Source organism: Macrosteles quadrilineatus, unplaced genomic scaffold, assembly GCF_028750875.1.
Source record: "Macrosteles quadrilineatus isolate MER2022 unplaced genomic scaffold, UCM_ALF_1.0 Scaffold_4__1_contigs__length_99947679, whole genome shotgun sequence".
NCBI classification, from domain to species: Eukaryota; Metazoa; Arthropoda; class Insecta; order Hemiptera; family Cicadellidae; genus Macrosteles; species Macrosteles quadrilineatus.
The window spans coordinates 66530570-66818927 of NW_026542597.1; the positions used below are offsets into that span (position 1 = coordinate 66530570).

General features: G+C 36.9%; 7 protein-coding genes across 13 annotated transcripts; 4 read left to right on the top strand and 3 right to left on the bottom strand.

The window, feature by feature from the left end:
• Window positions 1-1546: 1546 nt before the first annotated feature.
• Window positions 1547-110468, top strand: LOC128991302 (LIM domain only protein 7). Of its 7 annotated transcripts, none has more exons than XM_054414087.1 (23): window positions 1547-1573; window positions 17426-17454; window positions 45431-45456; window positions 61555-61581; window positions 86061-86122; window positions 89163-89283; window positions 90845-91042; window positions 93526-93668; window positions 93782-93908; window positions 94162-95979; window positions 98516-98638; window positions 98748-98879; window positions 99469-99580; window positions 100144-100334; window positions 101070-101199; window positions 101723-101883; window positions 102297-102332; window positions 103935-104263; window positions 104956-105094; window positions 105686-105915; window positions 106816-107015; window positions 107394-107558; window positions 109221-110468. In XM_054414087.1, exons 6-23 carry the CDS (start codon window positions 89182-89184, stop codon window positions 109241-109243), a joined length of 4359 nt encoding a protein of 1452 aa, XP_054270062.1. In that variant the 5' UTR covers window positions 1547-1573; window positions 17426-17454; window positions 45431-45456; window positions 61555-61581; window positions 86061-86122; window positions 89163-89181; the 3' UTR covers window positions 109244-110468. The 7 variants fall into 7 exon arrangements, with proteins under 7 accessions (XP_054270062.1, XP_054270068.1, XP_054270067.1 ...); XM_054414093.1 differs by having other exon boundaries at window positions 94162-95439; XM_054414092.1 differs by lacking the exon at window positions 102297-102332.
• A 1251-nt stretch (window positions 110469-111719) lies between these two features.
• LOC128991331 (mitogen-activated protein kinase 7-like) lies at window positions 111720-115405 on the top strand. Its single transcript, XM_054414135.1, has 3 exons — window positions 111720-111787; window positions 114336-114513; window positions 115053-115405. Exons 1-3 carry the CDS (start codon window positions 111768-111770, stop codon window positions 115098-115100), a joined length of 246 nt encoding a protein of 81 aa, XP_054270110.1. The 5' UTR covers window positions 111720-111767; the 3' UTR covers window positions 115101-115405.
• Window positions 115406-135052: 19647 nt separating this feature from the next.
• LOC128993010 (uncharacterized) lies at window positions 135053-140671 on the bottom strand. Its single transcript, XM_054416761.1, has 7 exons — window positions 140597-140671; window positions 140318-140464; window positions 140009-140147; window positions 138195-138350; window positions 137200-137318; window positions 136366-136502; window positions 135053-135545 (listed from the first exon to the last, which is right to left on the bottom strand). Exons 1-7 carry the CDS (start codon window positions 140669-140671, stop codon window positions 135389-135391), a joined length of 930 nt encoding a protein of 309 aa, XP_054272736.1. The 3' UTR covers window positions 135053-135388.
• On the bottom strand, window positions 140650-145694 carry LOC128992610 (uncharacterized). The gene is made up of 3 exons (XM_054416276.1): window positions 144151-145694; window positions 141128-141308; window positions 140650-140780 (listed from the first exon to the last, which is right to left on the bottom strand). The coding sequence occupies exons 1-3, from the start codon at window positions 145560-145562 to the stop codon at window positions 140706-140708; spliced, it is 1668 nt and encodes a 555-aa protein (XP_054272251.1). The 5' UTR covers window positions 145563-145694; the 3' UTR covers window positions 140650-140705.
• A 107-nt stretch (window positions 145695-145801) lies between these two features.
• Window positions 145802-158647, bottom strand: LOC128993011 (uncharacterized). Its single transcript, XM_054416762.1, has 8 exons — window positions 158462-158647; window positions 156148-156325; window positions 155444-155616; window positions 154913-155217; window positions 153561-153740; window positions 151776-151921; window positions 146025-147748; window positions 145802-145819 (listed from the first exon to the last, which is right to left on the bottom strand). Exons 2-8 carry the CDS (start codon window positions 156218-156220, stop codon window positions 145802-145804), a joined length of 2619 nt encoding a protein of 872 aa, XP_054272737.1. The 5' UTR covers window positions 156221-156325; window positions 158462-158647.
• LOC128992016 (putative gamma-glutamylcyclotransferase CG2811) lies at window positions 158469-162358 on the top strand. The gene is made up of 4 exons (XM_054415353.1): window positions 158469-158562; window positions 159354-159560; window positions 160419-160648; window positions 162157-162358. The coding sequence occupies exons 1-4, from the start codon at window positions 158560-158562 to the stop codon at window positions 162188-162190; spliced, it is 474 nt and encodes a 157-aa protein (XP_054271328.1). The 5' UTR covers window positions 158469-158559; the 3' UTR covers window positions 162191-162358.
• Window positions 162359-212306: 49948 nt separating this feature from the next.
• On the top strand, window positions 212307-267703 carry LOC128992312 (homeobox protein SIX6-like). Its single transcript, XM_054415816.1, has 2 exons — window positions 212307-213199; window positions 267405-267703. Exons 1-2 carry the CDS (start codon window positions 212529-212531, stop codon window positions 267604-267606), a joined length of 873 nt encoding a protein of 290 aa, XP_054271791.1. The 5' UTR covers window positions 212307-212528; the 3' UTR covers window positions 267607-267703.
• The last annotated feature ends 20655 nt before the right edge of the window (window positions 267704-288358 follow it).

Consider the following 288358-nt stretch of genomic DNA (forward strand, 5'->3'; position numbering starts at 1 on the left):
GCAAAATAAACCATGAATCTCAAATGAGATCAAAAATCAATAAACAAAAATATAGAATCAAATTTAGCAAAAAACTTTGTTGTAATGCAAATGATGCACCTTATCAAACATTTGTGAATTTTTCAAAAGTTCACTTGACAAATAATTTACAATCTAAACCACAACAATCACAGGCGTTTTCCCAATTACTCTCGCAATTCCAAATCACCTTTCCCAAAATCACACCGCGGGCCAGGTTCCTAATCACCAGGTGATATTTACGATTGTATTCACATTTCCATTGTTGCGCCAGAACGCGCAGCCCGGAGTGTAGTGGCGCGGGTGTGCCGTGGCTGGGCGGGTCCCCGACGTACCGTACAGTATCACCATTGTCTACAGCTGATTAGCATAATCGCGCGGTCATCGCGACCTTCAACTCTGACCTTGACCTGGGTCAACGTTCCCCGTGTTGTGGCACATCAGCTGATAGGAGTGCAGGATGAAGCCATTGATGGATGTGTGAGGTGTCAATGACCTGAAGTCTGTTGTTGGAAGTGTGGCGTGTAAATATTGAGTTTGAGATAAATTGTAATTTTGCAGAACATAGATGAAGTAGTGGTTATAGTGCTCGGTTCCAAGCGAGATCTTGTGGGTTCAGAAGCCACTTTTATTGGGCTATCAATCAATACTGTTAAAAAAACGGTTGACGTTTGATAGTAAGAAAACCAAAGCTTAGACCGTTCCCTTACAAAAACTAAAAAAAAATTCAAAAGTAAAATATGCTGTTCCAAAATATTGTAAACATTGTAACACGACGTAGTTTGTTTAGGAGAAACCGTTATCTGGAGTTGAATATTTGCCAATCAAAAGTTAATTTTTTTATAGGATGTTTATTTTATCATAATGCAATCCCAAAGTATTACTGTGGTATAACCGTTTTAAAATGCTTTCAAAAGATAATGAAGAAGTTTCTAGGGCAAAAATTAATTTTTTGTTTTTAGTTTTTTTTTCTTGGCTAATGCTTCTATTTAAATAGTATTGTTAGATGTTATTGCTTCTGGATATTGCTAAATTAATGGTAAACTGTATTTATTTTTGTGCCATTATATACGTTGAAGTTAATCTTGGATATTCTACGTGTTCTTTGATAAAATTCACCTCCTGAGATCGTTTGTAAACTTCACAATCCACTTTACAAACTAAATCATGATAACAATAAAGTGTCAAAAACATAATATTGGGATATAAAGTAACTGAAAGTAAATCCAGCGATTAGAAGAGTTTTAAAACAGTTCAGCGACATAAACATTTCTTCTATTCCTTTTATCTGTGAAACTATTTTTAAATTAATAGCTTTGTAAATATTTTGGCTTATAACCCTCCCCTGGCTTATAATCCTCCCAACTAGTGCCAGTGTGATTGACGTGTTAGATAATTAATGTAATCGTTTTATAGTACTTAGTCTGTCATTTCTAAGCTTAAGATAAATACTTAACTCTTTAATCTGAAGGAACGATAAGATATTGTCAACTATCGTTTTGCTTTAACATGTTCCTTGTTGTTCTAGGTGTTGTCGACCCATTGGAGACATTTGGTAAGTTAAATCTTCTTTTTTTTCAAGAGTTTTAGATTGTAAATATTACCCCTGTTTATAAGCTAGCCATATTTATGGTTCTTTTAAGGGTATGATTTTGTTCGGTGTATTTAGAATTTGCTCCAATTAACTCTAGTATCTGTTTCTTCAGTGACAGCATTTGTCCAGGATATTATGTAACACCGTATTACATATCACACACATATTACAATACATACATATTACAAATCACATCACACAACGGCGCTTTGAACAGTCGCAAGATGGTGTCATTACCAATATATACAATGTTATTACCCTCACTACCTAACCGTGTGCTCGTTTGTACGGAATACATCAGTACATGATGACGTAACCCAAACAGCTGGGTCCAGGTTAGGATATGTAGGTTATGTTATCTGCACAGTTCGAGGACACCTATGCTTGTATGGCTGAAACATATGTTGTATCCAATTATACTACGGATTAATGTTACCAGATAATATTGAATAGGTTGAGCCATTCCATCACTAAACTACTCAATTTGAGTAAAGCATTTTAAAGTAGTTATGTGTCGTATGTATTATAATGTTAACAATTAATTACTGTAATACACTGTTTAGTCTGTATCTTGTTTACAATCTGACTGTGGTTAAACATTCAACTGAAGGATCAGCTGTTTGATAACAATGTATATTTAAACCGGTAAGTTTGTCAGTAACACTGGATCTTTGTAAGTGAACTTTAGAAATAATTTAATAGCAAGAGGAGGAAGCTCTTAAGGAATTTGCTTTTTTCGTTACGGTTTGCAAGTGCTATAGATCATAAAATTTAAATGACACCTCAATCGTGAAAATAGGTTAAGTAGGTTAGCTGAAAATGGGAAGGTAGAAAACCCTTATTGTATTTAGTATATGGATGAAGAATTTATTAAGATTCGCCCTCTTCAAGATTGTGAGAGTCATAAATGGGGATGGAATGTCTAATTGTTCCTACTAGTATAGTGGTGCCAGACTAGTATAGTGGTGTTTTTTACTGATTATCAGTCCCTGTCAGTTTTTACTTCTACATCTGTATTTCGCCACAAACATCTGTTTTAATACGAGCTCCCTGCAGCTCAGAAACCAAATGCGCAACAGCATCTCAGCATCTGGGTATCCGATGTGTCTTCAGAACATTATACTGTCTCTCCTTTGATTGTGATTGTGATACAAATTTTGTAATGGCTATCTTGTTTGTACGAGGTTAAAATAATCCCCATTGCTCAAATAAGTGTCGCAAAAGAATTCTCAAATTATTCTCATACGATAGGCCTAATATAACACACTTAAATATTACATACCATTCCAAGTTACTAGGTTTTATTGTGTAACTTATTTTAGATTACCACATTTGTAACGCCATGGAGGTAGCTAAAACAAATACCCACCGAGATATTAAGTAAATCATTACAATCCTATGAAACTGGTTAGAGATTTGATAGCAGTTTGTAAAAATTAACGAAAATGAGTTAAGAATGTTTCAATGCAAATTACGGCGTTTTGTTACGCGATTTAGCTGTATAGTGTATTAGTTTTATGTTTGAAGAATTCATAATACACCATTTTTTTCTGTAAACGGTGTATGTTTATACTCAATGTCAATGGGTACCCAAACGATCCTGGAATATCCCTGGCTTTCTTGATGTTACCTATATTTATTTTAATCCCAAATTTTCTTAATTTAAACGGCTTCAATCAGCCCAGCTTACTCAAGTAAACTGATATTGTTACCTTCCACTAAACAAATACAGTACTATATGAGCACCCTCCCCTCCCCCCTCTTTAAGCCAAAAACTGAGAAAAACTTAAACCAATATATTTCATAACTGAATCCTGCCTCATATCTCACACACCGTTCACAGAGACAATATTTTCATAGAGTTATCTTCACTTGCCGTGCAGCCTTACGGCGAATACATGCATAGTTCCTGTTACATATGGGCATGAGCATGGCCACATAACGTATGTAAAGCGTGTGTAGGGAGCTACAGGAGCGAAAGGACGTGAAAGTGGAGGATGTACTGTAATGTATAGCTTGTCCGCACTTTCCCATTCTGCTGCTCATGCTTCTGGACCATTGAGCAGAGTACTTTCAACACTAGTGTAAAATCTCTATGTTTACTAAGCATTACAAAGACGGTGTAAAGTTGTATGTTCCCGTACACTGTGAGTTATATCATTAGAGTTATATATAATGCAACACTGGCTGAGAACAATCCAAATTGACAGCTACCTTGTAGCTCTTTTAGGAAGGATAATTTGAAAAAAGGTTGTACCTATTTTATGTATTGAAATTAAAAAATCTATATTGGAATAAAATTACTGAAATGACTGTTCCCACCTTCGTATGAGGAAAGCTTTATCAACTAGGGAGAAAATATCAAGTACCATATAATGCAAGTAAGCAAAGTTATGCTTGGCATGTTTAATTAGATTGTATCCATTTTAAATCTTTTTCTTCTGTTTCAAAATACAATGTTTGAGCTATCCTCATGGTGCTACCTCCAGATACAACTATTGATCCCAAAGATGTTCCTGTTACTTCAATATTGTCGTAGATAAGGGATGCTGTATTTTCGATCAGGCACGAGCCAGACAACATTATCAATCGTCTAGAGAGTTTGGCAAAAAGAGTAAACTATAAAAGGTATAAAATTACTTGAGTACTGCCAGAGTGATCCTGTTGTCCTTACGGATAACGCGTTTCGAAGACTAAGTCTTCATAATCAGATCTTCTTGTGAGTAACGAATATAATGTTGAATTCCTAAAAAGGGCTGAACAATTTCGTGCCTATCGTTATTTTCTACTGTTATATTCACCCACTTGTTTGGGTGGATAACCTTCATTTTTAAACACTCTTTAGTCTTTAGTTACGCCCCGATCCTAGAAGAGTGATTAAATAAGGCTCTCACGCCGATATAAACACTTAACTAAGTGTGTTGTGTCTCTAGCCGCCTCACGGTGTACTTGAGATTAATAACGACCCTCAAGCTTGTTGTGGTACGAGGGAATTTGTTTTTGGCGCCAAGTGGCCCGCGCTTCAAGCACGCCCCGCGCCAGACTAAACTACGAGGATATTAAACTGTTTACATTGGAGGTGATTTGGGGGTTATTTGTGATAGTTTGACTTAAGTAGATTGTAATTGCAGGGGAATTTGTGTTTGAATAAAGATGAACATTATAACAGTGTTTAATGCTTGTAAAATATAGTGATCGTACCTTGAAGCGTATTCGAAATGAGTTTATGTAGACAAAGTGAAGGTGTAGCATTCGGTTTGGATGTGACTATGTAAAATAGTTTATTCGAGTCCTTGTGATGGATATTGAATTCCTTTGAAGACGTTTTGAATGTTTTGTTACTACTGAACATGTTTAGCTAATATTTATAAATTGCTTCCTTGACCCTGTAATATTGAAACTCTATACTCTGACGAAAAAGTAGGCCTACGTGCATTTTAGTTTCAGGTATGAATAATTTTTTTCGATTTATGGAGGTATAACCATAGATTAAACATACTAGGGAGTATGTTTAATCTATGGTATAACCTATCGCCCCACATATACCCACATGTGCATGTATGCATATACCCATATGTGTGTATGTGTTTTGTTCACATTTTGACAATGCGAATCACGCATTTTTCAAATAAGTTTGAAAAGCTCCGAAATCTACCTACTGACCCCCGGAACAAGTGTGATGTGAAGAATTTAGCCTTCAAGCACGGAACAAAAGTGACTCCCGAATATTAAAATCGATCATGGATGGTTGGATCCAGGTTCGAATAATCAAAGAGTTTGGCTTCTCTCAGGATTGAACCGACGACCTTCCGATTCCGAGGCAAACACTCTTCCGTTGAAAGAGTCAACAGTTGAAACTCAATAGACTCTGAAGAACGTAATGTGCATGCACAGCACCAGCGTTCACATAAGCCCAAGTACAACTTACTATTCAAGGCCTTCCTCAAGCCCAAACCTTGAAGTGAATTTAAACCCGATAATTTTAGGACCACCTCATTACTGACTCACACAGCTGATCCCAATACAGATGCCGGGAACAACGGTACTTCACCGCTATTTAAAAGGTGATAAACTCAGCTGTTTGATGGTCGACGCAGCTGTGCTCAGTTCCCGCCACATGTGTTACCGCCGTGGCGGGTGTTATATATAGGACCGGATACGGATACGAGGGGTTGATCTGTCATCCGTCGTCAGGCTTAAGTCACACGTCAGGACCAGTTAAACAAAGACAATCGCATCACTGTTGTCTGACAATCCGAAGCTTGGATAGCAGAGACCATTGACACTTTGAATCAAATGGAAACACTACTATTCTAGTAGCGCGAGGTTTATGTCTCCAAGGTTACGGGTTTTAATCCCGCAAATCAAAATTACATCATAATGCCGCGACCCTCTAAACTACAGACTGAAGTACTGCACTGCAAAAACGATTCCAGCATAGAGCCTAGCTTCATTGTTTCATAAGATGTGAAGGAAGTATGTACCTATAATTTGCTAAAACTGATGAGGATATTTCAGGAAGGTGTTTTCTTCTTTAATTTTGGACGTTTAAACCTTGGATTAGTTTGTTAGAAGCAAGATTAGTTAATTAAAAGAACTCTTGATTCAGCGATGTACCTAAGCAAAGCTATTTATCGCCTAGCACAAATACATTTTAATTTACATTTAAAACATTCAAATCTGGCTGGTCCCTTTTCTTCTAGCGTGTGTTGTGGTAAATTATCTCTAACTTTATTCTTGTATGCTGCAATACAATTACTCATTGTGTTACTACACATTCATATGTATTACTGTACATATAATGGCTGACAATATAAGACCTTTACCATATTTAACTAGTACGCACTTTAAGCACAAAGAAAAAACAGCAGGAATTGGAGGCCGGCTTGCCTTAGATAGAGCGTAGAATGTCGAACAATGTGGCTTTTATTTGCTCACGTTCACTTGAAACAACCAGTAATTAATTGTAATTAAGTGTTTAAACTGGTTCCGATCCATTGTTAGGTGACCTTGATCATGGGTTATAAGATTTATGATAGTGAGCGCGTGTGTGCGTCAGTAAGTGAGTGTGTGTGTGTGTCTTGAGGGGGCGGTCGTGTGGGGTGGGGTTTTCAAGGTCATAGAGGTGACCTTCCTTCGTGACCTATGACCCGCGTTCCTCAATTCCTCTGCCCACTACCTCCTCCACCGCTCTTTGTCCCGCCGTGCTGCAATGCAGCTGTTTTAAAACCCGGGAATCTAGTGTAAATTTTGTTCAATCTTTTTTTTATATTGAAAGACCTAAACATTGGCTCATCTAGAGAATTGATTTTAGATGTATGTAAATTTTGTAAATAGCGTTGATGAGAATGGTTAGACAATAATTAAAATAAACGTTCTTTAAAAAAAAATAAGGATTACCATTGTATGAAACTAATTTTATGAAAAAATATTTTTGCTGTATTTCACTGCTTGTAGGGAACAATTTGGTAGTAATTGATATACTGGTATCTTAATAAAGTAAACAGCTGTGTTATTGAAAGATTCATAAGAATTTATAACCACGCATCATCCTTTAGAACATTCTAAATTTACAAGGGGTATCAAATAAATTATATATAACTTGTAACGCTGTGCTAGACAAAAAGAGTTATAGTACACGAACCAGTCGTGAAATTCACCGGAAACAATTACAGTAACCATCGAGTTAATTGAAAATGTGATCATACAATCTATTAGTTGAAATGTCAATAAATGAAATGTGATTGTCAATGAATACTATGCAAAGTCACCACTCAGAACGAACTAAGTTCAAGGTTTTAATTCATAATCGGAAGCAATTACAGCAATTACTGTGAGGTAATTGGACATGTGATCATACAGTTTAATAGTTGACGTGTCCTTCATGGTCGTCGACAGAAGAAAAGAATTTGATCCCCTTGCAAAGTGAACTTTATGGTTATTCTATACGTTGTTTTACAAGTAACGGTTTGTCATTCTAACTGTATCGACATACTGTAGTGTCCAGAAGTCAATGCAATGGCAATGTTGTTCATATCCGAAGGCCTTTCACAGGGAAGGAAATAAATTGCATTGTGAAAGTTTATTGGAAACCAATATTGGAAGTAATGGAATAAACATGACTTCCAACCTTTCCGCCACACTCTGGCGGCCCCGGGTATTAATTTGCGAGGTGAGCATTGAGCATTGAGCAGAAGTGAGCACATTTAGCACCGCGGGGCTAGCATCTGATGTGTAATGGCTAGTCTGATGCGATTAGAGGGAAAAGTAGGTGATTAATACGGCTAATACGAGGTCGGTCTTGAACTTTCATCGGGTTTCAGGGCTTTTTGTGACGAAAATAGCCGCCTGTCATGATTGTTTAGGTATTTTATTAGTATTTTTACTCTATTGAAATGTGTTGTACACTCGTCTTATTACTGTGTATCTTTGTACTTTTGTAAGGCCAATTACGAATGGTATTTGGGGCCAGAATTGACTTTATTGGGGCTCGAACAAGCTTTCAGCATAATTTAATTCTGAAGATAACTACTATAAAAATTAGACCACACAGACCCAAATTTGATTGGCTGTACATGCTTGTGAAGAAACGTAAATCTCCACCCAATAACAAACACGTATACAATGAAACACCAAAAGCATAATACTTGGTACGCAAGACCATCAAGAACGCAAAGACTTGGTGTGTGGGGTTATTGTCTGTTTATAAATGTGTTTTGACTGAATCAACACTTGTAGCACATGTATTTACAAAATAAAACACGTACACTGCAGGCATATAGTCAATACGATTATTATTTTAGATAGAATACAGTCATGATATTTATAAAGCCCTTCGAAATGATTTGAATGCCACTTAATCTGATATGATATATTACAACATTCGCGTAATTTGATCTTGAAGAGCACTGATTCTGAATTCTATTTCCTTTATGGCTATCGTTTATAGATGCTTTCTAACAACAAATCGATGTTAGAAAGATACATGACCAGTATGAGTATATGCGTGTGCGTGTGTAAGTGTATGTTTGTGTACGTATAAACGTGCATGCGTGTGGGTGAGTGGGCAAATTGTGATCTAGGTCACAGCGGACTGCTTCGTTGACCCCAGGTCTACAAAACCGGTAGTCCATAGTAGGTATGCGGCTCGGCCGCCGGCCCTACCACTTTCCGATAACCCAGAACGCTTCGCAGCATTTGCAAATTGATTCGGTCATCTAGTATCTATATATTAATTTGAAACTGTTTTTCTTTGTCATAGCTATTTTGAGAGAACGGCTGGGTGTAGAAACTCGGTAGAGGTGTCTAAAGAAAGGTCTTGGTCTGTAGAAGAGCCATCAAAAGAGAAACATGGTGAATTCCCTTGGGGCTCTGCCCCAGTGGCCTTTAAATTCCCATCCCATGTTATTCTTATGGAGGAAAACGGGGTTTTTGTCACAGCTAATTTGAGAGAACGGCTGGGCGTAGAAACTTGGTAGGGGTCTCTAAAGAAAGGTCTTGGTCTGTAGATGAGCCATCAAAAGAGGAACGAGGTAAATTCCCATGGGGCTCTTCCCCAGAAGCCTTTAAAGTTGCCTCTTCAGATTTGTTTACATTACGACCATATGGATAATTTTACACTACCTTTTATGAACCAGCTGTTAATATTAAAATTGCATTCAAAGGTCTACTGAAACTGTCAAAATTAAATGTTTACATTATTATTTATGATTTTAAATGGATTCTCCACTGCATGGCAAGTTTTTTATAGTTTCAACAAAATGATGAATTTATGAAAAGTTTTAAATGTTTTGTTCAAAAATATATGGTTTATTGCTCTTAGAAAATTTTAAATTATGAAATAAGTGTGACATATCAATTTCAAAGTAACATATAACTATTCCTTATCGGGTTAGCTTATATATATTGTAAGGTTGGCACTTGCCTTTTTTTCCTACTTTCAATCACCATTTATTTTTAAATTCAAGAAAGAACACCTGAGATTCATTTATTGGTATAAAAGGTTTTGATAATCGGGTTGAAAATTGTGTCATAGATGAGACGGTTGAGGATGAGAGCTGTGTTCAAGTTTTGGAATAGACTAACTACGGAGTCTATGGTTTTGGTAAAGTAGGTGAACTAATGTCAATTCAGGTATTAAAAAAAAATGTGTACACTGTTTTTACTTTGATGTACACATGTAGCTAGGTCGAACAACGCATCTAAACCGCACTACATACAAAACATTCGGAAACACAACAGTGTCATCACATCTCATCACATTTGCATGATTTGTGATAAAATTTCCTACAATTATGGTTAATTCCAATTCACGAAATACATGCACAGCTTTATGTGATCTATATGGCTAAGGCAAAACTACCCCACAAGTTAATGAATTATCAAGTAAGAACAGGATTATTAAATACATGGGTCGATGTGGCAAGAGAAGGAATTAAAATTGCTGAGATCGAAGTAAGAATGTTACTGCTTTCTGGAGAATCAGATATTTTTGACAAACAAAAAAACTGATTTAATATGCTGATAGAATTCTGTATTTTTATGACGAAAGATGAAGATTAATTATAAATCAGGATACAATCTGAATGATTTTCCTAAAGCAGATGGAATTAGTGGTTAGTAATAAAATTGACTCTTTCCGTAACATGATAGACTAATTATATGAACTCATTCTCCCATATAGTGAAAGTGGCTTTGGTATGAAACAAACTCATGAACAAACAATTATAAGACTCCTAAAAAACCCTTAGGGCAACCTAAAGCCGATAAAAAGGTAGGAAATATTGTGTTAAACGAATTCATCAATCACGTTTTTTAGGGAACACAATCGTCATACTTATTATTGCTTATCCTCCCTTCATTTAACTAAGACTTTAATGACTTCACTCTATCCATTGCAGTTAGCTGAATTTACATAAAACCTCAAGATTAACCGTCGATTTCGACGGGGTTCCACTAGTTTTTATTTATTTGAAAGATAAAACACAAAAGTTAAAGGTGAAGTTTACTTGACTCTTGCACAAGTAAACAGTCTTGCTGGGTATCAGTGGGAATTTACGACATTTTTAAATACTCTTAAAGAGCATACGAGAAATTTCGTGATAGCAACAAGTCAACGAGATGAAATCGCCCAGCCAAGGAAATATTAACGTAATCTTTGAATCTAGGAGGTGCAGCGGCTAGAAACACAATGACTATTGAAACTTCTGATTTATTTGCTGGTTGAATTTATGACACGTCAGGCTGTAGGATAGCAGGATGGAGGATGCTGGATGCTGTAGCGGTAGCGGATAGCAGATATGTTGTATAGCGTGACCGGTGGCGTGTATTGTTGTTCGACCTTCACGGTGTGACCATCATGGACGCCAGCTTCACACTCCGTCACTGCAGAAGCGCTTCTGCACTAGGAACATCGAGCACTATGTCGTTGAATTGGTTTGTTATCATTTCATATATCCAGCTGTAATGAGTCCAAAAGTATAAAATCATGTTTAAAAATGTGTATTCTTTGATGTTTGTGGTTTGTGGGTATTTGATTCTTCTGGTGTTTCTTGAGAGACATGTCTCTCTTGGTTAGTACTGTATTTCTGTTGATACGTGACACTTGACACTAATATAAGCATAAGTGCCTCTTTCTGTACTGAAGATATGAAGAAATTAAGCCATACATCAAACTATGATTTTCTCTGTGTTCTTCGTGGGTATTTGATTCGTCTACATGTCGCTTCAGCGAGATATACTTCCTCGAAAATACAGGTTGACAATGACGAGGAGGTCTTTGATGGCTCAACAATGCTTTTTACTCATTACACTGCATACATCTACAAGAAAAAATCCTTTTGTATTTGCATTTAAAACATCGAAAACGATCTCGTTGAATTGATTGCTTGATCATTCTACCCAATCTGCTATGTTTCAACGGCTCCAAAACGTAAATATTTTAAGTCAGATGTGTGGTCTCTGTGTTCTTCACGAGTATATGATACGTCTAAATATTTCTTCAGCGTAATGTCCTTCCTTCTAAGCTTTGTTCGGTTGAGAGTGACAATGCCGAATGAGTCTAGTTTCTTCAGCAAATTTTCCCTCTCGTAAATCTTTTTGTAAAGTTGACAATAACACATCATGGACGACAGTTTTACACTCTACACTCAGTACCACTACAAACATAATCTCTTGAGGCCTCTTCAATAAAGTCGTCGAGAACTCTCGTTGAATAGATTTAAGTTTCGTCTCTGATATGTCGATGCACATCGACCATCTCTTGCACTAGCTTATGCAAAAACTGTCAATGAATGTTCTCTTTGTTGACAAACCCTTTCATCTCTAAACTACAACCGTCCTCTCGGAACACTGCCACTTTCCAACAATTAGTCCCGTTTTAGTTATTCATTTGCAGTACTCCATTTGGTTTTTGTCTCAGCCGATGCTGCAGAACGACCCAGATCTTGCCGAGCTGGTAATGTTTGTCAATATAGTCACTGAGGCGTATCCCCTGCTCTGAAATTAACTGTGCCCCTCGCCAAACTACTGTTATCCCCTCTTTACATAAGCCGGCTTTCTCTAGTCCCTCGTCTCTTGGTTTCCAAATAATTATGAGTCTCACGCCACTACTCAATACGCTGGCCGCCTTCCTCGTCTGTATCCGGAAGATGCGGTCGAAGTCGAAGGCAGTAGAGTTGAAAGTTTACTCGAGAAGATTTATTTGGTTGGAAATCAGCCTGTAGACACATCTAAAGACTTATGGCAAATGATATAGAACTGGCGGAACTAAAAAGATACTTACATGGAGTTAGAAAAAATGAGTTGCCGAAGGGATTTTTTCAACGTTGCTTTTACTTGTTCTCGTTGACAGATTTTTCAACAATGAGTATTTCAAGCAATTGATTACCTCAAACATTGGCTCTGTCGACTTGGAACCAACTGGTTTTATTACTTTGTTTATCAATATGTCTAGCTATATCGTCTATGGCACATTAGCGTTCTTTCCTTGACCTGTACTGAAATACGAAAGCGCTAAGGTCAGATGTTCAATTTCCTCCCAATATATATTTTACAAAATGCCAAACAGACCTTATTGAATGACTTGTACACATATCTTCTACTACTCCTCCTGTTAGAAACTACAATCAAGAACTTGTTGATCCGGTAAATTTCATCCGTATTCGATTACCTGAACAAATGGTCATAAATCAATATTGATCTCCTAATTATAAACCTAATGAAAACATATCCCGTTTCCTGGCCAAACATTTCACCCGACGCTAATTAAATTCGATAATGAGTAAAAGTCGATTGAATCAACCGGGCGGAGCGGTGATTCCGCAAGGGAGGTGTGGTCAAGAATGACCACTTCTCTGACAGCCAAGAGAATGTGGAGGTTGGGAAATTGCGGGTAATTATTGGACCCTCTAGCATATGGTGGACGTGGAATGCGAGGGAATATAATTACCACTGGTGTCATATGTCGGGTGATAATTATATTATTATTTTACATCTAGGCTGCAGTAGTAATTGAGAGGTTAGACCGGTGGAGAGCGAGATATGAAATGTAATAATTACTCTGGTTGAACTGGATGTAGTAATGTAATGGTTATATAAAACTAAGTATATGATAACTTAATCTATATGAAGTGGAATATTTAAATTGGAATAATTTGTGGACTGTTAATTTAAAAAACTCACCATTTCTCCTAAGGTGTTTAGCATACATTGTATGAACCGAACAACGTCCGGTCCTTATACTCATTTTAGACGTTCTACACCCCTTATTGAGCGGAGCGAGCGAAGCGAGCGAAGCTCTTTGGGATCAACTTCAATGCAAACAATATAACACCATCACTCAATAACGGCTGAACACATTTCAGCCAAACTTAACAAGACTACTTAGACTAATAATGAGATGGTTTGTAAACAAACAAATTTCAATTGGATAATGCTAATGCAATTTAAAACGAACTTAAAATTTCAAATTTTTAACATTAGGCTTATGGGACTAAAGTAGCTATGACAGTTTTTTTGTTTACAAGTAAAATGTAAACAAGAGAATCATAAGGTATTTCTGAACTTTCTATACTTTTCTTTTAAACGTTTTTAAACCATTCCTATAATTTTAATAAACGAGAAAATGCCGTTAAACATTTTTTTAAGGCGCGGAATTCACTGAAAATCGAGAAAATATACGGAACTACTTTCTCAATGCGCGGAGCATAAACAAGGAGCGGAGGGATACGGACCGGTGACTACTTTCTTGGGAGCCTATTTGTGTTGCCAGCTGATTAGAAACAGCCAATGTTAGAAATCAGGATTTAATAAGCGATATATCGAACCCCATCGAAATCGGTATCTAATCCGATAATACCTCATAGGTTATATGTTTTATCTATGGTTATATTATGTTGAATTACATCGACGGTACAGTAAGTTATTACACTTATTGATAAAACGCAGATTGAACACTGATCTAATTTAGGCATGTGGGGAGGTAGGTCGGGGTTTATGAGTATTCGTGACTACATTAAGTGTTTTGAAGTAATGTTAGATTAGGAAGGTAAAGTGTAGGTTATAGGTAGGTGATCAGGTTGTTTATTTGTGTTGCACCATGTAATTTTTATCTTTTGGAATGGAATCGTTGGTTAAGCTCTTTGGGATCAACTTCAATGCAAACATTATAAAACCATCACTCAATAACGGCTGAACACATTTCAGCCAAACTTAACAAGACTACTTAGACTAATAATGAGATGGTTTGTAAACAAACAAATTTTAATTAGATAATGCTAATGCAATTTAAAACGAACTTAAAATTTCAAATTTTTAACATTAAGGCTTATGGGACTAAAGTAGCTATGACAGTTTTTTTTTGTTTACAAGAAAAATGTAAACAAGAGAATCATAAGGTATTTCTGAACTTTCTATACTTTTCTTTTAAACGTTTTTAAACCATTCCTATGATTTTAATAAACAAGAAAATCTCGTTCGTTATAATTTAATCTACTTTTGCAAGAGGTAGCCTATCTGAATCACAACAAGATAAAGTCAAGAGGTAAATTATTATAATTTTAATCAATAAAACAAGCATTAGTACATATATTGTTTTTTTTTTATTTAGTTAGTTACACAAATATTAAAACAAGTTTTCTCCGCTCAACTGGCTTTCACCGCTCTGAAAGCAATCCTAGTAAGTATCACATTACAGTACTCTCTTTTTCAATGACGTTTTGTTCACTGAATCAGTCACACAATCGGGCTTTGAAGCCCTTTTGCGAAGGAGCCCGACAAAGACTTACTACTAGGGTCTTGCAAAGATTGCAAAAGGTTTTTTTTGGTCCAGGATGTAAGTTGGGTACTACGAATGTGTCTGCCAACAATTCGGTCTCAATGGTATTGTATCACTGCATGTATGCGGGTAGAACCATCTAAAACAATTAAAATAGTTGGATTCATAGATGAAAAACTGGTGCAATCCAATCACTCGTAATCACCTGAGTAACTATGTTTACATTATTTATTACGTAGTCCAGAAGCAGTGGCCAGAGCAGCGCATGGTAGCGCGTAGCACAGTAGCAGCGGTGGCCTCTCTACCGTTATAACTGGACTGTCTCTCTCATACCACTCGTACCAGCTCACTTCACACTTCCCACTTTGCACTTCACCTGCTGAGGTGTATTTTACAGGAAAAAAGGGAGAACCCTCAATCCTACCGGGGTATTGCTGAAGCTGAAGCATTTTGTGAATGGGTGTAATGTTTTTGCAGAGGTCAGATCTTGTTGCTGTTTTGTTCAACAACACATTTGCCTGAGTCTTCGTAGTTAGCAGTACGTAAATAATAGGGTGGACAAGAATTTATCATATTTTGCATCTAGCTTATCCCCGAGCACGTACTATAACCATAGATAAAGGAGTAGACATGCCTACTCCATTTATCTATGCTATAACGTGTAGTATATCAGTAAATAGTCAGGGTCTTTCGTGTTTTCAATTTTATCTATCTTCCATTGCTACCTCTAATATAGCTTAAAGTGTTGAGCAGTACGATTTTGGGTTGCTTTTCAGACTCTTCATTAAAAAATGCGTTGTGATACCCGGGTTTTGCCAAGCCAAAAGTAGTTTATGCATACAGATTCTATTGTTATCAATATCAAACAGGCTATCATCGTATTTGAAGGTAAGCAGATTTGTTCCTCTGCCATGCAGTCAGTAACCAATTTTCCGAAGCTTATTTAGAGCTTGTTAAACATAAGTTGTGAGGCTAGTCAAGGCCACACTAAGTAAACTAGTAGAAGAATATACTAGAACGTCATTTTTCTATTTACTCCTAAGTTAGATTATAATTTACTGTTCCTAATGAATGTGGTGGAGATAGGACGTAGATGGTTTCGAGATATCTCCCATATGTTGTGTCATCATAAACATCATGTTTGATGTGACACCCACAGCATAGCTGGGGCGAGGGCGGCGTAGATCTAAGGCTGATAAACTTAATAGACTATATTACAAAGCTGTTTCCATACTGCATGGCCATCCTTCGATTTAGGAGGCCTACTCTACTTGTATTGAATTACAACAATGAATACACAAAATAATCAATGTATGTTATACTTGTAAGGGTGAAGTAAGTGTATTTTAAGCTGGATATTCGTAAGGAAGAGTGTATAATGATGTGAGATGATCTGTGTAACTTTTGCACTGACCGAATTCAGGGGTTTCTTTAGTCAGGATGAATTATCTAAATTTCATTGACTGATGGTTCGAGGTTCGAGTTTTGAACAGTCAATGAGATATCATACTATAGGAAATCCTGATTCAGGTAATTTGCTTGATAACTTAAATGGCAAATATTAATTTGAAACAATAATAGAAGAAACTATTGCTACCGTACCATCAATTCTCTACTACCATTGACCTTTGACCTATATACACCGATAGGTATATACATGTAGGTATATTGCTACGACGCAGAATGCTCTAGTCCCTAGACTCCAGATCCAGTACCGTAAACACCCCCCCCTCCCCCCCTCCGAGGTCAAAGGTCGCGGAATATCTTTCCGAAGGTCGTCCAGAGGCATTTGCACGACAAATAGAAAGTACCATTCCCCCAGACATATTTTCATCCACGCGTCTGCGTCGTCGAACTAGACTAATTTATGTTGTATAAACATTGCCTCCAAGCTCCAGAGCCTCCGGATGAGTTATGGACAAATAAACACGTAATGATGCAAATTATGAGACCCTCGAGATACGAGGCCACTCAACCTTGTAATTATTTGTAATATTATAATCCAAAAGTAGCGGTTTTCATTTTCAGACTGGCCTTACTGTTATGTTTCACTCGGTGTGGTTTGTGGTTTCTTGTCTTTATGTTTAGGTTATGCTTTAATTAGACTTGAGGAGATAAAGTAATTGCTTGACAGGAATTAAGAGTTGATCAATTGAGATGTTTTGATGCGTACACTGGTGCTCACTTAAACCCCACCGTTAAGGTCTCCAGAGAAACGCTCAAATCTTGTCTATAACGTATGTGCATTAAGACATTAATATGATTTTTTGTGATCGCATGCGTTTTTATGATATTATTGCTGGTGTAACCAGTATGTGTATCATGGTATCATTCAACAAAGGTGATTTTTCAGGCTTTTGTAATCATCAAACCAAATTTGTACACCTTAATCCCCAGATCTGATGTGTTGGATATTAACCGTCCCATGTATTAATTTTTTTTTTTCTGAAATTCCTTAATGTCCGAAATTCAAAGTCACAACTGTAAACTGTATTTGATGATTAAATCATGCAATAAAATGTTTATGTTTGTTTCAGATCACTGGTGGTTTATGAAAAACCTGAAGGTATGTACAGTTGCAATATAAAAGTTAGGGTCATGATCCAATTTTGTAAGATGGCAATGAAATAAAGCATCAAACTTATAACAAACAAAATTTTATATAGTTATTATGATAATTGAACGTAGAGATATTTTTTAGAAACCTATCATAATACACTACACACTAATCATTGTAAGAATGAGTTGTAAGAGAACTATCTTCTCTGCAGAGATGGCTCGATGTTTTCTCGTCAGCCAGTAGAGAAGAGAACTATCTTCTCTACAGAGTTGGCTCAATGTTTTCTCGTCTGCCAGTTAAGAAGAGAACTATCGTGTCTGCAGAGATGGCTCAATGTTTTCTCGTCTGCCAGTTAAGAAGAGAACTATCTTGTCTGCAGAGATGGCTCGATGTTTTCTCGTCAGCCAGTAAAGAAGAGAACTATCTTGTCTACAGAGTTGGCTCAATGTTTTCTCGTCTGCCAGTTAAGAAGAGAACTATCTTGTCTGCAGAGATGGCTCAATGTTTTCTCGTCAGCCAGTAAAGAAGAGAACTATCTTGTCTACAGAGTTGGCTCAATGTTTTCTCGTCAGCCAGTTAAGAAGAGAACTATCTTGTCTGCAGAGATGGCTCAATGTTTTCTCGTCTGCCAGTTAAGAAGAGAACTATCTTGTCTGCAGAGATGGCTCAATGTTTTCTCGTCTGCCAGTTAAGAAGAGAACTATCTTGTCTGCAGAGATGGCTCGATGTTTTCTCGTCAGCCAGTAAAGAAGAGAACTATCTTGTCTACAGAGTTGGCTCAATGTTTTCTCGTCAGCCAGTTAAGAAGAGAACTATCTTGTCTGCAGAGATGGCTCGATGTTTTCTCGTCAGCCAGTAAAGAAGAGAACTATCTTCTCTACAGAGATGATTCGATGGTTTCTCGTCAGCCAGTAGAGAAGAGAACTATCTTGTCTGCAGAGATGGCTCGATGTTTTCTCGTCAGCCAGTAGAGAAGAGAACTATCTTCTCCACAGAGTTGGCCTCGTCAGCCAGTAGAGAAGAGTACTATCTTGTCTACAGAGTTGGCTCAATGTTTTCTCATCGGCCAGTAGAGAAGAGAACTATCTTCTCTACAGAGTTGGCTCAATGTTTTCTCGTCAGCCAGTAGAGAAGAGAACTATCTTCTCTACAGAGTTGGCTCAATGTTTTCTCGTCAGCCAGTAGAGAAGAGAACTATCTTGTCTACAGAGTTGGCTCAATGTTTTCTCATCGGCCAGTAGAGAAGAGTACTATCTTGTCTACAGAGTTGGCTCAATGTTTTCTCATCGGCCAGTAGAGAAGAGAACTATCTTGTCTACAGAGTTGGCTCAATGTTTTCTCGTCAGCCAGTAGAGAAGAGAACTATCTTGTCTACAGAGTTGGCTCAATGTTTTCTCATCGGCCAGTAGAGAAGAGAACTATCTTCTCTAAAGAGTTGGCTCAATGTTTTCTCGTTAGCCAGTAGAGAAGAGAACTATCTTCTCTACAGAGATAGCTCGATGTTTTCTCGTCAGCCAGTAGAGAAGAGAACTATCTTGTCTGCAGAGAAAGCTCGATGTTTTCTCATCAGCCAGTAGAGAAGAGAACTATCTTCTCTACAGAGATGGCTCGATGTTTTCTCATCGGCCATTAGAGAAGAGAACTATCTTGTCTGCAGAGATAGCTCGATGTTTTCTCGTCAGCCAGTAGAGAAGAGAACTATCTTATCTGCAGAGATAGCTCGATGTTTTCTCATCAGCCAGTAGAGAAGAGAACTATCTTCTCTACAGAGATGGCTCGATGTTTTCTCATCGGCCATTAGAGAAGAGAACTATCTTATCTGCAGAGATAGCTCGATGTTTTCTCATCAGCCAGTAGAGAAGAGAACTATCTTCTCTACAGAGATGGCTCGATGTTTTCTCATCGGCCATTAGAGAAGAGAACTATCTTGTCTGCAGAGATAGCTCGATGTTTTCTCATCAGCCAGTAGAGAAGAGAACTATCTTCTCTACAGAGATAGCTCGATGTTTTCTCGTCAGCCAGTAGAGAAGAGAACTATCTTGTCTGCAGAGATAGCTCGATGTTTTCTCATCAGCCAGTAGAGAAGAGAACTATCTTCTCTACAGAGATGGCTCGATGTTTTCTCATCGGCCATTAGAGAAGAGTACTATCTTGTCTGCAGAGATAGCTCGATGTTTTCTCGTCAGCCAGTAGAGAAGAGAACTATCTTGTCTGCAGAGATAGCTCGATGTTTTCTCATCAGCCAGTAGAGAAGAGTACTATCTTGTCTACAGAGATAGCTCGATGTTTTCTCATCAGCCAGTAGAGAAGAGAACTATCTTGTTTCCAAGTCATTACCGCAGATCCACCGTGACGGTGACTAATGCCATTGGCTGCTTGTTGCAACAAATGTGGCCCCATCACGCTCTCTCTGCTCCTCTCCACGGAGCGAGATCAGCCACTCATCTCATAAGCCTTTGGATATCCTTCAAGACTATATTGGCTTTAGTTGAGTTACACTTTCCTTCCCGCCTACTCTGTAATAATGACTCAGTTGTCTAATTGTATTGATTTTTGCCTATGGTCGGTAACAAAAACTTATTGGCACAGAAACTGATTCATAACACTAGGATATATTATTACCATTACACATAATCTTGCATTCTGAATACAGTACATGGAATATTGAATGCCAAACATTGGTCCAAACAGTGGGCTGCATTTAAATTAAATAAGTGTTAATGATTAAAATTAAGAACTTATGATTCTTAAACAATATCACACATTTTCGATTAACAATAATTTCCTGCGATCTAATGGAATTGTTCTTCAAATACTCCTCAAAATTACTTACATAGTTTCCTCTGCGAATACAAACCACTTCAAACAGTTTTTGTTTAACAAATATGTTCTACGTTTAACGGTGGGCTAAGATAAATGCAATCAAATTATTAAACTTACCTCGTTTAGAATTCCGCCAATCCTCCAAAATTGACGTTCCCTGTTCACGTGATCCTGTTCCTAGTTAGTAGGACCAATTTTCGTCTACGAGATTACCAACAGTCAAGGCTGGTGGAGCCGAGGCTCATTTACATATAGGATGCCCCAGAAACCCATCGCCACGCAGGTGAGTGTTATCAGCTAGTTAGCATGTCTGTTATCACTGTGCTATCACGACGAACACGCCGCTTCCGGTGTCCGTCCTGGTTGTACTAATACTCTACACGTTCGTGTGAGAAAGATAGCTACTTCCTTCACGTCATCCAACGGGACTACAATATTGTGTAACTTGGGTCATTGGGGCACTGGGAATTGTCTTTGGGTGATAGTTTCATTTTCTGTTGAAGAAGAGAACCATTCAATTAGACTTTTTTGACGGTTGATAGCCTAGGAATAAAATATTGGTCATGGAACTTATTATTGGATAAGTTGTCGTTTTCCTCAGTGACGACGAATAAGCATTATCACAGATCCTCACTGACTAATTCGTACATTATCTTCTCCATAGTCCGTGGTACGAAGTCTTATTTTCGATGGCCTGAAGGAATTCAATAATTGCATGTAAATTTTTTTTAAATTTTTAACTAAAAATCTGGGATGATCATGACGTTGTCTTTTTCATAAGGGAAAAAGAAAAGGTTCATCGTGACGAATCTTCACTGACTATCACTCACTCCTTCGTCGTCGTACGCTTGATGGCCTTTATGAGTTCCAAAATTGAATGTTCCATTGAAACTTTTACTAACTCAAACTATTGGATAGTAACGTCTTCGGAAGCTCAAAGGCAACCAAAAACTATTACCGTCACTCTGACCACTCGTCACATTATCACACCCTGTTACTCACAATCCCCGACCGTTACAAGCACACCAGTGACAGCTCCAGCTCCAGTTGCAGCCGAGGTGTTGGCAGATGGATGCGATAGTTTGTCGCGTGTGGCCGGTTGAGTGACCTTGGGCGATAACCGCAAAAAACACGAGTATAGAGTTACTGGCCGCATCCAACGTCGCGGTCACTCCGGTTACTTCGCTCCAGTCCAGCGTTGGAGCTGCGGTTTGACCTGCCCTCCAGTGACCTCTGGGGCAATGTAGGCTGTGGAAATATTTTGATTTGGCAAGATTTGTTACCTTAAGGAATTTTGGCGCTTGTAAGCTGAAAACGAGAAGGTGTTGCGGCTCAAGTCACTAGGGACCATTGGGAAGAATTTTGCCACAAGAGACTTAAGTTGTGGAAATTTATCGTCAATGATTTAAGCTAGTAACTCACACTAAAATTACTGAAACTAATCTTCACAAAATGGAGTTAGCTACGTAGCTACGTAACAATCGGCAACTTGTGACTATTGATTCAATCGACCAAAAATGCCCTATATCCTATAGGGAATTTCGGGATGAGTTATAGCAACAGAAATCGTCGGGGAATTTGTGTTTATTGACTCAATTCACCATAAATATTACTAATTACTAAAGAGAATATCGGGTTTAGTCAGAACAACAGGGAATGTTGATGCCACTCACTAATTGGGGAATTTCGGGAAGAGTAAGTTGCGCAACTGGTAATATCTGAAAACCTTCTTAGTAATTGACTCTATTCACTAAAAAAATTACTACTGTAGGCTACTCACTACAAGTAATTTCGAGAAGAGTTAAATGAGTAATCGGAAAATAATGGGAAACTTGTAGCTAACTCGTTTCAACGTTTAAAATTCATATACAACTTAAGGAACTTGGGAGGAAAATCGGGTTTTACTTGGTAGCCAAAAAAGGCTTTATTTTGTGGCAAATCAGCAGAGGTGGAATAAAAATTTTGACTCATGTGTCCTCTTGGACAACCAAAAGGCTGTTTGGAAAAGACTTATCTCATTTGTCGAACCATTGCTTGCATACATATAGTACACATTACTCACAATACTCATAAACTTCATGTGGCACCACTCCACTTTTGAACACAACTCAACCACTGTTTATACGTTGGAGTTTAATTTAAACAGTGCAAACGCCTGATGACGTAATGCCAGGTTCAGGGAAAACAAAACAGAAGTTGTTGAATGGACCAAACTGCAATAGAAAAATCTGATTTTTGATGGATTTTGTTCCTTGACTTAGCATTGAAGCTACATAGTTTGCTACGCTCAATATATTAGGTTACGCAGCGTATATCTCGCAATATAACCAAGACTGAAGAACCTAAGAAACATGTATCGAATCAACGCTGACTCAAATCCATACATGGCCAAAAGCCAAATTTAGGTAGCGGGACCCGAAATTCCGCCGCGTCGATTCTCACCTCGGAGAATACAAACGAGCAGAACTGGATTTAAATCTCGGCGTTTAAATGTCCAGAAGATCTGACATTGTAGTAGGACCACGACGTGGGCGGAGCAAGGACATCTAGTAGACAGGTTACGTCATGAGGGATCGGTTACCATGGTTACCTGACAACGGCGGTGGGAAGTTATATGATTGTGGCCAAACCCGGCATTTTTATTGGGTTATTTGTCCTAAGTTGTGTGGTTGAATAATGTTGGAGAAACAGGCGTATTTTACGAATATAGTGAAATCTTGGTGTTTAAGGATGATTTATGGTTCTTTATTTGGATGTAGAATCTGATTGAGAATAAACATGTAATCTTTTTCTTATAGTGTACCAAAATAATGTTAGGTACCTTATTTATTACACCTTATAAAATCGTAACTCTCCAATGTCATGTCGACTTATTCAACGCACGGTTATTAAAATTTCTAGTGATGTGCAGATTAATTAAGTTATTGTCTAAGTCGGTATCAGTTATCGATTTTTGACCTAACATGATTCTTGGTTCTCGGTTGGCACCGGTACTATCGGTAACTAATTGAATTGTAAATAGTGTTCATCAACTAAAACTGAATTGTAATAGTTGAAATTTAAAAATTAAAAATTTTAATTACAATTTAAACAAATGCTGGCTACATACAAACAGTCTTTAGTTTTGTTGCTTCGTGCATTTATGAATACGATTTATGAATCAGAAGTCCCCGTTTTTGTTCAAAACCAATATTAATAGTAACTTAAACGTCAATACTTTGTTCTCGTTTTTTATTTTTTATTTTTTTATTATAGTTTGTATTTGTTAATGGAATTATTTCAATACTCCGGGAAAGGCCAACAAGCCGGGAAAACTGGGTACTGTTTTGGGAATTGAAGTTTGGCCAAAGCATCAACGTAGAATGAACCTCTCCTATTGATGTTTTACAGGATTTGTATGATTGACTACAATAAAAGAAATGCAATTTGAAATAAGTTACCTATTAATCTTACTAGGTTGGTGTTAAAAAAGTTGTTGTTTTGTGATTATCTATTCCAGAAAAACTCTAAAGTTGTATTTTTACAATATAAATGGCTCCAACATTAACAAGTGAACGGGATGTCTTGTGTACCTATATCCAAAGATGATAATGTCATGTTCATGTTATGTAGTCGGTTGTAGGTTGCAGAACCCCTGCTTGTGGCTTCCTATATCGAGCCAACTTACACGGCTTCGACAACGTACATTTCAGCTGACTCATTACTGTCACTTCTGATTCGGCTTATCTCCTTACCATTCTCACTTTCAAAGGTGATAATCCCTATGGATAAACAACTGGTAACATAAGCCGTGAACTGGATAAATAGTTAAAAAGCTACTACTAAAAAACTAGTTCCAATCATAGAGTTTTTGATTTGTTATATAACTAATCGAGTGATTATGGAACAAATAATAGTGAATGGTTTCAGAGAATATTTATTTGATCTTTGATAATCACACGTTTAACAGTGTAACGAAAAAAATGATTGGAAAGTGAATGTGATTATTGTAATTGTAGAAACTGGTAACAACTATTTCTCATAAGGTAAACTTGGTGAGGAATAAAACGCATTAGGTTAGGGACTACTGAAAATATGGTTTAAAAAGTTAGATACAAAACTAAAGAGAAGCTTGAAGTACAGATCTCTAATTATTTATATAATGTCATCGGAAACAAATATTAAACCAAAGAAATATTCGTGTAAAAAGTACCAAAACATTATGTTATCCTAAAAATTATTAAACTTTCGTTTTGAACTACTTCAAACTGCATAAACTTCCGCGTGCACATCTTCCTTTGATAAACAAAAGAAACACACATGATATATGCATCGATATTGGAAAGGTTATCAAAATTGCCATACTGTACTTATATCAAGAATTTTATTGAAGATGAATATTAATTGTGAAACAAAATTACCCCATGCTTAATTACCGAATCGTGCGATTTTAACCGGTTGATGCGATAATTACTGTCGATCTCTCAGTTTGATATGTAAACAGTGCGATTAGCACATCGAATTAAAGTAGTTTTCCACTCGATTGAACTCCGAGTACTCGGTCTAGTTGTGGAGGACTTTATGACTCAATTCACCTGTAATAGTAAACTCAGCGCAACCCGACGTGATAGTTCAACGAAGCGTTTAAATACCGCAATTCAGTCGATGTTTGGGCGATCGACCTGATCGCGATAAGTGAAATTTCGACTATCGATCGAATAGATTGCATTGCGCGTTTAATTATATAGGTTTATAATTGAAGATGTGGCGAAGTTTGAAAGTTCAATATTGGGAATTAGGTTACACGAAAATTACTTTAAGTAGGGGGTATCAAGGGGAAATTCAATTTAAAATGTTGGTAGTTTTATGTGGAACAATCGATTGCCCTTTAGTCTGTGTCTATAAAATTAGTTTATGCATTAATCTTGTGAAGATAACTTCCAGTGAAACTTAACTACTTTTAGTTTACATGAAAAATACCAAATTTATGGATAAGGTATTTTTTCTTTTCAAAAAATATTTTGGAATCTCCAAATTCAAGTATCTACAAAAACTAATGAAAATCATGCAAATTAGGGCATGAATTAGTTTTGCGAATCCCTATCGACGTTGATACATCGCAATACTGTATGCAGTGTATTAAATTATTATGTGCATTTCAAGCTATTGTACTACAACAAACATTTCCACTTTCACCATAATTATTTTTTATGTTGTTCTAATTTTTTCTGAAATACCGCAAAACATGTGCCTACTTAGTTACTTAGTTGGAGACATGTCCCTGAGTGTGGGGAAATAGTTATTTGTGCAACTAGTGAGCAAAGTGAGCAATTGACTCACTCGAGAGAAATCCTTACTACTGGTTTACTGGTTACTGGTTTACTACTGGTACTACTGGTTGAGGCGATTGCACTTTGCACTCGAGTTGCACATTATATTTTTCCTACAGTTACCATCAAACAAATAAATTGGTAAAGAAACGTGCCTTCACGTTGCAAATGTGGAGCGAGACAAAGTAATTAGAGTGAGACAATGAGCGAATTGGCCACTTTGTCATTTCTCTTAGGTAACTGTAGGAAAAAGTATTTTTCCATAGGAGTTAAATATAATAAATATAAATATTAGCTCCTACTTACATGTTGTGGCCTTTAACATTTATTTACTATAAATAAAGAGACAATTACAGAAACTCGAGATAAAAAACGGATTACCAAATAATTAAAAGAAGGAACTAACATTAATAAATTAATAATAACATTAATAAATAAATACCAACATTAATACCACCGCATTTGTCCCGTTTATTTTTATCGATACAATCACAGCTCACCTCAAGGGTAAATGTATGTGGTTTCGAAAACAACTATAGTTAATGTTAAACCTTTTACACATAACATAGTTTGGGTGTGAATAACATTTTAAATCATAAGGTATTTCATGCAGAAGGAGAAGTCTAAAGCACAAGTACTCTGCTATTAAAGTAGTCCCATAATAAATCACCATAAACTACTACAATAGCAATACCATAGACAATAGAGCAATACATACCATCCGCGCAAACATCGTGCGGATACATAACTAAGCGTTGACATCAAACTTTCACAATTCTGTTAATCGGGTTAAGGAACGGAAGTTTGAATGAGGTAATGAAGCAAGACAATGACAAATACTGCGCATTAAACCTCGGTTGTTGAGGCCACAGTAATAGATGAGGTCAGAGCATTGAGGTGGCCAAGTGTTTATATTGTCCTCGCGTGTAATAGTCTTGAGGTGGAGAAATGTTTAATTTGAAGATATGTATAAAATAAATGGTGTTTTCACTGAGGGTTCTCTATACTACTAGTTTAGCTTGAAATTGAAGGGAAGGTTTTTACATTTGGGTTTAAACTTTTGTCAACTGATTGAATACACATTCTATGTATACCTGCATAAACAAATAATTGTAACGTTTTAAAGCTTTAATTAAAATCCATGTGTCCCTGAGCTGTTGGACATAATTTAAGACTAAATTACTTACGTAATCCCGTCACAGCTCAATAAAATATGCCAATTCAGGACATGTTTCGGTGTTAAAACACCATCGTCAGCTTCAGGTACATATTTAGAGTTGATCAGTTTATCTTCTGACGATGTTAACTATGATCTCTACATATGTACCTGAAGCTGACGATGGTGTTTTAACACCGAAACATGTCCTGAATTGGCATATTTTATTGAGCTGTGACGGGATTACATTATTAATTTAGTCTTACATTACGTCCGACAGTTCAGGGACCAACAAGGTATACTGTATTTACAGTACGGACCTGGTAAGAACTACGGTGATCGGAGATTGATACTTCCCTCCGCTTAAAGTACTTTAATAGTTGAAATAGTACTTTAATAGAATAGTAATAACTAGCTGTACCCGCGGGCTTTGCCCCGTTTTACTTCATAAGTGAGCTCATTCGCATGGCTCAATCACGTCCTGGTTGAAGTTCGTTCGCTACGCTCACCTTTAGGTTGGAGCTCGTTCGCTGCGCTCACTTGTCTTCAGGTTAGCTCGTTTGCTACGCTAACTCGCCTCCAGGTTGAGGTTCGTTCGCTACGCTCACTCTCCTTTTGGTTGCAAATTAGATGTCTGTAGTAATAAATTTAAAAAAATAATAGTGTGCTGCACCCTGTTGGTAATCCTTGTAACTTAAATGCTAATTGCACATCATGGAACAGAACCAACTTGTTTAATTGAAACAGCTGTTAAGATTCATTAATTCCATTTAAACTAGAGAACCCGTGCGGCTCAATGAGCCGCATAGTATGAAACATAACGCCGAGGAATACTTTATGCTTAAATTCGAGTAATTGTAGCTACATCTTAGAGTTGTTTAAACACTTGTTAGAAACTAATTTTAAATATCTCTGTTTGCGTCGCCAAGGTTCACCTACATCATTTCTGCTCTCAGTTTTAATTGATAACTTCTAATGAATGCTAAACGATCTGCTTCAATTCAAGTTAACATGATGCAACAAAGTTTTTCCAGCATTGAGAATTGAAGAAAATAATTGCCTTACTGATAACCTGTGTTTAGTAATTTGTGGAGAACCCTGAAAAGTGAGGTGATATCAACCATTTCATGTGCTCCATTTTTTACCCACAAACTCTGGGTTTCCAACTGGACTGCCATAATATGCTTTGAATAGGCTTGAAGTTGGTTATCGTATTTTAACACGTTGACTGCTGAAAACCTTCACTATGGCACTCCCTAAACTGCGGGCAGAGCCCCGGCGCGCTACTGAATCAGCGAACGCTATTGGAATTGAAATATCTCAGTAAGAGTTTGTGGGTAAACAATGGAGCACATGAAATGGTTGATATATCCTCGCTTTTCAGGGTTCTCCACGGAGAAAATTCGTTTGATTAGAGGGATGTCTCAAATCAAAGAAATAAAATTACCCAACTTGACGTGTTGTCTGTCAGTCTCACGTTGATCAGTAGAGTTTAACTCTAAATACCTGTCCCAAAGTTTTGAAAGTATGGATTCATTTGTCGAAATAGGTTATATATCATGTAGCTATACGATTTGGATAGCAATTTTCATATTCTTTTTTTTGAACAGCGTATATTACTTGCCTCTCCTAAATCATAAAAATAAACTTGACCGTAACAACTCGGTCGTTGAATACATTAACACTAATTCCTTCACTTATTTTTAGTTTAATATTACCACTAAAACTTTCAATAGCAAATTAGTTGTTGAAACTTCTTATTTTTGACTTGAAATGTCTAGATTGTGTTGGTAAATTCAGCCAAAAAACCTTGTATAAGTTTTTTTAGGAACTGGCAACATAACCTAGAAGTAAACAATCAATTTCCGTTTTTTCTCAATTGAAGTAGAGCAAGTAATACAAAAGTTTACAATAAAAATAAAAGGTCCGCCAAGATTTGGTATAATCTTACTACTTGAACTTATCATAGTCAAGGCATTATTATAGTTTCTACTAAATGTTTTGAAATATCTCGATCTGTCAGTGTCAGAAGTAAACATTTCTTGCATGCATTAATTTGATCTGACATTATGCGAGTTTACTTTACCACCGTGACAACTCTATGTGCTTCGTATATTTTTTCACTTCCAAAGTGAGTTGCACAGCAGAACCATCGATTTATAGCAGAACTGGCAAATATTATTCGTCTCACCAAGTGAGTGTGTATCTGGATGGGTGTCTGTTAGACCAGGCCTCTCTATTTCTACTCTCCTCTTACGCATAAGATATCTTATTATTAATTGTCTCCTACTCCCGTTTTCAATATTTCTTCTTTGAACTTGAGGCATTTTCTGTTCTTCCTACAAAACTGATTAACTGTTTAACTTGGTCTTAACCTACTAAATATTACAAACCTTAATATTTACCCCCAAAAAGCTAATGAGTTTCTATTTATAAACAGCTGTTTTTTGTTTTTAAATTTGTTCTATGTATTTCTTATGGGGGAAACTCGACCTTTGAGAGGGTCTCACGCCCTTAAGAGTAGGAATTTCAAAATTCTAAAACCTTATTGCAAAACTACATATTGAGACGAATCTTTTGACACCTTAAACGTTGAAATTGGTCTTCAAATAAGGGAGGAGTTGCGTTAACAAAAAACGGCTTCACGTATTATATATATAGATATGAGTACTCATAAGGTTAACATGGGAAACTCCAGAGCCACTGGGGCGGAGCCCGAGAGTCCGATCAGAATAAAAATAGCTTAGTTTTCCTATTTAATGCATAAAGAATCAGTGTACCAAATTTCAGCTTCCTAGGTAAATGGGAAGTGGGAGAATTAGTGATGAGTGAGTCAGTGAGTCAGTGAGGGCTTTTCCTTTTATATATATAGATAATAATAATAGAATAATACTTTAATAGAAATAGTTGAAATGCTTGAAATGTTGTGTGTTTGTCATTTCAAGTTCTACTCCAAGAGACAATGTCATGGTAAAGATAAAACAAACCATAGGATTGGCCAAACTAAAAAAGGTGTTAGATTATTGACTTTCAAAATCGGAAGTTGACAGAATTTTGTTATTTGTTATATTTTCAAATGCAAATAGAGGGATTATCCATGTGAAACTTTTTATGAACAAGAACAGTAGTGAAACTTAAACATGGCAAATAAATACAATCTTGCAAATTTGAATATCTTTTCATAATGTAAATTTATTTTTTATCTGCAGAAGTGCAGTTATGAGTAGAAGAAGTACACCATCCTTGAGGTTTCCACAATGTTGATTTATTACTAAATCTAACATCTTATGTGGTTTCATTTCCACAATGCTTGATAAATAATGCCTCGTAAAGGGGAATTACAAATTACCCAGACCTTGGTTGATGAGAACCTACGTCGCGGCTCTGGCAGTAACATGTGCAATACAATAGATCCATTACGACTTATGTGTTTGCTAGCCTCTACACCAGCCAAGAAGTGACACGCAATTGAGTTTAGTACCTGTGTAGCCTCCAACAGTCCCGTGTTGTGCTTCGATCTGTTTGACTCTGTTATACACTGATTGACTAGTTGTACACGGGACACGAGCCATGTGTAGCTATGTATCGGTAAAAGCTTTTGCTTTGACTTTTGGATGCTGAGGCAGACATTCCTTCTATTGGACGTTGGAGGTACTGTGGAGAGGGCAAGAACTCGAACATAATGACTATCCTCAATATCTAGGTGTGAAGCTGGACAGAGCATTGACTTTTAAACAACACTGCCTTGCTACTAGGCAAAAAGTGTGCTCCCGAAATAATATCATTCGGAAACTTACCAACACATCCTGGGGAGCACAACCACAGGTGCTACGCACTTCTGCTCTTGCTCTTAGCTTCTCAGCAGCAGAGTATGCAGCACCAGTGTGGAGAAACTCTGCCCATGCAAAGCAGGTAAACATAGCCATCAACGAAACTGCAAGGATCGTGTCAGGATGCTTAAAACCAACCCCAGTGGACAGTATATACCCTCTCATTGGGGTAGCTCCACCATATATAAGGAGAAACGTGGCAGCCGCAGTAGAACTACAGAAGCAAGTGACCGACCACCGTCATCCACTATATGGGCATCAACAGCAGCCCTCTAGACTCAGGTCAAGAAAGAGTTTCCTCAAAACCACTGAGATACATTCAGTAACACCGGAAGTATTAAGGCTTCAGCTATGGAGGCAGGAGGCTCAACAGCCACCAGTAGAACTCAGAGAGGTACTCCCTGCAGGCTGTCACCTGCCTTATCCCACATGGAGGACCCTAAATAGATTGCGAAGTGGGGTTTCGAGGTGCAAAGTAAACCTCATGAGGTGGGGGTACTATGAGGGAGAACCAAACTGCACATGTGGGGCCCCTCAGGACCATGAACATTTACTAGTTTGTCCAGATATGGATAGAACATGCACCTGGCTCGATCTGGAGGCAAATGACGAAGCCATATATGTGGCAGATTATTGGAAAAATAATATCTAATTGAGCTGGTGTTTTTATCCGGACACGGAAAGTAAGTATTGGACGTTGCCAATGTATAAAAAAAATAGTAACATGAGCCACACACAGTTTGCACTGTAAACAATTTTGTCAACTTGACTATCTTCATGGTAAGTTTAATCAAAGCTGTACTTTTCCCGTGTCGTTGAAAATATCCGAATCTGTAACTTAGTATTTTTTACTTTTAGTGTTAAACATGGTACTGTATTACTGTACATTATATGGCCTGTTGACCCATATATTTGAGTTATTTAAGGTCAAATTTTGAACAACTCTTAACAATACAAACTCCTAACATATGTCTTCTAAAACACATGTGTTACTCCATAAATGGAGTAAACAACCACTACAACGCTGTCCCGTTAATACATTTTGACAGGTTTATTTCTGAACTCCATTTCTGTTCTATATCGCGACATGGTTCACGGTCCCGTAGAATTTCCAGATATGAAATGGTTTTGGCGTTTATACCCCTAAAAGGAGCCGGTTGTGTAAATGTGTTATGTCACTTCCTCGATAAAATACCTCTCTATATATAGTAGGTGGCTACGCCCTCATCATGACTGCTTTCATCTGATCGCATTTGTTGGAATGTAAAGATCCGAGTGTAACGACCGTGTTATAAGCTTTTCCCTCGCACTTACCTGAAGTTTGGACAAAGAAGTTGAAATACAATTCGGATTTTTTTGTTTGATATATTTATGAACATGCCATGAGATACAGTATGTCTAAAAACATAAAAATCATCTAACTCCATTCTACACTAGCCTAGAATTCTTATTATTTTTTAAAATACGCACTTACAAAATGTGCGTTGCTGTCTTGAAGTAATGTTAATGAAAATAATACTGGCAGGTATGATTTTTAATAATGGCGTTTCCAAATAATGAATTTTAAGATTTTTACTAAAATAATATATTGCTTTTTAAGCTTATTGTGAAGTACCGGGAGAGCAAGCTGGTCTAGTGGTTAGAGCGCGGGACTTCGGTTCCTGAGGTCCCGAGTTCAAATTCCGCCAAATCGCAAATGGATTTTATCTAAGTGATGATTCCGCAACCCTTATGTCTATTCTGAAGTAATGTGAAAAACAATCCAAGGCTCGTACCTAGCGTCCTAGGACAAAAAAATTAAGTACTAATTATAGTATAGTCATTGACTGGTACCGTGCTACCAAGAGATATACAAATTGGTTTTGATGGATTGGCAAATTGGCTTCACTTTTCCTCACTTGGAATACATTTTTTCGCTCGAAATCTTTACGCTTTATGGAATGTTTCCGAACCAAAGCGAGAGTTAAATATCCGCTCGAAGCTCTAAAAAAATACAAGAGTGGCGCTAGCGAGGGCAGCGGTACCTCGGGCAATGTGCTGCAACTCTGCGTTGGGGGAGCTAATGAATAGCTCGAACTGGGCAGCGGGCAGCGGTGACCGGGCATCGGTAATAACAGATTGGGCAATATGGTCCAAGACCACTGGGCATGTCTGGGTCTGCCCGTAGAGTTATGTCAGGCCACGGGCACTCGCTGTCAGGCTGGTGTTTATGGTTGAGTCCAACTGACAAGGTGGGTGCTACTGCCGTAGGTGATGTGCAATGAGAGTTAATTGGAAATACTGATTTATCTTCAAGTTATTGCTTTCTTTGGAGCATTGATGATACAACAAAACACCCCTGTCGTATTAAACCTACTGACTCCTGTTGGTTTTAAAAGTTCATACACATTTATTATGAAAAAAAGGGTTAATGCGTCCATGTCCGAGGCCCCGTTTATGCACCAAGTGCGGTAGCGGTAGCGACAGCGGGAGCGATTTCTAACACCATTGAGTTAAATGGGGCTGTTTATGCACCAAGAGCGATAGCGATAGCGGTTGACCTCCCGCTGCGATTTCTAATTCGCCCGCTGTGTAGTTAGGAATCGCAGCGGTTGCTTGGGCTGGGTTGCCAACTTGACCCACGCGCACGTGCACTTAGGACAAACTAGCTGTACCCGCGGGCTTTGCCCCGTTTAACTTCACAAGTGAGCTCGTTCGCATGGCTCAATCACGTCCTGGTTGAAGTTCGTTCGCTACGCTCACTCACCTTTAGGTTGGAGCTCGTTCGCTCCGCTCACTTGCCTTCAGATTAGCTCGTTCGCTACGCTAATTTGCTTCCAGGTTGAAGTTCGTTCGCTACGCTCACTCACCTTTTGGTTGCAAATTGGCTGTACAGTAGTCATAAATTTAAAAAATAATAGTGCTGCACCCTGTTGGTAATCCTTGTAACTTTAATACTATTGAACATCATAGAACAGAACCAACTTAAACAACAATTTAAACAGATGTTAAGAAATTCCTTTTAAATATGAAAAATCATAAGGTTAACATGGGAAACTCGAGAGCCACTGGGGCGGAGCCCGAAAGCCCGATCAGAATAAAAACTACTTATAGTTTTCCTATTTAATGCCCAAAGAATCGGTGTACCGAATTTCAGCCTCCTAGGTAAATGGGAAGTGGGAGAATTAGTGACGAGTGAGTGAGTGAGTGAGTCAGTGAGGGCTTTGCCTTTTATATATATAGAAGAAGATAGTTGTGTGAATTATTTGGCAGAGTTTGAGTTGGCAAGACTGTGTCCCCCTTCCATTCTCCTTTAACCAACCGCTACCGCTATCGCTCTTCGTGCATAAACAGACTCATTTACAGCGGGAGCGGGCCCGCTCTCGCACCGCTCCCGCACTTGGTGCATAAACGGGGCCTAAAGAACAAACGAGTACTTAGGTTTTCTGCTATGACGATCACTTCATTGATTACTGCATTTTGACTTGATGTGTTATGTATAACGATAGTTAATTGGAAATACAGACTCAACCTGGCTAAACTTATTGTAGTTACAGTTTTGAATTGTTTATATTGACGAGAAAAAAAAACTAAAAAGTCATAGACATACTGTGAACTCTAAACACTTTAAACTGCCATAGCACTTTTGGGCGTCGATTTTCAGGAACTTACATTGCTAATAACTGACGTATACTTATTGAAAACTAATAACATCATAAAGGAGTGGAGGGCATTGCTGTGATTTCTCTACAATGCACATGTATTTCCCATACTCGTAGACTACTATGGGAACTAACCTAATTAACTTCATAGTGTACCGGTAATGTATTCTTGGCCAATTTCCATCAATTGTTTATATTATTTACGGCACCATGTATTCAACCGATCCTGATCCGTAAATTGTCGAAGGAAGAGTATGACCAATTAAAATTGTAAATATTCGCCAGCTTCACTGTTTTGCGTTTTCAGAGCTCATTTGACACTCAGACAATTGCAAAAGACAGCCTCTCGTCTTTTTCAGCATCAGCAAGGTCTCTTTCAGCATCTAAAAGTTAACGCATATTTAACCTATCAACTGAAACCCTAGTTACTTCTCGCGTCTAGGGTCCACGATTGTGTAAAGAGTAGAAAGTACAACCTATTTACCATTGAGTGAACACCTGAATACATCAACTGTAAACGCCTATCAAATCGCCGGTGGACTGCAATACAAGGTAATTGTGGACCGATTGACCGTACGTACAATTGGCTCACAACTAGCCTGGGACGTGGGTGTACATGACACAACCAAGCCGACCGCTGTTTCATAATATCATCTGTAAATGCCAATCGGTTGGCCAAATGTGGAAAACGTTCATTATAAAACTGTCTGCTGCTCCGTCCGTAAAGGTCAGTTCCGTACCATGCATTTCCATGTTAATTGTTGTGGTTTACAATCATCGGCGTAAGCTGGGCTAAATTGTCTCGCCGCAGATTGCATGGTGTCGCTCGGTGGCGGGAATGCAACAACGGGGCTTATGGGAAATGGAACTTGTAATGAGTGCCGTTTCAGTGGTTTGAGAGTCCACAGAGGTTGTTCAAAGGCATAAGCAATTGAAAGCGCTTAGTAAAACCTTAGTAGTCCCAAGGGAAGGCTAGCATATCTCATCAAGAAGGTTTCTGGTTGAGAATTGTTGAATGTTCCTCTTGTAACAATTTGAACAACTGTCCTGATTTGTTAGACGCGTAAAGGGGAGTAGGTTCACTTAAAGTATTTTGCTTAAAAAAGTTATTGAGGTCAGCAGTTGTGTTCATGAAGTCATAGCTTGCTTTCGAGTAGCCAAGAAGTTCGTCTCACAAAGAAGTTTCCTGGTTGAGAATCGTTGAATGTTCCTCTTGTCACATAATAAACAATTGTAATTTGTTAGACACGTATAGGAGGGAGTATTTACACTTTATGATTTTTTGCTTGAAAATATATAGGTCAGCAGTTATGTTTATGAGGTCATAGTTTGCTTTCACCTTTGATACTTCAAGTACTTTGAGGTAGAATCTGTTCAATCAAGGATACATACAGTCCTGTATCTAATCGACCAAATACGATTCCCCGAATGACCTGATATCGCTTCAATTTCCTATTTTACCGCGATTTCCTCTAACTCGCGTGTCGCCAAACACTTTCGTCCAGTCCTGCTTTCTAGCTGCTAATTGATTATTGGCTAGAGCTACAACGCTAGAACCCGCGTAAAAACTGCTCGACTGGGCACCTTGGACAAGAAAGAGTCAAGCGTCTATCACTACTCCGTCACAGGTCTTGCGTTGGACTGACAACGACATCTTGAACGACTCTTGAAAGTGAGAAGATTCTATAATCACTGTTAGTGAGCGGAACGGTCTGACGAATTGGAAAAGTGGAGTGTGGAAAAGCGACGAATTCTTGGTGAAATCTCCCAATAGGTGATCGGCGATGGATCTGTCACTTGGTTTGAAACCGAAGGTGAAACTTGTGCTAGTTTCTGTCTTGGAGGTGAAGGATGGGGCTGTAATAAACATACACACCATTTTACAGTTTTGTGAACTCTAGGTCTAGCATCTAGTTTCCTTATACTCTCCATCCAGTAAAACAGAGTAATCAGACCCATGAACAATTTTGTCAATTTTCCCCACTAAAGATTCCAAAACCACTACTCTCTATAATCGTATTACAGTTTGGCAGATTCGAAGTAGGCCTGCATTAGAACCAAATTGCAGACAGTCGTATCCAATGCTCACTGAGCTATTCAATTATCCATCAAATCAACCATCCGTGCTCCAACGGCACTGCACTCTTGTACCATATCATTCTTCCTCATTCCCGCCTGGATGTGAGAAGTTATAAACTGCCGCCGCTAACGAAGCTGCAGTTGAGCTCATTATCCATCGCATCTCTCATCTCATCTGTGACCTCGACCTTTGCGTAATCACCGCCAGAGAACGCCGCGATCAGGCGATGCTAACTAGACCGCTGTATGTCATTTATAATCATTCCACCCTTGTACACCTTTTTATTGGTTTTCCGGGTTTCTTTGTAGGCTTGTGTTTTTGTACATTCTAGTTTCCATTAGGTGATCAAATACAGGACTTTTTGCAATTTTGGTCATTCGTGCAGGATTTTCACATTTCCCATGTACATTTTGTATCTACTTATCAACTTTAAAAATGATCAGGCAATCAGGGAGGTAAAAGATTATAACTATGATTCCACTCTAATAAACAATCTTTTTCTAAATTCCCTCAGGACTTATTATTTTTATTTTATATTACATGACAAAGTACAGCATCAAATCTAAGTTAGCAATATCAATTTGTGCCGGACTTTCACATTACTAGCATAAATTATAGATCCATGCATCGACTTGTCATGTCAAAACGATCGGGGAAGTATTAGAAAATATTTACCTACTTAGTGCTCAATTTTATCCTCTCTATTAATGATAATATTTTGATTACACCCTTTTTGGCAGTCGGTGTGGCCAGATTTAGCCAGCCACGTAAGATGACTAAGTGGGCAATTTGACTAACGATGTACCTTTAATGATTGCATCATTACCTAAACTCTGCATCATTGCATCATGACACTCATCTTTTGCGAAGTATGTTAATTTTTGTGACGCAATGAGCGCAAGGTTTTTCTAAATGGACCTTTTAAACATTCTTGGATTAGTTTGCACCAAATGGCTTGCCTAATAGATGAAATTCCAAACAAAATGTCACACTTCGTTTAGAATACGAATCAGTGTTTTCATTCTAACATACAGTATTGGAATTCGGAATGTAAAACACTCTACCTGACAGGACTTATTTACAGTTCCTCTACTGACCGACTCGTCTTCACTAATTTATTCTTTTGTCTTAACTGCTGTCAGGAAGACTATTACTGTCACTATTGACGTTTGGACCCTGATATTTAAATCTTGTCAAGTAAACTACCAGTAAAATTCCCGTTACGCTTGCCGTTAGACTTCTGTATCAGTATCTCCGAACTTTGAATTACATTAGACATTTTGGATAGCATCCAATCACTCAATTCCGTTACCTGAATTTATTGACAGAGGCTAGGATTTTGTGTTAGTATTTTGTGATACACCACAGTATCAGAAATGGACATGAAAAATATCATTTATGAACTATATTGAAAATATAAATAGAATAGGTTAGAGGGGCAAGGACTGTTTTTCTTGTATGATTAGATATACTGATTTTCCCGATCCCTTACTTACACAAATAGAAACAATTTATAAATATGTGTGATGGGGATTAGTGTACTTCGGTAAATTTGCTGTTCTGCTTCCTTCCTACGCCTGATGACGTCAGCAAAGTTATATACATACTAGCAATAAACGTACACAGTAAAAATCAATAATTAACACACACAAGTAAATTAATACATTTAATCTCATCTATAAATTGAGTTCCTTAACAATAGTTATGTGTTTAGAATCAACATAAATCGTACATTTTGTCGCAATAGATAGTCTATAATCATGATTAATTTTCAAATTTTTCGTTTTGTAGTTTAACGGTATAGTGACCGGTTAGTGCGTCTACACGATTTGCACTACTATAAGCTAAAAATTTCAATTTTCCAAAAAAATATGTCTACTCTCAGAACCTAATTGCTTCAAACTGAATAGAATCAATTAGATACACATTCAATGCTTATATGAATAAAACATTAATTAGTAATGCCCCAAAATAGAAAACTTTATCAATTTTGGTCCTTCGAGCCGGATTTTTCGGAAAGATTCTGCACAACTTTGTATTTGCACGTAACTATTCACCTGCGCAACCAACGGAACGTATACATTGTGCATCTGAGGCAAATGTCAAATCAACGTGCAATTTACGTCCCTTGACTTATAGCGGCAGACACCTCCTAATGAGTGGTAATTGTGAACAGCCAGTTATAGCCTCGACACAAGGCAATGAAGTGTGCGAGGCTACGTAACGATGTAACGTGTGTATTGCGTGGGTGAAGTACGGATGCAGGATGCTGGGGAAATGGACGCAGCGTCTTGATATGAAAATACACGGACGTGGTTAATTCTCCGCAACACGCCAGCTGATGCAACCACCTCCCAGCTGACACGCAGCGTGTTATAATTAATGATATACGTCATTCTGTCATTATAGTAATGGCTGTTGTTTAGTGGCGTGTTAGTGGGTTCTTGTTGGTGAATCATGCTAAAAGGCACAAAGCTGGTAGCACACGGCTTGACGTTAAATCTCCTATTGGTTACTTGAAGTTAATTAGAAGTTTAATAGTTTCCTTAATAAATTCTGGCACAGAACACTTTCCTTCAGTAAAAAAAATAAAAACGTGTTTTCATTATGTGCTTCTCGGATGCAATTTTGATAGCTTTGGGTAGATTTAGAAGAAAATGAAAACTAATAATTCCTTTAAATGTTGTAAATAATCGATATACGTCATAGAAAAGGTTTTGGCATCTATTTGAAATTGGACTACGTAAATTTGGTACAAAACTATTTGCTGGTCCATCAAAAAATGTAGTCTCTAAAGTAGGGAGTCTCCTAGTTGAAGTTAACATTCAAACATCAACTAAAAAGGTTATTGCAAATGTTCAGCTAAACTCTGTAAAAGGATCTGTTTATTATTACCACTGTATCCAGACTCAATTACATATTTTCTTAATTACTAAAAAATCCCGCGTAACCTAAACGTATTTATGTACGCGTGTAGAAATGAATCCGTCAACACTGTAGCAGATTTTCCCTTATATTGAAAATCAAGTGAACAAATAAATTTCACAGCTGACGCTTACAATCCAATAATCCCACCACACACCTGTTCACTTGCTGGAGTAAAAGTAAGTGATCTTTCAGTGGAAAGTGACATCGGAGTAAACCAGTTGCTCTCAATCTTTGCCCATTTTGGAGCGTATTTGCATAACGGCAGCGTTGCCCATTCCCGTACCTCTGCCATCTGTCAACAGCACGGCTATCATGTTGACCTTTGGGCGCAGTTTAACCAAACGGTATTTCAAATTACCCTGAGCCTAGGAATTTCTCTAGGCTCTTTTTGTTTGAGGATTCTCACTAAACGTTTGGAAAGCGTGGATGTTGTACGTACCGGGCTTTTTGGTTTATATTTTTTATAAACCAACTGTGAAGTTTCTATTTATATATGATAGAAAAATATTAGGAATAAGGTTGAATTCCCGTGCAAATATTGTTTGCTATAATCAACAATTCTCGACCTTGGTTGCATGGGTATTGTTAATATTTCTTAACATCTTTTCCTCACCGGATAAGAGGGTTGCACAACCGTATGTTGCAAAACGTTGGAATTCTCACAGTTTGCTTTATTAACTTTATTGCCTTTTTATTGTCTGGAAAGCTAACAAGGTGATTAATTAACGAATGTAACACAGATTAGATAGTGTCGTAACCTACCAAACATGTGCTGCTAGTCAGTGCTAAACAACAAAGTTAAAAATTACTCTGATTCTGGTTTGTATTTACGTAGTTTTTGCGAAAATAATATACCCATGCTAGTCTTTATGTTGAAATACAAGCCCAGAACGTAAAAACCCCCCGATTGTCTTACAGATTGGTTAACCTAAAAGCGTAGGCCTATTTATTTTTTATACGTTGCGTATTTACGCAACGAAAAAAGTTATACAAGTGCCCTTGAACATGCAATCTCATCTATATTTAAGATGTTAAGTCATGCCTGCTTAAAATCCCACACGGGGATAAAATCCCCGAAGGTGGTAACACTGATGGCGTGAGCGCTCGCAGTATAGCCAACCTCGCTACCGCCGCAACCGGAACCGGTTCACTCTGTTCTAGTGTTCTGTTGCTGTTCAGTTCAGTTCAGTTTCGTAGTGTGAAGTGAACGTGAAGGTCTGACTTGCGTTAGGTCAGCTGATCGATTTAGTAAACAAATAGTGTTGTTTACTTGAAGAATTCTAAAAGATTAAGGTTGCAAGAATATTCGTGCTTTAGTTCCAAATTTGTTTGAAAGTGTTTACAGTGGTGGTGTTTAGCTCAGCGAAGGTTGGATTAACAAATTGAGGTACGGAATATGAAATTAGTTTTGGCTTAAGTTGTAGGCTAGGTATCCAACCAGTTGTTGGTTGAGCAGGTCTATGAAACATTTAGTTCTGCATAATATGCTTGCATTCAAAGAATTGGGCTACTTAATACAACTTTAGTCCTGTGTACATGAATTGTGAATAATTAAGTAGTAATTTACTTGATTATACATCACGCACGCGACAGGGAGTGGTGATCATCGCGATAGAGGTATACCTAACCTAAAAATAGTTAGGTACCATAATATAATGTTTTTTATATACAACCCACAACATTTTAATGGGAAACTTAATCTTCATTCCCTATAACGAGTTAAAGTGATGTTAAAAAGTGTTCTGCATTTTTATGTTCAAAGGCCCAGTGAAAGTTGATTTAATTGCTGCCAGCAAACACTAGATAGGTAGGCCTATGCATTCTGTATATTCTGTTGTTTTTCAATAGTCGAGATGGGTGAGATGGGTCAACTACAAAGGATGAGAATCTTGTTGAAATTGAATCCAAGTAACTTACTATAAATAATTATCCCCATAGGGTTATTGTTTTATTGTATTTTTATTTTATTCATTCCTACGGCAAATGGCATTAAACAATACATCAAAACAAGATGGTGTGCAAAAATAAATACAAGAATAGCAATTATACATGGAACAATATACATACAAAAGACTAGACAAGATTTCAGATTGTAACTTATAGAATGATCCGACTCATTACAAAATAAAACATGCATGAACAAGCAGAATAAATAGTTACAGACTAACATTACAAGAGACATCATATTATACTAATTGTAACGATAGAATAAATACTCAATACAAAATATTATATACACAAAGAAGCAAAATAATAATAGTTTAAGACTGACATTACAAGAGATATTCATGTCACTAGTTATATAACAGAATAAATACTACAACAAGATTGTTGAAAAATTGAAAAATTATTGTTTAATATTTTATCCATGACCAAAAATATCCAGTCGGTAATTTTATGGTTATAGCCCTTGCTTCCAGGCTTTTTTGACTGAAAATCAATTACAGTGTTTACTCTGTAAAATCGAATAGCACAATTCACATTAACCTATTGATTGATTATAACTTGTGCCATTTTAATGTAAATATTACCCTCACAACCCACACTTAGAAAGATAATTACGTTAATTTAAGTTGGCTATAACTTATGTAGGCTATTATTTGATTAAAATTAATTATCAATAATAAACACATCTAGGTTGGACATATTTAATCTGGATTAGGGGACTGGATTATGAAAATTGAAGAAGGAATAATAAAATGGATAAACAACAAATTTACACTATTCCAACCTTACCTAACCCAACCAAACTTCTTGGACAGTTTAAAATTTGTTTTATAAGTTGAAAAAGACATGTGAAGTTAGGTTATTAACTTATACTCGATTCATAATAACCTAAACTTTACCTTCCTAATCTAACCTAACTTCAAAACACTTAATACAGTCACGAATCCGCATAACACCCAACCTACCAACCTCACATGTCTAAATAAGAACTGATGTAATAAAATTCAAAAAATCGTAGTAAATTCAGTTTTTGAGCCAGCAGAAAATTTTTGTACCATTATTTTCAGGTAAAAATCTAGTTTCTAATGATATATAAATTACTATAGAACTCTTGGTCACCCTCATTACTAGCTACGTCGAGACAAAATCTATACCGTACATTTTAGGTCATATGACAGATTCCATCGCTATCCATCTTTTGAAAAAAGAAATAGGGCAGAATAGCCTACTCCAGAAGATAGGTTAAGGTCGTATGAGTGAATCGTATGGTAGAATTTAACCCCGTTCAAGTTAGTAGAGGAGGTCTTCATTGCATCTCAGTAGGCATTCAGTGTCTCCTTATTGTACTAAGTTACTGGTTTTCGGGATTGGGATTTGGACAGATCTTTTGAAATGTGTATTTATCAATGCGAACTAATCTCCCAGATGTCCCCACGATGAATTGTTATAAGCCTCATAACAATCTACAAGAATTTACTCTACGGTACACTATACCCAATATTCATCTCTATGGTCGCTCCAGTTCCCGTTCACCTAGCTAAGGTTTACTCTTTATCATGATAGTACTTTCAACTTGATTAGCAACCATAACCTTCAACACTACGGACAATTGCCATACCTTTGGTGGAGAGAGTTGACAAGACCAAAAACCAAAGGTCGCTGAGGAATCAAAATCGCATTAACACTTGATCATCGAGATTGTTAGGTGGACAGTAACAGCTGGACCTTGGCCTACAGGTGGTATGTCTGAGTGGCCAAGGTCAGGGCGGATATCAGCTGTCAACACCAGGCAAGGTCACGTGTTATCTATGACACCCCTCACCAGTCACTACTGCCCTGGGGAGTGTGTCGAAGGATAATGCAAATCATGCTACTAATTGTGTGTTACCGCTGGGATTTTGAGAAGATATTCCCAGGTTTTCGTTGTATGTTTGTGAATTTGTCTTAAGCAGAATAAAGATGGTATTTAGATTTAGAGATTGGGAGTGGGATCCATTCTGATCCTAGATGCCAGTTGTCGATTGTCATTGAATCACTAATTAATGAAGCTCCAACAAAAGGTTGACGATAGAGTAACAAGATCAGGTTTCGGTCTAAAATCGTTAGAAAATTAGAATAAACAAGAAACAAGATATAGTATACTTTCTTTACTCGATATAAATAAGCAAGACGTACCGTATTAAAAAAAATTACAATTAGGGCCGTTGGAAATACTCCCTCATGTACACAAGATCAAAGTAAAAGTACACAAAGGGGTGTCAAATTGCATTGTTTAGGATGTTGGTGCGAGGAAGGCAGGTTCTGGAATAGCCTATCATTCCAAGTACAATCATTTGTAATGCCTTGTCTTAGTAACTTCTAGTACGGTTCTATCTCTCCTCGCTAAAGGCCACCGGCTTTTAGAATCTTAGTTTTATTGACTAGATGCTCGAATTGTAGTTGTACGTTGATTTCGATGATTTACCTTCCAGATCTGGAAGAACCTGTCCCCATTTATCATCAATAATAACAACTGAGCATCAGATAATTGGCCGGAATCAGTGAAAGCAAATCCCGACCGACAAATTTCACTGGATGACAGATCGGTTTTCCTCGGTCCGTTTATAAGTTGGTCGATGTGTGTACTCGTGTGACCATTGTGGTTTACCTGGGGTCGGACATTGCCGTGGTGGCGCAATTGGGGCGGAAAGGCCTCGGGAGTATCCGCTGGATGGACATTCACACTGGCAAACAACAGCTGTTGGTGCAAATGCAATCAGCTGTTGCGTGGAAATAGTCTCGTGTAGTCGTGGAAAACACTGTACATGGAGGAATAATAAGGAAACCACCCTTTGTTGTTAAAGGGGCCTTCTTTTTTCACCATAAAACCACGCGTTAGTTTTGTCAATGCTACCATTGTTTATTGTGTTCTATAAGTTGTTGTCCTGCACTTTTTCCAGCACATTGTCTATATAATTTTTTTGGGGGTATTTATGAACGGTTTTGTTTATAGGCATTATTTTGTATTCTTATTTTACTGAAACATCTCTAAATGTAGGGTGGTTTTAAGTGGCGAAGAATTAGTTCTTTTCCCACATTAGAGACTTTTATGCGAGATCAACAATAATGGTAGGCTAAATAAAGTCTAATTAATGGTTAAAAGAGTGGTGTAAACGCCCACCTAACAATTAGGAGATTGTCAGTACGATCAGGAGGGACGTGAGTAGATTTTGGAGGTTTTGAAACTAGAGTTAGCTGTCGTCAGGCATTCCTCTAGCTAGGTAACATAGCTATGCAAATCGTCCATTAAATTCTACATACACTCTGTATTTATTTATTTATTTATTTATTTATTTATTGTAAACTCAATGTATGTCGCGATCTTAGTGAATTGGTATAAACAAATATGAAGTTTCATACGATGATGTAGACTTAGCAGTATTTTGGTAGGATCGAAGGATTTAAGACGTTATTAATCTGAACACAAACTTGCCTTCTACAGCTGTGAGATGTTATCTTGATTCACAACACCTGTGTAAGGTTTTGATCGTCCTCTACAAGGGCCGCGGAGTTCCCAGGTCCACCGAGGGTTCTCCAACGCAACTGTGGGATTGTAGGATTCGTTTGATGGACACAGAACGTGATTGAGGGTTTTTCGAAAGCCGCCAGCCATTATCACGACAGTGTTTCCCAACGTTGGGGCCGGGGTGGTGAAAGCTGGCTGAGCGCTGCGATTTGGCCGATATTTGGAATTAGGTGGAAATGTGTGTGATCGACGAATTCCAGACATAACCTATGATCTGTGAGCTGGTGTGTGAGATTGTTCATGTGATAGTTTAAACTTAGAGCTAGGCATCTATATGTTACTTATTTGTGACTCGTATGCGATTGGTTATGACTTATGACTATCCCTGTGATTTGGGATTGACACATTTGAGAAACAGGTAACCAATGATAACTGATTAGTAGATGGTGTGTGTGTGTGTGTGTGTGTGTGTGTGTGTGTGTGTGTGATTATTCTTCGTGTGTCAGTTGAAGCCTATTCTTATCTACAGGTTACTTAAAGTGATTATTGTTGATTAACCCTAAAAAATTGTGGCTATCATTTGTTCAAATACAAACCACAGTTCATTAATTATCACAACAGTTAAGTTTAAGATCGGTATACATGCATCTGAAGATCACCCCAAATTACGTCACTTATGGTATATTGTGTAAGCCTTTAGACATTCAAATCGTGTAATTTTTTCCACATTCTTTCTCTAAACGAAACTGTTTTTCTGTTTCAGAAGGCGAATTAATCATTCAGCTTCTGGTGAGTACCTTAAACCAAACAAAAGTTTCAATTTAAGTATTCCATAACTAGGTTACGATCTATGGTTAATTTTCCTGAAAATTCTTATTCTCTTTATTTGTGATTACGCACTTGTTTCAACCACACAAAGCTCTATTTTTACCCTGGGACAAGTTACAACAGGAGAACCCAAACAACTGCTATTGTAAAACCGATTGGGGAATGGAGATGTCCATCCGATAATATTTCGTTTGTTAATAATTCAACCAAAATCAAGCGCGAAGTTATATACTTGATAAGTACTCCATTGGAAAACTTCCTATAAAGTAGGTAGGCTAGCTTATTTACACAATCTCCAAATCAGGGTCCAACTCCTCACAGCGTTTAAATATTGTTTCTATCAATATTTGAAATAAATACGATAAATGTGTTGACAGTAGCGTATTTATCTAGGTTGAGACGTCAGCGTTTATCGCCCCCGTCATTGCCTTCCAAACATCCAACGGAGATATCATCATTTCATCGATCGAACGGATACGTATCTTCATCGGAACGATATTACTGTGGAAACGATTTGCATATACCGATCCTCGTAATGGCGAGCCAATACATCGGGAGCCATCTTATTATGGAGGTTTGCTTTTACCGAACCAGTCCGCAGTCCGGCTGTTCCGGCCAATTTTCGTTCCGTTTCCACTTTGGGTCATGGAAATTAGTTGATTCAACGATGAGATCGTGCTACTTATGTTCGTCTTTGGCCGCGGGACCTCACGTGATTGATGTAGGTAGGGAGAAAAAATGAGTTTAAATGTTTGTGAAATCTATAAATGACATTGAAATAAATATTCTTGTTTCACTTTATCATTTTATGCATCGTGCGAAAATATGTGCACACCGAGTTAGGTTATCGTCTTATTCTTAACATATTAGGTTGTTAATCGATTTATTTATCTGGAATGAAAGTCATAGGATCAGAGATACAGTAAGTGGATTCAGTATTACTGTAAGATAATTCTGTAGCAATTGTCAAAGGCAATGCTAGTACAATAGTTGATCTCCGTCCATTTAGCTCGATAACTCGAGTAAATATTGTCCGATGATTCAATTTGGTACGCACTTGTAAAACTACGTTTATTATAGTCCAAACTCGATATAATAACTAATACAATGAAAAAAAAAAAATTTCCAACTATCCCACGTATTTTGAAATTTCTACACAACATAGCTTGACACATTGTTCTCTTTTGCCTTACAATTTTATTGTAAGGCAATCGAAAGAATTTGTCATCCAAAGTAAGGACTATGAGAATTAAATAAGACGTGTATAGCTTGTGTACGTCAAATTAAAATCTCATCTTTTCAATTTCTTCAAACGTGATACCGGTAGATAACCTTAAAATCATAGCTGTCGTTATATTCTTGAATCAGTTAAGGATAAAATGTTGAATTTTTAGAAACCATTCTTTGCACTTCAGCGGACTTGTCACTCTTGAGGTAATTACATAGGTTGTAACGTTGTAACCCACATTTCTGCGTCACGTCAACAGGTACTGATATCGAGGGCGATATCGGACTTCATGAAATCCTTCTGACGGGATTTTCTCGCCTCGATTACGCCCGGTTTTATTGAAATGATAAGACAGAAATATCCGTGACTTGCATCTTCGGCTAATGGTTTTGTCAGATTTCAACTTCACTCGAGTCGTGAGAGGCCTTAAAAGTACATTTGTGGAATCTTAACAGACCACTTACCTAGGTTGAATCCAGGATTTACTGAATATTTGATGGGTGCCTTGTAAACAGTCTTCTATGTGAACTATGTATAGCATTCAGTTGTAGTGGAGAGAGTCAGAAATTGTAATGATTTCAATTCGCAAGAGATGAATAGCGAGTTGTAAAATTGGGTCAAGAATGTGGTTCCATTTAGTTCAAAGAGGCTTAAAATCGTAAAAGTTTTCTTAAATTGTTTTTATACATAATTCAAGCGATTTATTTTAGTCAAATATGATAGATATAATCGAGAAATAGATATTTTATTGCCTTGGTTAAGTTTAGCCAGTTTTAGTTAATTTTGCAACAGTGTTTTTTTTCACATATCAAAAGTTAACCGTGCCAAACCAAAAGAACAATTTGTTGTAAACTGAAGCACAGAGAAAGTGTAACTTCAATAGCACGCCTATAAGATGTTCTATTGTATGTTATGTACCGTTTGACAACAGAGTTGATCGTATCACGTTGTTAACATTAATAGAAAATGAGACTAGTTTCTGTATCTGGGGGAGCGAGCTGGTCTAGTGGTTAGAGTGTGGGAGTACGGTTTCAGAGGTCCTGGGTTCAAATCCTGCCAAATCACCAATGGATTTTATCAATTTTTAAAAGTGATAATAACGCTACCCCAAGGTCTAGCCTGAAGTAATGCGAAAAACGATTCCGGGCTAGAACCTAGCGTCGTAGAACAAAAAAAGTTTCTGTATCTAGTTCATGTACCTATAGTATTAGCAGTAATAACGAGTACATGTCTTTTTATGAGAAGTGTAGGTTGACGACTATTAGCTATAGCGTTTAATGGTCCTAATATCGTTTATGTCATTGCTATGTAGTTTTTGTTTGTTTTGTTGTTATAATTATCTAACTGTAATTTTAACATCGCTATAAAATTTACAGAGCTTTTAGAAAGTTCAAAGAAATGCAGGAATCTTCTGTAAACTAGCGAATATAGATACAGCGCAATGGAAATGTTCAAACACTTTTCCCCACGACTCTTATTTCCAACTTTACAACTGCTTTATCATTCAAGGAGTGTGAAGGTCTATTGACGTGCCATAAGACCGCCTATGACGACAGCTCTAGAGATAAACATGATGCAAATTCATAAGCAGCAGATAATATGCATGAGACCGGAGCCTGTTGTCGCACCCGTCTCTCTTTGGTACACAGACCCACTTACTACAATTCTGGGAGTTTATGGTAATATTCTTTCGTCTGTTTTACACGATTCGTATTTAAATTACTGCTACGTATTTTGTGAACGTATCCGTTGTGTGTGAATGTGTAAGGAATAACAAATCTATATTGTGTCATGTATGTTGTAAATTCTGGCATAGGATCCGTAGGAAACAGGTTTAAAAAACTTAGATAATTGTTAATATTAAAACGGTTGTTAAGATTATATACTAGTATACATTACACGTTTGTCGGTTGAGTTTGAAACTGCTAAACGTCCGTTGCCGAGTTTAAACCTGGTTTAAACTCGCAAATGACCACATGCTTGTTAACCAATCAACGACTTCAACGGTTTCTGTGACAATCTTACTTCACTTGTACTTGTGCCTGCCTTCAACGTCAACGTCTTCTGTTGTTTGGTTGTTGATTCGTGCGAACTGCTTTTACTTTTTTTTTATTTGCCAACATTGTTCTTTATTTGTCATTTAAGGTAAGATTTTGTTTTATTCTTGTTATCTGCTGTTATTTTATGTCTGTGATCCGCTAGGTGTAAATTAAGCTATAGAGAACGAGTTTTATGTTGTGTTTTTACTCAAATTTGAATTTATTCGGAATTTTTTTATATTTTAAAATATTTTTGTAGATTTATTTATAAAAATGTAGACTGTAGAGTAGTAATTGGTTCTTTTTTGAGCGGAAAACGATTTAAATCAGTAGGCCTAAGTGTTAATAGTCGGATGCTAGTACAGTTTTGGTCAACCGATGTTCTCGTTTGGTAATTTCAAGAAATTCAGCAACAAATCGGCTTACCTAATTTTCGTCTTTCAATGTAATGTTATTTTTAACACATTCACTACTATAGGTACCACATTCCTGTGCGTGTGTAGTACTGACACCTGGTAGCGAACGGAACATGTAGTACTAAAACGATATAGCCTAGTCGAAATTATATGAAAATCGTTGGAATATATAAAACATGATTAGTGGACTTAACTGTTGTTAGAAACTTATGACGGAATACAATATTATTCAACCCCATAACTTAATCTCAGTTTCGAAAAAGCTGCCAAGAGTGTAGGAGTTACAAGTGAAATCGCAAACAAATTCACTCAGCAATGTAATAATTTGCCCCGCTGTTTGCCGGCGATTCGCCAACAGAATGGCATGTTTAGGTCTACGGCAGTATCAATTACACTATGTTGTAAACACATTAGTTTACTTGTCAAGGAATATTTCCGTTCCAATACATTATTTTTAAGTCGCCAAAATGTAAACTTGTCTGTGCAAATTACGACGATTTGTAACATGTATGGTAAATATTAGTGGGCTGTTTCATGGTCGTACGATGTGTTGAATTTATCGTAAAAAAAGTGTAATTCTTCATGTAAGCCTTCATATAAATTAAAGTGTTAGTGGTAACATGGTGTTTGGAAAAACATGCTTCTACTGGTTTAAACCTTAATTTCAACCGAGTCGAATTTTCTTCTTAAGAGTGTATAAACCTAACTATACATTTTTTTGTATTTTAATGTGCTTTGTAGACGAAGAAAATTTTAGCTTTTGCAATGAAAATGAATTCAAAATTCCTACGTTTAGTCATAATTAGTATTTTAGTATTTTATTTGTTTTGTATTCGTAGTCTATTAACCACTAGGACACATAATTAAGTATTCATTACATTCATTATATTTATTTATATTAGGATATTTTACAAATGCTAGATATTGTAAAAATAAATAATTCAAGTTGGAGTGATGTAATGGAAAATTCAACTTTTTGCTAAATTCAATATTGTAAAAAAACATACAGAATAATCTCTATCGAGAACCAAAAATACCCTTCTATTATTTAAAGGTAAAGAGTTGTAAATATAAGTTGTAAAGTATTTAAGAGTTGTTCTCTTAATCTGTTAAGAGACGATAACCATAATTGCCTAGTCTGACTTAACGCGTTCTTTAAAAAAAAGGCTCATCTTTGCTGTGATCTTGTGAAACTTGTTAGATGACGTGTTATTGCCATCTACTCCCCATTAGGGGGATTCTGTCTTAATTCATGGGCCTAATAGTTATGATACGAGTACGATCACCATAACAAATGTTAGGTTTTGTGTCATACTAAGCATTAGGGCAAGTCTTCAATTATTCGCAGCAGTGCTTCCATGATTATTTTTATCCTAGCCGACAAGAACTGTGTAGCTTTCGACCTTACTCGGCATTCACTCCAGTTTCCTTCTTTGTGAGTGAAATGACTTTCTCTAGAAATAGCGCGGTTAAACGAAAGGTCGTCGAATTTATCCAAGTGTCGAGCTGTCCGTGTGTACAAGTCCAGCGCTCGGCCAATGTAAATAAACCAGTGATTGGGACAGTGGTGGTTTGGCACACTACTGCTACTATGTGTGTGTGTGTTGTGTAAACGTGTGTGAGTGTTTAGACCATACTGCGGGGACATTGACTGCGCGTTGTCTGCCTCAGTGCCTCACTTCTGGGGTCCCGAGACTTTACGTAAGGCCCCAGAGACAGGTTAGGTTAGGTTTGTAGACTTTCACTTACACAATAGCATGTTTTATGTATCAGTAGCAGATCTAGTTGTAACTGCTTCCCGCCAAATCCACAACTTCATTACGCACGCGTCTCACGTTCCCGCGCTTCTTCCCACAATCACCTGTGGCTGCGTCGGCTGCTGTAATGATAGAGTCGGAGTAAATTTATTCAGTGGGATCGGTTATTAGAGCGGATTAATAGTTCGGAATTTCGGAGCCCGTCAGTAATAATTGGATTAGGGGGATTTGTTTTTGGCTCAAAACGTGTTTAGTCTACAATAATCGTTTGCCTATTTTAGACAAAGGTTTTGTTTACCTTGTTGTTCGTTTATGTTTAGCTTGCGATACCGATGAGTGCGTCTATATATATTATTGAGCTCTGTTAAATACAACTAAGAACACCATAAAAGGAAAACATACTGTAAACTATAGCATCGTTTGCGCTTTTGTCATCAGATTAATGAAGAAATCGAGTGAAATCGATTTTGAGAACAGCATGCTCTGTGATAACTCAAACAAGTTTTATTTGAATAAAAACTTGGCTACAGCTGGTCCATATAAATGGGATATTAACTTCAGGTTAAAGAAGCCAATGGTTTTTCTGAACAACCACTATCCAGATTCGAGTTAAATAATTAAAAGACATTGTTCCATAAAATATACTTTATTGCTACACTCTCAATCCAGATTTTACACCCTTCTCGCGACTGAACTGCTCAAAATGCAATGATTAATTAGTTATATATTATGAGAAAATATATATATTAAAATATATATACATTTTCACTTAAAGATTTATTTGCCAATCTCAAACCTTGGCTAATCCAATATTGTGACAATTATTTACCTGAACAATTTCGCAAACGCAGTTACCTGACGAGAAATTTTAGTTCTTTGGTGTCTATGCCTGACGGTTATGTTTTTGTGATCTCCGACATCACAGACTATACACCAATAATGTAGTCTGGCCGATATGTGAATTACGTTTTACGCTGAATCTATCAGTTGAACACATAATTAAACGTGATATTTAACAGAATATTCGCCTCGTCATTGACATGCCAATCAAGATCGACGTTACTTCAGAATCTGATCTGCAAAAACAAGGTCAACTTTTTGCTCAAATGCCACATCGAGCATTGCGTCAACCTGATGAATATTCAATTGCAAATCGAGGGTTTGTGGAATTGGTATTGAATTTACTCAGTGTTAATAACACCCCCGCTTTTGTGGTAGCAAACATTCCATTCTCACGATAATGAAGATTCTTAAGCACAAGACAACTATTTATTTTTGGGAGTCGAAGAGAACCCAGTACATTAGAGCATAATTAGGTAGACGACTCCTCTCCAAGTCACTTTATATTTGGCTTTCGATATATCTAGTCGTCCCAATCTCATGCTAAAGCTAGTTCTAGTTAAGTTTTAAGATAAAAATCGAACGCGAGACACAGAACGAGTACTTTGATTAATCGACAATTGAATTGAACCAAACTTAAAGGTGTTTGCAATGTATATGTACCTATGCGGTTTACGATCACCATAATATATCAAGTGCTGTCAAAATAATAATCAAAAACGAACTACATCAAGTTAAGGGGTTAAATAATTTCTATGGAGTGGTCCATTCCAATACGAATGTTCAGTTTGAATATACAATTGGTTACTCAGCTGGCCCATATAGATAGGATGAATGACCCAAAATCCAATAGTCAACACTGTTAACGCACTGAGCTCACAATCTAAATGGGGAAAGTTTCTAATAAAATTCGTACAAACTTTAGTAGAAACATACATAACGTCTACCTCAACTTAACCTTACCCAACCTATATATATATATTTTTTTTTTAAATACAATGTCTTGTATCGTCTCTTATGATTCACAATACACACCTATGATGATCATATTATGACGCAACTACAGTCGCCCCGAGACGCTCGCGGCTATAAGCACACCAACAACACACCTCACATATGACGCCGATACCCGTCAAGCCTCGGGCCTTATCATTCCCGCCTTTACTGCACCATTGTCCCGCCAAAATTATATAACGGTTGTAAACAGTCCGCCACGCCGCGAGCCGACGTTACGCAACGTGCGTTATGCTTTTATGGGTTTATTTTGCCAGCGGTTTACCCGGATGAGATACAGATTTGTAATTTTTCGAGGTGTTAACCCTACGCTCTGCGTTATGTAAATGGTGCACATGTAACATGTGTGGATGGTAGAACAGACTCGATGATTTTAGTTGGAATATGAATCGTTGTGTAAAGAGGTTAAAAATGTTAATTGTTTCTCACTAATGCTAATGCTCACGGTTGGTTCTTTATGTCTTCGTATTTTGAAGTGTATCCTATTTTATCAATGTTATCTATAAACCTTGGTTAAGTTTTTGGATTTTTTTCAACAGCTAATTTAGTCGTAGAAATGTTTGTTATGTGTTCCTTTGAATATTTTAAATATGTAGGAATTTTATGTTTTAAATTACTCTCAGAACCCAGCCGTTCAACACATTTTACTGAATTTATCCTCTAAATTTTTAATCAATAAATCAGCTACCTACTTACTAAGACAATCGTCTAAACTGTCTGGGTATACGAGTAAGTCATAGCGCTAGCCTTCAAATCTGATGGTTGTTGGTTCGACATCAATTATAGCATTTCCCAATTAACATGCTTTTCGACAAATGTTCTAATTAAATTGGTATAAGACTATGGTTTGAATAGTGACCTAAAAAGCTTTAATGCTACTGTCTTGGTACTGTATAGAACATGATGTGTACACTAATCAAAGCAAAACTACGTACAGTAGAACCTCTTTAATCCGAACTAATTGGGACCAGGGGTAGTTCGGTCTATTGAATAGTTCGGATTACAGAACATATTGTTGTTTTTACATAACAATAGCTAAAACATGCCTAAAATTTATCAAAATTATTTTGGGAAAAGTAAAAAAATGTTTTCAAAGTAAAATAAAGTGTTTATTTAATACAGTAGTAAACATGGTGAATAAACAGTACTGTAAATTAAATACAGTATACAATAAAAATTGCTGTACTGTGTATAGAGTACAGCATTGAGGGGTTCGGATTAGTGGACGTTCGGATTACGGGGGTTCGGATTAAAGAGGTTCTACTGTACTACCAAATTTCCTTTGTCTTCCGATCTGAAAATCTTTACACATTTTATTCCATTCTACACGGAGATGCGCACTTGGCCCTTATCGCAAAAAACACAACTCAAAACAAGATTTGTAAGAGCCCCGAGTGAGCCGCCTGAAGACTTAACGATGTCGTTATCATAAACATCAAACTTATAGTTTAATTTATTTACGTTTATCGCCTTCGCACTGCCCGAGGAACCTTCTTACGCATTTACTCTCTCGTAACTCATCCAACATTAACTCACTGTAACATATCACACTGTTGAGTACCCCGGTATTAGTCAGAACATTAAAAGTTACAGACACGAAAATAACCCAAAATCCCGCCTTGAGTGGGAGCCAGGGCCACAACGGCTAATCATGTTCTATATTAGTGTGAGTGTTCATTTGTCGTGGGTCGAGGAACGACTGTGGGGTGAGTTATATAAAGACTGCTGTGGTTGCCGTGGTGCAGATGCTTGATGTTTTGTCAAAGGTTCAAAGAATCGTTCGTTCGTAAGTGGGATAATTTGGGGTCGGTTTATGTAAATGCTGTGTTTGGGCGTGAGTACTTTTTGACTTGAACTGGACAAAACTCCGGATTTTTATGATCCCAAGACTGACACTGTACTGCCACTTGACATTTCAGCAAGGTACGTAGGTATACAAAAAAGTTACTAATTCGATGCCCAAGCGAAATAATTTTGGATATACATATAACCTGATCTAATCTTAACCTAACTTTACCTAACACGAAAGTAGACACTTACGTATTGTACGGATCCTAAAAGGTTGAGTCGACGAAAAAGAAGAATTTGTGGGTAGAAGAATATTTCTCAATATTATAATTTCCCAGGCACATTAATTAGCGTTGCTAAATTTCGTGATCGCTCTTACTTTCGAGGGTACGATTTCTAGACTTTTTCAAAGCCGATAAGTTTTGTAAAAGTTATCGATGCCAAGGCACATTTTAAACAGTTGAACCCTTTCCACCAACAAAAACTATGCACTTCATTGCCCAAATAGTTTATGTTCATAATAAATGTATTACAAATGTGTGATTTTTTACAAAATGTTCACTACCACCTCCAAAGAAATAGCCTATAGTGTGTGCTACCTTTGACTCCAATGATGGTGCTTAGAATGGTGCTACGCAACTAAGGGCATAATTATGTTATTGCGTAACCGTATGATTTGGCGTTACTGCAAATAAATTAAATCGTGGGCGTTTCCATTTCTGTTCATAAAGATAATCGTTGTAGATTAGATTTACAGATAGAGTTCTGTGTAATTTGTAAACATAACATTCACATGTAAAGGTCAGGTTGAGTTTGTTTTGCCGGTTTAAAATGTTTCATTAATTGATTAATGTTTATAGGATTGTTGGTGAGATCTTTTAAACTTGTCTTGGAATTTAGTTTGGCTCGAGTTCCAGTTTGCAAGTGTTTTATTTGTGTTGTTTGTAATTTCTGATTAAAAAAAAACAGTTTCGGTCATTCAAAACTAATCATAGAATCAAACCATTTATACAACACTCAAACCTAAACTTGGTTTGATATACTTCAAATAATCGTTGGCATTGAATTTCATGATTTATAACCAATGTCACTGTTTATGTGTAAGCGATTCGCCTATCCATCAAAATCAGTACTTCCATGCGCAGCTGGTATAGTGTTAGAACCATCGTTAGAGCGCAGTACTTTGGAGTCCAGGGTTCAATTCTCACCAATCACCGGTGGTTGTAGCTTTGCCAAGACCTGCGAAAGCTCCATCAAGAAAACAAACAATTGACTTTTCTGTGAATTCATTGCCATTATATTTCCAGGTCGAAATAATGTTATAGTTATTTCCATATTAGGTTGGGTTAGGGTAAAGTTAGGTCAAAACCAAGTCATAGCATCAAACTTCAAATGTAACTTCAAATGTGTTCATTGTAAATAATTATATAAATAGCAGTAACGAATTAACGGATAAGATCCCGAATAAGGATGAATCCCTCCTAGAAGGGTGATTTAAAACGATATTGAAGAATTCCCCCCAATGATAGCCATGCGAAAATATCAGTACATGTACGCATAATCAGTACGGTGCCACCATGAATTACAAATATACTAGAGCAACAAAATAGCGGACCCCCCCCATGTGCGGGCTATCACCGATGATCAGGTCAAGGTCACTCGTGTGTTATCAGCAGCTGCAGACTGTTATCAGAAGGTGAAGGTCACCGCGCGGTGCAGCAGTAGCAGTTGTCCCCTGCACCAGAATACCCGTGCTATTCTTGGTCTTGTGCGCGCCGCCGCGTTCAGTCTACAGTTGGTAAACTGCGGTATACAACAGTGGTGCTAGTGCTTCGGACACTCTCACATCAACTATCTCTCTCGCTCCTGTTGGACTTTGTGAGCGTTTTTACGGATTGGTAAACTATTTTGCTTTATGTCACAACTATGTTGTTGTTATTGTAGTTTGTTTTGTTTTTAAAGTTTAGTAAGTAGGGTTTATATTTGTATATGGCCTCCACCTTAATAGTCAATGCCTCTACTCACAATTTTTGTTAATGGCATTATTTTGATATTTTTTTGTAAAGTTTTTACGTGATTTTTTAAAATTTGGAATCGTTTTGGGCAACTGCATTTTAGTTTTTGAGCCTCAAGCTCTGCGCTAGTGTGTTTATGATTTAATGTTTTATGATACCTGTCTTTAAGTCGGAACGATCCGTTGTCCAGACAAAACACAATATGTTATCTTTACCATTTTTGTTAATAATGACGATCCAAGGGTCAAAAAATTATTATAATGCGCTATAAACCTTTGTTAATAAAATTAAAATTCAATAGTCGCCACTTTTTTGTTCGTTATTTCGTTGTTAATTACACTCGTTCACTCGTTATTAATTTCTAAATTGATTTATCTGTTATTAAATTTGTATCAACATATGTGTTTTTTCATTTTATTTATTGATTGGTAGAAGACCCTTTTACATGCAAGCAAAATGTATTAAAATCCATATTTTTTTGCCCCTGAGCTGATCTTGTGACTAAATCAATAAATTGTATCAATAAATTTATTGATTTAGTAAAATGTATTACACAATGACATGACTTCGATTTCCTCATTCAAATGCAGCTGTAGTCTACATTCTTTTGTTTTAGTAATTGTCGCTTTAATCACTATGGTTAATTGCCTTAATTGCTTTTCAAACAATTGACTCTTTCACGAACGGTGTTGATCTCGTTTTTCAAACTCATCACGTACGTTTCTTGGTGTATATAAGTTGTGTTAAATATGTTTAATCTTTTGATATAGCCTAATGTGTTATTATTTTTTATCGAAACTAAGCTATCGATCACGAACTAGCTCAACGGTTGGTGTAGTTTTTTTAAATGTTAAGTCGTATTTTAGTTTTCTGTAATCATAATTATTGTCATAATAGGTTGACAAAGTATATGTTTTTTTTTCTTATTCGTGATGATTTTTCTGATGATTGTATTACTGAGCTCGACTGGTAACTTAATAAAGATTATTATGATATTATAGTGAACCATTGAATGATTGCATCTTTATCAAATACACTGACGGTCAAAATGCAAAAATTGTTGATCACACGAAAAAACAGCAGCCGCAGTCATCACGATGTTGTTTAGTACAGGAATACTTTACAAATGTCACCTTTCGATTAAATTCAACCAGATTAAAGTCGGTGAGAGAGGAAAACTGGGGCTATTTAAAGAAAGGTGGAATGTAAATTATTTAAAACTGCTGTAAAATGTTCTGGCTTTGCATTTGTTTACCAAATAATGCGACTGCTTTACCTGACGGACTACTCCAATGACTGTTAATTTGAATTTCATCATGGAACCATTTTTTTTGTTTGTACCCGTAAACCTCTCTCTCGGTTATAATCACTTTCATACATATTGCTCTGCAGCGCCGGTTTTCTCGTTCTTAGGTTGGCAATAGTGTTAGTTTGAGCGGCTAATGTGGCCATTACTGCAGACGACAATCTTGTTAGCACCCGCCCGCTTGTTTTATAACCAGATAAATTATCCTTTATGCGTTGACAACGCTGTAACTGCAACGCTGCAACGCACCCACTGTACCACTGTAGCGATGTAATTTGTGTAGATTGTACAATTGTGCCTTTCTCTTTGTATTTACATGTGGAATTCCAAGAAAATAAGGAGTGTAGGTACAATTCAACAAAGGGGGTACTCGTGTGTGGATGGCTAATTGAAGAATAACTAAGAAATAAAGAAGGGGAAATGTTTTCGATAGTGTAGATTGTAGAAACTTGTTTGTATTGTTATTCTAATGAAGAAGTGAATTTGTTCGGCTTTATAGTAGTAGTAGAATGCAAGTATTACTCCTACCTTTAACTATTTATACAACTTCTACTTAATGTTTTGTCCATTGTTCTGTATTGTAAATGTCACACAATAGTTATTTGTGTAACTAGTGGTTTGCACTCGCGTTACACATTATATTTTTGCTACATTTACTATAAAGCACCTAAATAATTAATCTTTCAAACACTGAGCAGTAGGCCTACGTTTTTAGATTCTTAAGGTTAAATCCAAACATTGAACCAAAAGGGAACCCCTGCACCAGCTGATCGTAGTCGTAATATCTTGAAGTTTTGTTAACTTATTTTCTAGCGTACACGTATTACGTGCCTAATAAAAGCACGCTGTTTTGTGTTGTTTGGTTGGAAAACTGGAGTGTGTCAAAAGTAAGTAAATGCAGCAATTAGCAACGTTCTGTGCTATAATCAGTGCATGTGATTACCTCAATCAGTCTTAGAACAGATTCTTTTAACGGTTTATATTCTATGTTCGCCGATCTCAATTCACTCAATATGTCGTTTTCTTGCGTGAAACGACGCAACATTTATTGAGACATCCAGCATGCCTCATCCTCCGTGCGTCACTCCGGTTGCGTCTTTTGTAACGTTTTAATCGCTTGCAATTACAACGCAACTGTTTTGTCATAATGAGGTGAACACGTCTGTGAGTATGATACGTGGAAGGTAAATAGGCAAAGCAATGATTCTTAATGTCAAGGTCGGATTAGCATTACGTACGATGCTACAATGAAGCTGTTAACCTAGAGGAAAAGTTAAAAATAACCGTAAACGCAAGCTGCATTTTGTACCGGTTCAGTGGTTTTGCAAGGTCGTGTGGCTGTTAACATTAAAAGGGGCGCAGTTCTTTATGGTTATACAGTTCAGTTTTAGAGTTCTCATATTTGTGTTTTATTGCTTTCTTACTGCTTGTGTTTCGAGAAAACTGTTTCATGGTTGGTCTTATCAACGTTATAGTGTTTAAATTGTGGCAACCCTGGATTTACTTTTAATCGCAGGAATAGTGTCAGATACTGTTGTTGATTTACCTGTTCTATGAAGACAGTTAGGTTTTTGCCAAAACATGACTATCTCAATTTACATAAAAACTATGGTTTCTTAACAGATCAGTATAAAACCTCTTGAGATAGAAGCTTTAAAAAGTAGTGGTATTCGATTTCTTTGATTTATATTTTATCACTTGAAATAAACCCCCTTAATTTTGTAAGTAATCAAGCATATTGAATAATTTAGCAATCGCTTTTTCCGTCGTTCCTTTCCATGGGTTATGACCACACAAACGGTTGGTCCTTTTGGATCTTAAAGAGTATAGGTCCTAGAATGACTGCTCATAACAGAACAAATAGTCCCATTGGAAGCTAGCTAGATTAAGGTACGTAATATTGTTCAAATGTGCCAAATCATAACTTAATTTGACAGTACAAAATACTTTAAACAACACTTGTAATAAAATATTTACACTTATACTGTTTACTCACAAGACGGTAAATACATAATATAAAAGATGGTAAGTGGTTTGATTCGCCTATATTATAGGCCTGATGATGATTGGATTGTAGGCCTACAATTGAAATCGATCACCACGTACCATCTTTTATGTGTATTTACCGTCTTGTAAGTCAACAGTGTACGTGTAGATATATTACTGTATTACAAGTGTTATTTGACGTATTTTTTGTTCTTTCAGGTAATTTAATAACGCGTACGATGCTGATCCAGAAGTTATAATTTTATTAGGTTGGCTCTAGATAGCTTTTTAGGATCGCATACCGTAGCCAAATCTTTACTTCGTAGTTTTTCATTTTATTGCTTATTAGAAAAATGCAAATTTATCCCTCCACAAAAATTTAAATAGTTGAGTAACTAAAGTGAATTTAATGCTCACCTAGTAATCTTTTGCCTGTTCAACCCTGTCAAGTAGGTGGCTTTAGATCAAAACTGAACCCAGTGGTTGTGCTTTCTATTGTCCTGATCCAAATTTTAACAGTGATGGGCATCATAAATAGTTCCCAGATTCAGAACTAATCCCGATTGCAGCGCAGTGGTCCAAGGCAGCGATCTCGTCTGTCGTCGCAGTCGTAGACACGGAGATCGTAAAGTGTGCGTTTATATTTCTGCATCTGATTCATCAGAGCTCCAGGACTAAATCTGCCTCACTAATCTTGTGCACATCCTCTATAAGCCACCGACGACCGCAGTGTTTTGTGGGTAATCTCCGTTCTAAATCCAGTCTCCCGAGTCGTTACATTCGCCATGTCGCATAATACAACCTTTGTGTTTTATTTCGTAACTGGGGAATAGTTTTGTGCTATTTTAAGGTGACAAGGATTGTCGGATGAGGAATGCACAATTGGGTTGAGAATAGTTTTGGTTGACGTAGTTATTGCAATATTTTCTCTCAACCTCGTTGTTTGAGGAAGGTTGGCGCCAACGTAGGGATTATAATTGCATGATTGTGTTTTGGGGAAGTATTGATATATTCAAAAGTTGTATCAAATATACACATTGATCATGATGATGAAATTTCCAAAATACACCTGATGATTGATTACTCTTGCCGTGTTAAAGGTAGCGTCTTGAGTTTTACCTTTTCCATTTGCATTGTACGAAACTAGTCTAATATGGTCACCTATATGCAGCGAGCTGATATACAGTTGCATCTTAAAACATTGTTAATTATATCAACCACAAAGGGAAACATATTGAACACCATAGCATTTCTTGTCTTCATAAACCATCGTATGGAAACTTGGAACTTAGGTTTTTAGTGGCTCTTTGAACAATTCAATCTCTCTTTCAGTAAAGTTTCAATGACAATATCTGGTAATTAAGATAGGGTATTTACTTAAATATTATAAATCCATAGTTTTACTATATTTTTGCCTGCGTTAGTGTGCGTTAGATCCACAATCTCAAACATTTCGTTTTTGAACCTGGAGGTACCCACAGCCCACAGATGTTGGAAAGCAGTTGACGTAGAAAAACACTACAAACCATTATGCCTACCATCCCGAATCTTCTGATGACTTCGATGTTTATACAAGTTTCTTTTAGTGTATATAGAACATGTAAACGTGTAATTTTCAGTTGGACGCAAATGTTATACCTTGAATAATAATAGTTTTTCTTTTGTTTCAGGGTGCAACAACACAATTTTATCTTCAAGTAAGTACGTTTCCAATATTTCTCTTTTGAAATGTTTGCAAAAACAGATAATGATTTTGAAACAGATGCCATTTAATGATATTATATTTTTTAGTAGAAAGGGTTTTTGGTAGAATTTAGTTTTTAATTTGGGGCTTTGAAATTGGTAACAATTTTATCAGCGTATAAAATATTGTTAAGTTATATATTGTGAAGTTATATATTGTAAATATTGTGAAGTTAGTTGTAGAGCTAATATTGTGAAGATTCTTCGATAAAGATTGCGTGCGATAATCTCTTTCGATTGTTGATAAAGTAAAAATTCAAATGTAAATCACTAGTTGCAAACTTAACTCAAGGAGTGTATAAAACCCCTTATCATGTGCTATCAAATGATAAACAAAACCAATTCAATTTGTAATGTTCTTATTTGTGTTTTGCAATTGTTTAACTGAATCTTTTTCCATCATAGTATGTTATCTAAAATTCTACACTTCTACAACATTGTCATGTATATAGTTTGTTACTCACAACTTCTGCTACAACCTCATTCGGTCGCTGAAATTCGTTCACCTGCCTCCAGCCGTAGTCAAACCCCGTTGACCCAATAACCGAAGGTGCTCACCATCACCATGTGAAGGTCGCGATCAGCCTCGGATACAATAGGTTGTAATGAGGTTGTGGACAATCTGCGCTAATTCTCCCCTTCTCTCCAAGGATGTGTTACAGTTTACTACGTCACTGGAGTGATGGATGCGAGAATAATCGTGTGTTTGGTAACAGTGGTGTAAACATGTCGTAAAACCCGTCAAGGAATGTCATCATCTATGTACCGTATATAGAGACGTCTTTGTGAATATGTTAAGCAATCGGTTGTAAAATGTGGTTTCGTTTTTCGATGGGAGTTTATTTTGTGGTGTTTTCCTTTTTCAAAATACTGTATGTATATAATTAACGCAATAGGGGAGCGAGCTGGTGTAGTGGTAGGAGTTCAAATTCTACCACGTGATAATCACTCCCTTTAGACCTAGCCTGAAGTAGGCTAATGTGAATATTTAATTCCGGGCTAGAAACATTGTAAACGAGATATGACTACAGTGTAGTGATGTAAAATTCCCAGGAATTTAATATCGAGGAAATATTCCCAGGGAATATTGCCGGGAATATTCCCAAAATTCATAAATTCCCGGGAATTTATTTTTAATTAGCAATGTAGGTTTAAAAACTGTTACTTATTAGTTAAAAGCCATAATTATAAGGTTAAATCAACCACAAAAACTGAAATATATTATAATACAAAGTTTTAATTCAAATAAAAAACTGGGAATTTATAATTTTATAAGCTAAATTGCTCAAATCGGTCACTGTGGTAGTTCCTTTGAAATAAAACACAAACAACCTAAGTTCAAAAATTTTTGATTTAATACAACTAGTGTACCTGTTGCTCAAATTCAAGATATTGCTAAGTATTACAAGCGTTATTTTTAAATGAATAACAGTCATAATTTAGGCCTATGATGACTTTAAAAGATTCAACTCAAAGATTATGGATATACTCAAGATCTACATAATAGATCGATATAAGCAACATTTCTTGTAAATATCTTATAATTTTTCAAAAGCTGATCTTGTTTTTTAGTGTTTTCTACAAATACACTAAATACACAAATACACTATGAGTTGTGTACTCATAGCCGCATTAGGTTGTCCATAATAGGCCTAACGATTATAAATTAGCCTATCTCCATTTCTTCTCCTTGGTGGTGTTCTATGACTTTCCTATGTTTCCATAGTTTGCAAATCGGCTCTTTCAATTATTACTAAAAAATGCAGCAACAGTGTTATTCAGTTTTCTTTTAGCGAACTTCCCTATATAGGGAAGTAGCTAATAACGTAGGTGGCACGGTAAGTAGTACCTGAGGCTGGGACCGATATACTTTTTCATTTTGATGTCCCTAGAGACCAAAAACACCATTCGTTCAAATTTGTATATATGTAAATGGTATATATACATAGCGTATATATGGCGGACATGTATACACAGACATAGGTATATACGTCCGTAAACGCGATAACTTGAGTAATTTTTTTCCGATTTTGATGAAATTTGGTTTGAGGATGTATGGCGGGATAAACTTGAATGCACCAGCATGATCGGACCATGGGAACAGGGTTTTACGGGGAGGTTTTATGGGGTAAAAAATGGTTTTTCTAATTTTTGACTTTTAAAACACAAAATTTCCCAGTTTATCTCTAGACCATTTTAAAGAGCTTAAAAAACAAATAATTTAGTATACCAAGAAGTGTTTTTGTTTGGTTACAGAAAAAATTCAAAAAATTTAAAATTCTCATGTTATTCTTCAATTTATTACATATTCGCTTTTCGTTTTCGTATTTTTTTTTAAAGTTTCCTAGTCACTGTCACTTTTTATGCCCATTAAATTTCCTTCGTCCTTCTCGTCATCTACATCTCGAAATCCACAAAAATCGTCTTCATTGTTACTTAACAAGTCAATCTCATCCTCATTCCCTTCTTTGATCTCAAGGATGTCTTCATTTTCTTCCTGTCCTGTTTCCTCTGGGTTGCCTTCTGCTTGCTTACTCTCTCTTGGAGGTTGTGCATTCAAGAGTTTCCAGTTGTAAGAAAGAACTGTCAGTTTTGCTGCTCGCTCAGATGAAAGTCTGTTTCTTTTCTTGGAATGCAATAATTAAAATCCATTCAGTTTCATAAATTCCAACTTGTTTTTAAAGGAAATTCATATATGGAATTACAACTCTTAGATTTAAATGTATAATTTACTAAAGGTAACATAGTTTTTAATGTTCTTTAACCGTCAATATGTGGTAAAACGTTCAGAATTTTAAAATTTTCATAAATTCCCAAATTTTGGGAATATTCCCAGTTCTGGGCCAAAGAAATATTCCCGGCAATATTCCCATTTTATAAGTTCCCTCCCACTGGGAATATTCCCATCCCACATCACTACTACAGTGACATAAATTAAATCTTACTACAACACACAATAAAGATGATCTCACCCTCTGTGAGACATCAGAACATTTTGAGTAGGCTTAGATATTGCTAAACAATCTGTTATTAGGTTAACTTTTTTATCTAAGCTTGAAATGTTTAATTTTTTGTTATTGTGCAAGTATAATGAATTTACTTAACGTAATAATTAGGAAAACAGCATGCAGGTTACAAATTACACAGTTTGCATGATTGAACCAATATTTAACTCTTTCCTGAAATCACTTACGTTGAATACAGGGTGCCAACATCATAGTGGACATTAGAACAGAGTCCTGTTATAGACGAGATAAGACACCCTTCAAATACAAATAAGACTATGAAAGGTCACTTATTTCAAACCTATTCCCGTTTTGGGATGTTCCCCAGACTTTAAATACAATATTTTCCAATATGCTTTGGGGGATATAAATGCATCTCCATGGCTAAGAATGTGCTATATTGAATTTGCTTTGTTTGTCTTTTGTCAAACTCTTGTTTGTCATAAACATTTCGGGGGGGATAGCAGTATAACCATTTCAACTTCACACCCAGTCGCAAAGCATAGGCGAATCTTAGTTCATAGTAATCTTACAAAGTCAAGAATACTTATGAATTTTCCAACTGAAAATGTTCTCTCAAGGTGGGTCACTGGTCAGGTATGGCTTCACGAGTTTACAGATTCAATCATACTCTGAATAGCAATCACTTGCCTTATTTGATCAGTGATAAACCAATCGTATCCGTGTTGCTATTTACATATATTGGTCATAACCTTTCTTGTAGATTGTTCTTAACTCGTTCAGACTTTCAACTTTGCCCTTGACTATGATAAATGTGTATTTGGTCGTTGCTGAGAAATGAACACGTTGTATTGGTAATCAATTGAAGTTGTAGCAATATTTTGTTTGATAATGTCATAATTAATTAATGCACAGTCGTAGATAAGTACCACTACTTGAGGGCCAGTACTTGCAACGTAATAATCAGCCGTTTTATTTATACGTTTATTTTCCAGTTTAAACATCAAGTGTGTCCTAACCTAAATGATTGCTTGCGTCTGCTAGCTCTTCGGTCCAGCCGGGCATTTGTTTGTTTTTATTGCACAGCTAAACAGTTTGTATGCTTTTGAAATACAAAAATTGGCACAGCTCAACATGCATTTGTGGATAGCTAATGGAAAATCATCGTGAATTACTCGTCCAAAAACATTACACTAGTATACAATATACATCATGGCAAAGAACTGTGTACTTGTTCACAACAACTCATCAATTCCTTTTTGTAATCAACGCAAATGATCATGTCGTGCCATCATGATATGAGCTGTACTACATGAAGATTGAAAGTACGAGAGAGAGAGTTAAGTGATGCAATGTTTAACATAACTCGGTCGTAAGTTATGTTATGGGTTGGTTTGATGACTCCATAGCTCGACCCTTCGTCACGGAGTTACGCTACACATACGCTCTACGCTCTACGTTTAATTTAATATTACTTACGCCTTTCCCCAGAGATCATCACGCTGTGGCTTATGTAAACACTGATACATCACTTCCCACGCTGGTTCATATAGCTCTACTGTTGAATTCTTAAATCAAATCAAATCAAATCAAAAATTCTTTATTCATATTGTATGTACATACATGAATAGTGTCAGACTATAACTAATTTGTATGCATTTTGATTTCGATTTACAGAAAAGTAAGAACCGCATACAGTTTCATTTTTTTATTGTTTTCCATCAGAGCACCTCAACCTTATTTATTTAGTCGTTTTTACATTGAAAAAACTCTTCAAATGAATAATAACTCGTTTGCAACAGATGATTCTTAACTAGTTTTTTGAAATTATTTTGGTTTATTTTACTTTTTAATTTTGTAGGATGATGGTTTAAAAATTTTGATCCCATAAAGGTTCCCTTTTTTTCAAAGAAGCTGAGGTTATGTTTTGATAAATTTATATCATTCTTATTTCTAGTGTCATATGAATGGACATTTTTTCTAATTTCCAAATTGTGTAGTTGATTTTTGACACACATAATACATTCTACTATATACTGATCATAGACAGTCAAAATATGTAGTTTTGAAAATTTATCCTTCACAGTTATTCGTTTGTCCAAGTATAACATGATTCTTATAGCTTTTTTTTGGAGTTTCAGAACTGTATCTAAATTTTGTTTAGACGTTCCTCCATAGATTGCCAGACCATAAGACAGATGGGAATGTATATGCGCAAAATATATTGATTTTAGGGTGTCCAGGCTACATAATAGTGACATACGCCTCAAAACATATAACCCTGAAGAAATTTTTTGTGTTATGAATTGTGTATGATAATCCCATTTAAAATATGTGTCTACGTAAAGCCCTAAAAATTTAGTATGCTTTAGATTTTCTATTTTTTCGTTTCCAACCAGGATGTTTGGTTCTATTGTTTCTTTTCTTTGTGAGGCTGAAAAAACGATTTGGTTGGTTTTTTGACAGTTTAAAAAAAGTTTATTTTTAAGAAAATATGATTGAACTTTACTCAAATTTTCATTACAGGCCAGTTCAAGATTTTGGTAATTTTTAGCTGAAATAATTAGGTTTGAATCGTCTGCGTACAATAGTAACTGGCTTTTGGCTTCTATGTTTGATTTTAAAATTGAGGGCATTCCACGGACATAGCAGAGAAATAATAATGGTCCTAAAATAGATCCCTGAGGAACTCCATGTTTAATTTTTAATGTTTGTGATTTATTTTTTACGACTTGGTTTCCTTTTTTTGAAACTATTTCAACATACTGAGATCTATCGGAGAGGTATGATCTAAACCATTTTAAAGGAACATCTGGCAGGCCCAAAACTTTAAGCTTCTTAAGTAGTATTTCATGAGACACGCTGTCAAATGCTTTTGACAAATCCATGAAGACACTGGCTACCTTATCCCCCTTGTCAATAGATTCAATTATTGTTTCCGCAAACCTCAGCAGAGCTGAAGTGGTTGATTTTCCTTTTTGGAAACCATGCTGTTCTTCGTCTAAAAGGTTATTATTTTGTAAATGCTCAAACAATCTATTATACATCACCCGCTCATATATTTTTGAAATAGCAGGTAAGACAGAAACAGGACGGTAATTACTTCTTTCAGTTTTTTCACCCTTCTTAAAAATGGGCACTACTTTGGACATTTTTAAACTTTGAGGAAAAACTCCGGTTATTAAGGAACTGTTAACTAAGTGAACTAATGGCTTTAACAAGGGTTTTACTGTATTTTTAATTAACTTTAAAGGAACTTCATCGTGGCCACTTGATAACTTATTTTTTAAGGACAAAATAATTTTTTCAATCTCTGCTTCATCAACTGGTTTAGATTTAAAAGGATTCAAGATTTTAATATGATTTATGTTGTCCTGTAAATTTATTCCATTGGGCAACGTTGAATTATTTGAGGTATCCTGAACAAGATCATCTATTACATTGATATAGTAGTAATTAAACAAGTTTGAGATGCTCAGAGGATCACATACAGCTTCACCATCTATTTTTATTACATTGATTGCTCCTCTTGAGCTATTAACATTTTTTCCTGTCTCTTCATTTATTATCTCCCAGGTTTTCTTGCAGACATTTTCAGATTTGTTAATTTTTGTATCATAAAAAGTTTTCTTAGCCTTAACAAGTTTATTCTTGTAATCTCTATCTTTTAATTTACAGTAATTAATTATATCAACATTACCACTAAGTCTAGCATATTTTGATAGTTCAACTATATCCTTTTTCTCCATCATCAGCTCTTTAGTAATCCAGTTACTTTTCCTTTTATACAAGTATCTTTTGATTTTCTTTTTTGGAAAAACTAAATTAAAATTATATTGAAAAATGTTGTTAAATACATCAAACTTATTCTCTACTTTCGATAAATATAATGGAAGCCAGTTTTCATAGGAAAGAATATTTTTAAAAATATTCATATTATTATCTGAAAAATCTCTACATTCAACATATTCACTGGGCAAATTTAATTTCTTAGATTTGGGTAATGTTAGTTCTAAAATTTGTCCATCATGATCGGAAAGAGATGTTATGATTCCAGTAACATGTGTCAATGACTTATCTATATTTGTCAAAATATTATCTATAGCTGTGGCAGTATTACTGGTTACCCTTGTAGGAAAATTTACTAAATAATTAAAATTGTAGCTTCTTAGGATGTTTTTGAAAGTTTGAACTTCATTTGTTGTAATTAATACATTAAGGTTAAAATCTCCAGCAATAACAAAATTTACTTCGTCTTTTAAAGAAACTAAAAGTTCAATTAACCTATCTAATCTACTTAAAAATTCTAATGTTTGTAATTGAGGTTTTCTGTAAACTCCTACCAGCACAAAAGACCATTTTTTTTATTCTATATTTAGCCAGACAACACTCAAAAAGCTTGTCCTCGGTCAGTTCATCAACTTTTTTTAAGGTTAGGGGTTTTGAGTTCAAACTCTTCTCCGACAGAATCATCACGCCACCGCCAGAGGTGGTTGTACGAGAGTATGCAGAAGTAACAGAAAAGTTAGTTAAATTAAATCTTTCTATTTCATATTCTTTCATGTTGTGTTCGGTCAAAACAATTATATTGGGTTTAATTTCTTCTAAAACAACTTCTAATGGTTCTTTCCGGGAATTTAAATGTTGAATATTTTGATGAAAAATTGAAAATGTGTTTATTTTGTTGCTATTTGTTGAGTTTTGATTTTTAAACTTTAGTCTGGATCCTTGAAAACTGTCGGCGAAGAGTTTAAATCCGGTTTAGGGTCAGGAAGGATCCGGTGTGGTTGATTAGTTGAAGGGGACTGGGTCGAACTATAACTATTGCTTATATTTAAACTATTGCTTGTATTTAAACTATCACTCATGACACTTTTATCACTGCTCTGCTTTAACGCCTCACAGTATGTGAGGTCGCCGGGCACCACTTTAACTTCTTCACCATGTGTTGACATCTGGTTTGTAAGTTGGCCGTCAGCTCCAGGTGCTTTACAATCAGACGAAACCATCTTAGTTGTGTTTGTTGAGTTACCAGAGCCCCGTGAGATCTCCAAAGACTGCAGATCCTCTGAAGGTGAAGCAGGCGGGTTGATGCAAGCATCAGTTAGAATGTTTGGGGCATCAATTTCACAACAGCAACTGTCTATTGTCTTCCTTAGCTGATCCAGAAATGCAGTATGTGATAGTCCATTCCATAATTTTCGCTGAGCAGCTGGTTGATCACAGGACACCACATATATCGTAGCATTAGTCACTTTGTGCAGCTTTACAATATTTTTTGCAAAGTGGTTGAGAGGTATTAAGTCACGCACACAGCCCATAGGAGAACATATTAAAGTATCAAATTGCTTTACTTTAAAATCCTCAATCAAGTGTTCAAACGCCTCATCATACGTTGGTAGTGTTGGCTTTCCTCTATATTCTTCCTTTGTGACAAGACTGTAGACTGTGGCACCCCCTGATTCAGTCTGGCTAGTCAATCTTGAGTTGATGAAGTCTGTGTCCTTAGGCCTACCAAATACCTTACGAAACACAACCGCTACACCAGCAGACATGTTTCTGTAGTGTTGTATATCTCTTGATATGGTATGCGCAAATGCTGTGGTAGGGGCTTTTTTGTTAGCATTAATCACTTCCCACATGTTAGCTTCAATGACATTAATATTATTGTTTTTTATGTAAGCAGACTGTGATTGTTCTTTAGAACCAACAACAGTTTTAATCCTTGGAACAAATATTTCTTTAATCATTTTTGATATTATTAATTTGCCTTGCTTGTTAAAGTGTAGTCCATGTTGTGTATAAGACTGACGAGATAGTTTATTTATAGCCAAAAAGGTAGCATGGTTATACTCTGATACAAGTGCTTCAATGTCCGTGTTTATGTAATATATTCTATTATTTAGACCAGGAGTGTGATGTCGGTAAGGGATTGCTGACACCACTACATTAGTGTGTTTAGTGCTCTCCATCAGCCATTTAACGGTTTCACAATACCTCTTCTCTGTGTGTTCAATTACATTGTTGGATCCCCCCAGCACAATAACTGTATCAGCTTTTGAAAATGAACTTGTAAGGCTTTTTACATCCTTTATTACATTTTCCATTGTTGCATTTGGCTTAAATAAACAGTCAATGTCATAATCATTATCTTGCCATATCTTTGTTATGTTTGACCTAAGATGTCTACCATGGCTATCAGCAAGAATTAAAATCCGTCCGTTGGTCCTTTTCTTTGTTTTTATTAACTTTTTAGCAGGGTTCTTGATGCTTAAGTTGGAGTGGTTAACTTGAGGGTCCTTGGACTTAGACAGCGCCAGTTTTTGACTATTATGGGTCACATCAGATTTTTTTAGATTCTGTAATACCTCAAATTTGTTTGTTGTAATAACAGGATCCATGTTGGGGAAATTTAGATTCTTTGATTTAGACGTTACTTCAGTCCATCCTATAGATTTAGTCGTTAAAATTTCCTTACTGTTAGTTCTAGTGGCAGAAACATATGATTTTCCCTCCTTTTCAATCATGAGGGAGTGGAACAATTTTTTATTTAGAGTTGGGAGGTTTTTTATGAAGTAAGCCAAAAGTGAGCGCTTTAGTATAACTTCCTGTTCAGATAGTTTTTTATTTTGTATATAGTTAATATTCAATGAACCAGAAGTAACAACATCCTGTACCAGCGACTCAATAATCCAACAGCAGTAGATGCCACAATCAAAACTGTTAGGCTGCTGTGGTCCATTCAGTGATCTAAAACATGCTGAAGATACCTCGCCACCCAGATAGTCGGATAACCTTTGGGCGACTTTTTTTGCAGAATTGAGGTTAAAGTCATTGAGTGAATCAAAATACAAAAATTTGTTTTCAGTTCTTTCTAAGACTAACACGCTCCAATGAGTTCCGCTAACTACTCCACACAAATCTACAGAATCGTTTATGGGCATGATAATTAATTTCTTGTCTTTCACAGTGAGAGGGTCCAGGAAACAGTGGAAATCTGGTGAGTTTTTAATAGCGTGAACTACCAATGGATTAATTATCACACAAGATGTTGAAGCCAAAATTTGATTATTTAACATATCCAAGTAGGGCTGGAGGGTCAAATCTGATATCCATGATTCTCCCAACAATTCTGACATAATTAATGATTTATTATCGGATGCAACATCTGTTTTGGCTTCCAAAGATTGAATAGTTTTAACGTCAGCTTGTGTAGGTTGAGCCAGATCACAGGTGGATGTAGAAGAAGTAGCTGTCTGAGGTTCACACTGGACCGCACATTCTGTCATTTGAGGAGCATATGTTTTAGGTAAATAATCGGGAATGGGAAATATCTCTTCAGTGAATTCCAATAGACGGGTGTCAGACTCAATGGAGTGATCAAGAACACATTTAAGTTGCTTCTCGAGAGTTGCATTGTGCTCTTTAAGTCTCTTATTCTCTTCATGTAGTACCACTACTGCAGGGGAAGCAGTGTCATGTGCATTTTTAAGCTGATTTAGAGAAGACTCTGCTGTAGGAGTGCACGACTGTGATGGTGTTGATGTTTCAAAAGGGTATTTTCCACATGGTGTTGACTGAGTAGAGGACTCCTGACTTAAAGTCTTTGGAGATAGAAGCGACCTCATTGTGACTGGATGAGGGCCTGTGTGTTTATTAACTGTTGCTAAGATTGCTGATTTATTTGTATCAGTCTTAATAGTTGAGTTGCAATTCCTTCCAAGGCAGCGCCAAGTGATTTCGCCCGTTTTGGCCACATAGTTTTGCCTATATTTATAATTATTAAATATAATATTTGGTTTCCCATTTTTAGTTTCCTTAATTTCAAAGTCCATGGCTATTAATAGGTTCTAATGTAACTCATAATAAATTAGAAAGCACTTTCAGATTGATTATTCTTTATATAACTAATTAGCAAGTAATGTTTATAATTTTAATGATTTGGTTAGCAATAATACACCTGGCTCATATAAAAAGCAGTCAAGTAAATTAATAAAACAATATGGATAAAATCTTCTATTTAAACTTAAACTGACATATTAAAAGGCTAACATCAACAATGAATGTTCATAGTCCAACTGGAAGTTCCAGCATTGTCATTCACCAGAATCCCCTTATCAGTCAGTATTTCCCTCTCACTCACTCCTTGAGCACAACAACTGTTTCCAGTCAGTTGTTTCTTGGACTTGAAACCAGTTTATTGAACCAGTTGTTTCTATTCATGCAATCCTCTACAGGAAATAACTACTTTAGTCAGACTTTTAAAACAAATATTGTAATAAGTGATTTTGGAATAAATCAACTTAAATGTTCAATCCAAAATGTTTTTTGTCTTCCATTAAATATATTCACAAGGAACAGTGCCAAATATTAATTCTTAAGTGAATAGTGTAGTTAAAATGGTGCAGTGAAAAACCATGTGATTAGTCCACAGAAAAATGAAGGTAACGTTTAACTTTGAATATTTGTTTTAATTTATGAAAGCTTTCTAAATTTAACGTTTTTATAAAAACTAAAATGCTTTACCAAACTTTTCTTGTCCACTTTATGCACTAAAGAATAAAGTAATCTTTAAAAAATTAAAATAAACTGGAGAACTGATTACTTGTTCTTGTTACCACTGGTCACCAACATCTAGGTATGCCAGGGGAGTTTGGATATGGACAGTTGAAAAGTGTGCCACAAAGTACACACATTTTTTCTATAATCGTCTGATGTTAGCCGAATACCTTTTCAGTGGAAAATTCTGGGAAAATCCTTGAGAAACACTGATCTGCTAGCCGTACTGTTGATTTCTTCAACGTTTATAGGTCGGCAGAATGTACGGCTTGGTAGATGAAAATTATAGCACACATTAAACTTATTATTGTTACATAATATACGAGAAGCAATTGTCGTCTGCGAAGCCTACTTTTGGATTCTTTATGTTTTATAGCTCTTCAAAGTATGTATATGTATTGGCCATAAGCACGAGGTAAACACATTATTGATATAATCGATACTCATTGTCTATCAACCTGACAAGCGGTAATCGTATTCTTAAATGAAGGTGTAAGATACTTTTTAGAAGACAGTAGTTTTTTGGTACAAAATATATATTCTAAAGTCAACAAAAATTGAACTGAGTCCGTACGTGTAAATGCCAATGGTTATACACATATCTATTGTTTTTGTTCAATGACCCGTGTTTTACATTATCATTAATATTCATAACTTGAGGAACAAATTGGCATTGCTGTACAATAGTACATCCCGAGTATACTTGTTCTGCCAACATTGTTTTAACACAGTAATTGATCACACTGTACATTTTAAAGTAACGCTTAAGCTACAATGAAATATAACAGTTACCAAAACATAACTTACTCTAACAATGCGCCAATTACTGTTGCACAATGCACCGATTCATAGTGCTGTAAAGTTCTTTTTCCGTGGATGACGTTATGCATGAACTATCGTCATAGTGGGAGTGTTTTACAGTTTGTTTTCCTCCTAGCGGACAAGCCAAAACACGTGTTTAGTACTTTATATTTTGTTTCTTGGCCAAAGCGTAAGTAAATTATAGGCGATATATTATGTAAGTTAAGGGATTTCGAAACACCCGTGACGTTTTTTTCGTAATACCACTTATTTTTGTCACAAATTCTCTTTATTTTAGTGTCCAAGTTGTAATTCTGCATTGTGTATATCTCCGAGTTCTATGAAATGTCTAATTTTGTGTCTACGTCAGTTGTTTTTTGCACCTTGTACCTGTAAGTTCTGTGTAATGTTTTATTTTGTGTCTATATCAGTTGTGATTTGGCCTTGTGTCCCTCTTAGTTCTATGAAATGTTTAATTTTGTTGAAAAGTAGTGATTCTACATTACGTACCTCTTAGTTCTATGAAATGTGGTATTTTGTGTCGAAAGTTGTGATTCTTCACTGTGTACCTCCGAGGTCTATGAAATGTTCCATTTTGTGTCTACGTCAGTTGTGTTTTTGCACCGTGTACCTGTGAATTCTGTGGAATGTTTTATTTGGTGTCTACGTGAGTTGTTATTGTGTATTGTGTACCCACTGAGGCCGTTGGAATGTTTTATTTTGTGTCTTAAGTTGTGATTCTTCATTGCGTACCTCCGAGTTCTATGACATGTATTATTTTGTGTCTTAAGTTGTGATTTTGCATTGCGTACCTCCAAGTTCTATGGAATGTTTTATTTTGTGTCTGTTCTGATTCTTCATTGCGTACCTCCGAGTTCTATGAAATGTATTATTTTGTGTCTTAGTTGTGATTCTTCACTGTGTACCTCTTAGTTCTACGAAATGTTTTATTTGGTGTCTACGTAAGTTGTTATTCTCTGTTGTGTACCTCTAAGGCCATTGGGATGTTTTATTTTATGTCTTAAGTTGTGATTCTTCATTGCGTACCTCCGAGTTCTATGTAATGTATTATTTTGTGTCAGTTTTGATTCTGCATTGTAGGCCTACGGAATGTTACAAGCACGTAGGCCTGCTATGGCGAATGCTGGCGCCTTCTGCAGTCCCAGAATAGACGCCAGATAACTTGATTCAGAATAGCCTCCTGTGCTGTTTCGCCGTTCGGCCCGTGTTGTGACGGTTTGTGTATTTTAATCCGACTGGGAAATAATGTGTTGTTTCTTTTCCAGCGTTACTTATCGTCGAGTAAAGACAGAATAAAGTTGATTCAGAGTGAAATACAGTTACGCTATTGCCATGTGTGTAAATTTAGGAGGTTTTAAGTAGTTTGTCTTCGCTATGGTGTTGGGAGTTATCAAAATAAAACCTTTTTGTCCTCGAGAATATTTTCAGTTGACAGTCCGAAAAAATTCCAAAATAGGTATAACACCCCAAATTTCTAAGGAACAACAAGGACTTGTGCATTGATCTTACATAAACGACATTGAGAAACCTATATCAGGGCAGCAGCATTGTACTATGGATATTTGTGAACAATTGCTTGAATGTAGCCAATCCCCACATGCAAAGTCAGTACAAAGTGGAAAACGAAAATTGTACTTCGATAACTAATTAATAAAACTGCCTTAAAATATGCCTCTCAGGTTAAGTATATACTGTAGTACGAAGTAAAAGCACCTGATAACTAACTGGTTGAATTATTTATCTTCAGGGAAGTACAGTGAAAATGTTGATCATAGTTTAGAACTCTACGGTGGCACTCAACAAGTTGCAAACCACTCGAGATAAAAGTGACGCAACTCCACTCAATCCACACCTAAAAGGTTACGTTCCGAGCAGTTTACCAAAACAAATCTCCGCCTGATGGTGGCCGAGCTATGCATACGGAATGTCTGGTGCTCAACAGTCAATCCCGGATCTAATTATTTCTACAACGAAGTGTTTTAACCAGCGGCATTCCTCTGTGAGAATGTCATCCGCGAGTCTTCAGCCAAACAGGTTGCTCTTGACATTTTCATTATCGAATTTCGTCGTTTTGTTGTAACGTGATAAGGAAGGTCAATTGAGCCGTAATTATTTGAATATGCTAATACGTTGCGAAAGTTTCAAATTTCGATGTTAAGAATTGTAGCAATGGATGAGACAAAATTAGAACTAATCAAACACTTAAAACCAATGCCCAGATTGTACTGTGGTACATTAGATATTACAAGGTATTTATATTCGACGGTGCCAATTCATCTTACTTCACTGTCGGGTGCCAACATAGAAATCTGACGAAGAGATGTCTAGACTTGTAAAAGGCTTGGAGGATTTCCCTAACCCTGAAATATACGACCGATAAGAGGCAAGAGTTTATTTGATCATAGGCTAAGGAGTTCTCAGATAAGATAATGCACACCAACTTTGTATGTGCAAATCGCTTTTCCGCGATTATGATAGCAGTTGCGGACGATAAATGGATGATTACTGATAAGAAGGTCGTTTGTCAAGTCACGAAGATGGCTTAAGCTGTGTCATTGAAGTGATAGTGAAGCTATCTGAGTGTTTATCAACATGTTAGTATGTTTTGTTTTATGAAATCGTACCAACGATTGCATTTGAGGGAAAGATTGAGTTAGTCTAGTGATTGTTTCGTGTTAAAATCCTGATGTTCACGATAGCGTTTAGCTATGTGATCATGGCGTGATCATGTTTGTTGCTAGTACTCGTATGTTATGTTTTTCTAATTGCACCTAAGATTGCTTTTTTTCAGGAATTCTTATACTTTCAGCCAATAGCTAGGCGGTATGCGGCTGGTGGTGTAGTGATAATAGGAAGGCTGTACAAAATGTACAATCTTATCTTATAGATGGGTGGATTATGGTGTAATCCGTTGGTCCGGGGATAATATTTTTCTGTATTGTAGACCTTCCGCCAATACTAGCTAGAAAGATGGGTGATATTTCGTTAATTCAAACTACATCCTCTATCATAACCGACCCATTGAGCTGTAAACTGAATTCATTACTGTATGTATTTTTATCAGTTGTTTATTTTCTCGTGTGGATTTGACACAAGTAAAATGCAACCAAATCAGTCTGGCAGTGGAACTAGATCCCATTCAGTGGCTGTGAGGTGTTTGTGTATATCAGAACAGTCAGAGGGAGTCCCAGGTCCACGGAAAGAGAAATGACGGTTGGCAACTGGGAGGAATCTTCACTCTTCGGTCCCAGCAGTCACGACTCGCTCCGTCATTGCCGCCAAAACGCGTGTTTTACCAGTCACTGTCAGTTCTCAGGTCCACAGATTCCCGCCATTCAGCATCGCCCATTCTTGGCTTTCGCCGTGTGCTAGACTTTCTTTGTATTCATGATTTTCATCGTTGTGAATGAACGTCCATGTTATCATAAGAGCGTGTTTTTGGTGTAGTGTAAACATGCTTTGGTCGTGAATTCAGTTGTGTATTTGTTTGTCACATGTTTCGTGCCCTTATCGTTCTTCAGCTGTTGTACCCAAGAGAAACCACGATATTAGAACATAAAATTGAGTAACTACGACAATAATCATCATATGACAATGAATCATCAAAGTTTCCTTTGGTACATCCTTTTGAGTCATATACATAACTAGTAAAGCAGAAGTTTTCCATACTCGATTGTTTTCTAGGAACATAATTGTTGTTTATCTCACAACTTCCTCGCGTGACCAACACCTCGAGGTGTCATGAGTCATCCATGTTAAAGTAAATTTACTATTTAAGTTGTTACATTTATAGATTTCCAGAAGCCCAGACTTGTTTTCCGTCAGTAGACCTATTTATATCCCTCCTCTGGCGTAAACAACTGAGTATTTCAGAGGTTCATTATAAAGCTACCAGTTATTGACCCTTTGATTGGCGTTTTTAAGTTGGAAATTTCCAATGAGTAATACATAAGGTTGATGACTTTAGTGGAACTTAATTACTGAAAGTTAAGTTATATTTTTACAGCTAGAGATCATGTTTACTAAATCTAAGTTTGATAGTGTATTTTTACTGAGCTAGCCAATACAGGGATGGAAATCTGTAAACTTATCCTATTTTGTGAGGGTCTGCTTTTTCTGGTCGCATTTATTTTATAACGTCAAAAGTTAAATGCTTCCAACAAAATTGAATAACTTACTTGAAAACTTTGATTGTAAACCTAAACCAAAAACTTAATGGGAATTTATGTTTTTACCGCTTTGTGGTTTGACAAAATATTTTCTGGGAAATTCTTAAGTAAGCGATTTTGAAGTTCTTATAAATCTTGTGTCAGTAGTTGACCGTCTGCAGCGGGGTCTATTATTCTCTTATGCGATCCTGCATCTACTCCTCACACCTCAGGAGTTTACTGTATTTGTACCGTCAAAAGCCAGCTTGTCACCTTCAGTCCAATTAGAGTTGAAAGTATGCAGCTCATCTTCGATTATTCGTCAATTCATTCTTGCCAATCGTTCCTCTCTTGTACTTATCAATCATGCACACAAATATTTACATTTTGAGACTGATCTGCACTGAGGGTAGATTCACATTGGCTCCGCAGCATCCGTGTAAGATTAGACTGGAACATTCAGCAGACACGAGAATAGCCCGGCGTTAGACAAGCATTCGGTCGCGAGTTGTGCCAAGCTGCATACCTGTGTGATTCACCTGCCCGCTCATCTCACGCGTGTATTTATACAATTAATGTCGCGTAATAATAAACCGTCCACTCACTAATGCAGACAAAGAGATGTAGTGCCACATTTAGACTGGACGTACTTTGGCGATGATAGGTTGACGCAATAACTCTTTGGAAGTGCAGTTTTGGTTGCATATAAGTATCTGGGGGTTCGCACGGCGCCAGAATACTTTTCTAGTTGAGTGTAGAAGATGCAAGGTGTTGTGATGTGGAACTGAGAAGTCTGAGGGGGGTGCAAAAGGATGGGTACGAACATTGGAACTGTATTTAGTAGATAGAGAGTTAAGTGTAAAGAAGTTGCAAGATTGCCAACCAAAGAAATATACTAGGCTTGTTGATGGTTAGAAACTATGCCCAGCTGTCCTCGACCATCAGGTTTTCAATACATGGATTCTGGCTTTAGAAACATATGATCTTAGTCAGTAACAAAGCTGCACAGGTCATGTCACTCAAATATACACTCGCCTTGCTTTAAGATTCAATAACGTACCTAGGCTTGCGTTGCGACGCTGCTAATGGAAAATTACGAAATTTTATGAGTAATCTGAGGGTTAAGTATGGAGGATGCAAGATGACTTACAAAAGATCTTAGCAAACTGTGAATAGGTTATAAAATATTCATGGTAGAACCGTTGAACTAGACAAGTAGATTTAAAGTGTAGAGCAGAGAATATGCAATGAAAGGAACCATTGAGCTTTTTAACCAAGTAGAACTAGAGTTTGGAGTAAAGAGGATCCAAGATGAAGGACTCCGCGACAGTTTAGATTTTGGAGTGTGGATTAGAGATGATGCAAGTCGAAGAATAGTATATTTTTAGAACTGAGAAGATCGAGAGTAGAGCAGAGAGGATAAGAGATGACGAACAATAGAGCTGTAGAACCGAGTAGATCGGGAGTGGAGTAGAGTTGGAGAGGATGCAAGATGCAGGCGTAAGATGTTGCGGTTGACGAAGACAGACACCGCCGAGAGAAAGCGTGCAGAGTCACTCAACAAAGCCACTAATTAGCTTAGTGTCTGTCTGTGAACAGGTGATTCCATCTTGTACTGTACACTGTACAGCACATCCCGCTACCTCCAGCGCTCCGGGGCAGTGCCCTCGGTTGGAACCACTCACTGGTTGTTTTGTTTCTCAACTCTATCAAAAACTCACAAGTCAATTCTCTCATTGATTACCTTTGATGAAAATGTTCAACGGGATATATTCAGTGGAATTTCTCGGTAACATCCCATAGAACGTCGTCTAACACTAGTGCAAAATTCAATGTAGTTAGGAATTTTGTGCTTGCTCAAAGTAGTTGGTCCTTAACAAAATTAAATTACACGATTGCCAAACCGTGGAGAATGAAACGTCTCCATCTTCAGGTGAAGGTGTTCTCGCGTAAACGAACTTATGAATTCTGCCGGCGTGCAGATTTCTCTCATAATAACATCCTTATTAGGTTGGGAATGTAGTTTCACTCCGGCAACGGCAGTTAATTAAAATATTCAAATCGGTAACATGTTTACAATAAGTGACCCGCTGTCTTATCATGTTATAAAACCTCATTAACGCTACTTGCTCAGAAATCTAGCGTACTTGGCGCGATGAAGGACTTCCTTAAGTAGTCATATGCTTCACGTAACGGCTTCGTACAATGTGCTAGGAACGTTTGGGGCATTGATGACTTAAAATTGGCTGTAGATGCGTTGGCTTCTTCGGTTATATTGGGTAGAGTATAGGTTAATCACCGTGTAATGGTATTGGCTTACTGTGCAAGTAGTTTCGAAGTACTGTAATTAAATTTGAATTGATTTCAATACGTTTTTTCTGCGTGTTCTTTGATGTGTTCTTGTTTCATGTGAATGCGCAGCCCCTTGCTTGCTGTGAAAGCGCAATATTTTAAGCCACCATTTGTTTCAGTAATGGTTTTGTTGAGCGAATACTTAAAAATAACTTTTGCAGCTGACAATAGCAAGAGAGCAATATGAAATATATGGTGAAAGCTTTCTTTGGCAGCTATGATTCAATGGATTTTAAATGTTGCATTTCCGCAGGCCCATATCTATTCGGCTGGTTACTCCTACCTTAAAAAATATTTCCGTGAGTGGCAGCACGAGTGAATCATCACCCCATGAATAAAACTCCGTATGAAGGAGGACCCAATACCTCCCCGTCACGGAAATCACCGCTAAATGCGGCGCTGGCGAACGTATTTCGGCGGGAAAGGCGATATTTTCCCGCGAGAACCTCCTCCCGACACGATCCCCTGGGGTTCCGCGGACGATGGGAGATGTTCGTGCTTACTACCGTCCGGCCGATAGTATCAGCACAACTCCCGGAATGGCCGATATCGCGCGTAATATCACCTGGGAGCCGATATAGCCTTGGCCGTAATGCCGACACGGACCTTGGTGCACCGGAGACCTTGAACCGACGCCAAATGTCACGCCGTGTCCGAGTATTAATTACTTAATACTGGTCGCCAGATTGCTTTTTGATACTTCACGATGGTTACGTGTCGGCATTGTTGTGGTTGACGCTTGTGCAGGTTGGAGTTGCAGTGGCACTACCAGAGCGTGAAGTATTGCATAGCATTTGTACTGTTTGTACAATTTATTTATTGGGTTAGCTTGAAAAACTTATGAAATTTCATGTGGTTCTTGCATACGTTCTCGAAGTGAAGGGGCTATCGCATGTTTAGGCTATGTACAGGACCTCAGTATCCAAAAGTCAAGAGTGCATGCGTATATGCCCATGGGATTTTAAAAGACCGATATTGAAATTTGCAACGTAACGAACTAACAAACTAACTTTAAAGACAAATGTTTGCATTTAAAGACTTCCTGGGAAACATACTTTATCTCACGTGATCATAAGCTCTTCTCAGTTTGGCTATCACAAATATCGATCTTAAAAACCTTTATGTGTAACCAAAGTTTGGAAAGAAAGTTTGCCTTGTAACTGCCATTCATACTGTTCTCTTTGCATTACCATCACTATATTAATATGCACTGTTCAACTTATATTTTTCCCATTTCACTAATACCACAATCTACGATAGTAAATAGTGCTGCCAATCTCACCAATAGAAGGGACTCAATGAGACTGTCGGTCGTTATTCAACCGGGCAAAAAGATTTATCGACGAATGCCAGTTGTGGGTGGCTTGTTCAGTGGTGGATTTATAGTCAATGAAGTGGACATTATACTGCAGTTGACCTCGATGAATCGCATTTAACCTCTCGTTTCGGGTCGAGGACATCTGGTTTGGTAGTTGGTGCATTTTTCAGCGAGTTCTGGTGGCTTGTCAGGTAGATGCGGGATGGACACGGACGGAAGCTCTTGTCGATTTCCGACATGCACTCAGCTTAGTGGAGATTACAGTAGTGCATGCACGAGTTTAATGGATGGAATAAGGAAAAAGTGTCTTAAATAGTCTTAAGACTGTAGTTCGTCGCTACAGTGAATCTAAGTAAATAGCTATTCCAGTAAGTTCATCTTTGCTAAATGAAAGATGACTGGATAAATGTATCAACAAGGGTTTTTTGATACTTGTGAAGAAAAAAAACACACCTTTCTGGATCACCATCCAGAATGACTATGTCGTTTTACATCGTCAGCATTTACCTTGAAGTTTGCAGGTTTTGATCATTTGTAAATACACTCAATAGGCCTAGTTATAGTGTTAAAGACTACAGATCAAACTCCACAGTAAATCTTTTTAGTGAACTCCCAAAATATTTATCAAACAACGTCAATAGATTTTGTAAATGTAAAGTTTTCCATGTTGATTGACAAATTTTTGCCTATTTTAAATTGCACCTTTGATAGTACCCGCGCAATTTAATGACTCAACACCTTCAGTTGGCTATCTCAGGTCCTGCAATGGCCTTGCAAGCAGAAGGGAACCGCTATTGTCGCAACAAAGGCAATGAGTCAGGTGTAAGGCGTGTAAATGCCAAAAGGCGTTGCTGTTGCCAGATTCAGCCACCTGTGCCGAGATATCTCAGCCTCGAAGGTGAATCAACGTTCACATTCACGTTCCCACACTCACACTCCCCACTTCACTTGGCTCGGGTTCATTATAATTTGTAATTGTTCATGTGGGCTTATCCACTTAGGCCACGATTGTTCTTTGGGTCTAATGTGGTAGCACGCATAGGGTCCAGATAATCAGGAGGGCTGGGCTGGAGAGCCTTTCTAGATTAGAGATACACGACTGGGATTGAAGTTTGTTTTCGATGTATCGTGATCAAGCGCCTCGAGGCGTTAAGTCGTGCTTGTTAGAAATTTGGGATTAGATCTCATCCTGTGATATTCAATTCAGGAATGCGTATGACAATTTTTACGAAAAGACAAGATTTGTCTTTTTGAGTACTATACTTTGAATAATATACTTCCCAAGTCTCTTCATATACTTCCGTTGAAAACACCCCTCCAACACCCTCTAAACACCCCCGATAGCCGGATGCCAGCTGAAGGGGGTTTGCCGGTCGCAGCATCCATAAGTCAGTCGAAGCCTCGGTCACGACCCAGACGCCGGTTCACACGTTCTTTTCTTGACGGATTACCATCATAAACCAAGCCCGCTGTTGGACGATTAGTGGGCTTTAGTGACGTGGACCGTACTCGCCAACATCTCACATCTCGTATATTTCACAGCCGCTCGGGGTTAATGATGCCCGTCATGTTGGGAACTTTAGGGGTAATACTCGTCCAGATGTTGAGTTCTGTTTATTAAAATTACATGTCATAATAAACCAAAGTTTGCCATCCTGTTAGTCATCTTATGTAGGGTTCAGCTCATATGTCCCAAAATGTTTTCCTCGCTTCTTGAAAATTGCAATGGCAGTTTGCATTCCAATTTGGAAGAAGGAAAATTTTTTGACATTTCACTTCAAATATCAGCAAGTTCAAATTGAAGGGTTTTATTATAATTTCTAGTCGTCACAATGTTTTATTTTTTAACTTTCTTGGAATATCTCTTGGCTTTCACGTTGGATAGTTTAACCTAAATTGGCTCTATATGACATCGTGATTTATTGGATGAGGACCATCTCTATGTGGCGTTTTCAGTACCAAGGCTGAAAGTACTTTCTCACTGGTTTCTGTCGCCAATAGTCCCAAAGGCTTTTTCTTCTTTGTCTGAAACTATGATAACATGTAAAGGAAAAGAAATAACTAACTTGAGTGGGATTGTTTAGCTTTTATCAAAAATTCTCTTACTGATAGCACTTGACAATTAATTGTAACAATAGATATACTAGACTCGAGTAGAAAAAAAGCTTCCTACACAGTACTTAGTCTGTGAAACATTGATTATGTTTAGCTTTTGCGTCATAAAGCAATCACGCGTTTTTCTCTACGGGAAACGAGTCCCCAATAAACAAATATAGCCATCAGTATGACTGGTTTGTTAACCATCCAAACCAAATATGGGACGAAAACAGTGTGGAAGTCGATCGATAAGATATTTTAGTCCGGGAACTCACAAACACTTAACACTAATCCAGCGTGTTGGGCGTTGAGCCAGTCACCAGCCAGGTGATGTGGTATAGTACGTAATCTGACGATGGACACTCAACGTTTGGACACCACCGTTATACCGCACTAACCCACTGCCCCGATCTGGCTTCCCAACCACCAACTAGACAACTAGAAAACTAGAACAATGCTACAACAGAACGTATCAGTTAACAATTAATTGGACCAACCAAATCATTCCTGCCGAAAATTAAGTACTGTTTTTCCTTGTTCATGTTAGCATACAGTTCAAGATGCATCTTTTGGGGATTTTTAGCATAGTTTTGAGTAGTTTATAGGATTCATTGCAATGTGTGATGGTCGTCGTTAATTTATTGTGGTTTACGTTATTTACGAGGCCAATTAGCGGAGAATTTTGGTTGAAAAAGCCCAAAGTAAGTAGTCTTGTTTTTATTATAGGATATACTGCCAGCCTAAAATGATAGTGTCTTGGACTTCAGTGAGGGAGGAAAGTAAAAACCTTGGTAGGGAGTGAGCCTTTTGATGAATTGAAATACAGCACAGCTTATTGTGTCAAATTTGACAAAACCCTACAAAATAAGCATACGATTTATTTCTAAGTATGAAAGCTGTCACGAATAGCATCCAACCCAGACATCCTACTATAACATGGCCATTTCTATTTGTAAATTCGTCTAAGACTATGGCATGGTGTTTTCGTCTGCAATTGTATATCTTCCAGCGTGCTACGACAATCTCAAAGCATCAATTCAGCTGCTCTGCCACTTGCAGCCAACGTTTTTTAATGACTCAATGAAGAAGATAAGGTCATTTCCCACGTGGAGAAAGGCAGCTGCACTTGTGAATAGTTTCAGCAGAGTTTAGACATCAGAGGCGTCTCACCGCTCGTCCGTTGAAAGAGGCGGATGTTTATTTTCGATTCCGAGTTCTTTTAATACTCTCTTAGATCTCTCCATTTAAAACTTTCCACGGATTCCGATAGTATCGGATGAACATAATACCGACAGTGATATGGGTATGATTTTGTAATTTAGGATAATTTTAGTTTGCCAATTAACGTTGTAGCGTTTTGATGAAGGTTGTGTTAATTTGCCTCTGAAGATGAAAGGATCTCGAAATGTTAGCATACTCGGTACGTAATCAAAGACCACGGAATCAATCCCTGAAAAGTCTTTAACGTAGTTGATAGCATTTTTAAAAACATCTTCCAGTTGAACATTGTTTATTCTGTTAATTACTGAACTGTTAGTCTTCACAATGTGGGAAATGAAGTCTTCACGACAATTCAGTGAAGAAATAATGGGGATCGGTACTATAGAAACATAACCTCACCTGGTAGAGGAAGTAGCCTCGGGAGTCTTAGCTTTGGTTAATTGTTTTCCTTGCTTTAGAGGATCTTGTAATGTAGCCAACACTTTAGCATACCATTGTGGTTTCATTTTCACCCACAAGTCCGTCTACAGAAGTAGTTACTGTATTTGCTATCGGTGTAACGCTCATGCCTTCAGGTTGGATGTGATTGATTTTCCCCTTGCGTTTAAATAGCTTATAAAGCCATCACTAGCACTTCAATCAGCCTTAGAAGCAGTTATTCATTGTTTGTTATCGGTGCAACTCTCTTGCCGTAGACTTATATCACAAAGCCGCCACTTTCACACCTACCATTGCCGATACATGTTTTGCCCACTCCTAGTCCCTATAGTGGTTATTGTTGGAGATGCTGCTCTCTCTGTGTTTTTTACGCTAGTTTTCGCGTGCGTGTCGCTGCCAGGTGTAATAGTTTAATGAGCGGCCACTTGACGGCGCTGCAGCAACAATTAGCGGTTTGTGTGTTGTGTTCTTGTTTCTCCCGTCTAATTGTTTGTTGTTTTGTCTGTGTGCAGGTCAGGCGATCTCGCCTCTGTTGCTCTCGCGCCCGCCCTGGGCTTCTCTCATCCTTTGCCAGGTAATATATTTGACCTATTACACTCTAAGTGGATACAATTTAGTGTTTATAGTTTATATTTCGTTACTTGCAGTGTGTATTTGTGGTGTTTTGCATTTGAGGGTTTTTACGTCAAAGCGACGTTTTATATCAGCGACTCCCAATGCTGTTTGTTGATTAATTGTCAACGTCAAGAGTGTAGATACCATTATCAAGCCGATTGGATAAAGAGTCAATATAAAATGTCAAACTGTTCAGTAGGGTCTACTGTCTTATTTGGTAAGTGATGTGGTATACAATATTTTGAAGAGTTCATCTAGTTATACTGTACAGAATTTTACATAAGCATGTTTCGCAAACATTCATGTAACAATTTATTGATACTGAAGATTAGTTTTGTAGTTTACGTTACTCAAAAGATAGTTTCCGAATTTCGTACCTACTTTTAAGACAGCGATGCACTTAGGAGTGTATTTAATGCGGAACATGAATGCAGGCTGAGTGTACAATGGATTGAAATGATTCGTACGGCCTTTACCAACTAAGACCAGTTTATTCTTATCCAAGAATATTTTATTGAAAGCCCCAATGATTATGGACTTGTGTCCAATTCGAACTATCATATGCTACTACCTTTTTGGAATCGACCCGCGGCCTGATTTGAAGACTATCTCTGTGAAGCTCAGCTACGAGATCGCATGGTGCGAAGTGTTAATTTGTAAACAACTTTGGTATTAGGTACAAGGAATCCTTGATGGTGAAGAGTGTAGGTAGAGAATGAAGCAAGAAGATGAAGGATGGTAGAGTTTGTAGACGTGCACGATGTAGCAGAGATGGAGCTCTAGCTATGCGGCGCTGGTCGGTGGTCGGCCCAAGGCAATTACAAGCCTAGGACCCTCATAATAGCGGGTCTGGTTATCTCGGTTTTTGTGAACACGTGTGGTTTGGAGCCCAAGGACGTTCAAGGTCCTTTGGCTTCATCCAGCATCCAGCCCTCCTCCCCCTTCCCCTTCTACCATCCTATTGTAGGAGGAACCGGGCGCTTCAACTAGAAACGCCAGAGTTAAATCACTCGTCTTGCATAATGATTTACTGTATACCCATCGGCGTTTAATATTTTCCAACTCTGACAGTAGGCCGCCTTGAAAGAATTCTCCTGGTACTATGATAGACCCACATTAATGTATAGTTGCTAATTCAGTAGTGTTAATAACATAAAGCCATTCCGATCTTTCAAATCTCATGGTGACTTGTACGGTGAATAGGATTGAGAAACTATTTATTATGTCTAGAGCCACTTTCATATTTATAATCAATGCTTTAATCTCTGTTATTCAGGTCAATATTTTCAAACTATTGCTAATCAAACGTGTTGTCAATCATCTATGGTGTGGAACATTTGTTAGCAAATGAGTTTTGGCCATGGAAAGCTATATTTTACGTCAAACTATTGGGTAACACTTTGGATAGTATGTTATTGGACGAATGTTTTGGTATGAAGAGTGACGGGGCAGTAGACATATTGTAGGACAATATTGTTTGTTCCTTAAGTAATCTTGTACAAGAAACCTTGCATTGTCCGCTAGCTGTATAACTTAAATGCCGACACGCAAACATAATAGGCAATACAAATGCAATTAACTTAATACATTTAAACGGTTTTACGTAAGGCTATGCATGAATTATGAATTATTCTATTCAAATCATACAACCTATTCTTTTATATTGGTTTAATTGCGTTACAATTATTTCTGTAGTTAAATAATTTTTATGCTCAATTGAGTTCCATCAGTCTATATTATACTAGACTATGCAGGGAAAAGGTTACGGTAAAAATTGTTAATGTTCATACTGAAATGTGTATTGCACATCGATGTGTCTAGCTTTCGATTTGAATAGACCGGGCCCGATGAAAAATAAGAACACTCTTCTTACTGCAATGTGTATTGCCTTGAAGAATGTGTCTATAGCTGTCGATTTGAATAGACCGGGCCCGATGAAAAATAAGAACACTGTTCTTACTGCAATGTGTATTGCCTTGAAGAATGTGTCTAGCTTTCGGTTTAGATGGACAATGACTGAAAATAAATACACTTTGTTTTCCTTATGGTATTATTAAGTAACAGCCGAGTGCTGTGTTAAATTGCAAGCTCGTTTGAAGGTTATCCGTATCTGTTTCGTTTCCTTCCCAGTTTCCCCAGATAGCGGGGATTTGTTACCCGGCCCGGCGGTAAAGCGGGTATTTTATCTCTCGCCAAAACAGTGTTATCCAACTTGGATCTCGTAGGACTTGTGGTTACGCGGGAGGACAAGAAACGTCCTTGACCTTGGTCACGTGACCCGGGGTCAGCTACGGTGGAGGGGGTTTAGCACCTCGTAACGGTACGGACTGACCCCGCTGATGGCGATATCACCCACACACACACAATACTGGCACACGCCTCGGCCCGCGCTGGTTAGGTGGGGGATATGATGAGCACAGGTAATGGAGTCAATAAATAAACTAATGGTTATTGATGACACCACCCTTGCAACTGTTTGTAGACACTGTACATCATTGAGGGCAATATCTATGTTTTATGCGGGAAAGTGAAACAAAATAAATAGATGTGAACACTTCCATGGCCGTTTACAGGAAATGTATCTGGGCTGGACCTTGTTGTCGAGATGTGTTTGAATTTTGACGTTTTGGAGACGTTGCTGTTCTCCAGGCGCAGCTCCAGTAACGAAGACATGACATAAACTATTTCAAAGTTAAGATGTAGTTTGTGATCTACTGGATCTACGATCTACGCCCTGATTTTGGATAACTCCATCTTCAAAACGTGACCGTTCAAATACAGCTAGACAAAACGGTTTAATCTAGAAGACTACGAGTATTCAAAGACAACCAATCTTACACAATTTTCTTACAGGACTTGTTAACGATATTTCACTAGGCACTCTACAGTATTAATCACGTGAGTTATTTAGTTGATAATACCATGAAAGTCGGCCAGTGAGGTAATTTATGTTTATTTTTGGTTGTTGTTGTTTACTTTATGGTTGTGTGTTTGTACAGGTAGACGTGATGAGATGAAATGCCGGCGGTACAGCCCGCCACCGCCATGTCACAGCGACGCCACAGCAGCGCCTCCTCGGACACCGGCTCCGACCATGGACTGGCCTCGCCCTCCCGTCACGTCAGTACAATTTTATTATAATACAATGAACGGTAGTACAGTATCCTAGTAGTGTTTAAAGGTCTAGGACTTGGGGTTGAACTGAATATTTTCTACGAGATAATGTTATTACCTGATGATTCAATCCCATCTTATCTAGGAGGAAGCTAAATCTCGTGTCTTCCAGGGGCATTGCCACAGTATTGATCTTACGTTATAAGTTACATGATCATTTACGTTTACTAGTTTTGATTATTTCTTCAAGAAGTTGCAATCCTTTAGAAGGTGACTCCGTTTTTGTGAACATAATTCAAATTAGATGTGATAGTTAAGTAATCACGGTACTACTGCCCAAACAAATTTGTCCTGAACTGGGTGCCTTTCGGAATAAATTCTCAAGGACTTTTTCAACACCCGTAGCTAGTGTTGAAGTCCATTTGTGGTGGTGTAGAAGGTATTTGTCAACAACCAGCGCACAGCCACAGCGTGGTCTGGTAGGTCTACACGTAAGCTGTTGCTTGCTGGTCCCACAGTCCTGGTATTTGCAAGCCCACGGCGCCGTCGACCGTGGTTCCTGTGGCCCCGGAAACACCGCCCTCGCCCTGCCCCGACTCATGACCTACTGCGTCGCGGTTCACTCCATACTCTCACACACTACGCTACCTATAATACCCATACTGTGTACACAACGTCATGCAGTTTCTTCCTAATGTTGGATAGTGACATTAGTATGGTATGTTTCATAACCAGATGTGTTGTAGGCGGGTAGGCCTATAAATTTGTTTGTATAAAAATGTTTCTCCAGTAAATGGTTTGGAACTCTGAACAGCCCAAACAATGATGGGTGGCGTAATTTGATCAAGTTCTCTGCAAAAGTCGAGTTTGCCTTGCAGGTACTGAAGTTGAAAAATAACATAAGTTCAGCACAAAGATAATTTTGTTTTTGTATTCACAGACGTTTTACATAGATCACTACATTATTCTATATACTAAGAATAGGCAAGTCTAAATAATCATGAGGCAGGGAAACAAATAACTGAAAACAGCAGTCGATGTAATTTCTTGATCTATTGAGTGTCTCTATTAGGTCTTGATGTACAGGTTCGCTGCTCTGCTATTGAAATTTGCCCGATGCTAATTGAGAGGATACCTTAGAGCACTTTACCTAAAATATTGTAATCAACCCAACCTAGTTCTGTTTACACAGGAAATTTTCAATAATGGTTAATTCAAGGGCATTTATTTGAAAAATTATATTTTACAATTGATATGCCTGAAAAATATAGTCCCCTTGCAGATATGTTGTAAATTTTACCACTGACTACTTGCAGCTTCAAAACAAAAAAGTCAAACTGAAAGAAAGTCGACCCTTCACCAATTATAGGGCCTAACAACGAATTAGTTGTGACAGTTCATTATCACAATATTATCCCACAGCAAATATTTCACTAAAGCTGGGTGCCTTTCAAAATATCAAGGACTTTTTTCAACTTGTAAATTTTTCCACATTCATTATTTTTTTTTATCTTGTGTTAACTAAGTTTGACTTTGTGTAGCCTAACACTGAATATCATGTTTACAGACATCGCAAGAGAACATTGCGATCATCCCTACCAGAACGACCAAAGTAGTGGCTTCCAAGCCAGCCGCCAATCCGCTGCAGTTTGTGAAGGTGGGGCCCTGCGACCTCTCCCGCTACGCCCAGGAACAGCTGAAGAAGGCCGAGGAGGTCAAGAAGGTCAAACCTGAGCGCAGGGATGAAGCCGAGGACTGGCAATCGGTTTGTCAAACTTCTTAATATCTCAAATGAAAACTGTGATTGTCTTTTGCTATAGATGTGTGGAATCCTTATGTGAATCATTAACTGAAGTCAAATGAAAGTTGTGCATGTTGAAACAACCTCTTAAGTTTGGACGCCATTAGTAGGAGCCACGACCCTCCTTGAGCAAAAACTAAATTTTTGTTGTTGTTGAATGCCAAAGCAGACAGTTAAAAAACTTACTGTGGTATATATTTGTGTGATTTAACTTTTTTGATATAGTGAACTAACTGTATTCTTATAGTGAACCCATCATCTAATAATACAAACTAGTGTACATGTTGCTCGAATTCGAGCAATAACAAAGTATTACAGGAGTTATTTAAGATTGAATAACAGTCATATTTACAATGAGTTTAAAAGATCAACTCAAATATTACCGTTGTGTAACTCAGACCCTGTTTATCTTCGTTATTGATAAACCTAAAGCATTCCGGACGGTTCTCTCCTTCTCAAAATGCCTCGCTGTCCAGGCAACACAGGCCATAATAGAGGGCCAATTGAGAACGAAAAGTCGTTTTGGTGTAGTGTTAGGGCGCATTTGTAACCTAGTGTCCAGGTTCAGGTTCAGCCTGTGATTAGTTAAGCCTTTACGCGCCACTGTTCTGTAGCTGCGGTCGTTATCACGATTGCGCTTCCTGTCTAGGTTTTGTTGTCGTTGCGTCAGAGACATTTAAAAGGAATAAACAACAAATAATAAACAAATTATAGCTACACAAAACAACGATAAATGCACAAATTTAAGTTACAATCATGCTAACACAATCCATCATAGCGACACAAAACAACGATAAATAGACAAATTTAAGATACAACCATACTAACACGAACCGTCTTGGGGGTTATGTTTACACAAACTCAAATAGTAAATAAATGTACTCAATGTGTTTCATTGAATTAAAAAGTAAATAACAGCAATAAAATTATACAGCTGATCAAAATGTAAACAATTATGTTCTTCATATGGATAACATGGGAACTTTCAAAGCCACTGGGGCAGAGCCCAAGGGACTTTTCAAAAATGTAAGGCCAGTTTGCAAATCTACGCGACACACTCTTTCCAATGAGACGTCAATGGATAAAATCGGTTAAGAAATGGCGGAGGAGTTCAACCGACAAACTTTCGTGTAGCGTATTAATTATATAGATTGAAGGTTATTCTTTATTTTTTGAAGAACAATATTTTTCCTATTAGTATATTTCTCAAGGATAAGAAAGCAATTGGTTCAGCTATGAGTTGATCTTATTTGATTGTAACAATGAATATCCCAAACATTTTTTGTCAAAATATATAGTTGTCATTCTTTATATAGACAATTTCAACTGCTCAGTTAGTGTTCTATTTACTGCATTTTTAAAGAGGACCAACATAAATCATTGAATAAAACAGTGCCTCATATAATGTTAAAACTGTATCAGGCAATACAATAATTTAACACGTTCACTGCTAAAGGAAATTATAAAATCGAATCGTATTGCTAAAAAACTTTATTGTTGTATAACATTCCTTTTTGTGTCCCTATTGAAATACAATATTATATAATACGATCGGAAGTGAATATGACGTCAAAAAGTGACGTCATAATAATGGGTCAGTACTGACCCATCAGGAGCCAGAGTCAGAAAAAATGGAAATGTCACTGAATACATTATATATGTCACTAAAAATATATGTTCTAAAGATATATGTAGTCATTATGATAAAATAACCAACATAAAAAAGTATATCAATTGATTGGAATTGATTATGACTTAATAATGTGACGTCATATACATGGGTCAGTGCTGACCCATCAAGAACCGGAGTATAAAAAATTTAAATATTAAACAAAAATGAGAGATATAAAAAATTTGAAATGTTAATATTATTGAAATAAAATAATTTAAAAGTAAATTGAAATTGAATATGACGTCATAAAGCACAAAAAAGTAGCAAAGCGAGGAGCGTTCACAGTAATGTGGGTCAGTACCAACCCAGCCGCCACGGCGGGAGCGAGACGCGGGAACCAACTCAACGGTGAACAAAGCAAGTCACACACTACACGCTAACGTGGTGTAGGTCCACCTTCGATTGACGCAGTGCTAGGCTAGCACTGAGCAACATATTGATTCACTGCAGTGTGGGTTAGTACTGACCCGGCAGCATGAGCGATTCGATCGCCGTGGGTCAGTACTGACCCACCCGCAGCGAACGTGTTAATGTAAACAATATATTCATCTTTGCATATAGCAATCATTGACTTCATTTTTCCTACCTCTTTATTCAGTGATTTTATATAATATCAAATTCAACACTTTGTCAAGGCTTCTCAAACAGATGCTTCCACACCACCCATGCACTGATTTTAAAATAAAATCCACTTTTTTACAAAATCATATTAGGTTGAGATCGCTCACACAACTAAGTGCACAGTTTGTAATAGTGTTGTTTTCTTTACTTACAGAACTTGGATAACTGGAAAGTTTCACGAAGGAAGCGACAGGAACACATCATCGAGCGAGTGGTCGAGGTGAAGAAGTTGGAGTTGGAAGAACATGATCGCAACCGACGCAGGAGTAAGACGTTCAATGAGATGCTCGAAGAAAGGTATTGGAACATTTCTGTCAAATTCTTGATTAAAAGGTATTAGTGAGTAATATTAAATTTTTGTTTGTTTTCTGTTTGGTAGATGTAATACTATTTTGTTTCCTCTTTGTCAGGACCTCCAAAGGACGAAAGACAAGTCTTCCAGTCTACAAAGATGACGATAACGATCTCAGCGATTTGGGTCTTTCTACACAGAAAAACAGGGAAAATGGAGATGACAACGTTTTTGATGATTGCAAGGTCAGTGATGGGTTAATGATATAGTTTTGCACTGATTTTATTGTGAAGAATTTTAATTGGCGAGATTCTTGAAAATAATGATTTAGAGCTATAATGGTTATTATTTGTAGCCTATTATTAAAAAAGTGTTGATTAGGAGTTTTACTGTTTTATGAATTTATAAATATGATTATTCACCACATTCTTGAGTTTGCTCTAGAAAATAAAATAGATCCATTATTACAGATTTAATTTCTGAATCTCTGATTTCCAGAGTACGAGTACCAGCAGGGACAATCTATCCAGTACCAGCAGTAGTGTTGCTAACGGGGAGAACGGAAATTCTGTCAACGGCCACCACGATGAAGAATACACATACGACCGAGCTATACAGAACTACGTCAACTACACAGAGTCAAGAATTAGAGGTCGATCACTCACACCTTCGGAGGATAACTCCAACTTGTCAAACGGACTGGCAAAGAAGTCATCACCCCCCGTACCTGCAAAACCGAGAAGAGGGTCTTGTAAAATAGAAGAAAAACTTACAGAGCTGGAACAGATTAAGAAAAAGTCAATGTCAACAAATGATCTTTCCGAAAACTCAAGGAAACCACTCAGTCTACCTAAAGTGGATATTTCGAAGAGGAAGGAAATGTTTGAAAAAACTCAAGATGAAGACATGTCAAATTCCAAAACCAGATTGTCAGGTGATTTTGGTTCGACCAAAAGCATCCGGGACAGAGTAACATCTTTCAGCAAGGCATCTGAAGATTCACAAGCCAACAAGAAACTTAATAGGATATCTGGAGAGATATCTGTGAAAGATAGGCTGTCCAGCATTGAAAGACAAAACAGCACAGAACAAAACAGTACGTCACCAAAGTCAAATTCAGCCGTGAACGGCACACCAATCACACAATCAGTGAAAGACCGGCTGTCCTCACTTCAGAAATCGTCAGTGAACCAAGCAAAACCTGCGACAGTCCAGAGTCAAGTGACAAAAGAAAAACTCAAAGTAAAAGAAGAACCGATCACAAAAACAGTTAAAAAAGATGATTTGGTTAGCAATAGTGAAAACAATCAAATTAACAGGGTTAAAGAAAACAACAGCAAAAATATTAATCATAGTTACACAAATGGTACCACAAAAGAAGACGAAGTTAGTGACAATATGGAAGAAAAATCTACAAGCAGTCCTTCAGACGAAATGTACGAGTCAAAGCGGCAACAGCACTACAGGCACAGATCATTGGATAGTCTGGATGTAGACTCTAATGACGGTGTAGGAAACGAGTCGTTTGAAAGGGTTCAAAGCCTGGAAGATTTGGACTATTGCCGAAACTATCCTCCGAGCTCTGTGAGTGGTGACACTGACAGAGAAGACAGCGGCATCCACACAGCAGACGTCTCTAGCTCTGTGAGTCAGGCGGACGATTGTGACTTGCACCTTGACGGGGAGTTCCACCAACAACCGACCATTCTCGAGGAAATCAACAAAAACTCTGAGCTGACATCATCTCTTATCGTGAAACAAATAAGCCAGATGAATGTAAGTGGCCCAGTAGTTGAGATCCCGGATGACGTAGTGGCCGGATCGGAGGTTGTGGAGAATTCTTCATGTTTCTTGAAACTTCCTCTCAAGCTTGACTGTGATATGCTCCCGGTAATCCTAGAAAGTCCCTCTGAACCAATCCCACCCGTCGGCTTTGCCGAACTTTTCGCTTCTGACGCCTCTGCTTCTTTAAAAACTTTATCTAGTCATAATCTCCCTCCTAGTCTACCTAACGTTACCGATAGTGTCGAAAGTGATAACATTTCAGTTGAAAAAAGTGTAAATATAAATTGTAAGCCTGAAAAACAACATAAAACAACTCTTGCTGGTGAAGGTGTGACTTCAACTGCTAACTGTGTATCTGTAAATAAATCTGCGAACTCTATTCCTCTCAATCTTTCTGCTGCGGAGGTTGTGCATGATAGCCAAACTGGCGACATTGAGATCTCTCACAAAGTGGAGCTCGATGGAACAACTACTCCGCAGACCAAACCATTTGTGTCTGTTGAATCAGAAATTGTCCGTGAACCTGCAAAGGTGAGTTTTTGTCTCCTAGTTTAAAATTATCTATTGCATGCATTCAAGGTCTAATGAATCTGTTAATGCTTTAGTTGTTCTTGCAATATATAATTTATTCTTCATTTACCAAACTTGTTAAAAAGTTATTTGTTGTCAATATCCTTTTGCTTATAGTCTTTCATAATTGTACCAGTGGGATTTTCAATTATTGATGTTATTCATTCGTTGCATTTTTATCTGAATCCCTATTAAAATTGTTGACATATTTTAGTGTGACCGTGTAGTATTTTGAACATTGTGTGCAAGAAAATCATATACACCCTTTGGACCCTTATATTTATAAATCAAAGATTGACATAAAAGATGTTTCAATGATATTCTTCCACTTAGATATTTGTTGTTATGTAGCAGACACACCATGGACAGTATTTTACTCAGCATCTTAATTTTTCAAAAGTATACTAATGATTAATGGAAAGTCTATGAATTATCTACTTAAATAGAAATAATTTGTAGTTAAAATTGTCGAGTGTAAAATTTATTTTACCATATTTATCTTTTTGAAAAGTGGTTTTCCATTCCCATCCCCTCTGAATATATAGTTGAAATTAACGTAAAAATTTCAAAATGCAGTGCTTTGCAGATAAATATATATAGTTTACAAAATGTAGTTTAAAAGATAAACCTATGAATTACCACAATGAGTAGTAACTCTTTTGTAAACTATATATATTTATCTGTAAAGCACAGAATTTTTAAAAGTTTTAGTTTTGCTTTTTACTGGATATTAAAAGTAACTCTCTTCCCACCTTTCTATTAGCTGCTAATTTTTTTAAGTTCCCCCTGGATTTGAACATGTATTTTATTTGACAGGGACCAAGTCAGAAGACCTATCTTGTTGTTAAAGTGAAGATTATGAATTTAAAGTCTCCTCTGGAGCTTAAAAATTCCTTTCGAGAATAAAGTGTTTGTATCATTATACCTATTATTTGTGAGTATTTTGAAATCTGCTGTAACTTTTGAATTTTCCAATAATACACCTATAACTCACAAAATTGTTTTTATTTGGTAGATTTTGTTTGTAGCTAACTATATTTTTCTGAGCTTAACAAAACTATGCTCTATGTTTCAAAAGCCTTTAACACCCACCAGAAAATTAACAAATGCAATTAGTTTAACAGTCCCAATACTGACATAACTGACACTCAGTATTAAATTTGCTTTTTTGTGAAGGTAACAAGAATATTTGGTTTTACGGTATTTACAAAAATATTTAGTTGAATATTGTGGATTAACTTACCTGCCTAAGGTTTAAAAAAGTATTTCAGCACAGTTCCTCAAGTAACAGTAAACATCAAATTTTCAGGATTACCTTGATTGTCTTAGTTCACAAACACTCAACATAAAAAATATATATTCAGAATGATAATTTAAATGAACAATAACTTTGTATATAATGATTAATTGAAATTTTTAGGGAAATAATTTTATTTCAAAAAACATTTTTTAGGCTAGAATGTTTATTGTTAACATAATTTCGCAATTAAAATTATTTCCGATAAAATAGTTGATGGAGTGTTAATGATTAAAAGGTGGACTGTGGAACAATAACTTAGAAAACCTATAGTAAATTTCTCTTTCATTCATTATGTACATACTCTTCAATGCTATATTTATGTTTAAAAATTAATTGTATATCTGTAAAAAATTACAACCAATAATTTTGTATTTTAAATTTTCTGCGGCTAAGGGCACATCGTAAGGATGCAAAACGCACCTCTTCAGTGATATATGGTTTAGGCAGGCTAGTTTTATCACAATGTTTTATCGTTTAAACCACCAAACAATCATGTTTAACTGTTGAAGTTGGTCTTAAATCAACAATTGACAGCTGCTTAACATATACCATGAAGAAAACAACTTTGCCAACGTAATTAATACCAGTTTGGTTTGTTTTACAACTAACAATTATTCAAACTTAATTGTATGTTTGAAATCCAAAGATAACATCAAAATTTTAAAAAAGGGATTTTTTTGTTTTTGAGAAAGTAGATTATATTTCACGTGTGTGTCAATGTCAAAGTAGGTTTAAAAAAAAATTATATAAAAGGAAATAATTGGTTTATCAATATATATATATATATTTTTTTTTTTGCAGCTTGAACTTTTTTATTTTAATTTTTTTTTTTTTACTGTGCAATTTATTATTAAATCTCTTTGACTGCACCCAGTCATACGACGTTTATGATTCGATTAATTAATTTCCAAATGCTGTCCACTGTGATAACTAGCAGTTAATAAACAAGTTGAAGTGAACCCAATGAAACTTTTTCAACTTATAACTACAACGTAAATATTCATTTTCGTATGGGTTTTTATTTTGGGAATGTGATTCGTATCAAATGACATTCTCAAAAAATCATTTATCGTTCTAATTTCACTATATTTTATTATTTTTTAAGTTTAAATACTACTTAAAGTTATAAAATCTGTTCTCACGTGTTTGACACTTTATGCACTCAAATTTTTGACCAGTTGTGGTGTTGTTTGACAGAAGTTTGAGGGGATAGTGTCGGAGGGGGGCCACCACTTGACTGCCCTCTCTGTGGACATCGGAGACAAACAGACTCTCATGGCCACAGACAGCATGGCCGTCTTCTCACAAACTGACTCCAAGGTGGGACACAAGTTTGTTACTTGTTACAATATAAATGTATTTAAACTTTCAAATTGAATTTTTAATACAGATAAAATGAAGGCATGAACTAAAAGTGTTTATTTTCCAGCTGATCGAAGACATTGAGGTGGTGTTCCCTCTCAGTCCCTCGACGTTGGAACCTCCAAAAGAAAAGCCCCCACCTCCTCCCATGGAAACTAGTGATGATGACGATCAAAACACTACAAATATTGACAAACCCGTAAGTGTACACATGTGATCCTTACCTGTGTAAGGTGTGTCAAAGAGGTATATTTTCTGTTAAGGCAAAATACTAAACTGTACTTTATTTTTGTAATATTAATTATGTGTATTGAGTGGCCAAAGTGTGAAGTGAGTGTTAGTTTTTGTAGTGGATTCTATTTTGTCAAGAAACAATTAATACATATGCTTTGAAATACAAATTTGTTGAAGTGATAAAAGCCAGTTTTCACTCAATACATTTTGAAACTGTTGGGATAGATTATCTTATAGTTCAATGTTAGGCACAAAGGCTGCAGGTGTAGCTTTTTCACTTAATTTGTGCATAAATCCTGCTTCCTGTCATTCTAAACACTGATTTACATCTTCACTTATTATTCAGTGACAAGCGAGCTTTGAACTACTTTTTATAAACTTAAAACGGAAAGGTAATCTTCGGTGAAATGTTTGATGAGTCTTTTAATTATTAAACAATAATATGAACTAAACTGTAGCTGAATTTAGTCTTGACTGTGAACTTTACCTGAGTCCTAATTTTTTAATTAATTTTAATATTAAGGCAGTGGTATAACTCAAATGTTGTATGACAGGTATTGTTGAGGAGGTTGGATTCGACGAAGCGAATAAAGAAGGAGATTCGCCAGAAACGATCTTCCTTCCTGGGAATTGAAGGCTCTAATGATGACAATTACCTTGAACCAGGTAAGAGAGTGGTTTTGACCACTAACACAAGTTTTTTATTTGAACATACATATCATAAAATTGATTATTGATCATTAAGATTCTAGCAACAGGAAATACAAGTTATATTGAATAACAAGTACACTATTAATCAAGTCCAATGAGTTTACAAGGAACATTTCTATATGTTGAAGTAGGAAGTATAGTGAACGAGTCAGATTATTTGTCACAAAATACAACAATAATTATCAATTATCAATGTGAGACAGTAACACACTTGGGTGCGTAATTTAAGCTTAATATGAATAGAGTGAGATGATCTGTATAGCTTTGTTTGTAACTAGTATCAGTTGTGTCGTTAATCAGGGTAATTTATTAAAAGCCCCATCCTCGAGGCCAGCTGGGCACAGGTTCAAACCATCAAAAAGCTATTGACTTTCCTCAGGATCAAACCGGTGGCCTTCTGATAACTAATTGAGCACAATAAACAACCAGCTACTGAGCTATCATGTACATAATAGATTTCGTCGAGTCATAACATAACTGAATACCAAGACGTTTACTCAATCCCTGGTTTAACGCAGAGTTGGAACTGGTCCGTCGTCCGCCGGACATCAGCAGTTTCCTGGCTGAGGAGAAGCGGCTGGAGCAGCAGCTGTTGTATCGGCAGAGCATCTGCAGCGAGAGTGAGAGCAGAGACTCTGGTGTGGAGTTGGAGAAACACAATGACGACCTCACCTGGACCACAATGCATCACAGCAGGGACAACAGTGAGGTAATCACAATCGTACAGAGACTGAAGTGGTCTTTACTAACTAGTTTTTTTTTATTCAAAGAGAAGATATAGGCTACTGTATAAATTCCGTTTTCTCTTTTCTCATAGTTTTTTATGCTATTAGTAATGTGAGATAAAAACAAATTCTAATGTTTACAAGAAGTTTTTTTTTTTTTTTTTCGGCATGGTTAAAAGGAGTTTTGGTGGTTGACATATGCATATTAAGAGTTGGCAGCTCAATTTAAGGATTTACATTTCATTCTGATACCGGCTAATGGGAATAAGCTATTATTCATTTTAGTGTATCAGTGATAGATAATGCCATAGTCTGACAATGGTGATATTTCTGTCTTATGAATTCTCTTTTTTGTTGCCGTAAAGTGTTTATGTCAAATTTAAATTAGAATAAAACTCTTCAATTAACCACAGTTTATTTATTAGAAGCAGGGTCAGTTTGACTGTTAACATTAGTATAACAATAGATAACCGTGTTGACTCTGATGTCTTTGTGTAATCAAGCTGATTCATAAGCGCTAATGTTTCATAGTAATATGAAGTGTAGCCTAACCGTTGTAGTCTCTACAGTGAACAAATTGTTTGTTAACTACCCGTACTGTTGTTGTACTGTATGAGTACAAGTAAATTATACAAATGATTCTTGACATTTGTAGCCACTAGCTTTTGTTTTGTTTTTTTCAATTAATGGTTCTAGAGTTTCTTATGCAACTGTTGTAGACGTATGCAAACCTAAGCACTACATCTGAAGAGGAAGAGATTGTCAAGAAAGAGAGAGAAATACTCGAGATGTTGGAGAGAGAAGAGATCAACAGATACAACTCTACAAGTCAGGAGCAAGACAATATTGGTGAGTTTGTTGCACTCTTTCATAACTATTATGTATCTAGGATATTCGTAGTAGACTTCTCATCATATTGTCAAATTTTAAGCTTGGTTTAATATTAAATCTTATGGCTTGGTGGGTCGGTGGCTCAGTTGGTAGTGCCGCGGACTTTGGGCCCAAGGTTGCGATGTCTTTGGTTGAGATCTTAATTCTTGCTTTTACTTTTTATCAGTACAGTTCACCCTTTACTTGGCTAGATACGTTCCACAAGCACTAGTTGCTGGTGTCTAGGGCAAAGTTAATTCCTCTCGCCCTCATGTACTACAACGCTCACGGTGGAGGAAGACACTGTGCCCTCTACTATAGGAATTTCTACAGTGCTCACCGTTCGGGCTCTTCCTAGCACGTCACAATCATTTCCAGCACTACATAAATCTGGAAACGCACCCATAGGGAATTTTTGTCTATACCTTACTTCTTTGTGGTAAAAAACAAAATGAGTAACCTATATAATCGCTAAATGTTTTGTCACCTTGTTTACAAGCAGGTGAGAAGCTGGCGGTGCGCCTGAGGGAGCTGGAGGCGGAGAAGTCGCGCCTGGAGTGGGAGAGAGAGGAAGAGAGTCGAAGACGCCTAGCGGAGGAGGCAGCCAGACAACAACACCAGAGTCGCATACAGGCGCGTGAACTACAGCTGTGCAAACAGGAGGTAGGCAATATGATACAATAACAAATTCTAATAGTAACATGGTTGTATGGTTTTTTTCCAGCTAACGTAAATGTTAAATAGAATACATGAGTTTGGAAAGAACACTAGAAAAAAATATGAATTTGGATAGTTCATATTTTGTAAGTGGCCATTGCCTACATTGCTATTCTCCTTTTAATTTTAGGACCTAATTATCATTGACATTTCTGTACAGTATGTGATGTCAAATATGTTTCATAACCTTTAAAGGCTTTTTTATTTTAATTAGATTAGTTAGGCCTCTATTACATAATAAATTTAATCATTAACAAAACACGTGCCTTAACAGAAGATTTGTTTATAAATGTGAATCAATTTGTACATATTGATAACGAGTTGTAAATACCAGATACTAATCAAGTTATGTATTTCAGCAAGCACAGGATGTACAAGAGTTGGACTTAAATACGGTGAGGGTCTAACTTAGCTTGTACCAACTGTAGTGTGGTTTGGTCCAAGGGATTGTGGATTATAAAACTTGGTTTTCTTCTCTAATACTTTCAAAATGAACTTTTGGTGTGGGTTGGTCTTGGTTACTATGATAGGGTTGGCTTTTTTAGTGGATACCACAGAGAAGTTTAGGTACAGAGGAACAATTTAATGGTACACTTTAGGGGTGTCTTGCATTTGTTGCTGGTGTCTAGGACAAAGTCTAACACCGCCTCCTTGCCCTCGTGTACTTCAACACCCACGTTGGAAGAAGGCTCTGTGCCCTGGGAATAGGAATTTCCACACAGTGCTCACCGCTCAGGCTCTCCCGTGCTCGCACAAGTATATTTTCTGCACAACATACTATGGTCGTCCCATAAGCAAGTTTCCTCTATACCTTACTTCTCTGTGTGGACACAATGCATTTTTGCATGATGTTTTACTAATCTATGGTTGTGGTGTTATTCTGGGCTGTTGATTCCTGGCCCTTAATAATTGGAGTTTGCCGCTAACAATGAAGGTTCTGGTTGTATTTAATAGCGAATGTTGAACTTTTTTTTCTAAAACTAGAAACTTGTAGTGCACCAAATGCTTGTATAATTTACAAACCAGTTACTTATGGTATGTGTTTGGCAGCTTTCTGGATGTTGAATGCATGATTACATCTCCAAATATAACTTACAGCTTTTAAAATGAGCTTTCATGTTAGAAATTTATCTGCTAGAAATTTTGTATTGGGTCAAAAACGCTTGTGTAAGTTGTAGGAACTGAGATTTCTCAGGTTAAATTACCGATAATAAATTTTCTGTATAAAAATGGGCTTTTGGTTTGAATATCCTTTATTTTCTTCCTTAATTAACAGTTTTTTTTCCGAACATGCAACTATCAGCTTATCAAATTGTAATGATTGTATTAATTAAAGTGTTTAGAATTTATTTAACTCACCAAAAGTGACTAACTTGCAAAAGGCAAGTGTACAGTTTATGTATATTAATTAGTCATGTTCATGTTCCAGATTTTCTTATTTATTAGAATGTACCCTATTTATAAATTTTACTGTATTTGTACCCAGCTAATATTTCCATAAAGATATTTTTTTTTTTATTTTAGTAGAAATTCTGAGTGGGCCTTAAACTCTTCCAGTTAAAATAGCAGCTTAAATACAAACTATAATTTACATACTTTATATTGACTATAATCTCACCCCTTAAAAAATGCAAGGAAATGATGACATACTTTTTTTTCTATCCTGAAAGAGCTTATTTAATATTCCCTTCAAACTCAAGTTGAGAAGTTTTTTAATGCAGTCCACAATATTGATTTTCCTCTAAGTTCAAAAACATAAGTTAGTTTGATATAGTGTAAGCGCCCTACATTAACAATCAGATCATCACTCTAGGCTTATAGCAAAGTGATAGCACTCTAATATACAAATTATCCTTGTTCACCCTACCACAATAACATTGCAAACTAGCTCAAACTGCACTAACTCACGAAACTACTTGGACTTTGTAGTTGTTACGAAATAACTTGGAGATGAGTCATAACACTTGTAACCTTTCTAAAATTTATTCTAACCGCAGGAGATGCTAATTGCTGAGAGGAAGCGGTTGGAGGCAGAGCAAGCGTCACTGGCTCGTCAGCGGGACCTGATGTTGCAACAGTACAACCACAACCATAACCGGTCTCTCACCGACGTCAGAGTGTTGGAGACCGGTTACGCCGGGGACTACCGGCGCTCCATGACAGACCTGCGTGCGCCGGATCAGGTAGTGTCGACCTACAGACCTCCGCAGATACCTGAGACACCGTGTGACAACCGACGCTCCATGCCTGATCTGGCAGCTAGACGACCTCCCCCACCCATCCCTCCTGCCAAGCCTCTTATCATTCCTCGCACTCAGGATAAGAGGTTAGCAAAAACACTTAAGGCCTAGCTACTTACTAAAGTAATTTGTACCCCAGTTGGTAACATAGCCTCTCCAGTAGGTTTAGTCTGCAGCGCTCAATAACTCAACTACCTTGCATCCCACCAGACCTAGTAGTAGTCTTGTGTCTTGTCTCGGGCCTTCCACCCGGCAGAAGGAACATTTTTCTATTTTTAATTGCTATTAAGTTTTTTTATTCCCTTCAAATGTGTCCATTGTTCATTGTAAACTTAGGTTTTCAATCTTTCACTCTATATCTGTATCTTTTTAATTAAATTGTTGATCCCTTAAAGCCCATACTCGAAAGTTGCACCAAAGACCTAAGACCAAAAGACCAAAGACTTTCTAAAGGCTTTGTTTTAATAATGGTAGGTATAGCCTTATTTTAAATAAAAAAAAAACACTTTCATAAGGCTTAAAATAGCTATGGTTTTTATTTGGAAGTATGTTTGTTTAAGAATGTCATGTCATAAATAATATAGTGTACTACAATATTTTCTACTGTTGTAGTTTTACTTTAATGTTTTGGTTTCAAATCCTACCTTTTCTCAGTATTGAACAGTCAGAGTGGTTAATCAACCACTAGGCTATCCAGCTAAAAATATATACAAAAATATATCTCTTGACTTGCATATTCAATCGTAACAAAGTTACTGTAATTGTAATATTGTCTCAGGATGTCCAGCCCACAGCAGATGACACGACAGACATTACAAGCTCTAGCGGCCGCTCCCAAGTCTCGGCTCAGTGACAACTGGCTGCAACAACCTCGCCGCAACCCCAAGCCCAACAACTACCAGCACTGGCTAGTACAGGTAAGATACTGCATAGAGTGTAAAAAATGTGATTTAGTTCTTACCAACAATATTGCTAAATTGGCTTTCATTCATCCATCACAGTACGTTAAATTTTGCTTTGGAAAAATCCTGTTCTTCTAATACAAAAAGAGGTTGTCATTGACCCAAACTAATCAAATCCTAAGTACCGACTTCATATAATGACTTTTCTGGTCAATTCAAACATAAAACTCCTGTTAAAATGCTTAAAGTTTGCTTTCATGTTGGATATTGTGTAAGAAATCAACAAATTACTTTTATAACCCAATCTCTATTTCTCATAGCTTTCAAAGGTAAAATAATAATAATAGAACAAGGATTAGCAGTTCCCTCAAAGCTTTACACTGCATCTATTATCAAACTAGGCTAATTATTTTTTTTCTAAATCCTGGTGGCCCAACTTAACGCTGGTACAAAAGTTGAAAAGACACTCTTGTAACCTCTTCAGGGAAGCTGTTTCAATATCTAACAAAAAATAATATTCCCTTTGATTTTAGTTGATTTATAAAGTTTAGGGTAGATATTTCAACAAAGTCAAAAGTTTACAGTCTAATTTTTGTGATGATGCAGGAGGCTGAACAGAGGAGGATAACGGAGATGCACCAGCGCCAGGCCCCGCCTCCCCGGCGCCCTGTTCCTCCTCCACCTCCTCAGCAGCAGTGGGCGGGGGGCAGCCCTCAGTACACCAACTGGCAGCCACCCCAGCCTAGACAAGACAAACCTCTGCCTGACGCCATCATACAGAGTCTAACACAGCGAGTGCAGAACAGACTGGGCGACCCTAACAACAACAGGCGCAGGTAACACTAACGATATACTCTCCAGTAGATCATACTAGGTTTCCTGTTTATGATGTTATCCATATGTTTTTGGCATATAAACTCTGTACATTTCAATCCTCGTTTCCACTCTGACCAAAATCTGTCGCCAACATTGTCGTTGACAAAGTTGTCAGAGTAGAAACACTTTTTAAAAGTTTCTAAACCGTTAGCAACACAGTTTTGTTGGCAACTTCTGGACCAACACTGTTGCAATCTCTGTTGCCGACTCATGATTTTTGGTGAAATCGGCAAAATGTTCACAAATACTCTTCGTGACCCGCAGATATTCTGCGTTTTGAATTCACCATCAATTGCGGTACTTAACTGAGCAAGCTTTCCAAACTTGTAAATTCACCCTAAAAAATTATCACATGCACTTAGGAATTGTAAATCCACCATTTGGCTTGAATAAGTGACTTAACTCACTCTTGGCAAAAAAAGGTCAGAGAAAAGCTGCACAACATTGTTGTGACATTATCACCAGAAAAAAATCTAAAGTTACCGAGTGAAAACAGTTAGAAAACTAAAGACAAAGTCAGCGAAGATTCAAAATGATATGTTTTTGGTCTTGGCCACAATGTTGCTGACTTCAGCAGAGTCAAATCAAAGCTTTAGAATGATATGGTTTTTCAGTAATGTCCATTGATGTGCTAAAACATGTAGAAAGGTGTTTTATTTTTTTATTTTTCATAATTGAGATGGGGAAGATTCTGCTTTTTTAGTCATTAAAAGTCTTTTCAGTCAAATAAGTATAAAAAATATCCTAATGTAGGTGGTAAGCAATGTAATGGAGTTAACTTCGTTGATGAGTACACTGTAAAATGACATAATAGAACATGGAAATAAATTTTAAGATTTACTACACAATTTTTGTTGCAGGATGGAAGTAGTGCCTCCGCCAGCTCCAGTTGTTGAGTCAAGAAATCACAACCACACAGTCGTAGAGTCTCGTAACCACAACCACACGGTTGTAGATTCTCGCAACCAAAACCACAACCACACGGCTGCGGCAGAGAGTCAAGAGAAGATGCTGAGTGTGAGCGGCAAGAAGAAGTGTTCTCACTGCGGCGAGGAGCTTGGTAAGTGATGAATACCTGTGTTTTGTAAGGGATATGGAAATAAAATAGGTCCTTTAAATCTGCTTAAGCATTCGGGTAGTTTATCTATTCATTTGGACATTTCTCACTATCTATAGTCCTCGCCATCCTAACTTGAGGCAGCCCAAGGCCGCACGCGGTATATCTAGTGCGGCCTTGGGCTGCCTCAAGTTAGGGTGGCGAGGACTATAGCATTCAGTCAAACTAAATTTTTCAAGTAGATAAAGAGCCTACATCGCTAATTAACCAATGTTTTTATTGGAAAGATAACCTCAAATAGTTTTTCCTTCCAATATTTCAAATATGGAACTTACTCCATCTACTAAGTTGCTGTATTTTGATTGTGTTTTTCATCCACAGGCAGAGGAGCAGCAATGATAATCGAGAGTCTGCGTCTGTTCTACCACATCGACTGCTTCAAGTGCTGCGTTTGCTGCGTCCAGCTAGGCGACGGGCTGATGGGGACTGATGTGCGTGTGCGCAACAACAAACTGCACTGCCACAACTGTTACTCCAGTGATGACGGTAAGTACCTAACCATGTGTTAAATGAAAGCCGGCATTTCACTGAAGGTTCTTAGACGAAAATATATAGGATTATATAATTATAACTGGTGAAATACATCTTAAATTGAAGTAAGAATTTGAAAATAAATCAAATTTATGTTTTTTTGGTTGAGTAATACAGTAGATAAATATACGCCGATGCTTGATGTGAAGTCTGCGCATGCATGCCATAAATTTAAGACCTCAATCATGAAAATCGGTCGGATAATAGAGCCAAACAAACTCGGAAAAGAAAAACGAAATTTAACTCCCAACTCCTTTAACTCCTTAATCAAACAACTCCTTAATCCTCATTTAACTCCTTTAAGAAATACATGGGGAGCAATTTGCAAATTTCATTTACGTATAAGCCGAGTGGGACTGTAGATAAATATATGACGATGGTTGATGTGAAATCTGTGCGTGAATACCTTCAATTTAAAACCCCAATCATGAAAATCGGTAGGGTAGAAGAGCCAAACGAACTCGGAAAAGAAAAACCAATTTTTTTTAAATATATAAGATTGTGTTGTGAACTTTTTACATGCTGTCAACACACTTTTGTATGCCTAAAAATCTTTTTTTTTTTTGGTAGCCAGCTTTTTGCTCTATTCCTAAGCCAAGTGTTCTTCCAAAAACAAACCTGAAAATAAATTTTTTGGTTGATATAAAAAAATATTTATATTAATTACTGAGATTGATGATACTAAAATGGACAAGATAGCAATGTACATAGTATATAACAAATTTTCAGTCACTTTTCTGACTCCTTGTAGTGGAAGACCAGGGTTCCAACTCCTGTTAATTTATAATCATATTCATCAAAGTTCAAACCGTGTGTACACATGATCGTATACACACAAAAAACAACAAATAGGTACAAGAAAACATAGTACTCGACATAAAAAAAACTAGGCCTAGATCTAAAACTGAAATTACCAGTCAACAGAAACGTTCTGTGACGGTTGGTAACAGTGCTATGCAATTAATTTAACAAACTTTTCATAAACATATTGCCATCTCTTGGAATGGGCACACGGAAGGGACGAAGGCTAAAGGTGTAGTGACGTCATATCTCTAGTGGCTAATGTCTTCTCTTGAGGCGACACGATTACCGTAACGAAACGGTGTGATTGCAGCGGCGTTCGTGGCATAGTTGGTAGCGTTTCGGATTAGTGTTCAGGAGGTCCCGGGTTCGAATCCCGCTGGCAGCACTAACTTTTTGTCAACAAATTTTTCATATCAGCAAGTTTGGTTGGTTAGGTTAGGTTATGACAGTTTAATTTTATTATACTACATTTTAAAATTAATTTGATAATTAATAAAAAATTATATGTAATTATTAATTACATTTTTATCTTATATAGTTTTTATATTATTAGCAAGTCTGGTTGGTTAGGTTATGTTATGACAGTTTAATTTTAAAAATTAAAAATTTATTTTATAATTTTAAAACAATATTTTATAATTAAAAAGTTAATTTTATAACTAAAAAAAAATTAATTTAAATTATTTCAACTTAGCAGTTCTAGCGGCGAACGCTGACACTACAAGATATGTTAGCCTTAGTCCCTCCCGTGTGCCCCACCGGCCATCTCTTAGGTTGACAATATTTGTTTTTAAATTTGTATGTTTTTTTCAGGTGTTAAATTCAGTTGCGTTTGAACAACAACATCGTTTCTGGATGATTGCAGCTGAAGAAAGTTGTAGAAGCGACATCTACATCAAGTTTCTGTAGTCCTGAGGAATATTTGTGTTTATAATGCCATGGGGTACTACAGAAATTCAGTTAAACTGATTTCCACTTTAACATAAACGAATCATAAATTATGATTATGGCTATGGAGTGGAAGGTGTCATAATTTTGAGACATGTGACAAAACTGTTCATCTGGTTTGCAAACCAAATTCAAATAGTATAAACACACACACTACCAACACTGGATGGTTTGAAATAAATTACCTACACAGTTGCCTGGGTTTGGTCTTGTTCAGTGCGACAAATATGTGGACAAAACATGTGGTGCTGGTGTAATGGACAATGTGGGGTCGGTTTTCCGTTGATGGTTTATTTCAAATATTGTTGTTAGTCATAGGTAACTCTATGTTACCAATACCTTATTATATATTCACATTACACATAATGAGCTACCTCACTTTAAAGTTGTAGCTTTCATATAGCTTAAATGTAAATCGTGCATACTCAGCAAGTTTGATGGATTCAGCTTTCTGTTCAGTGTTAAAACAGTTGTGATAATGTAGTGAAACATTCAATATTGTAAAATGTTACTTAGATATTTTCCGCTATAGTATGATATTTTATTGTATAATGATCCATGTTATAGTAGTTGTCTAGGATAAAAAGTCTTCCAATACAAGAATTTTTCTGCTGATTAGCATTAAAACTTACATGCTGTTTGTTTACTGTGATGCTGCACCGTCGAAACAAAATCATCACAGCTATTATACCTCCTTTCACCTTATTAGACAAAGGAATTTTTCCACAAAAAAGTACCTTTTGACGTGTTAATAGTGTATAAAATGTAGTTTATATATTTATAATTTGTACATTCAATGTATTTATAAGTTTAAGAACTTGTAAAAAGAATATATTGTAAATATGTGAAAACAAAGATGTAGAATGAATATAATTTATACGCAGTTTGATATATATGTATAAAAGAACAAATCAAAGGATAACATAACTTGGTAGTTACGATTTGTTATGTAGATTGCATCCGTACCATCTTTTAGTACACGGATAACGTTTTGGTTAAGGCTTTACTGTGTTTATACTTTGGCATGTATAGTTTTAATTAGTATGATTGACGTTGTACTTTTGTATGTATTCGATGACATAATGAATAATTAATATAATTATGTTTAAAGGATGTGTTGGTTTTCTTTTTATTTAACCTAATTTCCTCAAATTTCCTATTTTCCTACTTAACTCTTTAATGTGATAATGGTTATAGGACTGTGTTTAAGAAATAGTCTTACCTTGTCTGCACCCCAAGAGCATTCTAGCACTGCAACCATGAGTGGCTGGAAGTTAGTCTATAGTAATATGCACGTTTCTTATTTGTACCCTTACTTACTCTTACTTACTCTCAGGGCCATGCATATCTAAGAAGATATTTGGCCGCACCAACAAAGCCTCTCCATCTTGCTCTATCCTCTGCATCCTCCTCAGTTGTACCCTTGGTCAAATAAAAAATATATAAAATTGGGCCTTATATCACAAACATATCCATGAATTAAAAGGCTTGCCAACCTTCTAGATTTTTATGATAATAACTTCAAGATATTTGCTGCCACCCATTCACACTAAATTAACACCAGTGTCTTTAGCTGTCTAACATTTGGTCAATCTAATTAATTTACTTATTTCAATGGTCTCTCGGTGGTCTTGTCGATTAGCTGCCCGTTTAAGCTGAATTATCGAGGGACTGCCATACCAAACAGAAAGCTTACTACCAAGCAATACAAAAAACTGCAATTTAAACTGCATTAGTAAACTATATAGATACCATAGCTGATTAGGTTTTCCAAATAATCAGACTATGGTCGCTTTTAAGCATAATTTCATCAAACTTCAATGATTTACCAGAGTTATCCCTTTGAATGTACAAAATGTAAACGTCTTTAACATATCCTTATCAAACTTATAAAAAAATACTAAGAAAAATTTGTTTTAATCTGCCTTTGTTATTAATAGCTTCTATAAATTAAACATATACTTATTTTTTAATGTGAGGTATAATTTTGTAGATGTTCAATATAAAAAGCTTTAATATTCGTGTTAGGATGTATTGGGAATGGTACAGTATTTTCATTACTTAAAAAGAATTAACTAAATATACTAAATTAATTATTTCTGATTGGTAAATAGCACCTGCATTTGTAAAGAAAATAAAAACAAAGAAAATGTTATTTAAATTAAATACCGATCTAACTGTAGTACACATTTTAATGCATTAGGGTAATAGATTTTTATATTAACTATAATGAGCAAAGGTAGTCGTCATGCCATTCTATAAGATTTTAACAATAAAAGTACATTTTATCAAATCCATAGCAACGACATTTTCAGTGCTATTTCTGTGGTCCTTAAAGTCACTTCGTATTGCATTTTGTCCAAACTTTTAAATTTTTCTAACGTCTACACTTTCTAGATTTCATCCTTCACGATGATTTTGGACTTCGTCCGGTAAGTAAATACAAGTCTTAATATTTTATTGACAGTATAAGAATGGTATAAGTTTGACTGCTTGATATGGAGGAATAACTGAATTGTTTGTTACCTGCTCATGACTTCCATTTATTCATATTTGCATTGAAAATGGGAGTGTTTTTTAATGTTTTGCTAAGTGTTTTAAGGTCAAAAGATTTAGTATGGCTAAGGTTTGCTATCTGGGTTGAATATCTGTAGGTACGGCATGTTTGCATACACTTGTAGTGAATAGGTCTTTGTTAAGTTGTAGACATATATGACTGGTCTGCTTCACTTTAATAAGTTAAATGAGTTAATAAATAAGTTAATAAGTTAAATGAGGTTTGAGGTTTGAGTTAAGTTTGTGCATTACCTTTTTTCATTTTCTAGTTAACAACTCAAAATCTATGTAAAAAATAAAAATCCCAGATAAGTTTTTGTGTTGCTCTAAATACACACTAGCCTATCACTTGTTCAATGACCCTTGCTTGCGTTTGGTTTTGAATTACTGTGTAATATTCAGAAAGGAGATTCAATCTACCTATCTTTACTTTGTGTTTCAAAGCTGCCTTTACCCAAGTCTTGTGAACACTCTGGGATGAATTGATTAGCCTAATGATCCAATGATTGATTTGTTCTCTTCTCCGGTGCTCCACCTCGTTGTGAGTGGCTTCGTCTGTCATCTCTAGGTCGTCACTGAGAAGAAGTGGACCTTGTGTTGACAGATTCACTTTGGATGTTCATATTTCGTTGAGATTAAGGTGCAGGGTTGTGTTGGTTCCGTGGTAAGAATGTTTTGTGAGTGAGCAGAACACAAGTAGTTGGCCATAGTCAGAGTTCTTATATCAGTGGCTTGCACTCTCTGGCCCTGGGAGCAGTTGTAGCTGTAACTGTTTGATGTGATGATTTATGGCACTTTGTCTATTTCCTCTATCCCCCGACTACCTTTGAAAGTCACACCATCCGCAGAACGTTTCTGGTATGAGATCCCTACCTCACTGTTATCTAGGTCCGTCCACAGTAATTAGAGTTCAATATTGTTTGTTGGTTAGTAATTCTTTCTTTTCCAAGATTTAGTATCACCTTTCTTTTGAGTTTACGATTTACATTCATTTCATTCATTTCAAAATAAACAAAAATACAAATAAAAATCACAGCTGTCGCTGCAGACGAAAAGTAAGATTAAAATCAATTTATCACCGTACTGAAAGATAAATAAAATGCTAAAGGTGTACAACATTTTATAGAAGAAATTAATTTTCAAAAAGAATCCAGAAGAGTGTTTGGAAATGTACCGATACAATCCGACTACTTCCATTAGGGCAAGTTAGTACCAATTCCGAAACACACAAATACTGGTTTATCCTGACCGTTTGTTTAGTGTTGTCAGACAATAGTCTTGTTAGCACCAACTTTCCAATTTGTTTTTGTTTCTCATATGAAGGATTTCTATGGTGGCCAGCTTACAACAAGCTCTAAACAAATATCCCAGGGTATGAAAGATTGGTGCATCTCTTTTTAAATGCACCTGCAAATGTTTGAATTTATCTGTTAAGATGGACTTATCTCAGGATTTTGTATCCAACACGAATTTATGTGTAGCAGCCTACAGTATGTGAATAGCTAAAATATCTATGTATTCCCAAATTGAGTTCAACCAAAGGTCCAATATAGGTAACAAAGTTTATTACTTACAACTTTATCAAATCCATGGTAACCATCAGGTCAGAGTATTTTCTACAACCTTTGGAACTACTAGCATATTTTTATAGCCTCTATTTTTACAAGTTTTATCTGCTGCTTATATACTATTTTCTAATTTTCTACGTTCATGATGGTCCTTAACTTTGTTCGGTGAGTAATGATTTTATCAATATTATAATGTACATTTTAATTATGCTGTTTCATTAAAGATAATTACACGATTTCTTCATTTGGAAATTTCCTCTCCTTGAGTCCACAAAGAGAAGAAAGATAGTTTTATATTTTGGTGTACCATATTGTCTTATAATATTAAAAAACGTGTGTGTAGGATGTTTGTAGTATTGTAAGATGTTAGGATAATAATGTTTGGTGTTTTAGTTGTATTGAGTAAAAATGACTCATAACAAACTGTTAACTAAACATAATGCAGTTTCAATCTCCTCAACTAAACTCATTCTAATGGCATTTACGAATGATTGGATGAGTAATTATGTTTTCATGTATTATAATTAATAATAGTATAATAGTGTATTTTAATGGTGTATTAATAGTGTATGTAATTATAATTAACAAACTAAAAGTCTTGTTGTTTCTTGCACTTGATATTTTTTTAATGTTTTATAGGGTCAATTTTGCACTCATAAGTTTATACTCATAATTAAAGTCTCATTACTGGAAATAGAACACATGGTATTTGGAGAATCTTATGTGGCGATCTTTTTATTTGTTACCAGTGATATGTTACTGGATGAACTATGCACTACTTACATGCACCCTCAGTTAAATCTAGTAGTTGAATCGATAAAAAAGGTTGTATTTATTAAAATAGATACATGTTCAGGGACCACCCGATCCTCTGTTTGCTCGCTGCCGGCTGCACTGCCTCGCTGGGGTACTTCTGGATGACCAGAGAGCGCCCGCCTGCACCTGCACCAACCCCACCACCAACACCAAGCCCCTCCGTCAGCTCCTCGTCCAGCGACAGCCAAATCTTCTACTCTGCGAACGAGGAGCTGGACGTGAGTATTTATATTGATTGAGATTATTTATTTTCTTAGGAAAGCTTTCGCAAAAGATTGAGTTTAAGAATGGAAGTATCATGTAAAGAGTATCATAAAAACTAAAAACACTGTTCGATGAAACAGTAATAGATTGGATATTATTAATGCTATGTAATTAAAAGCAATGGCATGGGGTCTGCCAACAGAAATATTTCAGATTTAAATACGGAAATTTGGCATAATATGATGTATCATAGCATTATGAGTGAAAATAAAAGTGGTTACTAATAATCAAAATACAAACTTTTAGACTTATATTTTTGAGTTTTCCAATGATTATTTTCTTACAATCTAAAGATTAAATTTCAAGTAAATTGATATATTTACTTGACATTTAATCCTTAGATTGTACGTCTCATATTAGAGGATAATCTCAAACAAAGATTCCTTCCATGAACGAGTCTAGCTGGTTATTATTTAGTTGGAACTGAGAAGTATTCACTATGAGTTCAAGCCAGAAATACATTTTACTAATGTATGTGCAAATATGTTTACAGGACGTTTTGCCAGAGGTGCAGGTGCAGGGCCCCAGCGGGGACCATTAAGACAAACAAGCTACAGAGACACAATCACCCACGACCATCTAGGGTAACAGTGCAGCCGGACAGTAAGGAGGAACAAACAGGCTAAACAGAAGAAAACAGAAGAAAAGAAAGGGCCATGCCCAAAAGGCGCAGAACACGCGCAAAGAAGAAAAGAAAGGGGCCATGCCCAAAAGGCGCAGAACACGCGCAAAGAAGAAAAGAAAGGGGCAACAACAAGAAACTTAAAGAAACTCAGGTCCAAACACAGACAGGACATAGAAACATAGAAGGATGAGTAAAGAAGTTAAAAACAAAGAACGGGGCAGCAACAAGGAGGGGCCATGCCCAAAAGGCGCAGAACACGCGCAAAGAAGAAAAGAAAGGGGCAACAACAAGAAATTAAAGAAACTCAGGTCCAAACACAGACAGGACATAGAAACATAGAAGGATGAGTAAAGAAGTTAAAAACAAAGAACGGGGCAGCAACAAGTAACTAACCTATAAAGCAAACAAGATCAATAATTGACAAACCTCTGCTGCATTTTTTATGTTGAAGAGTTACATTTGAAAAATAAACTCGATTACAATGAAATAAATCTCTTTTGTCTTGCTATGAAATTTGGAGGTTAAAAATTTATATATACAAGTTTTGAATTCTTCCATTAAAAGTGAAAAATTGAAATTAAAAACCGTTGTCACACTAAACTAAAAAAAGTTCAAGCATAAACTTTTCCTAAAAAAATATTTGGGTCCCACCAACTTGGGCCCATCAACTTTCTTAGTGGTGATGTTGCTTATGAATGTGAATTCACAATACTTATTCTTATTAAAATCACATTACACTAACACTAAGTTGAGTTTTTAAAAGAATATCACTTGGACAACTTGATTCAAGTTACAGTTAGTAGTAGTATTAACTTGTTTTAAACACACGTTATATCTTCAAGAAAAACTGTTAACATTTTGTTTTCATCACAATTTTATTTACAATCTGTTCCTTTTTAGAACATTCAGCAAATACAATAACAACTATTATTGGTTTGAAAATAATTTAAAATAGAACCTCCACCGATATTTTAAAAAAACTTATGAGTGCTTTCGCCAGCTATGCTGTCATCATCAGACGTTGTAGTAATAGAGATCGATGCATCAGACACATCACAAAAACTGAAGGTTATGTTTACAATAATAAATGTTAAAAATAACAAACATATGGGTAGGGTAAGTTAAAAGGAATATTATGTTAAGTACATTAAGGTAAAATTATAAAAATAATTAATAATACAAATAATAAATAATTATACAAAAATAAAATCTGAAGTAAGTTTAGTCTAATGGGTTAGTTGAACTCTTACAGTTTTGTTAATTTTGAAATTAGTAATTTTGAATTTAGTAATGTTACTTTTGAATTGGACCACTATCTTATTTACTAGACTGTCTATTTTATTTATGAATAATGATTCCCAAGCGTTAGGTTCGTTGGGTTTGGTTACATTTTTCAGCGAATTAGTATTAAGACAATACAACAGTGCAATGGCTTTTGCGTCGCTTTCCGCTACACAAAATGAGATTTCGGGAAATGGGCCTTTACTGTCTTAAAATTCAGGGACAAATTCATAGATATATTTCTGACGTACTACGGCGAACAGGGGAGTTGCCTTCATAATAATTAATAATAATTTTGACCTTTACATGTGGTTCTCCAAATGGAAACTATATCAGAATTCGTAAGATTACAAAACAAATCTTCAATTTTAAACTAGAAAAGATGTGCAATGTTTGGCTGTATGATTTCAGCTCTGATTCGTCGTTCTCTGGGCTCAGGTCAAACCGTGTGCACGTTTCCATTTCTTAATAGCCTATGTTATGTTATTGGTTTAATCATTATTTTACAATTGTATTTCATTGACACATCAGAAGCAACTAATATACGACTCCAACGGAAGGAAAACCAAGATATAAAACAAAAAACACTGTTAATTTTAAGTAACATAAAATTGGTAATTTTAAAAATATAGGCCTATTTTGAATATTTGTCATTTTATATATGGTTTTTTTATTGTAGTCTAAATTAGGGGCTATGGCCCCTATAGGCCACTAGTATGTATAAAATATGTAACTGATTTCACCACAATCTCCATTTAAATACCATTTCAAATAGTTAAATGTTTTCCTCATAGAGTGCATCAGTATCTTCAAATCCCAATTCTTTCAAGACTAGCTCTCTGATCGGTCACTGATATGTATCACACGACCAACTCCTTCCTTCTGTAGTGTAGTGGGCGGGCTAATGGCACTCTTGGGCAAGTCCTGTTGCTATGAGGACTTAACATGCCTTTTCTCCTACTTTCAAATACCATAAACCTCTATACCAACATAAATAATTAATGAATGAAAATGAAATGAAATGAAATGAAATGAATGAAATGAAATGAAATGAATGAAATGAAATGAAATGAAATGACTTTGCCTGTTGAAATAAAGGATTTTCATTTCATTTCAACATAAATAATTACTGCTGGCTTATAACTTATTATAAAGACAATTGAAGTGTTTTTTAACATCATATAGTGAGAAAAAGTGAACTTATCAACATTATAGCATTTCAGGATTCATCAAAGGGGGCCCCCAGTCTACACATCAGTTTTAAGAAGAAAAGGTTAGTGTCTCCAACTTTAAAATAACTTTAATACAGTCCACATTGCTTACAACAAATTAACATAAATTCCCCACATTTTTGGTACTTCAAGCCGGAAGGATAAACTCAGTGAATTGGAAATATTTAAAGAATTGTTAAGATTTTAATTTCATAGTGAAAGACATTTTTTATTTCATCACAAACACATTTTCATAATTTGTGAACATTTATTAAATAAGTCAGTGTTGTTTTATTGATTTTTTTATCATAGGACAATTTTGTACTAGGTATTGTAAGAAAGGGGATTAACCCCGTACCCACGGTGCTCATCTATGCAGACACTCTGTTCACATTACACTTAGTCGACCAGTTGGTGTGAACAGTGTTGAACAGTAGCATGAGCATCGATTTACAAATTCCTTTCCCAGCTGATGTGAGCTAGGCGATGACCGGTAGGGCTGACTTCCAAGAAACATCGTTGACCTATAAGCCACACACCCTATCGGTAATCAGCCAATGAGAAGGGCTAATGAAGAAGAAGGAGGGGTCAGGAGTCTCGGAGCTGGAGAACCTGGAGAGGACAATCGAGGAGATCACCACGGGCCACCGGACCAAGAAGATCAGGAGTTTCGGAGTACGTGTATCGGTGCGTGTGCTTCTGGGACAATAAACAGTATGTAAAAAGAATAAAATGTATAACTAAAGTTTTGTCAAACATACAAGTCATATAATTTGTCTGTAACTAATTCTTTTATATTTTCAATTGATTTCCTTTTCTTGTAAATTTAACGTTGTAAATTAATTTATCTTATTATTGTTGATCTTTGCCTCTAAGTTTTCTTTTGCTGTTGTAACACTTTGTAAATTTAGTTGTTTTTCTAAATTTAAATTTTTGTTCATTACACGTTGAGTAACACCCTTAAGCAGTCTTATGTCTCATTAACCTAACACCTCTTGACTAGGCTAAGCGAGTGTGAAACTTTTAGGAAACTTTAATTTAAAGTGAGGCATGGGACTCGCAGTATATATTTTCAAAATCAAACCTATTTAAGTTTGATGATTTTTCATATTTCATTTCCAAACATGCACAAAAGTGAAAGTCTAGTTTCATGTCCAATTTGCTTTGTATAGTAATATTGTTGATTGATCATTATTGTATTAAATGATAATTCTGGAACTTCTGGATAGTAAATTAAAATTTAAATAATTTAGTGCTTATTAACATTGACATACTGAAGAAAGGACTGCCACATTTTAATGTGATTTTATATTGCAAATACTTTGCAAAATAAGTTATTGACATTTCTAGTGAAGAAATAACTTTAATTTATAAATTTCAAGATGGAGTTTATACAGACTTTTTGAGTTTTATTGTGTGTTTGACTATTCTATTCCAAAATGAGATTTTTATCTTTTGTCAAGCAAAGTCAACTTATTGAACAATGACTTAGTAGTATTGACAAGCAAGTTACAACATTAAGTACTGTTCAAGCCCTTGAATCTTTAAATGATCAACAAATAATTAGGATAAAGTTACTTTCAACTGCAGCTTCTCAAAAACATGCAGAATTTGAAAAAAATGTTAATAAGTTGTTCTCCACAACTCCCCTACCTGAAGACATCGTAGATGAAAAGGTAACCGAACTTCAAGATAAAATATCTGACCTGTACATAAATATTAGTAGCTTATGTAGCACATTAATACGTACCATGTCGATCTAATCATATGTGTATCCTTTAGCTATCGGTCCCTATCGATTGTTTAAGTTGTTTAAGTCAAAGTATAATCTGGTTTTAAACCACAAACAAAGGAAATGTCTCTTATCAGTGCTTAAACTTGTATTGTTGCAACTTTCTACAAGGCAAGTGTATCAATAACTACATACCACAGCACTTTAACCACGGAGATGTACACTTTTAATTGAGGGGCTCGGAACCACTGGGTTACTGAATTAGTACAAAAAGTAAAAGCAATTAATTGGCGATTTACAGGTTTTAAACCCTGTCCTAAAAAAAGAGATCCCATGCTCTATCAGATAGCCTCGACCCCATTGTAAGAAGTTGGGTATGTGATGTATCTAGTAAAAGTCACTCTAAATATGATGCATTAAATGGTTACATGCATGAAATAAATATCTACAGTCTGCAGACCTATGGTTGAGCCTTTTCTATATTAGAAATGCTTACGGCAGTGGTGGATTATAACAAGAAACATCAAACTGTCTATAAGAATAGACAGGTTTAATAGACGAGGTTTGTAACTGTGCCGATTTTCAAATCAAAAGATTTAAAATCCGCGACAGGCAATGGACAAGTCAGTCCAACATGACGTAACGCGGAAGGATACGAACTGAAGACCGTTGGGAGCCGTGCCGTGTGCAAACGTCTCGTCGTCACTCGTGGCTCAGTAATCGCGTAGTCAACATGTGAAGTCGCGTTTTGTCGCTGGTGTAGGACGAATTTATTAATATCTTAATTCGTAGCTCGGAAATTAGCGTTCGGGCGGAAATTGTACGTGCATCAAACGATCGCAATTGTCAAAATTTCGCCGAATTGCATTTGGGGGTGTGTTTTATTAGTATTAAGTCGAGCCAGTTGAGATGCCGGATTGATTGTTCGCGTTCGTGATGAAAATTCGTACATGCATCATATCGATAGCAAATGTCAGTTTCTAGCGAATCGCGGGTCGTCGTGAAGGTATTTTCAATTGAATCATTAAACGCCAGCTCGAAAAAACAAGAATTAATAAGTCCTACACCAGAAAAAACCGTGTCGTGATGTTCCGCTCGGTCAGACAAAAAGTCAAAATTACCACGAGTCAGTTTTTAAATGTTCGGTACGCGTGAATCTTCGTCGGAATGAATGTTAATGTGTCGACATGTGTACGTAAGTAAATGTTTGTGTTATTTGTGTTTTAGTATTAAAATAGTCTTGCCAATCTGCCACATTTTTTCACATGTACCACTCGTTTTACAAGTTATGAATCATGTTTTGTTTGGTCTGAGATTTTCATGTTTCATTTGGTCTACTTAGAGCACATGGTCACGATTCAGGATAAAATGTTTTATTAAATTTGGTCATGTCATACAAAGAATTTAAGTTATAATAGTGAACCTAGTCAAATGAAAATTATTTATTAAATTGAATTGAAATGGTATATTAATTTAAAGAGCAATGTTTATCTGTGATATTATTATTTTTGTATTCTATGTAAAGTCAGATTCTATCATCGTCAGTATTATTATTTAAAACGTTTGAATTTCATGTGTAGAATAATTTTGAATAGAGTGTTACATTTTCAAATAGTGAGAGTTTGATTGTGTAACGTAAATGGGGGTAACAGAGTGCTCGGTCGAAGGCTAGGGTTGACAAAAGGTCATGAGGATAGACTCCCATTAATTTCATAAACATTAAATATTTAATAAAAATTATCAATTAATCGACTCAGTGGTCGATTGGCCCCGTTGCATTGATCAGCAAGGAGTGATGTAGATCACAAACTACATAATAGTCCCTGTTTGATTAAATTGTAAACTGGCCAGTTTGATATATACGAACATCCTTGGGGAGTCTGGTGGCCTAAACTAAATAAATAAAATCATCAAGGCTAGGTCATCCCGAGACTTTGCAGTTTTAAAAAAATGAACAAACCGCCAATTTGAACATTCAATCTTACAATCAACTCTCTCACTCTCTCTTTCAAAATATTGTTAAATTGTGCACAAAAAAAGATTATTACATTGTTTATATCTGTTACTTGTATCACAGCTCAATTCAACTCATTACATAGTATTTTTACAAATCATCATCTTATCATTATCCTGTGTTTTGTATTATATTATTAATATTATACTGGTAAATTTAAGAGTATTGGTTTAACTGAAAGAGGTATACAAAGTATACACAATGAGTGTTGATGATCACATTTTTTAATATCAAGTTGGTGAATTCATGAATAATCGGCTTAACCGAAATCCAGTGTATACAAACATCTTGAAGTCATACTTTGATAAATAGTTTCTGAACAAACAGTTTCATAAATATTTTCAATCAATATTTTAACATGTTATTATTTGCAGTATTACAGTTTTACAAAGAAAACAATTCACATCACAATCTTTCATCTGAACTGACATTTCAATTCATAGAGTGTTCAAATAAACACATCCATTAGTTTTAAGAAGTGTTAGAATTAAGCTGAAGAAGGTGTGAAGGAGGACAACATATCAGACCTCTCACGGTCCATAAATCGGACTTCTGGGATATTTAATTACAGGGCCCACACTTAACATCTTTATTTCCACTGCGCAGCTCTGTGATTGTAATGTCCCCAGCAGTTCAATTAAAATTAAATTAAATTCATTAAAACCCCACCGGGGGGCAACTTTTTGTTATACTCACACCTGTATGAAATACCTAAATTGTATTACATAAAGGTGTGAGGTGATTTTGCTTGATGGAATGATCAATTAAGTAAAGAGTATATTTTGAATATAAGTGAAGAATTTCTTTTTTTCTTTACAAAAAGTGATAGCACTAATTTGAGAGGTCTGGTAACAAGGAAGCAGATTGGCATTACTACCAAGGCAGGTTGGCATTGATAAGGGTATCAGTTGTTATCTCTAAGGCAATTATCCACATTGATCCACATTGATATTTCTGTGTTTGTTTACTTGTTTATTTATTTGTGTCATATTCGTACAGAGATTATTTATATTTATATTTACATTTATATTTACATGTGCAATAGTTTTCAATTTTGAGTAAATATAGAGTCAAACTGAGGTCAATTGTTTTAAACATTTTCATAATTACATATTTTGAGAAACAATGAATCATCTGAGTCATGTTATGTAACCACTGTGAGCGACATGAAGGCTGGCCAACAGAGGTCACGTTCCAGCTGTGGTGGGGCGAGAGTAGAACCTACCCGCACAGACAGGCAGACATCGGGCCGTTCACCCCAACAATGTCCCCCGCCCCCGCCCACTCCATCGGCAACAGCTGACTGTCGACTGCGCTACGGGTCAATGAACTGATTGTTGACATCTACTCAACGCTGAATGCTAGATAATTCTACAGTGTGTTAAGCGTGCGCGTTTACACCATTCAAATTGTTGATGGGTTGATGCAGTCTGGTTTATGATGCAAGGTGTCAGTTGACAACAATTTTTATTTCTCAAATACCGACCTCAAAGCAAAATTTTTATTATTGTTAAAGTTTCAGAGTTTATATTTTTGTTATTCAAATTTCAAATGTTTATGTGTAAAATTGTTTCGTGTTAAATGTATTAAATGTAAATCAATGGAAAAAAATCAACAAAAAATGTGTCGTATGAATGAAGCGTCTGTTGCCACGTCAAGCGTCGTCGCGCCGGGTCGAAATTGTCCCGGGATGGAAAAGGCCTTCGTGCGGACCTGAAGGTCGCTCGGGCCAATTTTTTTTGGCAGGGGAGATTTCTGTGCCGATTTTCAAATCAAAAGATTTAAAATCCGCGACAGGCAATGGACAAGTCAGTCCAACATGACGTAACGCGGAAGGATACGAACTGAAGACCGTTGGGAGCCGTGCCGTGTGCAAACGTCTCGTCGTCACTCGTGGCTCAGTAATCGCGTAGTCAACATGTGAAGTCGCGTTTTGTCGCTGGTGTAGGACGAATTTATTAATATCTTAATTCGTAGCTCGGAAATTAGCGTTCGGGCGGAAATTGTACGTGCATCAAACGATCGCAATTGTCAAAATTTCGCCGAATTGCATTTGGGGGTGTGTTTTATTAGTATTAAGTCGAGCCAGTTGAGATGCCGGATTGATTGTTCGCGTTCGTGATGAAAATTCGTACATGCATCATATCGATAGCAAATGTCAGTTTCTAGCGAATCGCGGGTCGTCGTGAAGGTATTTTCAATTGAATCATTAAACGCCAGCTCGAAAAAACAAGAATTAATAAGTCCTACACCAGAAAAAACCGTGTCGTGATGTTCCGCTCGGTCAGACAAAAAGTCAAAATTACCACGAGTCAGTTTTTAAATGTTCGGTACGCGTGAATCTTCGTCGGAATGAATGTTAATGTGTCGACATGTGTACGTAAGTAAATGTTTGTGTTATTTGTGTTTTAGTATTAAAATAGTCTTGCCAATCTGCCACATTTTTTCACATGTACCACTCGTTTTACAAGTTATGAATCATGTTTTGTTTGGTCTGAGATTTTCATGTTTCATTTGGTCTACTTAGAGCACATGGTCACGATTCAGGATAAAATGTTTTATTAAATTTGGTCATGTCATACAAAGAATTTAAGTTATAATAGTGAACCTAGTCAAATGAAAATTATTTATTAAATTGAATTGAAATGGTATATTAATTTAAAGAGCAATGTTTATCTGTGATATTATTATTTTTGTATTCTATGTAAAGTCAGATTCTATCATCGTCAGTATTATTATTTAAAACGTTTGAATTTCATGTGTAGAATAATTTTGAATAGAGTGTTACATTTTCAAATAGTGAGAGTTTGATTGTGTAACGTAAATGGGGGTAACAGAGTGCTCGGTCGAAGGCTAGGGTTGACAAAAGGTCATGAGGATAGACTCCCATTAAATTCATAAACATTAAATATTTAATAAAAATTATCAATTAATCGACTCAGTGGTCGATTGGCCCCGTTGCATTGATCAGCAAGGAGTGATGTAGATCACAAACTACATAATAGTCCCTGTTTGATTAAATTGTAAACTGGCCAGTTTGATATATACGAACATCCTTGGGGAGTCTGGTGGCCTAAACTAAATAAATAAAATCATCAAGGCTAGGTCATCCCGAGACTTTGCAGTTTTAAAAAAATGAACAAACCGCCAATTTGAACATTCAATCTTACAATCAACTCTCTCACTCTCTCTTTCAAAATATTGTTAAATTGTGCACAAAAAAAGATTATTACATTGTTTATATCTGTTACTTGTATCACAGCTCAATTCAACTCATTACATAGTATTTTTACAAATCATCATCTTATCATTATCCTGTGTTTTGTATTATATTATTAATATTATACTGGTAAATTTAAGAGTATTGGTTTAACTGAAAGAGGTATACAAAGTATACACAATGAGTGTTGATGATCACATTTTTTAATATCAAGTTGGTGAATTCATGAATAATCGGCTTAACCGAAATCCAGTGTATACAAACATCTTGAAGTCATACTTTGATAAATAGTTTCTGAACAAACAGTTTCATAAATATTTTCAATCAATATTTTAACATGTTATTATTTGCAGTATTACAGTTTTACAAAGAAAACAATTCACATCACAATCTTTCATCTGAACTGACATTTCAATTCATAGAGTGTTCAAATAAACACATCCATTAGTTTTAAGAAGTGTTAGAATTAAGCTGAAGAAGGTGTGAAGGAGGACAACATATCAGACCTCTCACGGTCCATAAATCGGACTTCTGGGATATTTAATTACAGGGCCCACACTTAACATCTTTATTTCCACTGCGCAGCTCTGTGATTGTAATGTCCCCAGCAGTTCAATTAAAATTAAATTAAATTCATTAAAACCCCACCGGGGGGCAACTTTTTGTTATACTCACACCTGTATGAAATACCTAAATTGTATTACATAAAGGTGTGAGGTGATTTTGCTTGATGGAATGATCAATTAAGTAAAGAGTATATTTTGAATATAAGTAGAGAATTCTCTTTTTTCCTTTACATAACTAACCATTAGACAACACGCCAAATATGACCTATTCATATTCACTTGTCAATTATCAAAAAAACTGTATGGTTGCGCTAATTAAACTGTACAAACCATAATAATTTATAATTTAATTATTAAAACAGTTTCAATTACATCATGTTCACAACAGTGAATAAAATAAGACAATGAATATGAAATTTAAAACATAAGGGGCAAACAAATGTGTGACTATTGCAGCTATCGAAAATACAAATGAATATTAATTTGCACATCAATAAAACAGAATAGTTTTCAGTTATTACTCGAGACCTAATTTGTGTCTAGGATGACTTTTAACAACAAATAAAGAATCATCAGTCTTTCAATTAAGTTTTACGTTCAAAGTTGTCTTAAATAATTTTAAATTTACATACAACACAACGCACCTGTAAGTGGGCCTGGAGCATGTTGATGCGAAGCTCGCTGTGTATCGTCTGGGCTGGGTAAATAGAATTAGGTGATATAACTGCATAAACTTCACTCACTTTTAGCAGAGAAAACACACTACTGCTATAACCCAGAATGCCAACCGCTGGTGGCGCTGCCTACGAATTGACAGGCAAAGCTCTCTCAAAACACTTATTGCTTTTTACCATGCGGTTGGCACGTTTTCTGTGCTTTTAGGCCTGTTTGCAAATATTGGTAAGGCTTTGCGTCGTGTACCAAATACGTAATAATAGATGAATTGGATTATCGTAGGTTTTGCGCCAAATACTGCACATTTTGACACCAAGTGTCTGGAGTGTATGATAACTTCACTTATTCGGGAATTAATGTAGAAGTGGCAAGCATGATACACAAACCTGTAAATTCAATTCAATAGCTGTAACAACTACTATCAAAAGCAATTGAAACCCCGGCTTTTCTTTGACAAATTTTTAATTGGCATTTTCAAGCAAAAATAACTCTCCATCACTTGATGAAGACATTGTCTTGACAACAACTAGCATGAAATACACACACAACATTCACAAGCGCTAAAAATATCTTCCTCGTAACCAGCTTTCTTTGTGAACGCACCCTTACCTGCCTCAGTTAGTGTATTTCAAGCTACCCAAGGCAACCTGACTGCCTTAAAGGTAAAAAATTGTAAAATAAAACAATAATATTTATGTAAAGTATGAAATTTATTTCTAACAATTTATTGTAACAAAACATTTTGTTGAATTGCAAGAAATATCACTGAGTTGACAAATGAGAATGACTTAACTTCCCTTACTGAAAGTAACTGTGTAAAAGTAATACAAAATTCAATTCATAGCTGCTAAGTAAAATTAATCTGACCTTTTTGGTTATACGACTACCACTATATAATTTGTAAATATCATTACGAAATAGCATTTAAGTAATTTCTTGTTTCTAACCTAAAATAACCTTATCTTAAACGGGAATTTTAGATAAATATAGCATTTCAACCTGAAAAACATGGTGGTAGTCTTATAAAGGAAAAGATACAATTAACACTTTCGCTGCGGCCCATCAAATGGCAGGCGTAGCCCCAGTCCGGAGCAGCCTGCAGCATCGAACAAACCAGATTGCCGGGTGATTGGTTTTCATATTTCGATATGACGAATAGCAAATAACGTGCGGTGATGTCCTGCTTTATAACAAGAGTCGAAGTAGTTCGCTAAACACCCACAGATAGCAGCACTGCTTGGAACGTAGCCGGTCCCATTGTATTGCCAATTAGAGGGAGAAAGACGGGACACAAAGTTGATTTTTAATTTTGCCAGACAGGGATTTTATGTGGAAATTTTACTACCTACCAACCTACAACACAACCAAAAGCAAGTCACCCACTACACGCTAACATAGGTTCGCCTTCGACCGACGCTAGAGCAAAAACGAAGATATACGAAAGGCATTGCCGAGCGTATTCGATCGGTTATGGCAGAACCTGAACACCACTCAGCCCGTATCCGATCGGATACGCCCGCAGTGAACGTGTTAATTGAATACTATACCCTGATAAATAAGTACCTACACTCTACAGTGTAATCATACCTTATCCACCATAAGGACTGGGTATAATTAACATTTGTTATCAACACGTTTGCGATAGCGAAAATTTCAATATTTGTACTGGGTGAAGCCAATTTATATAAACATGACCAAAGGCTGTTGTTTTGTGTTTGCACGTCGCCAACGTGTTAGAAAGAATAACAATTTAAATACAAAACAGATTTTTATCATACTGCAGCAAAAACCGTTGTTTTCAATACACATGATTGGGAACCAATAGTTATTTGTGCAACTAGTGAGCAATTGCACTTTTAGTACAGTAAAAATATGTTTTGACCCCAAAAAAATTAGCACAACCGGGGAATTTGGTACAGATGTTAAGTGTACCTTCCTTTTGAACATACTAAAAGTCCCCTAAAATTGAAGCTGTGTACGGCCGCCATGTTGGAAAATGGCGGCATATTTCTGTATTTTTCGCTATAGTGACTTTATTATTAGAGATACAGGAAAAAGCTAAATTTACAAAATGTAGGTCATCTAAAAATACACATTTTTTGTATTTACCATCTTTCTCTAAACCTAACGGTTTTTGAGTTATTTGTTATTAAGTATATTTAGTTTTTTCTATTTATCAAAAATAGGTGAAACACATGGAAATTGACCGTTACTTTCAAGGATTATGATAATTTATCCTATTTAGTTAAATAGTGTGATACTATAAAATCTAAAAATTTGAACTTATTTTATGAATAAAAAAACTCCACCACAGCAAACCTGCAGACTCAGCAAATTTCCATTTGATTAGATGTTTTATTAAAAAATGTATATAAATAAAATTAGGTTCAATAGGTACCTAGGTTTGCTGCTGCAGGTAGGTTATTACAGTGTGTTTTTTTTTAAGTAAAATATCAATACCTTACTATAAAATAACTAATTTTCCAAGTTTGATCAAAATATATCTATAAACAAGCAAACTGCAACTGTTAACTAATTCATAAGAATAGCATGGGAGTTTTAAATTTACAATAAACAAATATTTGAGTATACAAATTTTGGTCGTGTTTACTAAAAATATGGCGAATGGTCACGATTAGAATATTAACCAAATGGGTTTTCAAAAGGAGATGGAGCCTGTTATTTAAGTAATATTAATTCGTACCAAGCACCGAAAATATTGTATGCAGTAAGGTAATCTACCATATTTTGTAAAGTACGCAATAGTCATATTAATATTTTATCTTCATTTTTTACCCATTTAATAGTTAACATTTTAGTATTTTGATGGCACCACCACACTAAATAACTATACTTGACATCCCATTGTAAATTTGGAAGGGTGTTTTTCGTGTCTAGTTCATGTTGGTGACTAATTAAGTATGGTATAGTATAGTTAGTTTTATTTATCAAAAATCGGTGAAACCAATCGCAATCGACGGTTACTTTCAAGGTTTACGACAATTATTCATCCCACTTAGTTGATATCAGAGTGATAGTGGTAGTGCCATCGAAATATTAAAATGTTATTTTATTAAATGGGTAAAAATAAGTATAAAATATTATTGCGTAGTTTACAAAAATATGGTTGATTTCCTCACCGCATACAATATTTTATATTTATACTTGGTACGAGTTAATATTACAGTACTTAAATTACTTGCTTCATCTCCTTTAGAAAACCCCTTCGGTTAGTATTCAAAACGTGATGAATAATCGCCATATTTTTAGTAAACACAACCAAAATTTGTATATTCAAATTTGTAAATTGTAAATCTTAAGCTACCATGCTATTATTATGAATTAGTTAACTGTATCAGTTTGTTTGTTTATAGATTTATTATTTTATGCTAAGTTATTGATATTTTACTAAAAAAAAAACACACACTATAATAACCTACCTGTAGCAGCAAACCTAGGTACCTGTTAAATCTAATTTTATTTAAATACAATTAATAAAACATCCAATCTAATGAAAATTTGCTGAGTCTGCAGGTTTGCTGTGGCAGAGTTGTTTTACTCATAAAATAAGCTAAAATTTTAAGATTTTATAGTATCACACTATTTAACTAAATGGGATAAATGGTCATAATCCTTGAAAGTAACGGTCAATTTTCATGTGTTTCACCTATTTTTGATAAATAGAAAAAACTAAATATACTTAATAACAAATAACTCAAAAACCGTTAGGTTTAGAGAAAGATGGTAAATACAAAAAATGTGTATTTTTAGATGACCTACATTTTGTAAATTTAGCTTTTTCCTGTATCTCTAATAATAAAGTCACTATAGCGAAAAATACAGAAATATGCCGCCATTTTCCAACATGGCGGCCGTAGCACAGCTTCAATTTTAGGGGACTTTTAGTATGTTCAAAAGGAAGGTACACCCAACATCTGTACCGAATTCCCCGGTTGTGCTAATTTTTTTTAGGTTTATGGAATTTTTATCTTATTTTTACTGCACTATTTGCACTCGAGTAGCACATTATATTTTTCCTACAGTTACCATAAAACAAATAAATTGGTAAACAAAAGTAACATTTTTTTACACAGAAGTGAACTTTAAATATAACATTTAATGTGAAGTGACAAATACAACAGAACAACAGCTGAAGAGCCGATTTACAGCCAGTGCTGCCAATGTATTTTGTGTGCATACGACCTTGTCTGCATGTTACACGCTCACTATTTCGTGCCTTCACGTTGCAAATCTGGAGTGAGACAAAGTAATTAGAGTGAGACAATGTTAACATTGTCTCACTGATGAGCGAATTGGCCACTTTGCTTTCTCAAATCAGTGAGAGAACATGTACATTGTTAGGTAACTGTAGGAAACACTATTTTTCTACCTAGGGTAAAAAAATCAACTGGAGCGAGGTCATCAGCTGTACATTTTGGTTATAGTTGTCTGCTGATTTTGCTAAGAAAAGAGTCCTGATTAATAGGAAAAGCGTTTTTAGCTAAGAGCCATTTGTGCCTTTGACAATTGATGTGAGTCACCGAAAGATTGTGCTGATGTAAATTACAAATTTCTGTCGAATACACAAACTTTTTACCAGCCTAAGTCAAACTGATGGAATGATTTATTGTAAACTACAGCGACTGTTATGACCAAGCTACGTCTTGGAAAACAAATTAGGTAAGAAATAGAATTTTAGACACTGGCACATTCTGTGACTGGCTTACGCAATTATGTTCTTTTTCTGTACAAGAATAGCTAAACCATGTAGATGAGATGTCTACTACAGAATACAATAGTCAATGGTATTGCTAGGTAGTTTGTGTGTACGCCGCCACAACAAGCGATTCCCTGTTTACAGAACAGTGATATTTGCAGCTTTGCAGCTGATGTGTACACTTACCTATGTCTATAAAATGTTTAAAATTAATGAATCTCCCATCTCATGCGAGATACAGGCAGTGATATGTTTTTTACTGCTATAAAACATATTCGATACAGACATTAATCACCAGATGACGGTGATAATGCCGCAACCCCCTGTTCTGAGCCTGAAGTAATGTGTGAAACAATCCCAGATTTGACTAGCGTCATAGGACATAAAAAAAACCCCAACGAAAACACAATTTCTTTGGAAATGCACATTTTAAAAGCCCCAACTATTTCGGCACTTAACTCATTGCACTACCATTAACATCAGTCATGTGGCAAATGTTTGCATCACATATGTTTTATTTTTTGCTTGAGTCAAGGCCAGTAGCATTTTTGTAATTAAGTAAATTCAAACGCTTTGCTTTTAGGGGAAAGTGGTCCAAACCTTGCAGTAAAAAAAGTATCACTGACCTCATCTAACATGCGGCAGAAAATTGAAAAGCTTTACAAATTTCCTAGAATCAGAAAAGCGTACACGTCAGCCACAGAGCTGCAAATGGCGTGATTCTGTTCATAAATGTTGCTCCAAGCAGTAAGCAGCCTCGTACTGGCTTACAAATTACGGAGCTATATGCAGTTATGCACAAACTTAATAAACACCCCTCATATTTTATTATTGTACAATTATTAAATTTGTTTAATGTTTTTATCATTGTATGGTATTGTATATTTCACAAGAATAAATATACCTTAAAAAGTTAAAAACATGACTTTTGGACTAATTGATTTTTTTTTAAATTTAGCAATTAAATATGAACTATTACTATGTTGGTAGAATGGTAGAGTATGCATATTGCATGAAACAGCTGTTTGTAAACATATAATAGCAAAACAAGAAGCGTAACCTATTTTGAGAGCTAATTAATAAAGATAAACAATGTACAAAATTTATGTTTTGTAAATTATTTTGTAGAATGGTGCAGTACGGCAAAAAAGATAGTTCACACACGGACCGAAGAATACTTTTTAGCTTCGCTCATGTTCAAGGCTTGGTGTGGCCTCGGTCGTAAAAGTGATCTCATGTAACAAAGTCACTTAAGGCCCTCGCCCTAGATAATAAATATCCTATATAAAAAACCAAAGTCTAAACAAATGAAAACTTACTTCAAGTGAGGAACAGTGAGGAATTATGAATTAAACTAGAATAGGACAACTCAAATTGAAAAATGACATTTTGTAAGCAGAAACGCAATCAACATTTAACAACTAAATACAAGAAAAATATTTGGCTAAATGCCTACAATCAGGTACATTAAACGTATAATACAACATATTTACATTCATTGAGTCTTATTTCTTATTTACATCATAACAGTTGTTAAATACAAACATATCTTGGATATGCATACCAAGCAAAATTCAATTATCGGATGTGCTTGAAGCAACAGCAATCATTCCGTAATAATTTATGTAATGGCACAAAATTACAAAACACGTCACTAAGTGTATGAATATCCTTGATAATCAGGTGTTTAAGGTACTGAGGACTTAGGAATTATTTAATTGACTGTCAATTAATGTACAAACATTTGTACGATTGTTAATGTACACAATTTTAATTGACCTATTCTAAAAAACTAAACTAACCAACCCTGTCACAGTTAACAATTTTACAAGATCTGAGGGTAGCTGACAGACTGGGTAGAAGCTGAGAAGTCAGTAATGCGCCGTCCTAGCTGGGCGACTTGAGCGGCGCGCCCAACGTGACTGACGGTCGCTGCTGTCGGCGACAAAATGTGTATCCACACTGAGCAGCACAAAAAGGCGACGCGCCATGGGCTGAGGCAGCTATGGTGGATGCCAATTTGTCGTGTCACCGGTGTAGCGCTACCAAATATCAACATGTTTGAATCTTGAATCGCGACTGACGAGAGCGACATCGCTCTTGCTGCTCAGCTAGGACACTCATATTACTAACCATGTGTTTGTATCTGTCACTCTTGTTGGTCTCGCCGCTTTGTCGCCCAGCTAGAAAAGGGCCTAAGTTGTTCAGTTCACAGTTCAAAACTGGAACTGTGCTTTAGCATATGGGAAAATTAGCATCATCTGGTTTTACTTTTAAGTTAAGCATAAGGCAAGGCAACACTAAATAAACAGGCTGTAATGCTCATCAGGCATGACGTCATCGTAGGCGACGGCAATGATGTAATGTTTGCCGTATGTCTGATTAAGGTTATATTTTTGTTTTCCAAGAAAATATCAAAACAAGCAGCTGATCTTAAACGGCAAACATTACGTCATTGCCGTTGCCTATGATGACGTCATGCTAGAGGAGCATTACGACCTGTTTATTTATTGTTGCCTTGATATAGGCCTACTGTTTATCCCAAAATTGCATACTTGGACAGAACCAGATTTTACATAGGTACCTAAAAATTAGGGATGGACGGGTCCCGAAATTTCGGGAATTTGTCGGGAAAAAAATATTCCCGATTATCGGGACGGGATTACATTTGACTTGGGAATTTTTCGGGACGGGATTTGGTCCGATCGTCGGCGATTTTTCCGCTTCGCGAGTGCCGATAACGCCGTTATTGCGAGCGATAGGTCCGCGAACGCAGGAGACAAAGTCATTTCGACGATTACGCCGTGACCGCGGAGTCCTATCGACGACCGCGCCGTGACCGCGAGTCATACCGACGATCGCGCCATGACCGCGGAGTCCTACCGACGATCGCGCCGTGACCGCGGAGTCCTACCGACGATCGCGCCGTGATCGCGAGTCATACCAACGATCATGCCGTGATCGCGAGTCATACTGACGATAACCCCGTGACCGCGGAGTCATACCGACGATCGCGCCGTGACCGCAAGTCATACCGACGATCGCGCCGTGACCGCGAGTCATACCGACGATTGCGCCGTGACCGCGAGTCATGACGACGATCGCGCCGTGACCGTGAAGTCATACCGACGATAACCCCGTGACCGCGAGTCATGACGACGATCACGCCGTGACCGCGAGTCATGACGACGATCGCGCCGTGACCGCGAGTCGTGCTGACGATCGCGCCGTGACCGCGAGTCGTGCTGACGATCGCGCCGTGACCGCGAGTCATACCGACGATCGCGTCGTGACCGCGAGTCATGACGACGATCGCGCCGTGACCGTGGAGTCATACCGACGATCGCGCCATGACCGCGAATCACGATCGTGCCGTGACCACGAGTCATGACGACGATCGCGCCGTGACCATGGAGTCATACCGACGATAACCCCGTGACCGCGGAGTCATACCGACGATCGCGCTATGACCGCGAGTCACGATCGTGCCGTGACCGCGAGTCATACCGACGATCGCGCCATGACCGCGAGTCACGATCGTGCCGTGACCGCGAGTCATACCGACGATCGCGCCGTGACCGCGAGTCATGACGACGATCGCGCCATGACCGTGAGTCATACAGACGATCACCCCGTGACCCGCGAGTCACAAGTTTCTATAGGTACCTGTAAATTGTTACCCATTTTTTGGTTTTTATAGATCAGTGCCACAAATGGTAAAGATTGATTTCATATGTCTTTTTTGGTAACTGCAATACAGTACTTTCTTTTTATGCACAGAAAAAAATCCCGTCCCGTCCCGTCCCGAAAATCGGGAAGGAAATAAAAATCCCGTCCCGTCCCGTCCCGAACTAAAAATTCAATCCCGTCCATCCCTACTAAAAATACAAACATTACTAATTAAAAAATGTTCAGTTGTATATTTTTTTAATTTAATTTTTGTTTGGCTTTAAATTATGCCAAAACCTGTTTATTTACCCAGTTTTTATTTAACCCAAATATTATTGCATTTGAAATGAATACTACTTTAGATGTGATATTTTGTATGGTTTTAAATTAGTAGCTAGTTACATGATAGCTTTTAGACATTCCATTATGGGCGTTTTTTAACTAAGAGCCAACTGTTGATACAAAGGACATTCCATCTCCATGTTAAACTTGTAGCCAGTTTTTTAACCAAAATCGTCGTAGTTGATGTGAGCCACCGACAGATTGTGCTGAGCTAAATTACTGATTTCTGTTGAATACACAATCTTTTTACCATCTCAAACTAATGGAATGACTTATAGTGAGCTATAGGAACTGTTATGACCCATCAACTATGTCAGCAACAAAAAATAAGGTAGAAAATAGAGTTTTAGTCACTAGCGCATTCTGTGACTGGCTCACACAAATACGTTCTTATTTAAGAAAAAATTTGCTACAACTGGTCCATCTAGATGGAATGTCTACTCCAGTATTCAATAGTCAATGATGATAGTGAACTTTACATAAAAAATGTTGATTAAGTTCCAAGTTATTATTTATTTTGTTAAATTTCAAAATGGCTGATTTTTTGGCCAATCTAAGCCAAAATGGAAAAAAACGTTACTGGATATTTTTTACTTACTTTGGTATGTACAATCTGGTTATGTACAGAATGCTACAAATTTTTTGGACACCCTGTATAAGCTTTCTCATTCTACACTCACTTAACTTTGTTGGTAAAGTACAGTGCCAAGCAGCTGCCAGCTATTTCTCACTTTTCTTCAATACTCTAAACTTTGAATGATGCATTAATTCTAATGACTACTTGTCCGAATAAGAAGGTTTCGATGACAGTCTATTCTGGAGGTAGTCACTAAATTTAACGTCGAAGTCAAGCCCTTCTCCTGTAAGTACATCAAACTCAGGACGACGGAAGAGTGCTTTACAAATATCTTGGGGTTCAATACGACCTCCTCCTCTGGAAAACAACAATACAAAACTCAATAAGATACTCATTTTGACTACTTAAAATCTTATTCTAAGAAATTGTTAGTACTATGATTAGTGCTAATCCTAATTTAACCCACTGACGGCGGAATTTTGTTTTATTTATCTATTAATATTTTTTTGTTATGTTCTTTTTTTGTCTTTTATCTTAAATGTATTTCATCTTTCTGTTCCCTGTTTGAAGTTACTTGAAAACGATGATTTTGTGGACGATTTAGAGAACTAAAATCGGCTGCTTCCCAGACAGTATGATGAAAAGGTGTTTACAGTACTCGCATGAAATTTACAACCTGAAGTACAGTAGACTCCCTCTTATCCGGACTCCTCGACACCGAGGCCAGTCAAGATAACGATTTTTCTGTTTAAACGAGTAACGATACATGAGCGCGCCAAGAGAATAACTCAAAAACTAAACCAAATATTTTACTTAAATTTGGGAGATCAAGTATTTATACATGAGATCACTGGTCTGAAATCTTTCCAGAAAAACCGTTCCAGTACCACCCACTTTCTGCCAGTCAAGTCCAGATAAACCGATGTTCTGATAAAAATTGTCTGGTCAAAGAGATGTTGATTTCTGCCGAGTGTAGTCTAGTTAAGCCAATGTAGGGTTAAAGAGGGAGGGTCTTGTAGAACTAACATGCTTGTACTGTAAAAACCTACTTCCAGGTCTTGTGAGTGACATAATATACTATTCAATTCAAGTACCAACGGCTAGAGTACTAGATTAATTGAAACATATTTTTACAAAATAGAAGTAAATTGACACTTTCCCTATGTTATTGCATTACCTGTGAGCAGCTACTTCCAGCCCCCGCCTCAAAAGGTCCTCTGCTAGTGACACAGTCGCATGAGTCAACAATGTGGCGGAGACTGACTGTGGGGGGCCCCCCGCCAATAGTGGCTCACTGCCCAGCTTGAGTGCCTGCTGATAAATTGTGATTAGAAATAAAATATCACCAGGTTACAACGCCGTAACATTTGCTGCAATATAACATTTTGCTGCTAGAAGCAGGAATAGCTTAGTACAAAATAAAGTTTTTGCATTAAGAAAAAAAAAATTGATTAAAGTTTATAACAGGTAAAAAATAAAAAACTTAAGTAGAAACTCACTTAGGTATTTTAATTACCTCGCCTTGATCTCCCATTTATATGGACCAAGTCGCAACCAAATATTGTTTATTGATAAACATATCTGAAAGAACAGCCACAAAAGTGCCAGGTAAAACTAGGCTATTGGGTTTAAACAGTGTATCATTTGACTTTCCCTCTTAGTTTTTGATACTAAAATAGATTATGTGATAAAATATGCTATAGCTAACATTAAGCTGACCTTACATCAGCTTAGCTTGATTAATATGATAGTGTATTCAACAGAAATCAGCGGTTTACATCAGTAAACCCTGTCAGTAGATGAATTCAACTATGTATATTAATTTTTTATTTCTAAGCTGGCTAGCATAACAATCCCCTATACCAGTACTGCACATTGGACTTGGAATGGAGTGCAGACACATGATTTAGAGAGTCAAGTTGCGAACATTCACCAGGAATTGTTATGGCTTGATGTCTAAAGGTTCCTGTAACAGCTGTTTAATGTTTTAACAAGTGACTAAGACACAGACCTGCGTAGCAATGTACGAGTGCATGTCTTGTACCCAGGAATGTCCACAAAGTAGTTTTCCATCTCCTCCTCCTGTGTCATCAGTAGTATTCCTCTTGCTGGGATCTGAACACACTATTGCTGAAAATACACACATAACAAAAATCTGTAAGAACATATCAACGTAACACATCAGCTCTGTTCCTGAAGGTTTTTTTTGTACACTAAACTCAAATATGACTAATGCAATGTCCTAACGATGGGCAGTTTCAATCCTCTTCTCATTATACCACAGAGAAAGACGGTACAGTAGAAACACTCAATGCTACAGGGTGCGGCAAAAAAAACCGATCTATTTTATGCAGCGCACTGTTCAGCGACAGTTCGTCTGAGAGTGATGGAGTTAGGCTCTTGGATAGCCTACACAATGACATTATCTGTGGTCTTAAATCTGTGATCGAAAATCAAATTTCCAAACAATTTTAAAATGTTTAAATCATTATACTTATAATTTTTTAATACTGTATTCTTAAATGGCGACCATACGAATGTAAGTATTTTAAGCCAAGTATAAATTGAGTTGAGTGTAGGATGAGCGCTCCGCTCATCTGTGTTGTTATCTGTGTTGTTTTGGCGATAATTTTAAGATCGCTCCGATCTTGTAGTTTTTTGTGAGCATTTTTGTGAGAATCAGAATTTATTAAATGGGTTTTTATGGAAAAATTACCATTGAAAATCAAATTTCCAAACAATTTAAATATAGGCCTGGAGATACTATGAATTCATATTCCTATTGCACTCCTTGTAAACAAGAATAGTTTAACTTTATTTTGTTTTTTACATTCCACACTGCATCAAACTGTTTGAAGGTTCAATCCCAACCTAATTGCTATTATTCGTCTATTTTTAATTGTTGTTCCAGTCCCAAAGAGTGATAATTAATCAAGGTTCTACAGTAAAACGTTTTAACCCAATTGTTCAACTATGAAACACAAAAAAAGGTCAATATAAAAATACCTGTGGGATATTCTCCAAGGATGTCAACGTCTTCCTCTGCTTCAGTTCTTACTTTGTGTCTAACAGAGGCCAACCACTCAAGCACTTTTGTAGGTGGAGTTTTTTCTTTTAGTATTTCAATATGCCTTCTGTTTCTATCCGAAGTATTTTCAGGTCCTAAAAAACATGTAGAAATAAATTTAATTATATTAAACTCTAATAGCAAACCATCTAAAAAGGATAAAACCTAGAAACTATATCACATCCCAATTCAGCACATGAAAAATTTAGGCGCAGGCCTATAGTTTTAGATGTATTTAATTTTTTTAGTCTTGTAATCTTTTGTCGGAATACATTTTTTTGTATTGTCACAAAATGTTTATACATAGCATAGCTACAAAACAGGTGACATTGTCAAATTATGATAGACACTCAGTTGGTCATCTTACATTCTACAGTTTAAATATTGAATAAAAATAATGACTTTGGTTTTAAAATAGTTCACAAGAAATACTCATTAATTAATATGGTAGTAGGTTTTTTTTCTATTTAACATTTTGATAAATTATTTTTAAATGACATTGTATTGACTATATTAGCCTACATTAATGTGTTAAATCAAATATGTCAGCAAAATGTAATTTTTTGGTACAAAAATCTATACAAGATTCAACCTAAAACCATTCAATCATAGTCAAGTCTGGGAATGACAAATAAATAATAAATTATTTAATAAATTAATTACTTATTTTAAAATATACAACATATAAAAAAATTTCTGTCCAAACAGGCAACACAAATCCATGATGTAACTTTTAACTGATAGTGATTTATAACCTGTTTAATAAAAATACCCCCGTCGCAGCAAACCTGACAACTAAGCGAATTTCCATTTGTCTGAATTGATTTTCAATTAAATATATTTAAATGAGTACCTAGGTTTGCTGCTACAAGGAAACTAATAAAGTGTGTTTTTTAGTAAAATATTAATAGCTTAGTACAAAATAAATAAGTTTGCCAAGATTGATCAAAATATATCCATAAACAACCAAACTACAACATTTTACAATATTCTCCATAAGAATAACATGGGAATTTTTAATTTAAAATTTTTTAATTTTCTCCGTTACCAATAACCGTACAAAAATACTTTTATATACTAAATTATTTGTTTTTTTAAGCTCTTTAAAAAGGTATAAAGAGAAATTGGGAAACTATGTGTTTTGAGGGTCAAAAGTGAGAAAAACCAATTTTCACCCCATAAAACCCCCCGTAAAGCCCTGTTCCCATGGTCCGATCATGCTGGTTCGCGAACTCATTCAAGTTTATCCCGCTTTACACCTTTAAACCAAATTTCATCAAAATCGGACAAAAATTACTCAAGTTATCGCGTTCACGGACACATATATATATATAAATCTATATATATATATATATATATACATATATAACAATTTTAACGAATGGTGTTTTTGGCCTCTGGGGACATCAAAATGAAAAAGTAAATCGCTCCCGGGCTTAGGTCTTACCATGCCACCTACGGTAATAGCTACTTCCCTATAGGGAAATTCGCTAAAACTAGGCTACTTTGCTTGATCAAATACAACACACTGTTCAGTTTTAAAAACATATAAAATTTGTTTCTATGCATTTCAGGGATGACATATCCATTAAGTTGCTACTGTCAAAATCTAAATATAGTTCTAAAACCAGACATAAAATACAAAAATTACTTTAGACTCTGCTCCCAACACTTTCTAAAACCTTTACTATATTTAAATATTTAGATACTGTTATTGTTCTAAAAAAAACCCTAGGCCGGAAAACAAACTCACCAATGAGGCAGAATGAAGGAGAGTAGCCGTGAGTCCGACACCACCAATATACAGTCTTAGTGCTCCACACTGGCTCAGTCAGGACTTGTTTGGTTTGTAGCAATGTCAGCAGCCTCACAACTGTCTTGGCTCTAAGCCACTGTAACAAACAAACTCATCAATGGGGGCAGAATGAAGGAGAGTAGCCATGAGTCCGACACCACCAATATACAGTCTTAGTGCTCCACACTGGCTCAGTCAGGACTTGTTTGGTTTGTAGCAATGTTAGCAGCCTCACAACTGTCTTGGCTCTAAGCCACTGTAACAAACAAACTCATCAATGGGGCAGAATGAAGGAGAGTAGCCGTGAGTCCGACACCACCAATATACAGTCTTAGTGCTCCACACTGGCTCAGTCAGGACTTGTTTGGTTTGTAGCAATGTCAGCAGCCTCACAACTGTCTTGGCTCTAAGCCACTGTAACAAACAAACTCATCAATGGGGCAGAATGAAGGAGAGTAGCCATGAGTCCGACACCACCAATATACAGTCTTAGTGCTCCACACTGGCTCAGTCAGGACTTGTTTGGTTTGTAGCAATGTCAGCAGCCTCACAACTGTCTTGGCTCTGAGCCACTGTAACAAACAAACTCATCAATGGGGCAGAATGAAGGAGAGTAGCCATGAGTCCGACACCACCAATATACAGTCTTAGTGCTTCACACTAGCTCAGTCAGGACTTGTTTGGTTTGTAGCAATGTCAGCAGCCTCACAACTGTCTTGGCTCTGAGCCACTGTAACAAACAATCTCATCAATGAGACAGAATGAAGGAGAGTAGCCGTGAGTCCGACACCACCAATATACAGTGTTAGTGCTCCACACTGGCTCAGTCACAACTTGTTTGGTTCGTAGCAATGTCAGCAGCCTCACAACTGAAATCTAGGACTGGCACATACAGATGTAATAGTAGACTATGTAGATTTAATTTGCGCACATGTGTGGTTTTACTATTGAACATATCCGTTCATTTTTTGCTAGGCCTAACTTGTGATTCAGACTTTTCAGTTCTGACAAGATTTTAGTCTCAAAGTTTCCAATTGGGAAAGAATCTCCAGTAGCTGTAATTAGAATCGTCTTTACCTCAGCTGCAGCCTGTCTGGTTGGGGACCACGAGCAGTAGACCTGTCTGGAGTAGGCACAGTAAGGATGTACAGTCTTGTAGGCTACCATTTGAGCGTCTGAGTGGACCAAAGGCAAACCTCTGACAAGCCACCTCACTGCTGACTCCGTCTCCAAAAATGTACATGTGTTGACTAGACATCTAGCGAAAAAAAAAAAAAATATGATGCGAGAATAATTATAAATTCATGAACTAAATAATTATAAATTCATGAACTAAATAATTAATTAAGATTACAAAGTCCTGCGTTTAAGTCTTTTCGTACCGCCTACGGTAATCACTTCTTCCCTTTAGGAATATTTGCTGAAAAGGGCAATGGAAAAATGGTTCTAGTGTGCATGCACATCTATCTCACTTGCCACACTAAATGATTCCATGCGTACACTAAATATTTGACCTTCACTAACTCATAACCTTTAAAACCTTTGATTATTTTCAATCTCATAAGTAAAACCTGTACACTGAACTTGAGACTAGGTGATGGTCCAATAAAGCTTAAAATTTCTGTTTACGGTGACACCAGATTCAATCTAGTTCATATGGATATAGACTGGAGCGGATTTAGTGCAACAAATTCCGAAGTAGGCAAAATATCCATATATTAATAGGCAAGCATGTTTCTTTAAAACCTTTTTTCTCAGCTTGTGTGCATCTTAGGGGAAATCTACGCATACTGTTAGAAAAATATTTGCCTATAGGGATGATCTACCCATACTGTTAGAATGATATTTTCCTGTAGATGTGCAGATCCCCTCAGGGCCGGTTTAACCCATACGCGAACTACGCGGCCGCATATGGCGCCACGGAAAAGTGGCGCCAACGGAACATTTTTTTACGTGAACAACGTAATTTTGTTTATTTTTGCTCAGAGTACAAGTATTCAAAGCACCACAATAAAGGCATTTATTCTGTTTGTACCAACAGCACTTGAAAATGTTGTACAGCAATACAACTCAATGCCATTTGCAGTTTCGATTTGAACTGAGCTGACGCTCGGCAGTCGGCAGCGTCAGCGCCAGCGCGGCACCTGGGTTTCATTTCACGAATCACTCATGCTCGAGATAAGCAAGCGCGCAGCGCCACTTGTCACAACAAGAAACTTCCACTTTCTTTCACTCCTTTCTGCCTCTGATCCTAGAGCAGAGCACTACGTTGTACTGCACTCTTTTAGTTGTATACGTAGGCCCACGATTACTAGAAAAATACCGGTATGGATCATAAACATAAACAAATGACGTTGTTGGCCCGAATCCTATACTAATAGCATTGAACATAACATATGTTTTGGCAGTTCCATTTAAGCAATGTTAAATAATGTTTATTTTCTGGCCAAAAACGTCATTTGTTTATGATCCATACCGGTATTTTTCTAGTAATCGGGCGTAGGCCTATACCGTATCGGTATCGTATTGGCATTGTTTTGATGATTCATGATTGTTGATAAGCGAATTATTACGAGTGTTTTAAGTTTAATTTATAATTAGCACATTAAATAAAAAGAAAGTATAAACTGAATGAATGAATGAAACATATTGCGAGCCGAAACTATGAAAACAATGGCAGAAAAAAAGAAACCGTCTGGCACTTATCATAGAAAGCGTAAGGCGAATTTGGAAGGGGAAGAAAAAAAAGCCAAATCAATGAGTAGACTTTTGTAGAAATCATCTGGTGGCGAGTCCAGTCAGCCCAAAGAAGTCACGAGTCACGATAGAAGACGGCAATGAATGACGTAGGTATTTATTTATTTATTTTCCAAGGAAAGATTAAAACAAGCAGCTGATCGTGACGTCATGCTTGACGAACATTACATTACGGCCTGTTTTTTTAGTGTGACCTTGGTTTTGCTATAGTTTATTTGATGAGTAAAAGTGTATAAATGTCACATTTCTGCGAATAATAAACAGCCTTTTATTGCAAGTTAGTATTCTTCTACCTAAACTTAAAAAAAAATTCTTCCCAAAATTATTGGGAAAAAATTCACAAATACGGTTAAGTTATGTTCATGGTTTGGGGGGGGGGAGGAATTCTAAGTGGCGCTGATTCGGGTGTTCGCTTAACTCTGAAAAATTCCTAGAACCGGCCCTGGATCACCTTATAAATTAAAATAGGCTCAAAAATAACAAAAAAAAAATGAATTAAAATTTAAAAAATTTAACATGGGCCTTATGTGTTGCCATACTGGTGACAAGAGAGCAACAAAATATAAACAGAAAATCAAAACAAATGGACGAGATTCCAATCACATGTTTTATTTACAGTGTGGGGCAAAAATAGAAGTCTGTACATTACATATTTTTGGTTGTTTTCAACCGATGGACGACCTCTAGTATTCTTAATTCCTTCAAATGATACTGCTGCTTTGAAACGGAAGCTACTGAATTCAGTGGAATAACACATACATGGTTAAGTAAGTTAAGAGGGATCATACATGAGTGGTAGTTAAGTAATTATCTGGTAAGAGTGTAAGTTAGGCTCGACACTATTAGATATAATTACTCGATAGTTTAAGCTTTTTTTGTCCTGGGGGGCGCCCGAATAGGCCACTGAATTTATATGTTTAATAGGCCTACTATAAAAAAAGTACTTAAATACTTTTCATTGAAATGGCAACCATACAAAGTAGATAGGTATTTAAGTATGAATGGAGATAAGTGTAAGATGAGTGGCGCGATCTTGTAGTCCTGTTAGTGACTAAGGCATGTTCCTTTGACACAGCTATTAATTAATAGCCTATACAGCTAATGGCAACTAAGGGACCTACAGTTTATAGTGGAATTCGAGCCACATTTTTGTCTTGGTATTAAGAAATTGGTTTAATTATTAGGATAGTACAGCGGAAAGTCGTAGTACTCACTAGTGCGGACGTTAATCCATACCAGGGAGTATCTATCTTACTGAGAGAACTGCATAAGTTCTTATGTTTCAAAGTAAGTTCCTATTTTTCCTCACATATAAGAAGTACATAGGCCAAAATTCAACTTACCTCAACTGCTGAATGTAGTAGAGAATTTGATCGTTCACTGTTGAGCTCAATAGGTCACTCCCACCAAGGAGGTGTTTTCTCTGAACTTGAACTCGTCCCAGGTATAATCTTTCAGAGTCATAATGAGGACTACTGCAAGATGAACCACAATCCAAGTACGAAGCATTGATATCTTTCTTTTCACTTTTACAGGTATTTGAAAGTATAGGCCTTGATGGAATACTGGTTTTCGGAAAACATATAGCCTCAGTCAGTTCATTTAGAGTTACAATGTTTTTTGTTGCTATCAAATCATTTAAATCCGTCTGGTCTTCTGAGATATTACTTGTGATTTGAAACTCGGATGTTTTATTGATTTCTTCCTTGTTTGCACACAAGACTTTTGGTCCTGATGACAAATTTGGTCTGATGAATGAATTTGGGGTAGAACACTTAGAGGGAATAAGTTCAAGAGGAGTTACAGTTTGTTTTTGTACATCGTTAGGTAAATTAGGCGTAATATTTTTCATTGGCACTGACAGCGATCCGCTTTTGAGCATACTATTACTTGACACTGCATGTTCTTGAATTAAGTTGTGCTTTGAAACAGCATTATTTTCACAAAAACTTTGACTAGAGCTTGTCGCGTTTACTATCATTACAACTTTAGCATTTCCAGGTTTCAGAATTTTATATTTTAAAAAATTAGGTGTTTGTGGGCCATTTACAGCATTTGATGGAGAAACGATAGGTTTCTGTGAAACTTTTACAATATTCAATTGAGAAACACTTGATTTCCCAGGCATGTTTACGTCATTCAATTGATAAACATTAGATTTCCTAGGAGTATTTACCACATTCAATTGAGACACATTTGATATGCTAGGTCTAAGAAGACTATTGGGACTTCTAGCATTGAGCTTTAATAAACTGTTATTATTACGAACTTCAGGTCTTAACAAGCTAAAGCTTTGAGAGGGTCTGATTAAAATGGGTTTTTGCTCATTCTGCAAAGAGTTTGATGAAGAGGAAACTCGTGAACCTTGACATACCAAATTGGTTTTCCCAGTAGAAGTATAAACTTTATTTGTCCCATCAACTTTTTGTTTCTTCACAATTTCACTTGTTGATTTGACTTGAAAATTATTAGTAGTGTCTTGTTTATTCGGCAAAATAGAAGTTGTCATTCCATTGAGATGAGATCTACCTGGGATATCTTCTGTAGCTGAGTGTACTTTAAGATTTGGTGGAACATTGAGAGGTTTTTGCCTATTTGAGAGTAATTTTTCTAGAGAAGCTACAACAGGTTTTAGTGGCAAAGGCAAATCACTTGGAGCTGTTTTCAAACTTTCATCTGAGTTAAGCAATCCATATTTTTTTGCCACATTTTTTGGCACTACCAACACATTTTTAAAAGGGGTACTAGCATTCATATGTGGCTGCGATAAGTTGGTTGGTTTGTTTGCATTTAGAATTATTTGATTATCCTGGGCCTTTGCTTGTGGCTGGAATGAGTTTGTTGGTTTGTTTGCATTTAGAATTATTTGTTTATCCTGGGCCTTTGCTTGTGGCTGTAATGAGTTTGTTGGTTTGTTTGCATTTAGAATTATTTGTTTATCCTGGGCCTTTGCTTGTGGCTGGAATGAGTTTGTTGGTTTGTTTGCATTTACATTTATTTGTTTATCCTGGGCTTTCATTTGAGGCTGGAATGAGTTTGTTGGTTTGTTTGCATTTAGAATTATTTGTTTATCCTGGGCCTTTGCTTGTGGCTGGAATGAGTTTGTTGGTTTGTTTGCATTTACATTTATTTGTTTATCCTGGGATTTCATTTGAGGCTGGAATGAGTTTGTTGGTTGGTTTGCATTTAGAATTATTTGATTATCCTGGGCCTTTACTTGTGGCTGGATTGAGTTTGTTGGTTGGTTTGCATTTACATTTATTTGTTTATCCTGGGCCTTTGCTTGTGGCTGGAATGAGTTTGTTGGTTTGTTTGCATTTACATTTATTTGATTATCCTGGGCCTTTGCTTGTGGCTGGAATGAGTTTGTTGGTTTGTTTGCATTTAGAATTATTTGATTATCCTGGGCCTTCATTTGTGACTGGAATGAGTTTGTTGGTTTGTTTGCATTTACATTTATTTGTTTATTCTGGGCTTCCACTTGTAGTTGGAATGAGTTTGTTGGTTTGTTTGCATTTAGAATTATTTGATTATCCTGGGCCTTCATTTGTGGCTGGAATGAGTTTATTTGTTTATTTGCATTTAGATTTATTTGTTTATTCTGGGACACTGCTTGAGTTTGAGAGTGTAGTGCTGCAGGTGATTTTGCCATATTCTTTAATGTCAGTTGAGGTTTTGGTACTTCATTTGTTGTTTGTAAACTCTCTCCAAGTGAAACATCTTCAACAGGTATATTAGAACTGTCCAAAATGATTTCCTCGTCCACAATATTATTAATGAACTCATCAATAGGAACCTCCTCCATTTTGATATTACTATCAACATTTGCCTCAGTATAACAGTTAGGAAACGTGGAAAGTACATTTTCACTTTTTGTTTGATTGTTTTCCGTTGACATTTCATTGGTAAAATGGTTTGTGTTATTATTGACAAATGTTGTTTTTCCATCTAATTCATTCATAGTTATAGCCACATTTGGCTTTTCACTGGACACACAGTAGGTTTCAAGTGGCCAGGAGTGTGTAATTGAATTTGTTGGTATCAATTCATCAGCTTCTGAATAGTTCGTTTCTAAAGTAAAATTTTCGAGAAAATCTTGAAGTTCTTTTTTTACTTCCTCGCTCTCCAAAATACTTGTTGGACTACAATCCAATTCAAAGGGGAAAAGAGATATTTTTGAATCACTTCCTGCCAAAGAAGAAACATCACACTCTTCTTTTATTTCCGTTTTTATTCCTAAAGCATCCATAAAATCCAATGGTTCTATGTTCAAAATATCTGATTCCATTTTTTTAAGCTGATTCATACCAACTTCTGAAGTAGAACCTATATTGATTGCTGATGTGCCTGCTTTATTAACCTCTTGAGTGTTAGCATCACTGTGCTCATTTTCACAGTTACATTCAGTTATTTCTTCATTTTCTTCCTTAATATTTCCACAGAGTATACAACAATTTTCGGCAGAGTCAGTTATGATATCATCATCAAACAATTCTCTTTTAATTTCTTCTTGCAAGAACGCCTGAAGAGCATCAGGATCATTTATGTTGCACGTTGTATGACAAGGTAAAGGCTTTGGTGCAGCTTTTGATGTAGATGGTGCATGAAAATCCTCAGAATCAGCGGTATCAGTTTCTTCAGGGGAATGAGATTCTTCAGAAAAATCAGATTCTTCAGAGGAAGAAGCAGAAGAGTCATCAGCAATCATGGCGGTGCTGCCTTCATCGAAGGTGTTGTCTTTGATGCTGCAAGTACAGTTGTGAGAATCAGTTCCCTCACTAGTTGTGTGACACTTGCCACAGATCACTTCTGATGTAAAGTCTGGCACTTCCTCCTTCAGCATGTCACTTGCCAAAGACAGAATGTAGTCAGAATTGTCCAGCTTTGACCCCTGAGCTCTTCTGTTTGGGTACAACCACAGGTCAGCGTAAGTCTCAGCACCTGAAACCGATTAATTAAGAAATTATTTTAGTTATTAATTTCATTAGGAAAATTTGACAAATAGAAAAGAATGGAAGCTGCCAAAACACTAATATTGTTCAAAGGGAATTACTGATAAAACTGCTTGAGACATTGCTAAACAGCTTTAAATAACAGTTATAAGATTGATTTTTTTTATTGTAATTTCCATTTTTATAATAGTCTGATAAACAAAGTGCTAATTTAAAAAGGAGAAAGAGCTAAAAATTACTGGCAGCTAATACGTACTATTGGGTGGAGGTATCATAATTCCTGATCAGGATAATTTATATTTTAAATCCATTCTTTCTGTTTTACCTCTCTTAATAGATAAAAGGAATTTGACTATTGTCTAAATGAAATCAGAACACACGATTTTTCTTCTTTACTTGGTTGTATATAGATCTCTAAAAAGCAAGAATCTCAATTCAGTAGACTCCCTTTTATCCGGACTCCTCGCGACCGAGGCCAGTCCGGATAGCGGGTTTTCCGGTTAAACCGACATCCCCAAGAACTTGCATACTGTATACAGTATTTGGCTTAAATTTAGGATAGAATTGTATTTAGACTCGTGATCACTAGTCTCAAATCTTTCCCACGAGAACAGTTGTTTCAGTACCACCCACTTCCTGCCAATTAAGTCCGGTTAAACCGATGTGCTGATAAAAATTGTCCGGTTAAAGAGGTGTCACATCCGCCAAGTGTAGTCCGGTTAAAAGGTGTCCGGATAAGAGGGAGTCTACTGTACATGTTTGAAGATTATTAAATATTGTGTGTAAACTATTCCATAACGTACAAATAACAGATGATTTCAATGCGCAGTAGAACATCTAATAACTGAAACCCTTTCAACCAAATTACAATAGAACTCCTCATATCCCACCTCGGCATAACTGACTCCACAGCATATCCAACCTTGACTCTCATCAAAAGCTATACCTACACATCTATAGACGTGTGTGAGCATCTCGATTTTCAAGTCGAGCCAAGCCAGCCTACAAGCTCGGGAGATTGAATGCTCTCTCAGAAAATCAAACTTGAGCCCAGATTTTACAATTGCAATTTAATTGAGATTGCAGGACTTGCAAAGATCATACAATTTTTAAAAATTCACGCTACAAATTACTACAATGAAGTTTCAGTGATCGCAGGAGACATGGTGTTATTTCTGCGACCGTAGGAGATGTTCTATATTTTGTCGAGACCCTGAATACAATGATGATGTTTACATGACCGCAGTAGACTTCCAGGGTTTTGCAAGGATTGTGGAATATGACGATGATGAATAAACGGCCGCAGGATATGTTCAGCATATCGCCGCAATGAAGGAAGACAATGATGATTTTTCCACGACCAAGGTATGAAAAATGATCACAATATTACCACGGTAAAGTTATGACATTATATATGTATTGCAGTAGGTCTGTATAATATGTATGTAGGCTACTATAAGCCTATGTATTACAGTAATATTTTATAATATTTCACAAACACTTTAAGTAATACATTACTCACGTTTTTACGGCTCAAGGTTATTTCATAGTATAACATGTTCATTGTTGCATAAAAGTTTACTTTTCTTATCTAGATGTAATTTACTTGTAAAAAAGTTTTTTTCTTACTCCTACCATTATTTGACCTTTAAGGCCATAGCCTGGTCCTGTCATAGTCAGACCTGGGGTGGTTCTACTGTACCGATTAACTGGTTCGGCCGAAAGGAATCATTTTACAGCTATGGTAGCATGTAGCGCTAAACATTCTAACACCCGCATCCTACATAAAAAAAAATTAGCGTGGTGGGAGCGGGAAAGAGAGGGTGATAAGGAAGGTCTTTAACTTCTGGGCACCAGTGACTAATTCGCTACCCTACCCTCCTCCTCTGCAAAACCAGTGTTATTGTCATTCAGTCTGTTTTTCAATTTAATATATAACTATTTCATGTAGGCCTACCAAACTGTACCTACATTTTAAGAAATAAAGATGATTTGATTTATGGTTGATACCCGCCCAGAAAACAATACACATAACCAGAATTGATTTAGAAATTTTGTAAAGGCATTTTCAGGCCCGGACTGGGATCATTTGGGGCCCTCAGCCACATGCTGTGAAGGGGCCCTCTACCGGGGGATTATTTTTTATTAAGTTTTTGTAAACAAGTTTTTGTCTCCCTATTTTGGCATTTGTTTATAAGAAGGAAGAAATTTAGCTAGGTATTTATAAAATAATAGGGTATTTACTTGGCCTATTATTTATTAAGTTATTAAAATCAACTTTATTATTTATTAAAATAAAAAATTTACATTATTTTTAGAACACTACCACAATACAATACACACACTGTAGAAGTGTCAATGAGTGTTATAGCAGAGTTCAAATTAAAGTGCAGTATAATTCACACCAAAGTTAATAAATTGTGTCAACATTATTTGTGTGGTAGGTAATAATAATCACAACTGATTTTAAGAATTTGAGAAACAATACTAACAAGAAGACAAAGACTGTATTAATCAGTAGGCCAACTTAACAACAAGCAAAAATATTGAACCATTAATACACAGAAAATGAGTCATAACACATGGAATATTCACAAAAATTACACACACATTCAGCACTGTCTACAAGGTTGAACATTTACTCACAAACGCATACACACATAGGCCAAACATTTTGTATAGCAAGAATATTAGGTTGTATTATAGAACCATCGATATATAATTAATTAGTGATAGGATAAACATGCTCCCTAGATTTCTCATCCTTATGGATCAGCTGAATATCATTCTGCCGAGTCTGACAAAATAGGCTACATCTTTAGTTAGGCTTAGGAATCGAGATTTATTTTCTACTAACTAAAAAAATAAACTTTAAAAAATCTGGTTACAAAATTAATATGGGGATGGAATGTCTAGTTGTATTAAATTTCAAAGCTGTCATGTTCTTAATAAAAACAAGAATTTAAAATATAATTTTCTTTCCATTAGAGCATACTATTATTTTCTAAATCACAATATTTTTTTGTAGGCAAGACGATGCAGTAGCTAGTTGACTGACATTGAATTGTCCTTAGTGCAAAACTGTACAACAAACAAAACCAACTCAACTGTACTCCTCAACTGTACAAAACTGTAACTCCTTAGCTGTACTCTCTGAATTTTCTTGTGATAGAAATGTTAACAGTTGGATTTATGTGCTAGCCGTGTTTCGTGCGTTAACACAAGCATATACATAGCTGACCTTATGTTACTGCTTTTTAGACGCGGTAGTGAAAAAAAATCGAAATTCTATGGTCGAATTTCGTCAATTGATTTTCGCATTCGAATTATTCCTATCCACTTCTAGATATCGGTAGCGGTATTGACGATCAATTATTCTCGATACACAAACCAATGTTCCAGAATTGGTGATATGGAGAATCGGCACATCCCTACCGGAAAGATTCCAGTACCTTTTTCTTATTTTCCTTTCTTTTTGTGCTGTCTTTATGCTTAGTAATCAGCTGATATGATAGAGCATCACTTTGCCGTTATCTGCTAACCACAACAAAAGTCACCGCACAGAGGATGTATTACACTACAAGACTTACAATAGGCTACAGTAGAGTCTGTGTATGCCTTTAAACGGCAAGATACAAACAGTTGTTAAACACAGTTCTCTAGTGTTTGGAAAATGTAAACAAGACGTTACTAAGAAAATTTGATAACTTCTAACAAGTAACAACATTTTTTTGTAATTTTTAAGCGAGAAGGGGCCCCTCCTTGAGCCGGGGGCCCTCCACGATCGCGGACCTGTGGACCTAGGGCCTGGGCATTTTCATTACTTTCCTCTTCTAAAATTGTGTTAGAACTGTTTACTTGTAAGAGCAAAAGAAAAAGAAAATGGGCCTGTATGCATATATTTTCTATGATTATTTCAACAAGAGATTTGTTGGAACAGCGTTTAAAATTTTTTTTTAAGGTAATATAACTTTAACAATTCATAATTAATAATTCCAACAATATTGTGTACTCACTTCTCGTATGGTGACCACTTCTGGCCCCGTTCAGCTTCAGATGATGAATTATATCAGCAGGTTTATTTGAACTGTTCTTGAAATGAAGTTGAACCCTCATAGGAAACTCTCCCCATCCCCTGCGGTTCAGTGTGAATGGAGGTTTGCTGAAATTAAAATTTGTCTATCAGTAATATTTTAGATCAATAATTTTATTTTGAGCTATAGTATTTGCCAACCATTAGTAATTTATTTTTCAGATAGGCCTAAACAGTTAATCTACCAACAACTCACTAATATTTTACCAACAGTGGATGACCCAAAAGGGGATTTTCTGAATAGTGATTTTACCACAGGAGTAGTGGTGACCTTCCGAAGATTTCTCAAGGAGTGAGGCCTTCCACTTCCCCTTCTGTTTATATAACATTGACCACAAGTGCATTCTTACCGTTCTGCAAAGAGAAAATGAAAACTTAGTGTAACACGTGTTAAATGTTTACTAACCCTGCATCTGGCAGCTACAAATCTCGGTACTGGCAGGCCATTTTTTACTGTATGTACATAGGTTACTTTGTACTTTGTATATGTAGGCCTAAAGCAATATCTAATACGATGATGTCCTCTGTTCAAACTTAAACAAAATTATGCTCAAACAACTAGGTACTAGTTGTTTTCCAGTGGAGGAAATAGTTTTAGCAACTAGTCAATAGTAATTTGCCAAATGCAGGGTTAATAATGTTGTCCCTTGACCTTATAACTTTATAGGGCATCGAGCAGGGGCGGTTTAATTTTGGGTGGGCCCAAGGTCAAGGGGTTTTTATACATTATTTACATTTTGTCTGTTATCCTCCTATATTTCTAACAAAACAACAATAGGTAAAGCACTAAGTTTATAATAGGTGTGCAGTGTGGCAGTAAAGTCAAAAAGTAACTATTTGAAATCTTCATCAAGCATTTAAAAAATCATCTCCTGCAAGTTCGGCAAAACTCTGTCTCTCAGATTGTGATAACATCTTTATAATGATCTTTTATAATCTTGGAGTGTCTTTAAAGTAACCTTCTACTAGGAGAAATGGGACTTGCATTTTAATGATAGAGCAATAAGTTATTTACAATACAAATTGACCACTAGCTCACTTTATAAGAGTTTCTATTGGCCAATGATATAGCCCTTTGTGGTAGGTACATAAAATTTATGCAAGAATGCCAATGCTTCAAATTATGGCTTTGGTGGTAAACCGGGATCCCAGTAAAACTGTGCAGAAAGTAAATTAAAATATGTCTAATAACACTTAAAACATATATTTACTCTTTTATACTGTTACCTCACAAGACGGTAAATAAAAAGATGGTAAGTGTAAATATATGTTTTAAGTGTTATTAGACATATTATTTACTTTCCGTAAATTAAATAACACATAAAAAGCTGTTCAAGAAATTATTTAATAAAACTGGCTTAACAACCTTGCAACTGTAGCAACCCTCCAACTTCAGAACATAAACTAAAATGTTAAACAAAAATAAAAGTTATTTAGGATTTTTTGAGAGGATAGCAGGCTTATCTGAAGGGGAAAGAGTCCAAGCTGGCACAGGAAACACAAAACTTTAAACTATATACACAAAACATTAGAATATTTCACTGTTTTGTGTATACAGTGTAAAGTTTTGTGTTTCCTGTACCAGTTTGGACTCTTTCCCATTCAGGTTTTAAGCCTGCTATCCTCTCAACAAATCCTAAAAAACTAGGCCCTTGTGCTCTATGCTACACCCTTAAAAATAAAACTTACTTTTCTTTGGGTTACTTACTATATAGTTATAACATCGTTTGGTTTGTAGCTAGGATGTAAGAAAAAATGTACTTTGGAAACTTGCTCATCAACAGCCAGAGAGCCAGGGGCTGAGCGCACATAAACCATCCACTTGTGTGTAGCTGGGTTGAAATTGCCGTCTTGTTCAATCTGTTTAGCAACATTGCCTATCAGGACTCTGGAACATAGACAAGTCATACTTCAAAATCAAACTCAACTACTTCATGAAACTCAAGTTTGTGAAACAGATCATAGTCTTTCTTTTCCAACTGTGAGTTGAATTCTAACTTAAATGATTCTATAGGATTTACACTAGTTTCTAAATCATCTAGAAGAAAGGAGAGAAGTTTAACTACTAGTAATAGAATGGATCAAATCAACTCGGTTTGACAATTTGTGTTGGCTTGGGTCAATACTTGAAATGGGAGACAACTGTTCCATGTCAACTGTTTAAAGCTCGATTTTTTGGCTCTGAATACAAGCCAGAACCAACCAGACCACGAACTCGTGAAAACTTTAGTAAGACATAACAATGTTAAGAAAACATGTACACATACTAAGTTTGGATAAGTGTAGCTGCATTCATAGGCCTAGTCAGTTTTTAGTCAAGAACAATTCGGACAACAAGTTGGATATGGTACCTTGTGTTTCAAAAGTATTTAGGCCTAACTTAAACTGTTACTGAAAATAAACATAGGTTACTTAAATCCTGGTTGGAAGGAAATATTTAACAAAAAATGTAAGCATTGGTCCTGTGGGGTCACTGTTCAGCTTGCACATCAACTTGCAAAAGATGGAACTTTGGGTGAATACATTTGCGTGATACTATGACCACAGTGGCCCGATTTTTGAAGAACGGCAGGTACTAACTGTGTTCAGCCAATATGTGTACAACATCCTTGGTCTCCTGAAATTAAAGGAAACTGACTTTGACAGAAGGAGAGACCAACATACTTATGAAACACGAAATGCAGTAGACTTTGATATGCCCCGATGTCGTCCAAGCAGATCCCTGAAATGCTACCCACGGTATGCTATCAAGATTTTTAACACACTTCCCAAAACTGTTAGAGATTTGAAGGTTAAGCATTTCAAAAAGAACATGATTCTGTGTCTCCATATGGATGGAGGCCACTTGTTCCATCCTGATGAATATTCAAACTAGCTCTAAATAATAATCCAAACCACCATGCCTCAAAGCTTTTGAAATGTTTGTAAATATTAGGCTAGTTTTGTAAAAATTGTATTTAGTAACTAAGCTGACGCAATAAATCAGATAATGTTGTATTTATTTATTTATTCAAGTAAGTATTTTAGTATTCATATAAATAGTATTTTAGAGCTACAAACCTCATATGCATCTTGGTGTTTCCTCGCACAGATGAATTTTCCTGAGGATTTCCTGGAATTTTAGGTGGAATGTATTGAGGTTGGACTGTTGAATCATTTTTCGCAGATTTTTTTGCTCTAACATTGGGTAAATGTCCAGACTTGCGTTTCTTACAGAGTTGAGTCCTAGTTGTCCTCGTGTCGCGCTTCTGTTCGGCATAGTTTGATGCCAAGAACTGTTCCGTTTGTATTGTACTTCGAGGCCTCTTACCAATTATATTCATAACCGCTGGATGTATACTTGGTTGTTCATCAGGTTCTAGATCCTGTAAAATAAAAAATACAATGTATTGAAATACAATAATAGGGAAACTATTACAATAGAACATTTAATGTTTACCACTAGGCCTACTGCAACACTTGAATACTAAAATACCCTCACCACAGCAAACCTGCAAACTAAGCGAATTTACATTAACTCTATTTCCACTACATAGATCAGCCGAACTAAGTAGTTTAAATCACCGTTTTAAACAATATTAAGCTACTAACCTGAGGCAACGTTGAGTAATACTTGATTGTAGCTTCTTTCCGTAGTCTGTTTAGGTATTGTCGACATTCAGTTATACGGTCACCTATTTCTGATATTTCTGCAATCCTTTCTGCAATATCTCTGTCAAATTCCTTTTCAAAAATTGATGCTAAAAGAGAATCACTCTCACAATCTGCAAACAAAAAGTTTATAGGGTAGCCTATATACCGTAAATAGGTATAGAAATGTCATACAAAGAACATGTTGTCTAACTTAATGGATGAATTCTCCAAAGCTGAGAATATGCAATTTGAATGAAATATTCTGCCAAGCTAATTAAAATAGCAATAAGTTTGCTGGGTAGATCAATGGCAATTTATCTTTTCTACCTTGTTGTAATGGAAACGTTCTTATCAGCTTTTCTTATCTGATCTTGGCAGTATTATCCAATTAGGTTGATGGTTTAATAAAATGCAATGAAGCTCAGTCATACCAATACTTCTTCCTTTACGGTGTTCAAGTAACTTAAGTTAAACATTTTAGCCACCCCTAGGTACAAAGAAAGTAGGTAGATATTCAGCAAAATAACTTTTTTCTGTGACTACAAATTTGATCAAAAGTGTAATATTCTTTTACGAGAGAAAATCTTTAGCCTAAATAAGGACTTATTTTTTTTTTGGTTTCAGTAGATCATTCCTGGCGAGTTGATAGCATGCTAACTTACCAGAACTCCTGAATGTAGAAGTGCCAGATGTAGACGGAGCGTGTATATTAGGATCCATTTCATTGTATTCCATCGTTCTAGTGGTCTTAGAGAATGGAATTTTGATAAAAGCATGGGTGCTTTTAACAAAAACTACGTTATTCAGTTAGACCTAACTAATTTTCTTAATGAATTGCTTCTGAAAAAGTAGACATGTCACAGCCAACAGTTTTCCTTAAACAGATTTAAAATGTAATAATAATTTAAACATCGTAATCAATGAGAAGGGGTTTTCTTCAAAATGTTATATCTAGACTACATACATCCACTTGTGTAACTAACCCAGGTGTACAAAATGCTAGACCAGTGTTTTCAACCCTTTTTTCAGATATAGCCTACCACACTCAAATACGCAAAACATTTTGCCATTCCCAAACTATAAAAAGGCCTAAAATTTGACATAGGAATTCTATAAGGTATTAAGTTAGGTACCGGTATGCAATTTTTTTTTCTAAAAACAAACAAAGAATTGATTTATCTTGTTTGTTGTAAATACAACTTAAAACACATGCTGGATACGAAATATAATAAAAATATCCTAAACAAAACTTCAATTAGAAAGCGGAGCTTGTTGAAAAGACCCAAAACCTTGAGAACGTTCTAGGTATATAATTCATTCCGATATGAAGTCTGATCGTTTTCTAATTGGGATGCGTATTTCCGAACAATCGATATTAATTGCATGAAAAATTATCTGATATAAGTTACAGACCTAATGTAAGTAAGTTACTAGGCTAAGTTAATCGAACAAATATTTCATCCGATAAAAAGTTTAATAAATTTAGCCTACATAGGCTATTGTAACTTAGGTTCTCTGCGGAACTGTAACTTAAGTTACTTGAGTAACTTACCCTATCATTCAGTAGTTTACATTAGAAATCCAACAAACCGAATCCCAATATCCAAATCTACAATTAGGCCTACTTAAGCTATTCAGATAAATTTTGAGTGTAATAGCTGCACTTTACTGTAGTTTATGTCCCAACTTACACTCATTCCAATGCAATTTTTGATAAATCGATTACCAGTGTTTCATTCAATATATCAAGTTTGGTTAGTTAGGTTAGGTTAACCTAACTAACCAATTGTCCATCAACATTTGTTGAAATTGTTAATTTTTATACGTATTTTTATCTTAATATCTGTATTTTGTTGTTGGTTCATATAATTTATTCTTTGTTAAATTATCATATTTATTTATAAAATGTACGGTATTTAACTTATTTTTAAATCCACAAAACTTTATTGGTTTGGACCGCTTTCCCTTAAAAGTGTTTGAAATTACTTCATTACAAAAATGCCTCTGGCGTAGATACAAGCATATGCATTTTAAGAGAGCAACTGTAGGCCTACCGGTACTGTAAGTTTAGCCTAAGGTAAGTTAGGGTATAAAAAAAAATCTGAGAACAAAATGTAGGCTTATGGTGATGTTTTTTGCTTAATTCCCGAGTAAGTATAACCGATCATGGCTGCACTTTACTATCCGTGCTAAGTTAGACACTCATTTGAATGAAATTTTCGATGAATCGATTATTTCATTTCATACCCTTACCCTTAACTTATATCAAGTTTGGTTAACTGAATGAAATAATCAAATGATCGATATATCGATCGATATAGCTTAATATTCATTCGAAGGAGTGTAGGACAGATAGGGCCTACTCAAGTGCAGCCCTGATCATCCAAAATCCCCATCCGAATAGGCCCAATCCCCAATCAACTTACTTCGGATAATCAGGTTTCTAAGTTACTGTTAGGCTATTAGGCCTACAATCAAGTTATTCACACTTGTTATTTTAACCAGGATATGAAAATGCAATTTAATTTGTCATAAAAATTCCTTCGTGTCAAACCACTAAGCTTAGCCTATAGGGTAGGTAATTAAGGTAGATATTCAGGTCCATACCTTTAGGCTACGTAGGTCCTACCAAGACTATATTGGCAAAAGCACAAGTGATATAAACTGAATACCGGTACATGATTGAAGTTTAAGTGGATGGAAAACAAAAGAATATGAGGAAATCAAAGAAAAGTCCAACCTCTTTTGTTCTAGGACGAAACCAAATCAAAAGCGGCAAGTGGGTAAGATTTACTTAGCAGAGATGACTCTTGGATCTTTTTGATTAAAAATTGTCGTAAATTAAGGTTAGGCAGGCCATGAAATTTATAGGGCTAAAACCTGTTGATTTTAATGTTTGCCTAATATAACCGTTGTTTACCAACAATTTTTTTCATGTAATGTTTTCTCTCTCAAGAATCAAGACGTCTTTCTTACTTGTGGAGTTGGAGTGGGATCTGTCAGTGTCAGAAGTTGAGTGCATTATCCATTGAACACAATTTAACCTTTGAAAACTGATAAACCTTTCCACAAATATGGTAAGTTTGTGCTATTCAAATGTAGAATTACAACACATCACATGGAGACATAATGATTCAGTGGCAAACAATTTTTAAAAATTAACTAATCAGACAATTTTCTACTCTCAATTTTCTTTTCTTCTCGTTGTAGAGGTTAGGTTTCCTATACAATCCCTTCCCTTACAACACTGACTGAGACTGACTCAATCTAATCTACTCTACTTCGAGTTTTATTCATGATCAGCTGATGAGGAGTAAAAAAGATTTTTCAAAGACTCCCAAAGTGATTTTACTTAAGACCCTTAAGACACTATGGAAAAAACATTATACACAGGGAGGGCAATAAAGTGAGTATTTGATTTAGTAGATTATTGGTAGCTGATTATAAAATAAATAAATTAACCAAGTTTGATCAAAATCTATCTATATTTATAAGTTCTGTTTTTCCAACGGTTGCTGAAATATTGGCAAAAAAGTGAAAGGTAGCACAGCATGCACGGATGTTGATTTTTGATACTGTATGTTGTTACTGGGTACTTGTACTACACATGTGCACAGTTTCGCCACTATAGTTCGGCCGCTTAGAAAACGACCTCCTCCAGCATTGGTTTAGCATTAGCGCGCAGGTCGTTTTCTAAGCGGCCGAACTATAACTTCCATCTAAAACCCTAATATGACTGGGCTAGTAAAAGAGCTACTTTAGACCTGTAAAGCATGTAAACGGCTTTTGTTTAATTAACTTTTATTCTTCTACAGTTGCTTACGCATCATACTGTTATTGTAGAGTTGTATTTCATTTACGGTTTCAGAGTGGTGGTTCAGGGATTGGCGCATTTTTCAAGGTCTTCGTCTACGGAACCCTCAAAAGAGGAGAACCCAACCACCATTGGTTAACAAAGCCTGAAAATGGAACTGCAAATTTTGTGGGAGAAGGGAGAACTGCAGTGAAGTACCCTCTAGTGATAGCCTCCAGATACAACATCCCCTTTCTGCTGGATGTTCCAGGAACAGGGAATGTAAATACAGTAGCCAATCTAACTAATAATTTACGAAAATTAACACTTTTTGAGATTTTTTATTCACAAATAAATGTGATGTGATTCAGCATTTCTTTATCGCTGATGGTAATGGTAAAGGCACTCAAGAAGACCTTAATTGTAAAGACGACTGTTATTTTTGATCAAGAACAAATGTTCTTAGTCCATTATACTAAACACAACTTGTTCAATACTATTACATTTTTGTACACGTAATCTCTTGGATTAGAAACAAATCCTTATGCAAGTGAAATTATAAATCAAGACTCAATTTGTGCATTTTTGATATTTTGTTTCCATAATATTACAGTTTTGGTGTCATATTTTGTGTTATATTCAACTTGTGTTTAAGGAATAAATAGTACAGTTAGTTTTAATTTTGAGACTAAAGTGTTGTATGTATATGATTACCATTCTTGAACACATTTCTCCACATTATTCATTGGATGTATCCTATGCATATTGGATCAATCGATTGTCATGTAAATTTTCCCTTTTTGAAAAACATAAATTGGCCAAACACATTTTGTTTGTTTACAATGCCACCTTCATTGGAATGATCGAATCAAGAATAGATACAAAATAATCATCCTTTTTAATGTTTTTAGTTAACGTATATTTTTTTCATTGCATGATTTCCAATGCAACGTCCAACGCCATCGTTATCGGAATTAATGGATTTAAAAGCCTCTTTATTCATGTTGCCCATAATCCATTGAAATTCAGCGTATTTTTTGTATTCAAATTATTTAAATTTATTTTCCCATGAACAACTTATTTTGTAAGCTCAGAGAGTAAATTACACATTTTAATCATCCCTTCCACCCCTTGTCACAGAACATTCAGGGAGAGGTGTATGAAATAGACGACAAGATGCTTTCCAACCTGGATATCCTGGAGGATTATCCCACCTACTACACCAGGAGAAAGGAGAGTATCCTGCTGGATGACAGGGAAGAACACTGCTGGACATACTTCCTTAACGGACACAAGCCCAGTATGCTGCAGCTGCCCATGATGACGTCATACTCCTCAGCTGGGGACCATGGGTTGGTCTACATGGAGAGGTACAAGAGAGACCCCACGTATGACTTTAAAGTTGAAGTCATTCTGGGCTATAAGGCTGAATGAAAATTAAATTCTAGATTTTTTTATGAGTTATTGTATATTTATAGAAACTAGAGGTCGTCCAGTGGTCGAAACTCGACCATAAATATGTACATAAATATTTAATTTAATTATTTTCAAAGCAATTAACCATCACTTAATTTGAAGGTTATAATTAAATAACAATTTATTCATTGGTTGATTTGGATAATATTCTCTAATGATTAGCTAATGACAAAGTGATTTTATTAAAGTAGATTAAGTATGTCAAATTCCAAGAATATATTATGCCAGTTTGTTTGTTTTGATTTGACACGTATGAACACATGATCGTATTAAAAAGGTCCATCTTCAAAGATATTCCACCACAGCTTAACCACTTCTAGCTAAAAAATCCAATTGCACTTTACATACTTCTCTATTTTTCACCCCACTCTGTAAATAAAACATGTGATTGGAATTTGTTTTGATTTTCTGTTTATATTTCGTCACCATCATGGCAACCCATAAAGCCCATGTTAATTTTTTGTTAATTTCAAATTAATTTTTTGTCCTTATCTTTGAGCCTATTCTAATTTATAATAGGATTCTGCACACCTACAGGAAAATATCTTTCTAACAGTATGCATAGATTTTCCCTACGACGCACACGAGCTGAGAAAAAAGGTTTTAAAGAAACATGCTTGCCTATTAATATATAGAAAGATCATTCATAGTTAACGTATACTCATAGTTCATAGTAACGTATACTTGCTATGTCTCTGATCCAAAAACCTTTGAATTGGCTTTTAACAAATCTAGTTGAAATAATGCAAATTTACATTTCGTCATACTGCAACAAAAACAGCCGTTTTGAATGCATGTGTTGGGGGTCTAAAGTAGCATTTTCTCTCTCTAGGGAGTAAAATAGTAAAAAGCGGGTTTAGCCTCTAGGGAGTAAATAATAGCTATTGCCAACTCGGTTGTAAATTTCGATAGTAAACAATTGCATGTATCGAAACGATGTACCGATTTTAGCTTATTTCTGCCTTATTGTAAATATTTTGACATATCGATAGCATAATGTACACTAACACAATCGTAATAGTCACGATTAAATCACTTACTAAACAGCTTCTTGTTTCCATTAGCAAATTAAATTGAAAACAAGTTAGTAGTACTGTAGTTTTGAGATGTTATCTTTCATTGAAAAATATTTTAGTTTTGTAACATAGTTTGTTCAAATAATGGTGCAATATGACTAAAAATAAAATTCACCACACGGGCAACCCCTCGCTCATTTTTCAACCTCGGCTTCGCCTCGTACGTAAAATTTGAAATCTAGTCGAAAAGACTTCAGTATCAAATAGTCAATATTAATAGTTTTCACAATAAAACAGTTCAATGATTGATAATTGATAATTGTATTTATTTTGTAGCTTAAAACGATACAATAGTTAAAATATTCACATTTCAACTTTTGTTTCAGTAATAATGAGTCAACCATAGACGACGTCCTCTAAAATAACCTAAATACATTTACCTAATTTAGTGAAGACGTAGCAAATACAATGAGGATATTTTTAGTATATTTTGTGTACCGTACAAGACGTTGATATGTGTTATGATTTTATTTGTCTCAATATTGAATTTATACATTCCGTAATGTAACAATACATTTTTTAAATATATGACTGTATTTATTTATCCTTTACTCTAATTAAACGTTTAACTGCAATGCGTAGGCTAAAACACTTGATAACTGTGAGAAAAGGCAAGGTATAGTATATGCAAAGATGATGATCGATATCATAATTACTCTGTGTAGAGTAGATGAAGGGTATCCCAGAGAGGCGTGTTTTCCCGCCACCCCGCTGAAACGGAGATTTGTAATCACCTGGCCAAAGTTCTTTGCTGATTACAAGCTGTAAGCGAACACTAGGTTGTTATTTAAACAACCGGGTAATTTAGCGTCGTGTAGTTGGCTGCATTGGCAATAGTAATTGTCGAGCAGTTGGTGACACTGTTAACGAGATCTGTTTGTATGTCACCTGATATCGTAGTGAAACAAACCTTTTGATATGCGAATACCTTTCGCATTTCAGAGCTAAATTACAGAGCTTCACATACCCGACTTTGATAATGCGAACGAAACACATTCGCATTACGTGTTCAGCACAAATTATAGATGTGTATTTTCAGTAATTAACTCCGCATCGGAGTTTCAGAGTTCAAAGTAATTGGAGGTGTGGAAAATTTGCTTTTAAGCAATTAAATAATTGATACGCTGTCGATTGATTCGAGAGAATATCACTGATGCCGAATCAGGAAGAAAAGCCAAATCCGAAAAATCAGTAGACTGCTGATATAAGCATGTGTTTCTTGTTTGATTAAGTGCGCTGATTTCGATTATATTTTCTTATTTCAGGCCAACATATACAGCGAAAGCTTAGCATTATCGTTGTAATACCAGGAGACTTAGGCCCGATTTCACCAAATTCTCGCTAACGATGGTTTAGTTAAACTTCGGTTAAAACTAACCGATGATTTAAACCTCTGTCAAGGAAATTTGGTTTCACCAACGAAAACGCGTCAATACTAACGCTGGTTTTATAAAAGAGAGTTTAGAGTAAAATCCAGGTGGCGGTGGCAGTGAACTGTCATAATACCGGGCTGTTACGGGAGCAATTAAACATAACCTAGAAAATAAATTAGTGTTTATGATTTATGAGGTAGTGAAAACAAAACTGGAGACAGTAAAGCTTACAGGAATACAATAGATTCTGAGCGAAATAACAACAGAAAGCAAGAATAAATACCAAAACAATTAGCATAAGTAAATAAAGGCAAAGCAATGTTGATCAAACATATTCGAGGAACAAATTGGTTTGAGTTTTGCGGTCGAGTCGAGACTCAAAATCCAACTTTTTACAGGGATGTTCAATATTCTGTTTATTCACTCAGTTTGGTACATTTGAAGTAGTGAAAAACAGGAGTCAAAAGAATTACAAGAACGGGACACAATAAAGATAACATAAAAATAATTATTTTCTATAAAATATTAGCAGAATAATGACAATTTAGGTTTATATTTTGGTTTACTTACGCCTGACCGAACGCAAAACAATTGTTTGAACGTTGGGTTAGGGCATAGATAAAACATACTCCCTTTCCCTTTGTAGATTTCTCATCCTTATGGAACAGCTGAAGACAATTTTATTGTTAGTTCTGTACGGTTTATGTAGAGGTCGTGTTTTGTTTACAATTTGTTTCCCGTTATTACAGCCATTTAAAACCTCGTTTAACCAAATAATATGATCTAATCATAAACAATAACTCGTCCCCTAGTTATATAACCAAACAGTAAAGCACAAATCAAGAAATTAACCCTAAAATAATAGAAACAAAGGTTCGTCGACACTAGCGCCCATGTGTCACGTACATGAACTAGACACGAAAATCTTGCTTCAAAATTTACAATGGGATGAGAAGTCTACTTGTGTTGGTTATTCTATAGTTAGGGTTACCCAAAGCCGGGAGAAGGAAACTATTTTTTCGAACAATGAAATAATAAATTTGATAATGTTGGTAGAAGAGCCGGGACACTCTTTTTAGTCGGGATAAAAGTGGGATAGCCTAAACACAAACCACTACAGTGGTTTGTATTCATTTCCTAAAGAAAAAGGCTAAACGTTTTGATAGTTCATATCTAATAATAAAATCGATTTCATCTTTGTTATTAACATCATTAACCCTTTCTCTTATCCACCTAGTTAGGCGAACAACATAGGCTACTCTTCATTGCCATCACTTACTTTCAAAAGCTAATTCGTATCGTATTCTCTTCTACCATTTCGCCTTTCCATATAAACTTTAAACTTAAAGCCAGCTGATATTTACTTAACGAAAGATTAAAGAAGTTAACTGGTCAAAATCGGGCAGTTAATTATCTAACGACGGTTTTAGTCTAAACTAGCGCTAACGGCGAGTGGTGAAATCCGATTTCGTCAGTTAAGAGCTAACTGCAGTTAGAGCAAGGCTTAACGGTGGTTTAAAAGTTTGGTGAAATCGGGCCTGAACCTTTTATATTTAGATAGCATTTGGAAAAATAAAAAAAAATAATTTGTATACTTAAAATTACCTGATAGCTTGACAATTATTTCGTCTTTAGGAGATCAGTAAGCTCCTATAGAGTATATTTAATCTATGCTAAAAACGTGTTCACGTACTTGTGTATATATATAATCAATGACTAAACCGACGACGCCAGACGAGATGCCCCATGACTCGCCATGATATCGATACCTTCCATCTGGCACATCCACAGTTTGCGTTGGCACTCGGTCAACCTGCAATGGATGCCCAGGTGTAAGGCGTCTCCGAATACTATTTTCAGATACTTTTATTGTGCACTAACTAAATAAGCGGGCATATCGAATTCAGTTTGTTTGGGAACGGTGTAGAACCAAAATAACGCGGATGTTGCGAAGAAATCTGGGTTATTGGAACCGCATATATGAAGATTCAGCCAAGCAGAAGAAAAAATTTATCACCTCGTAATTGAAGATTCTTATTTAAATCATATTATGACGTTGCTTATTTAGTATTTTTATTTTTAGATGTTAAGAATAGTTATAAATTAGGAACATACTGGATATTCTCCCTATCGTATACAAGAATAGCCTAACATTCTCGATATTAAATCTGAAATTGCTTACACAATTGTCAAACATAATGGAAAATCTCAAATAATAACAAAAGCTTTTGTTGGAATAAACAAAAGTCTTTTGGAGAAGGGATCGGGGTCTTACTCTATTTCAAAGTCTAGTCTGAAGGATAACTCTGACTCATATTACGGATTTGCATACCATAATGTTCTGTTCAAATAAAATTTGATTATTAATCGAACAACATTTACGTTTGATACCAATAGCCTTGGCGGTCTTTGGCCTTGCCAACCATGTGCCTCCAAGATCTTCTGTCTTCTGCCAGCTCTAGGTCTGCTCCCATTCCCATAAGGTCCTTTATTGTAACCTCGTCAACGCATCGCATCCTTGGTCTTCCCAATGGTCTCCTGTCCTCCGGAGTACCTATTATCACCTGCTTTACCACCTCTCTCCTCTGAGTTGATGACCCAGCCCCCTCAACTTTCTATTCTTTACTACTCCCACTATATCTGGTTTCTTATACAATTCCCACAATTCCCTATTTTTTCTCCACGATTCTCCGTCTTTAATTGGTAAAAGAATACTTCTCAATACTTTATTTTCAAAAGTAATAAGACTTTTTTTGATTATTTTTGTGAAATACCAAGTGTTAAGTATTCTATGGTTTATTTTTCTTCTAGTCTGCCTCCAACACATGTTTTTGGGGTTTTCAATATTTGCATATGATTATTGTTGTTTTTAAAAATAATGTTCTGAATGTTCAAGAAATACATCTAAAATTTTGTACTCAGTCATTTTTACTTTCATTTGTTGGTGATTTTCTCTACACTATTTAAGTATCTTTAACAAGTTATAAGGATTTTCTCTTTCTTCAATACTAATACATTTATTTAACCTCAAGACAAGTAATCAAGCTTATAAAGAATTAATTTAAGGTAAATCTTTATTCCTATTCCATTACTCAAGCCTAAAGCTAAATTCTCTCCTCTCTAAATTCCCTAATCATTTCACTAAGTCTCTGAACCGTATAGCTAAGACGGTTTACCCTATAAAAACGGGCTGCACTATAGTTTTTACATTCTTATTTTGGTAGTCTTTGATACAAGTTTACTTTAATAATTTTATTAGGTTCCAATATGATTTTTCTGTTGCCGTGAGTCTGTTTTGAATTTGACCAAGATCTTACTTGAGCCACAAGTCTTAAGATTCCATATTCAGAATGTCAAACAAATTCTAAAGCAAGGCAACCCTTTCATATCAAATTAACAGTGTCCCAATCATAAGGAATCTGTATCAAACCCTATCTAACACATTCACCATAGTTTGTTCTAAGCCCCAAGTGACAACCTCAAGCCAATCCATCTCTCTGAACATCCAGATCTCTGTTCCACGTTGGCTCACAGCCTACAATTTAATTTGACTGTGTCAAGACCTCACTTTATCTAGAGCTCACAAGTGTCTAGTCTGGCTAGACTATGGCATTATTTTTGCCCACATTAGAGCCAGGTGGACCCTTTCAAGGCCTCTTCCTGTTGTCTTAGGCGCCGCTGCTGTTGATAGTTGTTTCAACCCGGGTCCTCTTACTGGCATGTTTTTGTTCCTTATTTTGACGCCGCTCTCGTCATTTCTAATTGGACGTGTGACGGCACTCAAGATGGCCTCTATTAAATTTCATCTGTTGTCTCATAAGTCTTTTGTCTGTGGTAAGAATAGAATATTATTCAGCCAGTGGATGTAAGGTTTTCTCTTAGGTCATAATTTAGCCTCGCTGGGTTAGAAATGTGAACACATTCATAATTCTGGCCCTTAGTCTTTTTTGTTTGAATAAAAACATGTTTTACATCATCTCCGTCAAATACTCCAACGATTATTCACTTGAATCGTTGGACTGTTTGACGGAGGCAATGTGAAAACTGTTTTGTCTGAAATACTCTACCTTGCTCTTTCGATATCTGGTTAAAAGTATGTTCAACGCCAAACCTCATCAAAGTCATATTGGATTTGCTGCATTCTTTTGCATTAGGTAGTCATTACGTAATCATTGCGAAATCCAGCATTTTAGTTAGTTGGGTGTTACAATCGTTACCGTATTGTTTTCATAGTTTATTTCCTGCTAGATTACTGCATTATTTCTCTAGTCTTGTTTGGATTTAGTTTTCCTGTCATTGATGTTGCTTTCTTGAACTGCTCATGGCGTCTTCAAGTCATTACTTCCCCTTGTGATATACCATAATCGTACCTCGCTATCAAAAACTGCACAGAAATTTGATCTATGTTGACGGGCAGTTGTAGTTTAGAAGCAAAAACGACAGTCTAATAGTGACTATATAAAAAATTAGGTTGACGATCGATATTACAGGGCCCAGGCTTTTAAGCATCCCCTTAACAAAAACCAGAAAATGTCAATTTGCGTAGATAATTGCAAAGACGATACCCATGTAAAAACCTGTACCAAATGTCAAATGTACCACCGTCAACAAATATAACACATAGTAAACCAAAAGTGTTGTTCTGTTGTAGTGGATTTATTTACGTGTAATCCTTACATGTTATAGGCATTAATGAGGTCATACAGCACTTTAATACTGGCACTGTAAAAGAATTCAACTCTTAAAGAAATGTAAAATATAAATATTTGAACATGTTATATCAGTGTCGTGTATTACATTCAATGAGATACAGAATGCATAACACCGAGTCGAGACTCGAGACGGCTGAAGATGGAGATGTTTGAGATGAAGCTCACACAAAAGATCGGAGAGAAGGGCAATCCAAACAAACTCCAGTCAGACGACATTCTAAATATTTATACTGTTTGTGCAGTATAATGGCGACGCAGCACGCCGATATACTCTAGTGACGAGTGGTGCACGTGTGATCTGCTGACGCATTCTCTACCCACTCTCTGTGTTACTACTGTCAGCCGACATTCTAAATATTTATACTGTTTGTGCAGTATAATGGAAGTACAGCACGTCGATATACTCTAGTGACGAGTGGTGCACGTGTGATCTGCTGACGCATTCTCTACCCACTCTCTGTGTTACTGCTGTCAGCCGACATTCTAAATATTTATACTGTTTGTGCAGTATAATGGAAGTACAGCACGTCGATATACTCTAGTGACGAGTGGTGCACGTGTGATCTGCTGACGCATTCTCTACCCACTCTCTGTGTTACTGCTGTCAGCCGACATTCTAAATATTTATACTGTTTGTGCAGTATAATGGAAGTACAGCACGTCGATATACTCTAGTGACGAGTGGTGCACGTGTGATCTGCTGACGCATTCTCTACCACTCTCTGTGTTACTACTGTCAGCCGACATTCTAAATATTTATACTGTTTGTGCAGTATAATGGAAGTACAGCACGTCGATATACTCTAGTGACGAGTGGTGCACGTGTGATCTGCTGACGCATTCTCTACCCACTCTCTGTGTTACTGCTGTCAGACGACATTCTAAATATTTATACTGTTTGTGCAGTATAATGGCGGCGCAGCACGCCGATATACTCTAGTGACGAGTGGTGCACGTGTGATCTGCTGACGCATTCTCTACCCACTCTCTGTGTTACTGCTGTCAGACAACATTCTAAATATTTATACTGTTTGTGCAGTATAATGGCGGCGCAGCACGCCGATATACTCTAGTGACGAGTGGTGCACGTGTGATCTGCTGACGCATTCTCTACCCACTCTCTGTGTTACTGCTGTCAGACAACATTCTAAATATTTATACTGTATGTGCAGTATAATGGCGACGCAGCACGTCGATATACTCTAGTGACGAGTGGTGCACGTGTGATCTGCTGACGCATTCTCTACCCACTCTCTGTGTTACTGCTGTCAGACAACATTCTAAATATTTATACTGTTTGTGCAGTATAATGGCGGCGCAGCACGCCGATATACTCTAGTGACGAATGGTGCACGTGTGATCTGCTGACGCATTCTCTACCCACTCTCTGTGTTACTACTGTCAGCCGACATTCTAAATATTTATACTGTTTGTGCAGTATAATGGCGGCGCAGCACGCCGATATACTCTAGTAACGAGTGGTGCACGTGTGATCTGCTGACGCATTCTCTACCCACTCTCTGTGTTACTGCTGTCAGACAACATTCTAAATATTTATACTGTTTGTGCAGTATAATGGCGGCGCAGCACGCCGATATACTCTAGTGACGAGTGGTGCATGTGTGATCTGCTGACGCATTCTCTACCCACTCTCTGTGTTACTGCTGTCAGACAACATTCTAAATATTTATACTGTTTGTGCAGTATAATGGCGGCGCAGCACGCCGATATACTCTAGTGACGAGTGGTGCATGTGTGATCTGCTGACGCATTCTCTACCCACTCTCTGTGTTACTGCTGTCAGACAACATTCTAAATATTTATACTGTTTGTGCAGTATAATGGCGGCGCAGCACGCCGATATACTCTAGTGACGAGTGGTGCACGTGTGATCTGCTGACGCATTCTCTACCCACTCTCTGTGTTACTACTGTCAGCCGACATTCTAAATATTTATACTGTTTGTGCAGTATAATGGCGGCGCAGCACGTTGATATACTCTAGTGACGAGTGGTGCACGTGTGATCTGCTGACGCATTCTCTACCCACTCTCTGTGTTACTGCTGTCAGACAACATTCTAAATATTTATACTGTTTGTGCAGTATAATGGCGGCGCAGCACGCCGATATACTCTGGTGACGAGTGGTGCACGTGTGATCTGCTGACGCATTCTCTACCCACTCTCTGTGTTACTGCTGTCAGACGACATTCTAAATATTTATACTTTTTGTGCAGTATAATGGCGGCGCAGCACGCCGATATACTCTAGTGACGAGTGGTGCACGTGTGATCTGCTGACGCATTCTCTACCCACTCTCTGTGTTACTGCTGTCAGACAACATTCTAAATATTTATACTGTTTGTGCAGTATAATGGCGGCGCAGCACGCCGATATACTCTAGTGACGAGTGGTGCACGTGTGATCTGCTGACGCATTCTCTACCCACTCTCTGTGTTACTGCTGTCAGACAACATTCTAAATATTTATACTGTATGTGCAGTATAATGGCGACGCAGCACGTCGATATACTCTAGTGACGAGTGGTGCACGTGTGATCTGCTGACGCATTCTCTACCCACTCTCTGTGTTACTGCTGTCAGACAACATTCTAAATATTTATACTGTTTGTGCAGTATAATGGCGGCGCAGCACGCCGATATACTCTAGTGACGAATGGTGCACGTGTGATCTGCTGACGCATTCTCTACCCACTCTCTGTGTTACTACTGTCAGCCGACATTCTAAATATTTATACTGTTTGTGCAGTATAATGGCGGCGCAGCACGCCGATATACTCTAGTAACGAGTGGTGCACGTGTGATCTGCTGACGCATTCTCTACCCACTCTCTGTGTTACTGCTGTCAGACAACATTCTAAATATTTATACTGTTTGTGCAGTATAATGGCGGCGCAGCACGCCGATATACTCTAGTGACGAGTGGTGCATGTGTGATCTGCTGACGCATTCTCTACCCACTCTCTGTGTTACTGCTGTCAGACAACATTCTAAATAATTATACTGTTTGTGCAGTATAATGGCGGCGCAGCACGCCGATATACTCTAGTGACGAGTGGTGCATGTGTGATCTGCTGACGCATTCTCTACCCACTCTCTGTGTTACTGCTGTCAGACAACATTCTAAATATTTATACTGTTTGTGCAGTATAATGGCGGCGCAGCACGCCGATATACTCTAGTGACGAGTGGTGCACGTGTGATCTGCTGACGCATTCTCTACCCACTCTCTGTGTTACTACTGTCAGCCGACATTCTAAATATTTATACTGTTTGTGCAGTATAATGGCGGCGCAGCACGCCGATATACTCTAGTGACGAGTGGTGCATGTGTGATCTGCTGACGCATTCTCTACCCACTCTCTGTGTTACTGCTGTCAGACAACATTCTAAATATTTATACTGTTTGTGCAGTATAATGGCGGCGCAGCATGCCGATATACTCTAGTTACGAGTGGTGCACGTGTGATCTGCTGACGCATTCTCTACTTACTCTCTGTGTTACTACTGTCAGCCGACATTCTAAATATTTATACTGTTTGTGCAGTATAATGGCGGCGCAGCACGCCGATATACTCTAGTGACGAGTGGTGCACGTGTGATCTGCTGACGCATACTCTACCACTCTCTGTGTTGGTACTACTGTCAGACGACATTCTAAATATATATACTGTTTCTGCAGTATAATGGCGACGCAGCACGTCGATATACTCTAGTGACGAGTGGTGCACGTGTGATCTGCTGACGCATACTCTACCACTCTCTGTGTTGGTACTACTGTCAGACGACATTCTAAATATTTATACTGTATGTGCAGTATAATGGCGACGCAGCACGTCGATATACTCTAGTTACGAGTGGTGCATGTGTGATCTGCTGACGCATACTCTACCACTCTCTGTGTTGGTACTACTGTCAGACGACATTCTAAATATATATACTGTTTGTGCAGTATAATGGCGACGCAGCACGTCGATATACTCTAGTGACGAGTGGTGCATGTGTGATCTGCTGACGCATACTCTACCACTCTCTCTGTTGGTACTACTGTCAGACGACATCCTAAATATTTATACTGTATGTGCAGTATAATGGCGACGCAGCACGTCGATATACTCTAGTGACGAGTGGTGCACGTGTGATCTGCTGACGCATACTCTACCACTCTCTGTGTTGGTACTACTGCCAGGCGGCATCCTAAATATTTATACTGTATGTGCAGTATAATGGCGACGCAGCACGTCGATATACTCTAGTGACGAGTGGTGCATGTGTGATCTGCTGACGCATACTCTACCACTCTCTGTGTTGGTACTACTGTCAGACGACATTCTAAATATTTATACTGTATGTGCAGTATAATGGCGACGCAGCACGTCGATATGATCTAGTGACGAGTGGTGCATGTGTGATCTGCTGACGCATACTCTACCACTCTGTGTTGGTACTACTGTCAGACGACATCCTAAATATTTATACTGTATGTGCAGTATAATGGCGACGCAGCACGTCGATATACTCTAGTGACGAGTGGTGCATGTGTGATCTGCTGACGCATACTCTACCACTCTCTGTGTTGGTACTACTGTCAGACGACATTCTAAATATTTATACTGTATGTGCAGTATAATGGCGACGCAGCACGTCGATATACTCTAGTGACGAGTGGTACATGTGTGATCTGCTGACGCATACTCTACCACTCTCTGTGTTGGTACTACTGTCAGACGACATTCTAAATATATATACTGTTTGTGCAGTATAATGGCGACGCAGCACGTCGATATACTCTAGTGACGAGTGGTGCATGTGTGATCTGCTGACGCATACTCTACCACTCTCTGTGTTGGTACTACTGTCAGACGACATTCTAAATATTTATACTGTATGTGCAGTATAATGGCGACGCAGCACGTCGATATACTCTAGTTACGAGTGGTGCATGTGTGATCTGCTGACGCCTACTCTACCACTCTCTGTGTTACTGCTGTCAGACAACATTCTAAATATTTATACTGTATGTGCAGTATAATGGCGACGCAGCACGTCGATATACTCTAGTTACGAGTGGTGCATGTGTGATCTGCTGACGCATACTCTACCACTCTCTGTGTTACTGCTGTCAGACAACATTCTAAATATTTATACTGTATGTGCAGTATAATGGCGACGCAGCACGTCGATATACTCTAGTGACGAGTGGTGCATGTGTGATCTGCTGACGCATACTCTACCACTCTCTGTGTTGGTACTACTGTCAGACGACATCCTAAATATTTATACTGTATGTGCAGTATAATGGCGACGCAGCATGTCGATATACTCTAGTGACGAGTGGTGCACGTGTGATCTGCTGACGCATACTCTACCACTCTCTGTGTTGGTACTACTGTCAGACGACATCCTAAATATTTATACTGTATGTGCAGTATAATGGCGACGCAGCACGTCGATATACTCTAGTGACGAGTGGTGCATGTGTGATCTGCTGACGCATACTCTACCACTCTCTGTGTTGGTACTACTGTCAGACGACATCCTAAATATTTATACTGTTTGTGCAGTATAATGGCGACGCAGCACGTCGATATACTCTAGTGACGAGTGGTGCATGTGTGATCTGCTGACGCATACTCTACCACTCTCTGTGTTGGTACTACTGTCAGACGACATCCTAAATATTTATTCTGTATGTGCAGTATAATGGCGACGCAGCACGTCGATATACTCTAGTGACGAGTGGTGCACGTGTGATCTGCTGACGCATACTCTACCACTCTCTGTGTTGGTACTACTGTCAGACGACATTCTAAATATATATACTGTTTGTGCAGTATAATGGCGACGCAGCACGTCGATATACTCTAGTGACGAGTGGTGCACGTGTGATCTGCTGACGCATACTCTACCACTCTCTGTGTTGGTACTACTGTCAGACGACATTCTAAATATTTATAGTGTATGTGCAGTATAATGGCGACGCAGCACGTCGATATACTCTAGTTACGAGTGGTGCATGTGTGATCTGCTGACGCATACTCTACCACTCTCTGTGTTGGTACTACTGTCAGACGACATTCTAAATATATATACTGTTTGTGCAGTATAATGGCGACGCAGCACGTCGATATACTCTAGTGACGAGTGGTGCATGTGTGATCTGCTGACGCATACTCTACCACTCTCTGTGTTGGTACTACTGTCAGACGACATCCTAAATATTTATACTGTATGTGCAGTATAATGGCGACGCAGCACGTCGATATACTCTAGTGACGAGTGGTGCACGTGTGATCTGCTGACGCATACTCTACCACTCTCTGTGTTGGTACTACTGCCAGGCGGCATCCTAAATATTTATACTGTATGTGCAGTATAATGGCGACGCAGCACGTCGATATACTCTAGTGACGAGTGGTGCATGTGTGATCTGCTGACGCATACTCTACCACTCTCTGTGTTGGTACTACTGTCAGACGACATTCTAAATATTTATACTGTATGTGCAGTATAATGGCGACGCAGCACGTCGATATACTCTAGTGACGAGTGGTGCATGTGTGATCTGCTGACGCATACTCTACCACTCTCTGTGTTGGTACTACTGTCAGACGACATCCTAAATATTTATACTGTATGTGCAGTATAATGGCGACGCAGCACGTCGATATACTCTAGTGACGAGTGGTGCATGTGTGATCTGCTGACGCATACTCTACCACTCTCTGTGTTGGTACTACTGTCAGACAACATTCTAAATATTTATACTGTTTGTGCAGTATAATGGCGACGCAGCACGTCGATATACTCTAGTGACGAGTGGTGCATGTGTGATCTGCTGACGCATACTCTACCACTCTCTGTGTTGGTACTACTGTCAGACGACATCCTAAATATTTATACTGTTTGTGCAGTATAATGGCGACGCAGCACGTCGATATACTCTAGTGACGAGTGGTGCATGTGTGATCTGCTGACGCATACTCTACCACTCTCTGTGTTGGTACTACTGTCAGACAACATTCTAAATATTTATACTGTATGTGCAGTATAATGGCGACGCAGCACGTCGATATACTCTAGTGACGAGTGGTGCATGTGTGATCTGCTGACGCATACTCTACCACTCTCTGTGTTGGTACTACTGTCAGACGACATTCTAAATATATATACTGTTTGTGCAGTATAATGGCGACGCAGCACGTCGATATACTCTAGTGACGAGTGGTGCATGTGTGATCTGCTGACGCATACTCTACCACTCTCTGTGTTGGTACTACTGTCAGACGACATTCTAAATATTTATACTGTATGTGCAGTATAATGGCGACGCAGCACGTCGATATACTCTAGTTACGAGTGGTGCATGTGTGATCTGCTGACGCATACTCTACCACTCTCTGTGTTACTGCTGTCAGACAACATTCTAAATATTTATACTGTATGTGCAGTATAATGGCGACGCAGCACGTCGATATACTCTAGTTACGAGTGGTGCATGTGTGATCTGCTGACGCATACTCTACCACTCTCTGTGTTACTGCTGTCAGACAACATTCTAAATATTTATACTGTATGTGCAGTATAATGGCGACGCAGCACGTCGATATACTCTAGTGACGAGTGGTGCATGTGTGATCTGCTGACGCATACTCTACCACTCTCTGTGTTGGTACTACTGTCAGACGACATCCTAAATATTTATACTGTATGTGCAGTATAATGGCGACGCAGCATGTCGATATACTCTAGTGACGAGTGGTGCACGTGTGATCTGCTGACGCATACTCTACCACTTTCTGTGTTGGTACTACTGTCAGACGACATCCTAAATATTTATACTGTATGTGCAGTATAATGGCGACGCAGCACGTCGATATACTCTAGTGACGAGTGGTGCATGTGTGATCTGCTGACGCATACTCTACCACTCTCTGTGTTGGTACTACTGTCAGACGACATCCTAAATATTTATACTGTTTGTGCAGTATAATGGCGACGCAGCACGTCGATATACTCTAGTGACGAGTGGTGCATGTGTGATCTGCTGACGCATACTCTACCACTCTCTGTGTTGGTACTACTGTCAGACGACATCCTAAATATTTATACTGTATGTGCAGTATAATGGCGACGCAGCACGTCGATATACTCTAGTGACGAGTGGTGCATGTGTGATCTGCTGACGCATACTCTACCACTCTCTGTGTTGGTACTACTGTCAGACGACATTCTAAATATTTATACTGTTTGTGCAGTATAATGGCGACGCAGCACGTCGATATACTCTAGTGACGAGTGGTGCATGTGTGATCTGCTGACGCATACTCTACCACTCTCTGTGTTGGTACTACTGTCAGACGACATTCTAAATATTTATACTGTTTGTGCAGTATAATGGAAGTACAGCACGTCGATATACTCTAGTGACGAGTGGTGCACGTGTGATCTGCTGACGCATACTCTACCACTCTCTGTGTTGGTACTACTGTCAGACGACATTCTAAATATTTATACTGTTTGTGCAGTATAATGGCGACGCAGCACGTCGATATACTCTAGTGACGAGTGGTGCACGTGTGATCTGCTGACGCATACTCTACCGCTCTCTGTGTTGGTACTACTGTCAGACGACATTCTAAATAGTTATACTGTATGTGCAGTATAATGGCCACGCAGCACGTCGATATACTCTAGTGACGAGTGGTGCATGTGTGATCTGCTGACGCATACTCTACCACTCTCTGTGTTGGTACTACTGTCAGACGACATTTTAAATATTTATACTGTATGTGCAGTATAATGGCGACGCAGCACGTCGATATACTCTAGTGACGAGTGGTGCATGTGTGATCTGCTGACGCATACTCTACCACTCTCTGTGTTGGTACTACTGTCAGACGACATTCTAAATATATATACTGTTTGTGCAGTATAATGGCGACGCAGCACGTCGATATACTCTAGTGACGAGTGGTGCATGTGTGATCTGCTGACGCATACTCTACCACTCTCTGTGTTGGTACTACTGTCAGACGACATTCTAAATATTTATACTGTATGTGCAGTATAATGGCGACGCAGCACGTCGATATACTCTAGTTACGAATGGTGCATGTGTGATCTGCTGACGCATACTCTACCACTCTCTGTGTTACTGCTGTCAGACAACATTCTAAATATTTATACTGTATGTGCAGTATAATGGCGACGCAGCACGTCGATATACTCTAGTTACGAGTGGTGCATGTGTGATCTGCTGACGCATACTCTACCACTCTCTGTGTTACTGCTGTCAGACAACATTCTAAATATTTATACTGTATGTGCAGTATAATGGCGACGCAGCACGTCGATATACTCTAGTGACGAGTGGTGCATGTGTGATCTGCTGACGCATACTCTACCACTCTCTGTGTTGGTACTACTGTCAGACGACATTCTAAATATTTATACTGTATGTGCAGTATAATGGCGACGCAGCACGTCGATATACTCTAGTGACGAGTGGTGCACGTGTGATCTGCTGACGCATACTCTACCACTCTCTGTGTTGGTACTACTGTCAGACGACATCCTAAATATTTATACTGTTTGTGCAGTATAATGGCGGCGCAGCACGCCGATATACTCTAGTGACGAATGGTGCACGTGTGATCTGCTGACGCATTCTCTACCCACTCTCTGTGTTACTACTGTCAGCCGACATTCTAAATATTTATACTGTTTGTGCAGTATAATGGCGGCGCAGCACGCCGATATACTCTAGTAACGAGTGGTGCACGTGTGATCTGCTGACGCATTCTCTACCCACTCTCTGTGTTACTGCTGTCAGACAACATTCTAAATATTTATACTGTTTGTGCAGTATAATGGCGGCGCAGCACGCCGATATACTCTAGTGACGAGTGGTGCATGTGTGATCTGCTGACGCATTCTCTACCCACTCTCTGTGTTACTGCTGTCAGACAACATTCTAAATATTTATACTGTTTGTGCAGTATAATGGCGGCGCAGCACGCCGATATACTCTAGTGACGAGTGGTGCATGTGTGATCTGCTGACGCATTCTCTACCCACTCTCTGTGTTACTGCTGTCAGACAACATTCTAAATATTTATACTGTTTGTGCAGTATAATGGCGGCGCAGCACGCCGATATACTCTAGTGACGAGTGGTGCACGTGTGATCTGCTGACGCATTCTCTACCCACTCTCTGTGTTACTACTGTCAGCCGACATTCTAAATATTTATACTGTTTGTGCAGTATAATGGCGGCGCAGCACGTTGATATACTCTAGTGACGAGTGGTGCACGTGTGATCTGCTGACGCATTCTCTACCCACTCTCTGTGTTACTGCTGTCAGACAACATTCTAAATATTTATACTGTTTGTGCAGTATAATGGCGGCGCAGCACGCCGATATACTCTGGTGACGAGTGGTGCACGTGTGATCTGCTGACGCATTCTCTACCCACTCTCTGTGTTACTGCTGTCAGACGACATTCTAAATATTTATACTTTTTGTGCAGTATAATGGCGGCGCAGCACGCCGATATACTCTAGTGACGAGTGGTGCACGTGTGATCTGCTGACGCATTCTCTACCCACTCTCTGTGTTACTGCTGTCAGACAACATTCTAAATATTTATACTGTTTGTGCAGTATAATGGCGGCGCAGCACGCCGATATACTCTAGTGACGAGTGGTGCACGTGTGATCTGCTGACGCATTCTCTACCCACTCTCTGTGTTACTGCTGTCAGACAACATTCTAAATATTTATACTGTATGTGCAGTATAATGGCGACGCAGCACGTCGATATACTCTAGTGACGAGTGGTGCACGTGTGATCTGCTGACGCATTCTCTACCCACTCTCTGTGTTACTGCTGTCAGACAACATTCTAAATATTTATACTGTTTGTGCAGTATAATGGCGGCGCAGCACGCCGATATACTCTTGTGACGAATGGTGCACGTGTGATCTGCTGACGCATTCTCTACCCACTCTCTGTGTTACTACTGTCAGCCGACATTCTAAATATTTATACTGTTTGTGCAGTATAATGGCGGCGCAGCACGCCGATATACTCTAGTAACGAGTGGTGCACGTGTGATCTGCTGACGCATTCTCTACCCACTCTCTGTGTTACTGCTGTCAGACAACATTCTAAATATTTATACTGTTTGTGCAGTATAATGGCGGCGCAGCACGCCGATATACTCTAGTGACGAGTGGTGCATGTGTGATCTGCTGACGCATTCTCTACCCACTCTCTGTGTTACTGCTGTCAGACAACATTCTAAATAATTATACTGTTTGTGCAGTATAATGGCGGCGCAGCACGCCGATATACTCTAGTGACGAGTGGTGCATGTGTGATCTGCTGACGCATTCTCTACCCACTCTCTGTGTTACTGCTGTCAGACAACATTCTAAATATTTATACTGTTTGTGCAGTATAATGGCGGCGCAGCACGCCGATATACTCTAGTGACGAGTGGTGCACGTGTGATCTGCTGACGCATTCTCTACCCACTCTCTGTGTTACTACTGTCAGCCGACATTCTAAATATTTATACTGTTTGTGCAGTATAATGGCGGCGCAGCACGCCGATATACTCTAGTGACGAGTGGTGCATGTGTGATCTGCTGACGCATTCTCTACCCACTCTCTGTGTTACTGCTGTCAGACAACATTCTAAATATTTATACTGTTTGTGCAGTATAATGGCGGCGCAGCATGCCGATATACTCTAGTTACGAGTGGTGCACGTGTGATCTGCTGACGCATTCTCTACCCACTCTCTGTGTTACTACTGTCAGCCGACATTCTAAATATTTATACTGTTTGTGCAGTATAATGGCGGCGCAGCACGCCGATATACTCTAGTGACGAGTGGTGCACGTGTGATCTGCTGACGCATACTCTACCACTCTCTGTGTTGGTACTACTGTCAGACGACATTCTAAATATATATACTGTTTCTGCAGTATAATGGCGACGCAGCACGTCGATATACTCTAGTGACGAGTGGTGCACGTGTGATCTGCTGACGCATACTCTACCACTCTCTGTGTTGGTACTACTGTCAGACGACATTCTAAATATTTATACTGTATGTGCAGTATAATGGCGACGCAGCACGTCGATATACTCTAGTTACGAGTGGTGCATGTGTGATCTGCTGACGCATACTCTACCACTCTCTGTGTTGGTACTACTGTCAGACGACATTCTAAATATATATACTGTTTGTGCAGTATAATGGCGACGCAGCACGTCGATATACTCTAGTGACGAGTGGTGCATGTGTGATCTGCTGACGCATACTCTACCACTCTCTCTGTTGGTACTACTGTCAGACGACATCCTAAATATTTATACTGTATGTGCAGTATAATGGCGACGCAGCACGTCGATATACTCTAGTGACGAGTGGTGCACGTGTGATCTGCTGACGCATACTCTACCACTCTCTGTGTTGGTACTACTGCCAGGCGGCATCCTAAATATTTATACTGTATGTGCAGTATAATGGCGACGCAGCACGTCGATATACTCTAGTGACGAGTGGTGCATGTGTGATCTGCTGACGCATACTCTACCACTCTCTGTGTTGGTACTACTGTCAGACGACATTCTAAATATTTATACTGTATGTGCAGTATAATGGCGACGCAGCACGTCGATATGATCTAGTGACGAGTGGTGCATGTGTGATCTGCTGACGCATACTCTACCACTCTGTGTTGGTACTACTGTCAGACGACATCCTAAATATTTATACTGTATGTGCAGTATAATGGCGACGCAGCACGTCGATATACTCTAGTGACGAGTGGTGCATGTGTGATCTGCTGACGCATACTCTACCACTCTCTGTGTTGGTACTACTGTCAGACGACATTCTAAATATTTATACTGTATGTGCAGTATAATGGCGACGCAGCACGTCGATATACTCTAGTGACGAGTGGTACATGTGTGATCTGCTGACGCATACTCTACCACTCTCTGTGTTGGTACTACTGTCAGACGACATTCTAAATATATATACTGTTTGTGCAGTATAATGGCGACGCAGCACGTCGATATACTCTAGTGACGAGTGGTGCATGTGTGATCTGCTGACGCATACTCTACCACTCTCTGTGTTGGTACTACTGTCAGACGACATTCTAAATATTTATACTGTATGTGCAGTATAATGGCGACGCAGCACGTCGATATACTCTAGTTACGAGTGGTGCATGTGTGATCTGCTGACGCCTACTCTACCACTCTCTGTGTTACTGCTGTCAGACAACATTCTAAATATTTATACTGTATGTGCAGTATAATGGCGACGCAGCACGTCGATATACTCTAGTTACGAGTGGTGCATGTGTGATCTGCTGACGCATACTCTACCACTCTCTGTGTTACTGCTGTCAGACAACATTCTAAATATTTATACTGTATGTGCAGTATAATGGCGACGCAGCACGTCGATATACTCTAGTGACGAGTGGTGCATGTGTGATCTGCTGACGCATACTCTACCACTCTCTGTGTTGGTACTACTGTCAGACGACATCCTAAATATTTATACTGTATGTGCAGTATAATGGCGACGCAGCATGTCGATATACTCTAGTGACGAGTGGTGCACGTGTGATCTGCTGACGCATACTCTACCACTCTCTGTGTTGGTACTACTGTCAGACGACATCCTAAATATTTATACTGTATGTGCAGTATAATGGCGACGCAGCACGTCGATATACTCTAGTGACGAGTGGTGCATGTGTGATCTGCTGACGCATACTCTACCACTCTCTGTGTTGGTACTACTGTCAGACGACATCCTAAATATTTATACTGTTTGTGCAGTATAATGGCGACGCAGCACGTCGATATACTCTAGTGACGAGTGGTGCATGTGTGATCTGCTGACGCATACTCTACCACTCTCTGTGTTGGTACTACTGTCAGACGACATCCTAAATATTTATTCTGTATGTGCAGTATAATGGCGACGCAGCACGTCGATATACTCTAGTGACGAGTGGTGCACGTGTGATCTGCTGACGCATACTCTACCACTCTCTGTGTTGGTACTACTGTCAGACGACATTCTAAATATATATACTGTTTGTGCAGTATAATGGCGACGCAGCACGTCGATATACTCTAGTGACGAGTGGTGCACGTGTGATCTGCTGACGCATACTCTACCACTCTCTGTGTTGGTACTACTGTCAGACGACATTCTAAATATTTATAGTGTATGTGCAGTATAATGGCGACGCAGCACGTCGATATACTCTAGTTACGAGTGGTGCATGTGTGATCTGCTGACGCATACTCTACCACTCTCTGTGTTGGTACTACTGTCAGACGACATTCTAAATATATATACTGTTTGTGCAGTATAATGGCGACGCAGCACGTCGATATACTCTAGTGACGAGTGGTGCATGTGTGATCTGCTGACGCATACTCTACCACTCTCTGTGTTGGTACTACTGTCAGACGACATCCTAAATATTTATACTGTATGTGCAGTATAATGGCGACGCAGCACGTCGATATACTCTAGTGACGAGTGGTGCACGTGTGATCTGCTGACGCATACTCTACCACTCTCTGTGTTGGTACTACTGCCAGGCGGCATCCTAAATATTTATACTGTATGTGCAGTATAATGGCGACGCAGCACGTCGATATACTCTAGTGACGAGTGGTGCATGTGTGATCTGCTGACGCATACTCTACCACTCTCTGTGTTGGTACTACTGTCAGACGACATTCTAAATATTTATACTGTATGTGCAGTATAATGGCGACGCAGCACGTCGATATACTCTAGTGACGAGTGGTGCATGTGTGATCTGCTGACGCATACTCTACCACTCTCTGTGTTGGTACTACTGTCAGACGACATCCTAAATATTTATACTGTATGTGCAGTATAATGGCGACGCAGCACGTCGATATACTCTAGTGACGAGTGGTGCATGTGTGATCTGCTGACGCATACTCTACCACTCTCTGTGTTGGTACTACTGTCAGACAACATTCTAAATATTTATACTGTTTGTGCAGTATAATGGCGACGCAGCACGTCGATATACTCTAGTGACGAGTGGTGCATGTGTGATCTGCTGACGCATACTCTACCACTCTCTGTGTTGGTACTACTGTCAGACGACATCCTAAATATTTATACTGTTTGTGCAGTATAATGGCGACGCAGCACGTCGATATACTCTAGTGACGAGTGGTGCATGTGTGATCTGCTGACGCATACTCTACCACTCTCTGTGTTGGTACTACTGTCAGACAACATTCTAAATATTTATACTGTATGTGCAGTATAATGGCGACGCAGCACGTCGATATACTCTAGTGACGAGTGGTGCATGTGTGATCTGCTGACGCATACTCTACCACTCTCTGTGTTGGTACTACTGTCAGACGACATTCTAAATATATATACTGTTTGTGCAGTATAATGGCGACGCAGCACGTCGATATACTCTAGTGACGAGTGGTGCATGTGTGATCTGCTGACGCATACTCTACCACTCTCTGTGTTGGTACTACTGTCAGACGACATTCTAAATATTTATACTGTATGTGCAGTATAATGGCGACGCAGCACGTCGATATACTCTAGTTACGAGTGGTGCATGTGTGATCTGCTGACGCATACTCTACCACTCTCTGTGTTACTGCTGTCAGACAACATTCTAAATATTTATACTGTATGTGCAGTATAATGGCGACGCAGCACGTCGATATACTCTAGTTACGAGTGGTGCATGTGTGATCTGCTGACGCATACTCTACCACTCTCTGTGTTACTGCTGTCAGACAACATTCTAAATATTTATACTGTATGTGCAGTATAATGGCGACGCAGCACGTCGATATACTCTAGTGACGAGTGGTGCATGTGTGATCTGCTGACGCATACTCTACCACTCTCTGTGTTGGTACTACTGTCAGACGACATCCTAAATATTTATACTGTATGTGCAGTATAATGGCGACGCAGCATGTCGATATACTCTAGTGACGAGTGGTGCACGTGTGATCTGCTGACGCATACTCTACCACTTTCTGTGTTGGTACTACTGTCAGACGACATCCTAAATATTTATACTGTATGTGCAGTATAATGGCGACGCAGCACGTCGATATACTCTAGTGACGAGTGGTGCATGTGTGATCTGCTGACGCATACTCTACCACTCTCTGTGTTGGTACTACTGTCAGACGACATCCTAAATATTTATACTGTTTGTGCAGTATAATGGCGACGCAGCACGTCGATATACTCTAGTGACGAGTGGTGCATGTGTGATCTGCTGACGCATACTCTACCACTCTCTGTGTTGGTACTACTGTCAGACGACATCCTAAATATTTATACTGTATGTGCAGTATAATGGCGACGCAGCACGTCGATATACTCTAGTGACGAGTGGTGCATGTGTGATCTGCTGACGCATACTCTACCACTCTCTGTGTTGGTACTACTGTCAGACGACATTCTAAATATTTATACTGTTTGTGCAGTATAATGGCGACGCAGCACGTCGATATACTCTAGTGACGAGTGGTGCATGTGTGATCTGCTGACGCATACTCTACCACTCTCTGTGTTGGTACTACTGTCAGACGACATTCTAAATATTTATACTGTTTGTGCAGTATAATGGAAGTACAGCACGTCGATATACTCTAGTGACGAGTGGTGCACGTGTGATCTGCTGACGCATACTCTACCACTCTCTGTGTTGGTACTACTGTCAGACGACATTCTAAATATTTATACTGTTTGTGCAGTATAATGGCGACGCAGCACGTCGATATACTCTAGTGACGAGTGGTGCACGTGTGATCTGCTGACGCATACTCTACCGCTCTCTGTGTTGGTACTACTGTCAGACGACATTCTAAATAGTTATACTGTATGTGCAGTATAATGGCCACGCAGCACGTCGATATACTCTAGTGACGAGTGGTGCATGTGTGATCTGCTGACGCATACTCTACCACTCTCTGTGTTGGTACTACTGTCAGACGACATTCTAAATATTTATACTGTATGTGCAGTATAATGGCGACGCAGCACGTCGATATACTCTAGTGACGAGTGGTGCATGTGTGATCTGCTGACGCATACTCTACCACTCTCTGTGTTGGTACTACTGTCAGACGACATTCTAAATATATATACTGTTTGTGCAGTATAATGGCGACGCAGCACGTCGATATACTCTAGTGACGAGTGGTGCATGTGTGATCTGCTGACGCATACTCTACCACTCTCTGTGTTGGTACTACTGTCAGACGACATTCTAAATATTTATACTGTATGTGCAGTATAATGGCGACGCAGCACGTCGATATACTCTAGTTACGAATGGTGCATGTGTGATCTGCTGACGCATACTCTACCACTCTCTGTGTTACTGCTGTCAGACAACATTCTAAATATTTATACTGTATGTGCAGTATAATGGCGACGCAGCACGTCGATATACTCTAGTTACGAGTGGTGCATGTGTGATCTGCTGACGCATACTCTACCACTCTCTGTGTTACTGCTGTCAGACAACATTCTAAATATTTATACTGTATGTGCAGTATAATGGCGACGCAGCACGTCGATATACTCTAGTGACGAGTGGTGCATGTGTGATCTGCTGACGCATACTCTACCACTCTCTGTGTTGGTACTACTGTCAGACGACATTCTAAATATTTATACTGTATGTGCAGTATAATGGCGACGCAGCACGTCGATATACTCTAGTGACGAGTGGTGCACGTGTGATCTGCTGACGCATACTCTACCACTCTCTGTGTTGGTACTACTGTCAGACGACATCCTAAATATTTATACTGTATGTGCAGTATAATGGCGACGCAGCACGTCGATATACTCTAGTGACGAGTGGTGCATGTGTGATCTGCTGACGCATACTCTACCACTCTCTGTGTTGGTACTACTGTCAGACGACATCCTAAATATTTATACTGTATGTGCAGTATAATGGCGACGCAGCACGTCGATATACTCTAGTGACGAGTGGTGCATGTGTGATCTGCTGACGCATACTCTACCACTCTCTGTGTTGGTACTACTGTCAGACGACATCCTAAATATTTATACTGTATGTGCAGTATAATGGCGACGCAGCACGTCGATATACTCTAGTGACGAGTAGTGCATGTGTGATCTGCTGACGCATACTCTACCACTCTCTGTGTTGGTACTACTGTCAGACGACATCCTAAATATTTATACTGTATGTGCAGTATAATGGCGACGCAGCACGTCGATATACTCTAGTGACGAGTGGTGCATGTGTGATCTGCTGACGCATACTCTACCACTCTCTGTGTTGGTACTACTGTCAGACGACATTCTAAATATTTATACTGTATGTGCAGTATAATGGCGACGCAGCACGTCGATATACTCTAGTGACGAGTGGTGCATGTGTGATCTGCTGACGCATACTCTACCACTCTCTGTGTTGGTACTACTGTCAGACGACATTCTAAATATTTATACTGTATGTGCAGTATAATGGCGGCGCAGCACGTCGATATACTCTAGTGACGAGTGGTGCACGTGTGATCTGCTGACGCATACTCTACCACTCTCTGTGTTGGTACTACTGTCAGACGACATTCTAAATATTTATACTGTTTGTGCAGTATAATGGCGACGCAGCACGTCGATATACTCTAGTGACGAGTGGTGCATGTGTGATCTGCTGACGCATACTCTACCACTCTCTGTGTTGGTACTACTGTCAGACGACATTCTAAATATTTATACTGTATGTGCAGTATAATGGCGACGCAGCACGTCGATATACTCTAGTGACGAGTGGTGCATGTGTGATCTGCTGACGCATACTCTACCACTCTCTGTGTTGGTACTACTGTCAGACGACATTCTAAATATTTATACTGTATGTGCAGTATAATGGCGGCGCAGCACGTCGATATACTCTAGTGACGAGTGGTGCACGTGTGATCTGCTGACGCATACTCTACCACTCTCTGTGTTGGTACTACTGTCAGACGACATTCTAAATATTTATACTGTTTGTGCAGTATAATGGCGACGCAGCATGTCGATATACTCTAGTGACGAGTGGTGCACGTGTGATCTGCTGACGCATACTCTACCTATCTCTGTGTTGGTACTACTGTCAGACGACATTCTAAATATTTATACTGTTTGTGCAGTATAATGGCGACGCAGCATGTCGATATACTCTAGTGACGAGTGGTGCACGTGTGATCTGCTGACGCATACTCTACCACTCTCTGTGTTGGTACTACTGTCAGACGACATTCTAAATATTTATACTGTTTGTGCAGTATAATGGCGACGCAGCATGTCGATATACTCTAGTGACGAGTGGTGCACGTGTGATCTGCTGACGCATACTCTACCACTCTCTGTGTTGGTACTACTGTCAGACGACATTCTAAATATTTATACTGTTTGTGCAGTATAATGGCGACGCAGCACGTCGATATACTCTAGTGACGAGTGGTGCATGTGTGATCTGCTGACGCATACTCTACCACTCTCTGTGTTGGTACTACTGTCAGACGACATTCTAAATATTTATACTGTTTGTGCAGTATAATGGAAGTACAGCACGTCGATATACTCTAGTGACGAGTGGTGCACGTGTGATCTGCTGACGCATACTCTACCACTCTCTGTGTTGGTACTACTGTCAGACGACATTCTAAATATTTATACTGTTTGTGCAGTATAATGGTGACGCAGCACGTCGATATACTCTAGTGACGAGTGGTGCATGTGTGATCTGCTGACGCATACTCTACCACTCTCTGTGTTGGTACTACTGTCAGACGACATTCTAAATATTTATACTGTTTGTGCAGTATAATGGAAGTACAGCACGTCGATATACTCTAGTGACGAGTGGTGCACGTGTGATCTGCTGACGCATACTCTACCACTCTCTGTGTTGGTACTACTGTCAGACGCCATTCTACATATTTATACTGTTTGTGCAGTATAATGGAAGTACAGCACGTCGATATACTCTAGTGACGAGTGGTGCATGTGTGATCTGCTGACGCATACTCTACCACTCTCTGTGTTGGTACTACTGTCAGACGACATCCTAAATATTTATACTGTATGTGCAGTATAATGGCGACGCAGCACGTCGATATACTCTAGTTACGAGTGGTGCACGTGTGATCTGCTGACGCATACTCTACCACTCTCTGTGTTGGTACTACTGTCAGACGCCATTCTAAATATTTATACTGTTTGTGCAGTATAATGGAAGTACAGCACGTCGATATACTCTAGTGACGAGTGGTGCACGTGTGATCTGCTGACGCATACTCTACCACTCTCTGTGTTGGTACTACTGTCAGACGACATCCTAAATATTTATACTGTATGTGCAGTATAATGGCGACGCAGCACGTCGATATACTCTAGTGACGAGTGGTGCACGTGTGATCTGCTGACGCATACTCTACCACTCTCTGTGTTGGTACTACTGTCAGACGCCATTCTAAATATTTATACTGTTTGTGCAGTATAATGGAAGTACAGCACGTCGATATACTCTAGTGACGAGTGGTGCACGTGTGATCTGCTGACGCATACTCTACCACTCTCTGTGTTGGTACTACTGTCAGACGCCATTCTACATATTTATACTGTTTGTGCAGTATAATGGTGGTACAGCACGTCGATATACTCTAGTGACGAGTGGTGTACGTGTGATCTGCTGACGCATACTCTACCACTCTCTGTGTTGGTACTACTGTCAGACGCCATTCTAAATATTTATACTGTTTGTGCAGTATAATTTCGGTGCAGCACGTTGATATACTCTAGTGACGAGTGGTGTACGTGTGATCTGCTGACGCATACTCTACCACTCTCTGTGTTGGTACTACTGTCAGACGCCATTCTACATATTTATACTGTTTGTGCAGTATAATGGTGGTACAGCACGTCGATATACTCTAGTGACGAGTGGTGTACGTGTGATCTGCTGACGCATACTCTACCACTCTCTGTGTTGGTACTACTGTCAGACGCCATTCTACATATTTATACTGTTTGTGCAGTATAATGGTGGTACAGCACGTCGATATACTCTAGTGACGAGTGGTGTACGTGTGATCTGCTGACGCATACTCTACCACTCTCTGTGTTGGTACTACTGTCAGACGCCATTCTAAATATTTATACTGTTTGTGCAGTATAATGGCGGTGCAGCACGTTGATATACTCTAGTGACGAGTGGTGCACGTGTGATCTGCTGACGCATACTCTACCACTCTCTGTGTTGGTACTACTGTCAGACGCCATTCTACATATTTATACTGTTTGTGCAGTATAATGGTGGTACAGCACGTCGATATACTCTAGTGACGAGTGGTGTACGTGTGATCTGCTGACGCATACTCTACCACTCTCTGTGTTGGTACTACTGTCAGACGACATTCTAAATATTTAGGGCCTATACTGTTTGTGCAGTATAATGGCGGCGCAGCACGGCAGCACGGCCACGAGACGAGTGAGTCTAGTGACGAGTGGTGCACGTTATCTGGATCTGCTGACACATACTCTACCCATGCTTATTGTAAATGCAGTATATATAGCTAAAAATATTTACCCAAACAATATTACGAATAGGAGTTATGTCACTTTCTGATAACAGCTTCAAGCCTCCAAAGCTAAGGTTTTATCATACACCAGCCATCTGTGTCGACACGTTTACAACCCCCAAGGTCAGGTCAAGATCGCATGTTGCCAGTTAATGTTTTGTCTTCAGACAGACATTTACGCCAAAGTCTCACTCAAAGTCGTTCGTAAATTAACTGACGTGCTCTACACATATGAAAGATGACTGTTCGTAAGTCTTCCTCGTGGCATTCGACGCTCTTGACGACAGCTGACTGCGACGCATGCAATTCCCTCGCTCGTAAATTTCCAGCTGATCTTTATAGCCTTATTGGTTACTGGAACGAGCTCGAGAGCAGTGTTTAGGGATAATGGCCTTCAGTCGGTGTCATAATACTGCAATATATGAGAGTTGTCGCCTGGTCGTGTTGTGTCTTGTTTCATTATCTGGAGTCGTGTGTTGAAGTACAAAATATTGTTAATTTATACTCACTATGCCCAGTGCACATGTATCTTATCTTATATACTAAACATCTTTTGCAAAACTTATGACAGCTAGCCTGACCACACTACTGGTCCGAATTACACGCGGCTGGTACTGTACCAAATGAAAGATATTTCCCTGTAGATGTGCAGAATCCCTTTATAAATTAAAATAGGCTCAAAAAAGCACAACAAACCAATTTTAAATTTTAAAATATTAACATGGGTCTTATGGGTTGCCACGTTGGTGACGAAATAACAATAAAATATAAACAGAAAATAAAAAAATAAAAGAAATTCCAATCACATGTTTTATTTACACCGTGGGTTGAAAATAGAGAAATTTGCACAATACCTACATACTTTTGGTCGAGTTTTCAACCACGGGGCGAGCTCTCGTCTATTATTAACAGATTTATTGATTGTCGAATGTTGGTCTCGTACTCGTCCAGATAAACACTATAGTTCAATCATCCCGGAATATTTGTCATAGTTATACTACACAAAATTATAAATAAAATTGAAAGAGTTTATCTAGAAATCTATATCGATTTATGTTCAACATAACAAATCAATTTGTGGAAACACTCCAACGCCATCGTCTGTTTTATAAATGAGGTCAGTCTCCAATATATATTTTAATCCAACGTCTAAGTATCTTGTCATTCCTAAAAAATAAACGTTTACAGTTTCTATTTTTACACAAAATATTGATCTCTTTGTCGGTACGTGGTTCCCACCCCATCGTCATATTACATCATAGTAATAAATACAGTGACGTCATCAAACACATTGTTGCAACCCTATGTTGTTGATGTATCTACACAGCGGTGGATGGTATTGTAGGATGCAGATGTTGAAGATACGGCATCTACCCTCTCCCACCACCCTCTAGGTGTCGGATTCAGCAAGGGTTCAGCGTTAAATCTCATATCTCGGCTGTTTTTGGATCTGCTATTCACACATAACCGGTGAAAATCGCTGTGTTGCATTTTCCATTGAGGTTTGACTAAATATGTTTGGAAGCATTACTAGATGAATACGGTATGTGGTGAAACAAATCACTTCAGTGGGCAAACGTAAATATATCATGTTTGGTCATGAATAACAAAGTTTATTTTCAAAATGTTTCATTTTAAGCTTTGAAAATGTTTATGTATATGGTGAAAAACGTTGCGTTGCATTTTCTATTGAATTTTTGACTACCGGTATGTTTAGGAGCAACAAATTACTTAAGTGACCCGAACGTAAATATATGATTTGTTACGAATGTCAAAGTTTATTACAAGGGTTATTATTGAGCGGAGCGAGCGAAGCGAGCGAAGCTCTTATACGTCGACTTTTATGCATTTCGTAATACGCAAACTCCTCCTAGACGGCTGAATCAATCGTTTTCAAATTTTGCATGGTGATAAAGACCATATCGGTGAGTGCCAACATCTATATGGCGTTAAAAAAGTCTCTCAGGAATCCGTAGAAAAATGAAACTGAAAATCACATTTTTTTAACATTAGTCTTATGGGTTGCTAGGTAACCATGTTGGCTGAATTAAATAACAAGTAAAAAGTAAACAAAAGATTTGAAGTTTTAGAATGTGCTCATAATAAGCCAACTACCCACAGAATACTAGGAAATTACAAATACAGTACAAAAGGAAAAACATCACTTGTTAATATTGAGCAAAGATTATACTTAAGATTACTTGATACATTGTAGTCAAGGGTAGCAGTGCGAAGTCTAGGATCTGTTTATGACGAATACATTAAGGTATCTGCAATCCTAAAATGCTCCGGAAGGGAAGGAAACAGGTCCGTGACGTAGGAAGTAGTGAAGGAAGTAGTATAGGCAATCATAAAATGCTATGGGAATAGAGGGAAACAGGTCCGTGACGTAGGAAGTGATGAAGGAAGTAGTAAATGCGAGCAGTCCGGAGTGTGGGGACTGTTTTTGACGATAAGATTAGGGTATCTGCAATCCTAAAATGCTATGGGAAGGGAGGAAAACAGGTCCGCGACGTAGGAAGTGGTGAAGGAAGTAGTCAAGGCGAGTAGTCCGGAGTGCGGGAACTGTTTATGACGATTAGAACAAGGTATCTGCAATCTTTAAGTGCAATAGGAAGGGAGGGAAACAGGTCCGCGACGTAGGAAGTGATGAAGGAAGTAGTCAAGGCGAGCTGTCAGGAGTGAGGGAACTGTTTATGGCGATTAGATAAGGGTATGGGCAATCCTAAAATGCTATGGAAAGGGAGGAAAACAGGTCCGCGACGTAGGAAGTGGTGAAGGAAGTAGTCTAGGCGAGTTGTCCGGAGTGTTGGAAATGTTTATGACAATTAGATTAAGGTATCAGCAAACCTAAAATGCTACGGGAAGGGAGGAAAACTGGTCCGCGACGTAGGAAGTGATGAAGGAAGTAGTCAAGGTGAGCTGTCCGGAGTGTGGGGACTGTTTATGACGATTAGATTAAGGTATTTGCAATTCTAAAATGCTATGGAAAGGGAGGAAAATAGGTCCGCGACGTAGGAAGTGGTGAAGGAAGTAGTCTAGGCGAGTTGTCCGGAGTGTTTGAAATGTTTATGACAATTAGATTATGGTATCAGCAAACCTAAAATGCTACGGGAAGGGAGGAAAACAGGTCCGCAACGTAGGAAGTGATGAAGGAAGTAGTCAAGGTGAGCTGTCCGGAGTGTGGGAACTGTTTATGACGATTAGATTAAGGTATTTGCAATCCTAAAATGCTATGGGAAGGGAGGAAAACAGGTCCGCGACGTAGGAAGTGGTGAAGGAAGTAGTCAAGGCGAGTAGTCCGGAGTGCGGGAACTGTTTATGACGATTAGAATAAGGTATCTACAATCTTTAAGTGCAATAGGAAGGGAGGGAAACAGGTCCGCGACGTAGGAAGTGATGAAGGAAGTAGTCAAGGCGAGTAGTCCGGAGTGCGGGAACTGTTTATGACGATTAGAATAAGGTATCTGCAATCTTTAAGTGCAATAGGAAGGGAGGGAAACAGGTCCGCGACGTAGGAAGTGGTGAAGGAAGTAGTCAAGGCGAGCTGTCTGGAGCGTGGGAACTGTTTATGATGATTAGATTAAGGTATTTGCAATCCTAAAATGCTATGGAAAGAGAGGAAAATAGGTCCGCGACGTAGGAAGTGGTGAAGGAAGTAGTCTAGGCGAGTTGTCCGGAGTGTTTGAAATGTTTATGACAATTAGATTAAAGTATCAGCAAACCTAAAATGCTACGGGAAGGGAGGAAAACAGGTCCGCGACGTAGGAAGTGATAAAGGAAGTAGTCAAGGTGAGCTGTCCGGAGAGTGGGGACTGTTTATGACGATTAGATTAAGGTATTTGCAATTCTAAAATGCTATGGAAAGGGAGGAAAATAGGTCCGCGACGTAGGAAGTGGTGAAGGAAGTAGTCTAGGCGAGTTGTCCGGAGTGTTTGAAATGTTTATGACAATTAGATTATGGTATCAGCAAACCTAAAATGCTACGGGAAGGGAGGAAAACAGGTCCGCAACGTAGGAAGTGATGAAGGAAGTAGTCAAGGTGAGCTGTCCGGAGTGTGGGAATTGTTTATGACGATTAGATTAAGGTATTTGCAATCCTAAAATGCTATGGGAAGGGAGGAAAACAGGTCCGCGACGTAGGAAGTGGTGAAGGAAGTAGTCAAGGCGAGTAGTCCGGAGTGCGGGAACTGTTTATGACGATTAGAATAAGGTATCTGCAATCTTTAAGTGCAATAGGAAGGGAGGGAAACAGGTCCGCGACGTAGGAAGTGGTGAAGGAAGTAGTCAAGGCGAGCTGTCTGGAGCGTGGGAACTGTGTATGATGATTAGATTAAGGTATTTGCAATCCTAAAATGCTATGGAAAGGGAGGAAAATAGGTCCGCGACGTAGGAAGTGGTGAAGGAAGTAGTCTAGGCGAGTTGTCCGGAGTGTTTGAAATGTTTATGACAATTAGATTAAAGTATCAGCAAACCTAAAATGCTACGGGAAGGGAGGAAAACAGGTCCGCGACGTAGGAAGTGATAAAGGAAGTAGTCAAGGTGAGCTGTCCGGAGTGTGGGGACTGTTTATGACGATTAGATTAAGGTATTTGCAATTCTAAAATGCTATGGAAAGGGAGGAAAATAGGTCCGCGACGTAGGAAGTGGTGAAGGAAGTAGTCTAGGCGAGTTGTCCGGAGTGTTTGAAATGTTTATGACAATTAGATTATGGTATCAGCAAACCTAAAATGCTACGGGAAGGGAGGAAAACAGGTCCGCAACGTAGGAAGTGATGAAGGAAGTAGTCAAGGTGAGCTGTCCGGAGTGTGGGAATTGTTTATGACGATTAGATTAAGGTATTTGCAATCCTAAAATGCTATGGGAAGGGAGGAAAACATGTCCGCGACGTAGGAAGTGGTGAAGGAAGTAGTCAAGGCGAGTAGTCCGGAGTGTGGGAACTGTTTATGACGATTAGATTAAGGTATCTGCAACCTTTAAATGCAATGGAATGGAGGGAAACAGATCCATGACGTAGGAAATTGTGTAGGATGTAGATGTGTGGATTTATGCATCTCCAATACTACGGTGCTTTCAGAGTGGACTAATGTTTTTCCCCGAGCAAAGCTCGGTCCCCAGGTACTATAATCAAATGACGACACTAGCTTGAGGTTCGTGACGTATGAAGAGGTTAAGGAAGTAGTAAAGGTGAACAGTCTGGAGTATGGAAACTGTTTATGACGATTAGATTAAGGTCACAACGTTCCTAAAATGCTACGGAAAGGGAGGGAAACAGGTCCGCGATGTGGGAAGTGGCGAAGGAAGTAGTAAAGGCGAGCTGTTCGGAGTGTGGGATCTGTTTATGACGATTAGATTCAGGTATCTGCAATCTTAAAATGCTATGGGAAGAGAGGGAAACAGATCCGCGACGTAGGAACAGGTGAAAGAAGTAGTAAGGTGAGCAGTGTGGAGTGTGGGAACTGGAAACCGTTTGTAGCAGTTTTAATGTATCTGCAATGCTGAAATGCTATGAGAAGGGATGGAAGCATGCCCAAGACATAGGAAATTGTGAAAGAAGTAGTAAAGTCTAGCAGTACGGACAGTGGGGATGTTTGTTGCAATTAGATTAACGTATCTAAAATACTAAAATGCCATGGAAAGCGATGAATACAGGTCCACGACGTAAGTGGTGAAGGAAGTAGTAAAGGCTGGCAGTGCAGAGTGGGGGAACCGTTTGAGCAGATGGATAAATGAATTTGTAATACTTAAATGCTATGAGAAAGGAAGGAAACAGGCCAATGACGTAGTAAATGGTGAAGGGAGTAGTAAGGCTAACAGCGCAGAGTGTGGGAACTGTCTTTGGCAATTAAATTAATGTATCTGCAATCCTAAAATGCTATGGGAAGAGAGGGAAACAGGTCCACGACGTAGGGTGTGGTGAAGGAAGTAGTAAAGGTGAGCAGTGTTGAGTTTGGGAATGGATTAATGTATCTGCAATGCTAAAATGCTACGGGAAGAGACTGTAGACTGTAATATGTTAAAATGATTACGAAGCACAAATCGATACATATTTTCGATACATGCAATCGTTTACAATCGAAATTTACAACTGAGTTGACAACAGCTGATTTTTACTCCATAGAGGCTAAAAACGATTTTTACTCCCTAAATATTAAAAATGCTACTTTAGACCCGCAGCGCATGCATGAAAAAATACTGTTTTTACTGCAGTAAGACAAAAACAATATAATATGAACCCTTGATGACTCCGCTCAATTTTGTGGATGCCTCTGCGAACGCCACCTAGTTATTTATTATCAAGGGTTAATTTTATAAAATGTTTATGTTTACAAGTTTCAATATTGTGTTTACGAGTGCAGTTATACACCTCATTCCTTCAAATCCTACTATTAGCTGCCAATAATTTGATTGACAATTTGAATCTGGATCCAGCTTGAGATTGGGCTTTTAGGTGTTACTGGTTCATAACAGCTGATCTTAGTCAGTGAGAAAGACAGATCAAGTTACTCCTCTCGCCGTAGATTAAACATACACTACCTTGGTTATGATAAAACTCAACACTCATTATATTCAGCTTAAAATATGCAAGAAAGTGTCGCTGTCTTAATGAATTTAATTGGAACGAATAGATAACTTGCCAAAACTGATGATTTTTATCAACGCTGATAAACTCACTCTTTACTATACACTAATACACTATACAGAGTCAATGGTACTATGCCATTCATATTCAGCATATAATACAGCTAAGTAGATCGCTGTCCAAAGCGATAATAAAGTGAATCATGGTTTTCAAAAGAAGCTTTTACTTTTAGTACTTAACTTTGAAATGGCGACCATACGAATACGCTGTATGTAACATAACAACTGACTTAATTGACTAAACATATGCAGAAAATCGAAATAATTATTAAATATTTTTCATATTTTAGCTATTAAGTAATAACTTTGACTATTAATACAACAGCTATTAAGTAATAACTTTGACTATTAATACAACAACTAATGACTAATAATAACTAGAGGTAGTCCGGAGGTCGAAAACTCACAGACTTTTCTATTTTCACCCCACGCTGTAAATAAAACATGTGATTGGAATTTCTTCCTTTTTTATTTTATGTTTATATTTCGTTGTTATTACGTCACCAGCATGGCAACCCATAAGGCCCATGTTATTTTTTTAAATTTTGAATTTATTTTTTGTGCTTATTTTTAGCCTATTTTAGTTTTTAAAGGAATTCTGCACACCTACAGAAAAATATCTTTCTAACAGTATGCGCAGATTTCCCTATGGTGCACACGAACTGTGAAAAAAGGTTTTAAAGAAACATGCTTGCCTATTATTATGTCTATTAATCACGGAGTTTCATTTGCATATCCGTTTTCAGAAATTTATCTTTATGGTCCACACCGTGTCTACTGTAATATAAATCAAGGAGTTTATTTTACATTCCTTTTTATAACAAAACATCGAAACAGCTTTTGACACGCCAGAACAACAGGGAGGCTGAGGGGTTGGTCGACCTTGAACAAGAGAACTTTCACACTGGAATTAGGCGGAGGTGAAAGCTCTCCAGACAGCCCAGACTGCCTGTCGCCAGCAACGGCGAGGAAATCCCACAAAGCCAGAGGAGCCTGACCAGAGCATGACTCCATTGTACCCCGGGTTTCCGGCCCCATTAGCCCGCCACAAAGGGGATACCTGTCGGGATTACGGGTAAACCCCGCAGGTGCGGTCAGTTTAAAAGATTACAGAGATTTTCTGTCGCGAAGAATACGCTGAAAAGACTCGCAAAACACGCCTGGCTGATATAGGAGATTCTGAGATGTGCTGGGGAACATGAGCATGTGATGTTAGGGTAGTTTGTTAAGTATAGAGTGTACGACTGCTAATTAATTTTTATATGTGTTTGAACGTAGTTCAAATATGCTTTTAGCGAATTTCCCGGAAAGTAGCCATTACCATATGTCTCATGGTACGACCTAGGCCCGGGACCGATTTAATTTTTCATTTTGATGTCCCCAGAGGGCAAAAACACAACAGTTTAATAGATTAATTGAAAATCAATCTAGGCAAATGGAAATTTGCTTAGTCGGCAGGTTTGCTGCAGCGGGGGTATTTATAAATGCATTCTTAAAGATATCAATGTCAAGATTAGATATTCTGGTTTCTGCAAGGGTCGTATTGTTTAATAGATGTTAAAGTGGTTTGACAAATTTGAAAACCTATCATAACAAAATAAAACTAAATATTTTATTGACTATGTCTTTGCCTCGTTCTAGGGCTATGGTGTTGTACTATAATATAAGACCGAAGAGTCAATGTTGTGTTCAAAAATGTACTCGATATAGGCGAAGCGTACTTCCAACGTTACCTGAACGAAATATATATACAGCGTGAGTTTTAATTGTCCCCCCCCCCCAACTTTTTTCTACATTTTTTCAAATATCAATCCCAGACCACTTCTAAACATTGTTGGGTAGTAAGTACTTAATTTTGACAAGGTGGTCATTTCCGGCCGCCATCTTGGATCCGCCATATTGGATGCAAAATATTTTTTTCAAATGTAAAGGTGGGGTTGTGACCCATCATTTCGAACTACATTTCTACCCTGATTACAATGCCGCAAACTGTTTTTAAAAATCTTGATTCATTCCAAAGTTATGAGGGCTTTTTAAAACTTTATTTTTAGCCCATTTTAACATTGTGCATTTAAAAACTAAGACCATAATCTCAAAATAGTGCTAGATAAGATAAGTAAACACTACCAGTCATTGTCGACCTATTTTCACTTGGTTATGACAGATGTATTTTATTCGGCCGCCATCTTGGATCCGCCATTTTGAAATGTGATAAATTATTTTAAATATGAAGGGGGTGTTGTGACCCATCATTTCAGATTACTTTTTTAAGCTGAACTCAATTCCATGATCCGTTTTTCATTTTTAAATTTTGATTTTGAAATATTGACATTTTTAACAAAACATTTGCAATATATCATAAATAAAAGTTGATATCAAAAAATGGATTGCGGCATTGAATTTGGCTTAAAAAAGTAGTTCGAAATGATGGGTCACAACACCCCCTTCATATTTAAAATAAGTTATCACTTTTAAAAATGGCGGATCCAAGATGGCGGCCGAATAAAATACATCTGTCATAACCAAGTGAAAATATGTCAACAATGTATGGTAGTGTTTACTTATCTGTATCTAGCACTATTTTGAGATTATGGTCTTAGTTTTTAAATGCACAATGTTAAAATGGGCTAAAAATAAAGTTTTAAAAAGCCCTCATAACTTTGGAATGAATCAAGATTTTTTAAAACGGTTTGCGGCATTGTAATCAGGGTAGAAATGTAGTTCGAAATGATGGGTCACAACCCCACCTTTACATTTGAAAAAAATATTTTGCATCCAATATGGCGGATCCAAGATGGCGACCGGAAATGACCACCTTGTCAAAATTAAGTACTTACTACCCAACAATGTTTGGAAGTGGTCAGGGATTGATATATGAAAAAATGTATAAAAAAGTTGGGGGGGGGGGGACAATTAAAACTCACCCTGTATATATATAAAATTCGGATTTTACGTTTGGGAAGTGTACTACTTATCGACCAAGGAATAATATTGTACAATGTCAATTGTTTCAATCCCTTTAAAATGTTGACATAATCTTTTTCAGTCAGTTATATTGGGTTAGTACTGACATTCTTTCACACATTAACGTACTGCACTCCCTCAAACATAGATCATACTTATAGTTTAGCTGAGTTAAATTCATTTTAATGTATGTCTCTGTCCAATTAGTTACGTTTGAGCATTCTTCTTGATATTTTAGAAGCATGGATGTCAAACACGATGTAGTGCTGTAGTGAGCTTATCCTCTGATATTACAGTAGATCCGACCCTTGCTGTGGACGGCGGAGTATGCAAAACCGCATAAAGATTTAGCCAAATCAACATAACAAATTAATAAGCTTACATACCTTACATCGTCAATCCTAAATGTCAGATATCTAAATTATGATTGACGACATAAGTATGTAAACCTATCTATACTGTCGACCGTGATAACATCAGGAAATGATCATGATATACACCAAATCAAGCTTTAGATTTTAGAATTGGATAAGAAGTATATTTTCTGTATCCAAAGTCAATGTGTTCAGTAATTTCCTGACATCACGCGTTTGTTGTTCAAATATTTTCATATAATAATACCATACATATTGCTTTTACTTAAAGACTAAACTATACAGGGTGTTTCATAATTAGTGTCGGATATTTTAGGGTATTATTCCTGGGTAAGAAACATATCCAAATATCATATTTAAACAGTCCGGAAGTCTTTATTTACTTAAACAGCCGCCATTTTGTTTTTTTCCTTTAATATTTTTTTAAAAGAGAATGGTAAAACATACGAAATTGAAACTTTGCACAAACATTTCTGACTACTAGGCAAAGCTACAAAATAATTATGAAAATTTTCCAAATACATAAAACAAAATGGCGGCCATTTAAAATTTTGTTTCTTAAATAACTCAAAAACCGTTGATTTTATGAAAATTTTACAAGGATAACTTTTTTTAGGTAATTTTATTACAAATCGATTGACACCTTATTCTTTACAATTGGACGTATATTAACTGAGACATTGCAGTTTTAATGATACGTGACCACTGGAGGGTAGTTTTAGTGCATGCGGCTAAAGTCTGCCACAACAATGCAAGGCTCCGCATGCACTACAACTAACCTCCAGTGGTCACGTATCACTAAAACTGCAATGTCTCAGTTAATACAGGGTGACAAAAAAGTCTGGAAACGGTTTAATATATTTTTAACTAAATCCGTTAGAAAATTCAAACCTTTCACGTCAACTTACATGTATGAAAACTACTTTTTCCAAGCATTACCATTTTTTGACCTCTACCAGGGGACGACCCATGTGGAGTAGGTACATAATCTTTAATGTAAGCCTAGGTTGATATGTACATCATTTTAAAGATCTGGTCAAGTGAAGTTCATTGCCGGAAACCGCGTCAAAAAAAGTTCATCCGTTACAAAATGGCGGCTGTCCAAAGTTCTTGAGGAATATACCTGCACAGGCCTAAGTATTGGTAAATACTCATATTCAACATTAGCCGGAAAATCTGAAACCCGTTTAAATCTGTTTTGAAGATTGAATAATATTAGTCTATGAGCTAATTGACACTAAAATACAGTTTCAGCTCTCAAGCTAACGTTTAATACGAGTATTTGCCAATACTAAGGCCTGTGCAGGTATATTCCGCAAAAACTTTGGACAGCCGCCATTTTGTAACGGATGAACTTTTTTTGACGCGGTTTCCGGCAATGAACTTCACTTGACCAGACCTTTAAAATGATGTGCATATCAACCTAGGCTTACGTTAAAGATTATGTACCTACTCCTTATGGGTCGTCCCCTGGTAGAGGTCAAAAAATGGTAATCCTTGGAAAAAGTAGTTTTCATAATTGTAAGTTGATGTGAAAGGTTTGAATTTTCTAACGGATTTAGTTAAAAAGATATTAAACCGTTTCCAGACTTTTTTGTCACCCTGTATACGTCCAATTGTAAAGAATAAGGTGTCAATCGATTTGTAATAAAATTAGCTAAACAAAGTTATTCTTGTAAAATTTTCATAAAATCAACGGTTTTTGAGTTATTTAAGAAACAAAATTTTAAATGGCCGCCATTTTGTTTTATGTATTTGGAAAATTTTCATAATTTTTTGTAGCTTTGCCTAGTAGTCAGAAATGTTTGTGCAAAGTTTCAATTCCGTATGTTTTACCATTCTCTTTTAAAAAAATATTAAAGGTAAAAAACAAAATGGCGGCTGTTTGAGTAAATAAAGACTTCAGGACTGTTTAAATATGATATTTGGATATGTTTCTTACCCAGGAATAATACCCTAAAATATCCGACACTAATTCTGAAACACCCTGTATACTGAGTGTGGCAACTGTAAAACCCCTCATATCAAGGGGTATTCCCGTTGTCCCGACGGACAGTCTCACTATGGGTTATCCCCGTTATCCCAGGGTTGAGCAACTTTGGTTCAACATATGTGGGACTTATCTTCTGCTATCAGCTGATCGACCGTTCTTGCAGGGATTTGGGGTATCGCACACCTTAATGCCCAGCGAAGTGACTTGGGTTTATCCAGCTAAGTGGTAACTCAACGCAAACTGGTGCATGAACTCTTTAACTCTTACATCATAGTAACATGAAGCTACGATTGCGTAAAGTCTGAGGTCCCGGGTTCAAATTCCACTAATCTCCAATCGATTGTATCAATGTGATAAGTTCTAAGACAGTGGTTCGGAACCCACCCTAGGTTCACATATCTTAAAAATGATTAGAATTTGCTTTCTGTTGGAGAATTCACTCCACACGAGGTGGCATGTGAATGGATTTAACAAATATGCAATAATACATTAACATTTTTCCCGTGTGTGTTTAGTAAAAAATTAGACAAAAATGAATCCCTTCTAAGATTTGTAAAAAGGCTGTAAGGTCCTTAATCACTACTTTTGATGGATTATCATACATTTGCATTGTTCATTATGGCTCATTATAAACATCAAAATAGTTTCATCCACTTTATTTAGATTTGTCATACAGTACACGTAATATCAATGTAACTAAAGAAAGTTCTGCAAAACTTGTTCATATTGTAATTTTAGAAAATACATACTATTGGAGGTTATAGGCTATTTGAAATCCACAATGTTAATCGCTATTGGAGATATTGGAGGTTATCAACTATTTCAGATTCCATGAAGAATACATTGGACATTGACTATTTTAGACCTATAACGTAAACGTTGGAGGGTATAGATTATTTTAGACATTCAAATAGTCGTTGGAGAATTTAGTCCATAAACCAATAAATTGGACATTGGGATATAATGACTATTTAAACCCAACCTAGGGATTATGACACTTAAATCCTGTGTTAACTTCTTTTGTGTAATTTAAGTTCTGATTCTAAAAGAATTCTTCAAAACTTTTTCATCTTGTAATTTTAGAAAATACATACTATCTTGGAGAGTTTTGTCATTTCACATCCACAATGTAGACCTTGGAGGGTATCAACTATTTCAGACACAAATGATACATTGGACATTGACTATTTTAGACCTATAACGTAGACTTTGAACGGTTTAGACTATTTTAGATCTTTAAATTAGTCCTTGGAGGATTTAGACCAGTACGTCCCCCAAATTGGACATTGGGAATTAGACTATTTAAACACAATAATCACCTAGGGATTATGACACTTAAATATTGTGTAAGAATCTTTCGTACAAGTTCTGATTCTTCCGCTTATGTATTCCGACAGTAAATGGTGCATGAGATACCACCCTGAGGCTAATTAAATAACCACCCCAGTGTTCACCACACGACGAAGCCCTATACAGGGTGTAATGTCGGTGTATTATCCGTTTACCCGTGAAGCCTTGCGTATGATCTCAGGAAGCCAGTCCCTCCCCCCGTGATTTCTTTAGTGACCACAGAACGTATGAGATTTGACAAAACATCGGCGTTTATAGTTTTTTCTGAGTGGTAAAGTAGTCGATATTCATTAGAAATTAACTTTTTGTGTTGCTTTAGTAGCTTAGGGCATAGAGACATACTTGGTAGTCTATGCTTAGGGCTAGGATTTGAGGTCACAAAATTATACGTATCAAAGTATGTAGTGATCTAGGTCCAATAGTTACAGATGTTTATGTAAGAGTCTGGTTGATAAGTTATAGTGGGGTACGTAATGTATGATAAGTAACATTTCCTAAGTCTGATAAGTTACTTCTTTATGGTCATAATTTGAGACTATAGTACAACCAATCAAATGAAATGTAACTAAGTTATACTTTCCAATGGGTTGGCTATGGCTAACTATAGTACCTTTAACAATAATGAAACCTTTTGATATTGTAGACTCTGTGTTGAAATAGTTGAAGGTGAAAATACAAGCCTAAAAATTCAAAATACCTACATCAGTCATGCAATTTACGAACGGCATTTAACGATATTTAAGAAACGTAGAAGATTTAGTTTTATAACAATATAAAGAGGGTTTTAGTAAAAAAACACATAATCGTCAATAAAAATATCCCATGTAAATCATAAATGTTAATTAAAGGAGTGGGAATATGAATTTGACCAGATCTAAATGCAGGCGCGTTTGGTGCAGTATGATCCATGATCAAAAGATGATAGTTATTTGGAAATAGGCTATCTCCAAAAATATAAGCATTTGGTATTCGATTGACCATGCCCAACGTAAAACTACGTTTAAAATATAGACATTGTCCGAGTGTGGTTTAATAAAAATGGTATACTCAAGAGAAGTACGTTAAGCTTATTGGAAATCAAAGATTTCAGCGTGGTAGGTTGCTCACATCAAACTGCCTATGCGTTTACAGTATCCAATCTAACAATGGAAAACCCCCAATCTACATAACACCTAATTTAATACAAATCATCTACAAAGTCGAGACTCGTCTCACGATTTGACGTCTTTCACAAACAATCCCTGGAATAAAACCTTCGAGTGTGTTTCTCTTATCGCCCCATTAGTTATAATACCCAATAGTTGTGGAGACGTTTAAGTCTGTTGTTGTGCCTCCCAAGGCCATTGTTTATCTGAAATAAACTCTGTTCCAAATATACTACATCATCCGATATTAATCCCATGTTGTTTACTGGTGACATCTTGCCTTGATATGTGTCCAGATATGGGACAATTTCAAACCCACTTTCCCCACGTAACGAATCTTTCCTCTCTAAATCTTCCAATGCTCCGGACAGGATAATCTGTGGGAAAACAGAGGAAATCTACAGAGACGTGTAAGGATTTGTGACATGTGAAAAGAGTTGAGTGGTGCAATTTAGTTTTAAAGTTGGAATTGTTCCAGGGAATGGATACAATTTTCAACGATGTTTGACATACCAAATATATTGAATACTGAGGATGTTTACAGAGGGTAATTGTGTTGTGACGAGGATATAGATTAGATTCAGTTACCGTGGAATAAACTTGACAATAAATAAACAGAAAACAATAGTAATAAACTTCAAACCTACAAACCATAACAATGAAATTTCAACTACAGATGAAAACTCACAAACCAATACTAAGTTCCTTGGAATAATTTTGGACAAAAACCTAACATGGCATGATCACCTTTTAAAGCTAGGTGGAAAATTGTCACAAGTTGTGTATGCTTTACGAAGAATTAGAAGTCTAACAAACAAAGAAATTACTATAACTGCATAACATGCAATTTTTTCATCGCATATCAGATATGGCATCATAGCCTGGGGCTCTGCAAATGAAATTCACATCGAGAAAATAATAACCTTACAGAAGAAAGCAATTCGAATAATAGAACAAATTGAACAAGAAAACCCACAAGCCCACTGTAAACCTTTCTTTATCGAAAACCAAATCCTAACTGTAATCTCCCTTTACCTTTTTGAAACAATTACCTCAATCAAATCAAATCCCCCCCAACTCAGAACCCAATGTCACAACTATAACATCAGAAACAAATCAAACCTTGACTTAGGCTATCACAGGCTAAACAAAACCAGAAAAACACCAAACAACATGGGGATCAAAATGTTTAATCTTTTGCCAAAAGAACTCAAAGAAATAAGTGAAAATAAAACTTTTAAAAAACAACTCAAACAATACTTGATTAAACGACCATATTATAAATTAATTGACTTTATAAATGAACACAAATATAACCCAAACAAAAAATAGGAGAGCAATGCTCAAACTCACACACACGCATACACATATTAACAAGAAATTGACGATTCCCCTGTCTACGAGGACGGCGGAGAAGACATCGATGGTAAATGGTAAATGGTGCTGAAGACCAGTAAACGACGAGCATGGAATGAATAAGACAATAGTATTGTTACTAAATCAGCTGGTATTTACATGGGTGACACAACTGTAACAGACGAAATGATTTAATCAATTACTAAACAGCTATGAGTATTTTCGCTTGACTGGTTTGCTAAAAGCTTACCATATAATGGTCATACAATGTAGGCCTCAAAGCTGCTAAAAACTATCCAGATGCATGGTGGAAGGAAAAGACATAGGTGTGCTACTCCCGTCATATTCTGACGTCACCCGGATTGCAAACAAAAGATCGCCTGATTGTAACTGTCAAATTAGTATGTATTTGTTTTGATTTGATTGTTATTGTTTTTTTATAAAAAACACACATTATAAAAACAATAACAGCCAAATCAAAACAAATACATATACTAATTTGAAAGTTACAATCAGGTGATCTTCTGTTTGCAATCCGGGTGACGTCAGAATATGACGGGAATAGCACACTTATGTTTTTTTCCTTCAACCATGATCCAGATGGGTAAGAATGGTCATTCTGGTGCACAAGACTTTGAGGATTTCTCCACTGATTCAAGGGAATCTAAAATTTAGTCCTTAAACAATGACAAATTATACATTGGAGGAAATATAAATTAATGTGTTTGGTGTGAAAGGTTCGTATAAATAGTGAAAATTATATCTTTTAACATTTATATTCAATACTTGCATTTAAAATCACACCAGATTGAAATAGAAGATAAACACTTATAAGTTTATCAGATTACTGTCTGATTGATTCTTAAATTGAAAAACTATGGAATTATGTACAGCTTTGTTACGGCGTAATTGATTCTTCAATAGGAAAATGTGTTTTTTCGTAAATTTTTGTTTATGAATGCGTAATTAATTTATTCCTGAATCGGAAACAGGATTTTTGTACATTGTCTCTTATGAGCTGATCGGATCTTTCATAGACAAACAGATTTTTCTATGGTTCTTTAATCGGGGAAAAGTCTAAAAAATTTATATCATGATGTAATCATTTATTTAATCGGGACCATTTTATCATGCTAAATAAATAGCAAACCCCTAAAATTCAGAAGCTATAGATTTCTACATAACCACTTTTAACAGATCTATTTGAGAATCACTTCGACCAAATTAACCTGTGATCGACATTGAAACGTAATGTATCTTGGTGATTTCCTGGGATTGCCCCAAGCTAGGATTGAATGGTCCACATCACTGGCTTATTTTGATAGCTGACAGCCAGAGTGATAGTAATGATCCTTGATCAGTCGGATTATGATCCTCAGGCGTCCAGACGACGTGATCGAGACCACAATTACCCAGATTGTTTTGTTAAATCGTATTGACTTGCGAAATAAAAATGACTCACATTTGACTAATTATAAAGTGGAGAAAGTTCCTTCTGAACGTACAGTTTATGGATTAAAAATTTGAAACAAAAGTTAAAACCAAAGGATTTTTAAATCTACAGGGTGAATAAAAAGTCAAGACCCCTCCTAAAATATTTTTCCAAGTAAATATACAGAGATATCCTTTTGGGGGTCGTGCAACCTTAGCAGGAAGGTTCATTTTATGATTTTGAAATATTTGAGTGTACCCCCAAGAGGGGGGATTTGGGGGGCAACTCAAATATTTAAAATGTAAACCCCCATTTAGTGACATTTCGTTTTGAAGTGTTTACAAAAACTTAAAGAATGGTGAAAACCAGAGTTCGCTATCTCTTCTCTATCCAAAATGGTAACCAATATTACCATTACGGACCAATTTTACCATTGATTTTCCACAACATTTGACGGCCTACCATTTTGGATAGAGAAGAGATAGCGACCTCTAGTTTGCACCATTCTTTAAGTTTTTGTAAACACTTCAAAATAAGGTGTCACTTGAAGGGGGTTTACATTTGAAATATTTGAGTTGCCCCCCAAATCCCCCCTGTTGGGGGACACTAACAAATTTCAAAATCATAAAATGAAACTTCCTGCTAAGATTGCACAACCACCAAAAGGATATCTCTGTATATTTACTTGGAAAAATATTAGAGGGGGGGGGGGTCTTGACTTTTTATTCACCCTGTATGTAATTAATTAGTACGCCAACACGAAATTTGTCCTGTGAACTCCTCCGTCATTTCTTAACCGATTTTGACCATTCAGATCTCATTGGAAAGAGCGTGTCGCGTGGATTTGTAAACTGACCTTCAATTTTTGAAAACGTCCCCCGGGCTCAACCCATTTGTACCCTTTTAATGATAAAACCTCTCAATATAATAATGTATTAATATAATAATGCCTACGCAGAAGTCAAAATTGACACTTTCATAATCTGACTTTGTAGCCTACTTCTTAATCTAATCGTCAGTTTATATGAAACGTTTGTCCGGAATTAACACTAAATGTTTGCCGATCCCACAACGTCATAATCATATGATATGTAGTCTTTTCCCACAGACATTGTTTAACTTGGTGTAGGTCGATGTTCAAATAAATCACTATCAAAACAGTTTGAATATGAATCAATCATTGATGGGTTACTAGTTTGTGTCATGAATGCTAAATTTCGTTTCGAATTTCGGGGTCAAATTCCGTTTGCTGCCGCCCACGCCCCAAAAGGCCAGTTGAGTCAGGTTTTAGACGATGGTTTCATTTGATATGTATTTTGAATGAGGAATATTATTATTATTTGGAAATGATGGAAATGAAATACTCTACTCTACCTAGACCAACTTGCATTCCAAACGTGTTTCAGCCAACGGATTTTGGTAGAATTCTCTTGTAAGAATAAGAAACGTCTTGGAAAATTATTTAATTAAATAAGAACCCTGTCTACCCAGGTTTGTTTTTACAACCATTGGGCCCAAAATATAATGCTAACACTAACACCAAAATTGACAAAATGGAATAAATACCCCCGCCGCAGCAAACCTGCAGACTAAGCGAATTTCCAATTACCTGGCTGGATTTCTACTAATATATTCCCTAAAAATGTTCATATTTATTTCCAATTTAAATAACATTAATTTTAGTAAGTACTTAGGTTTGCTGCTACAGGGAAGATATTGAGGTGTGTTTTTTTATTGCAATGTCAATAGCTTACTATGAAATAAACAAAATTTCCAAATTTGGTTACAATATATCCATAAACAAGCAAACTACAACGGTTCATTTATTTTCCATAAGAATAACATGGGAATTTTAAATTTACAGTTTTTTTTACATCTCCATAACCGTTTCTTGAGTTTTCTATACTATGGTGATTTGACAAGAAGTTGTAGTTCCAAAATGTTTTCCTAGATTGGCACGTTAAAAAGTATTGTGGTTAAATAAATCAAACTATGGACAGCAGCACACTCTCAGGCTGAAATTAATTGTCGTTTAATTCAATTGAATTTGATAATGCGAATTTTATTCCAAGAGTATGCTATTTGTTTTGTGGTCAACTAAAACAATACCTCGATACTACATTGAAACGCATATATTTCATTTTTAGAATACAAAATAAGGTTCAACTTGAATTTTCCCAAAAGATTCTAGGATTTTCAAAGTTCTTGAAGCTATCTGTAGACGCTATACACAATACACACCATGTATAGTTAGGCGAACTTGTCATTTCATTCCCAACCGTTGCATGTACAGGTCCAGTTGCCGACTCACCAATTGTGATCGCTCAAGAAATATATCTTCTCTGGTTCATTTAGGTGTTTCTGTTGAAATTGATGATCGGTCAATAGAACTGCAATGTCCGATTACGAAACATGTTGGTGAAATTACTCTACCTTTAGTTTAAGAAGTACTCAAGTGTTTAGCTAACTACTGTTTAATCTTCCAAAATTAACCAAGTCTTTGTCTGGGGACACACTATGTGGGATAATATAATTTCAATGCTATTGCGCGCTTTGGAATATTAAGAAATACACTTATAAAGATTTAGTGCCTGTCGGTAGTTCCGTAAAATTTGTAGTTTTTTTGCCTGTTCTGTTTTTCATGAAATGTCAATCGTATCACCACTGGCACCAGCATATTGTTGCATTTTCCGTGTTCAATATGTGTTATAATGTGTAATTAACCAACAACAAAGCAACTTAAGTGTTATTAACATATTACTGGAAGGCGGTGTTTGGAAATAGTAGGTATTCTATTAAAACACGTAACACAATTTTTACAGTTTTAACTGATGGAATGAAGGTCTAATGTAAACTTAATATGAATGCTGTAAATATATAACATCACAGACTATTATGGCATAGTCCAATGGTATATTGCCTGTGATAACAGTCAACATTGCATCTTTAGGCTACGTATGAATGGTTATGAATTTTAAAAGTAAATTTAAAGTAAATTGAAGTAAACAAAATTTGACTTTTGAAAGTATTGTGCATGTAAACTTATTTAACACAATAATTATGTTTGTATTACCTGCAGTGAAAGTGAGAATTGAAGTTGTAACTCACTTAAGGTTCAGCTCAGAAATGTGTTGCTCTCAAATTTACACCATTAGTCAAGTTTTCAATACTTCCATCGATCCTGATGTGGTGTGAATATTCATATAAACTCTCATGACGTACACAAACATGAAATAAAAAAAAATATTTCATGTATATATCTACGTTTCTGTTAGTTATAAACTAGTTAAATTTATTGAATTCTTTATTGACCACATCACTCTTTAGATCGTAAATTTGAAGGGTAGCTAATTTCTTAACTGGCCGCCAGAGATATACCCCAATGCCATCTGGTGGTAAACTCCTGAACTCATTGCAGGCCCAATGTAAACAAAGCAATATTTTGCATTGCGAGAGCTCTGTTTTATACAGGATATTCAATTTAATTAAACTTCTGCTATCGTTTATATAAATTTTAAAAGCTACTTAACTTTTTACTATTATATTTATTAAACTCATAGGATGTTTTTTTTTACTAAAATATATAAAATGTAAATAATTGCATTTGCCTCTCGCAGGGATGTAAGTGAATTAATACATCCATATGAGAGTAATTGTTTTTGTTTTTTGTAACGCTATCCAACTGTAAGTATACCTTTCTCTGCGAAGCTGTGACTCGACTCGCCCGGGTCGAGGAACGGCTTAAAAGTAATAATAATGATAATTTAGAGAAAATAACATAATATACCGTACTTGTATACTGTCTCCTCTAGTCTCTAGTCCAATCCCACTCCTGCATTAAATCTGAGACAAATCATAACATATTACAACTGAAGGTAATATCTATGGTAATATGAAAGATTCGGAAGTAAACATATCACACACATTAGTCGACCTCTTATGTCTCAATGAGATATCCTTTGGCAATAACTTAGAACAAACATAAATTAATTGTATAATGCAAACTTCGGAAATGTTCTCTCAATTTAAAAAAATAGATAATATTTAACATGAAATCTGATGACAATACGACGTGGTAAAGTAATCCAAATTTCAAATTCCAGAGAGATTTGAGTTTACAAATTGGATAACAAAATATTTGATTTAATTTCATCAACATAATCATAATGGAGAGACTTATCAAATATCCAGGAACAACTTATCGTCTAAATCTAGCCTATCCTTGTTTTGTTTTCTATAGGTTATACTGTAGATGTTTGGATCTAGTGTAGGGTGATGCCCAACACATAGTATTACGACCTTATTGATTTACTAATCAAATAGATTACGTTATTATTACGCATCAAATTTACCAAATTGATATCTTTGTCGTCCAACTTCAAAGTCTCAAAAAAATGTATTGCTTCATAAGATTTTACTTCCTTCTGTTGATGTTGTGTGCCAAGTTTGTTTTTAAAACTACAAATTACTGTATACATTTCGAGCGAATTATATTGCTTTAGATTTAGTCCTATTAGCATTAATTAAAAAATTACATTCTATTTATATGTAGGCTATTGCTCTTATATTAACACTCCATAGACGTGTAGGCCTACTTACTCCATCAAATAGTTAATAGTACAACGTAGCCGTGTATATCCACACATTTGACGTGACGTGACAATCTGTTATACTTTTTTGAGTCTTGAGAGGTTAAGTTTCGGTGTTTTTTTGGATCCCATGTCTTCCGGGTTGAACAATCTTCTTAGGAGATGACAGATCCACTTGTTTATACCAAGAAGTTACCTTAATATAAGTATATTTACTAAACTAGCTTTCGTTTAAATTACTGTACTGCGTGCATTGATTGAATTAATAGGTAAATGCAATTTTCAATATCCATGGTAACAAAAATAAATCATTTTTGTTTAGCTACTAGGTTAACAATGGCTGATTGACGTTATTTATTAAGAGGCTTGAAATGCAAATCGCCCTCAGCAATTTCTCCTACCATTATAGAAGTAAGCAAATAAGGTCTCACATTGACTGTATAAGTTAAGGACTATTTTCGTATACTGTTAACATAATGAACATGTATAAATAAAAGTTAAGCCCAGTAGCATATGTATAGCTCAGAAATCAGACACTTTTTATTGCCGTAATTAGTAAAGTACATGCAACAATGAGTTTGCAAGTTCAAGAAAAGAAAACTAGATATGATGCTAAGTTGTAAAGAAAACTAGCTCACAACGTATGTCGCATGGCAGAGCACCCCAGAGTCAAAGATCAATCGAAACTCTGCGAATGTTTGCAAAAACGACGCGGAAAGAACAAAGTCCTTTGTGCAGTGGCAATTTGTTATATTCCAGGTACAATCGTGATTTACAAGTAAGTAATAACAGGAGAGCCTGGAGTCTAGGGGGGGGGGTGGGCGGAGTGTTGTTGTTTGCGCCCTCTGGAATCTCAGTCACGGATCCATAGCGGGTCGCTTTCCCGTTGAAACCGAGCGCTGCCGAGCGCTGATTGGTCGACGGGGCGGGTCGTCATGGCAACAGTGGGGCGCCCGGCCAATCAGCGGAGACCGGCGATCGAGCCGGCTACCTCGCGCTACGACACGGCCAGTCTGAAATGATCCTTCGTGTCGCGAGGAGCTCGTGAATGCCGCCCACCATGGCGTTGGGACTAGGCACTGCCACCTCGCACCCGCTACCGCCGCCGCCGCGCGGTCCCCTGGTGTCCCCCGTGGTCCCCAGCCCCATGTTCGCGTTGCCGACCCTCAACTTCACCGTGTCCCAGGTGGCCGCCGTGTGCGAGACCCTGGAGGAGTCCGGAGACATCGAGAGGTTGGCTAGGTTCCTCTGGAGTCTGCCGGTGGCTCACCCGAACGTCGCGGAGCTCAACAAAAACGAAGCCGTCCTTCGGGCCCGCGCGATCGTGTCGTTCCACAGTGGCAACTACCGCGAGATGTACTCCATCCTGGAGCATCACAAGTTTACCAAGGACAGTCACGGCAAGCTGCAGGCGATGTGGCTCGAGGCGCACTACTCGGAGGCCGAGAAGCTGCGCGGGAGGCCGCTGGGGCCCGTGGACAAGTACAGGGTGAGGAAGAAGTTCCCGCTGCCCAGGACCATATGGGACGGAGAGCAGAAGACACATTGTTTCAAGGAGAGGACGAGAAGTCTGCTGAGAGAGTGGTACCTGCAGGACCCGTACCCCAACCCGACCAAGAAGCGGGAGCTGGCCCAGGCGACGGGTCTGACCCCGACCCAGGTCGGCAACTGGTTCAAGAACAGGAGACAACGCGACAGAGCGGCCGCCGCCAAGAACAGGTCAGTTGTGATACTGCAAGTGTTGTAGTGATAAGGTGACGTGCACGAGGCAACTCGCAGAAGTTCGGCTACACATGTCAATAACAGATTGTTGACTAATCTTTGATCATGATAAGAGGTAAATGTTAAAGCTACGCAATTAGTGAAGGTTTATCAAATCCTTTGCCATAAATCGTAGCTTTACATATTAATCGTTTATACATACGGGAATGATATTAAATTTGGTGTTAACATGAGGCATTTACATACACTTTTGATCATGTTAGGCTGTAAGTTTGCAACGTATACAAATTTAGAACCAACCGCATTGGAAACAGGTCATCACTGCATGTTTAAAAGAGTGATTAGACCAAAGAGTGATTGGTGATAAGACCAAAATTAAACACATATAAGAAATATACGCATACGTTAAATCGAAGACCATGCATATATAGGCTAATGATTGCATAGATGATATATACTATGGTGTACGTATTGCAATATTGATTTATCAAAACCACATATCCGTAATATTACTATAGCATGACTCGCCTTCGCCTAGGTACGCGTTTTTGTTGAGGATGAATTAAATAAAGTAATGAGATAAAAACTATCAAACATTCAACCTGTCAAGCGGGTTTCTCGAATTAATTTACCTCCGGGATGTCCTCTACTTTACTAATTTGCAAATATAAACAAAACTACATTTAAGATAAAATTTTATGAACAATCAGTCAAAAGTTGAGTTTTCCTAAATATGGCAGGTAAATCCGGGGCAATAGCCAAGAGGTAAATCAGTTTATAAATATTGTTATAGTCTGAACAAATTTTTTTCTTTTCTTAATAAATTGATAGTAGGAAATTTTATTTTATCCAGTAATTTATGATCCAAACAATCGCGGGTAAAGAGTTTAACGGTACTAACATCTAAATAGAACCAAAAGAATTATCCAACAAATATAAAACCAAATAAATGTTTTAACACAGATTTATAAGCAGACAATAACTGTTGCTTTTTGAATGTCTTTTCTGTAAGTAACACGCCATTTATCATAAAGAAAGGTTAGTAATACTAATAAAGTGTGAACTTTAACAATTTGGATCCAATCATTGTTCTGAAACATCAGCTGTGTTTCAATATCGTTCCTCACTTTTAGCAATGAATACAGCTGTATTTGCTTTTAAATTTGCTTTTAGGTGTATATCAATTTATTTCAATTCACAGATTTAAAGCTTGCATTTCATGTTGATTAATAAGTTGACAATGATATGTAATTGCATTATTACGTATTAGGAAACCATGCGTTTTATGCAATATAGTCGTTCAGTGAGTTAGCTACAGCTACACTATCAGTGAGCTGAATGCCGCGTAGTGTGAGTTGCGCGCACCGCTAGGAATTAAATTATATCTATTGAGCTTCTTATACTTTTGTAGATTATACTTTACAACATTTTATACAGGCACACCTCACACAATGGAATATATACAATTTTAAGACGGCATATTGTCGAAACTTCTACAAAGTAGAAACAATAAAAAAACAATAGAAACTACGAAGTTGGCTTGCTAAGAAGTACTATAAAACCACTATAATTGGAATATAATTTTAAAATTTACAGGTTAAAAGATGAAATCCATGCAAAAATTAAGTGGCAAACTAAAGTTCTATTTAAGAACAAAACAATAACAAAATCTATGCTAGAAAAAATATAAAAATAATTAACCTTATATTATTTAAATTCGGGCATGATTCTGTTTACAAAGATTTAAATAAATTGTAAAATTTATACCAACCATGCAGTTTAGAAAGAGACGGTCGGGTAGGCCTAAACATAGCCTATATTTCCGTGTTTGTATAAACATAATTGATTGTAAAATATAATTGTTATCAATATAATAAAATATAATAAAAATAAATATAATATAATAAAATATAATAATAATAAATAAAATATAATTGGTTGTATAAACTTTTCTCTATATTTTTATTAAAAACGCGTCATTATTATCACCTAGGCCTAGTTAAAAGAACAATATTAGATTGTATCGATGCCTGGCATTTTTTCTACAAATTGATAGATAATTTCACGGTTAATAATATCACAGTTAGTTCTATATAGGCCCTGCTTGATGTTTTAGCTTGATTACACACATAATATAACTAAACATTATTATTATTGTCGTTTTTGTAATCTACATCCTACAAATGTTTTCTGTGGTGTCTGATGAGAGATATGCCCATTTGGAAAACATAGCACATCTTACAATTTATGCGATTGTAAAATATTCGTCAACAACTTTCTTAAGTACATATAAATTAATATTTTACTCTTAAAGCCGTTTAAACATTTAACATAAAATTGATTTTCTTCTTGGCCTAAACCTCAAGAGCCAAACCTTTATGGATGATAGATGTAAATGAAATGTAAGAAACACGTGTGTGGTCGTTTCCGCAATTCCATTTTTACTCCGGAAAGCTTGATGAGTTTTCTGTTCAGTGACATGCATTGCTGTTGCTGTAGCGTGTATTTTGATACTATTTTCTTATTAGCGTTGTGATACTCAACGAAAACATCAATCTATTAAAAATACGATTATAATAGGGTCATGAATTTTTATGAAGTACGTCCAATTTTGGATATTTAACAACCTTAAACAATTTGTTATGATTTTTTTGTCTTCGAAAATTTTGGTAATTTTTCTTATTTTTTTTGCAAATGTCACAATCCAGCTTATTATCATGGAAATGTATGAGGGTTGAGATAGTGTCCTTACAAACTAAGTATTACTTACAAAACATATTAAAAAAAAAATATTGTTTTACAAAATGTGTAACGAATATTAATGCACCGTAAAATGTATGTATACACATTAGGTGTATAACCTACCTAATTAAAAAAGCCAGAAGTGAACGTAGACTGTAAATACAAATAAATAAATAACCTACAAACTAAAAAAATTTAATAGTATACAAAAACTGACTGAGTGTTTTAATTATTTTATTTGAATGGGCAAGGGATTATGACCAGATGGATTATATTGTCACTACTGTACGGGTTACGGATTGATTGAAGGGGTTCCCCGCCAGAAATACCCGGGGTTTCCAGCAAATCTGCCAGACGGAAGATTCGGACAGTCCAGACCGAACAGGAATAACCCACTGGAACTGTTCTGTTTGACAAGTAAATGTTTGAAGTTACTCTGTCAGATAAATTGTATTCGAGACATATGATAAGTAGGCTGGACAGTCAACAAGTAAATAATGTTGGGTAATTTTAGATTTGATAGGTCTAAAAGAAAATCTTATATAAAGTCTACAGTTTGGGTTTTGCTGCGCTTTCTTATTATGAGTTATGTAATGTATATTTTACAAAGTTACCCTTTAAAAACATGTGGATAAACTTTTTAGTTTTTCTCTAAATTAAGTTTGTAACAAATTATATATTGAACTCGCATATGTGTACTATTTTCTATTGGAAGCGCATCAAAGTGTAAAAATTCGATTAAGTCGTATAACATTTTCACTTACTAGTTGTTCTGCCTGGGCCTCGCAACGGTGCAATTAAGAATACGTGAAACCATTGACTTTATATACCTACAGTAGGCATATAATCAATGGTGGGACTCGAAATCTACCTTAAAAACATTACTTTTTCGTAATACAGGAAATTCTCAATCGTACTTATGCTTATTTCAATGAAACTCTCTTGTGCACTTGCATTAAACTGTGAGGCAAAAACTGGCGTAATATTTTAATCGTAATGTAAACGTCAATGATAATGAGAATCATCTAAGGAAAAAGGTAATCAAACAAATACAAATGAAATCAAATGTAACAGCTGACAAATAGCCTAGCTGACAAATATCCTAGCTGACAAAAATATCCTATTTTAAATGTGATCAAAGCAACCTTTTAAATTCGTTCAGCTACTTTTACTGTTTGTGTTCCATAGTTTGATTCCGTTTATAACCTAATTTATTTTTATCGATGCTTAAAAGAACATTCATAAACTTAATTGTAGACACAAATCTTGACTAAAAATAACAGAATCATTTAGCCATGAATTATTTTAGCCTCTTTACTGTGAAATTATACTATACATTTTACTTTTTCAACAGGAAAAAATTAGAAAAAACAACTTAGGCGTCTCCGGTACGCGAGCGCCGTTGTTAAACGTAGACATATCATTGTTGAAACTTTACCCACCATTGTACCAGCCATTAAGCGGATGTAGCGATGTAGGACATTATACCTGACAAGTTACATAGGTGTGAGTGATAATACACATGTCCAGTGATAAGAACAGACGAATGCTAGAGTGTTGCTTATCTTAACACCCGCTTCTGTTTATCAAAACGTCGAACCTCAGCAACTCATCAGTCAAAATGTAGACTGTATAGTTCCATAGATAAAACATACTCCCTTAGTTACCTTGTGTTGGTTAGTCTATGATAGTTCTTACTTTCTAAAGCGTAAAAACATAATCAGCAGTCATTTGTGTAAACTAAATAATTAATTTCTGTGTTATCTATTGTATTATTATTGTTTTAGAGTGCTATTGATCAATTATTGTTTAATAATTTAGGTATTAATGCACTAAATAGAAAAAATCAATTTCTAACCTAAATATGAAATGTAGTGTAAGGTAAGATTAAAAAATCTGATCAGAAAAGCTGAAGTAAAAGTTGCATTTGAATTAATCTAACTTCTAAAACATGCAACTCTTTACTTATCACAGCACAACACTCTGACAAAACACACTAATAACATAAAATATGCAGTAGAGTATGCCCTATAATAACCATTTAAATTAATAATGAGTTTCTTGAATAGACTATTATATCAAATTAACTTCTAGAAATTTGTTCGTTTCCAAATTTCAACGTTAAGTTCAGCTCAAGATTTCTATGAATCGTATGGTTGCGAATAATAATGTTTTATAATATGAATGCAACATTTTTTTAGTCTTGTATTACATTATTCTAAATATATAAACTCGCTTATTTTGTTGCTTAAGCCCATCACTGCCTGCACAGGGGTTTTTAAAACACTTAAACGATTGTTTCTGATAAAATAGCATAAATTGTATAATTATTCCAAAATCCTGTTTTGTATGAAGTTAGGCTAGATGAAATAACTTAATCAGATTTTGGTCCATATGGAAAAGGCTAAAGTTGTACTACAATTTTCATGTGGAAACGATATAAGGAAAAATATTATATTTAGCAACATAATAAAATCAATAGGTAGGCAACCTAGAATTCCAATGAAGTGTGTAACTAGTATTGGTGACTGGGGAGCATTTTTAAGAAGACAAGTGAAAAATCATAAAAAAATTCATTAATATGAAATTTCTCAAACATTTCAAAACCTTGCCATAAATGTAGAAAAATGTATCTATTTCCAAAATGTATACGTTGTCCTATCAGTGTTGTGTATTTTAGAATTTTTTTTACGGTACAAGTAACGGCAATTGTATGGACATTTGACTCGCACAACTCGCGCCCTGTTTGTCTGATAAGTCATTGATAAGACCTTGGTAGACATTGGTAGTGATAGTTGGGCGTGATTCACTGGTAAATATCAATCAGTAAATAATCAATGGGTAAATAAGTTTCGTGGGAAGATGGCTTTGTTCAACACATCTCAAATTCATTTTATCTGGCTTAAAACATACAGTATTAGTAGGGCTTAAGCTAAAGATTGATGTCTTTTATTTACGTTTTTTATGTAGTTGTGATCTTGTTGAAAAAAATGTAATTTTATCGAAGACATAATGCACTCAGTGGATGTCTCTCTGCTCATTTGGAGGATTTAAAGAATGCATCAATGTTCTTATTGCGATTCTGGTTACGAGTTCGTGTGTTTTTGTGGCTTTTGAGGACGAAAACTGTGATAATGTTTGATAAAGCTGTCTCGCTTATTAAAAATAAGTTTGTATACGGTACGTTAAATTATTTAACAGAACACTTGTACATGGCATAGGCTACACAATAGTGTCCTGTAGTAATTTTGTCGATCTTTGTATTTGAAACGAGTTTAGGTTTATAACCCTCTTAGGTGGAAATTAAATTAATTCTAGACCTTTCATGCCTTTAAAAGAACCATCGCTAATCCCCGAAAAAGTCGCATGAGCATAACGAAAGTTTAGTATCATACACAAATCCAGGATAATAACGTCAAGCATTTGGCCCATTATACCCTAAAACCGTTTTATCGAATATGCCCGGGTGTAGACAATAACCACAATCTAAACAGTCTGACGAAATAATATATTTTAAGATCCAATACAAAATCAATACACCAAACTATAATTTAGAACGTGTTAGTTTTACCAACGCAGTTAGGACAGAGTCGTCTTCTGAAGCAATACTTGGCTCTCCAGGTCTGCCCATTTCACCCTCTTCTTCCCCTGTGTGATCCTGGACCTGGAGTACTGCCAGACCTCCCCATCCGTCGACTGCCTCTGCTTCCCCAGGCCCTTCCGCTTCCTCACCATCGCCTTCTTGAGGCCGTCCAGGCGGTCCAGGTCTTCGGAGGAGTACGACGTTAGATCCCAACTCCCAGTACTTGCACTCTCCTCAATTTTGTTGCCTTCCATGATAAATAGGTTTTCACAATTTAAATTTTAAAAATCAATACTTAAACTAACAAACTAAATAAACAAGACGATTTGGAATATTTGTAAATAAACATTTGCAGCTGGCTGAAAAATAACAGGTGTTGTACAATATACGAAGTTTCGTTACAGTAATTGGTTTATAAGTTTGTTTTCTAAAATATCGTCGATATCTATAATTATTGTATTTTTATAATTAGCAACTTTGGATTAAGGAGTAACATTTACAGTGTTAGTTTTCATTGGATTTAACCATAAATTTACATTTTAACCATAGACACCAGTCGACTTCTCTTCCCATTGTAAGATTTGAAGCTCGTTTTTCGTGTCTAGTTCATGTCCGGTGACACAGATCGCTAGTGTCGACGACATGTAGTTTCTTTTATTTTATGGTTAATTTCGCGATTTTTGCTTTGCTGTTTGATTATATATAGAGTACAAGTTATTGTTCATGACTGAATCATATTATTCGATCAAACTAAGTTTTATAACTGAAATAACAAGAAACAAATTGTAAACAAAACATGAATAAAAGAGCAACAATATTTTGCTTTAGAAATTTTCCCAATTTCTAAATAACGCCATAACGATCCAAATAAATATATCAGCTGAGTTGCAAGATGTGATTACAGGCTGTCAACGTTACCACATTACAACAGCTGTTTCAACAATCACTTTTACCAACTATTGCCGCTTATTTACCAGTCGTCTACTGACAGGTTGATTTCCCCTGATTTGATGACTGTCCAATAGTCGATTACCGAGTACTCGAACGTCGAGTTATTGACTCGATCGATTACTCGAATATCGAGTTTTCAAGTGTGTCTTTGCAAGTGAGGTTTGATTCGAGTCATTGAGGAGATTTTCTATCATTACGTAATGATATGGGTGTTAGTGTCAAGCTGGACCTTGTTAAGAATGATCTTTATAATTCTCATTGAAATAGCGACTGCGATTTTTATATCAGTGTACTAAAGTATGACATGGAATTTGTATACTGCAAGTACACTTTGTGAAAATCTGAATCCTAATTTTATGTGTGTACTCCGGTTACACTTTAGTGTGCTCTTGTGGATTTAATCTGTTCCTCTCCTATTTTAGAGTGCATTTTTAATGTTAAAGGAAAAACTATAGTTAATATACAAAGAAAATACACTACACCTACGGGACAGAAACATGATCAATTTATTAGTAATTATGTTTAATGGTGTGGAGGAATTTTTTTAGGTTGGCTGAAATGAGTTGTGTCCTTATTACTGGCAATTAATTATTAGCTGATTATTTGGTTTGGATAGTTGAAAAATTACGAAGAATCTATTATACTAGTGCATCTGTTGCTCTAATTCGAGCAATTGCAAAGTATTACATGGGACAGGCGTTCAAAACTAATAACAGTCGCAATTTCCGATTACTTAAAAGAGCCAATTCAAAGATGATGTAATCATAGTAGACTTCTCATCCCATTGTAAATTTTGAAGCACGTTTTTCGTGTCTAGTTCATGTACGTGACACAAAGGCGCTAGTGTCGACGAAACTTTGTTTCTATTATTTTAGGGTTAATTTCTTGATTTGTGCTTTACTGTTTGGTTATATAACTAAGGGACAAGTTATTGTTTATGATTAGACCGTATTATTTGGTTAAACGAGGTTTTAAATGGCTGTAATAACGGGAAACAAATTGTAAACAAAACACGACCTCTACAGAAAACCGTACAGAACTAACAATAAAATTGGCTTCAGCTGTTCCATAAGGATGGGAAATCTATGTAATCAATCAATCCACTCCAGTTATCAAAACTCACTCTGAATACGAAAGCTGTTGTGTGTATCATGTGTTTACTATGAACAGCTGTAATTAACACAAAAAATTCGTCTGTTTACGTAAACAAAATCTTTTCTTCATAAGAAATACATTGGGATTTTGATGGCCTGTGGGGCGAAGCCCGAGGACTTTTATTACAGGAATTGGTGAAAGGGGGTGTTTACACAAAAAAATACTTAATTTTGACACATCGTTTGTAAAAACCCATCCATTATTAAAGGAGAAGTAGTCACAGAGAAGTAATATAAATTATTATTGTGTTTATATTACTTCTCTGTGGAGTAGTGTTTCGTAGAAATCATGGCCTTCACGTGTTATATATAAGGATTATGAAAGTGATACAATCAAATTTTATGTAAACGGTAAAGGCCGTTTACCAAATAAAAATGTAGGCGTATGATCAAAATGAAGCTTAGAGTGTGTAGATTTGCCAAAATGTATTGGTATGAACGAATTATCTTAGGGCTCTGCCCCAGAGGCCGATTTCCAAAGGGCTACGCCTTACATGCGTTATTCGATTTAGAGAACAACAGCTGGCCAATGCAATAGACATTAGTTGTTTGTTTATATTTTTGTTTACTTATATTATTACAGTATTTACTTTTGTTCTTAAAAGAGGTGCGGTAAATGAACACTGATGCTATTTCTAGCTGTTTAATAAAAGTGAGTGCTTTAGGGTGTTTAAAAGACGATGCATATGAGATGAACAATACATGTCTGTTGGTCGTCACCGACACGAATACTAGGTGGTCACCGATCTGTAACAGGACTTCGTGAAAGAGGACGACGAGTTCAGGTACAAAAGAGTTTCGTTCTAGAATTATTATTTTAATAACTAAATTTTGAACTAAAATAGAGCTACAACCTCTTGTTGAACATTTTTTATTTTCATTCGATATCAAAAGAAGACATTTTCTTTAAACCCAGATTTAAGTACTTCTTTGTGTTACCTTTCCCAAGGTAATCAGCAGACGTATTACTAATGTGTCACATGGAAACAAATGTCAAATGATGTAAAATATCGCGAAAAAATCACAACAATCCATATGAAAAGCTAGACTATTTTCCCACACAGACTACTGTATTACTAAGGCCTATGTGTTACAAGGGTTAGCCCATGCAACTACCCCAACACAGGTTATTTAAAGCGACAACTTTCTAGAAGTAGATTCACTCTTACTTTCAGCGGTGTTCAGTGTTTGTATTTTGAAGATAAGAACTGTTCCCACCACGATACTGTGGGAAGAAGTAAAGGATTGGAACCGTTGCTAAAATATTCTCGTTTTTGGGTTTCCCATTTGTTTTAATTTGAAGTATACAGTAGGTAGAGGTAGAAAATGTACTGTAGTGACAACGTTTGTAAGACGTGTCTATTAATTTATAACTAGTGGTCGTCCAGTGGTCGAAACTCGACCAAAAATATGTAATGTACTCACTTATCTATTTTCACCCCACACTGTAAATAAAACATGTGATTGGAGTTTCCTCCATTTGTTTTGATTTTCTGTTTATATTTCGTTGTTATTTCGTAACCAGCATAGCAACGCATAAGATCCATGTTAATTTTTTCAAATTTTTAAACTCATTTTTTGTGCTTATCTTTGAGCCTATTTAAATTTATAAAGGGATTCTGCACACCTACAGGAAAATAGCTTTCCAACGGTATGCGTAGATTTTCCCTACGATGCACACGAGCTGAGAAAAAAGGTTTTAAAGAAACATGCTTGCCTATTAATATATAGATAGATGTTTACGTTCAAACCTTGAGGAGGTCTAACCTTCAAATTATAAATCGTAGCAATCGTTCCTTCAGATCTGTGACTCAGGCCATGAAAAATCGTTTTACGCTTTGAAATATCGTCATAAAAACCTGACAATGTTTTGTTGTTATTAGTAACTGTGACAGTGAAAGAATCCCAAATTTTAGTCCAGACCCCTAAAGTTTGGTGGATACGTAGGGGATCGAATTGGTACCTCTCGCATTGAGGTCTGAGCACTCACCCTAGCAATAAATATTATACTTGGATATTGCTACGCAATATTTCAAAGCATTACAATGTTGGTTTTGCAGTACGGTAAAACAAAAGTATTATAATCCAAGAAATCCAAATTGACTCCAAATTCTCATTCCGAGACCGCAACGGTGTAATCCGCGAAATTGCGACAGTCTTCGATTTCAATTTGGCACAAAGACAATAGACTCGGGCAAGAGAGAGATAGTAAAAACTCGTTAGGGGCAAAGAAGACGACTCAGAAATAACCTTTGTAACTCAACCGGCTGGAAAATACGGACAGAATTGTTATTTGTGAGTCGTGGTTGTTTAAGAGGTGATTCAATTTCTGTACGGCGCAGCCCGCGCGGGCCAAGATCGATTTTACCATTATAGTTGCAAATGGCATTATACATACGCATGTGGGTAGCCCAAGGCACGATTGTAAGGCAATCTGAGCTGCATGACTGCATTCTACCCTCCTCATCACAGGCATTGTCCTACAGAATTTGACTTGCGACATCGGGACATATTTTATTCCTTTTCTGTTGTTGAAATACTCTTAAACATTGGTGTGCTAGATATGAAAATGGGGCGGTTTATGTGGTTTTTTATGTACTGGTAGCTTAAACAATATATTAAAAATACTACTTTAGTATATCTTTCATGCTTTTGGATCAGCTGAAGACAATTCGGTACAATATAGACCACACCGATAAATTAACTTCCAAATAAAATGTTATTTAGTTTAAATAACGACATCTTCCTAACCTAACCTAACCTAACCTAACCACCCTTAGGTTAGGTTATAGTTATTAGGTTTGGTACCGACTGAATAGTATGTAAATACCGACAAGTCTATTGTTAGTTCCTTCCGGTGCCACTATTATAATGTTTTTGTTTCATACTGCATTGTAACCTCGTTTAACCAAACAAACCAATCATAAAAATTACTCGTCCCCTAGCTATATAACCAAATGTACACATCATGAATGTACATAACTCAATCTTTCCCAAATTATTCAAACTATCTAAACATTATAATGTCAGTTGAAATTGAAAAACTACAAGTTTTAAGTATCAAATAAAGTAAATAAGATTGTCAAATCTTGGTCTTCGGGTGTTGACCGCGTCGTTGAATAAGTTAAACTATACTCCGCGCAAAAGCTGGTGGCGGCTGAGGGATTAGGACGGCCAGGTCGGTGAGCAGCTCCGACCTATGTAGTCCTACCTGGCGGTCCTAATCCCTCAGCCGCCACCAGCTTTTGCGCGGAGTATAGAGGCCGACGTTTCGGATGCGTAGCAGCTATCCATCTTCGGGGCGAACTACTATTCAACTGAATACTGAATACTGTACTATTCAGTTGAATAGTAGTTCGCCCCGAAGATGGATAGCTGCTACGCATCCGAAACGTCGGCCTCTAGTTTAACTTATTCAACGACGCGGTCAACACCCGAAGACCAAGATTTGACAATCTGCAGTGACCGTGGAAGCTTATCATCTAGATTAAAGTAAATAAGAAATTAAGAAACCCTAAACTATTTAAAACTGCATTTTTTCTGCGACCCTAAGGAGGAATTTTCATTCTAAATTTAGATGATGAAGATAATACAGTGTGGTTTATAAACACTAAAGTGTCACAAGAACAAGTGTATAACACAAAATCCTTGATATCGCAAGCTACACCAGAAGAGCGACTTTCAAAGGAGTGTAATATGAAAGTATCACAGGTATTACGGTAATTAGCCCCCCTGGAGGGGGGGGGTAGACCACAGCCCCCCCCCGTAATTAATCGCGCCTGCAGTGTTGGAACTAACAAGGTGGCCACTTCAAAGGAGCGGCGACCACAGGACCACAGGATGGATATATCTCAACATATCCTTGTATCTTGTATCCTTTGTAAGGACCTTGTTTGTCGAAGGTTATTAGAAAGGTGCAATGAGTAGGGTTAAAGGAGAGGTCTGGTGGTTGTATTGACTTTTAACCACTATATTGTTGAGTTTGTACGGAATGGACTCGGTTCAAAGAAAGGAATAAGTAGTTTAAAAGTATGTACAAAAAATGTTAATATTGACGTTTGACGTAAAGAGTACAACAATAAATCGTTAATAATAATAATAATCAATAATGACAATAATCGTTTAAAATCAAAAGGGATGGTTGACATGGAGTTCGATAAGTGGTTTAAATTGAATATTTACCTAATACTCACTAAATAAATAGTAGTGTTAATTTCATATCAATCAGGGTTGCAAAAGTAAAATACAGCCAAGTCATAAGACAACAAAAGTATCTTAGCTAATTGCCTATCCAATATTAGCAACATACAATTAGCAAGTACACACTTTAACGTAAATTTCTTCCCTAGTGTTATAATGAAAGTCGGTACAATCGCACCTAGGTTTTCTGATGATAAGTCGGTACAAATGCTTCAGGTGTTGTGTTGATAAATCGGTACAATCGCGCCCAAGTAGTGTATTTGTATAACGATTATTTGTATAGTATTTGTATTGTCACTCTATCGTAGTGATTTGTGATAGTCTACAGCCCGAGGTGTCGAAGGTGTTCAGTAGCGACGGGTACAAATGTCGGTACAAACGCGCCCAGGTACTATGATAGCAGTCCGAGATGTCGGTAAGGTGTTCAGTAGCGACGGGTACAAATGTCGGTACAAACGCGCCCAGGTACTATGATCGCAGTCCGAGATGTCGGTAAGGTGTTCAGTAGCGACGGGTACAAATGTCGGTACAAACGCGCCCAGGTGTTGTGATGATAAGTCGGTACAATCGCGCCCAGGTACTGTGATAGTCTGCAGCCCGAGGTGTCGGTAAGGTGTTCAGTAGCGACGGGTACAAATGTCGGTACAAACGCGCCCAGGTACTATGATAGTCTGCAGCCCGAGGTGTCGGTAAGGTGTTCAGTAGCGACGGGTACAAATGTCGGTACAAACGCGCCCAGGTACTATGATAGTCTGCAGCCCGAGGTGTCGGTAAGGTGTTCAGTAGCGACGGGTACAAATGTCGGTACAAACGCGCCCAGGTACTATGATAGTCTGCAGCCCGAGGTGTCGAAGGTGTTCAGTAGCGACGGGTACAAATGTCGGCACAAACTCGTCCAGGTGTTGTGATGATAAGTCGGTACAATCGCGCCCAGGTACTGTGATAATCTGCAGCCCGAGGTGTCGAAGGTGTTCAGTAGCGACGGGTACAAATGTCGGTAGAAACGCGCCCAGGTGTTGTGATGATAAGTCGGTACACTCGCACCCAGGTACTGTGATAGTCTGCAGCCCGAGGTGTCGGTGAGGTGTTCAGTAGCGACGGGTACATGTCGGTACAAACGCGCCCAGGTGTTGTGATGATAAGTCGGTACAATCACGCCCAGGTACTATGATAGTCTGCAGCCCGAGGTGTCGGTGAGGTGTTTAGTAGCGACGGGTACAAATGTCGGTACAAACGCGCCCAGGTGTTGTGATGATAAGTCGGTACACTCGCACCCAGGTACTATGATAGTCTGCTGTCTGCAGCCCGAGGTGTCGGCGAGGTGTTCAGTAGCGACGGGTACAAATGTCGGTACAAACGCGCCCAGGTGTTGTGATGATAAGTCGGTACACTCGCACCAAAGTACTGTGATAGTCTGCAGCCCGAGGTGTCGGTAAGGTGTTCAGTAGCGACGGGTACAAATGTCGGTACAAACGCGCCCAGGTGTTGTGATGATAAGTCGGTACACTCGCACCAAAGTACTGTGATAGTCTGCAGCCCGAGGTGTCGGTAAGGTGTTCAGTAGCGACGGGTACAAATGTCGGTACAAACGCGCCCAGGTGTTGTGATGATAAGTCGGTACAATCGCGCCCAGGTACTGTGATAGTCTGCAGCCCGAGGTGTCGGTGAGGTGTTCAGTAGCGACGGGTACAAATGTCGGTACGAACGCGCCCAGGTGTTGTGATGATAAGTCGGTACACTCGCACCCAGGTACTATGATAGTCTGCAGTCCGAGGTGTCGAAGGTGTTCAGTAGCGACGGGTACAAATGTCGGTACAAACGACCCAGGTGTTGTGATGATAAGTCGGTACACTCGCACCCAGGTACAGTGATAGTCTGCAGCCCGAGGTGTCGGTAAGGTGTTCAGTAGCGACGGGTACAAATGTCGGTACAAACGCGCCCAGGTGTTGTGATGATAAGGCGGGTTACACACCGGTATCGCGGATATGATGTCGCCGATATTTCTGATGTCGCGGACATGATGTCTGCGACAAGTAATAAAATGCAACCACGGGAAGAGGCACGTGCTGGCGACATGAAAGTGAAGGAATCACAACATTCATCAGTTTAAATAATGTCATCGTCAGAAGAAGATGATATGTTGTTGCTGTTGTTCTTTCTACAAAAACATTAAAGATAACTTCATGGTAATTTTTCCAAAATACATTGTAATTAATTGTATTACCTTACTTACGTAATTTCCTTATGATTTCAATTGAAGTATTATAATATCACAACACTACATTCTACACCATAAGGCAATAAAGTAAGTAAAAAAGCGCCAAAACTACTAGAAACGTGTTCTGCGCATGAGCGGGCCCAAGAGACACGAGACATGTCTGTTCAACACCGACCGGTTGGTTCGCTCGAGACACGCGTCTGCGACACGAGTCGCGGGCAACGTGTCTGCGACACTGGTGTGTAAGGCTCCATAAGATAACATAGGTTGGTTTTCGAGGGGCATGTCGCGGACACGAAAAATATCGGCGACATCATATCCGCGACACCGGTGTGTAACCCGCCTAAGTCGGTACAGTCGCACCCAGGTACTGTGATAATCTGCAGTCCGAGGTGTCGAAGGTGTTCAGTAGCGACGGGTACAAATGTCGGTACAAACGCGCCCAGGTGTTGTGATGATAAGTCGCCTCGTTGGTCCATCGCCGCAACTCAATTTGTTACGAGTTGTCAAAAATGGACGTGGCAAAAAGCGTAATGGCGCGTACCTAATGATATCATCAATAGCGGCTGACGGCTTCATTACTCGCGCCTTCGTTTTCTCATCAACCACTCTATCGTTTTTTTCACCCGAGAAATGTTTTAACAATCTATTACCGGCTATCATTTCATTAGGCCGCACATGGAGCTGGGACCTTCGTCAGCCGTTTTTTATCCGTTGATTGATTTCGGCAATCAGTCAATGTTTTGTAGTTCGTTCAGAAATTGTATAGTATAGTAAAGTTATAAATTTGTAGAATGTAAAATAGGTAGAATAGACAATTTGTGTGGTTTCGTTTGCTTCAAGTAAAAATTCCTGTATTTTGTTAAAAAAAGTTATTGTTTTTTAAAATAGAGTTCTATACTTATAGAACTATACAAGTCCATATTTATTTGTGTAATCGTAGCTAAAATAAAATCTCAGGTGCCATGCCAATAGCTTAAGAATAATTAATACTGCTATATAGCTTAACGAATAGATGCCTACTGGGTAACAAAAACAAAATATTCTCGGGAAAAGTAGTTTTAAACTAAAATTCAAGTAATATATTTATTGTCGAAAAACACATTATTTTGCTCAACGAAGAGTGGCATAAAAAACTCTAGATATTTAGAATACAGTTTCAATTTAATTTAGTAATTTTTGGAAACAGTGCAGCACATGCCGTTTGACCATATTATTTTTTCTGACGACTACAGGACATAAGTTAGTTATCTCTTAAAGTATCTAAGATAATTATGTCAAAAAAGTATTTAGGCCTATAATTCAATCATCTCAAAAAGTTTATTCATATTTAATCTAAAGATGATTAACCTGATTATAGATCAGCAGTATGCAAGTTTAGGTTGTACGTAGTACATTTTGATGACAGTATATATTTACCTTCTGGAATACAACATAACATAGTTATCTCAAGTTGTTTTTTGAAGTGATTATTTTCGACATCAACGATTATTCTCAGAGATCAGCAACAGAATGACATTACTTGTCTGATAGAGCAGTGGTGGGTAGGGAACGTCAGGTAAGTCAGTTATTTCTTGATGTTGTGTGCTCGGCGCCGTCCCAAGCCCTCTTAACACTGTTTGTTGGCGCTCAAACAGACTGGAGAGCTGGCCAAACAAAACAACACCCTCGCTCATCGTCCCCGGGTTTTAATTGCTGCCTCCTCCGCGTCCTCACCTGCCTTGTGTCTGGTGTCTGGTGTCCGAGGGACCGTGCTGGGTCCTGGGAACCATCGGGGGTGTTTAAAAGTTACAGGAGTACGATTAAACTTTGAATCTGTTCTAGATGGTAAAATTGGAATCTTCTTTCACACTTTACAAATACAGCTTCCAATGATTCCCCACCATCGAGTAAGAATTGTAGCTACACATTCCTAAGTGCGTTTTTTCTGCTGAATGTTAATGCTGAGTTAATGTTGGAAGAGTGAGATGACTTTTGCTGTTACTGACTACCAGCTGTTTCTATAGACAACACCGTTAATTAGAGGTCCAATGATTAAAGAGAACTGGGTCAAGTTTTTAAAGTAGATTTGTATTTGCATCGTCGATGAAATTTTGAACACTTAAGAAACACTGTTAAAATTTTATGAGGGGGTGACTGCAATACACAAAGACTGGTATAGGTACAAGACAATAGTACTGTATATAAATCACCATAAGGAAAACACGTAGCTTAGATTCTTAATATTTTACCCTTTTGCGTATAATCTAAAAATATCTGTTAAATTCAAGATTTGCAACTTTTAAGCAACAATTATAATACCGGTAACTAAAATGATTTTTTCACTCCCTATAGTCAGAAATAGTTATTTGTGTAACTAGTGGTGAAAGTGGCACTTTGCTGCACACGAGAGCAATGTTTACGCACGAGCCGCAGGCGAGTGCGGAATGATCTCGAGTGCAGCAAAGGCCTTTTTCACTCGTGTTACACATTATATTTTTCCTACAGTCACTATAAAGTATATAAATAATTAGTCTTTCAAACACTATACAACACGTTTTTAGGTTCAGCTGGCAACACAAATAGGTGCCCTAGAGAAAGTAGAACGCGCGGTGTGTATCACTCCGCTATTCTTCCTCGGCAAGAAATGTGCTCCGCGTTTTAAGAATATAATATAGTTCCGTATGTTTTTGTAATTTGAAGTGGTTTCCGCGCCTAAAAAAACGCTTTAAATGTATTTTCTTGTTTATTAAGATCGTAGAAATGTTTTAAAAACGTTTAAAAGAAAAGTCCAGAAAGTTCAGAAATACCGAAACGATAAACACGAAATTACAGGTTAAATGGTAGTTATAATAGTCAATCAGCTGCTCATAGTATTATTATCTTGAAGTGTTGCTAACCTATTTCCAAGCATACACGGATTACGTGCATAATAGAACCACACTGTTTTGTGTTGTTTCGTTGGAATCCTGATGTGCGGCAAAGTATAAATATGCAGCAATTAGCAGCTTTCTGTACTATAAACAGTACAAGGAAGCCATCTTTGTCGGGTGACTGTAGGAAAAGTATGTTTAATCAAAAATTCACTGAAATCTTTTCCTTAGGTTGCAAACAATAGGTGAACGTATCGATCAAAGAAGGACACGAGAGAAGGAGGGGATATAGAGGATTACGGGAGCCCAGTAGTTAGAATAACAAGGGAGCCGGGGCAGGTAATGCTGTACCCTAGGGATCTGCTGTGTGGCCGCCATGCAACAACTCGCAAGTTTGGCGGGTAATCCGGTGATTATGGCGGGAACGATTAGAACAAAGTTATATCCCAAATGATGTATCGCTGATATTAATTATTATAAAAATCAATAGTAAGCGTCTCCCGTGCAAGGGTTTAAAATATTTCGACATAATATATGAATGTACAGTAAAATATTTTCGTTTTGTGGTTAAAAATACCTCCACAATTATAGATTTTTGACTTTATGACGCTTACAAAACTAAAATGAGATTTGTTACCGACTAAAATCAGGGTTTTCTGTCAAGACTATTAATAGAGTAATCAGGATAACATATCAATGGTATGTTCAATTTATATTTATATACCGTACGTGGGCCTTTTTAAATTAAACTTTACATACATAATTAAAAATCATAACTCTATAACACTCAATCATAACTCAAGAGGGCAATTTATTTATGATCAAATTGTTTTATTTCATACTCGTTCAAAAAAAACTTCAAATTTACCTAGAATGAAATATTTACTAACATTTTCAAAATCACCTTGAACTATATAATATTGGAGATGAGTTTTGCAAAATTTAACCGTTAGCGCATTATTCTCTTGGCGATACATAGCTGAACTCTATAAGCTACATTTTACTTTAACCTAAGGATTGTCTGCGGTAAATTGTAATCAAATCTAATAAGTTGTCTACACGGCTTACGCCAACAATGTGACTTTATCACACCACGTCACTAAGTGTTGTCAAACCTTTGACGTTAGTTTAAAAGCCTTTGAGCCTCTCACTTGCTGGTGTCGGCGTTATAATGAACTATACTCTGCAATGGGTCCGCGAAATGCAATCAAGTAGGTTTCCAACTTTGATCGGAGTAAAATGAGATTAGTTAACCTGTTTTGAAAATCAAAGGAGAGTTATGATGTAAAGGAGAAAGAAAATTACTTCTTAAACATCAGCGAGTGGTGGTGACGTTTTGATCTTTTGGTCGAAAGGTTTATACAGGGGATGGTTTGAAACTGGGCTCAGTTCTTGATCATTGGGATGCTGATCTTAGTATTACTCATTTGGGTTAAAATACACACTTAGGTGGCGTCCCCATCTCAATGAATTGTCTAAAAATAAATTTCAACACCATAACAATAGTTTTTGAAAATACAACAAGTTGTCAATTTATTGTACTGCTTCCAAAATTCTTCAACCACGACAATTTACCCTCCATCCACCCAATATGCATCCAAAATTTAATTCACTACTGCAAATCGTCTCCTCCCCCCTCCCTCCTATTTAGAAAAATGCTCAATTTACTTTGGTAAAATATTCACAACAAATCAGTCATCGGGTGTCCCATGTCCCCCTCGCACGTGCGTGCGTGTGTGTGTGTGTTCCTACGTATGTGTGCGTGTCCCCTCTTATTACAGGGAAGCCGTTTCTCGCCTCGATTAAGCCTTTGTACAACACTAGCGTCTAATAGCTCATTAACCAGGAGTAGGTCGCGTTTTGCTATGGAATTAGACACCACGTACCCCCTTCCCCCCCCTTGTAAAACCCCCGATTTACCCCCCCCCCTTCACACCTCCTCGTGTGATGGGACTTTCGATTTCAACAAGTCGAGCCTTGCCTTGAGTTCAACGATTACGTGCCGGAAGCGACCGTGCCAGAAGCGACCCAGCAAAAATCGTGCCAGAAGCGACCCTGGTAGTAGCGTGAGTGCCACTAGCGACCCATTGTTTGATAAAGGATTTAACAATGTTTTGTTCAAATCGGTGTTAATGGCTTATAAACAAATCCTATTCTTGTTATAGTAATATGTACCACCTGGAAGAGCATTCGCCTAAGCCTTCTTTCACACCAGCGCGGTGCGGCACCGTCCCGTACCGTCGATGCGGGGCGACCCGCAAGGCCCTTTCACACTAGCTGCCCGGATCCGGGCGTTTCCAGGCTGAAACTTTGTGATTTTTGAATGCATTTCATTCAAATAAATAAAAGTAAGGTGGTTATGCTACTTGTTGTATCCGAAAATAAAATATAGTGCCCCCTTGCTAAATAACCTAATTGGATCGATGCCGTGTGTGTAAAAATGTTAATTCCTTGTGTTTTTTAAAGTTATGGTGACAACCTGAACTTTGTGTTCAAACATGGTCTGAAATTTGTAATGACTCACCTTACTTTCTACTCTTGTTATAAAATATACTATAACATCTGGGACCATTTTCTTTTTTATTTCAGTGCACTATAGGAGATAAAGTAAACCTGTAGTTGATATACAGGGTGTCCCGGAACTCTCTACCAATATTTTAGGGCATTGTTCCTGGGTAAGAAACATATCTAAATATCATATTTAAATTGTCCGGAAGTCCTTAGTTACTCAGATAGCCGCCATTTTGTTTTTTCACTTATTAACTTTTTTCTGAAGATTGGTTAAACATACGAAGTTGAAACTTTGCACAAACATTTATGACAACTAGACAAAGCTACAAAAAAACTATGACGATTTTTCAAATTCATAAAACAAAATGGCGGCTGTTTAAAATTTTGTTTCTTAAATTACTCGAAAACCGTTGATTTTTCCAAAATTGTACAAGAATAACTTTTTTAAGACAATTTTATTACAAATCAATCGACACCTTAATCTTTAAGATCGGACGAGTATTAACTCAGATATGGCAGTTTTAGTGATACGTGACCGCCGGATATTAGTTGCAGCGCATGCTGAAAGCGGTCACGTATCACTAAAACTGCCATATCTCAGTTAATACTCGTCCGATCTTAAAGATTAAGGTGTCGATTGATTTGTAATAAAATTGTCTTAAAAAAGTTATTCTTGTAAAATTTTTGTAAAATCAACGGTTTTCGAGTAATTTAAGAAACAAAATTTTAAACAGCCGCCATTTTGTTTTATGAATTTGAAAAATCGTCATAATTTTTTTGTAGCTTTGTCTAGTTGTCATAAATGTTTGTGCAAAGTTTCAACTTCGTATGTTTAACCAATCTTCAGAAAACAATTAATAAGTGAAAAAAACAAAATGGTGGCTATCTGAGTAAATAAGGACTTCCGGACAATTTAAATATGATATTTAGATATGTTTCTTACCCAGGAACAATGCCCTAAAATATTGGTAGAGAGTTCCGGGACACCCTGTATATGGTTAATATTCTAGTTGATATTTTTATGCACATATTTGTAGGTGGTTTTAGCTTAAACACCAATTCATTTCCTTCCACATATTATAAGAACATGTAAGTGCTCGTTAAACCAAATGTTTTTATATTAAATAAATGAGGCATGTTTAATACAATCGTTTGTAAAAATTTAAACATGCAAATGAAAGATGGTTTGCTGCAGTGGGGGTCTCGTCCTACACGCTGACCTTCAAACTAAACCAAAATATAAAGCTTGACCAAACTAATAAGCTCTATATAAATTTCAACCTCAAATACCAAGAACGACAAACTTGCCTATTAACAACAAAATCAACCACACTGAACCACTGATAGGCATAGACAGTAAAAACTACTGATTTATGTGCGGGCAAAACCAGCCCGTCCCGCGCAAGTGTGAAAGCGTACATAAGAACCCATGATCTAAACACTATTCATGCGGTTTCGACCCGCATTGGAAGTTTAGGTTCATGCGGGTGATTTTTCAACCCGGACGGAGGTTTAGGTCTGTCCGGGTCAACCCGCACTGGTGTGAAAGCTCCCATATGATTCAATAGTCTAAACAGCTTCGTCCGGTGCGGGACGGTCCCGCTCCGCGCTGGTGTGAAAGAAGGCTAAAGAGCTGTTTTAGCATCTCTAGTTACCAGCTGCTAGCATCAGCGAACATGCTGGCTAGCATAGACTCGAGTTATGTGTGGTAACTTAATCAAACAAATTTTCTTGAATTTTTATCATTTTATAAGAGCCAAATATAATCAATTCACTTATCTTTTCTTTATTTTTCAATTTATTAAATAAATATGTAAGTATGAGATGGTGGATGTGTGTTTGTATAGGTCTACTACTTAATCGCACGGGAACCACTCAAAAGATCTAAATAAAACTTCACATGGAGGTAGTTTATCAAATATAATCAAAATAATGTTTATTTCAGAAAGTAAAATACTACGTTACAATACTTTGTCAGTACATATTTTATAATTATGCCATAGTTATGTAATAATATACTGACATAGTCATTAAATATGAAATCCCTCTCACATAGGCTACTGTCCGTGCGTGATAAATTTCCTCTATCAGTAAATAAATATTCTAAATTGAAAAACAAATAGATATTTATAAAACACTAGCTGGCCCGACAGACGTCGTCCTGTCCTAATGTGGTTTTATGTCAAATGCTTGTTCATTTTTAAAATTCAAAAAGCAGAAACCATTCGAATCGCCAAACTTTGGATTTTTGCTACTAGCATGTTTGGAGACAGTGGCTTCTTGGAGTTTAATGAAGTTGACGTGTTAACAATTGTTAACATATTATGTTTGGATTAGGATTTGAAATAGATAGTTGGACTCTTTCTTCAACGTCCTGCCCGTTGTAAAGCGTAAGCCTAATTACAACAGCTTTTTTTATTTAATTACGTTTAAAATGGCCCTCCGATGTTTATAAATGATTCCTTCCCTTCCCCCAAATTTACTGCATAATAAAAGTAATTGTATTTCCAAAACATATTTCGAAACTGAAATGAAATACTGAAATTGATCTTTAGGAAATACTTTCAGTTCAGAAAACACAGCCAATCAAATAGGGACTTTCTTAATAAAAAATCAACAGTCTGGCTACAAAGTTTTTTTTATTTGTGTAGGTAACAATAACAGTTGGAATTTAAAAATACCCCCGCCGCAGCAAACCTGCAGACTAAGCGAATTTCCATTTGACTGATTGGATTTACACTGAAATGTCTACTTAAAAATATAACATTTATTCTCTATTTAAATAGAATTAGTTTAACTACTACTTAGGTTTGCTGCATCAGGGAGGGTAAAACTGTGTTTTTTTTTTTTTTTTTTTTTGTAAAACGTTAATAGTTAGTAAGAAATAAAAACATTTTCCAAATTTGATCAAAATATGTTCATAAACAAGCAAACTACAACAATTTACTTATTCTCCATAAGAATAACAGGGGAATTTTAAATTTACAATTTTTTGGAATTTTCTCCGTAACCATTAGGCGCATAATAACGCTTCAATATACTAAATTATTTGCTTTTTTAAGCTCTACAAAATGGTTTGGAAAGAAATTGCTAAATTTTATGTTTTTTGGGTCAAAATGGGAAAAACCTATTTTTACCCCATAAAACCCCCCGTAAACCCCCGTTCCCATGGTCCGATCATGCTGGATCGCGAACTCGTTCGAATAAACGTAGGTTTACACGTTTGTACCAAATTTAATCAAAATCGGATAATTTTTGCTCGAGTTATCGTGCTAACGGACACACATATATATATATATATATATATATAAATATATAAATATATATATATATATGAATTTGAACGGATGGTGTTTTTGGCCTCTAGGGACCTCAAAATGAAAAAAAAATCGGTCCCGCATCCAGGTCTTACCATGAGTACTACGGTAATAGCTTATTCCCTATATGGGAAATTCGCTAAAACAAGATTTGTATAAAGATGAATTAAGAGCAATAAACTGTTTGATGATATAGCCTATGACAGATAATTAATAACAATGCAATGGATTTATTGACCTACAAATTTGATCTAACAGTGCAAAAATATAAAAACAATAAAAATAGACTATATAGTTTAAATCATTAAATTAAAAAAATATTTACAAATATACAAATCGTACATTTATCACAACATACTAGCAGGTGGAAAAGAAACAATATTTGTGACATAACCGGGATTATAGGCATAACATAAGCCACAATTGTTATAAGCGTTTTAATTTTTTTGGGAGTTTTTTTTTATCTAAATCATCAGCTGTATAGATAGCTTCGTCATAGCTTCGTGATAGCCGGTCAACAACATCAGGGGTTGTAAGCTGCCATACTATGACTAGAAACCTCAAAATCTTCTTTATTTAGTTGTGCTAGAATACTCTTTTCCATTTAGGGATTAAGCTATTACCGTAGGTCTCATTGAAAGACCTAGACCCGGGACCTATTTTATTTTTCGTTTTGATGCCCCGAGAGAGCAAAAACACCATTCGTAAAAAATATATGTAATTTGTAATTTAAGTAATTTGGTTATAATTCATTTCCATTCTAGCTCCTGAGCTGTAATATTCAATGTGATAAATAGGTTTACATACCTTATAATCCGACAAACAGCTCAAATAGTAGGTTGTTTTCATATTTCGGCTTGTATCCACCATTGTCAAAACATTGCAGTTGGAAAAAAATACTTATCATTGTTTACTAACGTCCATAAACTTTCACACATACATACACGAACTAATAAAAAAATAAATAGGCCTATTACAATAAATGCACTTGGAGTAAACAAACTGTTATAGTTTGCTTATTTTATTTATGGGTATGTGTTGGTAAATGTATACAGATACTCGTATGAATTATACGATACAATTTACATAAAAAAAACTATTATTTCTTCCCCAAATGGGAATAAATTTAGTCTGCAGGACTGCTGCGCGGGAGTACTTTCTTATGTATTTAATGTGACAGCAAATCGTTTTAATGGTTTTATAGTGAAATTCTGTTTAGTTTTTGTTAAGAATATAAGTTGAATCGGCGTTAATTCATACTCGCCTCCCGCTCCAAATTCTTGGGTCGCTAGCGGCACGGTAGAAAATTGGTGGGTCGCTAGCGGCACGGGTCGCTTCTGGCACGGTCGCTTCTGGCACGACACCAGTTCAACATTGATGCTGTCCTAGATGATTTTTAAACACCTACACCTTATATTGTTTTTGGGTAAGGAACTTTTGTTATACTTAATTCAATCCTTACACTATACGTACAATAAGAATACAAATGATACTCAAACTGCATTTCTAATTTATCGAAGAGGAGATGACGATTCTTTAAGGGTGTGTGTCATCATTCCCTTTAGTAGAAGTGTGTGGTGCAAGTAGATCTCAAACCTATCAAATATGAAGTTTTGTATAGTATTTCACATTGATGATGTTGATCGTTGACCAAATGTTGTATTTTCGTTAGATATGAAATGTCATGCTTTACTTGCTGAAATATCAGAAAAACAATGGTTTTCAAACATATCTGCATACGTAGTAAACACATTAAACAACAAAACGTGAGCTACATATATTGGACAAAGTTTTAAAATCGTCTTCAGCATATCATGAGCCAATCTATCGTACCAATAATTTCCCAAAATAATTAGCCTACTCAGTGTGTCTGTAGCAAGCAGTTCCAATAAAGAAATTTCTAGTCTATATATACATCTCACAAATCACGCCATAGTCTATATACATAAGCTACAACCGGATCCGTATCACAACCGTGGTCCAGAACGCGCGGCAAGGAGCAAAGAACATCCGGAGGCTAACCAGTCCGGGATGTCTTAATATCGCAGTTTCAGTTGTATTGTTATTTAATTTACAGTCCGAAATTGGTATAATAATGGTAATTACGAGATGGTAAATGTGTAGGACATCGGGGAGGAGCATCGGTCGTAAAGTACGGTCGTGCGGCGAGCAGTGGCCGCAGTAAACAGCTGGAGTAACTGCTTAATTATCGTACCGGTTGCTGGAACTGTTACCGCCGGGTTTATCTGTTGCAACTGTTTCTGCTGTTACTGGTGGGTTTTGTTATCTGTTTGAACGGTTTCTGGTTGAACTGTTTCTGGTGGTTTGTTTATTCTGTAAGAACTAATTCTGGTGGTTGGTGGTTTTGTTATAGAAACTGTCTGTCTTGATGTATGTATATAGAAACTGTTTGTGGTGTTTTTGTCGTATTTACTGTGTGTGTGTTTTGTAGATGGTACTGTTTATGGAGGTTTGCTTATCATGTTTAATTAGGAACTGTAAATGGTGGTTCCGATATCTGAAAAACTGTTTCTGGTCGTGTCTGTTATGTACATTGTGTAGGAACTATTATTGCTGTATTATAATTATGTAGGAGCTGTTTTGGGGGTTTTGTTATCTGTAGAAACTGTTTATGCTAGCTAAGTTATAGGAACTGTTGCTGGAGTTTTTGTTACATTGAAGAACTGTTTCTGGTGGTTTTATTACCACAATTAACTGTTTCTGTTGAGTTTTTGTAATTTCTACGAACTATTTAAGCTGGATTTCCTATCTGCTTGAACGGTTGCTACTGGTTATGATGCATGGTGAAACTAAGTAAAATATTTTCAAGTGGTATTGGTATTAAAAATATCCACATTTACAAGTGTATACTTGAACACAAAAGGTAAACTTTTCGAATACATTCTTTACACTGTAAATATAAAACCGCTTCTCCAAATCGTCTATAAATATAACATTCCCAGTGTTTACCGCTATAGTCGCAACCATGTGTGTTATAAATCGATGTAATATTGTGATGCTAAGAGGGGTGGTGGGGGGGGGGGGGTGGCCTGAGGGTCCGCCTCAATTGTCTGCCTTTTCTTCCCAATACAACCCCTTTCAGTGTTTTAAAAATAATTGCTTTCAAATAAGAATTTAATCGGGCGTAGTTCTACATTCGTTCCAATACTCAATGACTCTTTGAGGTGTGTTCACACTTCGCTTGCTTTTACCGAATTACATTTCGACTGAAGTGAAAGATTTTTCCAAATTCGTTTTCATTCTACACAATCGCATGTGAAACGAAAACATTACGTTTTGCGAATTTGATTGAGGAAAAGAGTTTCTCGTTCGGGTTGTTTTTATTGTAAACGCTACAGGTTATAAACAATTTGGTAGCATGTTATTGGGAATTCAATAAACGAAATCTTGATTCAATACTTTATTAAGAGTTTTGAGATGATTCACCTTTTCTATTAGAAAAACTATTCTTGTACTAACTAGACAATTTTGTTTAGACTTGTTTCAGATGATCAACTTGTGATGTATAACAAATAGGTATTTGACCTCATTTCCGTTTCGATATCGGCCCAAAGCTCTTTCCTTAGGCTTTTAAATTTACCACGTCAAACTCATAAGAATTATGTTTAGGGGCGTAACCAAGGGGGGGGCAGGGGGCCAAGCCCCCCAGACTTTGAAAACATACATTTTATTTAGGACCCCCCTCAAAGGACGTGATTCCCCACCAGTCAGTCGCCCCCCCCCTCCACAAACTCTACCCCTAGGTACATTTCTGATTATGTTATTGATTTGTATCCATGAAAACAGTAACAAATTTACAAGTCTACAATGACCTTTCCTTATTCTACGGTCATAGCAAGCCACGATACCCAGTTCAAGCTAGTACAGTATTGCGTATTACACAACCTAGCAATCATAAACAAAAAAAATTAAATTTACATACAGAAACACCTACCATTGATTTTTATATGTAACACCTAAATCCTCCAGATAAAATATTCATCCATGACTAACAGGGGTCGCGGAGTTTTCAATTCGTAATTGAAGAAAGCGTCCAAATCCAGTCAATATGGCAGCAAACTGGATTGCAATCTGAATTATTCCCTTTGCTCCTTTGTCAAGAAGTGGCGGTAATCTTGTAGAAGCTGTGCACCCTTCTAGGGATTACTAGGGGAGGGGGGGGGGGTGTTAGGAGGCAAGCGTCGTGTAAACATCGCAATAAGGGCGGAAACGAAATTGTGATAGTGGAGGACTCGGCCCTTGTCGCTGACAGATGTATTGTTTCCACCATGTTGACTCACAAGAGGTGGAACTAACTGTTTCTGAAGATGATTGTTGGAGTCCCGCGGGACAAGTGTTTGTTGGTACAAATTAAAATGTGGGGGCTGTTTTTTGTTCACTTTTCAGTCATCGTTACATGTTTCTGAAGTTGTGTGTGTCCAATGTAGTAATTTAGTATATTTCATCACTAGGGTGTAAAATGACTCTTTTCGACCAGTTAAGTGGAAGAGGGATAGCTGACATGAATGGCATAAATAAATAACTTCAATCTTTGGCTTACTTATACTGTATTTGTACGAGTCAGATAAAATGAATTTGAGATAAGAAGTAGAAAGCCATCTTCCCACGAAACCTATTGACCCATTGATTGTTAGTTCATTGATATTGAACTGAATCACGCCCCAACGACTACCAATGTCTTATCAATGGCTTATTAGTCAGAGTTCGAGTTGTGTGGGTCAAAAGTCTAAAACGGTCTTTTGTACTTAAAACTGAATAAATTAATCTATACATAATTTCGATAGCGTTTGCTTATAACTTTAAGCTTACAACAGCTGACTTTAACCTTTTACTCCCAAGGGACTAAAAAAGCGTTTTAGGGAGCAAAAGAGAAACTTTGTAACAAAAATGTAAACCCCAAGTGTAACAATTTTACAAATAGCCCAAAAGACTTGAAGAAATATCCTTTTTTATTGATATCTCTAAAAGATCCATCGGTTTGGAACTTATTTGTTCTAAACTCTCCTAAATACATAATAAATACTCTCATTCTAGTCTGTACTTAGTCTGTCGCTTAACTTACCTGCCTCAAAATAATCATAACCATTCTACGTTTATGTTGCCTACAATAAATAGCATTTGCTACCACACTACAGAATAAAACGTACATAGTTGATAATCCAATTAAACAATTAGGTTCAAAGATTTATATAAGACCTGCACGGCTCGTCTTCGCATATATTGCAATTCTTCTAACTTTGTGTTCAGAATTCCCTAAGTAAGCTCGATACTATTGAAGGATATGCACGAAGTGAGATTGACTCCGCTATAGTCGCAAATCGTGTTGCCGACCCTCCGTTTGTACAGCTAACTCGATCTTGTTCAATCTCTCCAATGCTCCAGTAATTCCTCCCAATCGCTATTAACTTTCAGTTTGTTCTTTTCAAGTCAAAATATGAACATAAATATCCGTCATGACGAAATATATGCTTAAATATTGATTTATTATATGCTAGAGCATAATCCTTATTCTAATCTATACCAACCTTGATTTAACTTTGGAACGATAGTTTTCAAATACATTGACAATTAGCACAACAATTAACAAAGCTGTTTATCTACGTACTGTATTTCAGTTTCGTAAAAGGTATTACAAAAACTTCGACATAATATATTTTGAACTTTGTACAGTAGTAAGTTAATTTATGTACGGTATGTCTAAAAGTTAAAATAGGATACGACATTCAAGTTCTAAGAGGAATAAATCCCAATTTATAAATTGCAATCGAAAATACAGTAAAATTAGGCGAATACGTACACATTATTACTATTTTCAAAGTTGTCACTAATATTAAAAATTAATAAGAAACTAATAAGAAACTTAGATGGTCGGGAGAAAATAGAACGAAGAAAAATCAGAATCTATCATGGCAAAAAATGCTTATGGTTGAAATGTTTTAGAAAATAACCATCTGTACTCAGCATACAGTATTTCGGAACTTGAGGTCTAACAACAATAACTTTAATCGTGTATGAATTGACTGAGTCTTTAACGTTCGTAAATTGTAAAGGATAGCTATTTAAGTTTTAGACCATAATGATCTATAGTCTGTGGTTTTAGGTAAAATGGACTTTTCCTATGCTTGTGTGGTTTGAGTACTTTACGTTTCGGGGGGAAAGGCCCGAATACTTTCTACCTCCCGTTTTCAAGTAATCTAACAATAGTCAATGACTAAATCTACATTTACCTAATCACACTATCCAACCTACCCTAACTAATAGGTTTCCTTTTCTACTGTAGATTACATTTCAGTACCGGGGGACCAAGCCATGGCTCGGTATAGTTGAATTTGATTGTAAAAGCAATATAAAAGAAACTCAACTCTTATTTTCAACTAAATTCAGACTTAATTATTTAACTTCAAGTGGAATTTCAATTTATTATGATGGAAAATTTAACCGGGCAATCCACAACACATTATTTTATTTTACAGTCAATCAATGGTAAAACCACTCATATAGAGGAACGTCAGTTATTACTATTGAGCAAAGATTACACTGAAAATCAATCAATATAGGGGAATATATCCCCTATATAGATAAATTTTCAGTGTAATATTTGCTCAATAGTAACAACTGATGTTTTCCACTTTGTACTGTAAATTATAATTTGCTAGTATACTGTTGTTGGCTTGTTATAAACACAATATGTTACATGTATTTTGTTTACTTTTTACTTATTATTTTGTTCAATCAACACAACTACTTAGCAACCCATGTGGCAAATGTTAAATTTTTATAATTTAAATGAGTTGTATAGTGAAATGCGAATTTTCCTTGTTGGTGGTCGTCAATTACGTTTGAAAACGGGTGGAGTTCCCTTACCTCTCGAAAATGTAGTTGAAACAGCGTAGTAAAAGTGAATTATACTTTAACCTAAGATGTATGAATGGGTGTAGTTTTCTCAGTACTACGCCGAAGATAAGTGACTGTTTAAAACATTTTTGAATATCCATTTTATTGCCTTAATAGAAAACAATCTTATTGAAAACCCCATACATCAACAATGTTCTCCTAACATAGCTCATAATCATTGAGTTCCAACAGTTCACCAGTCCATCATCAAAGTACACCTTGCTTCAGTTTAAACAGTTTTGCACAACCCCTATCTAGATCACTGCTTGGTCGAAAAGCACCGCATAAAGGGGTTTGTATAATTGTCATACAGAGTAAATCGAATAAGCAGGGTTAGAGTCACTACCCTCTGGCGGAAAATGAAGTAACAATTGGACAGGGGTAGCCGGAGGGGGGTTATTGAATAACCGGCACCCCAACATTCAATTTTTCGGCACTGACTTGAGAACCCAAATCTGTCTAGACTCGATAATCGGACACTACGATGATATTGTCACAAGTTTTGGGGTAAATCCGATTTTCGAAGATTGCTTTTGAAAGTGAGTGTGGTTTTTTTTTTACTTTTCGCGGGGTTTGGTATACATCTTCATTATGATTACTCCGTTTCTTTATGTTTGCAAGCATTCGTATTGCAACTTTAGATGATCCCGGGACTTGCAGGCATCTGAAGTGTTAAAAAATAAATTTGATAATTAGACTCCACAGAATTGCCGGTTTTCTGTATATTTTTGGAAGAAATGCATTTTAGTAGTTTGTTTGTAAAGAGAAAATCAGGAATTCATTATCTTGTCGAGAACAGTACTTCAACTACGAAACGCCCTTCTAGAACTGTCTATTCTGTAACAAGTCAAACAATTATTTTTATTAAACTTTTAAAGTTTCGGGACTATTAGAATATACCAACAGTATGAATTGTATTTTAGAGACCAACATATCACGTGTCAAGTTCTGTATTGTGACAGTATTATGTACGTTTATTTGTACAGTACTACAAAGCCCGGTTTCCTTATATAAACACATTAAATTGCTAACAATTTTTCATACCCTAAGAAACCCCATACTCTTCTATTCAATCTTAAAATTTGGTAAAAATCCTTCCGCTGGATTTTGAGATATAAATTACAGACAGACAGACATAGCTCGTATTAGAGAATAGTAGTCACTCCTTGCTTTGCTGTAAACGATTCACGCACGGGCGCTTAGTCTATGTGGACGGGCAAATGCAAGGTTAAAAGAGGCCGCCAACCTCTTAAAAAAAAAGTACCTAGGATTAGGAAAAAAAGTAAAACAATTCTTTTCATTAAACTGTAAAAGCTTTGGAATCTGAATAGTCAAATACTATGGAGAATTGTATTTTCGAGACCAACCTATCACGTTTCGAGTACTGTATTGTACGTTTATTTTTCAAAATTCAGTTTACATGGAAAAAATACGCTTTATTAGACCAATTAAATAAATTGCATACAACTTTTTACACCCAAAGGTACCCCATACCCTTCTGTCCAATCTATCTTGTACAAATTCGACCCAGAGTCACCATCGTTAAACAAAAACCAAAATGGACGAAACATCCCCAGTGAAACCAACCTTGCAAAATACACAAAACAGAGACGTTACTCAATCTAACTGTATTGTAACAGACAGTTAGGGGTGGTTGTTGGATTGTTGGATTGTTTGGCAGTAAGCGACTGCGGTACAGCAATGTTTATAAAGTGGTGGCAATATGTAAAGACCCGCTGGGGGCGGTTTGTAGGGGGGGGGGAAGGTTGTTAACCAAATTAGCCTCGGCGGTGAGTAATAAAATTGTGCCTTGCGCATGTCCCCCCCTCCCTTCAGCCACTGTGGGCTCACCGAGCTCATCGGGTTAACGGCATGTTCAGATTGAGCCCGAGGCTCGCCTACCCATTGTAACCCTATCTCAAGTCATTTGCCGCTCTCAAAGAGACCAAATGAGTTTCGCTTTCATGTATGTCGAGTTTGCGTTTGTTTTCGGTCGTAATTGTTGTGCGGTGAGACGGAATTATTTCGAGTCTTTGTAACTCGGTTCTTTTATGAGCGTTTAAGATTAAACATGTTCATATGAGTCAAAAGTTACAACAAACGGGGTTTGGTTGAATGGCAAAGCTATATTTCAGAGGTTTTTAAATTGTGTTGATATTTTTTAGAAAGGTGTTTTCGTATTTCGAATTTTTGAAAGAAATAGTCAGGGTTCGTTGAAATTGTAGATTTAAACTTTAAGACTAGTAAAATGTGGCATTTGCGTTTTGGGCGCCTTATACAATTGTTTACCACCACATCAATTATCAATTAATAATTGATTCACAGTTAGATCTTGTGCTGTATCTGTATCTGTACGTACTTGCTCACATCTTTCGTTGCCTGATGCCATTTCACGTACAGGCCTGAAGCACATATGGACAAATCCAGGATTAAAGCATGGATTAATCATACTCAATTCTTGAAGGAACGATCCAACGTCTCAAAAATACAAGGTCTACTGAAGGAAAAATAACATCTAGAAAGAAAGTTTAAGTAATAGTTGCGACGGTTTTTTCTAATTTTTTTTTACCATAAGGAAGTATTTAAGTAAAGAAGTATATGGTAAATACAACACATTGTGTTACACAAAACGTTTCACTCTTCATTTTATCTCCGCTCTACTCCGAGTTTTCTCCCCTCTGATTGAGAAGTTTGTCGAATCTTGGTGAAAAATTTAATTTTAATCAGAGGCTTAGTAACTAACAACTGCTGGCAACAAAGTCGTCCTTTCTCCCGCCGATGTGTGTTCTTGACTTTACAATATGAATATTCAACTTAATCCGCCCTCTGCCTCCCACCTCTCCATTATCTGTCGCTTGTTCTTTCATTCTGACAGCTTTAAAAGATTCAATGAGTCAAAGATTCAAGTGCTGAGTATACAAACTTATACAATATGTAGACCAAACATTTGTTGATGCTGTGTGCTAGTGGTTTTTGACCCAAGAATAACATACCAGAACCTGGGAAACAAGAAACACAGGTCTCTAAATAGCGATATCTTTCTATATATAAAAAAATCTTCAAGCAAGACCCATACATTGATTTTAAAATATAATACTATATCTTATGATATTTTACGAAATCAAAGATTGTGTGGGCGCCGTGACAAAATATTGTCGCATTTTCCACAAAATAGTAATTTATGATTAACTACTAGATTAACCCTAGATTAACTACTAGCAGCCTGCGTCACTTGGTGACTTCAAAATCCGTGATATATTTTATATATTTGATAAGGGTGAAAACGATTATTTCTCTTCATATCCTCATTATTTGCATTGCGTTCCCTATTATTTTCATTGCGAGCGAGATCTCTTCGAGGCATCTTAGAAAGATTACAAGTGCTAATGAAGGAAACTATGAAAACACAAAATATCTTATTTACATTTTAAACGAATAACTTTATAATATTTTACTTAATTCCCTAAAACATCAATAAAGATACTATGAAAAATCATCATCATCATCAACTACGGAATACCCCCTTTTTGGTATTTACTTTCTGACACTCTTATATATACAAGCTGCAAAAATAAAATTTACTACCCCACCGTTTGCAATTTGACCACCCTATTTGAACCTCTACTGACTGGTCTATATGGATGTAAACAAAATTGTATCATGGCCATTTGTTTTGACGTAAACAAATGCAAACAGGAAACAGTTCAGATGATTGACAAATGACAACAGAGTTCAGCACAGACTCTGAAATTGTAAAAGCCTGTAACAGGAATGGCTTTCACGAGATATCATCCAAACAAACAAAAGGCACATCTAGAGGATAAGAGTTTTAAATTGACACGTAATTTGCCTATAAAAATAAATATTTAGGGGTTGATTTGCTGCACACAAAAATCCAGCAAATCATTAGTACTGCGTTACTTATTATTGCGTTACTACAGTAAATAAACACCGTGAGAAGATGAAGATAAAATTCCAGGAGTTTTCAATAGTCAGGTCTATATTACAGCATTTTAAAGGTGGATGAGCAGTTTTGATAGAAGATTTCACAACGCAAGGGATTTATCTCAAATGCTTGCATTTGAAGTGTCACCAGTTCCATAGTTTTGAACGAGAAACAGAAAAACAAAATTTCCTCTTTTAAGAATCACATTTTACGAACACGACCAAGACTCTCGTCCTTCACACTGCAAAACTTCCCAACCCACTGAGTGTTCAGTGTTCGAATCAATGAATGGATCAGGTGTGAATGAACAGCCAAGGATGAAGAAGAACAACAAAGAGACTTGCAGTGACTCCCACATCTCCGAGTTGCTGAGTAACTGCTATTCACTCTCAAGAGGGATGTGCCTCTCTTGCTGATCGAGTGAGTTTTGTTCTTGCCCAATCAGCATGTGCCTTCTCTTTCTCTCTAATCTCTCGCAGCGTCGCCCACTGTTGTGGTATCCGGTCTAGGGATTTGCCTTTCTGATTCATTGCGTCAGACTCTTGATCCAATGTCACAGGTTGAAATGATGACGTAAAGTGTTGAGTTGTCACTGTCAGGGATGTAGTTTACTCCTGGTAAGAAGATTACATGTATGTGATCAATTCTTCTGAAAAATGTCAGTGTAGTATTCATTCCTCCTCCCGAATATCAATTCTTCTTTACGAGTTTTATTGTTTAGAATATACAGTACGACTTGCAACATCAAACTTGAATTAAGTGGTGCAGATAAATCAGCTAAAATCCGAAATGGAATACTTAGGCAACTCATAAGTATTAGGTGTGACTATACAATGTGATTTTGTCGCAAACCACTATAGTAAAATGTTTAAAGAAAAATCCAGTATTTTTTCCAATCGAGGTACTTTGGAAAGTACTCCCAGAACAAATGATCCCATTGATTTACCTTTGTAGTATTACAAAGTAGACTCCTAACAAAATGTCCAACTTCGAGTAAAATTTGTCACCGTCATAGTTTTTGAACACATTACTAGCAAGCATCAAGCGTTTGACTTTTTGACTCTCGATGGACCCACAGCGCATTCTATTGAGGTTTACTAACAGCACTTATTGGAACAATTACAATGCACAGCAAGGGGCATCAGGTGATTATCAGATGATGCTGTGTTGATCAGAGATCATTTCACCTCTACTTGAGACTATAAAGGATCTGGTTACCACCATTCATCTCTATAATACTTGTTGATGGTTGATAAGTTAGTGCTAATCGTCAGCAGAAATCAATAAATAATTATTTTCTTGGTACGTAGACACATTGCATGTGTTAAAGCTGTGTATAGTAGTGTATGTATCAGTGTACATCAATACATAAGACTACAACATCAGTACATATCGTTAGTTTTTTTTTAGAGTGTTGTTGGCGAGACCCACTAGTTAGTAAATGGATTTCAAATCTTGATTTATGAGCTCCTGAGTTAGATTCAAGATCAACATTCCAACATTCCACTGATGCTCCTATTATCACGGTTTACTTTTTCGCTCACTTAAAAATACCATTTGTCCTATGTGTCACCACCGAATAAAACAACAAAAAATACAACTGCATCTTCATTTCACATTTGCCTAATTCATGACACCTTATCTTTTCCTGACAGTGATGGAGTGTACGGTGCATGCATTTGTGTCACGTATTCATGTAATTTCACTGTCATTAAACCACTGTTACTTTCCCACAATAAATGACTCCACAACTTTGTAATGCTTAATGACTGCTTGTGCTTTGAGTTGATAGTAATTAATGTACATGTGACTATGTTTAATTACTGTCTTCATGACTATTTTTACCAAAGGTAGAATTTGGACTTTTTAACAATTTGCCACTATGTCTTCTGGTCCTCAGCAAATCCTTCAGTCTCATCTTGGTCAAATCGTTATGTACTTCGTCTGTCTACTTCATAGGAAGTTCTGAAGGTCTTCTTCTTTCCAGATTTCACCCCATACTGTACTTGCTTTATCAAAGGCCCCAAGCAGCTCTCTTTTTTTATTTTTTGTTTGAGCTCTTCTGATAGCATGCTTAATCCACCTCAATTTTCGGCTATTAACTTCTGCTTCTATGTCTGGAGCTTCACACAGTCTCGAATTTCCCTTTTGTGTTAAGTCTTCCATTTTCCTAGACTTTCCTTGATGATCCAAATACTTTCCTTGAAAATTGATTTTCAAAAGTGACCAACTTTTATACCGTTTGTTAAGTACCTGTGTTTCTGCCCAATATAGAACGCTTTCTTGCGTAAACTCAATGATTGTTTTACCTTTGCTACATTCAAACAATCCTTTAGACAGTGCAACTACCAGCTCCGAACCAATTAGCATCCAACATCCAACTAAACCTATAGGCCGATTCTGTAACATATCAATCCATTCTGATGTCTACTGATTTCTAGGAACATCTAATTTTCAACAATTTTCTACTCACACTCTCCACGTCGAAGGCAACAATTCAATAAAGTTTCCCAGAGTGCATTATGCAACTGTCCTTGTCCCCTGGCGGGGGGTGGAGTTAATGACACCGATTATAATTAAACCAATCATCACAGCCTATTAATCACCTACTTCGTGTGTGTGCGTGTGTGTGTGTAGGTGGTCACCACAATAGCGCCCCTAGTGATCACTTTCAACATTAGCGATCATCTGTGTCACAGGCTTCATTCACTTCTCACTCGCTCCGCTTGACAAATCATCGGTGAAACCCGATTTGCGCTCTCTTTGATCAACCGATCCTGATTGCCACGATCTGATTGGACGATTTTATAAGTTGCTAGTATTCGGCGTGGATTTCAATAGCAATCGATACGGGTGGATGGACAGAGTTGTGAAGGCATATTTGGGTTGCATAGGTAATTTTTTCTATACACTTTTAAATTTATAATACAGCCTTTTAATGGTTCGTATTTTTTTCTTACGGAATTTCCTTTTTTAGAATCGTTACGTTGTATGTAAGTTGATTGCTCAAAACTATAAGAAATAAAGATGATTTACAGTGTCACATTCCAAAAAGGAAAATAAATCAACTCACTTGATTAAGTTTAAGTGCCAAGATGCCACAAACGAGTTAACTTACCACTTAGGCAGGTCTAATTTATTGTGTCCCAGTAAAAATTTATAATGAAGTATTTTTTTAGTTGGGTCTTATTTTTTTATATAGGCCTACCTTCTAAATTTCTAAAAGTTGTAAATTCATACGTAAGTACTTTTCTCAAAATTATAACAAATGATTTACTGTGTCAAGTTCAAACTATGTTTATTTAAATTTCAGTATTATCTGTAGTAGCTGCCCTTCAAAATAACTGTTTCTAGTTTTATTTTTCTAGGACTAAAGATATACCAATGTCACCCAAAAATCAATAAAATACTTTTTGAATACCACATTAATTATTATAGTAAAGACTTTATCAAGATATGTTGGGACTTTACAGCTGTTTCAATTAAACAAGATGGTTCTGTTCTATGATGTTCAATAGCATTAAAGTTACAAGGATTACCAACAGGGTGCAGCACTATTATTTCTTTTACGTTTATGACAACAGCTAATTTGCAACCAAAAGGTGAGTGAGCGTAGCGAACAAACTTCAACCTGGAGGCGAGTTAGCGTAGCGAACGAGCTAACCTGAAGGCAAGTGAGCGCAGCGAACGAGCTCCAACCTAAAGGTGAGTGAGCGTAGCGAACAAACTTCAACCAGGACGTGATTGAGCCATGCGAACGAGATAATCTTGAAAATTTAGAAAAATTAAACGGGGCAAAGCCCGCGGGTTACAGCTAGTAGGAAATGTTTGAATAACCTTTTGTATCAGTGTGAGTGTTCGCCTGTTAAGTCCTGAAAATTGCAATGGTTTGAAACTCGGCCAGCTGTTTTTATCACTGGCTCTTTTAAATGGTTAGATAAAAAACAGCTGAACTCGTAAGCGGTTATAATACATCTAGACAAGTAATTTCAATAAATATTACACTCACTTTACATTCATATTTAGAATGGATACGCACTTAAACATACCGATCAAGTAAGTTGGTTGGTAACGCATTCTTTACGACTAATTTTCCTGCTGAGTTGACTTTCTTTAAGACTAATTTTCACACACTACAAAGATTTTTACTTCGAAACAAAAATTAAATTTGTACAAATCAAGCATGAAATTGGTCTCCTTCAGATAAGTATTATACGACAAGATTGAATCTATTACTTTTATGTTGTCCCATTGCAACTTCATCAAACATTTCTATTCAACACAATTGTATATGTGATGTATACTCGAGTTTCAACCTTACAAAGACGAGAAGGGGAAAAGTGGCCTCGCATGACCAACGTCATCAGCACGGCACGAGATCTCCGCCACAGAGAAATAAATAAATAATAACTATCAGTAATTGTAGGCCGCTGATTGAAATATGGGGATTATCAAGAATCGTACAACAATACTTGGTTGGTTTCATATCTAACATACGATTTGTTTCACTTTACCTTTATATATGAAGGAAGGAAATTCAGCTCGTATCAGCAATTAATTGGGGTCTACAAATCCGAATCGATTGCAGAATGGTTATAAGAGAAAGAAACAAATGTTTTCCTTTTATTTCTACTACTTTATTCAGCCCCTGTATCCCCGTCTCAAAAATAGGAATCATGTTAGTCCGTCTCTACAAACAATTTTCTAACTTAATAATCAGCACGTTCCTAGTTTGAAGATAAAAACCTTCTCTACGATTAAATTATTGAATATACTCGAATATTCTACATCCGTTTCTGTGCTAAGGGTACGTTCGATTCAGATAGTTCTGTAAACTTACCCTATTTTTGCTCCAGAAAAACGTTGAAAAAGTTTTGATATTTCCCACGACCATCCTTTTTTTTGGTCCTGTGACTTATAGTTGGGAAACCGTGTTTATAGAAGATTCCTATCTATATACTCTGTGTAAAGTTTATTTTCGATGAGTTTATGTTACGAAATTTCTTCATCGTGTAGTAAAAGACTTTTCACATAGTCCGCAGACAAAGTCTATATCATGACCTATCGATGACACCAAATCAGAATCAAGTAACTCCTCAATTGACTTGTTCTTCAGTCAGTTATTCCCTGACGCAGACGATACCCGACACGTATTGTGCGGAGGCTGCGCGTTGCGCCGGCTGTGCGCTGTGCTGAGATCCCATCTCCCTGTAGATCGTCGAGTGTCGGATGGCGATGTAACGTGATCCGCTTCGGCGGGGCCCGATTTTGTCATCCCGATTACCTATCGGCCGATACGATCGCATCATTGTTCCACTTTTATTTTTAAATAGTTTTTTCCGGTGCCTTCCTACGACATCCGAGTCGGTCACTGCGATCGCTGCGGTCGTCACGCGATACACTCCAGAAAAAGTCCGGGTTTTGAAATTTGGGAAAGTCTACGGTAACCGCAGTGTAACAAAGAAGCGGACCAGAGGGATGCCGCTGATTTGTCAATGAGTGGAAGGAATTGTTAGAGTTTGGTACAATACGTTAGTGAAGTTGGATTATAGTTGGATTTTTGTTAGGTTTGGTGATGTCAAGCTATGTGCACTGGTGTAGTGAGGGGACTCGTTGTGCCATCTATTCCTTCCTATGAAAGGGGAGAATTGACTTTGTACTGCGAGAAAGAGTAAACAATAAGGATGGTTAGGCTGTGTTTGATTTTGGTTAGGTTAGGCCAAGTCAGGATAGAGTCAGATGGTGTAAATGTGTTAGTGACTACCGTGCAAAGAAGGAGAATTAAGGTAACGTCGTTCGTCGTTCACATAAGGCTATCTATATTTTTTTTGTACCTCTAATGATATAGAGACATTTAAATTGTATGTAAAACAATTTAAATCGGCACTGGTCTGATTGGGTAGAGCCTTACCGTAACCTAACTCAGTGCAACATAACCTAACACAACACTTTTACAAATAAATGTATAGTAATCATTCAATACACATCTAAAACGGGAAACCCCCAATTTCACTGCAAGCCTATCATTCCCAAATGAGCCGACTCATGTTAATGCAGTACAAAACAAGCGGTGTTTCAGTGTAACGTAACAATATTACACACCAATACAAACATTAGCACAGCTCTCCAGTTACATATCATCACGATATCAGAGCGTTTCTGATCAATAAACGCGTACACGCTTCACACGTTCTGCTCCGCCGCATCGACCAATGATACGCCATGATACTCGCGGCTAAAGCACGCAATTGTAACCGATAATGGTTCACGCGCCGCTACACTAACGTTTTAGGATTAGTGTTTTTATCCGGAGCACTTTCATAGCGTGTGTAAATGAGATACGGTTGGATGTAAATTAACAGTATTGACGTGGATGCACTCAAATGTCATGTTTTGATGCAGTAGATACATTAAAAAGTAATGCTTAATTGTTTAGGTTCATTATTAAAATTTAGGATGTAATGTATGAAAAATGCGTGTTGTCCTAATATTAAAAATTTATATGTGTACTTCTGTGAATACTTACAGGATATAAGAAGTAGGAATTTACAGATTGAAGTTACTAAATTTATGTACTTAAATTTATCATCACCGTCATTACCATAACTTTTAGACAGCAACGCCTCCTAGGTAAGCTACGTATTTTAAGTTGAATATGAATGGAAGGTACATTGTAGATTGGAGTGAGATACTGGCTACAGAGCAGCTGTTTTCATTCATTTTATAACCAAATATTGGCGTTTCTACCCTTCCAAAAGAGTAGCTTCAAAATTCAGCTGAATGTAGACTGAACACTATACCAACGCCACGTGTTTCGTGATAATTTAAAACGAGGTCCCGAAACCAGGTAAAAAAATCAATTTGAAAAAATCTGACAAGTGCCCACGCCAGCGCCGCTTTGCCAGAATTTCGGAAACACGAGCCGGGCGGAGCCAATCTGGTGAGCGTGCGTTTACCGAAATATCGTCCGCGAGCAGCCTGCCGCCACGTGAAATCTGATAGCGAGCTTTCAGCAGCCAACTCAAAATCAACGTCGAGGACAAAAAATGAAAAACAAATAATAACATGAGCTGCGCCGCCGCCAACTATATATGGTTACAGCAGGGTCCACGGTGAACACTTCCGGTCAAGATTTGATACTAGTTAGCTCCTTGGATACTTGCCCCTCCTGTATTGGCGAGTTTCTACGTAGGTTGGTCCAACTGCTCAGATCATTTCGTTCGTTCCATTTATGACAAGTAACCGTTCACATTTCTGTATATGGACTGCAATATGTCCAAAGAAGTTGTGCACTTTAAATTTTCCTTCAGCTTATAATTCCTTGAATGTATAAAATGGATGTGATCACTTGAGCCTACAATAGTCTGAAACAAAATTTAAGGTTGCGTTCAAATTATGAGCCGTTACCCTCCATCGACTGAACACTTTCGATTGTACTCTCTGCACAAAAAGGCCCACTTTCCGACATTTCTACACGTATCCTAATGAGTCTCAGAATTGTTCTTTTCTCTTGAAGTTACTAGTTAGCAATATTCAGGCCACATTAAACCACTAGTGCGATTACTGTTTCTACACTGTACGCTCCCCGTGAAATTCATGTTCGCGGACCGTGCGATGGTCCCTGGGGCCGGATCGTCTATCGCTCCCGCCTGATCCGGTTCCTCCCCTCGGCGTGACGGGGGCTGCGCCCCTCGGGCTCCGCCATTACGTGGTATCATCTCCCGTGTCTCGTCTCACTCTGCTTACTTGCAAAAGTGTTGGATACCGTGTAAGTAATATTCCGCAGAGTAGTCGAGTGAGATTTAATGTCGAGTTGTGTAGAGACTCCTATGGTAGAGATGGGTTTGAATTTTGGTTTAGAGTGTATTCTGCCGCAGAGTAGTTGATGTTGAATGTTAGGTTGTATATGTAGAGAAGGACAGGATGTTTTAGGATATGTTGGTGCAGAACAATAATACAATTTTAATATGTTTTATACGTATAATTCAAACAAAATGCTTAATAAATGTGTTTTCATCTGTATAAATCTAGTAGGTTCAATGTTTTATCTAAGGTAAAGAATTGTCATTCTCAGACTTTGAAATTAAATCTTTATCACTGTTTTCTGGGAATTCAAAAAGTACATATCATCGATTCGATTGGATATACGCGCAGGGTGCAGAGGGTATGACCACGTTTGACTGATTTACAATCTCACAGCAAATTTGAAATTATAATTATAAAAGATGGTTAATCTTATATGCAATTTTTAGTATAAGCATTGAGTCAAGTAATTGAGTCTAAGTAATTGTTAGGAATATGCTACAGTAACATCAGCACTTCCTTCTTTAAGTATACAATTTTTCGTGGCATAGATATAAACACTGATAAAAGAACTTATACTTTTTGTCCATCGATAAACTTGGATAAAATTGAGTTAAGAATATCCAAACAGCGTAGGTACCTAAAACCGTGCACACTTATTCAAAATCTCAACATCCGAGACCGTACCCTGTAGGTAGACGTATGCAGTAGACTATGTTCGGTGTCAATGCCACGCTGCCACCGCCACCGATCCATTGTATGTAAATAGTAATTGCTGGGAGTGCGTCACAATGGCGCTAGTAGGTGTGAATTGTTAGTTCTGGCTCAGTTGAGGCGGTAATGCTCGGTCTGCGCTGTAGCAGCGACTGTAGGGGCGGCCCAAGTATGCGGACCTTGCGCTAAGTGCTCCTACAGAATATATCGTCGAGCGAGCTATGAAAAACTTGGAATATCATAATTTGACACTTTAAAGTTTAAATTACGCTTGAAAATGCAAAAAAAACGATTCTTCTGACTGCTGGGAAGCTCAACATAACTGGCAACAATCGTCGCCGTATTATTGAGGCAGTGTTAAATTTTATTAGCAAAATCTTGAAATTCAGATTAATGATTTAAAAATTGTCTACCATAATGATATTTTATGAAAGAAAAGTTACTTGCCGCTTGATTTAGACACTAAATCAGAGATCCCATATCAATCAACTATTGTAATCGAATTAACCTTAAAACACACCCATTGTTTAATAATTTTTCATAGCTTGCCGAGATTTTCTCTGAGGTTCTATTTTCCCCTTTAGTTTTGCATAACATGGCAGTGTTAGGGATTCAGCACATTCTAAAGTTTTCTATAAACTGTCCTTCTCGTCTGGCATGATTAAAAAGTTGTTGTATAAAAATGTTAACAGTATTTTACAGCGGACACTCTTTTAAATTAACCACAGAGTAGATAAATTTGTGGTTTGATCAAGATAGTTTCTTTCTAAACTTGCCAAAACTGATTGGACACATGTGATTGGGTACATTTTCACAGTATCTGTAATGATAGTGACTTCTATACAACAAACGTGCGCCATCACGTTTACTGTTGACAACGTACACCACGACTTCCATCTCCCACCTTTCATCTGGCGACTCTTCGTCGCCGACTCTCGCCGTCCTCCAGATGGCGCCCTTTCAAAACAGTTTTGACCGAAAGCAGACGACAAAATGGCGGCGGGCGCCCGACGTGCGGCTATCATCTTATCATCTCTCTCGTTAGCGGTGCATTAGTGATAATGAAGAGCTGATAAACCAGCGGTTTACCGTGATTGCGGCATTACGCGGAGTGAGCTGGCTTCGCAAGTCATGCTTATTACGTCTGGCGGCCGAAAACAAGGGCGGATCAGCTTTCTGCGGGGGCGCCTTTGTCCGCCGCCGCCGCAGCTAGGGTTTCTCCGTTTTCCTCAAAATTAGCTCGCGTAAAATATCGATTGCCTACCTGCGGTTCTTTTGTTTTACGGCGGCATTCACCCATCGAATGGGGGTTGGTATTTTCATGATATTTTTTTTCTTTTTTTTAACGTCGTCGATAAAAATACTATAGGCTACTACCATTGACTCTACTACCAATGTAACCTCTTCGTGTATATTGACGATAATTTATAGTAAGACAGATGCGATGTGATAAAATCACAAGTTTTGTTTTGCACTTCATGCAAATTTTCACAATAAATGCTTTACATATATTTTTGCCATCGGAACTGATTAGTTAAAATCCATATACTGTATATATTTGTCTACTCCTCAAACAAACCGTTGAGTAAATAAAATATTGTGAACACGTATTACCTACCAAATAATACAGTCTACACTAGACTATGCATTTTTAAAATATAGAAATTAGTATCATGGGAAAGGAATCCATTTACTATCAATAGTTAACTACACGGAAGCATTTAAAAGTAATATGAATACATATTTTGCGAATTATTTCACCATCGATCGGTCTATTTATGATGACACGCCGATAAACGTTATAAAGGTCTTACAATCTATAATTCAGGTTACATGTAAAAGCTTCAACTACAAATTTAATATTTTACACAATCATTACACCTCCCATATTAAACATAGAGTAAATAGTATTACGATCTCGAAACGTTATTCCTGACGATCGATTAAGAACGTCCACCGGCGGGGGAGGTCCGCGGAGGGATGAGGGATAAAATCGGCAAATAGAGCGGATTAGAGCGGCTGAAGTCACTTAGCCTGAACAAACAAGGAGGTTTCGTTCCCACGAACAAAAACGGGTCCAAAACAGTGATTGTTTAAGGCCGATCTGGCGCCCCATTGTGGGTAATGGGACATCTCTGCGCTCTCTCGCACAGACTTGGGCAAACACTGAGACAAAACAACCACAATGGAATTAAGTTGAGTCTTGTAGAGCCGGAACTGCTGGCTCCGTCTGGACCTCCAGATTGGCGAGTTTAGGGTTTCCGATTGTTCGAGTTCAACCGGGCTTTCAAGAGAATTTAGAAGATGAGAATGATGTGTGTAAACTAAGACAATGGTTGCGAAGATATGTGATGTGCTCTTTTAAGAAATATGTAGTTTGGTTATAAATTCTAAATCTACTAGGTATCTAGGGTAGTTCATCAAAGTGATACGAAAAGTAGGACTTTTATTGACAAATCAACAAATAGAGGTTTGACGTGGCCTGAAAATGCTAATAATTGTATAATATGGGTTTTAAAAAAGAGTATATCGCATTAAATAATTTACAAAAAGCTACGTACTCAAACTCAAACAAAACTTTAGCCAATATGATCATTCTGTGTCAGCAGATAAATATTTCAGCTGCATTTATCAGATTCAACTTCGCACGCTCTATTCCAATTTAGCAGCACCCCTGTTGAGTCAAGTGATACACCACAAGGAACCAAAGGGAAGGTGAAGTACCCTTGGTCTAATAGAGTGACACTAGTGGCCCGCATGTTGTGGTGACTACCAACATCAACATGCTTTGACAAGGGAATGTTACAGGCTAAATAAGTTGCCACCCGCAGAGCTACTATACGTTTGTGTCATGTCGAGTTAAAGCTGGAATCTTCTCTTGTTCCAGAGAAAATCTTCAAATGTTCAAAAACATGGAATTTACTTTACTGACAACCTGAATCCTTTGGCACTCCACTACGATTTGAATAACTTTTTAAATTCATTCTCTCGTTACACCACAATGATAAAGAATGATAGGAGGTAGCTGGTAGCTCGGAAATTCAAAACCGAATTTCAAAGGCTTAAGTTTCAAAACTGCCAACCCCCGATGACTTTTAGCCACATGATAGCGCCGTGACATTTGATTGAATATCGTACATCCATTTATCAAAAAATGTGTTTTACATGCTAGGAAACCTTCCTTCCCTAAAGCCATTCTTAATTCACTTTACCGCATTATAACAAATTTTTAGTCAATCGACAATCAAATCCGAATTCCAACGCCCGCATGGATCGTTTGCAGCCGGCTTGTACTCTGCAGGCCTATATTAGCATGTCAGACATGAGCCCGTCACTTATTCGCCCATCTGCCACGACCCCAGGCACAATACGTAATGCGATCCTCATTCAAGAGAGAAAGTATGAGTTTCGAGCCCCTCAATACGGGTAAACATTTTCAAATCGCGCCGCGGGACGTCGAGCCCGCGTCTGTGGGAATCCGGATTTGAGACTCCCAACTCTAAATGTATTGTGTTTGACCGCGAGATTTGGCAGTAAATATGCATTGTGTCGACAGGAAGTGGTTTATATGAGAATATTTTGACACGTTTTTGCGGCTTTGGGAAGCTAAGCCCAAAGGCTCTTTCGGTGTTGTAGAGCAATTATTATTTAAGGAATGACATGTATACAGCTTAATAGTTTTGAAGAGTTTCCACACAAATGTGCGGTAAGCGTTATATTTTAGAAGTATTCAAAGAATATTTACGTTGAAAATAACATGTCGCGAAAGCCACACAATTAATTCGAGTTCCCAAATAGACGTGTTGACATTTTATGGCCAAAGTGTTAAGTTCTTCTTAAATTAAACCACACTAAAACCTTAACATTAATGGTTTAGTGTATTTGAAATCATATATAGTTTTGTCATGAACTTGCAATCAGCTTAAGTACCTCTATAAATATTATTTCAAGAATGTGCCTTATTTGAACTGGCATTAAAAATTGTATTTTAAAATACGTATCAGTTAAGAGCATTATTGTTATTTTTTCATTTGTAGTTTACCTTATTTGTAATTTAGTAGCCTTTTTCGTAAGTTGGTTTTATTTTCTAAAGTATTTTTTTTTATTTACAGAATGGAGAGGAGATTTCAAAGGTAATACGAAAATTAATCGGAAAATCTACATCATGAGTGAGTCCATTTTTAATTTAATGATCCATCGTTAACGTACTGACATAGTACATTTTGCTTTCTGATTAAATTTAAATACTGTGGAACAAATACCAGTTAAGACTGGACGTTTGTAACCCGTTTACGAGAAATCAACAAAAATCTTTATTTAAAACATTATAATCTTAAAGCGTAGTACTGCATATTGTTCTTATACTATTATTTTTCATAATAATCACCAGTTTTTTATTGTTTCAATTTCTTTGGTAATTTGGTATGTTAGAATAACTATCGAGAGCTCCTGGAGTAAACCAACATAACTAGGTTATTTTGTTTTATTTAAAAGTACTTCATGAATATACGCACTAATATTTGTCTGTAAAAATTTCGAACTCTGTAATAATAAATTAATTCTTTAAAGAATGCCAATGTCTTATCGATTTAAAAAATCTAGCCACGAGTACATAGTTTATAAATCGCTTTCAAAGCGTCTTGACAAATAAATTTCTCAACTGATTCCTCGAAACAAATCACACTATTGAAACACTTGTGAAAGTACCCGATAAACATCGATATATCGCTATCGAAGTGTTACCTTGTTTGAGATTCTTCGCAAAAACTCGCACTGCCGAATACCACTCCAGATAACCCGATAAACATCGATAAATCGCTATCGAAGTGTTACACATCGACTTGTCAGTTTTGACTAATATACAATCAGATTCTTCGCAAAAACTCGCACTGCCGAATACCGCTCGAGATAACCCGATAAACATCGATATATCGCTATCGAAGTGCTACACCTCGGCATGTCAGTTTTGACTAATTTCTCAGCTGTTTCCTTGCCAAGGTGTCGCATATCGCTCGTATCAGCGACTAATAGAATCCGATAAACGATATAAATATTGCCGCTCCTACCCTGTAATTAGGCAGGTGGATCGGGTCTTAAATATTCTGGACGGGTCAGTTTTTGTAGATTCAAATGCGGCGTTGTGTTGTAATCTACAGGCGAAACTCGTGTTTTTTCAACGGCGAAATTATGAATCCAGACATATGTTGGAATTTTTAATTTAACTGAATGAGTTTTAATGAAGCAAGTCAATGCAAATAAGTATTAGCTGGTTAAGTATTAACATTAGGTTGGGACAGCGGGGTTTGGATCAGAAACATAAGTATTGGACTTGTAATCAATTATTTTATCGTTAAAACTTATAGAAATCGGTAAAATTTAATAAAGTCTAGCTTTTATTTCAGCAATTTGGTAAAATATTTATTTAATAGTTTGGCAATATGATGAACCTAACTTTATGTTTAAAAAATTATGTTTTTTCAGCACTGTAAATAGTGAAAGTTTCTTTAAAAAGCTTACCAAAACCATTCCCCAGGACTAGTGACAAAATAACCTCGATTTTTGTAGGTTTATGTAGGTTTCAAACAACTGTAGTTAATGATGATACTGTAGTTATGTTTTTAACTCAGTTTAAGGTTTGAAGAATAAACTATTAGCGTATTAGCACTGGCCAAAAATATGATTAAAAAATCGTCAACCAAATTAAATATATTTCTAAATCTGATCACTATGCAAAGTTTGTCGAAAATGTAAAACGTTGTTAATCTCTACATGTTGATTGACTTAGTAATGCAAACCCTTGTAATTTGGATTCTCGATTCTCATACTTTCTTAGATATTGTCCTGAAAACATACTTGTTGATGTATCCTATACAACAGTTGGTCAAGTAAATTAATTTGATAAAATTAAGAATTGAGGTTATATATATTTTTTAAACATTAATATTACAGTCGAATCATGCTGCTATGTCAGAATGAAACAGTAGGTCATGCAAAATTGTCTGGGTAGCCAAGCTGAGAAGAAAGGTCGCCTTCAATTCTGAAGGTCGCTGGTTCGATTCCATGCGGTGCTGATTCTAGACCCAGATACCATTTATCATAGGACTATCAATTGATACAAATCAAACAAAAGGTTAAGGGTTTACGCAAGACCATTTCTTTGGAAAAACGTATAATTTTTCGTTTTTACTACTATTGACCCAGATTTCCAGAATATATTCAATCAAAATAAGATCCATACAATGAAGAAGACCCACATTGGAGGGAGCGAGAAAATGATTGATTGACAGCTAGCCTTTACCCTTCTTGGATTCCAAATTGAGCTGATTGAAGACTACAAACGGCCCATTCAAGGGCTCCTCGCTCCCCTTGAATTTGTGTCTAATTGGAGTCTTCTAAGTAACCATTATCATTACCATTGCCCATCAGACTACCCTAACAGCGACGTTAACAAGGAGTCGAAACTCAATGATTCTCTCGTAAATTGTAGGGGGACAAACGGGCTGGAAAATGTCTTGATTTGACTATGGGGTGAATGTAGAATCATGTAACAATTGTATTCGACTTTTGACTTTTTAGTAGACGTTTTGTTTGATTATTTACTGTAGATGTACGAGAAGTGTACTTTTCCCACAGTCGAAGTTGTAACAGGTGTTGATCAAATGAACATCTTAATTCATGGTTTAGTAAAGTGGTTTGAAGGGTTAGGTGCACATTCTGAATTATAAGTATAAAAGAAGGAACTTTAAAAATACAGTAATAAAATCAATGCCGGGCAGCACCTGGAAAAACAATAGCTATAAATAATACACGTTAAATACAATTTTTGCAAGAATATACAGGATTTTAAGGAAAACAAAAATAAAATTGGAAAACTTAAAAATAGAAAAGATTAATCAACACACGATGTCCAAGTATATCACAAACTTACTTCAAGAAGAGTTTTGGAAGAGTTGCTGTGTACTGGGTTATAACGTTCTTCCTCACCTGAAGACTGACGGGGTCAGATTCAATGCTGTTAAAAAGGGGAAATTCATTGCATACGAGTATTCCTTAAAACTACATAAACTTATAATCACGATTAAAAATTAACTTTACACAAATAATACAGAACTTGTGTACAACGTTAATCCTTCTTTACATACATTTTTATGTATACTGCAATAGAGTCATAAATGTATCCAATAATTTATTGACATACGTAACGCAATATTTACTCGCCACTCAGGCCTTGGGTTGATGAAGACGAGAGATTAGAATCTCTCTGACACCTCGCTGGAGATGGAGATCAAGGTTTGTTTAATGGGTTGGGACAAAAAGCCAGAACTGGAGATTAGAGGAACAGCTGATCTGGTCTTGTCTGACCAGCTGTCTACCAGTCTACCTGTATCTGAACATCTAGATTGGGACATTAAACAAACTCCATCAGCTTAGTTGGCAAACCTGCTTTAAAGTAATCGAACTCTCGTGACAATAAGTTGTTTATTTTTGAACAAAACGAAAATGTCTGAAATGTTTAAAGTTTTCTGAGATTTGAGTGATTTGTTTTGTGTGTATTTATTTATTTGTGTAAAACATATAAGTTGTGTGAAGTCTAATTTGATTTCAGGTTAATAACGGCTTATTTTTGTGTGTTTCTATTTTTGTTTTTCCACGTCATTGGTATATCTACAGTATTTACGTTTTCCGAGAGGTCCATACCTAGACTGCGCCGCTGTTTAACGTACACCATTTTTTGTATAACATTATAATTGATAAATTAATGAAAAAAGACACCTGGATTTAAAACCGGCCCCGCTCTGAATCGAAGCACTCTTCCAGATTAGAAGAACACTGTAACAACTTGGCCACCCTCATTATTAATGATTTGGTTTAGATTTTTAATATTTTTCAGCTTGTATGCTCAACAGACAAATTTTGTGAAAAATTTTAATACATTCTAAATATTTAAAGTTTCCTTAAATTTGTATCATCATTTTGCTAAATTTCAATAATGTTTGTCGAGTAGCCTACTTGCATTCAGATATATAGAAGCGAAGGCTATTTTGATTTTATATTTTAATACAATCACAGATTATAGGATAAACAGTAGTAGTTGTCTACTCTTCAATCCGTGGTATAATATGAGGATAAGTTGCTTAATTAAGCTGCAGTAATTTTCCCTTTTAAATTTGAAATAGCTTATATTTTAGGAATTGATTTCTTCAAAGACTTTACGATTGGAGCATAGGTAAATGGATAAACATAAGGACTAAATAGTCTTTTGTTATTTTGATATAAATAAACATCACAAATCTTTATTTAGAAAGAAATACTATCTAGATAAACAATCAAACGAGAAACGCCTAATTATCTATGTGCAAAGCTTCCAAACACTGTGAAATACAACTCCACCCCTCTTCTTTTTGCGCAGTAGGCCTATTTCTATCACAAACTATAACATTTATAAACATAAGTGTTATAATACAATATATTATCTCCGCAAACTAATTCTGCAACGATTACCGCCGCGGAACAAGAAAGCAAGAACTGCACAATTAACGAGGGAGATTTCATAAACAAGCGATAAAGAGGGAGATAGGGAGTAACAAACGTAACACAATAACAGCTGTGGTGTAACAGTGACAAACAACAGTCGACCAATGGCATCGCGCCGTTCCCGCCACTAATGCCATTATCGCGGTTGTCACAATGGCCGCTTACACAACAATCTGATCATACTGGCCGTGGACTGTTTTGTCACTATTATCGGCTTTAACGCGCTTAAATGCTCCCCGGTGCGCTTAAAAAGCATTACCGGTGTTAACACGGGGTTATTGAGGTTAGGATTCCCGCGCTGTCAGTCAGGCTGACAAAATGGCGGGAGTTGTAGGGTTTAATTGGTGTTATCCGTGGTAGCCAATAGTAAGAGCATTACGTTTATATTCTAAAGTTCTAAGTTTACTTTCAAAGAATATTAAGTTGCATGTACGAAAAAGCGTTTTTTTTTCTACGGGCACAAATGAATTTTATATTTCTGTAGTCTAAACATTATTGATGATAAAATTGTTGTATGCTTTAAAATGTTTTTAAGCATAGCTATGATGTGGAATTGCAAAAATGATAGCAGTGGCATGTTTTTATTATAGTAAAGACATCTATATATTAATAAACAAGCTTCTTTCTTTACAACCTTTTTTCTCAGCTCGTGTGAATCGCAGGAAAATCTACGCATACTGTTAAAAATATATTTTCCTGTAGATGTGCAGAATTCCTTTATAAATTAAAATAGGCTCAACAAAAATCACAAAAAATGAATTTAAAATTTAAAAAAATTAACATGGGCCTTATGGGTTGCCATGCTGGTGACGAAATAACAACAAAGTGCTATTTTTTCCAATCATGTCATTATTGTTATTATATTTTTATGCAAAACAGTGCAATCTGCCAATGTATATTATTGTATAAAGGTGTTTCCGTATGAAATAAATAAATAAATAAAATATGAACAAAAAATCAGAACAAATGGAAGAAATTCCAATCCCATGATGTATTTACAGCGTGTGTGAAAATAGCATAATAGATTAATGTCTGTACATTACTCATTTTTGGTCGAGTTTTCGACCACTGGATGACCTCTAATTATTATTATTTTGTTTCAAATTAAATAACTTTATAAATAATTAACTTAGCCCATAATATTTTTTCATAATCTGACCAAACTTTTACGCCGAAATAGAAGTTTTTAGACGCATCTAATATACATGTACCACAATTAATCAGCTAATTAATTTATTTATTTATTTATTTAACTTATTTATTTATTCCACAGCAATACCATGAACAGTAAGAGCATACACATAGTTAATATAATAAAAATTTCTGCTTTCTTTCGCTACTTCGACGAATCCGACTGATAACCGTAAAGTCGGCAAATTGAAGTGATTTTCATTAAGTATTCACATTTACTTTTATCAGCGCCACCAAACCTAGCTTGCATGATTCTCAAGTTAAAATATTAAAGGCTAGCTACTGTAGTAACATCAGTTTGAAAAATGTCCAATCCTAATCAACTTCTAACCACACCCTTTGTTACTAGGACGTCTTGTACAAACAAACTGGAGACTTGATGAAGACGTTGAATGAATCAACAGATTGAGCGTTCACTGGAGTGTGAGTCGCATAACAATCTCCACAATGGACGGCTGAATGAGTGAATGATGAGTGAATGAGTGATTACCGCTGAATGACGCCGAGTGATGGTCAGTTTCCTCAGCATTGTGTGCCGCGGATGTCCTGTTTACAGGCAATGTTACCAATATGACTACACTATAACAACCACCACCTTCCTGTCGCCTTGGAGCTTGGCTATCAACTAGGTCGCAGAAACGTGAACAAGAAGGCTACGTAGACAATTATTGCGGATGTTGGATTATTCTAGATTTGGTGCTGAGACGAGACTTTCTGAAAACTTGTTTGCAGAAACTTACAGTTGGAGAATACTTGAACGTTGAATGCTGATCTGATGTTGTTACACCTTCTCCACCATCACACACTTGATAAAGCAAAGCAAACAATTTTACTCAATAAACAAATTTATAGAATTTAGTCTTGGATAATGCGGCGTTATTTTATTGATCAAAAAACTAAATAGAACATTTCTCATTCACTCCTTCAGTGTACGCATATGTTTTATTTTTGGATTTCATTATTAAAATGCTATCTCCTTGTATCATATTCTTAATTATGATATAATTACAGCGACATTTTACCTTCCACTTTGTTATGATTTAGTATCTCGATGTATCCTCACCACCTCATTCCACCTTGTATTAACTCATAACTCATTTATTGAACCAAATTTAATGATGTTGTAATTTGGAAAAAGGCTGCCCACTGCTCCCTTTCATCAGCATCTAGCTTGCTTCAACATTTTGAAGTGGTTGTTGCGGTAAATTCTTCGTCTGTTTTTTTAGTATCTCGATGTACTCTTTTACCTCCTCTAACCTTTGATTTTAGTTTTCATTTTTAAAAATGGCTATGTAATTTTTTTTTCTTTTCCAGCAGCATCAATTTTGCTTCAATATCTTGAAGTGATTTTTGCGGAATCGTCTACCTCAGTGTCTATAGTATCCATTTTTACTCTTGGGTATTCTTTAAACATCCTTTGATTGTAGTTGTCTTTCTAAATTTTCTTTCCCAGCAGCATCCAATATGCTTCAATATCTTGAAGTGTTTTTTGCAGCATCTCCTTCCTCAGGGTCTCTAGTACCCAGGTGAACTCTTGGATATACTGTAACCCTTCTTGTTCTTGTTGCAGGATGCAGCAGCAGCAACTGGCAGCTCAGTTGGCCCACTCGCACGGCCACCATCACAGCTCCACGTCGCTTCACTCTCACAGTGAGCCGCCTCCGAGTCCCGCCGCCGCCTCCACCACCTCCGACTCCTCCATCAGCCTCGGAGCGCCGTCCCCGCAGCCGCCCCCACCGCCTCCCTGCACGCTACATCGTCCCTTCTCGTGATATCGGCCCCCCTGGCCTCTCGCCCTGCCCGGACACTCGCTGCTCTCCTAGGTGCAAAGACTAAGTGTTTGCCGTCCGAAAGTTCTTAAAGCCACTTTAGACATTTTTAAAGTTGTTCAGGTTTTATTTTGAAAATGGTTTACTGATTTGGACTTTTTGTATACAATTTTTATGTATTTTTCATCACAAATTAATTAATGGGATACTTAGTTTAGTAGGCCTACCATGTTTTAAAATTATATAAGATTACTCTTAATACAAAGACCGATGGTTGTAAAATAAATAAGGAGATAAAATCAATAATAATTACTTTGATTATTGGTACTTTAATACTTCACACAAGGATGCCATTCTTTCTAAGTTTTTCAGAACAACTGGCTTGTTTTAGGAAAGATTTAGTTAATTAGTTATGGAAAATTCTACTATTTTTACACCATAAACTACACAAGAAAATTGTTAATTTTAACGTTAAAATGTAATTAGCTAATTATGAAAAAGTATTTGCTATATTGTATACAATGCAATGTTTTCTGTAAGACCTAATACTTGGATTGGAGAGCAGCCTGTTATGAAGTATGTGTTTTGCAGAAAATTGATCCTTACAAGTCGATAAATAATTCACAAGAATAAGAAGTCTTAAATTTTTTTTAATTTAAAATATATCCAAAACTATGCAATATTTGCATTGTCGTCATCGATGGTAAATTCATGTTCATTTTATGTACAGATAATCTCCAAAAAGAAGTTTTTATTACAATAGTGAGTTATGAATTCACCATAATAATACTTTTTTTAAATGATTCGTTGGATTCAAGTTCCAATGTTCCAAAAATCAAACTCACTGCAAAACACATTCTCACATCGTCCTTTTCATAGATTATACGTGTATTTAAATAATTTATATAGAAATTATAAATCGTATATATATAAATAATAGTTATCGATATATAGTACTGTATTGTAAATAAGAATTATTTAACCCTCTTTTGAGGACTCTTTCTCAGTCAATTGTTGTACCAAGACCAACCTTGCGTTGTCATGTAAATAGAACGTTACGTAAAATTTTGTGCAATTCAAATTATTTGTAAGGTACGACTAGTTTAACGTACTGTAATTTTAAATTCAACCTGTTACAATGGGAGGATTACCTAATAGATTCAGCAAGGGCTTGAAATATTATTGCAATGTTTGTGCGGAACTCGAAGCTGTGTTTTTATTTGCTATAGATATTTAGGGGTTTAAGTATTGTATTTAGGCTATAGGCTTACTAATTTTAAATCGTCCATAACAAAAACTATAGCGTTTTACATTGGAAAAGTTATATCTTTACCAGGTCTTTCTAAATCTAGTATCATTCATTTTCTAAGAAAATTTTAATGCTTACTCCTTAAAATTTAATTTCTAACCTAGTTATGTATTCAACTAATTAATTTTAAATATTCTAAGGCTTTAATGACACATAAATCAATGACTCGACCTTTAAAAATACATGACAACACAATTATACTATTAACCAGGCAATTTGTCAAAAATGAAAGGTGAAAATAAAGCAATATTTCAAAATGGAGCCCAGTGTCAACAAATTACAGTTATTAATGCACTAATGGAATCAACAAGATGTTAATAACCGTGGAGTTGCTATTTGGAAGGTGGGGGGAGGGGTGAAGTAACAGATGGGGTTTCAAAACAAAAACACCTGTCCTAGGAACAGTTGTGCCACCTGAAATAATAAAAATACGCTCAGTTTACTAAACAGTATGTCATGCAATGTGATTTAGCTAATAAGTATTGAGCTATAATATTTTCAAAATTTATTCCACAGTATTATTTTTTTTATTATTAACCGAGTTTTGTAACAGTTTGTGACATTTTGTTAAATATTTAGAAACTTATTATTTTTATTTTTTAACTTTGAATTGAATTTTTTAACGCAAACTCAGCTAAACATAGTAAGTAATATAATTTACTATGGACCCTGCAAACTTTCTTATTTCATTGTTTCATGAAGATCTTTTGGTGCGTTTCTGGTTGCATTTGAGTAAGTTGATGTCCACTACGTGTTTTATATCTTATCGGTATACAACAACACACACTACACAACAATACAACAACAACAATAATACAATTTACATTGTTGTTATATTAAAACATAGACAAATGCAATTAAATTAGACCGACAGCAGTGCTGCGGTTAGAATAATTTTCCTAGGATAAGCACGCACCACGTAACTACACGGCACTCCTAGCGGTGGACGCCAGAACTTATGCTAACCGTAGAGCCACCGGTCTGTATTTAATTCTACTTGTCTATGATTATAACAAGATCCAAAAATAATATCGTCATACTTGGTCCATCGGTTTTAAGATTAGTAAAATACCTACAAATAAAGTGAAAACAGCAACGCACTCAAAGGTTACAAAACAGAAATAACTCAAAAACATTTCAGCTGATGCGTAATGATAAACATAATAAGTATTTTTAATTTTCGGAATATTTATGAATCTTTTTCGTCATAAAATCCTCTTTATGAACCATCATTACTATTTCATTGCTATCAACCCCCGGTCATTGTTATTTAATGACATAATTACTCTGTTGTTCCGACTGCAACTAATTCATAATTTGGCATTAACGGTATTCGTGTCAATAAATTCACAACCCATTTTTACCCTAATTATTTGTGATAATTATTTATTCCTAACGCCAACAGGGATTTTACTATTAGTGTTATATTTTTGTAAATAGCTACATGTACACTTTGCCCTCTAGTTTGTAATCTGAGGTGCAGTTACTGTAAGTATACTGTTAGACTTGTAGATATACTGTAGTATACACAGCTTTACCTGGTCGCCTAAAACTCTTGTAAATATCATGCAAATATATCACTTATATGATAACCTGTGTGTATTATTGATACCTTAGACATGCTGTCGAATCACAATTCAACTATAAATATTGCTAATTTACAGTAAATAAGTTTCAGTGTTTTAATTTTTAACCAAGAACCAACTGATTTTTTTTCCTTTTAATTGAAATGCAATAGCATCAACTTTATGCCACTATAAAAAGAGATGTTAACTGTAGGTATATCAGTAGTTTCTTTCAATTTAATCCTTTACTATGGGCTTGCTTTAGACCCTCAAAATAACTACAGTATTTAAGGCGTTTGAAATTAAATATTGATTTATATCCTTAACAAATTGAAAACTGCTTAACTTTCAATTTTGTAATGGCATGCATTTTATTGTCAAAGCTGATTGAGTTGTTAAATACCAATCTAAACAATAGGTAGTTTGGACAAAGAATCCATTGCCATTTTCATAATAGTATGCCTATATTTTTTCATCACTAGGGCCTAAAGTGACACTTTTTGGCCCGAGGTCAAGTTTTACGATCGAGGCGAAGCCGAGGTCGGAAAATGAGCGAGGGTTAAAAAGTTACATTTTTTCCGTGTGGCGAACTATATTTCTCGTCATAGTGCATCTCAAATTAACAAAAACAAAGCTAGAAAACGAAATAATTTGTATGTAAAGATAACCTCTCTAAACGACTTCCACCTTGTTTATCAATTCTGCTAATGCAAATAAGCAGCTGTTTAGTAAGGGATTCAATTATTTCATCTATTAGGATGTGTTATTATACCATCGATATGTCGAGCAATCGACAACAATAGGCTAATAAACCTTACATAATGAATCAATCAATGTATAATTTCGATCGATACGATTGCCACACAATCGAAATTTACAACTGTTTACAACAGCTGATTTTTACTCCCTAGAGACTAAAAATATTTTTTTTACTCCCTAGAGAGTAAATATGCTACTAGACCCGCAACGCATGCATTAAAAACGGCTGTTTTTGCTGCAGTATGAAGAAAAAAATAATTGGGCACCGTCTAAGAATACTCTCAACAAATAATCATATAAATTATTCAACATACCTAAGAGTCAGTCACACATAAATACAAGTATATTAAATAAGAAAGCTATTTTTACTTAAAAAAAAGCATTTTCCCGTGCAAATTGGCGTTTTTTATCATTATTCATATGTCTTAGAGATGTCCAATCTCGAATTATTTGTGGATAATCAGATATCAATCCCGTCACTTCACACTATAACACAGTATGCTACACACTACACTACAGTAGTATAGTGTGGCCTTGCTTCACACAGACCAAAGCCCGACACACGAGCCACTTATACCAGAGCACAGAAAACGTACTACTATAACCGTATAGTAGTATAGGTATAGTAGGTAGTATAGGTTATAGTAGTACGTTTTCTGTGACCAGAGGAAGCAAGCTTATTAGTAATTTCGTAAGTAACATAGAAACAAGGATACGACTGAGGTTTCGTATGGTATGTGTATGTAATACTAGATTGTATACAAACTATTACACAATGTTTACGTTACAACTTATGGTATCAGGCCACGTAATGCATACACATACTGTATACATATTAGGCTAAAATAATTTAATTTTAGAATAAAGAGTAGACAGTATGAAATGTCTACTCTTTATACTGTGATAAAATAAAGAACATTTTGTCATTACAGAAAGCTGCAGTTTTTTAGGGCGGTTAAAAGTACCCAAAAAGACTTAACTTACCTCTGGAAAAAATACCACTTTAAATTTCAACAAGATTTGAGTAAGGTTACGTAGTTTATACCAAAAGAACTATTAGTACTAATTAAAACAAACAAAGATGGTAATGATGATGGATTTTGATTTGACACTCCAATCGTCATCAGACCCAATAGGCGAGCCCAAAAAATGTAGTATTAAGAGTTCTTCTAACATGGATTGCAACATTTACTTTTCCCTTTTCCTCTCAATTATTCAAAATGGTGATACAAAATTATATTAGGTGTATTGGTATTTATAAGCACACATGTATTCAATGAATGAGTTACGGTTTGGTATTGCATCACAGAAATCTATATAAGTAAGCAAGCATGTTTCTGAAAACCTCTTTTCTCAGCCCGTGTGCATCGCAGGGAAAATCTACGCTTACTGTTAGAAAGATATTTTCCTGTAGAAGTGCAGAATCCCTTTATAAATTAAAATAGGCTAAAAAATAAGCACAACAAATTAATTGGAAATTAAAAAAATAACGGGCCTTATGGGTTGCCATGCTAGTGACAAAATAAAAACAAAATATAAACTGAAAATCAAAACAATTGAATGAATTTCAATCACATGTTTATTTACAGCGTGGGATGAAAATAGAGAAGTCTGTACATTAGATTATTTTGATCGAGTTTTCAACCACTGGACGACTTCTAGTTCTATTTAAACTACGGTAGTATATGTTTTATTTACATTAAAACATTTCTATTTTTTTCTAGAATTGCATTCAGTTCAAATTAAAATAGTAATCAATACGGTGACTTGCCGGTGGATTGCATGAAGCATTGGATTATTATTGTTCTTAAATAACCAAGTTTTTCACTTAAAAAGCACAAAGTCCTCTCCGTATATATAGATTTAACAATACTGAAATAATTAAAGTATGTAATAAAGAATATAATTTTTAATAGGCCTATAGAAAATACCCCTAATTGGCATGCCATGTAAAAACAAATTGAAAACCCCCGCTGCAGTAAACCTACAGACTAAGTGAATTTGCCTGATTGGATTTTCACAAATTATCTCTCAGAGAATGTCATATTTCTTCCTTATTTCATTAGTTAAATTTTTTGTATTTGAACGGATGGTGCTTTGGCCTATAGGGATCTCAAAATGAGAAAGTAAATCGTTCCCCGGTCCAGGTCCTACCACGAGACCTACGGTAATAGCTTATTCCCTATATGGACAATTCGTAAAAATTAAGTAGGGTTAAAATTCTGCATAAATTCAGCATGCCAAATAATATCCCTTGTGTGCAATATTTGACCAGAATAAAATTGTCATTTAGTAAAATACTTAAAGTATAATGTAACTCCACTTAAAATATAAGGTGTGACAGTTAAGAAATTTACTATTTACGAACTACTTTAGAACCAAGGAAAAGAATTCTGTAACAATTGTGGTCATAATTAATATAGAACAATTTTATTTTATTTTAAAATAAAATTCTATAAATAATAAATTATAAATAATTCTATAAATAATAATAATAAATAATAATAATAATAAATAATAATAATAAATAATTCTATTTATAATTAATTATAAATAATTCTATTTTATTTTATTTTATAAATAAAATAAAATAAAATAAAACGATTTTAATGTATACACTACATCAATATTGCATATCGTCGATTTCTATAATACCATGACGTGATACATCTGAACCATTTTTATTACTATTTTATTCATGGAAACATTTGTATGCGTGCATAATCTAAGCTCTAGGCAAAAAAAAAGTGCAGTATGAGCGTTGAATGCATCAGAGCCTTGATACAGACTAAGATCAGTTGGTTCCTTAGCTGGGATCCTCTTAAGCACAATGCTCTGTGATCGTTGGGTCCAGTGTCAAACATTGAAAAGCTCACGATTTCCCATAATCGACTCTGCAATCCCTTGTTTACTAGCCTCTATAAGAACTGCAACCCAGCCTGTGATCGTTGGGTCCAGTTTCAAACATTGAAAAGCTCACGATTTCCCATAATCGACTCTGCAATCCCTTGTTTACTAGCCTCTATAAGAACTGCAACCCAGCCTGTGATCGTTGGGTCCAGTTTCAAACATTGAAAAGCTCACGATTTCCCATAATCGATTCTGCAATCCCTTGTTTACTAGCCTCTATAAGAACTGCAACCCAGCCTGTGATCGTTGGGTCCAGTTTCAAACATTGAAAAGCTCACGATTTCCCATAATCGACTCTGCAATCCCTTGTTTACTAGCCTCTATAAGAACTGCAACCCAGCCTGTGATCGTTGGGTCCAGTTTCAAACATTGAAAAGCTCACGATTTCCCATAATCGATTCTGCAATCCCTTGTTTACTAGCCTCTATAAGAACTGCAACCCAGCCTGTGATCGTTGGGTCCAGTTTCAAACATTGAAAAGCTCACGATTTCCCATAATCGACTCTGCAATCCCTTGTTTACTAGCCTCTATAAGAACTGCAACCCAGCCTGTGATCGTTGGGTCCAGTTTCAAACATTGAAAAGCTCACGATTTCCCATAATCGACTCTGCAATCCCTTGTTTACTAGCCTCTATAAGAACTGCAACCCAGCCTGTGATCGTTGGGTCCAGTTTCAAACATTGAAAAGCTCACGATTTCCCATAATCGATTCTGCAATCCCTTGTTTACTAGCCTCTATAAGAACTGCAACCCAGCCTGTGATCGTTGGGTCCAGTGTCAAACATTGAAAAGCTCACGATTTCCCATAATCGACTCTGCAATCCCTTGTTTACTAGCCTCTATAAGAACTGCAACCCAGCCTGTGATCGTTGGGTCCAGTTTCAAACATTGAAAAGCTCACGATTTCCCATAATCGATTCTACAACCCCTTGTTTACTAAGGAGAGCTCTATAAGAACTAAGCCACCACAACCCAGCTCCACAAGCAATCACAGGCTCAAAGATTTCTCCATTCCACGATTTACCTCCCATAAATACCTCTTCAGATAACGCCGGACTTGATCCGCGGCCCCAAATTGCCACATAAAAATTCCCAAGTACCATCTCGCTTACGGATATCGGACGCTTAATTTGATTTATAAAGTGGTTTTAATTATGGAACTGTGTGAACACTGCGAGCGTGCCCGCGGCTTGGGGACGCTAATGATAGGGTTCCGCCCGTAAATACATCAGTCGGTAGCGCTCATTAAACGTATTATTATCACGCCGACTTCACGCGTGACAATTTATGTCTTAATTCTAAACAGCAGTATTTATTTATCGATAGTCGGCCGCAAGATTACAGGCGGCAGCGGAGTCCTCGTATCTCACTGCGCGTAGACCGACGGCGGTTCGCGTAATTTCTGCCATCCGCTCGCCTCGCCTACATCGGCAGCCTGGCCTACATGTGGAGGAATTGTGGGATTTTAGTTTGAGGTGATTTCTGAAATAAAATCCTATACATTCTTTCCCATCGAGCTTCGGACACTCTTCTAACTTCTGAGATCCGCTCACCTCGCCTACATCGGCAGCCTGGTGAAGCGGAGTTCTGCCTACACGTGGAGGAATTGTGGGGATTTGATTTTGAGGGGATTTCTGGAAAGTAAAATCTTACATTGGTTTGGAGATGCCCTTCCTTAGTAGATGCTATACATGATTCCTCATCGACAAATGGGAATTTGCGTAATTTTTGCCATCGGCTCACCTCACCTATTGGAGAGGGCTTTGGGCAAGGTACGGCCTATAAGTAGAGTAATTGTGGATGTTTTGCCGTTATATTGAGAGGATACCAGAGGAAAATCATACATGTAGGAAAGCCTCTACTTTGACCAGAAGCTACATACAACAGCTAACCCAAAATAATGCAGCTGAAAATTAACACTAAACACTTAAACAAGAAAAATTTATTTTTGTCGTGGTGTCATGCTTCCCATTGATTGGCCTTATATCACAGTTCGATGATGAGTACAATGCCAAATTTAAGTGGCGTAAATTTATTACCAATTAATTAGTTTGTCGCGTACCATCCAAATATACTTCAATGAATAACAATTAATTTATAAAGATATAAATTAAAGTAATAACTAAGGTGCATTGCAAAAATCACAATTGCTTACATTATATTGGCTTCTTATTTAAATACATTTCTTTGTAATAATTATTGAAGGCAATTTTATTTCGAGTAAATAAACATAAATTGGTGTCTTGTAACTCAAAAAAAGACTTGCTAAATTTAATAGGCTAATTCAGTGACTCCTGTAGTGACCTGCACCTAAATATCAAATTTACAGCTTAAAATAGCAAGAATAATTTTTGTGGTAATATGACCGTTTTACAACCTAGCTTTAATGGTGAATTTGAGGTTGATCCCTAAAGTAAATCCTTGCATAGAGGTTGGAAAAGGCCCTACCAATTAATTAAGAGCCAACCCTATAATTAACAACTTTGGTAAAAGAAAATGACAGAATTGAAACATATTTTTCATATTTGAATGTTCTTGAATGAAAAAAATACTGCTTTTCCAAACCGATATGAAGAATGTTGAATTTGATAAATATTTATGAGAGAATGTACAAATCAATTGTATTATTTATATCACAAAGAGGTAGCAAATGCAAATTCTAAGACGAGTACATAATCTAAATTTAACTAAAGAAAATTGAACTAAAATTCTTCCATTGGGAAGACACACAATGTTTTAAATAGTTGATGCATTTCGTAATTGTTAACAATATACTTTTGTTTTTTATTGTTATTTATTCAATCGGGATTAACAATTTGTCATCGGGAACTGATTCTTTCTAACAGCAGGTCGAGATTAAATTATACAATGACCAGGGTTTGGACCGCTCTCTTGATGTTAATGTATGCCACTACGAGTTAAAAAATGTAATTTCTGTTTTTAATATTGATATTGTATCACTGCAGCTATATTTGTACAAATAGTAATAGTATGCATCTTCAAGCAACCAGTTTAAAATGTTTCTAGTGATTTTCCTTCTAACAAAGTAGCTATTTACCGTAGGTACCACAATAATTTTGTATTTTGAAGTGTACAATTAAAGGCAACAGAGAAAATTCAAAGAAAATTTACATTTTAATTCCTACGTTATTCTTATGGAGAAAGAAAAACCGTTGTAGTTTACTTGTTTGGATATATTTCATAGGTATGGATGTTGGAAACAACTTGGCAAATTTATTTATTTCATCCTGTCTTGTTTACGGAAATATTTTGGTAAATATATCAGACAAGTTCGATTACTCTGCAGGGTTGCTGCGGCGGGGGTATTTTATATGCCGTTGATTTGACTACCACATTTCTATCTCAATCTATGATGGGCCCAGATAAAATTTGTCGGGCTTCAATAATTGGTGATCTATCTAAAAAATAGTTGACTTAATGGCTAACATTTGGACCGCCCCCTAAAAAACCCTACCCTATTTATGTGTAGCTTAAATACAATCTTACCCCGCTTACGCCATTATTATATTATCCAACAAAACCTGGCGGAAACAACAGTATAAAACATCCCCTGTATAAACAATACGTTGTCACTTAAACCGGCATTTAGGCCGCGCGCGGCGGGGCGCAGCTGGCCTGTATATTATTTAGAGAGCGAGTGTTAATACAGTCCTAATGGCGGTGGAGATGGGGGGTTGTAAGCCGATTTTGACCCCCGGAGCCTCACCCCTACTACCGCTGTATCTTCATCTCTGACTGGGCTTTTGTGCTAGGTGTGAACGACGACAGCTAGTCCCTTCCACGAACATCATTATGGCGCTGCCACTTAGTCTTACCCTAATGGCTTGGATAAATACCGTGTTTTGGTGAATCGGGTCTGGGTGGTAAAAGTTTTGGGAAGAGTGTTTAATACAAAGTCTATGAATTATGTGATTGATGAAATAAAATTGATTTAATCACCACAGAGAAGGGTTTCGTTATAATTTTGCAAATTTTTGTTAGCTTACATAAGTGCACACGTTTTTTTTTTAATTCAATCAACTAAAATTTATATTTTCATGAAGGCTATAATTATTTATGATTGCACTGTCCTGGCCTAACAAATAACATTGCAACTTAGAGCAACGATATTTCACACAAAAAAGACATAATAACCAATTATGTCCACTAGAATAATTTTGATCTTTTAGATTTCTGCCTTTTATAAAATTTTTACGGGAAACAAAAGAACCTATTACATCCAAATAAGCATTTAAAAGAAATGTCCTCAGTTAAATAAGAAGCTAAGCCAGGACTTCTAATCCACGGAGGTGGATTACTACTAAAGGCTCTACTGAGTTGTGGAAATCCCCAATCATTCTCTGTGCCATTTGAATTTCAAATAAAGCAATGATGAAACTTACTCTTGAAGATGTTACCTTTACGACTACGTATTCAGCAACTGCATCTATATCAAATATAGTAAACCTAAATGTTGTACAAGGACTTCCTGATGAATAATGCTTGCCGATAATTTCATACAAGAGGCAGGCACAAGTTTAACCATTGCAATACACACCCTTTCCCATGAATTCAAATTCCTATCCGACCTGGGGATGATAGAAAAAGCATTGGAAGTCCTCCCTCAGGAGAAAGTGCTATTGCATTGTTGAAAGATTTTTCTCTAATGTATAGGCCTACTCTTAATGAATAATATTTTTACTGTCATGTTTTGTCAATAAATGTTTGTATTTTGACTCGGCTGATGCCCCGAATTCATTGCTCCATAGCCTATTGAAAGTTTTCCACCAATAAACTTTCGAATGTTCTACCATTAACGTTTCATTCTTCACCTTCTGCAAAGCATTTCAAACTGTTATCTTCGCCACCAAAACCTTAGAAAAAACGTGGGCCGTTGCTCCACACCCTCTATTCACCCATGATCTGTAGTATTCTGTAGTGTCGGATGGCAACTCTGCTATCAGCTGATCTGCCAGGTGTCCGCAGCTCGTGACGTGGCCGCTGCTGGAGGGATTACTGCAATTAGCACCTTGCTGGACCCAAAATACATCCTTCTCTGGACCATCTCCGACTCCGGAAGTTTTTGGCCAATTAGCGCGTTTCCGGTTGACGTTTTGGGACTTTTTCGAGCTTTTAGCTCTCCCATTCATTCAAGGCGGGATTTAAAATATTGGTCGGCTGTTGGATTTTCTATTGGTAAAGTGAGTGGTAACTATATGATCTGCTTGGTTTACAGGTCCTAAGATAATCGCGAAACTGTAAACTGTACGAAGGAGCAGTCTTTGCAAATAGAAATTTTTGTATCGTTTTATATTTCTCGTGTTTTGTCAACTAGATTCGTTAACCCAAGTAGATATCTCGATATAAGACGTTTCGTTTTCCATATTTAGTAAAATTAAACAACTTGTGGTACTTATTTTAAGTTACTCATTACCATTAATAGTTTTATTTAGTTACGTACAGTTTAAGGAATGTTAAGGCTTATTTAAGTCGAGATGAATTTTCCAAAACATACATAACATTTTAGGGGATTTTTCATTATTTTGTTGTCAACACAATTTTCCTTCAAACTCTTAGAGACTTTATAGAATTATTCAATAAAACGTGTTTCTTAATCAATTTTAAATATGTGTTTAAGTCTCATGAACCGTTGATACAAATGCTCGGAATAATTAGGCTTTCTGTTTAAATTTGATAAACACGTAAATGAACAAGAATTGCACGCGTATTTTGGGTAATGTAACACATTTTATAGAAAGAGTCTAAATAGCGTGTTGTGAATTGTGAAAAAACATATTAAACTATTAAAGCCATAAAAACTATGCATCAAAACTGCATACTTTACAGTGAGACATTCTTACCGGTACTTGGTGAAAATTTGCCAAATGGCTCTCCTAATTAAGCGATGTGCGGAATGGGGTCTGGACTAATAAAGGGAAAAAACTGCTCGCAAATGACCTGGTGTCAGTTTAAATAGTATGACCTTACGTCTTTGTTTAACCATCTCATGTAAAATCAGTACAGCCTGATACTATATACTATATTATTCCCGTGCTAGTCCTACCACCCCTACTCCTCTACTCCGGGTGAAGCTCCCCCAGACAGCTGTCCCGGGTGTTTGGGACGTCGTATTGGGACGTAGGCTCAGATATGTTACTCTATCGACCCTCCTAAGCCGCTTAAACGCCATTGTCCCACAGGAAACCACCGAAATGGGACGTGTTTTTCTAAACTACAAGATTAGGCATGACACTCTAGAAAAATAACAGCCGTTCAAAACACTATTGGAGGTTAGTTTGATTAGGTGAATCGTTTCGGATCCTAGTGAGACTGTAAGTGTTTACTTTGAGAATGAAAGGTTCTAATTTTGCTAAGGATTTGAGATATTATGAGTTTTTCCGTGCTGATCCGGTAAGCTAAAAATCCGGATGAGCCAGATTGTGATAGTATTGTATTGTGGATGGGACATTGTGTTTTCGCATCAAAATAGGTGTGAAGGGCAATTCCGGGGACATTCGAAGATCACGCTCTTTGTTAGGCCTAGTGTTTGAAAAAAAAGATATAAAATCTATCGACATTGTATAACAGTATTACCAACTGCAAACTATGTACATTCAGATGTGACGAAGGTGTGCTGTACAACATTTCTTGTTTCAAATGCAATAAAAACGTACCAATTTATTGACATGCTCATTTTTGTTCTCAAACAATGGAGGTCCTGTATTAGAAGTGACTGGGCTATTAGTCAAACCTGGACACCTCTGCTCTAGTGCCTCAAGTTCAAGTCTCGCCAATCACAAATAGTTTTATAGCTGTTACCTATTTGAAACAAAAACAAATAAACAGGTTTAGTCTCAGGTTTAGTAAACCTTTTCTCTATTACCGGGTGAACTGGAAAACTCCCTCCATAAAGGTTTTAATTTGTTACTAAACTAAAAAAACTAAAATTCATTTTAGAGAATTTGTATTTTTTTACTACTAAAATACTCCTATTGTTTTCAGATAATAGTTATGAAATAACACCAAAGGTCGTTTATTTATGAAAAATTTTATTGCAAAAGCTATAGGTTTTCATGTAAAACCTGACGATTTGTTGGAAATGGAAACTAATCTATATATTAATACGCAAGAATGTTTCTTTTAAACCTTTTTCCTCAGCTCTTGTGTTTTGCAGGAAAATCTACAAATAAAGGTATAAGGATATTTTCGTGTAGATGTCCAGAATCCCTTTATAAATTAAAATAGGCTCAAAAGTAAGCACAAAAAATGAATTACAAACATTTAACATGGGTCATTAGGGTTGCTATGCTGGTGTCGAAATAACAACTAAGTATAAACAGAAAATCAAAACAAATAGGATATATTCTTGTCACATGTCTTAATTACAGGATGGGGTGAAAATATATGCTAATATGGGGTAAAGTCTGTGCATTGAATAATTTTGGTCGAGTTTTCGACCACTGGACGACCTCTAGTACTTATTAAACCTCATACCACTTTACAAACTGCTGTTCTTTATGCGGCGTCTAACTGCTTGTAATTCATGTTAAATTAATGAGAACTAAACATAACAATGCATTTCCTATGAGACCGGAGCGTGGTGCGTGTGATTCTGACCATGTAGCAAATGTAGTATGTTATGCCATAGATTAAAAGAAGTAGACTGTCTATACTCCTTTTATCTATGGTTATGCGATGACTTGGCTTTATTCACTGCCTCAGAAGTGTTGGGTTGTTAGGTATGATAATATAACAAGATAGGCCATAACAAGAGTAGATGGTGAATCATTACATATTTCAGACTATGTTTGAAGTGCGAGTTTACCGAGCTCGAGTGAGGTCGAGAATATGTATGGACCCACTTTTACTCGTTCTTTGAACGTTACTTTTCGCTACACTACAAAGACTAGACATAGGATATTTCTTTATTACAGTTAGGAACATTATTTAAAATATTTGTGTTTATTTAGATGATTGACTAATTTAAGAAATATCCTATTCTAAATATTGATATTAAATAAAACAAGTACTTGTGATTTAGGTTTTTAAGTTGGTAGGAGTTTAAAAAGCATACTTTAACAAGTCCTTTAGCATGAGTATTTTATATTTTGACCTATGATAATTTGTTATTAATTTTCTTGTGGTTTTATTTAAATTTAATTTACCCCGTAAGCCATTCCATAATGACCTTTGGGCTAAAACGTTAACTTGAAACCAGAGATCACAGTTAAATAGATGTAAAATATTATAGCTTACTAAATTTACCTGACATTGCAATATTTATTGCTAAACCTATCCACAACTACAAAATTCGAGTTATAAATATAACAATATTTTTTTACTTTGAAAAGTTCGCCAAGTATTCCTATGTACTTTACTAGGTTTTGGTGTGAGTTGTAAAGTAGGGAGTTAAAGATGTATCAGCATTCACTTTTAGATAACAGGGTAGACATATTATTTAAAAATACAAACCAGCCATAGCCATTTTTTTTAATTCCAAACAGAACACAAAATAGTTCAATGTACTAACAGAGTGAAATAGTGCCAGTTTTCCATTTTCTATCTTATATTTTAATACTATATAAAATACACTGTAGTTATTTACATTACAAACGTTGACTTTACGTTTTGACTTTACTAAAAAAAAATGGATTATACAACATAACGGTAATTAATACTAAAACACCCTGTTCAGTTCAACTACTTTTATTATAACCCTATCATGGGAAAGGCATGTCTATTTCTGTTGTCATATGTTAATTATTACTCTGAAATTATATATATATATATATATATATATATATATACATATATATATATATGAAAATTAATGTACGTGATGTTGTTTGTGATTCGAAGTTTTTACACCTCTATACTGCAATGTCAGTCTTCTTTGTGTAACTTGATCGCCTTAATAACTTCTAAATTTCTACGAACATTTTACCCAACAACCTCACAAGGCTCATTTGGTGTAATTGTGTGCAAACCGCTATCTCACATCAGGGCAGCCACCATGTAATTATGAATAAACAATAATTACCCCATAAAACATCCCGACCGAGTTCCATTACACGGCTTATGTTGTAAGAGGTATTATTTATGATTCCGAATCGCCCATCATACTTTGGCGGACTTGTGATTAAATATGATCTACGGCGGGAGCAAGGACTATCAGATCTACCGGTGACTAATTAAATCTCAATAATTAAATTTTATATAGTAATTAAATAAATCATTGTCTAGTTAGACAGCCGCGTGACTTTAATCTTAAACGAGTGCCACTTTTGGCTGAGGTTGTTTGATTTATCTGTATTTACTTGTAATTATCGGATGAAATGACCCTCCTTGATAAAAGAGAAGTAAAAATTACCATGGTGTGGACAATATATATTTTTAAATATTTTACTTTTTATTGTGTATATTACGTTTCTAAATCACCTAAAATGTGTAACAATGCATGCATATTTCTTGGAGTACAGGGATACCGGCACTTTACATTTTATTTTCATTTTTATTCAATCCTCGGCAATGCCATTTACAATAGGATATACAGTTATATAAGCAATGTTAATCGTAATTAGATATCTAATACATAGGATGGTTTCAATAACAAATGATAAATATATGGAATTTCTCTTGCAGGATGTGTTAAATACAGAGGGGGGGGATAATCTATTCAAATACAATAAGAGAAAACAAGTTAACGCAATAATAACATTACATACAAATTACACGAATGACAAGAGATTAAAAAATATATATGAAAATACATAACAACAATCTAACAATTAATAACAAGATATACAAATTATTGATGATCATAAAAAGTTAACATTTCAATTCAATATTAATACAGAAGTAGCTACAAAACTGAATAAAAAAATTAATACAACAGTACAAGTGTAAATGTTTGTGTAAAATAATATGTGCAATATGTAGGCAAATGTCAATGAATGTGCTTTTGAATGATTCAGTAGTTGTCATCCATACAATACCCACGATTCCCGATTCCCAAATTTTTACCTTTGTGTAAAAAACTATACATTTGAGCTAATTCCATCGAAATAACAATTTATTGTTCTTTTCTATAAAAAGTACTTATAATTAGACAGCACAGTATTATTTTTCTAAAATCTTAAAATAATACAGCGCACATAGTTGAAATATTTTAAAACCACATAAATGATGAATAACAAAAGAAATACAATATTGTGTTACTGTTGATATGAATGGGTAGTCGAGTAGCGCTCACCTTCAAATCTAAAAGTCGCTGGTTCGATTCCAAGTCAGAATTATTCTAGACCTAGATATCGTATCTTTGGGAAATTCATTCAATGATCGACATTATTTTAAAATACCAGGCTTTGGACCGTTCCATCAAAAACATCGTAAATAAATGCCATAGGCGATATATAACTGTATTTTATTTTCCTCTCCTATACACAGGATGGATATCGGAGTGGTATCCAGTCAAGTCGTAGCACCACTAATGCAAGCTTATCTGAGTGGGTGACTACATCCCTATCTGGAGGTGTTGGTGTACCCCCCCCCCCCACCCTGCCACAGCCACCTGGGACTGCGGTAATGGAAGGGGCTGTTTTACAACAGATCAGCGACTACAGGTTCTTCAGTTGTGGCTAAAGAAATTATATCAGAACTGGGTTTATTTATTAAGTTTATCAGATCATATTTTTATTATTATGGGCCTGTATGTGAGTGGGCTATTAATAGCGCTGTTTTGTAATTCTTTACAATGTTTGTAATTATATATAGACTATATTTCTACGTCTGAAAAATTTTGAATTATATTTTATAATATTTCCCCCATAAAGTAAACTGTTAAAACAAAGGCTTAACTTAACAATTTGAAGAAGCTAATTGTTTAACACCAGTTATAAACAGTTGTAGAACCATTTTGAGCAAAACACACATTTTATTAATTGCTAACATATCACAAATATCCAAATATAGACATAAGGTCTTGAAAATCTTGAAAACAAATGTCTACCTGATGTAAAACGTCTTAGCTAACATTTATCACGTCAAATCATGGAAATCAAAATGTTTTTTCAACTGTTTATGGTACTATTTTTTATTTGACTTGTGTGTAACAGTTTCACTATTAAAACATATCCCTATCCCTAAAACAAAACAAATAAACAAGAGGTGACAAAATTGGAAATATTGAAAATATTTTGTTTTCTGTTCAAAGACGTTTCAGCAATGTGTTGCCATGCGAAATCAAGAAATTATAAGTGATTGTGGTATTATTTTTGTTGGTTGTTGATTTTTGGTGGTCTATTGGTGTTCGTAAGTAGAAGCAAAATAATTACATACACGCAAAAATAAAGTAATACATATTTGTGAAATATTGAAAACATTTTCTTTGTTTTTTAATAGTAAATTCAATATTTTGTAAAGTGCATCAGTATTTGTTATCTCCAAATTCTCCATGGCAAATTCCAGAACCGTCGGTACTTGAGTATGAAAGAGCAGCATTCAGATCACTACATTTGGCGAGCACTACAACATTTTGACTACGAACTTATAAAAAAAATTTAAACGTTTTATATATTTTCATTACCCTTCAAATTATAAGGCGAGTGCTATAACCACTCATCAAACACCTTCACTTCACCTTCATCAAACATCAATTCATGTAAGTCAGTTTTCCTGACAGAATTTCCTCCTTTTTGTACTATAAACCTTTTTGCACCTAACTTTAGTACGATCTGAAGGTTTAAGTCGCCTTAACACTCTACAAATTCTACTTATGGTCAATACTATTCAGAGTGCATTCTCATTCATCAGCTAAAGTTACTCGTCCACCCAGACAATTAATTACATGACTTTATCCGCGTATATTCAAGAGCTCTCAATACAATAACGTATTAATTTTTCCCAAATTTCAATCATACAGGACCAACCCTTAGCAACCTCTAGCGGAGCTATTTGTATCTATTACTGCTATAAAATAAAAATAAATTATATTTCCATATTCTCCCACATTCCAATCTAACCACCTAGAACCAACCCCAACGTCCAGCAGCACACCTGGTGCTGGATACAAGAAGCAAGATGAGCAGATTACCGTGTTGGCGTGTTGTGACACTCCCGTGTTCCCGGAACATCCCTATTGTGCGAGTGTTCCCGTGCGCGATAAGCTGGAGGTGTCACCGTGGAAACCCTAATCCCACCTACATTACCCACCTTGGGTAAACATCCTTTATCCCGGGGCTGCCACTATAAAACACCTCGGTGCCACACTTCACCCCGGTGAACATCAGGGTTTACACCTCTTAGGTAATGGGGATCAAGAGTAGGAAGAAATGGATTTTTGGAATTTTTGAATATTTTTCAGATTAGGTTAATGTACTTAGATGTATAATATACTCAATAATGTACTCAGTTGATTGATAAAAAAAAACACCCGAAAACTTCCCTGCATTATTATCAATAATTATAGACGAAACAGAACTTTTCTACAACTAAAAGAGTATCAATGACTTGCTCAAAAATCCAAAATTGTATTTAAATTTTCAACTTGTCGCAGTGTAAATTATTTAGAGCTTCACAATATCCAAAGACAAAGAAGTACTACATTTGTTTTCTCCAATCTATGCTACATCAGTTAATTATATAAGTATTTTTATTTTAGTTTGTGGTATCAATACATTTATAAAATAAACAAGTTATGAAGAAAGTACTTCAATGTGGTTATACTTAGGGCTCTTGATAAAACCCAAACCTCTTATAAAAAGTTATCTTACGAAATATAATTGTATCAACCACCTTTATGGTCTATTTATGAAGGTGTGTATCAATGAAGACTTTAGAGTTATATGAGAATCCCCCATGATGTTCAGAGGCAATGCTCTATTGCTACGGGTATAACACTTAACACAACTTTCCAGTAATCATATTAACTTAAACTTGTATATTGTTAATCTCTCAACTACAATGCGAAACAAATATGAACGCAGGAAGCCCAAAGAGTTAAAAGTAGCTGAGTCAATTACATGGCATTAACGACCTGTATAAAAGGGCTAGTATTTCTACCACCTTTCAGGGGTTGAGTTTTGAAAGGCTTCTTAGATCCCCCCCCCATAGAACTTAAATCATAAAAAATATAGTTTAAGTCTAGTATTTCGTTCACTATCTATGCTCAACCCGAATGTGTTGCGACTTCACACAGCTTCTACGCTCTCACCTCCCAATCAACGGTACCCGCCAAATCTGTCGCCGGGTCCGCGATCCCGCCATTACTTAGATAAACACATCAACTGACAGGACACATAACTGTCGCATCGCCAACAATGAGTTGCTCTTCCGTTATGTGACAAGACACTTTGTGAATGTGACTGCCGCCTTTCACCGGAGACAATCGCCAATGGATGTCGCGACGACGGGACGCTCTGATTGGTACAGAGTGGTCACGTGACCATCTGACTACGACGCATGCAAACACAATGTAAAATTGCGTAAATTGAGTACTAGTAGGAATCACTATTTAAATGGCGTGTTTAAATGATTTCGGATGTAAAATCGTAAAAAACTACAGCTCTAGAAACTATAAAATAATAGTACTGTACCTATTGTTGATGCGACGATTAGATTACGTTACTTTAAAATATTTAACTTTATACCGTAAAATAACTAACTCAATGATACTTGGAAAGTTAAGCCTACATTTCATTCTTTGTAAACACCGATAAACAACAACATCAAGCAATTATTAGCTGATATTTATACTGTAATTCTTTTTGTGAAGATTATTAGAGTGAGTTAAGGGGATAAGGACGTTTTTGTACATTGTAAAAATAACTCTATAAGTACTTGGAGGAAAGCTAAGCCTGCAATTTATTCTTCGTAAAGCAATATGCAAATATTATTTAAAACACTATCATCATACCGCTACCATCATCATACTCAGTAGCACAAGAGAAAGAAGTAAAAACTCGATTCTGTAGCAGTAGTGAAAGATAATTCTTGTACACCTTAACTACATTTTAATACAGTAAAGACTGAAATATTGCTGTATGCACGTAACTCTCCTCATTCTACAATATTGTGTCACCTTACAAATTATCGTACCCACACGACAATTCTGGTGCAGGGGCGGGGCCAGCGCGGATTGGCTCAGAGTCAGGTCGATATCAACACTTCCTCCACTTCCGTATCAATACTCTCAGGTAACTCTCACCTCCCACA

Bases quoted from the DNA above. Each gene is read 5' to 3' on its own strand.
- LOC128992312 (XM_054415816.1), top strand. From the start codon at position 212,529: ATGCCGCCCACCATGGCGTTGGGACTAGGCACTGCCACCTCGCACCCG. The intron at 213,200-267,404 runs GTCAGTTGTGAT...TTCTTGTTGCAG, and splicing joins GCGGCCGCCGCCAAGAACAG to GATGCAGCAGCAGCAACTGG.
- LOC128991302 (XM_054414087.1), top strand. From the start codon at position 89,182: ATGCCGGCGGTACAGCCCGCCACCGCCATGTCACAGCGACGCCACAGC. The intron at 101,200-101,722 runs GTGAGTTTGTTG...GTTTACAAGCAG, and splicing joins TCAGGAGCAAGACAATATTG to GTGAGAAGCTGGCGGTGCGC. The intron at 107,016-107,393 runs GTAAGTGATGAA...TTTCATCCACAG, and splicing joins TCACTGCGGCGAGGAGCTTG to GCAGAGGAGCAGCAATGATA.
- LOC128991331 (XM_054414135.1), top strand. From the start codon at position 111,768: ATGATTTTGGACTTCGTCCG. The intron at 111,788-114,335 runs GTAAGTAAATAC...ATACATGTTCAG, and splicing joins ATGATTTTGGACTTCGTCCG to GGACCACCCGATCCTCTGTT. The intron at 114,514-115,052 runs GTGAGTATTTAT...ATATGTTTACAG, and splicing joins CTGCGAACGAGGAGCTGGAC to GACGTTTTGCCAGAGGTGCA.
- LOC128993010 (XM_054416761.1), bottom strand. From the start codon at position 140,671: ATGGCTACTCTCCTTCATTCTGCCCCATTGATGAGTTTGTTTGTTACA. The intron at 140,148-140,317 runs GTTTGTTACAGT...TGTTTGTTACAG, and splicing joins TCTGCCCCATTGATGAGTTT to TGGCTTAGAGCCAAGACAGT. The intron at 138,351-140,008 runs GTGAGTTTGTTT...CATGTTTTTTAG, and splicing joins TCCTTCATTCTGCCTCATTG to GACCTGAAAATACTTCGGAT.
- LOC128993011 (XM_054416762.1), bottom strand. From the start codon at position 156,220: ATGGAATACAATGAAATGGATCCTAATATACACGCTCCGTCTACATCT. The intron at 155,218-155,443 runs GTTAGTAGCTTA...TTTATTTTACAG, and splicing joins ATTACTCAACGTTGCCTCAG to GATCTAGAACCTGATGAACA. The intron at 147,749-151,775 runs GTGAGTACACAA...AATCGGTTTCAG, and splicing joins AAGTGGTCACCATACGAGAA to GTGCTGAGACTTACGCTGAC.
- LOC128992610 (XM_054416276.1), bottom strand. From the start codon at position 145,562: ATGAATGCTAGTACCCCTTTTAAAAATGTGTTGGTAGTGCCAAAAAAT. The intron at 141,309-144,150 runs GTAAGTTGAATT...TTTTTTCGCTAG, and splicing joins TACTACATTCAGCAGTTGAG to ATGTCTAGTCAACACATGTA. The intron at 140,781-141,127 runs GTAAAGACGATT...TGTTTGTTACAG, and splicing joins CCAGACAGGCTGCAGCTGAG to TGGCTCAGAGCCAAGACAGT.
- LOC128992016 (XM_054415353.1), top strand. The intron at 159,561-160,418 runs GTAAATACAGTA...CCCTTGTCACAG, and splicing joins ATGTTCCAGGAACAGGGAAT to AACATTCAGGGAGAGGTGTA. The intron at 160,649-162,156 runs GTACAAGAGAGA...CTTTTGTTTCAG, and splicing joins GGGTTGGTCTACATGGAGAG to TAATAATGAGTCAACCATAG.